The 273,303-nt window shown below is 38.8% G+C and overlaps 14 protein-coding genes and 1 long non-coding RNA gene across 19 annotated transcripts; 9 read left to right on the top strand and 6 right to left on the bottom strand.

Moving 5' to 3' along the window:
- Window positions 1-323: 323 nt before the first annotated feature.
- LOC103722631 (L-type lectin-domain containing receptor kinase IX.2-like) lies at window positions 324-3,188 on the top strand. Its single transcript, XM_039117407.1, has 2 exons — window positions 324-1,846; window positions 2,509-3,188. Exons 1-2 carry the CDS (start codon window positions 391-393, stop codon window positions 2,904-2,906), a joined length of 1,854 nt encoding a protein of 617 aa, XP_038973335.1. The 5' UTR covers window positions 324-390; the 3' UTR covers window positions 2,907-3,188.
- A 10,531-nt stretch (window positions 3,189-13,719) lies between these two features.
- Window positions 13,720-18,352, top strand: LOC103722632 (L-type lectin-domain containing receptor kinase IX.1-like). The gene is made up of 2 exons (XM_008813253.3): window positions 13,720-15,375; window positions 17,734-18,352. The coding sequence occupies exons 1-2, from the start codon at window positions 13,797-13,799 to the stop codon at window positions 18,159-18,161; spliced, it is 2,007 nt and encodes a 668-aa protein (XP_008811475.3). The 5' UTR covers window positions 13,720-13,796; the 3' UTR covers window positions 18,162-18,352.
- A 9,886-nt stretch (window positions 18,353-28,238) lies between these two features.
- Window positions 28,239-29,307, bottom strand: LOC120105158. Its single transcript, XR_005507534.1, has 3 exons — window positions 29,078-29,307; window positions 28,824-28,999; window positions 28,239-28,706 (listed from the first exon to the last, which is right to left on the bottom strand). It is a non-coding gene; the product is annotated as an uncharacterized LOC120105158 (long non-coding RNA).
- Window positions 29,308-44,108: 14,801 nt separating this feature from the next.
- LOC103722624 (L-type lectin-domain containing receptor kinase IX.1-like) lies at window positions 44,109-47,938 on the top strand. Its single transcript, XM_039133161.1, has 2 exons — window positions 44,109-45,761; window positions 47,336-47,938. The coding sequence occupies exons 1-2, from the start codon at window positions 44,150-44,152 to the stop codon at window positions 47,752-47,754; spliced, it is 2,031 nt and encodes a 676-aa protein (XP_038989089.1). The 5' UTR covers window positions 44,109-44,149; the 3' UTR covers window positions 47,755-47,938.
- Window positions 47,939-63,310: 15,372 nt separating this feature from the next.
- LOC103722627 (vacuolar cation/proton exchanger 1a-like) lies at window positions 63,311-68,096 on the bottom strand. Its single transcript, XM_008813247.3, has 12 exons — window positions 67,661-68,096; window positions 67,459-67,526; window positions 66,695-66,723; window positions 66,377-66,573; window positions 66,024-66,242; window positions 65,702-65,833; window positions 64,756-64,872; window positions 64,620-64,673; window positions 64,409-64,525; window positions 64,029-64,119; window positions 63,825-63,892; window positions 63,311-63,657 (listed from the first exon to the last, which is right to left on the bottom strand). Exons 1-11 carry the CDS (start codon window positions 67,952-67,954, stop codon window positions 63,831-63,833), a joined length of 1,380 nt encoding a protein of 459 aa, XP_008811469.2. The 5' UTR covers window positions 67,955-68,096; the 3' UTR covers window positions 63,311-63,657; window positions 63,825-63,830.
- A 23,955-nt stretch (window positions 68,097-92,051) lies between these two features.
- LOC103715903 (calmodulin-binding receptor-like cytoplasmic kinase 3) lies at window positions 92,052-102,052 on the top strand. 2 transcript variants are annotated; one of them, XM_008803694.4, is made up of 7 exons: window positions 92,057-92,625; window positions 94,688-94,942; window positions 97,236-97,495; window positions 98,753-98,918; window positions 99,000-99,089; window positions 101,034-101,332; window positions 101,552-102,039. In XM_008803694.4, exons 1-7 carry the CDS (start codon window positions 92,310-92,312, stop codon window positions 101,759-101,761), a joined length of 1,596 nt encoding a protein of 531 aa, XP_008801916.1. In that variant the 5' UTR covers window positions 92,057-92,309; the 3' UTR covers window positions 101,762-102,039. The 2 variants fall into 2 exon arrangements, with proteins under 2 accessions (XP_008801917.1, XP_008801916.1); XM_008803695.4 differs by lacking the exon at window positions 94,688-94,942 and having other exon boundaries at window positions 92,052-92,625; window positions 101,552-102,052.
- Window positions 102,053-103,087: 1,035 nt separating this feature from the next.
- On the bottom strand, window positions 103,088-107,910 carry LOC103715901 (putative chloride channel-like protein CLC-g). Of its 3 annotated transcripts, XM_008803692.4 has the most exons (7): window positions 107,215-107,901; window positions 106,909-107,086; window positions 106,068-106,330; window positions 105,342-105,611; window positions 103,928-105,056; window positions 103,523-103,712; window positions 103,088-103,355 (listed from the first exon to the last, which is right to left on the bottom strand). In XM_008803692.4, exons 1-6 carry the CDS (start codon window positions 107,562-107,564, stop codon window positions 103,566-103,568), a joined length of 2,337 nt encoding a protein of 778 aa, XP_008801914.2. In that variant the 5' UTR covers window positions 107,565-107,901; the 3' UTR covers window positions 103,088-103,355; window positions 103,523-103,565. The 3 variants fall into 3 exon arrangements, with proteins under 3 accessions (XP_008801914.2, XP_008801915.2, XP_008801913.2); XM_008803693.4 differs by having other exon boundaries at window positions 103,088-103,712; window positions 103,823-105,056; window positions 107,215-107,910; XM_008803691.4 differs by having other exon boundaries at window positions 103,088-103,712.
- Window positions 107,911-112,412: 4,502 nt separating this feature from the next.
- LOC103715911 (synaptotagmin-5-like) lies at window positions 112,413-130,576 on the top strand. Its single transcript, XM_039117358.1, has 13 exons — window positions 112,413-112,591; window positions 114,401-114,511; window positions 114,604-114,648; window positions 114,822-114,942; window positions 123,649-123,770; window positions 128,050-128,151; window positions 128,238-128,312; window positions 128,395-128,474; window positions 128,564-128,714; window positions 128,794-129,024; window positions 129,451-129,747; window positions 129,821-129,934; window positions 130,207-130,576. Exons 1-13 carry the CDS (start codon window positions 112,487-112,489, stop codon window positions 130,351-130,353), a joined length of 1,701 nt encoding a protein of 566 aa, XP_038973286.1. The 5' UTR covers window positions 112,413-112,486; the 3' UTR covers window positions 130,354-130,576.
- A 2,141-nt stretch (window positions 130,577-132,717) lies between these two features.
- Window positions 132,718-151,938, top strand: LOC103715900 (synaptotagmin-5-like). Its single transcript, XM_026808020.2, has 13 exons — window positions 132,718-133,084; window positions 134,623-134,727; window positions 134,819-134,869; window positions 135,069-135,189; window positions 138,348-138,469; window positions 140,446-140,547; window positions 140,623-140,697; window positions 140,792-140,871; window positions 140,961-141,111; window positions 141,193-141,423; window positions 150,045-150,338; window positions 150,413-150,526; window positions 151,364-151,938. Exons 1-13 carry the CDS (start codon window positions 132,980-132,982, stop codon window positions 151,508-151,510), a joined length of 1,698 nt encoding a protein of 565 aa, XP_026663821.2. The 5' UTR covers window positions 132,718-132,979; the 3' UTR covers window positions 151,511-151,938.
- A 14,479-nt stretch (window positions 151,939-166,417) lies between these two features.
- LOC103715898 (protein TSS) lies at window positions 166,418-191,869 on the top strand. 2 transcript variants are annotated; one of them, XM_039133136.1, is made up of 23 exons: window positions 166,418-166,739; window positions 167,527-167,588; window positions 167,739-167,831; window positions 168,005-168,077; window positions 172,226-172,591; window positions 172,684-172,748; window positions 173,834-173,965; window positions 174,238-174,279; window positions 174,388-174,921; window positions 175,021-175,175; window positions 175,611-176,103; window positions 176,641-176,703; window positions 176,805-176,906; window positions 177,013-177,330; window positions 177,407-177,499; window positions 177,595-177,696; window positions 177,822-177,926; window positions 178,235-178,368; window positions 187,493-187,676; window positions 188,181-188,312; window positions 188,398-188,510; window positions 188,607-188,688; window positions 189,758-191,869. In XM_039133136.1, the coding sequence occupies exons 1-23, from the start codon at window positions 166,670-166,672 to the stop codon at window positions 191,465-191,467; spliced, it is 5,223 nt and encodes a 1,740-aa protein (XP_038989064.1). In that variant the 5' UTR covers window positions 166,418-166,669; the 3' UTR covers window positions 191,468-191,869. The 2 variants fall into 2 exon arrangements, with proteins under 2 accessions (XP_038989064.1, XP_038989066.1); XM_039133138.1 differs by having other exon boundaries at window positions 166,419-166,739; window positions 189,770-191,467.
- Window positions 191,870-197,514: 5,645 nt separating this feature from the next.
- LOC103715897 (VQ motif-containing protein 11-like) lies at window positions 197,515-198,141 on the bottom strand. Its single transcript, XM_008803688.4, has one exon. The coding sequence runs from the start codon at window positions 198,139-198,141 to the stop codon at window positions 197,515-197,517; it is 627 nt and encodes a 208-aa protein (XP_008801910.2).
- Window positions 198,142-207,835: 9,694 nt separating this feature from the next.
- On the top strand, window positions 207,836-217,630 carry LOC103715896 (uncharacterized vacuolar membrane protein YML018C). The gene is made up of 8 exons (XM_008803687.4): window positions 207,836-208,358; window positions 213,071-213,481; window positions 213,902-214,119; window positions 214,395-214,465; window positions 214,556-214,657; window positions 215,879-215,996; window positions 216,073-216,208; window positions 217,217-217,630. The coding sequence occupies exons 1-8, from the start codon at window positions 208,278-208,280 to the stop codon at window positions 217,277-217,279; spliced, it is 1,200 nt and encodes a 399-aa protein (XP_008801909.2). The 5' UTR covers window positions 207,836-208,277; the 3' UTR covers window positions 217,280-217,630.
- Window positions 217,631-225,923: 8,293 nt separating this feature from the next.
- On the bottom strand, window positions 225,924-231,155 carry LOC103715895 (ubiquitin C-terminal hydrolase 22-like). Its single transcript, XM_008803683.4, has 3 exons — window positions 229,985-231,155; window positions 228,190-228,314; window positions 225,924-227,177 (listed from the first exon to the last, which is right to left on the bottom strand). Exons 1-3 carry the CDS (start codon window positions 230,914-230,916, stop codon window positions 226,411-226,413), a joined length of 1,824 nt encoding a protein of 607 aa, XP_008801905.2. The 5' UTR covers window positions 230,917-231,155; the 3' UTR covers window positions 225,924-226,410.
- A 13,763-nt stretch (window positions 231,156-244,918) lies between these two features.
- LOC103715894 (probable monogalactosyldiacylglycerol synthase 3, chloroplastic) lies at window positions 244,919-249,419 on the bottom strand. Its single transcript, XM_008803682.4, has 8 exons — window positions 248,877-249,419; window positions 247,885-248,057; window positions 246,970-247,131; window positions 246,727-246,868; window positions 246,425-246,649; window positions 246,258-246,320; window positions 246,096-246,170; window positions 244,919-245,560 (listed from the first exon to the last, which is right to left on the bottom strand). Exons 1-8 carry the CDS (start codon window positions 249,198-249,200, stop codon window positions 245,300-245,302), a joined length of 1,425 nt encoding a protein of 474 aa, XP_008801904.2. The 5' UTR covers window positions 249,201-249,419; the 3' UTR covers window positions 244,919-245,299.
- Window positions 249,420-256,973: 7,554 nt separating this feature from the next.
- LOC103715892 (hydroxyproline O-galactosyltransferase HPGT3) lies at window positions 256,974-270,601 on the top strand. The gene is made up of 12 exons (XM_008803681.4): window positions 256,974-257,282; window positions 257,546-257,609; window positions 257,698-257,747; window positions 257,835-258,013; window positions 259,223-259,283; window positions 259,474-259,546; window positions 261,006-261,129; window positions 261,256-261,343; window positions 266,310-266,360; window positions 266,732-266,803; window positions 269,732-269,844; window positions 269,977-270,601. Exons 1-12 carry the CDS (start codon window positions 257,131-257,133, stop codon window positions 269,997-269,999), a joined length of 1,050 nt encoding a protein of 349 aa, XP_008801903.1. The 5' UTR covers window positions 256,974-257,130; the 3' UTR covers window positions 270,000-270,601.
- The last annotated feature ends 2,702 nt before the right edge of the window (window positions 270,602-273,303 follow it).

Here is a 273,303-nt window from a genome sequence, read left to right as displayed (position 1 = left end):
TACGTTTCCCTCAAAAAATAGAGAGACCATCTCATACAATTCAAACCGGACCAAAGGTTTTACCATTTATTAAAATCAAAATTTAATACACCAGAGAAAAATCAATTTACGTAGTTAGACACCGTTCTAAGCTTCAACCATAAAAGAAGAATCTAGATGAGAACTCGATTCACGTTGTGTGGTCTGACAAGCACCTTCTTTAGCTGCCCAAGCCACCAAATGGCCTTGGAATGTCTCCTTTCCAACATACCAAGCATGGCTCTCTCCAACTCCAGAACCCCTCCATCCCTCCAAATTTTGCTGCCTCTCTTCCACTTGCTGTCCATCCTAATCCCCCTTGCAAGCCCACTCTCCTTCAACTACTCTGGTGATGATTTGAACATTCCAAACATGATTTACCAGCGGGACGCCTTCTTCGACGACAGCATCGTCCAACTCACCAAGAACCAGGCCGACATCAACCTTAAGAGGAGCTCCGGAAGAATGGTATATCCTGAACCAGTGACTATCTATGACGAAGCTTCCGTCATCAACTTCACTTCATGTTTCTCCTTCTTTATCTATGGCTTCAAAAGAGAAGTCAGTGCTGACGGACTCGCCTTCTTCCTCTCGTCATACCCTTCGGCAATCCCCGATTTATCCTGCGGCGGAACTCTCGGTCTGTTTACCAGTCCTGATGGCAACAAAACGCTCCCGAGTACTGTCGTTGCTGTCGAGTTTGATACCTTCTTCAATCCTCAGTACAAGGATATAAGCGCCAACCATATCGGAATCGACGTCCACACGATATACTCAGTTGTTCAGCTGGACTTGAAAGCTAACATGAGAGAGAACACGACGTTCAACGCGTGTGTTAATTACAGAGCTACCACCAAAAATTTGAGTGTCTTCCTTAGTAATGCTTCAGATCCTACAAGGAATTGGAGCCTGTCTCATGTTGTTGACTTGAGGAAGGTTCTGCCTGCTAAGGTAGCCGTTGGCTTCACAGCTGCCACAGGTAACAAGACCGAACAACATAGCCTTGTATCTTGGAATTTCAGTTCCTCCGATTTGAGTTCTCAGGGTTATGGTTCTAGTCCAAGCCCTACTCCAAGAGCTAGACATCATTATATATTTTTGGAGTGGTTGGGTATTGGCGCCGTGGTCTTACTATGTGGGTTGGGCTTGATGTGGTTTATGAGGCAACATTCATGCAAGAAAGGTGATAGAGGGAAGAAAGAAGTAGATGTTAGTATTGATTCATTGATTAATGTTGCATTTGAGAGAGGGAGTAGGCCTAGGAGGTTTCCTTACAGGGTACTCGAGAGTGCTGCCAAAAATTTCATGGAGGAGGAGAAACTTGGTGGAGGAGGATTTGGGGAGGTATACAAAGGGGTACTGCATGATTCACAGCTTGAGGTGGCCATTAAAAGGATCTCCAGAGGTTCCAGACAAGGGAAGAAAGAGTACATATCGGAAGTAACGATCATAAGCCGGCTAAGGCACCGCAACCTTGTGCAACTCATAGGCTATTGTCATGAGAAAGGCGACTTGCTGCTTGTTTATGAGTACATGCCAAACAAAAGCCTCAATTACCATTTATACAAAAATACAAGACTGCTCGCATGGCCCGAGAGGTACAAGATAGCTCTGGGTTTAGCATCAGCGTTGCTATATCTTCATGAGGGGTGGGAGCAGTGCGTGATCCACAGAGATGTAAAGCCAAGCAATGTGATGCTAGACTCGGGATTCAATGCTAAACTTGGTGATTTTGGATTGGCAAAGCTCATGAACCATGACTCCAACCGAGAAACAACAGTTCTGGCCGGGACCATGGGATATATTGCACCAGAGTATGCTATTACAGGTAACAAAATCTATGCCACTATACTAGATTTTGCAAGGAATTCTAATTTACCCTTTGTCGAAAAGACATATATGCCACTCCAATTTATACACTCGCTACGTCAAAAGATTTATTTCCAAAATCACCTAAGAGTTCCATAAAAATAGGACCAGGATACAGTAATTTTACTGAATAAACAACGGAATTCTGTAAGATATTTAAATCATGGTTACTCTACACATACTTTTCTTTTTTGAGAAAAAACTCTTTGCCGCAACAATATATATATATGCATAGAGTTATGATGTTAAACTTAACCTGTCAGACCTATGATTTTTCTGATTGACTTGACCAAATCTAAAACAAGCTAAGTACTGATCCAAATTCTTAAGCCTCAATCAATCATTGTTTGTTCTTGGAGTCTGGTAGTCTGGGTTATTCCTGCAGAACCATGTCACACCTTAAATTGAAATCATCGAACTCTAGATTAACCAAAAAGAGAAATAACTAAGTTGAATGAGTAATACTATGTTACTTGTAAAACTTTGCTTGCATATGTCTATAAAATTTTAATATCATTGAAAAAGCTAGATCATTTTATTTTTAACAAAAATAAATTCGAGCAACTATAAGCATTGGTTTATTTTGACAACCTAAATTAATTATGTCGTAACATTCCACAGGAAAAGCTAGTAAAGAGGCTGATGTTTACAGCTTTGGAGTAGTTATATTAGAAATTGCATGCGGTAGAAAGCCATCTGAAGTGGAGAAGGATGATCAAGAGAATTTGGCGGAGTGGGTTTGGGAACTTTATGGGAATGGAAGATGTTTGGCTGCAGCAGACCGAAGGTTAGATATGAAATTCGATGAACAACAAATGGTGTACTTGATGGTAGTGGGACTATGGTGTGCTCACCCTGACAGAAATCAAAGGCCGACCATGAGGCAAGCAATCAATGTACTTAAATTTGATACTCCATTGCCAGCTTTGCCACCCAATATGCCCATTCCAATGTTTCATTCTCCTCCAAGAAATGTGCCTGCTCCTCCTCCAAATTCTGAAAGCTGCTCTATAGTTTGAAACACAACTCTGTTGGGCCCTTGAAGGAAGGTGAGTCATGTTAGAAAGGTTTAACAATGGTACCATGTTACCCATCATACCAGTGATTTATAATTCAACTATATAATTAGGTACTTTTTGTTTTTGATAGGTGTTTCATTATATGATCGGGTGTTGTATGTCTTTGCCATATAAGCTTGAAATATAATATATTTAAAATCTCCTGCATGGGCAACTGTAATGATAATTCTAGTCGAGAACATGTTGTACGTTATTTTGATATGCTTATCTTCAGGGTCATGTAATAAAATATTCAGTTTTCTTTGGTACCTTAATGTTTTATGAGCCATTTGTATATTTAGATTGGATGACTAAAATTAAACCACTAGCTGGTTGATACCTGATATAATACCTGAGATACTTGTCATAACCACCATTCTAGTACAATAAGTGAGAAAACTATTGATCTTTTGTTTGTAATGGGAGTTTCTCCCAAATTGGGGAATCTCCACAAGAATTCTTAGACCCTCCTCGACATCGAGCTGATCTTAGTGGGTCTATGCATCCATGTGATGAGCATGGGCAGCCTCAATGGAGATGAAGGGAAGGAACAGGCACAATGCCAATGAGGGACACAGATGAGCTAGGGGTAAAAGTCCTTCCTCATTCAACCTAATAAGCTTGTATAATCTAGTTTTAGGAATCAAACCAAGTAATTCCTATGGATTCCCAACAATTTACCAGTTCGTCCTCATTCACTCCTCTCCTGGACCACCCCCGGCCCTCATCTTGGACCATGGGAACTTTTCCCTCATCTTCCATCCAAATGGCCTCTTCCCCTTTCACATCGGCAACAAACTCTGTTGGACGTATGGTTCCGTAAATTGCAAATTATATTCAAAAAATAATAATTGCAAAATATAAAGTAATAATAATAACAATAATATATTATGAAAATCAAAAGAAAGAAAGTTTGTTTGGATCGAGGCCTGTGAAATTACTAATCTAAGAATGAAATATGCCTCTTTGTGCAAGTCTATGGCAAGATCATGCCTAAGGTACAACAGACAAGAGATGAAAATAGATCGGATATGGATCGGATATTGATATATCCATATTTGTATCAACGGATATAGATATTAAACAGATATAAAAATTAATAATCACATTTCTTCTAAATAAATACGGATACAAATCGGATATTAAACATATCCACATTTGTTATAAACGAATACGAATATGAATCAGATATTAAACATAACCATATTTTTTTATCCGAATATGAATATAAATCAGATACTTTTCGGATGTTAATCAAATTTGAACAAAATTCAGTGATGAATACTAGAAATGAAGACATGATCATAATAGAAAGGTTTAATTAAAAAAAATATAATTTTGATAAGCATTTATTAGTAATAAAAATAAACAATTTTATAAAGGATCTACCACTCAAAGTTGCTCATTACCGAAGTAGACAGAATCTATGCTGCCACTAAGGCATCTAACAACTGTCTCTGGTTTGCAATCGCCCGATAGGAACTAGAAAGTGGACGAAATCTTCGAAACTCTAGTTGTTTGAAGACGACGAATAGAAAATAGAGACAAAATAGATGAACAAGATGTTTAAGCCTTTGAGGCATGCAGGATAATTCGAAGGATTTTATCCGAATCGGATATCCGTATTTGGGTTACTATCTTAAATGGCGGTCATCTAATTGCTGAATTTCTTTTAGTTAAGAATTGGTTAATCATTTAATTGGTTATCTAATTCAACTTAACTTAAACTTTTTCTTTTTACTTACCCTTATTGTACGGATATCTGAATCTGGATCTAAATCTAAAAAAATTAGGTGTATCTGTATCTATATCTGTATCCGGAAGATTTTTGAGCTAATTATCCGAATCCGTATCCAAATTTGATTGGACCAAAGAAATAGTATTCGAAACCAACCCGAATCAATTATGGAAATTGATACAGCTGGATATAGTCCAACCTAGTTTTAGCCGTACAACAAGCCCAGCTCAGCCTAATTTTTCTATCACGAGCACGATCATGACATCTCAATTCCCCCAAAGAAGAGACTAAGAAAGGCTTAAAAACGACTTACAAAATAATGAAAGAAGAGTAGGAATTAAATAGAGGGCTATCTCTTGGGTTGTAGGCTATTGTGGTGTACTAAAGACCTAGGACTTGGAGTTATTTTATAGGCTCAATCCAATTCAAATTCAACAGAATGTGTGGCAAAACGTGCTAGCCACGCGTGTGTACATGTTGTTCATGGCACCGCCAACATAGCCGAGCGCATGCATACGTGGTTCCAGCCCATGGTTTTGAGCTTCTTATTTTGCCTAAAGTTCTCTCCAACAAACTATGCCTAAATTTCTCTCGGTTTTGAGCTTCTTATTTTGCCCCCAATTTTAGTTGATCATTGTTTCATTGCTAATTAATCCCTTACCATTTGTTAAATTTTTTGTTAAATTTTGGATTTTGAATACAATTTAACAAGTCTGTCTTTATAATTGTTTCTATTACCATGCCTTACCTTCCACAGTCTGGCTTCCACTGTCCCTTTTCTTCTAAAAGCCTGATATAAGCACCTCTAAATACCTCTTTTCTCATCTCTAATCTTGTCTTCAGCGACCCACTCTTAAATAGAACAAGAGATATAATGAAAATATAGAAATATAAAGAGGAATGGTTGGGGAATCTAACCTGTACTCGACTCTCTCTCTATTGCTTTGTTTCAACTATTAAAGCTCTCTTCTAGATTTTCTTATTTGCTTCTAGTTCCAATATAGTTCTTTATCTTGGTTGCTTGCAAAGAAGGCCAAGCTAGGATCCTCTTCAGTCTTTGAGATCGAAGTACTTGACAGGCTCTCAGTAAACCGACAGACATACTCGGTGCTCGAAGTATAGCAACTGGGAAGGGCATGGAAATTTACGACTCAAAAAAGAATCCAATGTCAGGCATCATCTTGCCTTAGAGGGAATTATCGGCAGGAAAGTCGCATGTTGAATTAGAGTGCAACACGGAAAAGTGAATTATCATCAAAGTTAAATTTGAGATAGTTGGTAGCGAAGGGGTGGAGCTGGATTTGTGATTAGAGGCTCAAACTCATGTTTTGTAGTTACAAAAGGTTGCTGTTTGGATGATATGTTGCTATGTTGGAGGGTAATCAAATATGCCACTATCATCCTACAAGCCAACCATATTATTTTGGAAGGAGATCCAAGAAATGTGCTTGGTCAAGTGAGGAAATAATTTGACTCGACTATGGCCCGCCCACTGAAGTTGGATATTTGGAAAATCATCAAGAATCTTAATTGTCTTTTGAAATAACTCATGTTTGTTGAGAGACAAATATTGTCCGTGGCGTCCTATGTAGCCAACTATTTATGGGATGCTGTTTTAGAATACTTTTCTTCGGATCCTATTTAGCTTGAGGATATTTTCTTCTATAATTTTTTTGGATGGTTGATTCATCCACTTCAATAAAAGAAACAACAAGTGAATTATCTAAGCAAGAAATCAAATACTCTAAGCATGATTTAATCTAAATATAGCATACAATATTAGAAAAATCAATCTTGAAAACTAAAAGGCTAAAGAAAAACTAGATCTATTCTAATATAAAGAGTAACTAGTAGCTACCCGAAATGCTTCATCATCACCAAGACTCCATGAAGAGACGTTGCCGTTATGTGCCATGATGAAGGGCTCGGCCGCTCACCTCGTTGCTATCCCCAGCAACATCCAGGACTTGTGCCTAATCCATCATGCATAAAGAGAGAGCAACATAGCAAAGCGAACAGCGAACTCAAGAGACAGTTAATTTCATCGATTGATGAAAGATTAGGGTATATATAGAATTTATAGGCCCTGAAATCTCTACAAGTGCTAAAATCAAAGGAGTCTCCTTATAGGCCAAAGAAAACTCAAAAGCAAAGACCTTAAACAACTAAAGTAAGCTATCTCATTATATTCTCACTTCCAGAAGGATTTTTTTTTTCCGATGGCGACCTACCTACTGGAAGAGATCGGATTATAGTTATGCTATCATCGGATACTATCTGATGGTTACTAGTCCACCGTCGGATATTCTAGTCTTTGTCTTCAAGTTAACACTGATTTGATGGAGTTCATCTTGGACTTGGTTGCTTCGTGGCGAACTCTTCTAGGAGGTAATTCACCATTAGATGTTTCCCATTGGATGGCTTCTGTGCATAGTTGACCATCAGTTCGATCTGACCCATTTCGACTGGCCCTTTTAGCATTTGGACTGGGCCTGGCTTGTGTCGAGTTTGAGTTGGATGATAGGAGAGGATGAATGAAGAAAAAGAAAGGAACATCACAGGAAAGTGGGATTTTGAGGGACAACGGGAACCAAACTTGGGAGAAACAAACTGGCAGTTTTTTTTAGTTTTTTTATTTTTGCTTCAAGACAAAATAACCAAGAAGCTAGAGTCTTGCATTCTAAGACTTCTTTTTTATGGAAGATAACTAATTCGAGGGTAGTTATCTTTACCTTTAGATAATCCTCCCTTATTTATTTATTCTTGGGATAGTTAAATCCCTTGCTTGTCTGAAGAATGTTGATATGGTGCTTAACAATTTTTTGACCCCACTTGTGCCCAAGTAGACCCAAACGATTGCCACCACTATTTCTTGGAACTTTTGAAAGATTACCTTGAATTGGATATTGATGATCGTAGATATGGAGCAGACTGGCAACCATCTATGAAATTTCTTGTGCTACTTCGATGCATTTTTAGTTATTACAAAAGGCTAAAAGGAACCAAAATACAAAAAAAAAAAAAAAAAAAAAAAAACATGAAGGCACTCAAATAAAAAGATAAGGAGTAACGCATGCCTAGAAGGCATGGCGCCATATGTTTGGGTGACAGGAACCTTGTAAGCTAGAGAATTTGTATAATAATCTTGACTTCTCAAATATATTCATGTGCGCTCATTTTAGTTTGGCATTGCCCAAGCTTTAAATAAAGCAGCTATCAAGAAAATTGAGAGGAGCGAGGCCAATGAAGGGTACACCTCCATGAGGATTTGCCCTCTTTCTCTAATTTCTTCTAGTCTGGTCCGAATTTGTCTAGTCGTCGAAGCTTTCCGTCCAAAGCGACGGAAGTCTGATCTCTAGTGGGATTACTGCCTCCGTACCAAAGGCAGCGTTGAAGGGTGTCTCCTCGTTAGGGGCTCGAGATGTTGTCCGGTATGCCAATGAGACATTATAGAGCTCTTCGGCCCATAGCCCCTTTGCCCGATCCAATCTCGCTTTCTGCACCTATAGAATTATTCAGTTGGTCACTTCGGCCTCTCCATTGGACTGGAGGCGCATCGTCGAAGTGAACCACTGATTGATTCCAAGCTCGGTGTAGAACTTTTTGAATTGGGCATTATCGAACTGACGCCCATTATTGGTGATTATTATCCAAGGAAGTCCAAACCTGCAGATTATGTTCTGTCAGATGAAGTCCCGAGCTTTGGCTTTGGTAATTCGAGCTATTGTTTGTCTTCCGCCCATTTGGTGAAGTAATCTACCCTACAAAGAGGAACTTGCGCTGCCCTATTGCCAGCGAAAAGAGTTCGAGAATGTCAATCCTCCATTGCATGAACAGGCAAGGGGCACTGATCAGTGCCAATGGCACCACCGGTCACCGTTGGATGTTTTCATAGCGTTGACACCGATCGCACTTTTTGACAAAGTCGGGAGCATCCTTTTGCATGGTCCGCTAGATGATTCCCACAGATGTCCTTGTGCTCCTCCTTAAGTGCATAATCTACTTTGGTTGGACAAAGGCACCTGAGAAGCGGCAATGAAAACGGCCTCCAATGTAACTTGTCATTGAGGAGGACGTAGTGGGAGGCTTGTCGCTTTATCTATCGGGCTCCCCCCCCCCCCCCGCCCCGATCCATAGGCACTTTATCATCCATTAAGAAGTCGATGAGGGGGTCTATCCAGCTAAGCTCGACGTCGGTCTTCAGCACTGCCTTGGGCTCGTTGATGCTCAGTGCCTCTAGGACCTCGAGGTAGGTGGCTTTGGTCAGCTCGACTGTCTTCGATGTGGACAACTTTGACAGCAGCTTGGCTCTAGCAATCTCTATTTGAGGGATCTGTTATATGTCAAAACTATAAAAGGCTGAGGTAATATCCTTTATATTTGTTGATATTTGATGATTGATGGCCCTCAAGCCTCGAATTCTCCTCGCATTTGGCCGACCACTAATTGGGAGTCCCTGAAGACCTTCAATTGCCGAACTTTGGGCTCCTTGGAGAGATTGAGCCCGATGATGAGTGCTTCATATTTGGCTTTGTTTGAGGCTGAGAACTTGAACCACTGATTATACTCCATGATTACTCATACTCACCAACACCATTGCCCCTTAGGCCCGACAAACTATCTATGTACAGGATCCATGGCCGCTTAGTGGCTTTTTTCTTGGGGAGCTCAGCGGGATCTTTATCATAGCTCCTGCACCTTGATTGATGGTTGAGGTCGATACTGTATGTCAAATTCATCGAGCTCCACTGTCTGCCCCTTAGGCCCGACGAACTATCTATGTGCAGGATCCACGGCCACTCAGTGGCTTTCTTCTTGGGGAGCTCAGCGGGATCTTTATCATAGCTCCTGTGCCTTGATTGATGGTCGAGGTCGATACTGTATGTCGAATTCATCGAGCTCCACTGCCTATTTTGCCAGTCGACTTGCATTTTTAGACTTTACAAGATTTGCCTCATCAGCTGGTCGGTTAGGACATAAATCATTTTCTCCAACTTGGAGTATCTAGTCTCAGCATCTCACACGATCTGTAAATTGGCTATTGGCACCTTTCTTCTTCCCACACTAGGACCAAACTTACCACAGATAGGGAAATGGCTAAGTATAGGTAAAGCATTTCTCCAATCTGTGGTTTTATGAGAAGAGGCGACGAGGCAAGGTATTCTTATAGTTAGTCGAAGGCCTTTTGACATTCCTCGATCCATTTGAATTTTTTTGGATGCTCTAGGGTCATGAAGAATAGGTGGCAGTGCTTTGCTGATTTGGAGATAAATCTTGCCAGCGCTGCTACCTGACTAGTCAGGAGCCTTCTTTTTATTCAGGTGAAGTGGCAGAAATGTAAACCTTGTAGTTCTAACTCTTTTTACCAATAAAGGATACTGAGAGAAAGAAGGTGGATAGGAATGTTCCAACTGAAAGAGATGAATAAGAAGAGGCACTGAACACTTTGACGGCCTTTGGGGGCTTCATGTCCTACATTGCTCAGATTTTCTCCGGATTCACTTCAATGTCGCACTGCAGCACCACGAACCCCAGAAATTTTTTTGAGATGACTCTGAAGGCATAGTTCATCGGATTGAGCTTCATTTGGTACCTTCTGAGGGTTGCAAAAGTGTTCTTCAGGTCAGCGATGTGCTACTATGTTGTTTGGCTTTTCATAAGCATATTGTCCACATACACCTCCATATTTTGGCTGATCTGCTCTTTAAAAATTTTATTGACAAAGTACTGGTAAGTGATCTCTACATTCTTTAACCTAAAAGGTATTACTTTGTAGCAGTAGAGGCCTCTATTAGTAAAAAAGGTCATTTTCTCCTTATCCTCGAGCATCATTGGGATCTGGTTGTACCCAGTGAATGCATCCATGAAAGTTAAAAGCTAATGTTCCAAGGTCGTATTTATGAGCTAATCAATCCTCAGCAGTAGGAAGATATCTTTTAGGCAGGCTTTATTTAGGTCTGTATAGTCGATGCAGACTCGCCACTTCCCATTAGATTTTCTGACAAGTAAAATTGTGGCTAGCCAGATAGAGTCACTTATCTCGTGTACAAAGTCGACCTCCAAAAGCTTATCGACCTCCCAATTTATGATTTGTTTTCTTTTTGTGGTGAAGTTCCTTTTCTTCTGTTGCATAGGTCGATGAGTCGGGTCCACGTTGAGCTCATGAACCCTTACCTCGAGGCTTATACCTGACATGTCAGCAGCCAACCAAACGAAGACATCTGTGTTAGCTCAAAGAAAGTTGATCACTTTGGCTCAGTTTTCTTCACTTAGGCTAGAACCGATCTGAACAGTTTAGTCGGACTCATCTTCCTGTAAGGGGGCCTGCACCAACTCTTCAACCAATTCTCTTCGTTGCTCCTTCAGCTCGTCCCTTGTGTCCAGCCTCTTGATCGGTAGGGATTCTACCGGCTTCTTTCCTTTAAAGGTGGCCATGTAGTACTATTGAGCTATCATCTGGTCACCTCGAATCTCTTCCTCTTTGCACCTCATGAGGAATCACATGAGCAAGTGATAAGTAGATTCCACGGCTCGAAAAGCATTCAAACTAGGTCGATCCAAAATTGCATTGTAAGCTGAGGGAACTTGAACCACAAGAAAGTCCAGCCGCAAAGTGTTACTTTGGGATCAGATAAAGTGTTATATATATACATATGTGAGCCCCTGCACGTGTGTGCATGTATATGTGCATGCGTGCGCGTGTGTGCATTTGGGATCAGATGGGAAAGTTTGATATTTCCCCCCTTAATTATTTATTTATAAAAATATAAATGCCTACATTTCAAATAGTTGCGGGTTTTCAAAGGAGCATTTACTGGTTCCGTGTTGACTTCCTAGCCAGAGTGGTCTTTTTTTTTTTTTTTTTTTTTTTTTGGTAGAAAGCCAGAGTGGTCTTCGGTCTCATCCATCGGCTGGACGATATGCATGGTCCCGTCCCGTCAGTGGTGCTTGCTTCGTCTCCATCTTAGTTTTCCTCGAGTCAAGGTCAACTTTATAAAATGCTAAGCAAAAAATAAAAGCAAATAAATAATCTAGAAAATCAAGATTTCTTTTTTCATGTTTTTTAAGGAGAGAGTTTTCAGAAATATTTACATGGCCTGATGCTAGTTTAGCGGTACTCGAGATTCAGATAAAGCAGCCGCCAGGAAAATTCACATGGATTTCGTCCACCCGAAAAAAGGACAAGGATAAGAACAATGAAAATACATGGCATGCACATAGAACTAATAGTGGGAGCCACTGCAGAAAACTTTGCTTCCCAGATACGTCACAGGCTATTCTCGGAAAGTTGCATAGATTGACTTGGACGTCTTGACCGCATGAACACAAGACTTGATAATTAATTAATACATTCCGGCGCTCTAAAACGGGCATCTCGTAACTTTCCAACAAAAGAAAAAATTGCCCTGAGGCACCTAGGAAAGTTATAACCCATGACTTTAACAAATTCTCCTCACTGATTTGCAAATTAGACCATAGCCTAGCAAGTTTGATAGAACATATATTACAAGCTGATATGACTGGTCCTTTGTTAAAAGCGGGCCTCTTACAAAAACTAATAAAAATATTTATAAAATAAGTACGAAAATGAGTTTCCCAGAAGATTCAAAAATAGATGCGCCATTTTAAATAAAAAAATTAAGCCACCTCGGATTGTATCATACGACCTCAAATTTTAGCTGAAATACATGGTTCAAGCTGACATGGCATGTCATTCCAATTAAGCCACTACGGAAATTTTTCATATGGTCTCTTTAGATAGTATAATAGATGTACAAACTACAATTAGACCATCTCATATTTGTGGTTGTTTCAACGCAAGATGTTGCTGTCATTTATACCAGTCGTTTGCTTTATATCATTGAATATTGTTGTTTACTCAATAATTCCTAGAAAGACAGATTTTCTTTGCTGGAAAAGAGCAAGAAAGATTGCTAACTTGTGGTTCGTCATTATATTCTTTGACTGCAAATTCCTGTTTGTTCTCCTTTCATGGTATATAGTTTCCCTCAGCCAGCTGTTTACGAAGCTGCGCGTCATTGAATATTCTTGAGTAGCCTTTTATAGCCGTCGTTTGCTTTATGTCATTGAATACTATTCTTTACTCAATAGTTCCAAGTGGTTGGGTCCGGCAAGATAGATTTGCTTTGCCAGAAAGAGCACAAGAAAGATTTGCTTTGCGTTTCTCCTTATATTATTTTATTTCAGATTCCTTTTTGTTCTCCTTTCATGGCAGTTTCCATCAACCTACCGTTTGAGAAGCTGCACGTTCCTTGACTTTCTACGGCCAAGTATGGACCAGATCTTCCGCCACAGTAATTGTACCAAAATATTTTCAGTTTATACAGGTTCAAGCTTGATGGGTTACAGAAGAATCTAGTCAGATACCGTGCACAAGAACCTCAATTATAAAAAGGTTTTTTTTGCATATATGGACCATCAAAAATATTTGAAATTATATCAATATCCTCACAAATTTACTATTTTCATATAGACCCTCATAAATATATTTTTTTGCATGTATACCATTATAAATATCTAAAGCCATATATATTAATATATACCCTTGCAAATTTTTTACTTGGATGTCTACCCTTGCAGATTACTGGTTTTTGCATGTATATACTTATAAATTATTTATTTTTGTATGTATACATGTATAAATTATTTATTTTTGTATGTATACCATTAACTCAATAATGATAGGTGTGCGAGAAGAAATAATTTATAAGAATAAATAAGGAAATAGTAAATTTGTAAGGTCTTTTGGGCAGCTGTTCACCGTTAGATCTCGCTAATACAACCTCCTATGGTTTTCGTTACCAAGATATCTTTCTTTTTTCCTAGGATTTTTTTGGAAATCAGCTCCCATGCTGCAAACAGTCAAATATGAACAAGATAAGGATATGAATGTAAATTGCAAATTTGTGAGGATATTGACAAGAAGATTCCTGCAAGTTCCCACTCACTTGCCACGTCACAGGATGGACCTCTCAGATGCACAGAACCGGCTTTCTAATTTGATAACCTTTGATTCATGGTTCAAAGACACTGTTGCTCATTGCATAAAGCTAAGCAAAACGCCTTGGCATGCGTCTTTTCCCCTTGCAACCATGACTCCTTGCTGCAACCGCCCCAGAACTCCTGTTCCATCCCTCCGACTCTTATTGCTGTCCCTCTTCCAGTTGTTGTGCTTCATGATTCCCCATGCAAGTCCACTCTCCTTCAATTACTCTATCTTCAATCAGGATGCAACGGGAGACCTAACAAGCTACGAGGACGCCACGCTTCAGAGCAACGCCATCCAACTCACCAGGAACCAAATGAACACGTACTTGGAAAGGAGCATGGGCAGTGTTGTGCATAATGAACCAGTGCATCTCTGGGACAAACGTTCAGGTAAACTCGCCGACTTCACTTCGAATTTCTCTTTCACTATCGATGGCCTCAACAAATCAAGAAGCGCCGACGGGATAGCCTTCTTCCTCTCGTCTTACCCATACTATAATGAGACCTTCAATCATTCATGGGGTGGGGCTCTTGGGCTATTCGACCGCAATGGTACTAACATGACGAGAAACAAGATCGTCGCCGTCGAGTTTGATAGCTACATAAACCCCGAGTATAATGATTCTAGTGCCAATCATGTGGGAATCGACATCCACAGGATTGTTTCCGTTGCGCATGTGGAGTTGAATACAAGTATAAGGCAAAAAGCCATACTTTTTGCATCTGTTTGTTACAATGCTAGTACTAGAAATTTGAGTGTCTTCCTTAGCAATTCCTCAGATCCTAGGAGGAATTGGAGTCTGTCTTATGGTGTCGACTTGAGGGATTACCTGCCAGAAAAGGTTGTCGTTGGCTTCTCAGCCTCCACAGGTGACCTGTATGAGGTACATACCATCTTCTCCTGGAGTTTCAGTTCCAAAGATCTTGGACTGAGGCATAAAAGGTCTAAAGCCTTGGAGTTTGCTATTCCTTCAGGAATTTTAGTAGGTTTGTTCTGTGCGATGTTTTTTATCAGAAAATATATGCGTAAGAAGGTTAGTAGAAACATGGCAGAAGACGAAGACACGGCTATGGATGTTTTAGTCGGTGATGCAATTGAGAGGGCCAGTGGGCCTAGGAGATTTCCTTATAGCTTACTTCTGAGTGCAACGCATAATTTTGCAAGGGAGAGGAAGCTAGGGGAAGGAGGATTCGGGGAGGTTTACATGGGAGTATTGCATGATCCAAAGCTTGAAGTGGCAATTAAAAGGTTCTCTAAAGATTCCAAGCAAGGTAAGAGAGAGTACATATCTGAAATCACGACCATCAGCCAGTTAAGGCATCGCCATCTTGTGCAGCTTATTGGCTATTGTCATGAAAGGGGCGACTTGTTGCTTGTCTATGAGTACATGTTGAACAGAAGCCTTGATTACCATCTATATGGCAAGGATAGATTTCTTACATGGCCCGTTCGGTACAAGATTGCTTTGGGGTTGGCCTCGGCGTTGCTCTACCTTCATGAAGAGTGGCAGCAATGCATCATCCACCGAGACGTGAAGCCAAGCAATGTGATGTTGGATTCAGAGTTCAATGCTAAACTTGGTGATTTCGGATTGGCAAGGCTCATGGATCATGATTGCAACCCACTAACAACGGTTTTGATGGGGACCAGAGGATATATTGCGCCAGAATATGCTGTTACAGGTATGAGAAATATATATCATTATAATGCATTTAGCAAGGCTTTTTTAACTACACTTAAAACTGAAAAGGATGGCATTTTAATTGCTTCGCATGTCTGCTTTCTTTTAGCATATGCCCAACTCATATCATTCCATCGTTGCTACATTTCTTTATTTTTTGCTTGATATATTCATTGCTACATTTCTTTTTGAAGAGATTGCATTATAGATAGCTGTGGGATGTGAGGCTAACAAATGCATGGATGCTAGGGATGAAATTGGACCAGATAATATCCATTCAGATCTATTTTCATATCCGAATCTATTCAAATTTGGATAAAAATTTGAGTATTCGACTAATATCCTTATTCATATCCATATCCGTCAAAGAAAAATAGATATTGATATGAATAGATAACTATCGGATTCATATCCAAAGATCCAATTCCCTTGTAACTTTATTTAATTTTATATAGCACTTATGAACTTTAAAAAAATAAATAAATAACCATATTAATATATTATGAATTTGATTTATCATCCATTTAGTAATATTTTTAATTTTGTAATCGTAAAATTTAATTATTTGACTTATATCCATATTTTTGATACTCGATTTATATTCACTTCTTTTTAAAATAAATATGAATAAGAATTTTTGCATTCGACTAACATCTGTACCTATATTCATCAAACAAAACAAATATAAATATGCTCGATCTAATCCAATTTCAACCCTAACATATGCATGTTATACATGTAGATGTGTCTGGCATATGTTAAGAGAAAAAAGTATGACCAAGAGTTTTTTTTTCCTTTAATTTTCTTTTTCTTCCCTCTTTCTTGCTTATCCAACATGCATTTCACCAACTCAACTCATAAGTCTAGCCCGGTCCTAGACGCATATTTGCTACAGACGCAAACATGCTTCAAGTCCATGCAGGATGGAAACTTGAGGCCTAGAAGTTTTATCTGCAATAAAGATCATCAGAGATTTTTCTGACAATTTCGTTCTCAGATTTTTAACTAAAAATTTGGATTTTTTTCTCAAAATACCTTTTGAAACATGGAAGTTAAAAAAAAAATACATGAAAATATCTTTCCCTACATTTGAGTTTCTATTTCGTTACGTCAATCAGTCCCATCAATTGCTGTCCATCAACTTGTGTCATTACTTTCAGAAAGAATGACAAAGGGGCCTACCCACGGAGGAAAAATCCACATTTCTAATTCACATTGTAGGCTATCATTAAAAAAAACAAAAAAAGTTCACATGGCAGGAGAGGACCGACGCCAGGTGAAAGACAGAAATCCACGCGTTTAACGCACCACTAGACCGAGATTTCCTAGCCTGAAGATTATTCAACTCAAAGCCAATTTCTTCCTCATATATCACTATAGCTTATTGTTCAAGGGCCTCCTCTTTCTTCTTTGTCCACCAATGAGCTGGTGGACCTATTTCAACCAAATATTTCTCCATTCTACGTATAACAATTCAGAATTTCATCCAAAAAAATCTGACGCGAGATCTCCAGGATAAATTACCGTCGTGGAACTAAACAAATGCCTACATGAGTTCTTAGATACTCGAATCCACTCTACTACTATTTGTAGCAACTTAGAACCACATCCAAAAAAACTTGCCAGAAGATATTATGTAAATTCTTTGATTCTTTATAAGTATCCAAGATCTTCCTAACAAATAATTAATGTAGGACTAAACACATGCCCTCATAGATCTTCGAGCTACGAGGACTCAAGCTTAAGAGATTAGTTTACAATGCAGACATTCTCTTTATCTATTGAGCTTATCCGGCCTTAGGAAGACGCCGAACTGCAGTTCCATGAAATGCTGGAAGCTCACACCATTGACATAACCAGAACATGGTTCTTTTGTGAATCCAGTCATCCCACAATGATTCTTTCCACTGATACAACATGAGCTATGTTCTCAAGCAAATTGTCTTGATTTCTTACCTACGCCCTCAAACTCAGCATGGCAGAACGAGCTCGCGGGCCTAATTGTGAATATCATCATTTCACTTGCAAACGTGTCCACGTGCATGAATACTAATGCACCCACACATGCTTATACGCACGAGTGAAAGGAACTCTTAATGCATGCTTACTCTAGATTCCTTATGGCATGATTAAAGATAGAAACTACGTTAACCCGATGAAAGGTGGAAATCTCTTGTGGAAAATTCATTTTCAAAAACTATTCAAGACGGGATCAGAGATTGCTCATACTTCTACTTACATATCAAATCATCAGAAAAGTAAAGTTATCGTCTCTTAATCAAATTAACAATGAGTAATTGTGTGTATAAAACTATTTTTCATGAACTAATTAAACGCAATACACCATGCATTCCGACAGGAAAACCTAGCAAAGAATCTGATGTCTATAGCTTTGGAGTGGTTATATTAGAAATAGCATGCGGCAGAAAGCCCATTATTGAAGATAAGGAAATGAAGGGTAAAGTAAATTTGGTACAGTGGGTTTGGGAGCTTTATGGAAGAAAGATGTGTTTGACTGCAGCAGATGAAAGACTGAAGATGGAGTTTGATGAGCAACAAATGGAACGCTTGATGGTTGTAGGGTTATGGTGTGCCCACCCGGCATCAGATCTAAGGCCATCCATAAGGCAAGTGATTCATGTTCTTGAGTTTGATGCTCCAGTACCAAATTTGCCACCTAAAATGCCTGTTCCAGTATACTGTCCTCCATCTGGAGATTTGTTTAATCCTGGATCAACTTCATCGGATACATACTCTGCTTCATCATGGTCGATATCTGGTCGCTGAAGGATGGGAAGTCATGTGAAAAGGTCTAATCTTGAACCTATACCAATTAGATAAGCAAGTTTTGTTTCAGCAATACAAGGAAGTTCCTAATTACATAGCATGGGCATTTTTATTGTTAACTATCTTTGGTTGTATATGACCAGGAAAGTGTATACAGAAACATGCAACATCTATTTGAATTTCTGGAAGTATAATATATTGTTTGTGTGTATTGTGAATTTGTAAAATAAATTGAATAATAAATATATGAATAAATAAATCTGACCTCAAATGAAGATTCAACTATGTTATATCAAGGCTAGTATTTGACACTATGTCCTTAAGACAGATTTCGCCCTCCACACAGGTGCTTTGAATCTCGTGAGCGTCTGCCTCCCAGGATACAATCATCTTCACAAACAAAAGGAGCACACCAATTTGTTTGTACGGTGAACCAAAAACTGAGTTTTTGTACTCTCTTTGAATGAACTCACTTATGCTCTCTAAGAACTCTAGAATGAGAGAACTAGATGAATTGGAAAAATTCGGTATTTAGAATGGTTGGAGGAAGGCTCTATTTATAGAGTTCATGGTAACTTTTCAGAATAGACACCAAGTGAAGAGACATGTCTTTTCTATTCAAATGAATAGACACATCCCTATGAATAGTTATGTCTTTCATGCTAATAGTCATGTCTTTTAAATGAAAAGATGCATCATACAAAGATGCAATGAAAAGATGCAACTCTTTTGAAGAGACATACCTCTTCTAAGAAGCACCCTTTCAAGTGGGTCATTTTGCAGCCTATTTTCTCATTCACCTATTATAGTCTAACAATCCCCCACATGAATAGAAAATTGGCTGAATGCATGTAAATGTTAATGCAGACACTTAAGAGAGTATATTGCGAAAAGATTCTGCATCGAGATAGGTAGCTTCTGGCCTTGAACCTTCTCTAGTGAAAGACTATCGGATTTACTGGCTAAATAGTGAACAAGATGTCTTGAACTATTCAGCTGATTAAGTAAATCGAATCAAATAGACTTCACACAGTCTCTTTTCTAACACAGTTAGTTCTCATGATTGTGTTCATTTTGGCCCTGAACAACTCCTGGTATTCATGAGTGCTCTAGAGAATTCAGCCTTAAAAAAATTCTCATAGAAGCGGCCCCTTCACACTCATATAGGTGACTCTTATTAGGAATATCCTGCTGTATCCCACTTAGATTTTCAAGATATAAGAGTTCATTAAAAGCGAAGCTTACCCTTAATTATAAACGCTGCAGGCAGCACTAGTTAATCTTAGGAATAGGTTGGAGATTTTGTCTCCCTAGTGCTTATGTTAAGCCACACATAATTCGGTTGTCCCTTTGAACCTAGATCTTGGGATCTCCAGTCAACTAGGTTGGGTTGCCATTATGATGACTCTTTAATTATAGGCTTTAATCCCATTTCCCTCGATGTGCAATTTACTTGCTCTCTAGTTAAACCTTTAGTAAGCGGATCCGCAAGATTCTTTTTAGACTTTATATAGTCTATCGATATAATTCCATTTGAGAGCAATTGCCTTATGGTATTATGTCTTCGACGGATATGTCGAGATTTACCATTATACATATTACTCTGTGCCCTTCCTATTGCTGATTGGCTATCACAATGTATACGTATTGCTGGCACAGGTTTTGGCCATATTGGAATATCCTCTAGAAAATGTCGAAGCCACTCTGCTTCTTCTCCTACTTTATCTAAAGCAATAAATTCAGATTCCATTGTGGATCTTGCAATACATGTTTGCTTAGAGGATTTCCAAGACACGGCACCACCACCAAGTGTAAATACATAACCACTTGTGGATTTTGTATCTTTGGTATCAGATATCCAGTTTGCATCACTGTATCCCTCAAGTACAGCTGGATATCTTGTATAGTGCAAACCAAAGTTTAGAGTGTATCTCAAATATCTAAGCACTCTAATAATTGCCTTCCAATGATCAACTCCAGGATTACTCGTATATCTACTCAATTTGCTAACTGAGTATGCTATATCGGGTCTAGTGCAATTCATGACATACATTAGACTACCAATTATACGAGAGTATTCCACTTGAGAAATGCACTCTCCAGTATTTTTGGCTAAATGAAGGTTTATGTCAACAGGTGTTCTAGCTACATTGTTATCTTCTTTGTTGAACTTTTCAAGTATTTTCTCAATGTAGTGAGATTGAGATAATATAAGTCCATCAGATGTTTTAGAAATCTTAATTCCTAATATAACATCTGCAACACCTAAATCCTTCATGTCAAACTTACTGGATAGCATTCTCTTGGTAGTTTTAATGATTTCATTATTACTACCCAGAATGATCATATCATCCACATAGAGGAAAACAATGACATAGGCTTGGCTATCATTTTTGACATAAACACATTTATCACATTCATTGATTTTAAATCCATTTGTGATCATGTGTTTGTCAAATTTCTCATGCCATTGCTTAGGTGCTTGTTTTAATCCATACAGGGATTTAACAAGTTTGCACACTTTCTTTTCTTGTCCTGGAACAATGGTACCTTCAGGTTGTTCCATATAAATCTCCTCATTTAAATTACCATTTAGGAAAGCTTTTTTAACATCCATTTGATGTATTTCAAGGTTATACAATGCTGCAATAGCAATTAGCATACGAATGGATGTTATTCTCGTAACAGGCGAGTAGGTATCGAAATAATCAATACCTTCCTTTTGCTTGTAACCCTTTGCCACAAGTCTAGCCTTATATTTATCAATTGATCCATCAGCTTTCATTTTTCCCTTGAAAATCCATTTACTACCCAAAGGTTTACTTCCAGGTGGAAGATCTACCAATTCCCAGGTGTGATTTTGCATAATGGATTCAATTTCACTATTAACAGCTTCTTTCCAAAAAGGTGCTTCAGGAGTGGACATTGCTTCTTTGAAGCTTTGAGGCTCATTTTCTAATAAATATGTTAGAAAATCGGGACCAAATGACTTTGCAGTCTTTGCCCTCTTACTGCGTCTAATTTCATTGCCTCTTTCTTTTTCAATGGACTCATGATCCATATCACTAGTTGCAACATCATAAGTTCTTTTATGAGAACTTGTATCACTTGTATTTTTGCATGAAAAAATATTCTCAAAAAATGATGCATTTCTAGATTCAATAATTGTATTGACATGTATTTCAGAAATATTAGATTTATGCACAAGAAATCTATAAGCACTACTATTATTTGCATATCCAATAAATATGTAATCAATGGTTTTAGGTCCTATTTTGCTCTTTTTGGGAGTAGGAACCAATACCTTAGCCAAACACCCCCACACTTTTAAATATTTGTAGGAAGGTCTTCTACCTTTCTATGCTTCATAAGGGATTTTGTTTGTTTTCTTATGGGGTAACTTATTGAGTATGTAAATTGCAGAAAGCAAAGCTTCCCCCCACAAATTCTAAGGTAATCCTGAACTTATCAACATAGCATTCATCATCTCTTTTGGAGTTTCTATTCTTTCTTTCAGCAACACCGTTTTGCTGAGGTAAATAAGGCGCAGTAGTTTGGTGAATAATGCCATGTTCTTGACAGAACTTATTAAGCGGTGCATCATATTCACCACCTCTATCACTTCTAATTGCCTTAATTCTTTTGCTAAGTTGATTTTCAACTTCATCCTTGTATTGGACAAACATATCTAATGCCTCATCTTTGCTTCTAAGTAAATACACATAGCAGTACCTTGTGCAATCATCAATAAAAGTAATAAAATACTTTTTTCCTCCTCTAGTTTGAATATTTTTCAAATCACATATGTCAGTATGTATCAATTCTAAAGGTTCAGTACTTCTTTCAATTGAATGAAAAGAGGATCTTGTTAGTTTTGATTCTATACAAGTCTCACATTTATTACTAGTATCAATATCAAATTTAGGCAATAAATCTAAACTTACCAATCTACGCATAGTATCAAAGTTAACATGTCCTAATCTACCATGCCACACATTTGAGGACTCAATAATATAAGCAGAAGATAAATTCTTATTATTAATAGATGGTACAATAGTCATTACATTCATCTTAAAGAGCCCTTCGCTCACGTACCCTTTGCCTAAATAAATTCCACCTTTAGTGAGTATAAATTTGTCAGACTCAAAAACCAACTTAAAGCCATTTTTGCTCAACAATGACCCAGACACGAGGTTCTTTCTAATATCAGGCACGTGCAGCACTTCGTTTAGAGTAAGTTCTTTTTCCGAAGTCATCTTCAATATAACCTTGCCCTTGCCTTCAACTTTTGAAGTGGCAGAATTACCCATGAATAGTTTTTCACCACTAACTGTTTCATAGGAGGTGAACATATTCTTATCAGAACATATGTGTCGAGTAGCCCCAGTGTCTACCCACCATGTCTTGATATTGAAAACCAAATTTGCTTCAGATATGACAGCAGAAAAATTTAATTCTGCAACATTCGAAGCTAGCTTATCCACCTCGGTTATATTAGCTTGTGGAGACTTTTTCTTGAAATTCTCGTGTGCCTTTCGGTAGTGACAATCCTTAGCACGATGGCCGGGTTTGTTGCACACATAGCAATTTTTCTTGAATCTCTTTCCGTTGCCACTCTTGGTATCTTGTTGATCATTATTCTTTCTTTTTCTTTTGTTGGTCTTTTGTCCCTCTTCCACCACATGAGCCTTGGACTCCATGAAATGGTTTCCAACCTTTTTCTCAGAATTTCGATTGTCTTCTTCAATTCTCAATCTAACAATCAAGTCTTCAAGTTTCATCTCCTTGCGCTTATGCTTGAGATAATTTTTGAAATCCTTCCAAAGTGGTGGTAATTTTTCAATAATTGCAGCCACTTGAAAAGACTCACTTAGTATCATCCCTTCAGTATGAATGTCATGGATGATCACTTGGAGATCTTGAACTTGACTTATGACATCCTTGGAGTCGACCATTTTGTAGTCTAAGAATTTGCCCACAACGAACTTCTTTGTTCCAGCATCTTCCGTTTGGTACTTCTTATCCAAGGATTCCCATAGTTCCTTTGCTGACTTGAGAGGACTATACACATTATATAATGTGTTGTCCAATCCATTAAGAATGTAGTTTTTGCATAGAAAGTCAGAATGCTTCCATGCTTCTACAGCAGCCATAGTTTGAGCATTCTCTTCACCCTCGGCAAGAATAGGAGCCTCTTCATGAAGAACCTTCACAAGATTCAACGTAGTGAGATAGAACAACATTTTTTGTTGCCATCTCTTGAAATCGTTCCCATTGAACTTTTCGGGCTTCTCTCCATGGCTCACATGTGAGGCAATGGGAATGGCGGTAGGCACCACATTGCTTGAATTTAAAGCCATCTCTAATTACTAAATAAATGAATAATCTCAAATTAGAATGAGTAATATCAAAATTTAGTTTGTCAAGTTAATGCAAACCAACAATGAACAAATTTTGCAAACAGAATTATAAAGTGTATATATAAAACTATTTGTAAATAATTAAATAAATACAAAATCACAATATACACAATATAAAAAGTGAAAATCTGTCTTAAGATTGTCGTTTGTGTGTATTGTGAATTTGTAAAATAAATTGAATAATAAATATATGAATAAATAAATTTGACCTCAAATGAAGATTCAACTATGTTAGATCAAGGCTAGTGTTTGACACTATGACCTTAAGACAGATTTCGCCCTCCACACAGGTGCTTTGGATCTCGTGAGCGTCTGCCTCCCAAGATACAATGATCTTCACAAACAAAAGGAGTACACCAATTTGTTTGTACAGCGAACCAAAAACTGAGTTTTTGTACTCTCTTTGAATGAACTCACTTATGCTCTCTAAGAACTCTAGAATGAGAGAACTAGATGAATTGAAAAAATTCGGTGTTTAGAATGGTTGGAGGAAGGCTCTATTTATAGAGTTCATGGTGACTTTTCAGAATAGACACCAAGTGAAGAGACATGTCTTTTCTATTCAAATGAATAGACACATCCCTATGAATAGTTATGTCTTTCATGCTAATAGTCATGTCTTTTAAATGAAAAAATGCATCATACAAAGATGCAATGAAAAGATGCAACTCTTTTGAAGAGACATACCTCTTCTAAGAAGCACCCTTTCAAGTGGGTCATTTTGCAGCCTATTTTCTCATTCACCTATTATAGTCTAACATAATATGTTGCTATTTTTGTGTATATCCCCTATCAGGGGCCGGCTTTGTTTAATTTTGTGTCAACTGCATTCAATACATGCCTTGCTACGTCAAGCTCAATATTTGGTCATTAAAGGATGGTAACTCATGGTAAAAGGTTTATTATTGACACCTACACCAATTAAATTAGCAAGTTTTGTTTCAGCAATACCATTAAGTTTCTTGCTACACAGCATGGGCGCTACTATTGTTTACCATTTTTGGATGCATACGACCAGTAAAGTGTTCGCAAACTCTTGATGCATTAGGTTCCTTAGCTGGTTTGATCTTAGTTTGGATTCAATCTGAAGTAACAGGTCGTCCTATTCATCATGGCAAATTCTCAATAAGTACTTACTTCTCCGTTAACAGCAGCAGCCACACTTCACTGTTACAAAGGTCTATGGCTGCATGACAGAACAAGCCGCCTTCTCTTCTTCTTTGAGCAACTAAAGCTCTTGAAGACCCTCGTCCAGGGACCATGGGTAATCATCGGTGACTTCAATGTGATGTGCTATTCCTCTGAAAGAATAGGAACCAGTAGCAATGATTTTATTACCTCCCTTGCGTTAATAGAGATAAGCATTGTTAGCAGAAGATTCACATGGTCTACTTTTAGAGAGTATGCCAGTTTGGCGAAACTTGATAGGTCTTAGCGAAATATAATACAAAGCATGGAATAGGATACATCTTTTTCGATAAATCACTATGATCACATAGAGTGCATACATATAATAGGAGAGAAATATACCTGCTAAGAGATATGGAGGCTGCGAAAGCATATGATTTTTTGCAAATTACTATTCCAACTACTTTAATCCATGTGCTATTTAGAACATTTCTTAACTCTCGGTCTCCATTCCTACAAGCGAAGGAGATGAACTGCAAGAAGCGGTTATCACACAAGTTTTCTCTCTCTCTCTCATTCTCTTCTTTCTTGGAGAAGAAAAGAACCTTGCTTTTTAGCACCCTCTCTTATAATGTATACCCTTCTTTCATGAAATTCAACAGAATAAAGAAACTTAGTTAAAAGGGAAGTAAAAAACCTACTTCTTGAAAAGAGAAGCAAGTAGCTTTATCATAGGATAAACTAGCCTATAATCCACATGATGGCAGGATATGGTTTTCTTAATCCTATGGACTAGATCATTAGATCAAGTATGCCAGAAAAGATAGGCTCACCCCATGTGAATCTACCATCCTATTCCTAATTCTTATCTAGTCTGGATAAAAAAATTGGCCAAGCTCGCTAACCGATGTTTATGTTCTTGGATTGCTCTCTTGCAACCCAATCCCTATACAATGCATTGGGTGCTTTGCTAGAGAATTAAAATGCTCGGATCCCTATCTTCACTCGACCATCCATTCTCATCTCTCATTAAAAATTTTATGTTATAATTTAATTCGGTGAAACTTAAATGCCTTGGATCACTCTCTTTACTCGACTATGTAATTCCGGCTTTCATTAAATTTCTATGATAATATGTACAATCCACCATTAGATCATTTTCTATGTAACCTCGACAAAATTCGATGTGCATAAAAGTTACTGTCAATGCTAAAGACCAAAAGATAAATGTTAGCAATTATGCATTTTAAGATCTATAATTGGAGGATATACCATAATAAAATTCCAAGCCAATCAGAACAATCATAACTGGTCATTACATAAGTAGAGCCTCTATTTTAGATATATTTAATAGATTGAACAAACACAAGAAAAAAGCCTGTGGTTTATCAAAACCCTTCTTTCTATTTTTAGGTGCTTATGCTGTCATAATGTTGTTGTGGAGACAAATTTTTATTGCAGTATACATTAGATAGTCAATTAGAACTTGGACGTATCTTGTATTTTTTTGATCACTGAGCTATAACACTGATTTCATTATTTTTACAGTTTGTATTAATTTAAAATGAAATGTGATGCAAATACTCGAATATTTTCCATATGAGATTGCACTATATGTGTCTCCTCCTGATTGTGATACACTAATTTGGCTCATTTTGAAGGAAAGAATGGATTAGAACAAAAGAGGAATGAAGAAGAATAGAGACTCAAATAGAGAAGAGAAAAGGATTTTGGAAGGTATTATAGCATAAGGGGAAGCAAGGGAAGAAGGGCAGGTTTGGGTTTGAAAATAAAAAAAGAAAAAAAAAATTGAAGGGTATCATTGCAAATGAAAAGGTCATCTGCCGACTGCCGGATTTATCCATGTGATCATTTAAGACATTTCCTAGGGGTATTATTGTAAAAAACAAGTCAACAAAGGTTGTCGACCCTTTTAGAGCATTTTGTAAGGGCATTTATGCAAGAAGGTAGTTATTTAATTCTTAAGCAGAGGATTCCTGACGGCGTTAGGTAGAAAAGTCATGGCAGGGTTAAATCTACAAAACATACTGGCACTAGAGTAAAAATGCAAATTATAACTTTCAAGCGTAGATATGTAACCAGGAATTTTAGCAAGGATATATATGTCAAAACCTCGTCACATAACTGTTTCATTAGGGACCATTGCTGATGTGATGGTAAAGGGCTTGGGCTGATTGGCACAAGACATTGCTGTTTATAATAAAAGAGTAGAATAATTCAAGGAAGTCTCAGAAAGAGGGGGTCCTCTTTTTCTTTTTTAGGGACAGGAAAATCTCATCTATTGGTTCATTGTACATATCTATTTTAGTCTAAATACTCCTGGATGACCGATAACGTAGTAGTACCGTGAGGAAAAGGTGAAAAGAACCCCCATCGGGGAGTGAAATAGAACATGATAATCATATATGGTTGGACAGAAATTCTGGCGTGTTTGAAGGTAGAAGATTACCGCCGAGGATGGTGGTGGATAGAGCGATTCGTCATGCGAGGGAGATCATCACAGCTACCGCGAGGTTCTCTTCTGGGATGGCCGGGGACATCTGGGGTACTTCTTCCGCTGTCACAGCGCCCAGGTTCGTCCTTGTTTCTTGGGTACCCCCATCCCCTGGTTATCTCAAAGTGAACTTCGATGGTAGTATGTCGGTGGACGGAGTGGCCGGAGGCGTCGGTTTGTGATCAGGGATCATCTTGGGAGGATGATAGCAGCTGGTGGTCGTCGCACGCCCAGACTTACTGCTGTTGGGACGGAGTTGCGGGCAGCTTGGGAAGGGATATCCTTTGCCAGGCAGGTACTGGGTGCTGAGCGGCTCTGCCTTGAGGGGGACTCCTCTGTGGTGATTGACTGGGCTCGTGGATTGGATAGATATGGTGACGGCCATCCCCTTATCCGTCATATCCGTAGGTTGGCTCAGGAGTTGAGCGATTTTCAGGCTCTACACGTTTTCCGAGAGACAAACCGTGCAGCTGATTGGGTGGCCTCTTATGTAGCCCGACATTCTGGGGAGATCATTTGGACATCGGTAGGAGGGATACCCCCTACCTTGTACTCTTTTTTTGCTTCCGATATGGCTGGATGTACTCAAGTTAGAGCTATATGAAATGCCGTTTTTAACCAAAAAAAAAAAAAAAACATGATAATCCACTTGGTTGGGGGACATAATAGATACACATACAAATATATATGAATATACGACCTAGAGTCGTAGGAGAATACCCCCGAAGCCACGGGCAAAACACCTGGCATAGAGACCCAATCTTGAGTAAAAAAGATACCGCGACTTCGGTCTTTTTCAATAAAATCATCACGTAATAAATCATCCATATTTGTAGCAATGAATCCATATTTGTAGCAATGAAATAATATTGTTCCTTCCCTATCGTTGATCAGAGATTTTTATATGAAAAATACGAATCGGAGTTTGAAGAAGGGGAAGGAGCCGTCGACCCGCAACAACAGGTTTTTGTTTTTCTAATGAAGGGGGTTTTCTTCTTCTAGACACATTTTTTTTCTATCTATCTTTTGGATAATAGACCGAAGACTTAATTAAGAGCAGAACATATGGTTGCTTGTAAAAGATTAAATTTCAAAGGAGCGAGGCCGTAAGAGAGAAAATTTGGAGTAGAACTTAGGAGTGTGCACGGTTTGGATCAAATCGGTTTCAGAGAATTTTTAAAACCAAACCTAAAACCGAAAACAACACCTAACCAACACAATACGAAAATCGATTCAAACCAGATCCGCAAAATTTGGTTCGGTTCGGTTTGTTTTATCGGATTAAGACAGAAAGAGAGGAGAGGAGAGAGAACTTCACATGTTGTAGAGGAATCAGCAATCGACAACCTCTCCCATTACTCAATCATGCTCTCCCCCCTTCCTTCAGTGCCTTAATCCCGGATCCTGCTTGTTCCACCTCCACTGCTCCTGTGGTTCTGAACAAGATTCTTGCTATCCCAGTGACCATAAAAGAGCACAATCCTTTAAAATTCTACTGGAAAAGATTAAGTCCATATCAAACTCCTAAATCCTCAGAGAAGCCTGGAAGATGAATCTAAGTCCCATTCGCCGGTGGGGAAGAAAGTCGAGGCAAGTTACATAGCGCATTTGCCAGCAGAGGCGGCCATGAGTAGGAGTTCTATCTGCTAGACGGTGCAGGGCTCGAACATGAAGCACAGGTCTAGGATCTGGAGGTCCAGCAGCAGCGGCACAACCACCTCCTCCATCTTTGTCGCCACCGACAGCAGCTGCATTGGACACCTGCTACTCTGCACCTGCGTTGCCTCTCATATTTACCCCAACATCAAACATAGAAAAAATAAATCACGCCAATCTAAAGTTGGCCTCGTTACCTCGTAGCTAGACCGGCTTCCTTGGCTTCTGTCTCTCCTTACCTGGGCCTTCTTCTAGTTTTTTTCTCTACAAATATATAGGAATGCTCTGATCTGCTCTGCAATGCTTGTCAGAGAAGAAATGGATCTTTCTAAAGTTCTAAAAGACGGACACGCCTACACTTTTTGGTGTAAAGACCACTAGGAGTTTCTCATAATTCTAAGCTTTCTTGGCCGTCTGATCTATCGCATTGGATTTGGGTTTTGCTGGTTTGAGGAAAGAAATTGAGGATAAAAAAAGAGGGGATTAGGACGCATTAAATGAGTTGCTACCAGCCGGCTGCCGACCAGCTTGTGTGCATGTGTGCTTGCGAACAAAAATCATGCAGAGGGCGGGGACCGGAGAAAGAAATACGACACAGACTTCTAACGGTACATACTATATAATTAAATAATACACACTAAATAAATTAATTATATAGTAAATTAATAAATATTTCTAAGTAAATCAGTTCATAGTTTCTAAAATATAATATTCATGAGTACACAATACACAATCAGATGATACATATCTAGCAAATTAGTTATCTAGTAATCTAATATGTAAACATTATATTCACCAGTACCCTATATGGCCGAATGATACACACTCATAGATTTTTTGATACATACTACAAGCCTCTTTAATCTAATCTAGTAATGATCCAATATATACCTATAAGTAAATTGATACATAATTTCCAGAATATATTTTTTTATCAGTACGTACTTCATAGTCAGGTGATATATCAAGCAAATTAGTCATTAGCAAGCCGATACACACATTTAAGTAAATTGATACATAGTTTCCAGATTATGGTATTCATTAGTACCAGTATACAGTTTTCTAGCTTTATCTAATTGGTTACATGTGTATCATCTGGACATATATTGGCTCGGAACTCTTCCAAGGGTAAGCACGAATTCACAAGACAACTTTGGACTCATCATTGGTCCACTAAAACATATATAGAGAGAAAAAGTAATGTTGCCACTGAGAATCAGTCTGCCCTAGGCACCGAACAAATGGAGCGTGGGTGCTGGAGGGCTCGACGATCGAATGTTTGGATTTTGCTGAGTTGAGACATGAGGCGGACGGTAGTTGTCGGGATGCTGTTCTGCAACCGCGCTCTAACCTGAAAAAGTACAAACGTAGAAGTCCTCTTGCCGGGATGTGTCCAGCGGGAGACTTTCCGATGCCTAAGTTAGTATAATACTCAAAGAATAGGAGGAGGTTTTTAGTAATCTTTCAGGGCACCCGAACAGTTACCTGAAAGGTCCCCTAGAGAGTTGGTTGTTTATGCGAAGGTGTGAGCCTATCGCCATAAAATTCAGGCACGTGGATTGGATAGGATTGGCTGGCCTTCACATATTCCGAATATCGAGAGCAAGCATTTCACACGCAGATCGCACCCTGCCTGATAGGTCGGTGTAATTTCAGAGATCGCTTGAGAATCGGCATGCCCTAGGTGTCAAGCGAGTGGAGCATGGATGCTGGAGGGCTCGACGATCGGCTGCTTGGATCTTGCTGAGTTGAGACTTGAGGCATGCGGTAGTTGCCGAGATGCTAGTCCAGACTGTACTTTCAACTAAAACATCATAGACGAAGAAGTTCTCTTGCCGGGGTATGTTCGGCGGAAGACCCTCCGATGCTTAAGTTAGGACAATACTAAGGAAATAGGAGGAGGTTTTTAGTAATCTATTAGGACAACCAAGTACTTACCTGGAAGGTCCCATAGAGAGTTGGTTGTATATGCGAAGGTAAGAGCCTGTCGCGATAGAATTTGGGCACATAGATCAGCTAGGATTGGATAGCCTTCGCACATTCCGAATATTGGGTGAGGGCGTTTTGCATGCAGATCGTGCTCTATCTATTAGGTTGGTATGATTATGGGGATCGCTTGAGATCTCGGCTCTCGTGTCACTAGCTGCAAGGGGTTTTGAAATTCAAATATCTCCCAGTGCTTTCGGGCATGCCAGATAGCTGGCCCTGACTGGTGGTGCTTTGGCCTTATTGTGAGCTTTGGTTGGACGGCTCCTTCGGCGAAGTGTGATCGGTCTCGATGCATATCAAGTAACGGAGGAAAGCGAGGGGGGGGGGGAGAGAGAGAGAGAAGATTACAGAGAAAACAAGAGGGAAAGAGAGAAAGGGCCATGGTCAGCCACCCCCATTGCAACGATCCCGGCGTCAGCAATTGTGGAGACGTACCCCGAGCGGCGTCGGCTCCGGCGACATCCCACGTCGGTGGTGATCGACCGGACAGGAAGAAGAAGAAAAAAAAGAAAGAGAAAAATACGTTGGCCGGCCAAGAATATACAAGACAAGAAAGACGACCAAAAGAGAACAAAAAGAGCTTAAGTCCCTTACCCAAGTCCAGCAAGGTCCTGCGGCCGAAATGTTGGAGAAACTCCAAGAAAACTTCCCGGACAAGGCTTGAAATCAATGGTGAAAATCGATGGAGCTCGAAGCTGGGATGCTAGAGATTGTTGAGGATCAATTTTTGTAGCTAAAATATGGTGTTTATCATTGGGAAAATGGAGTCCTAACTCCTTCAGCTGCCGGAAACGGGGAAGACGATGGACTCCTTTCAGGAGTCTCCATCTCACGCGCGAGCTACGTGGGACACGGAATTTAATTTTTTTTTCCTTTTTCTTCTTTACTTTAAGATTGAAGCAGAATATTTGGGCCTGCATAATCTTTTGGGCTGGTCGATGGACCGGGCCTCACACCAGCCGCATGAGTTCTTAATACATATTGCAAGTGACGAGAAGTTGTCAAGCCATGGGCCATCACCTATCCTATTTGACCGCTGCAGTTTTTTAATTACCAATTTTTTCCATCAAATGGTTAAACAAATATGGTTCTCATTCACCAATGCGGCCGTTTGAAGATGAGTATGGGACCACAAACTCTCTTGATTTTTAACTCTCTGATAGCAGAAGGAACTTTCCATTTTATTAGTTATTAAACGTTCCATGATTTAAACAATTGACTTAAGTGCTATCAGAGAAGCCGATAAACAACTGACGTCATTGAATATGGTACAGGCAAGCCAGCTCAGACGCACCTAAACAAAGATCAAGCTTTCCTCAGTGACGGGGCTGATTCTGATTTTCCTTTTAAAGAGAGCTAAGAAGCCGATATGGGACTAATAAATTGATACAAGTTTGTGGGCAGCAAGCCCAGAACAAAAACCATATAAGGCAGGCACTAGAGAAAGAAATATAGAGTAGACTTCGTATTTTGCTATAATTTTTTTTTATATCCATCTTAAAGAAGAAATCTGAAAGTTCAAGACTCTTCTTAGTAACGAAGTTGTTAGTCTTGTAATTAAAAAGAAATACATTATTCTTTTTCTTCCTTATTTTTATAATATGCCTTTTACCAATACATACTATATAACCAGATGATATATATCAAGCAAATATAATTATCTAGCAAGTCAATATACACATCTAGATACATCTATACATAGTTTCCAAAATATGGCGTTCACTAGTACACAACATTGCACGACCAAAGGCTCCAAGCTGGTATTATAGACCAAGAGGTCCTGGATCGGCATTTTGATGTCCTAGGAAAGTTTCAGGTCGGCGTTATGCTGCCTTAAGAGAGTTCCGGTCGGCGTTATGTGGCCCTATAAGGAGGTTTGAGTTGACCTTCCTATGATTATCTACCATAAACCATGGACGGTTATCATTTTTCTAGTTACGAGTTCTGGCTCTATAGGTGAGCAATTGTTTGGGCAAGAAAATATTAAGAAGAAATTGTTGAGGAGAATATTTTTCCTCCGAGTTCATAAATCGAGCAGTAGAACAATGTTCATTGTACTTGAGTCTTTAACTAGTAGAGATAAAAATCCCTCAACACAATCATCTACATGTTTATAGAAAATTTGTAAATAGATGAATTATATATTCATGATTAAATAAAGAATTTATGTTATTGTCTATATGATTGCGAGTATTTTACATACGTTGGTATTTGTATTATGTGCTAATGGTTTGATGATATGTCCCTTAGTCTAGCTTTTTATAAAATTTATTAATTGATGATTAATCATGTAGACTATTAGTAAATTAAGAAAAATTAAAAATTCGATATAATTATATGATAGGGTATGGGCGGCATGTAGATTGGTTGGTCACACAAGAAATATGGTATATGTGCTAGGTCAATCTTGGGCTAAGATGCAGTATTATATTTAGCATACCATGGGCTAGAGCGTGACTATAGCTAGTCCAACGTCAGAAAAATCAATTCTAAATAATGAATTGTGTTTAATCATAGTTGTGACATAATTAAATTGAATTTGACAAAATTGTAAGTATGGGAAAAAGGGGGGCATTGGATTAGCCGACCATGTATGAAAAGTGGTATATCAACCATAGGCTGAGTTGTGATATTGTGGTTGCCGGCCATGCGTGGAAGCATCGCCTGTGTTTGGCTACCACAGGCTGGAGTATGGTTGTGATTAGTTCAATATTGGTATTAAATCAAGTTGTTAAAATGTGTTTAACTATAAGTAAATTGAATTTTTCATAACTATAAGATTGGGAACAAAAGGAGCAACTGGACTAGCCAAAATGTCTGGAATGTGATACATGTTATGTCAGCTATGGTTGAGATGCGATATTGTCGACAGCTATGGGAGGAAACGTGGTTTGTGTTTAGGCTAGCCACCGGCTGGAGCATAGGTGGGAGTAGTCCAAAGTTGGAATGATAATGCTATCAGGATCTAAATTGTGCTAACCAGTTAATGAAAGTAACCTCACTAAAATATTGTTGAATAGAACTTTTGATTGGATGATATATGATGTGTCTACATAAAACCGTGATGATATATGACATGTATCTCAAAACTCCCATTACTGCTGTTATATATGTAACTAAATTGCTATATGCTTAAAATTTGATGTATATGCTAGCATGGCTTATATGGGTCTTTATAATTATATATACTACATATGTTGAGCATTACTATTTTCCTATCAGCTTTATATTGGCTAAAAGATGTTTACATATTCATGTTGGTATGCATGTGTGGAGGATTTATATTGGGCTTATAGCTCATATTTCTTATTGAATTTTTTTTTCTAGAGTCACAGGATGCATAGTTTTGAATGGGACGTGCACGGGTTCGAACATCAGAGTTATTAGCTAGCTACATTATTTATTTCTCATACCAATAAACAACTAAAAATTTTATAATCGAACAAGTTGGTCATTCAACTATAGTGGATTTATTTAGTTAAATTATTTGGCTATTAATTGTTGAGTTATTAAATATTTGTTCATATTAGATCTTGCATAATTTTTAGAGCATCACTCTAACGGGTCATCTTCTGCTGGGTCACAGACAGCGCCAGTTGACAAATAGCATATTAGTCTTGATAAAAATCATACTTTGTTGGACAGAAGCAAGGGTTTATTTCTCTTTCCTGTTTTTATCCTCTTTTTATTTTAATTAAAGTTGGGGTAGGTTCTCCCTCCATTTTCATCAAAAAAAAAAAGAGGATTTTCAAATCATAACACCAAAATGATAATCAAACATTGACACTTGTGACTTACTGCAAATCAAATGATGATGCATTATTATTTTCAATGGAACTAGGTTGACAGTTGGAAGGTGCCTATTTATGATGCATGTTTCATAAATAACAACTAAATACAGTAAAATAATAAACAAATTCAACATATAAAACAAAATAGAATTAGAAAATATACATAAAAGCGATAAAAATAAATTTGAAAATGTAACAATCAAAACCTAAGATTGGTATAGTAAATCAGCTGACAAATATAATAGAAAGTACAAAACACAAAAAAAAAAAAAAATATTTGAAAATGATAGAATCTAAAAAATAAAAATAGAGCATCTTATTTAGATATAATCAAAGTGAAACTAATAGGTAATAACTAAAACTAAAAATATGCAATAAATATAATAAAATAAAATAAAGAAAAGTTGTAACTAGAACGTTGCTTTCCAGTAATCAAATAGAGACTCCTAACAAGTATCAAGGTCTCATACGGTGATACAGGCACATTACAAAGAAGAAGGGGCATATTGGCACGAAACAGAGGAGCATGCATGGTGTCAAAATTAGGGGTGGCAAAATATGATCCGATCCGCCAACCCGACGCCTGTTCTACCCGCCATAAACAGGTTTGGGTTTGGCCTAAACAAGTTCGGGTCGTAAACAGGTCGACCCGTTTAACCTGTTTATTAATTGGGTTGGATACGGATTTTAGATGTCTAACCCGTTTAAACCGTTTAACCCGTTTAACTGTTGGGCAGATTAAACAGGTCTAAACGGGTTAAACAGGTTAAACGGGTCTAAATAGGTCTAAACAGGTCGGGTTGGGCAGGTTAAACAGGTTGGGTTGGGCAGGTTAAACAGGTCTAAACATATTAAACGAGTTTTCAGCACACAGCTCTACCTTGCCCTCCACCACATCCCGACCCCGTGCTCCACCGCATTCCACTCAAGAATGCCTTATCCGGTCTCTAAGCCACCGGTGCCCTTCCGCTCAATTTCCTCAACGATTTTCAGCATCAAACCCACCGCATCACCCCACCCATCCTCCCTGCCCAAACCCCTCTTCCCCTTAAACACCCACGGGCCGACTCCACGGGGGGCTTCATCAGGCCCCACGCCCACACGCCCGCCCACCCCTTCCTTAGTCTTCAGGCCCAACAAGTATCAGGCCTGCGCCACCACTGCAGCCCATCTTTTCCTTCTCCACGTTTATGGGCCCAACAGGCCAGACCCTCTTCCTTTAGCTTGCCCTCACAACGTCTTCAGCCCATTTAGCCCAAAACCCAATCAGGCCCGACGAGTTGCTGCGATCCGGTCTGAGTTAGAGCCATTTGACGAGCTGACTTACTGCACAAGCCATTTGACTTACTTTGGTGGGCCGCTTTCGTCGAGGTCGATTTCTTTCCAACCGAAAAGAGTTGGTACAGATACCAGTGCCAGGTCAACCATCACTCGAGTCTACGGTCGCCACAGGGTCCAACCAGTTCAAGTCTTATGATGTTATTTTGGATTGATTTTATGTAATTTTGTTTTATTTTATGGACTTATTTGCATATTGTTATTTTAGGGTTTTTATGAGATTGTTTTCTATATAGGAGTCCTTTTGTTATTTTGTGACCCTATATAAATGAATCGTTGCACTTATTTAGGGTTGATGAATGATTAAATGAAATAACCTCATTTCTTTCTGAAGCTCTGGTATGAAGCCATGGCCAGAGCCAGATAAGAAATCTGGTTCTTCTTCCTCCCCCTCCTCTTCTCCTCTTCTTCTTCTTCCCCCTCCTCTTCTTCCCTCTTCTCTCTCCTTCCTGCAGTTGTCCTGTATCATTAATTCCCGCCAAAGGTCATGTACATCCATAAAGATGATTCCAGTGGACAAAAAAATCTAAGCACCATTCTGAAATACTCAAAGATATATATAATGTTCTAGGGATTAGAGGATCTAGGTCTATATATGTACTAACCACCATGTCACCAATTTCTGGACATTACCTCAAAAAGTTTTCATAACAAGTTGAATATAAGAAGGTTGGACTTTATGTTTCTGAACAATTTCTTAGCATGCATGCACCCTCAAACTTCTTATCATTTTTTCAGAAACATTCCTAGTTCACCTCCAACTTCTATGCTACCTTTTTAGCATCAATCCTTTCTGATAAAAGGATCCATCAATTGTTTTTTATAGTCAATCCATCACTGCCATTAGAAACTCATAGGCAAGATTAACCATTAATGTCTCTAAGAAGACAAAACCAGACAGTAAGTTTCGGCGGCATATGCCTTATTTGTGTATCTATCTTAAAAATATGTGATGCATATACATTTGGAATCAGAGGAACATGAGGATGTTCAAAGAAGAACATTCAGAAAAGACAACGAGGTTGTGATTACAGAGCAGAGAAAATTTGGAGAAGCTTCAGAGTTTAAGCTAAATGGGCAGAGTTCTTGATTGCAAAGGAGTGACCACAGTTGGGCATGGCAGAAGCATGCAATATTACCTTTTGGACTCATTGTTCTCTTCATTTTCTTTATGTTTTCCATTGCATTTGTAAAATACTAGATGTATATTGTTGGGGTTATACTGTTTAGCCACTTTAGTTAATGATAATATTTATTTATTATTGTTCAAAACACAAAATAGTCAAAACATCCTGTGGCAATACACCTTGACTTGGAGGCTTTATGAAGATTGGCACATATCACAGTTAGAACAATGTGTTTGTGCTTTATCCCTCAGCAAATTAATCATTTAGTAACTTAATACATATTTTCAAATAAATTAATTTTTTCCTGAAATATAATATTTTATATTATAACTTTTTTTGCATGAACATCCTTATCAAAATTCAAATTTGCATGAATATCCTCTTAAAATTTATATTAATTTCTGTATCCTCATAAAACATTGTTTTTGCACAAATGCTCCAAATATAACGGTTCAATAAAAATCATATTTATTTTAATTAAAAATAAAATAAAATTTTGAAATTATTTTTTTGTTCTCTATTGCGATCGCTTTGTAAATATTTTTTTTTGCACATTTACCCATTAAGGATATTTTAGTCATTTTAATTTAAAAATCATTAATTTTTTAACGGCATTAAATGGAATAGGTACATATGCAAAAATAAAGATAAAAAAGTATAGAATAGCAAAATAAGTGTTTTACGAAGATATACATGTAAATATTAATTTTGGAAAAGTATCATGCAAAATTTGATATTTAGAATAATATTCATAAAAAAAAACTCTATATTATAGGACGACCGGTAAATGACCGGTAAACCTCGGCCTTTTCACTTCATTCTTGGGGGATGTTAGGACTAGCTCATCCCATTGGACTCACCTGGCCCTGCACCCCTTGAGTACAGAATTTCCATCGCCAGAAGGGCCCCTCGATGATTCCATGCTCCGTTCCCCCTTTGCTTGATGCACGGAAAGTGTTCGGTAGAAAGCGTCAGTCACAGCACGAAAATCAGCGCAATCGCTCACCAGGGAGCGCAACCTAACTTGCTCTGATCTTTCTAAAGTTTTAAAGGATGGATACGCCTACAGTTTATGGTGTAACTGTAAGCCGACCAGGGAGTTCCTTTATAATTCTATGCTCTCTCGGCCGTCTGATCTATTGCATTCGATTTGGGTTTTTTTTGTTGTTTCAGGAAAGAAATCGAGGATGGGTAGTAAAAACAGGTGGCAGAGGTTGTACCAAAAATAAAATGGAGGTGGGGTTCAGGACGCATTACATGAGTTGGCACCAGCTAGCCGCCCGCTAGCTTGTCTTCAAAACGTGTGGATTCTCGTGCGTATGGCTTGCGAACAAGGATCTCGTGGGGCGGTCAGGTGTGGGCCTCCAATCTTACACAGTGAAAAAAAAGACTTCTTACCTACACGATCATCTATTTTACATAATATTTTTTATTTTAAAATATTTTTTTAAATATATATTATATAACCAAATGATACATACCAAATAAATTAATTATTTAAAAAATTAATATATACCTTTAGATAAATCGATATATAGTTTTCAAAATATGATGTTCAGCAATAGACAATATACGATTACATGATGCACATTTAGCAAATTAGTCATATAGTAATACAGTATACATTTTTCAACAAATTAATATATAATTTTTGAAATATTATATTCATCAGTATACACTATATGGCTGGATGATACATACTCATCGATTTTCTGATACATACTACAAGCTTTTTTGATACAATCCAATAATGATTCAATGCATATCTCTAAATAAATCGACATATAGCTTACAGAACGTACTTTCTATGAATATGTACTACATAGCAAGATCATACATCAAGCAATTAGTCATCTAGCAACCCAATATATACCTTTATGTAAATTGATATACAGTTTTCATAACATGGTATTCATCAGTTCTAGTACATAGTTTTCTAGCTTTGTCTAATTTATGTATCATATAGATATATACTATTTACTGGTGAATATTATATTTTTGAAAACTAAATATTGATTTATCTAGATGTGTGTATTAAGTTGATAGATGACAAATTTGCTTGCTGTGTATCATTTGGTCATATAATGTACATTAAAATTTATATCCTAAAAATGAGGAAAAAAGAGAATACCGCAATTTTTTAGTCACGAGATTGACGACTCCGATAGTTAGAGGAGTCTTTAACCTTTAGATTTCTTCCCTAAAATGAATATAAAAAAAAAGGTAAAATAAAAAATCAGCCCTATATTTTTTTCTCTACAAACCTCATATGATTTTTGTTCTATGCTTGCCGCCCACCAGCTTGTATTAATTTATTAGTCCCATATCGGCTTTCTAGCTATCTTTAACAGGAAAATCGGGACCAGCACTGTTGCTGAGGAAAGCTTAAGCTTCGTTTGGGTGCATTTGAGCTGGCTTGTCTGTACCATGTTCAAGGACATGCAACTGGGTCAGTTTGGATTAAATTGATTTTTAAATTTAAAATAAAATCGAACGAAATAATGGATTTGGATCGGCTATATGGTTTCATCGGCTTTCCCAGCGGAACTCGTTGCTGTTCACCGAATAAAAAACCTGCGGAAAGTTTCAACGGAGACTCGTTTTTTTTATATTTTTTATGGATAAGAGAGAAGGTTTAATTAAGCGTCGGAGCGAGTCAAAGTTTCTACGGGCGAGGTTTCGAGACAGAAAATATCATATTATTTTGGGTAAGAGAGAGAGAGAGAGAGAGAGCTAATTAAGAGGGAAAAGCAACGTCCACCAGCAGATGCAACTTCCTAAAAAAAAATTTTATAATGTCAGCATAATTTTAAAAATTACGCAACAATCTATATCAGCCCCTAATATATTTTTTTATTAGCATAATCATATATTATTAGTATTATTTTTTCGTTAATATGATCTTGTTAGAATGATTCTAGAGATCATATAACAGTTTGTATCGGCGGATAATATTTTCTTTGTTAGTATAATCCTATATCAACTTATATTATTTTTTTTGTCTGGAGTCTGTAAACGAGTATATATATATAACAACTTAGAATTTCACCCAAAATGGCTAGCTAGAAGATATCATTTGAGTTTCTTGATCCTATATAAGTATCCAAGATCTATCCATCGATACACGTCCTCACATATCTTCACATACTCTCTCAATTAAACCATGACGTCTTCGTCACGTTAAAGGTTCAAATCCATTCAAATCTAATTACAAATATCAGGATCAGCCCGTGGTTAACTCCAATAGAACGTGCTGCAGTGTCTCTTAGTCCTTATAGGTTATATAGGCTGGGTCTGCTCTGATATCATTTGTAACAACCCAAAATCTCATCCAAAATGGTTAGCCGAAAGGTATTATTTAGGTTCCTTGATCCTATATAAGTATCCAAGATCTATCCAGCAAATAACTGTGTGGGACTAAACACACGCCCGCTCGGATCCATACATACTCCCTCTGTTTAAGCTCTGACGTCCTCGTTAGGCTAAGGGTTTAAATCCATTCAAATCTAATCACAAATACCACGATCGGCCCGTGGTCAGCCCCAATGGATCCGTACTGTAGTATTTTCTAGTCCACATAGGTAGTGGGCCAAGTTCGCTCTAATATCATGTGTAATAACTTCAAGACCTCATCCAAAATGGCTAGCTGGAAAGTATTATTTGGGTTCCTTGATCCTATATAAGTACCCAAGATCTATCTAGCAAATAACTGATATGGGACTAAACATACGCTCACACAGGTTCTCACATACTTTTTCTATTTAAGCCTTGACGTGTTCGTCAAGCTAAGGATTCAAATCCATTCAAATCTAATCCCAAACACCATGATCGGCCCGTAGTCAACCTCAATGGATCTGTGCTGCAGTGTCTCGTAGTCCACATAGGTTATGGGCCAGGTTCGCTCTGTTAATATTTTGTAACAATCCAAAACCTCACTCAAAATAGCTAGTCGAAAAGTATTATTTCGGTTACTTGATCTTGTATAAGTACCCAAGATCTATCCAGCGAATAACCAATGTGGGACTAAACCGTGACGAAGACGTCATGGTTTAAATGAGAGAGTATGTGAAGACCTGTGAGGATGTGTATCGATGGGTAGATCTTGGATATTTATATAGGATCAAGAAACTCAAATGATATCTTCTAGCTAGCCATTTTGGGTGAGCTCTGATACCATTTGTAACAACTCAGGACTTCAACCAAAATGGCTAGCTGGAAAGTATTATTTATTTTCCTTGATTCTGTATAAGTACTAAAGATCTATCTAGCGAATAACCGATTTGGGACTAAACACACGCCCGCATAGGTTTTCACATACTCCTCTCGTTTAAGCCCTGATGTCCTTGTCATGCTAAGGGTTCACATCCATTCAAATCTAATTACAAACACCACGATTGATCCATGGTCAGCTTTAATAGAACCGTGTTGCAGTGTTCCGTAGTCCACATAAGGTATAAGCTGGGTTTGCTCTGATCCTATTTGTAACAACCCAGAACCTCATCCAAAATAGTTAGCCGGAACATATTATTTGATCCTGTATAAGTACCCAAAATCTACCCAGCAAATAACCAATGTGGGACTAAACACACGCCCGCACGGGTCCTCACAATAACTCCTGAAATGTACTGAATGTGATATAATAGAGAAATAAAAGCTCTTTTTCTCTTGTTTGTCTCTTCTTCTACAAATATTTTAACATGGTGTCAGAGCCGCCGATCATCTAATTTACTGCCACCATCTCTTCTGCTTTTGATGTGGTCATCATTGCAATGTCTGGAGGCTTTGAAGACCTCCATTGCTGATCTATCGATTTCTATTCTCAAGTGAATCAACATCCGAATATCCTCTATTTTTCAGTGGATCTGCTGATCTTCTATTTTCCCACATATTCTCTATTTTTTAGCGAATCAACATTCGAAGATTTTATAATCCATAGTAAATCTGCATGTCCTCTATTTTCGGTAGATTAATACTCGAATATCCTTTGTTTTATAATGGATCCGTAGCTCCTCTTCATTATTTTTCTCCTCAGCTTCAGATCTTCAATCGTCTTTCCTCACCATCACTTGGCCCCTTTCTCTCCATCTCCAGTTTTATTTGCTACATCCACCTCTTTCACCATCTATTTCAAGGTCTTTTGCTACTCTCCCATAGTGTCTCCGTATACGAGGATTGTCAACCTTTAGTTGCCTTCTTTTTGAGCTTTGTTCTCGCTACAATTATCATCTTCTATGTATCTTCTCGCTGCCATATCATCAAACAAGTCAATCAGCCACATCGGCAGACACATTAATCTATTATTTCAGTCAGAGACATCGACAGACATGCCAGTTTGCTATATTAGTCAGTCTTGCCAGTGAATGCATTAGTCTACCACGTCAGCATTACGAAATATTTCAATTTGCTGCATTAGCTTACTGATCTGCTGTATCTGTTTCTAAGCTCCTATGTCAGTTTTTGTTCAGCCATATCAAATTATATATTGTCATATTAGCTTGATACATCAGTATGCTAGATTACCTTCTAAGTTATTATGTCAACTTCTAATCTACTACAACAACTTTTGAATTATTATAACAGTTCATGTTCTGCCACATCAGGCTCTGTGTTGCGACATCAGCTCTTGATCTATTACCACTTCAACCTCTGAGCTACTATGTCACCTTATAGTCTATCACGTTAGCTTCTTGGCTGCTATTTCAGCTCTTGATCTAATATGTCAATTTTTAGGTATATTCGTAATCTAGTTTTCAAACTCAAGTTGGCATCTATAGTATCACCTTGAGTTTGAGGGAAGATGTTAGCGTAATTTTGAAGATCACGTAACAACTTGTATCAGCCAATAATATTTTTTTTATTAGCGTAATTTTGTATTGGTCAATATTATTTATTAGTATGACTTTGTTAAATTGATTTTATGGATCACATAATTACTTATATCAGTGAGTAATATTTTTTTTTTAATTAACATGATCCAGGCCATATCGGCCTATATTATTTTTTTTGTATGGAGTCTGTACATAAGTCGTATATATAACCCCTAAAATGTACCAAATATAATTGAACATAATAATAAATTTTTTTCTTATTTTTTTTTTTGTTTTTCTCTCCTTCTATAAATATTTTAACATATAATTTTCTGTGCCAGTCACATGCAACTTCTTAATAAAATTATTGAGAGAACCTGCACACGCAACTTCTTATTAAAATTATTGAGAGACCCGCATCATTCCAATTCATTGACTTGAAATTCAGTGGGTTGTGCAGCTTTTTATCGCACCAAGTCTTATGCACCGTAAAATGGCACTAAGTCATTTTTTTCAACCATGGAACGTTTAATAACTAATAAGATGGAAAGTTCCATCTGCTATCAGAGAGGTAAAAATCAATTGAGTTTGTGGTCCTGTACTCATCTTCAAACGGCCGCAATGGTAAATGAGAGCCCAAAGTCCGGTTTCTCCCAAAGGGAGGTACGCATGCAAGTGATGCTGTGGGAGAGGCGAGAAAGGTATCAGAAGTTGCTGGTTATTTAGTCCACGGAATTAATCCATATTTGTTTAACATGTGATGAGAAAATTTGATAATTTAAAAGCTGCAATGCTCATAGGATAGCTTGACAACTTCTCCTCACATGCAATATATATTAAGAGCTCATGTGGTTGGCTTGACTAGTTGCTTGTAATTATATCATTTTCAACTTAGCTTGTATGACTTTCTTTTTGCAATTTATACGGGTCAACTTTTGCTAGGTCACAGATGGCGCTAGTTGATAAATAGCATACTAGTCTCGATAAACATCATACTTTGTTGGATGGAAGTAAGGTTATTTCTCTTTCCTCTTTTTGTCCTCTTTTTATTTTAATTAAAGTTAGGGTAAGTTCTCCCTCCCTTCTCACAACAAAAAGCCAAAAAAAAGAAAAAGAAAAAGACAATGAAAGGAGCATCTTGATGAGAATATGATGGCCTTTGGGAGTGGGTTTTGGAGTCACCCTCGGCAGGTTCATGAACCACCGAATGATAGGTAATGCTGCTGCTCTTCCCAAGCATGATCCTCAGCAGGTCCAGAACTCCTCTTCCATCTATCCAACTCTTGGTCCTCCTCTTACAGTTGGTGTGCATCAAGATTAGTCATGCGCTCTCCTTTAGCTACTCTAGCTTCGATACCACCGCAGGAGGCATAACAATGGACGGGGACGCCTATTTTCTTGACGGAGCAATCCAAGTCACCAAGAACCAAGCCGACTCTTCCATTTTAAATAGCACCGGCAGCGTTGTATATAATGAACCAGTACTTCTCTGGGACCAGGCTTCAGGTAAAGTGGCTGACTTCAGTGCAAATTTCTCGTTCATTATCCAAGCCCTCCAGGGAAATGTAAGCGCCGATGGGATTGCCTTCTTCCTCTCATCATACCCTTACCAGAACGCGAGCGTGAGTGATTCAAATGGTGGGGCTCTTGGACTATTTCTCCGTTCTGGTGCTAACTGGACGAGGCCGAAGCAGATCGTTGCTGTCGAGTTCGATACCTTCAAAAATCCTGAGTATAATGATTCGAGTGCTAATCACATAGGAATCGACTTCAACAGGATCATCTCTGTCGCGCATAGGGACTTGGATACTAGCATCAGAGAAGGCCACAGATTGGATGCATCAATTAGTTACAGTGCTAGCACTGGAAATTTGACTGTATTCCTCAGCAATTTCTCTGATCCTAGGATAAATTGGAGTCTGTCTTATGGTGTCAACTTGACGGATTACCTGCCAGAAAAGGTTGCCGTTGGCTTCTCAGCTGCAACAGGTAATCAAACTGAGACACACAAGATCCTCTCTTGGAGTTTCAACTCCACTGATCTTGGACCAAGACCACCGAGACACAAAAAGTTTGCCTTGGGCTTGGGTCTTGCTATTGCTGCTGTAGTTCTATTATCATGTGTGTTATGTTCTGTGCGGTTTATAAGAAAATATATATGCAAGAAAGCTAGTACAGAGATGGAAGAAGATGAGGAGGAAGAAGAAGATATGACTATTGATATTTTAGTCAGTGATGCGGTGCAGAGAGCCAGTGGACCTAGGAGATTTCCATATAGCGTACTTGCAGATGCAACCAATAATTTTGCTGCCGAGGGGAAACTTGGACAAGGAGGATTTGGGGGGGTTTACGTGGGAGTATTGCATGACCCACAACTTGAAGTGGCCATTAAAAGGATCTCGAGAGATTCTAAGCAAGGGAGGAAGGAGTATATATCTGAAATCACGATTATCGGTCAATTAAGGCATCGTAATCTTGTCCAGCTTATTGGTTATTGTCATAGAAGGGACGACTTGTTGCTTGTTTATGAGTATATGCCGAATAAAAGCCTTGATTACCATCTATACAACAAAGATAGATTGCTTGCATGGCCGGAGAGGTACAAGATTGCTTTGGGGCTGGCCTCGGCATTGCTTTACCTCCATGAAGAGTGGGAGCAATGTGTCATCCACAGAGATGTGAAGCCGAGCAATGTCATGTTGGATTCAGAGTTCAATGCTAAACTTGGTGACTTTGGATTGGCAAGGCTCGTCGATCATGACTGCGACTCGCTGACGACTGTTTTGATGGGAACGAGGGGATACATGGCACCTGAATATTCTAACACAGGTATGAGAAATATGAAGTGTTATTTTTCAACAGGCTTATTAGCTATCTTTAAGCATGCAATAGGGCAAATCATTCTAATTGTATTGAAGTTTTCTTTTCAAAAACGCTTTAGTAACTCGGAAATGTAACTCAAAAAGTCACTCAGCGCTGGTGTGTTGTATTCTTCTTGCTTCCTTAGCGAGCCTAGCTTGTGAACTGCGCCATGTTTTGGAGCAAAGTGGAAAGTGGAAGAAAGCTGAGTGACTTTCTTGTGTAATATTTCTGAGTAACCACGCCATTGCTCTACTTCTAGTATGAACAAACTTGGCGATAAATCTTGCATCAGTATATGTTGAATGTGTGGTTCATACTTGTATTAGTTTATTTCTGTTACTTTAGTTATAGGAACAAACAAACACCGCAATGCTTTAAAGACGAGCTCTGGTCCGGTTTCGAAAGAACTAACTTCAAGCCTTTGCAAGACCCATGTTGGATGACTAGATCATAATAGCAAACTTTGTATCAAAGTTTTATATCCATAATAAAAATCTTCATTTTTTTTGTGATAGATAATTTTAAAAATTATTTTATTAAAACACATCATATTTTTTTAAAAAAATTATTTTGGGTTTTGGTGATTGATATCTTGGACAACCAAAAATGGTAAATAAAAGAACATAAGAAATATATTTTTTGTTTGAACTTTTGGTTTATTAGTTGTGATGCACGCGCAAACACACCAACAAGTAATTAATGATTTTCTTACAGCCTATTATATAGTAAAGTCAATAGACGGGACAAAAGTCAATAGTTGGCTTTTCTTATCTTATCTTCATTCCAAGCAGTACAGATCTGAGTTGTATCATCAGTTGCATCATCAACTGCATAGGATGGTAACGTTTATATACTAATTGTAAAATTATCATCAACTTGCATCATCAATTGCTATTCCCAAAATGAACCATGAACAACCACCTCCGGGAAAATGAACCATGAACTTTCATCAGATATTTCTCACAACCAGAGAAAAAATGAAGGAGAAACGTTGAGAGCAGAGTGAGATAGAGTACTGAAGGCTTTGGATTTTTCGGAGAATGGAAGTCAATAAAACTACTGAATACTAGCCGCTGTGATATTATTTTTTTACCTTTGGGGTAAGTGGGCAGGGGCTCTGCAACTTTGATCCTTGATTAAGAAAATTTGAACGTTTGCCGGGTACATAGCTGGTGGAAATTAACTGCTCCTCACACACACACACACACATGCGTATGCGTGCACAATTGAAAAGTCTTTGAATTTAGATTCATTCTGAAATCCGTTATCTTACAGCATGGTTATTCTTCAACTAAGTGAGTGATGTGGAGCGCTTGTGAATTTTTCTTTTCTTTTCTTTTCTTTTTTTAAGAAAACCATTCAACAGGCGATGGGTGGTTTCTCTAGAATCTCTTGTAAGATTTTGCTGATGCATCTACTTAGATAGCAAATTATTGAAAAGAAAAGGTTGGTATTCTCCTTGCAATTCAGCAAAACAAGAGTAATCATAAATTTAAAATTATTTTTATCAATTAAATAAAATTCTCCATAAAATTTTATAGGAAAAGCTAGCAAAGAATCTGACGTCTACAGCTTTGGAGTGGTTATATTGGAAATGGCATGCGGTAGAAAGCCAGTTGAAGCAAGAAAAAAGAAGAGCGAAGTTAGTTTGGTAGAATGGGTGTGGGAGCTCTATGGAAAAGGAATGTGCTTGGTTGCAGCAGATGGAAGGTTAAACTTAAAGTTTGATGAGCAACAAGTGCAACGCTTGATGACCGTGGGACTATGGTGTGCCCATCCAGCTTACAATCATAGACCCTCGATAAGACAAGCAATTCATGTCCTCCAATGTGATGCTCCATTACCAAATTTGCCACGCAAGATGCCTGTTCCAATATACTGTCCTGCAATTGAAGACTTGTACAATCTTGCCTCAACTTCATCGAACATGTACTCTCTCACTTCAATATCCGGCCGCTGAAGGATGGTAAGTTATGCCTTTTGTATTTTTTATTTATTGTGTGAGAAATAAAGGATAATAAGTCATGTTAAAAGGTTGAATTCCGACATTCAGAATGGCATGTTTCTTTTTTTTTTTGGGTGCACAATGGCATGTTTCTCAAACACAATTAGTTCATGCAATATGATGGCATTGTCATTATTAATTGTTTTTGTCTGGACATGACCATAGAAAATGCATGTAGAATAAATGGAGATCCACAAGTATTTCTGAAAATATAGAACATCGGAAAAATCTTTCCTTCTGAGTATAATGATCTTTTCATATCATAACACTAAAATAATAATAAAATGTTGACATGTGACATAGTGCAAATCATACGTTGATGCAGTATTATTTTCAATGAAACTAGCTAGACGGTTGGTAGGTGTCTATTTATAATGCACCCTGGGTTGACATGTGGCTCGATCTGCTTGGAAAATCGAGCTGGTGCTTCGATTAGAGCTGCTGTGCCCCAATATAAGGATTTTCCCATCCTTTGAACTCCACTTCTTAGGGAGCTGTTGGCAGTAGAGCTGTTGGAAGTAGAGCTGTTGGAAGTAGAGCTGTCTGAAGTAGAGCTGTTATAAAAAGCTATTTGTTGTTTGGTAACTATATTCGTAAAGTGCTGTGATACTTTGTTTTGTGTTTGGTAAACAAACTGAAAAAGTACTTTTGTATGACAAAATTACCATAAAAAACATTGCATAGTATTATACAACAGAACATAATAAAACATAACATAAATTAATACATAAATATACGATATATTATAATATTATTGTAATATAAAATAATATTATGTTAATATCGCATAATAGTAATATAATTATTAGAGTAAAATAATATTTGGTAATATAACATAATATTAAATTATTTAACATAACATATTAATGTATTATGATATAATGTAATATATATTATATTTATAGTATAATACAATAATAAAAGTATAAAATATTATAATTATTAGTATAAATTAATTTCTCATAATATAACATAATATTAAATTATTTAAAATAACATATTAATGTATTATAATGTAATATAATATAATACAATATTTATAGTATAATACAATAATAAAGGTATAAAATATTATATTTATTATTATAAATAATTTTTCATAATATAACATAATATTAAATTATTTAAAATAACATATTAATGTATTATAATGTAATGTAATATAATATAATATTTATAGTATAATACAATAATAAAGGTATAAAATATTATAATTATTAGTATAAATTAATTTTTCATAATATAACATAATATTAAATTATTTAACATAACATATTAATGTATTATGATATAATATAATATGATATTATATTTACAGTATAATACAAAAATAAAGGTATAAAATATTATAATTATTAGTATAAATTAATTTTTCATAATATAACATAATATTAAATTATTTAACATAACATATTAATATATTATGATATAATATAATATGATATTATATTTATAGTATAATACAAAAAAAAGGTATAAAATATTATAATTATTAGTATAAAATAATTTTCCATAATAATTTCCCATAAAATAATTTTCCGCGGTCCAGGGGCTCTTCTTTGTGGTCCACGCTCGAGGAGAATCTCAGCCTGGGCCGCGAGGTTGATGATAAAAAAAAAAACAATAGATTGATTTTGGAAGGTATGGAAAAGGATTAAAATTTTTTTCTTCTAAAATGTGGTTCAAGAGATGCATACAAAAATTGAAAAGAAAAATACTTTTTCTTACGGAAGGGAGTCTGACGGCTAGGGTTCTTGGCTCTAGCAGATTTTTAGGTTTATAAAGGGACAAACTATGTAATTATGTTATTTTAATATGGGTATTTTTGTCAAAAATACAGCTTTCCGAAAAAGCTGAAACAGCTTCCTCCCAAAAGCTCCAAATTGGAGCTTCCTCCCGAAAGCTGTTTTCAGCTTCCCGCAAAAGCTGAAACAGCTTTTCGAAAAATTTACCAAACACAGTTTTTCATCTAAAAGTACTTTTGGAGGGCCAGAAAGTGCTTTCTGGCCCCCCAACAGCTCCCCCAAACAGGGCCTTACTCCATTTTCCTTCTCCATTCGGGTGCTCGAGTTGTTCAAGCGCACGGGCAGTGCTTTGATGAAATCTTTTGTTTCTTGCTCCAGCATCCTCTATCTCTGGTTCCGGCATCCTCTGTCTCCGGCTCTAGCATCATCTGTGTCTCTTTATTTCCAGTAGGCTTTCGCTCCTTGGTTACTCAGTTCTTTCATCGTCATCTCTCTCGCTACTTTGTCTCCTTTTCCTTCATCTTCATCTTGCTCATTATGAGAGACTATGAAGTTAGTACCCCTGAGGGGAGTTAGTCATCAGATCATCCTTCCCTAGCTCGGTAGCCATTACCTTTGGTTGAGTTTGAAGCCCAACCGGGCCCGGACCACGAGGCGTCTATCCTCACACAAAAGGAGATGGACCTCGTGCGGGCCTAACATTTTATCCCTCCAAAATTCGTCTTCGAGCTCACCGGTCCTAGTGCCTGGGTCACCCAACCTCTTCTTTCTCTGATCGATCTGTATGAGAAAACTCTGAGGGTCAGACAAGACGAGTCTTTCTCGGCTTTGTGTCTCTTTATCTTCTCTAGGGCATCCAGGCCTCGACTTTCCTCTTTCGGGGGTGCTTCACTTTGCAAAAGCATTTCCGAGACAGCAGCTGATGGTACTTTTCTCTAAGAAAAGATTGCCAGCCGATCCAAAATGCTCCTATTCCTTTCACGGGTGGAAAGGGAGATTTTTCTTGGTCCGCTCCGAGCAGCCATCGAGGTCGAGACCACATAGAGGGCACCCTGGACTGATCTGAGTCGTTCTCCGAGTTTGTCTGGCGATAATTGAAGGGCCTTAGACAAGCCTATGAAATTTCTACCAAAAGTTGATCTAAAAACTTTCCTTTTTTGTTTCCCTATTTTTCGACCCTAATTTTGTCACTCTCAGTTTCTAGCAACCATTACCGCTGCCACATATTATCGGAACCCCAGGTTGGTGCTTCGTAATTGAATGGCGAAGGCTCATCCGTTGGAAAGCGAGGTAAGCTATGATGAAGTTGAACCCTTTGCTTTTTAGACCAACCCTCCATATCGGATTTTTTTCATCCGCCAGCCATCCTTGTCAATGGTCGTTCGTTGCCTCCCATCAATTCCATAGGCTGCCACCCTCCGAGAGTGAACTGAGAGTAAAATCCCTTCCTCTATTTTGAGGGTGAAGCATTTGTGGTTCTCTCTTTCTCTCTCTTCTCTTTCCTTTACTTTCTCTCTCTATATGGTTCTATGCACCTCAATGGAGAGTCCTAATCTCCATCTCTATGGATCCCAGATTGACCCGAATAGACGCCCCTTGATCGGCACTGATGCAACTGCCTATCATGTTGGCCTTCTCCCTAACCTCCAACTGGCATCTCTGAACCCAATAATTGACAACCCCTTTATACTATCCTTGCACTGATTGGATACTTGCTTTGTGATCCACTATTTGTGTCATCCAGTTTTGACCCACCCAAGCTATTGGATAAAATTACCAGGCTAGTTAGGTCCCTTTTCCTCTCTCTCGAATTTTTCCACCATTAATCATAATTACTATAATTTCTGTAATGGTGCAACTGTCCAGACAAGAAAAGGCTAAGGCCCTGTTTGGGGGAGCTTTTGGAGGGCCAGAAAGCACCAAAAGTACTTTTAGATGAAAAACAGTGTTTGGTAAATTTTTCAAAAAGCTGTTTCAGCTTTTGCGGGAAGCTGAAAACAGCTTTTGGGAGGAAGCTCCAATTTGGAGCTTTTGGGAGGAAGCTGTTTCAGCTTTTTCGGAAAGCTGTATTTTTGACAAAAATGCCCATATTAAAATAACATAATTACATAGTTTATCCCTGTATAAACCTAAAAATCCGCTGGAGCCAAGAACCCAAGCCGTCAGACTCCCTTCCGTAAGAAAAGGTATTTTTTTTTTCAATTTTTGTATGCATCTCTTGAACCACATTTTAGAAGAAAAAAATTTTAATCCTTGTCCATACCTTCCAAAATCAATCTAATGTTTTTTTTTATCATCAACCTCGCGGCCCATGTTGAGGTCCTCCTCGAGCGTGGACCATGAAGAAGAACCCCTGGACCGCGGAAAATTATTTTATAAAAAATTATGGAAAATTATTATGGAAAATTATTTTATACCAATAATTATAATATTTTATACCTTTATTTTTGTATTATACTATAAACATAATATCATATTATATTATATCATAATACATTAATATGTTATGTTAAATAATTTAATATTATATTATATTATGGAAAATTAATTTATACTAATAATTATAATATTTTATACCTTTATTTTTGTATTATACTATAAATATAATATCATATTATATTATATCATAATACATTAATATGTTATGTTAAATAATTTAATATTATGTTATATTATGGAAAATTAATTTATACTAATAATTATAATATTTTATACCTTTATTATTGTATTATACTATAAATATTGTATTATAATACATTACATTATAATACATTAATATGTTATTTTAAATAATTTAATATTATGTTATATTATGGAAAATTAATTTATCATATTAATTATAATATTTTATACTTTTATTATTGTATTATACTATAAATATTGTATTATATTACATTACATTATAATACATTAATATGTTATTTTAAATATTTTAATATTATGTTATATTATGAGAAATTAATTTATACTAATAATTATAATATTTTATACTTTTATTATTGTATTATATTATAAATATAATATATATTACATTATATCATAATACATTAATATGTTATGTTAAATAATTTAATATTATGTTTTATTACCAAATATTAATTTACTCTAATAATTATATTACTATTATGCTATATTAACATAATATTATTTTATATTACAATAATATTATACTATATCGTATATTTATGTATTAATTTATGTTATGTTTTATTATGTTGTGTTGTATAATACTATGCAATGTCCTTTATGGTAATTTTGTCATATAAAAGTACTTTCTCAGTTTGTTTACCAAACACAAAACAAAGTACCACAGCATTTTACGAATGTAGTTACCAAACAGCAAACAGCTTTTTATAACAGCTCTACTTCAGACAGCTCTACTTCCAACAGCTCTACTTCCAACAGCTCTACTGCCAACAGCTCCCCCAAACAGGGCCTAAGCAAGAAGGTTTTACGCTCTAATCCTTAAATTAAGGTAAAGCCCTAATTTCTTTATGTATTTATTTAGTCTTGTATTTGGTAGGATAGAAAAATTTGGGCTAAAGATATTTTGGACATGAAGATTTTGATATTAGAAAATTAAGATTTAATTAATTAATATTGTTGGTACTTGATTAATGGCAAATTGGTCTCATATTGATGATCAATAATTAATTGGACATGTTATGCATGCACTCAAACTGCTAAATATTACATCTGAATGTTGCTGATGATAGAGGTAAGGATCTTGTGTGAGATAACGGACTGAAGCCGGTAGCCCCAGCCGACTTCGGTCCTATGCTCCTTTTGGAAGGGGCCAGAGCAGGGGATTGCAGTCGCGATCCCCTTCGGGTTCTTCGAGCGCAGAGGCGTCGCGGACATTCCGCAACTGCACCGCAGTTGTTCCACATCCAATTCGTGGCCGCACGAGCGGCTGCTAATTTCGCCTCACTGCCTCGATTCCCGCAGTGGAGAGCCATTGAAATTGGGCGATAAAACCCCAATTCCTCCTCCTAAGACCACCTCTGAGGCCTCTCTCCCTCTCCTCCCTCTGCTCTTGCTTCCCATGTGACCGGCGTGACGCCTCGGCCAACCACCATCACCACCCGAGCGTTCCTTTGTTTTGAGATCTACTTCCCCTTCGGAAAGCGCCGCCGCTGCCGCCGCTTGTCTGCTACATCGAGCAGCCGCGGCCGAGATCTCCCTCCCACCGCCTCTGCCACTGCCGGCAAGCTCCCTCCGCTCTTCGATTTCAAGCTTAATCATGCTATATTCCTCCCTTTGTTTTGGCCCCAAACCGAGACCATTCTCGATTGTTTCTCGACGTCGGCCACCGCAGCGGCCGCCGGCCATCGACCGGGGGATGGCCTCCAGCCACCCTTGTCTCTCTTCCCATTTCTTTGTTCCCTTCTTCCCTTGTCTGTGGGAGTTTGGGGAAGAAGAATGCCCATCGTGGGCCGAACTAGGCCAAGCTTGTTCACTGTGGGCCCAACATGGGCCCAGTTCAGTTGTGTTGGGCTTAGATGGGCCGTACCCATTGTAGGCCCAACTTGCGCCCACTTCAGCCGTGTTGGGCCGTACCCATTGTGGGCCCAACTTGCGTCCACTTCAGCCGTGCTGGGCCCTATTGGGCCATGCTTATTATGGGCTGACTCTAGGCCCTATTGAGTCGTGCCCAATATTATATTTGATTTTGCTTAGCTCTAAAATTAACAAAAAAATAATTATATTTAATGACATTTAAACAGGTGAACCTGATTCGCCTACCTAAAGTAGGATTTAAGCATGAAGAAGTAACTTAATACTTCAAAATATATTTTCTAAAGTATTTGGCAAAGTAATTATTAGATGATTTAATTTTGAAATATATTTTGTACTTAGTAAAATGGGTCAAGCATGTTAAATATTATTTAAAAATGTTGTTACATGTTATGAAATCTGTAAACTATAATTGGATAACTTATGATATCTATTTTTATACGTATATATCTTCAGCATGACTATGATCTGCTCTGGCCCCGCCAATGGGATTTATTTGGTAGCCCTATCGACTTGTATCTGTGAGGAATCGATTTCGACACCGCACCACCGGTGATTAGAATAGTAGATTTGGACACCGTTGCCACCGGTAATGTGAGGACCCGTGCGGGCGTGTGTTTAGTCCCACATCGGTTATTCGCTGGGTAGATCTTGGGTACTTATACAGGATCAAGAAACCCAAATAATACCTTCCGGCTAGCCATTTTGGATGAGGTCCTGGGTTGTTACAAATGGTATCAGAGCGGACCCGGCCCATAACTTATGTGGACAAAGAGACACTGCAGCACGGATCCATTGAGGTTGACCACGGATCGAACGTGGTGTTTGTGATTAGATTTGAATGGATTTGAACCCTTAGCTTGACGAGGACGTCAGGGCTTGAACGGAGGGAGTATGTGAGGACCCGTGCGGGCGTGTGTTTAGTCCCACATCGGTTATTCGCTGGGTAGATCTTGGGTACTTATACAGGATCAAGAAACCCAAATAATACCTTTCGGCTAGCCATTTTGGGTGAGGTCCTGGGTTGTTACAGGTAATTAATAATAGTGGATTTGGGCATCGTTGCCACCGGTGACTAATAATAGTAGATTTGGACACCGATGCCACCAGTGACTAATCATAGTGGATTTGGCACTTTGTGCAACCTATGCCACTGAGTTCTATGGCCGTAGCCTACATTCGTGGCATGACAGATTTGGTGGTATTAGAGCTTAGGTTAAGATCACTAGGGATCGTCATTGAAATATTTATATTTGAGCCTAAGTTTTAGAATTCTAGGATTCGTCGGAAAGGTTAAGAGATGGGTAAGAACTAGACAAGGGGATAATTTTTATTTGTTTTTGCTAATTATTCCATATTATTCTGTTTGGATGATCTTATGACATTTGTCTATTTTAATGAATTGGAATGTCGCCTCGCCATGTCCATAGTCTAAATCAGATGCTTGGGGGCTCTCGGGGTAGTGTCCCTACTAACTAAGCGACCGAGGCATCACAAAGCCCGAGGCCCCAGAATGAGGCCTTTAGAATTCACCAAGAAGGAGGGGCTGGTCAATCAGTCATCAACCAGCCAACCCTAGGTCAATCAACAATGACTCCAAAAATTATCATCGAGAATCAAACCCGGATGCTCGAACTAATTGAGGAAGTCATCGGGTTAGTACGCCAACAGCGACAACAACCTCAACAATCAGTCCAGCAGGATATTGTTCCTCTTGATCAAAGAAGGAGTGTAGCAGAATTCAAGAAAATGGCTCCTTCAGCTTTTAAAGGCACCACTAGTCCTCAAGAGGCCGAAGCTTGGATAGGTAAAATAGAGAAAGCCTTCAGGGCAATGGAGTGCATTGATGAAGAGAAGGTCAGATTTGCCATCTATATGCTTCAGGATCAAGCTCATCATTGGTGGAAGTCTGTGGAGCGCATATTGGCACATGTGCATGAGTCAGTTACATGGCAGAAGTTTCGCACAGCCTTCTACTCCAAGTATTTTCCTTCTAGTCGCTTGAGGGAGCCAGAGAGGAAATTTCTCAATCTGTCTCAAGGAACTATGACTGTAGATGAGTATGAGGTAGAGTTTGATAGGCTGTCTCGATTCGCTCCCACCCTCGTTATGGATGCAAAGTTCAGGATGAAGAGATTCGAAGAAGGGTTGAAGTATAGCAGCTGCCATATACTAGACTCAATCATGCCTCTTAGTATCTCAGCCTCTACAGACTACTCAAACAATTGTATGCCCTCATCATAATCAAATTGAGTTGGCTGACTCTTGAAAGTGAATCATAGGTTCTTCGGTGTTAAGCATACTGAATTATTTTTTTTTTTAAAAAACCATGGCTGAACCTGATCGGGTTGCCTACGTACCCCTTCATAAGGAGGATCAAGCCATACGTAGTTTTTTTTTAAATTTTAAAACGCAGCGAAAAAATCGAATCAAATAATTTAATTCATGCATGTTTACAAGATCAAATCTAGGAATCAACACCTTAAGAACACATAGGATTATGCCGGAATCGTTTAAACAATTATGCTAAAACTTTCATGCATGATTAACTATCAGATCTGAAAGGTAAACACTCTATTCCGATTAATCTCCAAATATCCATTGAATGGATTCTGGAGATAACTCCGTGAGGAGCCCCAAAGGAGGGTAAAACCTCGGAGAATCAGACCTAGACCCTGACTCCAAAATAAAAGATTAATATAGAAATAATACCTTTTATGATGGAAGAAACTTATGAATCTGATCCTTGACTTCGCAGCCACGCACACGAATGGCCTCTACGAGAAGTACATGCGAAGCCCTAGGTAGATCGTCTCCGCGGGAGTACTAGCTCGCGCAGGAACGCTGCAATGGCTGAAGCTTTCTCCTTCTAAACACTAAACCTTTGATTGTTCTACAAGAAGATGGAGGATGGATGTGAGGAAGAAGGAGAAGAAGGGATGGAGGCTCTCAGAATTTTTTTTTAAAATTTTTTGGAACTTCTAAATATTGTATATTTTGAACCCAAGGCATGGGGGTCTTTTATAGCCAAAAGACCACCTCACGCCTCACACCTAATTTAGCCAACTAATTTAGTTGATAAAATTTCCAAAAAATCCTGGGGGTTTGCAGCTAAGAAGAGATAAACATATCCAAATTTCGTGCATTTTGAATATCTAAAAGATAGGAATTCATACGTCCAAAGTTCAGCCGTAGACTACCCTATTTCATGCACCATGCAATCCCTACAAATTAGGAAATTCATCTAAATCTTTCTAGAAAGATTTAAGGTGCCATTTTTATAGAAAATATATCCCCATGCCTCCTCTCTTCTCATACCAATTTTTGGCCAAAAATAAGGAGGATAGGCGTGGAAAATATTGGGGATAAATCAAGGTGTCATTCTTCTCCAAGAAGATAAGGATGGGTTCCTAAAATTTAGGGATTCTTTTTCTTATCCAATTCTGATAATTTGGACTCATAATCCTCATCAAATAAGGTCTTCTAATTGATTTGGATCAAGCCCAATCTAATTGGGTCAAGTCCCATTAATTGGGTCAAGCTCAATCTACTTGGGTTGAACCCAATGCAATTAGGTCAAACCCTGATGCAGCCCAAATTGAATCCTATTCAATTTGGCTCAACCTAAGCCTAATTACTTAATCAAATTGAGTTCATTAGCAATCTAATTGCTAATTAATCCTTCAATAATTCAATATTTATTTTAATGCAACTTTTGCTTAGGATAATTTGTCAATCAAATTGACCAAATTATCCCTGAATGATTCTTAATCATCAATCAGCCATTTGATCAATCTAGAAACTTTTATGCGTGTGACCTCATAGGTTCAAACCTAAGCCGGTAGTATAGGAATATCTTTCTATACTAATCGATGTGACCATCTAGTAATGGTACCTGACGTCCGGATAGGCCGAATATATACGAAGCAAATATTCTTGGAATCTTGGACTATGGTTACTGTATAATTCAATCCCTTTGACTCCTAATGCCAGGATGATTTAGAGCTCACTGTTAACCCTATAATTAGTACATCCATTATGTGATTAACTTTAGATATCCCGTGACTCCTCACTGGGATTACCCTGGCCAAGGTTTTGCTAAATTAATCACAAGACATTATCTTCTGTTTCCAGGAGGGGTCAATTCTATCTCGACTCACAACTAACTACGCAAGTACTTGACTGCACCCAGTGACCTTTCGTCACTGAATTAGAAATTCAGGTAGTCCGGTACCAAAGTACAGTGAGTTATTTACTAGTCACAGGTTGCGATCTCAGGTCAGAGGGCCAAACTTATACCATATCCACTCGGAACATCTCTTGACAGTAGAGCATTTCGGAATTGGTCACGTTCAGTAAAATGTACTCCTACACTTCACCTGTGTGGCATACCAGTGTCTCCACACTCCTTGGTTAAGAGGACAACCAACGTATATGTCACACAACGACCTAATCTCGATAATGCTGTCGTCCTGGTAACAGCATATCATTTGATCACGAACAGTTTTAAAGACTTAAAGATAAATCCTCCTTTATCATAAAATAAGTCCTAAGAACTTCATCATATAAGAGTTCATTTGAACATGTAATGATGAATAATGCCAAATAACACTTTATTAATTTGTCAATTCATTTACAAAATTCAATCATCAATATGCTGACAATTGACATTTAGGATACAAATCCCAACAACTCTATCTTCTCACCTCTCTCTCTAAGTCTGTCATTCTCTCACAAAGCCTAGTGACCGATCTTCGAAGATATGCAAGCTCAGAACTCTGCTCAGTCGGCATCTAAGTGATAGTAGAAATATGAGGCATTAGTGTCATGTCCGAGGAAGAAGCCATATATGTAGCCTCAGAACTCTTTTGTTGCATCGAAGCCCTAGCTACTACAAGAATAACGGCCACCTGTTTAGATATGGTCTTGAGCTAATCATCATCTGGCCAAAAAGATGTGGGTCGAGAACTGCTCTCAGGCTGACGAGTCTGTGACTCAAACTGGAAAGCCTCCACAAAGTGTCTCCCAAAAGAATCAAAAGTATACTGCTCAAGAAGAAGGTGGTATGATAGATTTAATATTCAATGTTATAATTGCACGAAGTTTGAGCACTACTCTTCAAATTGTTGGAGTACTACTAATCAAGTTGATTAGAAGGTTAATTATGGTGAAAAGAGCAATGAAGAAGAAGAGCCATTTCAATTATTAGCATATAAAGGCAATAAGACACTCATACATTTATTTTCTAATGTATACTATGTGACAAATATGAAGAATAATATTTTTAGCTTGGGGCAACTTTTGGAGAAAGAATATAATTTTCAAATGCAAAATCATACTCTTGCTATAAGAAATTCAAGAAATAGATTGATTGCAAATATTGAAATGACAAATAATGGAATGTTTATTCCAAACATTCAAAGTGAAGTTGCTATGTGTTTGAAGGTTTGTTTTGAAGATTCATCATGGCTTTGGCATTTGAGATATAGTCATCTTAACTTTGGTGTTTAAAGTTTTTATGTAAGCATGATTTGGTAAAGGGATTGTCATTCATAGAAGATTCAGAGCAGCTTTGTGAAGGTTGTCTTCTCGGTAAATATCATAGAAGGAGCTTTTCAAATGAAGCAACATATCGAGCACGGAAGCCACTAGAACTTATACACACAGACATTTGTGGGCCAATTGTTCCTACCTCTTTCGGTGAGCACAGATATTTTCTCACTTTTATTGATGATTTTAGTAGAAAGATATGGATTTATTTCTTGAAAAATAAATCGAAAGCTTTTAGTGCTTTCAAAAGATTAAAGATATATGTTTTGAGAAAAAAAAAGTGGTTATACTATTAAATCCTTGAGATCTAATAGAGGTGGAGAATTTACTTCTAAAGAATTTGAAGCTTATTGTGAAGAGAATGAAATTCGTAGACCTTTAACAGTTCCATACTCTCCACAAAAAAATGAAGTTGCGGAAAAAAGAAATAGAACTATCACTACACCAAAAAAGAAAATTTCTGACTCTTATTTGCCGACGCCTATTCCAAGCGTCGGCAAAAATTTTTCCCCGTCAACATTTACCGACGCTTTTTAAAAGCGTCGGCTAATGACGACGCTTAAAAGCGTCGTCAAAGTTAATATGTAATTGACGACGCCTTTAACGACGCTTTTTAGCGTTGTTAAATAACGACGCTTTTAAGCGTCGTTAAAAGCATCGTCGGAAGCCAAAAAACCACCTTATTTTAGTCCCACATCGGTGGATCTGAAAAAGAAAGAACTGTTTATATATCCAAACCCAACCACTCTACATGGATGGAATGAAGGTACCGATCAGGGAGGTTGTTTATATTTCTCTTTGTGTTCCATCAGCACCATGGAATGGAGGAGAAGATGCAGACCGCCAATGGTAATTTTTTGGCAAATGGTAATTAGCGACGCTTTAAAGCGTCGGTAAAGGGTGACGCTTTAAAGCGTCGGGAAAGAGCGACGCTTAAAAGCGTCCCTAAATTGTAATTAGCGACGCTTTTAAAAGCGTCGGAAAATATTTTTTCCACTGTAGCATAGGCGACGCTTTACCAACGCTTTGTAAAGCATCGGGATGGTTTCTACCGACGCTTAAAAGCGTCGCTAATAGCCAAAAAAAGCGTTGCTAATGTCCAAGTTTTTTGTAGTGTATTCTTGATATAGTAAGATTCATGTTGAAAAGCAAAGGTATGTCAAAGCAATTTTGGGCCGAAGCAGTAAATTGTATCGTCTACATCTTGACTAGATACCCTACAAAAGGCTTGTGGAATGTCACACCACAAGATGTATGGTCTAGTAAGAAGCCTATTGTTTCTCATTTAAGAGTTTTTGAAAGTATTGTTTATGCTCATTTATCGGAAGAAAAGAGAACTAAACCTAATGATAGAAGTACTAAATATGTTTTCATTGGTTATGATGCTTGCTTAAATGGGTATAAATTATATTAATCCATGTAATGAAAAGTTGTTGTTAGTAAAGATGTTGAATTTAATGAAGAAGGCATATGGGATTGAAGTTCTCAAGAAGAGAAAAGGCAATCCGGCACATTTATTCAAGAAGAGCAACCAAGGAATGAAGAGTTATAAGCACCTACACCATCTTCATCTTCATCTTCATTCTCAGCAGAACCAAGTTCAAGGCCAAGAAAAATAAGAAGACTAAGTGAAATATATGAGGTAACAGAAAATCAAAATAATTTGACTCTTGTTTGTCTTCTTGCCAATTGTGAGCCTGTAGATTTTGAAGAAGCCATTAAGGATCACAAATGGAAGAAAGCTATGGATGAAGAAATTAAAGCTATTGAAAAAAATGACGCATGGAAGTTAGCTATTTTAATGGACGGGCACAAAGCAATTGGAGTAAAATGGGTATACAAGTTGAAGAAGAATGCACAAGATGATGTAGAGAAGTACAAAGCAAGGTTGGTGGCCAAATGATATAGTTAAAGGTATGGTATTGATTATGAAGAGGTATTTGCTCCTATTGCTCATATGGAAACAATTAGATTGATAGTTTCTTTGGTGGCTCAGTTTAAATGGCAAATATTTCAAATGGATGTGAAATCGGCATTTTAAAATGGTTTTCTTGATGAAGAAATATATATTGAACAACCACAAGGTTATTTCAAAAAAGGAGAAGAGAAGAAAGTTCTCAAGCTAAATAAGGCTTTTTATGGCTTAAAGCAAGCTCCAAAGGCGTGGAACCAAAGAATTGATTCTTGCTTTCGTGAAAATAATTTTATGAAGAGTCCTTATGAGCATGCACTCTATAGTAAGGTGAACAAAAATGGAGATATATTTCTTGTTTGCTTTAAGTCGATGACTTGATCCTCACAGGAAGCAATCCAAACATGTTCATGTAATTCAAGAAATTTATGATTCGGAAGTTTGAAATGACAGACATTAGCTTTATGTCCTATTTTTTGGGCATAGAAATGAAGCAAACTGAAAAGGGCATTTTTATTTTACAAGAAGAATACGCATAGGCAGTATTAAAAAAGTTCAAGATGGAAGATTGTAATCCGGCAAACACTACAATAGAATGTGGCACAAAATTAACAAAGTATGGTGATACTGAAAAAATTGATCCTACTATGTTCAAGAGCCTAGTTAGAAGTCTTCGTTACTTGACATGCACAAGGCTGGATATATTATATGGAGTTGGACTTGTGAGTCATTATATGGAGGAGCCAAAATCATATCACTTGAAGGCCGCTAAAAGAATTCTTAGCCACATCAAAGGTACTATTGAACAAGGCTTATTTTATTCTTCTTCCAAAAATTTTCGTCTTGTAGGTTACTCGAATAGCGATTCGGGAGAAGACTTGGATGATAGAAAAAGTATTTTCGGCTATGTATTTTACTTAAGAGACACTACATTCAGATGGTGTTCGAAGAAGTAATCAATTGTTACTTTTTCTACATGTGAAGCTAAATATGTAACTGCCTCCTCCGGTGTTTATCATACAATTTGGCTAAGAAAACTACTAAAGAAGATACAATTTTTACAAAAACAACCTACAAGATTGTTCCTTGACAATAAATCTATCATATCACTAGCCAAGAACCCTATATATCATGAAAGAAGCAAGCACATTGATACTCAATATCATTTTATAAGAGAGTACGTGAAGGACAAGGAGATCAAGCTTGTACATGTCAAATCTCAAGATCAAGTGGCAAATATATTCACCAAGCCTCTCAAAGTTGACACCTTCCAAAAATTAAAATTCAAGCTTGGAATAATTGATGGAGGAGAAGAATCAAGTTTAAAGGGGGGGTGTTGGATAATAAACTTGATTCCTATAGTGATGTGGCATCCAACTAGCATCCTAGTTGGACAGTCAAAGTCAAGTCAAGGTTAAGAAAATGAAAGGCCAAGGGTCACAAGAGTCATCATGAGTTATAAAAGGTTAAAAGTCATAAGTTGTAGAATGTGAAGAGTCATGAGTTATTAGAGATTTAAAAGTTATAGATCATAGTTTTATCAAGAGTCATGAGTTAGAAATATTAAGGATAAAGAGTAATGAGTTAGAAATATTAATGAAGTTTTAGAGTCACATGAAGTCTATGTGAAGGGTTGTAAGCATCTATTTGTATGGTGTGAGTTGAATAAAAATTATCCTTCTTCTAAACTTTGTTTTTGAGAGTTGCTACTACCTTCTTCTTAAGTATTCTTCCTCGTCTTTTTCTAAGAGGAATATGGAGGGTGACCCTCTTTTTTCCAAATATCTTAAAAAAGTAATCCAACCATTTTCATTTATTAAATTAGTTGAAAGGAAAAACAAGCAGTAGAGACTAACGAATGCGATCTCTACATCACCCAAAATGCAAATTGAAACCACTTTACAGAACATAGATGAAAAAAAAAATCATAATTGTCTCTTTAAAATTTCCTGTTCTTTGAAAAGCATTCATGGCTGGTCTTGACCTTTGGAAATTTCCCAAGCTCTGATTCACTGTAAAAGTTTCCTTCAAGTGAAATGACAGGGCAGCAAGGTGATTTGGGTTGAAAAATGGTTCTGAAAGTTGATAATGCTTGTCCAGGTCCATGTTTCTCGGTCGAATTAACAACATGGTCTGCAAGTTCACAGTGGGCATAACGAACTATATCAGAATGCTTCAAAAACTTGTACGTCATATATATTAGCAATAATTTTTTGTTAGAAGATGCATACGTATGCAGATGTCGCCACATATGCATGCTATGAATACATGTATGACCTGAATGCCGAAGTGAAACTTGCCTGATACTACGCAACCACGGCACCTGATTTTGTTGAGAGTAAACCCGAGTTGATGCCATTTGTTTGATCTGATAATTCAAAATAAGCAAACGAAATGTCTTAGAACTAGATGGAATTGGATAAAGCAACACATGGAAGCGCAAATATTCTTTGATCAACTCTTGTTTTTTTTTTTTGATGAAATATTCTTTGATCGACACATACTTGGTGGGGTTTTGAGGACGAAGAAACATGCGCCAATGACAAAATAACAGAGTAGGAGAACAACTCCTTTCAAGTAATGTGAAGTCCCATCCTGCAAAACACATATATATCACCCATGTTGTGAATGCAAAAATACACATATCAGGGCAATAAGAATCAGACGAAGTAGAGCCAATAAAAGGTGGTCAGTGGATAAATATTTATGCGGACAGTTTATCAATCACCATCTATTTTAGCAGGAAAATCTAGTCCAAATTTAAGTTAGCTACAATCAGATATCTTCTGATATACATTTTCTATAGGAACTTGATACATATAAGTCAGCAATTTAAAGAGAAACAATCTTATTTAACTTGAAATTTGATGAACGATCAAATTACCTGAAGGGTGAAGGTTGTCACCAATATTGACAAGATTAATGAGCCTGTCTCTAATAGTTTGAAATCAAGATCCATATCGACTCCCATAATCCATGCCACAAGCACACTTAGTGGAACCTAAATCATGTCAAGAAAAATTATTATAGAGTCTTCCTTAATCAACAGAGGGAAGCTAGCTAGGTTGTGCTTTGCAAGCTCCTTAAATTCTCACCACAAACATGGCGACCTGAGTTGCTGATCCTAAGGAAACTCCTAGTGTGATATCCTGCAACATATCCGCATGTATGAGCATTTAGTTTTGCCTCTATAAAATCATGTAGGAATATGAGCACTTGGTATTCACTGACCAACTTGTTCTTAAAAGCAAATATGACGGCACCCGCGTGCTCAGCAGCATTTCCGACAATGGGTAGCAAGATAATGCTTATGAAGCTTACAGATATGCCCCAAGATTCTGAAGCATCCTAGATGAGGAAATGAAAAATGCCATGGTTATTGGAGTTATCAATAAAATAAGCAAAACAGAAATAAATCTTACTAGTCTTTTGAAGAAGAATGCAATAATCCATCAAGCATGAGAGAGCCGACTGTATTGATATGCTATATTTCATCATAAAAAATCTTATATCCAGATCAGGATGAGTTAAAGCTACACTACAGTAGAGGAAGAAATTGGGAGAGATGACAAGTGGGAAATTAGAACTAAAAGAAAAAAGAAAGAAGACTCCATATGCATACCCACAGCAACCTAGCCATTTATTTCTTCAATAGCAACAAAAAGTTCTGTACATGTATGGAAAGACCATCTACGTACTACAGAGAATGTTTTGCATTGAAAATTCTTGGCATCCCTAAAAGATAAATCCATCTTCTATGCAACTTCATAGGAAAATCAATTTCAAGAGAATGCGTAATCGCTCAAGAGTCCATGTAACTTTACATTTGTGTTGCCCGTACTTGAATTGCTAAATTGCATCCTTATATTACTCACTATCACACCATGGAATCTTGAAGCTTCAAGATTAGATAATTTAGAATGGTGTCTACCTCTCTTCTGAGAGACTACACTTTATATTTCACTGATCATTGTGCATGAATAATTTTACACAACTCTTGAGCATTCTGCTAGAAATAGTCAAATCGTTCCCTCTCTCATTTTTTAATTTCATTAGTAAATATGTAACCAGATAGCATCTGCAAACACAAACCCACACCCATCCCCACACACAAACTCACGCATGCACGCACATGAGAGAGAGAGGATGTGTGGGAACATTGAGTGGCGAATTTTACCTCAATTGTGCCAACAATATATTCAGATAGTATTGCTATCACAATCGTCATTCCCACCAGCCAAGCCAGTGCACTTGGGAATCCAATGCCCGGCTCTTCTTCAGAGGTCACATCATCATTGTCAACATCTTCCTGCCGACAACATGAAAGGAATTAGAAGTAGGAAGGAGAACATAACATAAATCAATGGGATAATTTGCTGATATTAATTAGCTGTAACAACGTGGTACGGTTCTGTTGGTGTTGTTTAGGGCCTTTAAGCATGGGAGCCTTGCATGGCAATCAACCATGACAAGCAAAGGGGTTGGTTCAAGTAACTCACCTCTTGCGATTCGAAGAGTTGGCGATGAGTCTTCAACTGAAAGAACAGGAACGCAATATAGGCAAACAGCATGACAAAGCTGCATGCTCTCGACAAGTCCAGTATTGGAACCTTGGTCACTGCGCGCTCACCAGAGCTTATGGCATACCTCAACCCCAACGGCAGCAAGTGGCACAAGGCAGCCAACATCAAAAGGCCCGAGTTCGCATCAGCTTGCTTCTGCAGAACACAACACAACCAATTAAAGGTGGAGGCAAGGTAGCAGGGGATTGGCAGCAGAATCAGAAAAAATCAAGTAGGCTATATAGATCAGAATTAGGTGCAACAAAACCTCATTTTATTCCACAACTTACTCGATCATACAACTGCTCCTTGCGAAGGTTGGCGATGCCACCGCAGAGGAGCGAGGTGCCAAGGACAAGCAGCAGGTTGGAGAGGACAGAACCCACCAGGGATAACTTAACCACCTCGATCTTCCCCTCATACAATGCAAATATAGCTATGATCAATTCTGTGGCATTCCCACATGTGGCATTCAAGAGACCACCCACTGCAGTTGCATTACACAGTTTTTAGTACATAGAGATCGATTCGCATGCTTCAAATCATATTACAAGCAATCCAGACAAAAACATGGACATGATGTTAAGGAATGGAGAGAGTGTACATACCAGTGGGGCCAGTATAGTGCGCAATTTGCCTGCAGAATCGTATTCAGGTAGGGGGAGAAACTAGGTCAGTCGATGAGATGACATGTTATAGCTGAAAGACACGGTGAAATAAGAAAGAAAAGGATGTGCATCTAGTGTCCAAATATCATCGCTTTCTAGAAATCAGCTAGCTTAACAAAAAGTCATGAACTCTTCCTTGGTGCAACAAATAACTCTCTTAACTCGGCCGTAGTGTTTATAGAGCCAATCTATGTAGCAGTGCTAACGAAGTGCGCAAATCGCAGTGTAAATAAGTTGCCAGCTATTTTACCAGTATGAATATCAATGTAATTTGATTGCAATACACCCCCACTCAAAATCTATATTTGAGTGCCTGGGGACAAGACTGACTATTAGACAAGCTATTATTTATTATTATAATGAAAATAATGATCTATATTAGTAAAGAAATAATTTCTTGTCAAATAAAAGATATTTCTTTCGGCTATAAAAGAAATAGTTTTTAGAATATCATATTTTATTCAGTAAGCAGTGTAAACGTCAAAAAATAACTGTGATAGCAGAATAATAGTGTCCAATACAGCCACTATTACAATTCCTATTTTATCACAGTTACTATATTTTTAACGTTTGACGGGGTCAGAAATGAGCGCAGATGGAGATTTGTCCTCGGGTTGTTTTCAGGTGTGCGCTTGTTGTCTGCGGACTGGCCGACGATTCCCGGAACAAACACGAATGGCCGAGAACGAGAGAGACAAACTTACTCGGTGAGGAAGCTCACGCGCTCAGCCAGAGGAGTCAGTCCCAATAAACTCAGCGCGAACACCCATGCCTGTTCCATAATCGGATCAGCGGAATAACTATTTTAGAAGGCCAGAGAGATCCATGTGCCCATGGCGGCTCAGACGAGGAGGAGGAGGGAAAAGAAAAGAGAGAGAGAGAGAGAGAGAGCGAGCAAAGGCATACGCGACCGAAGTGGAAGTATTGGGCGGCGATGGCGAGGGGGACGGCGGGGAAGAGGACGAAGAGCTTCGTCCCGAGGAAGATCTCCTGCAGGTTGGCGAGGAGGCTCCGCAAGAAGCCCAAGGGCACCTTGGACACCAGCGTCATATCCGACTTCTTCCGCAGCGACGACGACGACATGTTGTGCGCGGTCCGCCCGTGCCCGTGCCCGTGACTGTGGCCGTGGCGCAGCAGCCCGCTCTTGAAGTCGCCTCCCTCGAGGCTCCTCCCCGCCTCATACGCCGTTGACGAAGCCATGGTCGCCGCTTGGCTGCCCCTCCTTTAGAGAGAGGATGAATACGAGATACCGGGCAGTTTCACCCACCCACTCTCTGCAACTTCTTCCCACTTCCCTCACCTGCCCGTACTCCGTACCCGTACTCGTACTCCTCCCACTGCACCTCCCCCCTCCCCAGGTTTATATCGCTCGCCCTCAGGACGTTTATGGGAGGACAGGAATCTTAGAGACACTCAGAAATCCCACGAAAGAAACGCTACTAACCTGGGGGATTCCGTTTTGGTGTCCCGGAAGGCACAGATATTTTGCCACGTCGCTCGAGCAGTGAGGGAAAGGTTGGCGTCACGCAAGGTGGCCTCGGCAGTTATGGAAAGTACAACAGGGTTGGATAACGAACGTTCCACGAAGCTTCACTCGGTGTCCGATATGGCAAGCCCGGTCACAGTGGGCGAACGGCACGCCATGCATGCTTGATTCATGCAATCATTGCCACCCAATTAATCTTTTCCTGTAACGCCCCGCACAATTAATAAAGTAAAATAAAAAGGCTACGAGTGGCCCCTCGTCCACCACAATAGTTCACGTGGCTTACCATCGGGATATTGGCACGGTGGAGATGGAGCTCTAATTTGTGGCTTAGATTCAAAATGCGCCGACTAAACATGGAGACCGAATACTACCTACCCGTTTACTTGATGAAATCGCTATCTGATTCGTCGTTATTTAGATGGTGTTAGTGTGACGTATTCATACGTGAGGCAATCCATCAATGAAGAGGATATGAGTAAAACGAGCAAGAGGCCCAGTGTGGAGTTGCTACGCGGATGAGATTTTTCTCACCTCTCTCTTTTCTTTTTGCCTAAGCAAAAAAATAAAATAAATAAAAAAATAGTTCCTGCGGCTTAGAAAGCTCTGGTCTGACACAGGTTTGACGAGCCTTGGTATGTTGTATTAGTTTTTTCGGAAGATTTTGTGTGATCAGAAGCATATCTTCTACCATCTCTTCATGAAAACTTCGATTTTGGACTCGGGTAGTTTTGGTAGGATACAAACCAGGGATTTATTAATTAATTTCCACTTTTGTAAAAGTTTTTGTGTGATGGGAGGGATTCTTCTACATCTCTTAATTGCTAATATTTATTCAAATGAGAAATAGATTTGGTAGGATATAAACCAGGATTTGCTAATTAATTTTCACTGGTGCTCGGAACATGCAACGGACTTGGCACATGCAATGCATTTGCTATAAAACTTTTAATTTGCAGTTATCTGATATGATAGGATACTGGCGCATTCAATGTCCATAGAAAATAAATATGAATTAAGAATGTTGCTGGGACCAAGTAATTTACATCAAAATAGGCCAAAACGAAAATACAATTATTACCTCCATTGTCTCTTGCTCATCACATTGGAAAGCGTGCTATTAGTTGCACCCTAGTGCGTCCTTTGATGAAAGCAAACCAGATTTTGTTGCCCCATACATGGCAGACGAGTGGTTAAGGAAAAATTGTATTGATACAGTAAATTATTAGGTAACTTTAATCCTCATTGATTGGAATTTTAACATCCTTGCCAAGTTTCAAAATTTATTTAATACCCGTTACCTAGCGGTTATACATGCGGGGAGAATATAGTTGCATGCAAAAACTAGAATAAATATATGCAACATAAGAGTAAGTGTGTGAATTTTATACTAAAAATTAAATAATACTAGTCAAGGGATTTCTCGTTAAATTCCGGTAAAAAAAAGAAGTATTAAGTTTCTATTTTTAAAACAAAATCCTCACCGCGGCATGCATCATGGACTCATGGTAGACTGAGGCCCTATTTGGGGGAGCTGTTGGCAGTAGAGCTGTTGGAAGTAGAGCTGTCTGAAGTAGAGCTGTTATAAAAAGCTGTTTATTGTTTAGTAACTACATTCGTAAAGTGCTGTGGTACTTTGTTTTGTGTTTGGTAAACAAACTGAGAAAGTACTTTTGTATGACAAAATTACCATAAAGGATATTGCATGGTATCATACAACAGAACATAATAAAACATAACATAAATTAATACATAAATATACGATATAGTATAATATTATTGTAATATAAAATAATATTATGTTAATATAGCATAATAGTAATATAATTATTAGAGTAAATTAATATTTGGTAATATAACATAATATTAAATTATTTAACATAACATATTAATGTATTATGATATAATGCAAAATATATTATATTTATAGTATAATACAATAATAAAAGTATAAAATATTATAATTATTAGTATAAATTAATTTCTCATAATATAACATAATATTAAATTATTTAAAATAACATATTAATGTATTATAATGTAATGTAATATAATACAATATTTATAGTATAATACAATAATAAAGGTATAAAATATTATAATTATTATTATAAATTAATTTTTCATAATATAACATAATATTAAATTATTTAAAATAACATATTAATGTATTATAATGTAATGTAATATAATATAATATTTATAGTATAATATAATAATAAAGGTATAAAATATTATAATTATTAGTATAAATTAATTTTTCATAATATAACATAATATTAAATTATTTAACATAACATAGTAATGTATTATGATATAATATAATATGATATTACATTTATAGTATAATACAAAAATAAAAGTATAAAATATTATAATTATTAGTATAAAATAATTTTCTATAATAATTTCTCATAAAATAATTTTCCGCGGTCCAGGGGCTCTTCTTCGTGGTCCACGCTCGAGGAGGACCTCGGCGTGGGCCGCGAGGTTGATAATAAAAAAAAAAATAATAGATTGATTTTGGAAGGTATGGAAAAGGATTAAAATTTTTTTCTTCTAAAATGTGGTTCAAGAGATGCATACAAAAATTGAAAAGAAAAATACATTTTTCTTACGGAAGGGAGTCTGACGGCTAGGGTTCTTGGCTCCAGCAGATTTTTAGGTTTATAAAGGGACAAACTATGTAATTATGTTATTTTGATATAGGCATTTTTGTCAAAAATACAGCTTTCCGAAAAAGCTGAAACAGCTTCCTCCCAAAAGCTGTTTTCAGCTTCCCGCAAAAGCTAAAATAGCTTTTTGAAAAATTTACCAAACACAGTTTTTCATCTAAAAGTACTTTTGGAGGGCCAGAAAGTGCTTTCTGGCCCTCCAAAAGCTCCCCCAAACAGGGCCTGAGCATCATTCCCTTTAAACTCATGAGGGGGAGGTGGAAGAGGGATTTGGCACACACTTAGAGGTATGCTCTCCCCACCTTAGGTGAAATATAGGAGGAGAAATTTCCTAGAATCTTCCTATAAGAATTAGACAAGAACAGCAGCAACCAAGTTGTATACGTTGTCCCTCCTTCCCTGACCTGGCCGTTATTAAGCACAAGACGTATATACGACACTGACTGCTTCGGCATCTTCATAGGGATGGAAGAAGGTCTGCGGAAGCTTCCCTCCTTCCAACTCCGCCCCAGTTTCCCATAAATTTGGCATCAGCTGGCTTGCCTTCGAGCAAATGCATGGCAGCCAAAATAGAACGTCACTGAGTTAGTGCAGATATACCTGCATGATTTGATGTTGCCGATCTTTTTTTTTTTTTTGTTACGAAACTTAGTTTTTAATATTAGTAACTTATAATTTTATTTTCTATAATTGCATATTAGTATGATGAAGAGTTACATATCTTTTGAATTTTTAGTCATATAGGAGTTATATGTCTTTTGGATTTTTAGTCATTTGGAAGTTATATGGAGTTATAAAGATTTTATTTAAAGGGAGTTATTTGAGATTAATTTGGAGTTATGAATGGTGTAATGGCCAATTCAATTAGAAAGGTTAAAAGACTATCTAATGGTGCCTATAAATATCCATATATTCTAGTTGTTTTTTTGAAATTAGTGGAATACAAGTTATTCATGTGTGCCTAAAATTCTCTCCATTTTTCTTCCATACAGTAATTTGTGAGTGTGAACCTCCAACACTTTTCTACACATTCGTGTCCGTCACAGGACAATCTCTCTAATCTCATGGTTAAGCAGGATTTGGTATTGCTGTTGGTCCCAAACTTGTTGGCTCAGATCCAGGGGCGGCTCAATACATTCGGGGCCTAAGGCGAATCTAATGAACGGAGCCTCTTTTTTTTAATAATAATTTTTTAATAAATATAAAATACTTAAAAAAATATAAAAAAATAGATAGCTATCAAGTACATTATTTCAACAAAGATACATGAATCTAACAAAGATAAACAAGAAGCTTTTTCAATTTAATATAATTCTTGAATGGAAGCACATAAAAATAATTACTCTAAATGAAGGGCGATGAAATTGATTAAATAACTGAGATAATGCTTGGCAATACTGTTTACCATGAAAAGGTCATCCCATGGCACTTCATGATCAAGGTAAAGAAAAGAATTTGTCCATAAAGGAACCTCTCTATAAAAGAAAGTAGGGTCATTATGGAAAATTCACCCCATCCCACCATCTCCCATTCAAGTGAGTACCCAAGCGGCAACTGCAACATCAGGAGAAAACTAAAAGAATCTCCACCCTCCAAGAAGTCCATCTCCAATCCCCCTATCTTTCTTCCGTCTTCCGGATGGCCCAGCTGGATCAGGAGTAATGTGAGGAAAAGAAAACCAAGACCAAAACCAAAAAAGAGAAGGGATGAAAGATAAGAGTGACTTCAGGCGTCTATCAAGCCAACCAAATCCCTCCTCTCTCTCTCTCTCTCTCTCTCTCTCTCTCTCTCTCTCTCCCCCCACCCAAAACAAAACTACTGTCCCCAACTTCCCAAATTGCCCCCTGCAGGCCAGGAAACTCTCCACCCCCCTTCCATCAAGGGGGAAGACTCGTAGCCAGCTCCAGATCCCGTTTTATATGGGGCCTTTGCTTCCTTTTGGTCAGCCTCCCGGGGCCTTCCATTGGCCCGGGGCCTTAGGCGACCGCCTCGGTCGCCAAGGGCTTGGGTCAGCCCTGTTCAGATCCTGCCTTCCAAACTGCGTTTATGTACCTTCTTCGATTGACATGCAATAAAGATTAGCACACAAATTTTTTGAAGTATCTCATCCTAGACATGCATTGGGTCTCATCTTTCCAGAGCAATTCATTGCAGATTCATGGTTTTATGTAGCATTTGGGGCTAACATATTCTCTTTCTTTGGATCCACTCAAGCAACTAGCTAAGCTAATTATATTAAATTATGGTCCATGGGCCAACCTCCCACAAGTGCACAACCAATCGATGGGCTCCAGCGGTTCCATGTAACAACAGAACGCCAGTAACATTTTTCTCAGCATCTACAGCTTCGATATTCTACAATAAGTGGCGCGCAGGAAGAAACAGATAGCAATTAGTATGAAACTGCCAAATTCATGAATTTGCATAACCATTTACCAAATTTCTCGGATATGAAAATCATTGCAAAGATATATGGATTATTACATAAGCAAAGTGTTGCCATCAAAGCCCGACCTGACTTGTGAGCAAAAAAAAAAAAAAAAAATCAGATGTTGCCGGAGAAAATGCAGCAGATGACCCTTCAATACAGAATTTTGGCAAGATAGAAGGGTAAAGGAAAGAATATTTGAAGAGCAGAGTGGCAATATTGTCATGCCCCAAATCCAACATCTGGGTCGGCTATGTGACATGGCAGCATACTTCCTAGGGCAAAGTGCTAGAGAATATGTAAGGCCTGAAAGTTTTTTACAACCTCAATATTACTAAACAATAATAATCATAATTCATAGCAAATAACAAACTTGTCCAATTTCAAAATTTAGTCATCCGACCGATATCAGTGATAGTCGATCTATTCATCCTTTCACCCATGATCCTAACCATAGCCAAGTACCAAATATTTTGCAACTCTAATAAAAGAGAGAAAAGGTGGTGTGAGCTTTACAGCCTAATATAAAAATCTCCACATATCCATACCAACACTATAATACAAGTTTGAAAATAGTAGGTGTTGCTGGTGGTCCAAACCGAGAACGATTGGCACAGCGGTGTGAACGGGGTTCCGTTTGGGTTGCCTTGGTTGGTGTTGATTGCACTCCACTTTCCACCGGGAAACCTGCAAGCAAGCCTCGCACCACCACTGGGGTAGTGGGGGCCCTCCGACGATCAAGTCAGAGGAGATTGGAGAAGAAGGAAAGATAATAGTAGCAAGTAGGAGAATGCTCTGGAAGTTCTTGCTTACCCTCCCCCTTCTCCCTCCAGCCGCATATATACCAGGCTGGGGGGCCCTTTTGGGGGGTTGGTCATCGTGTAGCACGATGGAGCTGCCACTGACATGGCCGTTACAGGGCGTCGTGGGGCAGCGCTGGGTACGGCCATGACAGGGCGTAGTGGAGCTCCGCTTTGTACGGCTGTTACAGGGGATCGTGGAGCAGCGCCGGATACGACCGTTGCAGGGAGTAGTGGAGCAGAGGGCCGCGGCGTGCCTCTGGAAAATAGCCTGTCGTTGTCGAGAGATGTCCGACTCGGGGTCGGGCTGCGGAGACGAAGATGTCCGACTCGGGGTCGGATTGCTGGATCAAGGGGCAGCCGACTCGGGGTCGGGCTGCGGAGCCGAAGATGTCCGACTCGGGGTCGGATTGCTGGATCAAGAGGCAGCCGACTCGGGGTCGGGCTGCGGAGCTGAAGATGTCCGACTCGGGGTCGGATTGCTGGATCAAGGGGCTGCCGTAGTCTTCCTGGGCGCGCGTGCCGGTCACGTGGGGCATGGTGGCTAAGTTCCCCCGTAACAGTAGCCCCCCACTTCCGAGCCTGAAACCAGAAGGGGAACGGGTGAAGGGAGTGATGCTTCGAGATTGCCGCCATCCCTCGGAGAGGCGCGCGCGCTTCGAGCTCCCCGCCTTCTTTATGGCGTACGGCGGTTGTTGCTGACCTGGCAGTCTGAGGATTTCGGCGGACATCCCTCCTTAATGGCGTCGATTCGCCTTTGGGGCGCGAGCGACCCTTCGGCAGCCAGGCGTCCTCTGGCGTCACCGAGGCGTCACCCACCTTTCCGCCTATTTAACCGGGGGCCCTCCTCCGTCCGCCTTTCTCTTTACAGACATCTTCGAGTTTCTCCTTTGCGCTGCCGCCATTGCCGTCGGACTGTTCGCTTGCTCCTCCTTTGACGCTCTCGGAGCCGTTCTTCCTTTTCTTCCAGTGAGTTGCCCCATTCTTCAATTTAAGGCTCTCCATACTTTCTCCTTTTGTATTAGGGTACTCCAGTCGTTCCGGTCCTTTCCCCCTTCTTGACCCCGTCCTGACCGTAGATTCACTGGCCATTAGGGATGGGCGAAGTGAGAGCAGACCGCATTAAGACGGAGCTGGTCGCTGAAGACCTAGATAGGTTCGTGGCTCGATACCACCTTCCCGAGGCCTGCAATGTTACGCTCCCGGGGCCTGAGGAGAGGATGTCCCATCCTCCTCCAGGGAAGGTCGCCATCAATGAGGGCATTCTTCAGGCTGGGTTTCGCTTTCCCCCCTCGGACTTAGTTGTGCAGGTGCTTCGGGGTTTAAGAGTGGCGCCGACGCAACTGGTGCCGAACTCATGGCGCGCCCTGACGGCCTTCCAGGTTCTCTGCCGCATGCACGAGGTTCCCGCCACCCTGAATGTCTTTTGGGAATGCTACGGCCTGAGCGGCCACCCCCAGGACAAAGGGTGGTGGTGCTTTGCGGCGCGGCGAGGGTGCGGCCTCGTCAAGGAGGCTCCTTCCTCCATTCACGGCTGGAAGGAGCGTTTCTTTTTCATTGACGTAGATCCCTCTTGGGGAATCAGGGCAACCTGGGAGACGCCGATGAAGTCCCCGATTGGCCTATCGAGGTTGTCGAGGGAGAAATCCGATGGCGTCGCCGTCTTGAAGGGGTTGGTTGCCGAGGGCCGGCTCCCCTCGGTGGCTTGCCTTATTTCCGAGGATACCTTGGTGAACGTTGGTCTGAGCTCGGTCCCCACTGACCGTGAGCCCGCCACCATTTCTTTTTTAGCTCTTTTCTTCTCTTTCGTCTCGTTCTTTCCTTCAGTTTCTCAACCTCCGACCACCCCGTCCTTTTTGCAGAGATCGACGACGTCATGCGGTCGGACAAGGCAACGGCTGTTGGTAGGACGTCCCTACTGGAAGCAGTCCGGAGAAAGAAACGAGCTCCTCCGAGCGGGGCCCCACCGGCGAAGAAGTCCCGCCGGCAGGCGACTCCGACGCCGACAGACGGGTCCAGACCCACCGATCAGGAGGACGCCGCGGGCGCGGACCGGGAGTTGACGCTGTATCAGCCCTTCGATGCCGAGACTACCGTTTCTCCGGAGGCATCACCCGGGCGCGGCCGAGATGGACGGGTCGGACGTGATCGGTCCCCAGCCCAGCCTTTGACTCGGTCGGCTCCGGATGATACGAGGAGGGACGCGCCGAGGCCCCGGCCGAGCGGGACCCTGTCAATTCCAGGGGCGGTCCCCGCCCCGAGCATGGTCAGCATGACTCTTCCCCAAGCGATGGGTAAGGGTAAGGCTGCGGAACCACCGTCCGACTCCGGGGAGAAGTCGGGATCGGCCTTCACTTTCGCCGGCGCCCGAAGCCTCATCGAGACGGTACTGCTGGAGAAGGACCGCAGGCAGGTCCGGGAGATGAGGGTCCCTGACGTTGGGGCTGCCAGCTGCGTCTGTCTCATGTCGGTGAGTGTTCTTTTGGTCGCTTTCATCATTTATAGGCTCTGTTGATCCCCGCCTGACGCCCTCGTTTTTTCTATCTCTTAGCTCGCCCAGTACATGATCCGCCTGGAGGAGTGCTACGAGGAACAGGCGAGGCTTCTGGCGAGGGCCGAGAGCCAACTGAAGGCAGTAGAGGAGGGAGGTCAGGCTGCGGCGGGGAGGACGACCAGGGACCTCGAGATGAGGCTCCAGGTGGCCGAAGAGCGGGCACTCGGCTTCGTCACCCTCAAGAAGCAACTGTTGGAGGCTCAGGAGCAACTCAAGGTTGCCTCGGGTCTCGAGGGCGAGATCAAGAAGGCGGAGGAGCGGGCCGAGAAGCAGTCCCGGAAGGCTGCCGACTACCGGGAGAGGTGGGAGAAGGCCCAGCGGTCAGCCGACAACGCCCGCAACCGAACTCGGTCTCTTGAAGCCAAGCTGGGCGAATTGGAGTCGGCCTTGGAGAAGTCCCGCGCGAGCGACCAGGAGCTTCAGTCGCGCCTGGAGGAGGCTGAGGCTGCTCGCATTGCTGCCGAGGCGAAGCACAAGGAGGCTCAGGCTGATCTGCTGAGGATCTCCTCCGAGGCGGACGACCGGATTGTGGCGAAGGTCTTGGAGGCGAAGGCTCAGATTATGGAGCGGGCAGAGGCGGCGCTGGCCGAGAAGAGTGCGGAGATCGGGCGTCAGGCGGTACAGGCTTATCGTCAGTCCGCCGAGTTCACCCGTGATATGTCGGAGGCGGTACAGGCCTATCGTCAGTCTGACGAGTTCGTCCGTGACATGTCGGACGCGGGGTCCGACTCCTTTGTCTTAGGCTTCGAGGAAGGCCTGGCAAGGGTGTCGGCTAACTACCCCGAAATTGACCTGAGTGGGATCTCCCTTCTCGACTCCCCTCCGGCGCCATTGCCTGCTGCTTCTCCAACCGTCTCCCTACCCCCTGCGGACGTGGCCGGCGTTCCCGACTCGGGGGTTCCTCCAAGCTGACCTTCTGTATTTTCGTTCTTTTCTTTGTGTGTTGGCGTTTTGCCAAGTTGTATGGGTCTCGGCCCTGAAACAATGAAAGTTAATACAAATAGAGTTTCTTCATTTCACTTTCGTCCTTCTTCTTTTTAACTCTTGGTAGCGTCTCGCTGACTCCCAACTCTTGAAATTCTTCCGGCGCTAACTTCCGCTCGTTGATCGGCCAAGGCTGGCGCAAGCCGAGGCGACCGGTCGGGGCTTCAGGCTAGTCTGCTCCCGGGACGATCATCGGGTTAGCCTGGCATTCGAGGGCCGTGCCTCGGGAGATTCCGCTCGTTGGTCGGCCAAGGCTGGCGCAAGCCGAGGCGACCGGTCGGGGCTTCAGGCTAGTCTGCTCCCGGGATGACCATCGGGTTAGCCTGGCATCCGAGGGCCGAGCCTCGGGAGATTCCGCTCGTTGGTCGGCCAAGGCTGGCGCAAGCCGAGGCGACCGGTCGGGGCTTCAGGCTAGTCTGCTCCCGGGATGACCATCGGGTTAGCCTGGCATCCGAGGGCCGAGCCTCGGAAAATTCCGCTCGTTGGTCGGCCAAGGCTGGCGCAAGCCGAGGCGACCAGTCGGGGCTTCAGGCTAGTCTGCTCCCGGGATGATCATCGGGTTAGCCTGGCATCCGAGGGCCGAGCCTCGAAAAATTCCGCTCGTTGGTCGGCCAAGGCTGGCGCAAGCCGAAGCGACCGGTCGGGGCTTCAGGCTAGTCTGCTCCCGGGATGATCATCGGGTTAGCCTGGCATCCGAGGGCCGAGCCTCGGGAAATTCCGCTAGTTGGTCGGCCAAGGCTGGCGCAAGCCGAGGCGACCGGTCGGGGCTTCAGGCTAGTCTGCTCCCGGGACGATCATCGGGTTAGCCTGGCATCCGAGGGCCGTGCCTCCGGAGATTCCGCTCGTTGGTCGGCCAAGGCTGGCGCAAGCCGAGGCGACCGGTCGGGGCTTCAGGCTAGTCTGCTCCCGGGATGACCATCGGGTTAGCCTGGCATCCGAGGGCCGAGCCTCGGGAGATTCCGCTCGTTGGTCGGCCAAGGCTGGCGCAAGCCGAGGCGACCGGTCGGGACTTCAGGCTAGTCTGCTCCCGGGACGATCATCGGGTTAGCCTGGCATCCGAGGGCCGTACCTCGGGAGATTCCGCTCGTTGGTCGGCCAAGGCTGGCGCAAGCCGAGGCGACCGGTCGGGGCTTCAGGCTAGTCTGCTCCCGGGATGACCATCGGGTTAGCCTGGCATCCGAGGGCCGAGCCTCGGGAGATTCCGCTCGTTGGTCGGCCAAGGCTGGCGCAAGCCGAGGCGACCGGTCGGGGCTTCAGGCTAGTCTGCTCCCGGGATGACCATCGGGTTAGCCTGGCATCCGAGGGCCGAGCCTCGGAAAATTCCGCTCGTTGGTCGGCCAAGGCTGGCGCAAGCCGAGGCGACCGGTCGGGGCTTCAGGCTAGTCTGCTCCCGGGATGATCATCGGGTTAGCCTGGCATCCGAGGGCCGAGCCTCGGGAAATTCCGCTTGTTGGTCGGCCAAGGCTGGCGCAAGCCGAGGCGACCGGTCGGGGCTTCAGGCTAGTCTGCTCCCAGGATGATCATCGGGTTAGCCTGGCATCCGAGGGCCGAGCCTCGAGAAATTCCGTTCGCTGGTCGTGCGCCTGGCGCTTGCCGCCCGACGGAATTTCTCCGTGGCCAGCTGCGATCGTGTTTCTCCTCCTCTCCAAGCGTCGCCTGGGGAACACCAGATGGGCATTAAATGCTAATTGAGGGGTTACCTGAGAAATCGGATCGCCAGTTGCTGCTTGCGAGGAGTGTCAGTTAAGCGGCCGCGATACGCGCGTTCTTCGAGGCGGATGCGGCCTGGGCGCGAGCGGAGATATGTGGACCTAGGGGTACAGGCCACCCGGAGTGTCCTGCACAAAGAATGCGATTAAGGAGAATAACGCTTAGAAAATCGCGGGAAGATACGCCTCGAGAGCCGGATCGGCTCCGGATTCAATGCGCCCGCATTTATTGGAGCCACCCGCAGCGGAACGACCGGGGGGCCGCAGTTTGGCTATAAATATAGGTGCAGGTGCGATGGAGCCTGCCAAGCCGGAGCTGTTCAGGTTGCCATGGATCGTGGGCCTCCTCTCCGGCGCATGGTTGAGAGACCCCTACCGAAGGAACGGGAGACGCGCCCTTCGCGACTTCCGCCAACTAGCCGTTTCATCTGGGATCAACAAGGAGGTTCTCCCCGGCGGAACTCCGCTCTAGGCGTTTCATCCGGGATCACGTCTCCCCTCCTTGAAGTTCGGCCTCCCGATTGAGCTCCGCACCAGGCGCTTGATCCGGGACCGCGCCTCCATATGCTCTTCTCCCATGTATTCCTTCTCTCCCCTAACACTGGGGAGGACCGGAATATTCCTTGGAGGTGGCGTTCCCCTGGAGGCAGCGGGAGCTTCGTCTGCGGCGGCTCCTCGTCTTTTTCGTGAGGCGTGGATGGCGCCTCTGGGTAGGAGCAGTGTGGACTTCTCCTTCGTCCAGTTCTTCTTCATCCGCGCCGGCTCTTCGTCTTCTTTCGTGAGACGCCGATGGCGCCTCCGGTTGGAAGCACCCACTTCCGGCGGGATTGCAGCCGCTTCGGATGGAGGTTTCGGGATCCCAGATCTTCAGCTCCTCGGAGTCTCCACCTCTTCTTTACTTTCTTTACGCCCTAATTCCCCTCTGGGAATTCCTTGTAATCACACGAGCACGCCATTGTAACCAGAAATTATTGAAATGAAAAGTGTTATACATTTTTGAACTGTCTTTCTGGCATTGTCGTTCTACTGGTAATACATCCGCAGGTTAGCGGAATTCCAGCTCCTTGGAATTTCTCGACCATCTAGGGCCTCCAACTGGTAGGAGCCAGGTCGGTTTACCCAGCGAACCCTATACGGGCCTTCCCAATTTGGCGCTAGCTTCCCACCTTCCGCAGGTTGAGATGCTTTAGCTCGCCTTAGCACCAGATCTCCGATTCTGAAAAGCTTCGGTCGGACCTTGGAGTTGTAATATCGGGCCACCCTCCGCTGATACATCGCCATCCGAACCTGCGCCATTTCCCTTGCTTCTTCCAAGAGATCCAGGTTCCCTCGGAGTTGCTCCGAATTGGCCTCGGGTCGGTGCGCGGCCACCCGAGGTGAGGGGAGTCCGAGCTCCACGGGGACAACGGCTTCCGTGCCATAGGTTAGGTTGAAAGGCGTCTCCCCGGTAGGGGTCCGATGTGTGGTCCGATACGCCCAAAGGACGTTCTCAAGTTCTTCGACCCAAGCTTGCCCCGTCCGACCGATTCGCGCTTTGATTCCTTGGAGGATTGTCCGATTTGTGACCTCGGCCTCGCCGTTGGTTTGGGGATGCGACACAGATGTGAACCGATGCTCGATCCCAAACTCCTCGCAGAAGTCACGGAACTGCTTGTTGTCGAACTGTCGACCATTATCCGAGATGAGGACCCGAGGTACCCCAAATCGGACAATGATGTTCTTCTTCACGAACTTCCGGACTTGCGCCTCCGTGATAGTGGCCAGCGGCTCTGCCTCCACCCACTTGGTGAAGTAGTCGATTGCAACAATCAAAAATTTCCGCTGAGCTGAAGTGACGGGGAATGGTCCGAGGATATCCATTCCCCACTGGGCGAAGGGCCAGGGTGCAGTGATTGGCGCCAAGGGGACAGAAGGGACTCTCTGGACGTTGGCGTGGCGCTGGCAGGCGTCGCATTTCCGTACATGATCCTTTGAGTCCTCCAACAAGGTAGGCCAATAATAGCCTTGCCTCATGATCTTGTGCGCCAAGGACCTAGCCCCCAAGTGTGGTCCGCAAATGCCTTCGTGGACTTCGCCGAGGACGTAGGTCGCTTCCGAGGGGCGGAGGCACTTTAAGAGGGGGGCGGTGAACGAGGTCCGATACAGCCTCCCTTCATAGAGTACGTAGTGGGCGGACTTCATAACAAGTCGCCGAGCTTGATCTTCGTCTTCAGGGAGGATCCCTTCGGCGAGGTAGGCGACAAGCGGGTCCATCCAAGACGGCTCCGGATCAATCGCCATCACCGCTCCAGCCTCGCCGATGCTCGGGGCATCCAGGGTCTCCAGGTAGATCGCCCTCGACAAGTTGTGCGCGTCTGCGCTCACTAAGCGGGACAACCTGTCGGCCCTGGCATTTTCACTTCTTGGGACCTGCTGGATGTCGACACTGCCGAGGTCGGGAATGAGTGCTTGCACCTTCCGGACATAATTCTGCATGGTCGGGTTCCGGGCTTCGAACTCCCCACGGACCTGCCCGACCACCAGCTGGGAGTCGGTGAAGACCTTCAGGCGCCGGATGCCGAGCTCCTTGGTGAGTTTGAGTCCCGTGACTAGGGCCTCGTACTCCGCCTCGTTGTTGGTCACTGGAAATTCGAACCTCAAGGCATACTCGGCTATCACTCCATCTGGACTGGTAAGGACCAGCCCGGCCCCTCCACCTTCGGGGTTCGACGACCCATCGATGTGAAGCGTCCAAATCGGGAGGTCGAGGCTGGGTGTTTCCGGCGACCTAGGTTCCGCCTCCTGCACCCTGCACTCGGCGAGGAAATCCGCGAGCGCCTGGGCCTTGATGGCGGGTCGGGGCTGGTAGCGGATGTCGAACTCACCAAGTTTTACTGCCCACTTCACCAGCCGTCCCGCATTCTCTGGATTGCTGAGGATCTGCCGCAGCGGTTGATCGGTCAAGAGGGTGACAGAATGGGCATGGAAATAGGGGCGAAGCCTCCTGGTCGCGGTCAGCAGCGCGAAGGCGATCTTTTCAGCCTTCGTGTACCGCGTCTCGGCATCCCGTAGGACCCGGCTGATGTAGTACACAGGCTTCTGGAGCTTTGCCTCTTCCCGAACCAGTACCGCACTGACTGCGGTTGGGGAGACCGCCAGATAGAGGTAGAGCATCTCCCCTTCTTGCGGCTTGGACGGCAGAGGAGGAGACGCCAAGTATTCCTTGAGCTGGTCGAATGCTGCTTGACATTCGGCCGTCCAGAGGAAGTCTTTCGGGCGTTTCAACACCTTGAAGAAAGGTTGGCAGCGTTCGGCCGATTTTGCCACAAATCGTCCGAGCGCGGCGACCCTCCCAGCGAGCTCCTGAACCTCCTTCACTTTGGTCGGAGGGGACATATCTTGGATGGCCTTGATTTTGTCCGGGTTGGCTTCGATCCCCCGCTGGTTGACAATGAAACCGAGGAACCTCCCGGCCGAAGCGCCAAAGGCGCACTTCGCTGGGTTCAGCTTCATGTGAAACTTCCGCAAGGTGGCGAAAGTCTCCTCCAGATCCGCGATGTGCTGGTCTGCATGGCGGCTCTTCACCAGCATATCGTCCACGTACACCTCCATGTTCCGGCCGATTTGCTCTTTGAAGATTTTGTTGACGAGGCGCTGGTAAGTGGCGCCAGCATTCTTCAGACCGAAAGGCATTACCTTATAACAGTACAGCCCCCGGTCTGTTATAAAGGCAGTTTTCTCCTCGTCCTGTGGAGCCATCATTATCTGGTTGTAGCCGGAGAAGGCGTCCATGAAAGACAGCAGCTGATATCCGGAAGTCGCGTCGACCAGTTGGTCTATCCGCGGAAGCGGAAAGCTATCCTTGGGGCATGCCTTGTTCAGGTCGGTGTAGTCGACGCACATCCTCCACTTTCCGCTCGCCTTCCGGACAAGTACGACATTTGCCAGCCATTCGGGGTAGCTGACCTCCCTTATGAATCCTGCCTCCAAGAGTTTGTCTACCTCCTGGTCGACCACTCGGATCCGATCCGGGGCACAGTGTCTCTTCTTCTGTTTTACCGGTCGGTGGGTCGGGTCGACGTTGAGGGCGTGAGAAATGACCTCCGGGTCGATCCCAGGTACATCGGCCGCCGACCAGGCAAACACATCGACATTGGCTCGGAGGAATTCCACCAACCGGGCCCGAGCTCCCAGGTCGAGATTGGCGCCGACCCGGATCGTCCTGTCCGGGCGACCTTCCTCGAGGGGAACTTCGATCACACCCTCGGCCGGCTCTCCGTGCCGCAAGGCCACCTCGTCTCTGGCGTCGAGGGACTCGACGCTTAAGGCTTCTACGGGCTTCTTCCCTTTGAGAGTTGCTAGGAAACATTGCCTTGCGGTCGGTTGGTCACCTCGGACCTCTCCAATCCCGGCCGCCGTGGGGAACCGCATGAGCAAGTGGTACGTAGAGACCATCGCGCGAAGGGCGTTCAGTCCGGGTCGTCCGAGGATAGCGTTGTAGGCCGAGGGAACACGGACGACCAAGAACCCGAGCCGCACCGTGGCTTCTGCGGGTGCAACGCCCGCAGTCACAGGCAGCTCAACGACACCTTCGGCCGAGATAGCGTCACCAGTGAATCCTATGAGGGGGGTGGATGTTTTGTGCAACAATTGTCTGGACAAGCTCATCTTTTGGAAGGCCTCGTAAAACAAAATATCAGCTGAGCTTCCACTATCCACAAGAACACGCCTTACATCATAGTTTGCCATAGTGAGGGAGATCACCATGGCGTCATCGTGGGGGGTCTGAACCCCCTTTACATCTTCATCACAAAAAGTGATTACATTACCGACCCTCTGCCTCTTTGCGACGGCTGCCCCTGACGCTTCAGTCGAGCCCCCTGCGTTCCTCTCGGGCCGGGGGCAGCCCCCAGTGATAGTGTGGATCACGCCCGCGACGGGTCGATTCTGCTCCCGAGGCTCCTGAGGGGTCGGATTGGCCGGACGCGGGTCTGCGGGGGGACGTCGGTCGTTCACATATCGACCGAGACGCCCTCGGCGGATGAGAGCCTCGATCTCGTCCCGAAGCTGGAAGCAGTCTTCGGTGTCGTGGCCGTGGTCCCGGTGGTACTCACAGTACGCTCGAGAGGGCCTCCTCCCAGAAATCTTCTTCATCTGTCTCGGGACCGGGAGGTCCTCCCGCCCCTTGATTTCCATGAGGATCTGGGCCCGGGGAGTCAGGAGAGGAGTGTACCGGTTGAAACGTCGGGGCGGAGAATGAGGGCGTAGGGCGCCGTGGTTCCTCGCCGGCGACAGGCTTCTGCGCCGACGTTGAGGCGTCGGGCTCCTCCTCTGGCGTGCCTCTTTTCGCCTTTTCTTCCCGAGCTTTAGAGGGATCTCGGCGGCCTCCTTGCTCCGGTGGGCGGCCGCCTCCTCGGCGTCTGCATACTGGTTCGCCCGGGACAACAGCTCCGGGAAGCTCCGCGGCAGGCGTTTGTCCAGGGAGAAGGTGAGTCTGCCCTTTCGGAAGCCACGCTTCAGGGCTGAAAGAGCCACTTCCTGGCTCAGGTTCCGGACTTCCAGCGTAGCCTTGTTGAAGCGGGTAAGATAATCCCGCAAGCTTTCTCCCTCATTTTGCCGGACATCAAAGAGGGAGTCGGAGACCAGTCGCCGCCGGCTACTGACGGCGAAATGGGTGATGAAGAGGCGAGTAAACTGGTCGAAGGACTGGATTGAGTTAGCCTCCAAGCCGGTGAACCACGCCCTTGCCGGGCCACGGAGGGTCGCCGGGAAGGCCTTGCAGAGGAGAGGATCTGATGCTCCGTGGAGGAGCATAAGGGTCCTGAAACTCTCGACGTGATCCCGCGGGTCCGCCGCCCCGTCATAGGGCTCGATCGCCGGCATTTTAAACCCCGGCGGATTCGGGGTCCGCAGGATCCTCGAGGCAAGCGCCGGCTGGGAGGAGATCTCCAAGTCGGCGAAGGGATCTTTGGAGTGGCCCTTCAGGACCTGGAGTTGTCGGTGGAGATCGTCCACCCACCGGTCCAGGGAGTGCGACCGATGGGTGGGAGACAAGGAGCACCGAGAGGGGGACCGACTGGAGCGCGGGTTCCTTGAGGACTGGGGGGTCTGGGAACGCGCCCGGGCCCGCCTCTCGTACCCCGCGCAGCTCCGATGGGAAGGTCCCGGCAGAATGGACCGTGCTCGAGAATCTTCCTCGCGCCGGCGCTCCTCCCCATGGGAGAGGAAGGAGCGCGGGTTGAGGAGGACAGGCGAGCGCTCAGGGAGCAGCGGCTCCTGGGCCCGCTGCGGCGCTCGAGACATCACACCCTGCAGGTTCTGCACTGCCTCCGCGAGGGTGCGAACCTGCTGGGCTAACTGGTCGAACTGAGCGGCTTCGACCATCTGAATGGGGGGTGGAACGGTGGAGTGTTGCTGAGAATGCGTTGGAGATGCAGCGGCCTCCCGGCCGGAGGCGCGAGAGGCCCCGCGACCGGAGGCATTGGAAGCTCCACGACCACCTCGCCGTGCCATTACGATCGCTCTGAGATTCGGGCCCTTCCTTCTAGCGCCAACTGTTGCTGGAGGTCCAAACCGAGAACGATTGGCACAGCGGTGTGAACGGGGTTCCGTTTGGGTTGCCTTGGTTGGTGTTGATTGCACTCCACTTTCCACCGGAAAACCTGCAAGCAAGCCTCGCACCACCACTGGGGTAGTGGGGGCCCTCCGACGATCAAGTCAGAGGAGATTGGAGAAGAAGGAAAGATAATAGTAGCAAGTAAGAGAATGCTCTGGAAGTTCTTGCTTACCCTCCCCCTTCTCCCCCCAGCCGCATATATACCAGGCTGGGGGGCCCTTTTGGGGGGTTGGTCATCGTGTAGCACGATGGAGCTGCCACTGACATGGCCGTTACAGGGCGTCGTGGGGCAGCGCTGGGTACGGCCATGACAGGGCGTAGTGGAGCTCCGCTTTGTACGGCTGTTACAGGGGATCGTGGAGCAGCGCCGGATACGACCGTTGCAGGGAGTAGTGGAGCAGAGGGCCGCGGCGTGCCTCTGGGAAATAGCCTGTCGTTGTCGAAAGATGTCCGACTCGGGGTCGGGCTGCGGAGACGAAGATGTCCGACTCGGGGTCGGATTGCTGGATCAAGGGGCAGCCGACTCGGGGTCGGGCTGCGGAGCCGAAGATGTCCGACTCGGGGTCGGATTGCTGGATCAAGGGGCAGCCGACTCGGGGTCGGGCTGCGGAGCCGAAGATGTCCGACTCGGGGTCGGATTGCTGGATCAAGGGGCTGCCGTAGTCTTCCTGGGCGCGCGTGCCGGTCACGTGGGGCATGGTGGCTAAGTTCCCCCGTAACAGTAGGTAATTGTTACACAAATATTATAAAATCACAAACTGATTATCAAGAATGCTCAAATAAATAGTATGCATATGTACATCAAATATCAATAAAAATCCAGCCACTAAAAGGTGATATAATATATGATATCTTATAAATTTTTAATAGTATTTTCAAGCAATTTATCATTCAAATATCAATAAAAATCCAACCACTAAAAAGTGATATATCATATGATATCTCATAAATCTTTAATAGTATTTTCAAGCAACTTATCATTCTATTCCTTTTTAATCCAATCTGGATTCAAGATTAATTATCTTTGCAACTTTGGGCCAAATTTCGATCATGTTTTCTGCCTATGATAGGGCAATCATTAGATGTCATATTTTTCGTCAGTGACAAGGAGTCGATAGTGTCATATTTTGAGCCTGTAACTGGGCAATCGATGATAACAAGATCAGTCCATATATAGTCCTTGTCCATTCAATCAAGTTCACATCCACATATCAATTTATTTATTTTCGACTTTAAACTAACCACGATCATGTTTTCCACATGGGGTAAACAATATATATCATATTTACTGCCCGTAATGGAGCAATCTATATAATATGGTTAGTCCAAAGCACCACATTCATTATTCCGATTATGTAAATATAAGTTATACTCATATATGCATTCATCATACTATCAATCACAAACATATATGATCAAAACAAAATTTAGTACAGAAACCATCATAAAAGAATCCTTGCATCTTACTTATCTCAATCATTAGTATATCCCACAAAATATCTATAAACATGCAGATGGGTGTACAAGAATTTTTATCTCTACATCGACAACCCAGACAAACTAGCCACCTATCTACACCGCAACCTATAAACTAGGGTGCAGAATCTTGCTCAACATCCTCTTATCTAGAAGATAGTTCTTCTATAAAACCAAATCTCATTATTAGAATAACCATAATCATCCATGGAATATGGTAGATGATCATAACAAGATTAGTCTAAAAACTTGGGACCCCTCCTACGGTCCTATAATGCTAACCCGGGACCCTTTCTATAGCTGCATAATGCCGACCCAAAATCCTTCCTATGGTTGCATAGCATGGACCCGAGACTAATGCCGACTCAGAGCCCCTAGTTGCATAATGCTTGCCCAGGACCAGTATCGGCTTAGGACTCTTGGTCGTGCAATGCTAGCTTGGGACCCCTCCAATGGTCAGCCCGAATCCACATGACAACTCTAGACCCACCACCAGTCCACTAAAAAAACATGCTGAGAGAACATAAATAGAGAGAGAAAGAGTGATGAAGAGAGAGAGCAAGAGAGACAAACAAAGAGAAGGCAAGAGAGAAAATAAGAGGGAAAGAGGGAGAGACATGGCCAGCCTCCCCCATGGCGGCGACCTCCAGCAACAATAGTACCAGTAGCAATGACTCCGGTCCTTAGCAACTTGAGTAGGGCTACATACGGCGATGGTCATGGTGACCAGCCAGATGGGAAGGAAGATGACTCCTATTGGGATTCTTCCTCCCCCATCCCACATGCCATGCACGCAGTCAGCCCAATGGCTGGCCCAGCTCAATCCAAGCCAGTCTATGCCAAAACAAAAATCAATTCTCACATAAGCAAAGTGTTGGCACCAAAACCCTACTTAACAAAGATGGAGATCTGACAGTTGATGGCGGGTTTGCTCGAAAAGGGAGTCTAACCTATGAGCAAAAAAAATGATCAGAGGTTGCGAGAGCTAATTCATCAGAGAACCCTTTGATTCCTAAGTCAAGCAAAGTTTTGGCAGAATAAAAGAGTAGCAAAAAAAAGATCTCAAGAGCAGAGTGACAATATGAGCTAAGCTATGTGTTCAGTGCATACCTAAATCCTCGGTCCCTATATATAGAGAGTTGAGGGTATACATCTATTATGATGGGGCTCCAAGATCAAAGGACGAGCTGTAACCATCCTTCCTTATCTGGATCCCCTTAATTGCATGGAGCAATAATTAATCCTCTTGTCTTGCCTAGAATTCAAATCTAGCATACCACATATCAAATTATCATTGGACACCGAATTCGAGCAATAACCATCGCTAGGTGTCAAATTGGGCTACATCACTTGGCCCCACTTTCGAGTTTGATGGCTTGGTCCATCTCGCGCACCTCCTCTTTCTACTTGACAGTCATCAGATGTCCTAAGGTCTTTCACTTCTTTCTACTGCTAATGAAGTGACCAATGAACATATGGCTAAGCCAGTATAAGAAGCTAATCGAGCCAAGTCGAAGGCTTGAATACCATAGTCGAATAGCTTTTCTGAGTGTAGAAGAGAAAAGCTCGATGCATAATAGCATTGGTTGCTCCTTGCAGAATCATGAGAGACTTGGAGATCTCTAGATAATCCACCAAATCTGGGTGTCATCATAGTGCTTGAATTGAGACATCATAAATCTCCTTGATAGGGGCTCCTCCAAAATTTATCTAGTGAAGGGGGGCTCATTGGCAACCTCCAGGTTGTTACCAACTTCTATGTTCCTTCCCCTTAGCACTTCAATCTTATTGTTCATTCGTTCAAATTTGCAGTTGAGGTTGTCCTCCCTCCCAGAAAACCTCTTGGGTCAGCATGCAAAGGAGTGATCAGGGCTAGAACACATTTTGAAATGGGTTCCAGAGTGGCTGCATCATTGGCCTCGCTCAGGATTCTTAAGGTGAGGATAACAGCTGCTCTAAGTTGGGTTGTCTAGAAGGTTTAGCTTGCTGACTAGAGGATCGGTTGCTTGCTGCTGTAGGCTCTACACCATGGTCGTGAGGGCTTGCACTTACCAGATGACCAGGTTGAACTACTTAGCATTAACAGCCCTTGGAGCTGACTGAGGGTCCTTAGGAGGTTTTAGAAGGTTGAGGCCGCCATTAGCTACAACGAGAGCTAGGGGACTAGCTAGATGCCCATCTAAGCTTGGTGGATGGCCTCTTGGTTGTTGCTTCTCTTGGACTTCATGGATTCAAACTTTCTTTTGCTTCATTCCCACAGATGGTGCCAAGCTATTGCCACCAAAAGCTAGTCAATGGAGGGTCTACTATGAGAGGGAGTCCAACCTATGAGCACAGAAAATATCAGAGGTTGCCAAAGTTGATCCATTGGGAGACCCTTCAATGCCTAACTCGGGTAGGGCTTTAGTAGAATAGAAGAGTAGAGGAAAGAAAATCTGAAGAGCAGAGTGATAGTATGAGCTAAGCTATATGATCGATACATATCTAGGTCCTTTGGTCCTATTCATACAGAGGTGAGGGTGTAGATCTGAGAACAAGTTGTAACCATCCATCCTTATCTAGGTCCCCTCAATCATACAAAGTAGTAACTAATCCTCTTGATTTGCCTAGAATTCAAATCTAGCATGCCACCTATCGGATTGTCATTAGATGCTAAATCCAGGCTGTAACTATCGTTGGGCATTGAATCCAACCTACATCACAAAGTAAATACAATAGATATAGCAAACAATTGGTATGTTCCCATGAGCATATGCCAAAGTATTGGCAAAAGCTAGGAAATTTTCAAATTGTAGTGACATGAGTCTAGAAAATAGGTAAGAGTGCCGATTTTACTTGGGAAACAAGAAAATGTGTAAAAAGTGTCCATTTCTTCTTTATTTTTCTTTTAATTTGGTAAAAAAGATTCTCCAGACTTCAACTAAGCAGACGTGTAACAAGACATAAGGAAGCAAACTACTTCTTACCACTTCTATATTCTACTATCTATTTGTTCTCATGCACTATCTTACCACATGCATGCTCATCAACCTTGATCTTAGACTTAATCCTAAGGGAACCTAGCAAGCACTTAACACCTTATCTCCATCTCTAATTTCAATCAAATGATTCCCAACCCTATAATTTCTTGTTTTATATGGTTAGTCTAGTTATCCCTACATCCTCTCACTGTCTCTCCAACTTCACCACTTAGGTAAGATAAGGAAACTCTCATCATCTCATAAATATATTTCTTCCTAAAAGACAAAATCCTAGGGTGCCTCAGATCAAAACCTAAATGTGCCTGGGGTTGATCATAGAAGGCAGGGCAATAACGATGAAGGAATGTTATGCCTAGACCCTCTCTATCTAGCTAACTCTTCATGTAAGTAGCAACATCAACCCATGATTTTTTCTATATAAAAGCTTCGATTTATAAAGAGAAAACTAAGCAAGAATGCCCTCAGGTTGTAAGTGTTAGCTCACTTCCTTCTTTGGTTAGGAACCGTTAAGATTCATAGATAAATCATTTCATCCATTAGTTTAGGTTTCTTATTATCTCCTTAAGAAACATGGGTGGCAACTCTGTCCCTCTCTTCCCCTTCATCACCCTCATTTGACATAGGTGCTTTTTGGATAGGCACAAAAATATACTATTATCCAAAAAGCAAAAGCTGGGCTATTGGATTCTTACTGTAGTTCAAATATATTTTTATAATCCAATCCCGATTATTTGCATCCCGATTACAATGATATTTTGGCATGCTTGTATAATTTTTTATATTTTTAGTTCAAATATATTTCATTCAATTTATCATTAGCCTTTAAATTGATAGCAACCAATTATAAATCTTTCAAGCAGCTTGTGCAATGGACCCCAAATTCCAAGTTTTCATGTTTACTTTATAAAATTCCACAATGATTCTGGCATGACATACCCCCTTTTGAAATTCTCATTCTCCATTATAATGGAGATGAAAGTTATTATTGATTATTGCAGTAAAATTTTAAATATAATAATAGTAAAATAATAACGTTATTCAATAATATAGCTAACTGCTTGCAGAATAAATTATTAATTTTCGCAAAAATGATTATCTGAATTTAATTGATGCAATATTAATCATATGAATAGAAAATAGAAAATAAGTTTCCCTGCCAACAATTATTAGCTGAGGATGTTGGTACATCTCCTTTAAGAACTTTCCATCAAAGGATGTTCAGAGTTTCATTCTGAATATTGATAAAAAAGAAAAGTATTGTTCCTGCAACAAGATAACATCTTAATAACATCTGTCGTTTTTAATGACTCTATCGCAATATAAGATCATTCTATCACACCTCAATTGACCTGAGCAAAACATCACTCTGCTGCTCCTAGCAGATCAGCATGCACCAGTACTACCAGTAAAAATCCGACACCTGTATGATGTAGCCCGAATCCGTTGACCTGAAACGTGTCAAACAACTGTTTGTGGATCGCTGAAGATACCGACTTGTAGGATTGGGAGGTGACCGCAACGCGGTCTGGTCGCGGTTTTCAGTTCCCGCAACGGTCAAATCCGGTCCCATAGGGAAAACCGCCGCCACTGTACAGAACTCCGTCCATTGACTGCAGTCCAGTCTTTTTTATTCTCTTACCAAATCCGTCGATCTATTCTCTTACAAGAAGAAAACGTTCCCGTCCAAATCACCACCACCCACCAAACCCTAGGGCGCCTCTGGACTGGGCTGTTGAAGTCTCTTCGCTTCCTTTCTCCAATTTCATCAACTTTTCTTGCAGGAAGATTGGATTTTGGGGATTCCGGACTGATTAATCTGGCTTCCAGATGAAGTTTTTTGGTGTTTTTGGTGGGTAATCTGTCAATAATGGCTCCGTATCTTCTGGTTTTGGTGATTTTGGTACAATTACAATGGAATTTGTTAGCTGGGTCGTCTGCGACCTATTTGATGGATTGTGGGACTGATCGTGTCGGCTATTTGAAGTCGACGGATCAGTTTGAAGTCTATATCGGTCAGAAGAAGGCGGAAGATGTCGGTTTGATCTGTGAAGAGTTAGAGTTGTGTTTTAGAAATGGATGTTCTATCTGTGACTCGAATGAAGAGGCGTGGGCGAGAATTGGCAGGGAGTACTGCAATCGGGACTTTTCGGTCTCTGCCCGTCTGGAGAGCGATATAGTTTCTGGTAATTCTGGTCTTCAGAACTTTTTTTTGGGGGGCATATTGGTTTCTTTACCTTTCGTTAATCAAGGGATTATGTCGTGGAACAATTCTTCGTGTCGATTTTAATTGTTTTAGATCCTATGGAAGTCTTTGAATTGAGATTTTAGGAGCATAATTTTTAATAAGACTTTGGAAGAGAGGCACCATGCAAGGAAGAAGCTGCAAAATTTCTATACTTACAATCACTTACGGCGGACAGGGAATCGTGTAACGTTTAGCATAGCATCTCCAACTTCCAGCCTCTTACGATTCTTTCCTTCCCGTCTGGTTTGTGGAATAATTGCCTTGGACATGCTTTCTTGCCCACCTCAAGACTACACTAGGAGATGTCTCATGTTAGTCAAATTATATGTGCTGCAAAATAAAATAGCACTTGGTTCTCCCTTTTTCATTTAGCGAAGCTAAGCTTTTGGCTTCTTTTGATCATCTGCACTACAATATTTAGGGCCATGAATCTTAATTTTTGTAGGTGATTATAGTTATCAGGTTGCTTTCCTATTGAACTTTCCTACTTCAAGTAGGTCTACTTTACATGTCGTTATGTATCGCATCCTTGCATCTAGTTTTGCAAATCCATTAATGGATTTTAGTATCATGGTGCAAAATAATACTAATGAAGGAAGCTTGGTCATGTTCTCAAGATTACTAATGCATTTTTCCTTCTAATTATATGTCCCATTTACCTCATCTATCTTGTCAATGACACCGCATGATTCATTTTTAGGTGCAAACCTTGTTATGGTCTTTGTACTTCTCAACTTTCTTATGTATCTTAACAATTCAAGTGTACATGCATTGCCCTTTACCTTTTCCCTATGGCAAACATCTTAAGCCTCCGTTTGGTTGCTAAGGCTGTCTTACCGTGTTACAACCAATTCTTGCACCTCAAGTTGCAAGTTTTGGAGTAAATCACAATCTTATGGCATTGACTCTGATAAATGCACAGTTGCTGAGATGAACGTTCTATCACATATATGAATCACATGCACAGGCTCCTATTCTGAATAATTGAATGAAGAAGATATCATGGATAGATACCATTCTATCCACTTCTTAAAGACTTTAACCTGAGGTGGACTTCTGCTAAGAGTTTTCCATGAAAGTGACTTGACCATGTAAAGAAGTAGTAATTTCTTTGAGCGGAAATAATGGATGCTAAGAATATAGCTTAGTAGTAGTATGAGTTGTGGGAGATGAATTAGCAATAATGTCTATAAGATGTGATGAGAAGCTCAAGCGGACATGATGATGGTGGGGAGATCACAAGCAAGGGGCACCAATATGGCTGACAAAATGAAGCGACAACAGTGCATTGGGAAGATGATGTAACCAATGGAGATCAGCATGGAGCAATGCTGTGACACTTTAACTAGGATGACAAAAAATCTCTGGGTGCCGCTTATAGGAGATAATCTACTAACGGACACAAAACACAGCAAAGCAGGTCTTGAATCCTTAGGAACATAGTGTGAAGGAAATGAGTAACCAATGGATGGCTTCCATGGTCAAGAAAGTAGCTGGTCCTTGATACAATGATCTCAAGGCAACGAGTGTTATTTGTTTTTTGGTGTATATTGTGGAAATGAACTATATATCATTTGGCTTTGCCTATAGACTGGAAAAAGTCTACAAGATATAATGGTGCATTAAATGAGTTAGAAAAATAATAAGATCAATCATCAGTTGACCAGCTAAATGTTCCAAATATTTTTGGCACTTTTTAACTTCATGGGAACAAAGTTGAATGGTGTATTGATGATGTCTTTGGTATGTATATAAAACACTCTTGATTGTATATGGTCCAATGAACAAACACTATTTAATCCATTTAAGTTTTTAAAAAAAATTCAATTTTTCTGGTTGATGTTAAGCTTGTCATCTGGATAAGCTTAACATTGGTGATGGAGACAGGCTTAGTTTAACGAATGAGACCTTTTACTTTACCTTTTGCTGCCTTTTATCTATGCAAATGAAATGATTTTTTTTACAGTGTATGACTGCTTTTTTTTTGGTGCCCTTTGTAGTGAACCTACTTAGATTGAAAGGGAGAAAGTTTTTGCTTCAACCGTTAGTAAATGGTACCATCACTGATAAGCTAAGCAAAATGAGTCAGACACAGGAGAAACAGCAGCATCGTGATTTTGATTTGGCGCCAGATCATCTTATGCTAGCTGTACCAGGAATGTTCCTTCTATGTTGGGCTATACTTTGTCCTTGCTTTCATTCAAAAAGAAAAGATGTGAGTGAGCATCCTGTTTTAGCCAGAGAGATGCATTCAAGTAAGTTAATTAAGCACAATTTTGAAGTCTGAATTTTAGTAGCATAAAGATTGTTATACATTAGCATTATATTGAGTAGCTTTAAGCCTGTTAGTGAAAGTTTTAACTGATATTTATTGGCTTATTTTGTTGCCTCAAAAATGAAGATTATTCCTTTAATGGAACATTCTTTTTCCTCTTCATGTTGACTCCTTATAAGCCTAGAGTAACTTTGGAGATTTGCTCCTTGGTTGCACGTGCTTAATCTACAGCCATCAAGGTAGGTTTTCTACCAGCCAACATACTTTCTAGGTTTAATGGCAGGTCTCTTTCTTGCCTTAAGTTGTCTAGTCGAAGAATCTGGAACCAATACCTTACTTTAAGTTCGTAAGTAGTAGTAAAATCCCTTTGTGCTGTTTTCTTGACTTGTGCACCAAATCCGCCCATTTGATAGAAAAGGCTTCGATCATATTGGTGATTAATATATTGTTCTATCTGCTGCTATTTATGTTCTCTATGCAATTATTGCTTTTATCTAACTAAACATATTCCATAGAAAAAAGAAAAAAAATATTTGGTATTTCTCTTCGCACAGTGCCATTGCACAGCATGGCTGACTTCAGTTTTTGTTGACATCAATAAAAAGCATCAGGTTCTCTTAATGACCTTGGCAGACATGTCTTTAAATCGTTCTCTGAATAGGCAAGCCAGGCAGTAGAAGGCAATAATGCAGCAGATAGAATGAATTAATTCTTTCTAAACCCTGTGAGCTTGATTGCTGATTTCCTGCAGACCTGTGCTATGATCTCATGGTTTATATGAAATAAATGAAAGATTTTGTTTCTTAAAATGAGAGAACTCGTTACTTTCTGTTATCCAATGCATCATAATAAAGAAAATCTTTAAGCTACACAGGAAAACTGAAATTTCACAAATATTGATTCTAGAGTTTCTGGCTTGCCTACTAAATGTTCAGCCCTTCTTTTTTAAGATTAATAATCGGTTTATGTATTGGCTCTCTGAATTGGCCATGGAGGATCTTGTGTTGCTGCAGTATTTTGAGATAATGCCTCGGTTTCTCCCTTACAAAGCCCTATTCTGTCACTGGAGGTATAGAATGACTGAAACCTTGACTCAGAACCTTATGGGATGACTGCTAAAAGCTCCAATCCTTCAGCCTGGTTTCTTCTTGACGAGGAGAATCCTGCTTCTCTAAGGATATTACCAGAAAATGAATCAAAAATTTTTAAGGCAAATGAAGATCATTAATTTCTTATATATTAAGTAAGGTTGTGTATATTTCATTAGGCAGAAGGAAAGAGAAATGAGCACTTTACAGTTAGAAGAAACTCTCGGATCGAAACTATGATATTAATTACTTGAATGTTTTTATACTCTTGTGGAAAACTCATATGTTGTTATGCATAAATCAATATATACTCACACTTTTTTATGGTTAAATTATATCTGTGGAGCAGAAAAATTGGCAATGTGAGATAATAAGATAGAAAATCATCTTTTACCCTCTATTTGGTATGAAGGATGGATTAGATGAAAGATGGATAGGAGAGGAAGGATGGATAAGAGAGAGGATGGATGGGTCTTCTATCGTTCATTCAGTGTGTTTGGTGAAACATAGAAGAATAGATGAAAATGATTCTCTCCTCTGTTTGGTATAGAAGGAATGAAAAAAAGGATGAATGATATTTGGATGACAAATTTAGTAAACTATCCTTTAATAAAAAGTATCATTATTATCAAGTTATAACACTTATTTATACTAAAGAAGTAGGGTAATATATAAACTTATTATCTTTATAATTTGTAATTATATAAAAATTAAATAAATATTTAATTTTTATTTAATTTTAATAAATAATTTTATAAATATATATTTTTTAATTATATAAATAACTAATTAATTGACGATAATTTTGTCAACGTAAAAACCCACCACTCATATACTCCATCCATCCTTCCTTGCATTCTTCTAATTTGGGAGGATGCAAATTGATGGGCTAGGATGGATGGGCAATCCCTCATTTTTATCCATCCTTCTTAAGATTTTTTGAACCAAATGGTGGATGGGGTCCATATCCTTCCAACCCCATCCTTCCACCCTCTTATGATCCCAACCAAACACAGGGTTAAATTTCTCAGATAAGTTGGAGTCAATAGCATTACCTGAAGGTTGCAGTACTTCTGTAACTAAGCTAGGACCTTTGGGCCTATATATTATTTATTGATGGATTCTATTTACTTATCATCAATGTCAGTGGAAAATTTTACTAACAAATAGCTTTTGATGTTTCAGTGGATTCAGTTTCCTCTTTTGAAAGCTCAACCCCTGAAAGAACACCAAGAAATTCACTAAGAACACCTCCTAGTCCATCTCGATTTTCGCTATCTTCTCAACCAAGTATCATTGGACCATTACATCTCAGCATCGATCAGATTGCCAGACTTACTCAGAACTTTTCATCTTCACTAAAAATAGGTGAAGGTGGTTTTGGAACTGTCTACAAGGCTGAGCTGCCAGATGGTCAGGTTGTTGCTATTAAGCGAGCAAAGAAGGTGATATGTTCTTTTACTTTTCTTAAGACGAAACTCCTTTTCTGTGTCTTTAAAAATTTCATATGCTCAGGATTGCTCTTATGTTATATTATTGATGGTATGCAAATTATGCATTCAACATGTGCTGATTATCCATACGGGAAGCTTATCCAAATGCCCCTAGTTAAGGTTATATTCTGAGCATATCTTCCTACTAACACAGTTTTAGAATTTTTTTTGTGGGGCTCATCCATTTTAATAATTTGCAAGCTTTGCCATGGTTGAGACACATATATTGTGATAATGGTATGATACAGAACATTAGTTTTACCAATTACAAATTTTCAACTCATTCATGTTTAAAGAGAAGTGTTTACGAGATTTACTATGCTTCTCTTTTGCATAACATTGAGTTCTTTATTATGTAAAAAGTTGATCAATTTCCTTGTTCTTTATTATATTAAAAGTTGATCAGTTTCAGTGAGGAGTTGAACTTTTTCTTTTACTCTTGAATTAGTTAATGCTTGCATATAATAGTGCTTTTCTGTTATTTCCTGATTCTCTGCTGATTAATGAATGAGAAGAGAAGATGACACTGACCAACAAAGCCATTGTATATTTTTATGATTTGTAAGGAATTTAAATTTTGGAAAAGATATTATCAAACTAATAACATGTACTAAAGTTGCTAGTCTATGAAATGACAATTTATAATTTTGCAATGCACATCATCAATTCAACTATGGAAACGCAATCTGTTGGAAGTTATCACCTCATTTTGATTGTTTTGAGTAAGGTTTGCCATGCCGATCAGTACCGGTACATACCGACCGTACCGTACTGGTACCAAATCAGTATAGAGTACGGGGGATATACCGATACTCGATTCATTGAACTAGCTGCCATACCAAACATACTGAGACTGTAATACGATGGTATTGGTACGAGGTCCAGTACCAAGATAGCGAACCTTAGTTTTGAGCGAGAAATAACAATAGTGATGAAGCTCTCACAATTTGGTAAACTTCAAACTGTATTTATCTATTTAAATCCAAAACTGATCTGACTTAAAATCCTTGTTATATGGTAAATTGATAAATTATCAATAAACCCCCCACTTTTAGCATTTAACTCTTTCTCTCTTTGTATATGTGTCTGTGACATTACATATTATGAATCCTTTGTTCATTTTATAAGGAAGTAATCATTATCAATGATGAATATTTTTCTCTTAAAATATTATGTAGTTGTTCGCTGTTATAATTTAATTTTTGACAGGAACGTTTTGCTGACCTACGAGCTGAATTTAGAAGTGAAGTTGCACTTCTCACCAAAATTGAACATAGGAATTTGGTCAAGTTACTTGGCTACACTGATAATGGAAATGAACGTATTATCATTACTGAGTATGTTTCAAATGGTACTCTCCGGGAACATCTTGATGGTATGTTGTGAATGTTCAAATTCTTAAATATCACATCAATTATGTAACTTGAATTGTTAAATAAGTTGGTTTATTTGGCAGGTAAGGGTGGGAGGATTTTGGACTTCAGTCAACGGCTAGAAATAGCCATTGATGTTGCTCATGGTTTGACATACCTCCATCTATATGCAGGTGAGCTGCTATTGATTCATCATGGAGGATAGATTCTTACTTTACCCCATGTTTGAGAAAAGAAGTTTTCAGCTATAATCATTACACATATAATGGACACTAGTAGCATGGGGTGCACTTTGTCTTGATTCCGTGTAGGCCTTTTTTCTTTCACTTGGTGACTTGATGTTAGATGACTATGATGTTTACTTGTAATGTGATTTTTGTCAGTGGACTTTTGATTGTTTTCGGTCCCTTTGTGAAGCCAAAAATGCCCCTCATCTCTTATTTGTCCCTTTTAATTTGTCTTTCTATTTCTCCTTAATGTGGGGTGTACCTTTCTCCAACTTAGCATTCCTTTTATCTGACACATTTTATTGATCTTCTTGCCATTACATCTCAGACAGGGAGTCACAAAGTCATTCTCGTGGTTGAACAATTTGCTCTCAAGGCTGCAAAAAGCACTGTTTATGTTTTCAATATCATCTATTTAGACACTGCTGGTGCTGGTCACCTTACCTATTAAATGACAAATTATTGCCAAATGTACTTTGATGCATATTACGTTAATGCCTTCCTATCAGTTTTAGGACTTTTCTTGCGAACTACAGTGTCAAGACTACAAAGTATAAATGGTTATATCATCTTATTTGGGTCTTTTTCCTGATTACCGTTTAAATTGTGGCACATTCTTTTATAACAAGTTATAGGCATCTTAGTTTGCAACACATGGAGAGTTGTTTGAACACCAAGGATTCTGATACAAAACCCCAAGGGTTCAGATACTGCTAGTGGGCTCGATCCTAGTCGTGCCTAGTATATTGTATCACTGTGGTACCAGAAGTTCTATGCCAGCTGGTACATTGTTGACCGGATTTTAATTTACTCGTTGGACAAGAAATATTTTAAAAAATAAGAATGAAAAAGCAATTTTGAAAATTTGAGACTTATTGTGGTCTTTCTTTTTCTCAAAATATATATTAGAGCATAGGTTTTAGATGCCATCATCATATCATACACAAAGTTCGATATATCTAGGGGTACATTATTAATTCTAAATACTGTACCTGACCTGGAAATGTTAAAGAAGGTGTTATGAATATAAAGCTATTAAATCCATGAATCAGTCATACACCAGATAACAAGTCAAACTCATACTGGTATGGCATGCGAACCAATTTGTACAAGACCATTTTGAGGTTGTAAAAAATTTTGTTCAATACAACTTTGTCTATTTGCTCCTTGACCTCTCAATAGAAGCTATTTGGTTCCTAACATGTCCTTGTTGATTCAACCAATCTTCTTTTGGCCTTAATGTTGAATTTCAACCAAATTGTGCCTATCTTGAAAAGTCTCTGCATACATGAATAAGCGACTGGTGTTGGTTTCACAATCGAATGGTTTAGCTATATGGAATTTTACCTGGATCTGTTAAATTAGGCTCTGGTATTGGTCTTGGCATGTTGAATGAGGTCCATGCCTGTTATTATATCCTGAGTATTAGAAAATACTGATTAAGGTGGGTATTGATAGTAATAAGTCACAACTATGATCTATATGAGATCAGCTCTGGTTTTCTTCATGTAAAACTGTGTATAGAGCCAAAAGAAATCTGTGGATTACCATGATCATAGCAGCATTCAATATATAATGTGAGAGAAAACTTTTGGACTTGTTTGACTTCAATATTTATTATCATAAAGTACATGGCTTTTTTCTATTTTAATTTAGTTTTAGGAATACTAGTGATCCTGAATCATTTATATATCAGGATGGATGCATGTGTATGAGATTAGGGTCCGATATGGAGTGGATGTATTGGAAAATTTACCTTTTTGAGTTATGATTATACTTCAATACATTGTGACTTTTTTCTAAGTGACTCCTCCCTCAGCCATTTTCTACTGGTGGTTCTCGAGCATTTCATATCTAACCAATTTTCTTTTTGGTATCATGTCCTATTAGAGAAACCTATAATTCACCGAGATGTCAAGTCATCAAACATTCTGCTGACAGAAAGCTACAGAGCAAAGGTGGCTGACTTCGGATTTGCAAGAACTGGTCCAATGGAAGCAGATCAGACTCATATTGAGACCAAAGTGAAGGGCACAGCTGGATATGTGGACCCAGAATACCTTAGGACATATCGCCTCACACCCAAGAGTGATGTTTACTCCTTTGGCATACTGCTTTTGGAAATCCTATCCGTACGTCGTCCGGTAGAAGTGAAGAGAAAGGCTGATGAAAGGATAACTGTTAGATGGGTAAGCATAGCAGATCTTCGCTACGAAATCATTTTGATAAATACTATGATGGTTACTAACTTACTATTAGAAAATTTAATAAAGTCACAAGCTATTCTGATGTTATCCTTAATTTTTATCGGGAAGGAAAACTAAACATGATATTTGTATGGTTTGAAGATCAAATTTTAGCACATGTTTTTCCACCTTCATCTAAACCTGTGCAACTTGGTGATTCAGGCCTTCAACAAATATAACGAAGGCAATGTGCGAGGCATATTGGATCCTCTGTTAAAGGAAGTGGTAGATGAGGAGGTACTAAAGAGGATTTTCGGTTTGGCCTTTCAGTGTGCTGCTCCTACCCGAACTGATCGGCCTGCAATGAAGGAAGTTGTAGAACAGCTGTGGGAGATAAGGAAAGATTATGCTAGGAGTCGTAGGAGAGCATGAAAAGCAGCTATGCTTCTCTGTAAGTTTAAAGGCAAAATTATTGATCTGACCGATAGGGGATCAGCTATTTGTATCAGATTGTTGTCGTTTCTAGTATACGATGTTTTGGGCATTCAGATGCCTTGTCAAGTTCTTACATTTTCATAGAGAGCATAACCTTATTTGGAGAGTGGACAGGTTTGTCAGCTGTTGATAGAAGGACTTTATTTTTGTACTGGAAAGTTTGATGATATAGTTTTAAACCTGGAAGCTTTGATAATTCTTACTTCCAACTAAAAGTTTTTGGGGTTATGCTGTATTTAACTTGCTCAGAATTTATATTGAGAGATGCATCCACGATCGTTGCATATGTTCATCATCATATCCAGATTGATGTATATATTATGATACCCTAAAGATGAACTGTGAAATTTTGGTTATTTGAAACTCGTGTAATCCAATGCCATCATGAAACTCAGAGCAGCAAACCATAAACCATCAAGCCTGCTCCTCAATATGGAGGTCAGCTAGCAAGGCATGCCACAATGTCATAGCTGGAGTCTGACACATAAACCTCAATCATATGCAAAAAGAACGGTCCGAATGATTTATGTTACAGGTCCACAAGAACAACCACTGAGACAGGCTACAAAGTTGAAGTAGCTATACGCAAAGATGGAAGTCATACCTTATCATATTAACGTCGACATCTATTTACCGTCTCAGAAAGCTTTTATAAGCCCTTGGTTCATGCCGTCTTCCACCATGGATTGCTAATGGTATTTAATGTCTTCGCTCTTAATCAACAAAAGCATAGGATAATTTGAAATCACATCTTATAATTTGCAACCAGTTTCCTTTATTATATACTACAAGGAGACCTTTGTACATGGAATGTGGAGGTCGTTCGCTACCCCCATGGCCAGCTCACTTTTTCATGGTGTTTGGAATCTTTGGATTTCCAATTCGCTGCATAACAGTGCCTTCACAGCATATAGATCAGATACTGGAGGAATATCTTGCCACCGTATTTCATGTTAAACGCAATCAATTGATGTTTAGATCATCCGTATACGTTTATATTACAATCAAAATAAAAGACTTGTATGCGGTTGTGGCAACTATCACAAACAAATCAACAGATTCAGAATCTTTTGCCAGTTATTTTCCCAAGGGAAACTCAATACTTCAACATGCAATTTTATATTAGGATTAAAATGCAGTCTACTTTGTAGAGTTAGTAGTGCACATGCATGTCGCTGATATATGACAAAAACTATCATCTAAAAGTTGAATTCTTGGACATCAAACTCCAGTATGAGACTCAAGAAAGCATACAAGTGGCTATTGCTCTGAAATCTGGAGATAATCAGATTATTTTGTGGTACTACTTGCTATCAGAAGCATACAAGGCTAAAAACCAATCCATGTTAACTAACTGATTGAATAATGATGTCCTCTGTAAAAAATATTAACTTGCAACAGATATCTAAACTAAGAGTGGCGTTGAATCCTGTATAATACAATTGAGTATACATCTCCAAAGGCACTTTGGAAGGAGAAATAGAATCTGTCTCCTCTTGTGTCTGCTTCCTCAAATAGTTTGATATTGACTCTGCACATATAGAAAAACTTTGGAGAGATTTCTTGTAAGCTGTACCTGTTTCCCAAAAAATGCTTAATTTCTAGATATGACTCGCTTCCTTTAATGTCCACCATTTGAAAGGTAAATGCAAAAAGTTAGATGTTCACCAATTGGAGGAAGAAAATCTGAGGCCTTACCATTATTCTGGAATGGTTACAATCAAACTTCTATGTGGAAGCGCTAACAGAGGCTGCTAAAAAATTTAGTAATAGTGGACTTTCCGAATCGCAGTCTCTTCCACCTGCTCTTCAACAGGAAAGGATGCAGTCCCAGAATATGCTCAGGCATGAAATCATGCCTTGTCAATATGCCCACTACAGGTGCCCTCTGCAGTAACTCAGCGAGCAACGTCATCAGAGATGGAAACAAAGCCAGATACGAATGCTAAAACTTCTTAATATCTATCAAAAATTTGAAAAAAACTATAAAAAAGATGCCAGAATTTATCTTGGCAGTAGCCAGTGACTTAGGTTTTAGATGTACTAGATGTACTCGATAAAGGTGGTGTAGACATAGTTTATATTAGAGACGAGGTCACTTACTGAAGAGGACTTTGGAACAACCAAGAGGTGCCCTAGACCAACTTCACGGAAAAGTATGAGAGCTTTTGCCAGTGACATAGTCTCGACAACAGTGTAGGGTGAAGTGTTTGTAAATGGATGCAAATCAATGTACATTTCCATCTCTTCTGTAGTCAGCTCTATATTGTCGATGCTGTCACGCTTGCCAGAGCCGCGCTTGGCAAAATCATCAGCAGAGAACTGTTTTGAAGCATCAACCCCTGAGAGTGCACAAGTATGAAGAAACTCTCTTTTCTTTAATAAGACAAGTAGGTGTGCACGAAGAACTAGGCCAAATAGCACAGGTGAGTCAGAAAATGGAGGCTCGTCGATAACAGGGAATCCATGATGGCCAGTTGTTTTCAGAACATGGACTATATTACCAACCTTCTCTACACCATGAAATATCTGCAAAGGACCAGTGACCACATCACTGACCGTGAGCTGCCTCATGTAGGGTTCTGCATGGGCTTCAAGATAAGGCAGACCCTTCAATTTGACAATCATATCATAGATGTTTGCATTAAAAGTGTCGGCCACAGTTTTGGATATGAGCAAAACAAGCATGACCAGGGGAAGCAACAGGAGATTGTTGGTCAATTCTAGGATGATTACACATACAGAAACAGTCATCCTCATTGATCCACCTAGAAGGGAAGCAGATCCAAGGATTGCAAAAAGCCCATGGTCCAGAGTTGAATGTCTACCCATAAGCATCCCAACGAGGCGTCCATAGGTCGCACCTGTCAGAATGAGAGGAACGAAGAGGCCAGAAGGAGCAACAAGACCATAGCTCACAATCCCTAGGAAATAAGAGGTAACAAAAAACAACAAGATCGAAGATTTTTGGAACACAGAATCTGTGCCAGCACTATAGAGGTTTCTAATTGTGTCATCATTGGTGTTGAAAAATAAGCTAGCCAGATCATTGTATTGGTTAGGCGGGCACTGGAACTTCTTGAAATTACCAGACCTGCCTATTGATGGGCAATCTTCTGATTGGTCAGCTGGGCAAGGTCTACAAGATGCAAGCCATGGTAGCCCGAAAAGGCAACAGGATGTGAATATGGAAATTGTGGCAGCAAGAAGCAATTTGTAGCCAGTGCCTTTCCTGAAAATAAATGGACAAATATTTCCAAGATGAACAATATATCACTTTGCAAAATTTGCAGAACTTAGAAAAACATATTTGAAGAATAGTGCCTTTAAAAGATAAAAACATTAATAAACTATTTTACATATGAAATGATTTTTTTTTTGGCTGTTGAAGGACGTTTGGTTATGCAATCAATGATAAGCTCCACGATTCGTCACTTGTTAAAATTCTTAGCGTGTCTCAAGAAACATTGAGCTAATCAAAAGAAAGAAAGGAAACGAGGGAGAAAGTGATACATACTCATTGATAAGATTGTAGATTCGAAGAACCTTGTCCAGGATAAAATTGTAGAAACTCCCCAATATTCCTCCAATGATTCCTAAAAGGATCGCTGGCGGTAAGTCCACCAAGTGATAAGCAGCAGTATCTGAAGTCACATCAAACATTATAAGCCCACCCTTTCCAAACAAACCACACTTGCCACTTCTACATATGTCTATCAGTGCCCTAAGCACAACAGCAACTACAGCTGCTGTGAAGAATGCTCTCCAAAGTAGGGCACTTCTCCACCTGTAAAGCCAAGGACCAGTATCAGAATCATGAAGACAGTGTGAAAAACGCTGCTTATGTAAAGCACGAAACTAAGTCAGGGTTAAAGTGCCTGATCTGACAAGAAATGAAGCAATTCCTAAGTAATCACTGATGCATATTTCAAGGTGGACAAACTGTCAAAACTTTTAGTTTTTTTCCTTTCTTTTAATCACTGCTATTAGAAAATGAAACAAAAGTTTCAGTCTGTATTTTGAGGAAATATTAGATGACTAACACATATAGAAATACTACTTACCTATGACAACTTTGGTTCTTGAGATTACATTCGCTCATATCTAATTTTGAGAAAAATATTCACTGGCTTTCATCATAGAAAACCTACTCACTGATTCTTCAGAGCATAAGAACAACCTCAAGGACATATATATAGAACAGCAAAAGAACGCATATAGCTGGAAGTGAACTATGTAATACCATGATGATACTGATTCAAGGGCAAACAGAACACCACCGACTGGCGCTCGGAAAGCAGCAGCAACCCCAGCACCAGCCCCACAAGTTACCAGATCCCGCCGATCTCTGTCATTCTTGAAATACCTCAGCCATTTACATGTCAAGTGGTATTTACGGGACCCGCCCTGCCCGAGTATAGATGCTATGCATGCTCCTGTATGCACCATTGGGCCTGCCTTGCCCACATGGAGAGATGACGACACCGCAGCAATGCAACCAACTACCTGTCGATCCCAACTAACATTCAAATCAAACATTTTGCTCAATTAAAGTGTAAAGATTTCTCCAATTCACTGTTTGTAACAAGCATGCAACATATATCATGTTTAATGAATCATTATTCAAGTCTCAGAAAACACCTCCATATAGACTGTGCTTCAATTGTTGATGGAAACGAACTGTACAAGTACAGTAATTCCGACCTCTTGCTTTCATCAAACCTTTTCTTTCCTTTTTTTTGGATAGTTAGGTGAATAAAACAATATAATGATAAAGAACCAAAGGAATTTGATTCAGCAAAGCATAAACTAAACAGGGTAATGAAAAATGACCAAGCACATCAATGAGAACTTGCAGACCAGGAAGTGAATGCTTTAATTACAGGGTTCGAAAAAGGCCAAGAAAGTTTTTGCTACTGACTCAAATCAGAGTTTATAAATCTCAACTGATAACTGGATCACAGAGAGTAGAGCTCAAAGAGAACTCAATCACGGATATGAAAAATTTGTTCGTTTGTGCAACCTGATTACAAGAAAAACGCCATTTAACAGGAGGAAACAATTCGGCGATCCCAAAATCTCACCTTTACAACCAGAGTCCTCAGCGAGAATATATCCGGCGCGTCCACGCCATTCAAATAGGCCTTCACTTCCGGTATGCCCGATCCGGCCGCCGCCGGCGCCATGTAAGCCGTGATGACCGATGCGAACATCGTGAGCACGAAATTCGACCCGGCAAAGACCGCAAAAGCCCATCCATACCTAAGAATCCCAGATCAACAACCAAAAAAAATCCAATTTTTACAATCAGAACGAAGAAAAATCCGATTTTTACAATCAAAAACAAAGAAAGACGCGATTTTGATCGGATCTACGCGATGGTTTCTTACTTCCTGGCGAGCATCATGTTGGAGGTGACGACGAACTTGACGCCGGCTATGTTCTCGACGGCGAGGTTGTTGAAGAAGCCGACGGCGCCGGCTAGGGCGCCGATGAGGAAGCAAAGGGACCACTTGAGGGTGACGTAGCGGAAGATGTGGGAACGGCCGCGGCTCCGCCAGTCCTGCTTGAAGAAGTCGTTCTCGATGAGCTCGTAGTCGAGACTCTCGATCGGACACACGTGGGCGCCGACGATGGCCACCTGGGATGTCGTGTTCGACGCCGACCGCCGGAGGTCGACGCGGTGCTGCTCGTCGACCAGCATCTCCTCCTCCTCCGCCACCACCGCCGCCGTCGCCATGACAGTGGATCCGAGTCGTCCTTCTCTTCTCTTCTCTCTCTTCCACTAATAACTTCTTTTGTAGGACGCTTCGTCTGTGCAGCTACTGGGAGTACGGGGAGAGAGAGGAGAAGTTGCGCGGAAGAACCGAGTGCAATCGTGGGGTCGTACGGGAGGGAGAGAGAAAAGGGGGTTGGAGAAGTGAACGGGTCGGAGATACGGGGAGGACAAGCTTCTACTGTTACAGTTGAGTCGGGACTTGAAATGCACCGCATGAGATTTGCTAACATCCTGTACCAAACAGTATAGTGTTGTATATAAAGAGCTCAGAAAAAACGAAAAAAAACTCTATCAGAGCAATGGAACATAGCGGCGAGGAACGGGAGACCGCGTGGGAAGTGTTGTTGCTGCTAAGAATTATGTCCCATACGGCGTCCACCGTCAGGCCATGCACGCCGAAAATCACTGCCGCTTATTTTTTATATAATAATATATCAAGATAAATGTATAGTGAATGAAATTTATAGAAACGAGCAGATGCGGCATCAGCACGCAAGCCATATGTTGCAGACAATGTAAGGTATAATTTTTTCTGCCATGGAAATTGTAATACATTACTTGTGGAGTTATATATGTGTTTTACTTGCTTGTGAGTAGCAGTAATATGGATGGATACACTTGTATATGTTAAAAGTATTAGAAATTCTATTATTATTTGATTCTTTTACACATACATAGTTCAAAAATTTGAGATTATTTTTTGTTGTTCTTCTATTGAGGTGGCCTTTATTATTGTGTTAAATGAATCTACATGAGGTTTATAGAAACGAGCGGCGGAGTTGGCAGAATGCAAGTCATGCGGTGCAGACAATAAAAAGTATAATTTCTTCTACCATAGGGATTGTAATACATTTGTGGGGTCATATATAGGTTTTATTTAGTTGTGGGTAGCGGTAAGATGTATGGACATGTCTGAATATATCAAATTCTATTTCTATTGAGGTGGTCCTTATTATTGTGTTAAATGAACCCAGCTTGACATTGGTGTTTTATTTGCCACGCAAGCACATATTAATGGAAAGGAATTTAAATGATGTTAGTCTCCCACCTTGATAAGGGAAAGTAGAGATGGACATTCAGTGAAGATTTTAAATCCCAAAAGTCAGCCTATTAGGTAAACGATTATCCTATCTTAGCTTTTCCTCGAGCTCCATTCTCTTCTCATGATTGATGCCCTCCTAAACCTTGCATTTTATCCACAAATATTTATTGCTAGGCTTGCTTGGGCACTACCTTCAACCCTACTATTTTCATGCAATCTTGTAAATTTATGTGCATATATTTGGACCTTAATTATGGGGTAAACGATCATGTATTAGTTGATTATTTAGATCCATATCACTTTATGCCATGCAGTCCTACACAAGCTCGTAAAGTATGGGTCATAACATTTGTGAATTATAACATATTGCAGATAGAAATAGACTACTTTGAGTTTTAAGTGTGTCCTCTTTAGCAAAATTAGAGCATGTGAGAAGTTAAACAAGTAGGCCAACATGAGTTTATCGGCATGGCAATAATCGCTAGAAGTATATTAAAACGCCAAAAATCTATGTCGGGCACACAAGATGTCAAGGGTCCAAATATTGATTCGAGATTATCAGCTTTACTAAAAAAATCCAATCATTTATCTCATTTGATTTCACATGTTCTGCAATCATACAATAAATTTACAAGATATATTAGTTTCTTCTTAAGTAATGAGATGATATGTAGATAAAATTTCTACTAGAATTTTTAAACTTGATCCTTTTCATTTTTTCCCATAATTCATGACTTAGCTATGGATTTAGTGATGGTTTAAGAAGTCAAAACATCATCTCATAAATAATAATTATGTAGTTACAAGTGATGAAATATATTTTTAACAATCTTAAAAAAGTCTGACACCGGACCTCTACAGCTTTAATAAACTGATCTTGCGTATTATAGCTTAAGGATGTTACTATGAACAAAGCACTTGACATGTTGGTGAGATCCTTGAATGGTTGGTTCCCATGAGGTCCCCAGCTTCTTTATAATTCCCTGCTGGTTTAAGCCAAGTTTTATATAGATTCATCCCTTGTTCTCTACGTCGTGTGGGGACCCATCCCCCAATAATTAGCCGTCTTCATGCGTCGATAAAACAAGCAGTAGTTTTCCCTTCACAAATACCCGTATGAACCTGGTGGAGGTATCCATCCATCAATCTCAAAGTGGCGTGGATGGCGATGACTTAATCAGCCAGCAAGCCGGCCTTGGAGTTGGAAAGGGTTGAATTGGGGGTTGGTATTTTAGTTTCAACATGCAATCTGGCTTAATTAAGCCAGTCCTTGCCCCACCAACTTCTCCATCCCCTACCCCAATCATAAACTAGGAATACGTTTAAGAGGTTAAATAAATGGAAAGAAATGTTTAATCAGATGGAGAATCATATAATTTCATCCTACTACATATTTCCTCTCACATTTATTTCGCATGTCTAAATATACTAAAGTAAAAATAGATGAGAGGAGAACTTATACAAAGATATTTAGAGTACATGAGATAGAGATTTATATGATTCAAGTTTTTGGATCAGGCTAAATTGGGTTCAGGTTAGGACGTCGAGCCCATTTCCGAAAAAGACAAGACTCAATCCCCATGCAAAATTGAAGTCAGGTCCAATTTTTGAACCTGACCTAACCTGCGGGTCTTCAAAGAAGGATCAGGTGGAGTCATGCATTAACTTGACCTACTTGCACCCTGTTCGAGACCAATAGCATATCCAAAGATTTTTTGTTGCGAGAGATCTTATAGGCCAACCTCGAACAAGTCTATTTGACCACTTACTATGAAGCATAATCTAGATTGGGGCTCCTTCCGGCCCTTAGAATTACCATCAACAATGGAGATGAATTGAAGTGGTTCATAAACACTTCTATCAAAAAAGTCCATTATCTCAACTCCTAATACATTATCGACTTATGTTCTCCAGCCCACGTAGTTTGTAGGAGAAAGTTTTATTGTCACAATATTATCTAAAAGATTGATGGCTAAGTGTTATGGAAATTTGGTAGAATTAGAAAATGTCATGAAAGAGGATGTAGCCATTAGTAAACTCACACTAAGAGAATCTCAGGAAAATTCTAATTTTATTCATAATATTCATTATGATGCAATACATCACATATATATAATATTTAGTGCATAATTATACAATAGAAGAAAATTTGTAAGGTAATCAATATCATGGCTTTTATAGAAATTTAAACCATGATGATTTTAGTACGAGGATCAATAATGCAACTTTTATGGATAATCAATATGAAAAATTTTATGGAAACTTAACCATTATAATTTTTGTAAGAGAATCAATACCAATAGCTATTATGGAGAATCAATATCACAACTTTCATGGAAACTCGATTAACCATGATAATTTGGTAAGAAGATTAATACTACATCTTTTATCAAAACTCAAATCATGATAAGTTTGGTAAGAGAATCAATACCACAGCTATTATGGAAAAGTAAAACGTTTATGGAAACAGAACCATGATAATTTGGTAAGAGAATCAATATTTCAGCTTTTATGGAAACACAAGCCATGATGGCGGCCTAGAAAATCTATGTTCAATCACTTAGGAGAATCAGAATTTTTGAATTCTCAAATCATGATCTAGCCCAGTTTTCTTATCAATCATTCGAGAGAAGCAGAATTCTCATATCTTGATCTAGCTTGGTTTCTTCATCAATCACTTGAGAGAATCAAGGTTCAAATTTTAAACTTTTGAATTAATGAATTTGACTTTTGAATTCTCAAATTATAATTTGTATCCATTTCCTTCTCCTCATCTCGAAGGGTGATACATGAAAAAGTAATGATTTACTGCTTTGTAGAATGGGGTGTACCTGAAGTTGATCATTCGAATGTTATGTTTAGCTATCATATTATTCCTTTCTTCCTCCTCCATCTTCATCTCCCCTAGCTCTCTGCACCTAGCTCCTTCCATTCTAATTTAATAAACATAATGGAATATAAGGTAGGGCAGAACGTCTCGTGCTTATCTCAAGGCAGGGCGGAATGGGATGGATAGAGTCAGACAAAATAGATTGGATAGATCGAGTTGGATAAAGATGTAAAAATTATTTTTTTATGCAAAACAAATAAATAAAAAAAGAATATAAAAATAAATCTTAGTATTTGACATAATATTAAACAAAATAAACATTGATGACATTCCTAAAAAAACATTGATGCATTTACAGAGGAGTTGGTGCCAACAAAAAATGCCAATTAGGTTGAGATCGATATTCGTTCTTTCTCTTTTTTGTGAGAAATTTGGATTTTGCTGCTGCCATGTGAGATAGGAAAGAGAAGAAAGAAGGATGAGATACAGAATTGAGCATTAACGGAGATGTGAAGAGATGGGTGGATCGCTTTCCTTTGTCGCCCATTCCTTGGATTACTCCTTTGAACCCCCTTGTTCGGTAGGGAATGCAAGCAACATGTAATCTTTTGATAGCGATGTGGCAGTCATCCGATGTAAATGAAATCTAGACCTCGAAACAACATCCAATCTCTATAAATAGACATTATCCGAACTCGCCACTGTTTTATCCAATCTCTACACGTGCTAAAGGCGTACGTTTTAAATCCTCCAACGGAACGCCGCCGTCTGTCCCCGGCCCCGCGTATCCTATATAGCGTACGGACAGCGAAGGTACGTCGTTTTCATACGTACGACACGTATCAGCCCCTCCGGGTCTCTCTTGTTGCCGTAAAATCTCAGTGAAATATAAAGGAGAAACGGGAGCGAAACAGGCCGCTAAAAGTTTCTCTTTTCCTCCTTCCCGGCTTCTCCTTGTCGACTTCTTGGCTTCTTTCCTTGTTGAGAGGTGTAGGAGGGTTTGGAGAAGCAATGGCGTTCTTTCTCGGGCTGGTTCTGGGGATCATCGCTGGGCTCGCGGTGTTCATCGCTTTCCGCCGCTCAGAGAAATCGCGTTCCAGGTGCCGCCGCGAACTGGTGAGCATTTCGCTCTTCTTTTGGTCCTTGTTCTTGGCGTTCTACTGCTACGGGGTTCTTTCTTAGGTTCTTGATCGATTCATTTCTCTCATGAAGATTGATGTTGGGTGAAATCATCGAGTCTTGATAAAGTGATCCCTGCTCTTAGTTGCCAATTTTTTAAGCCCGCTCGTGGTTTTGTAATCCATGCAATGATGAAAAAGAACAAATCGCTGCTTTGGTGGTTTTGATTTTAGTGCGCGTCTTTTTTTTCCCCATCTTGATGTATTTTTGGGACTAGAAGCGATCCATGTGCCGCCAAGGACTGGTAAGAATCCTACTCTTCTTTGGCTCTACCTTTTCTTCAAGAATTCTCCTTGTTTCCATGGTTCTAGTGCTGCTTCATTCTTGGTGCCTGATTTCTTATTCTTGAACAATGCTTTGCAGGCAATTGTAGCTTAGAAGTTTTCTCTGGATCGTTGTTTCCTTCTGTTTCTTGGTCAAGATTGATGTGCATCTAAATCGGCGAATATTGATAGATCAGTCCTCATTCATTCAATACTTTATTACGTGTAGTCACCAGATTTAAGTGATGTACTGATTTTTAATCCATGTAATTGATGAAAAGAGCAAATCTGTTCTCTGTTTTATTTACACTCTGATAGATTTCTCATTCCTGATGATTATGACATTTAGGATATGATGTTTGATATCCTTAAGATGTGGAGTTTGGCGGGGCAGGATTATTGGAGCGTGTCATGGCTCTAGATTTCATGTGTAGATGGGTCAAGAATCTCTGTTTAAAGGAGCTTTTTCTTTTTCTTCTTCTTTTTTTAACAATAAGGAAGAAAAGAACATTTTGGAGGAGGTCAAATGTCGCCATATAGATGATTAGGAGGTTCCTGTGTCCTCAATCATCAGATTGCTTCTTCTTCTTCTTTTTTTTTTTTTTTTTTTTTTTAAAGAGAAAATATGGGACCCCTATCAGAGTATCAGAATTTTTGATGAGCCCCAACAGCTGGAGGCCTGTACGATGTAAGCACAATATCTGGCACAATTCATTAAAAAAAAAAAAAAAGGTTTGGGTGGGCGTAGGCAGAATGCGAATGCAGGGAAGCAATGCAATTATAATCTCTTATTACACCATATATTTAGGTTTCTTGTTGTAAGCTGTTAGGACACTCTTAATTGTCACTGCCAGTTAATATGCTATAGATCATTCAAAAGAAAAGAAAAGGAGCTTGAAATTCTTTTATTTCATAATTCATCTGTTCATATGTCAGGTCATATATGTTCTTATTTATCCGTTACTTATTTATTCATTTTCCTTTGTCCTAAGGCATTTTAGAGTGTCATACATATCAGATTATCACTGACAATTTATTGTCTTATAGATATTGTTTAATATTATTATTTATAACATGCATTATTTTCTCATTTACAAATTTTGTCCCCTATTTTCTATTTTTTTAGATGCTCCTGTGTTTAAATTATTTCAAAATAATTGTGGATAATTTCAGACTGAAACCACTAAAACCAAAACCGTCGAAATGGCTGAAAGATTTTATTTTGCCTGTGAAAGGAAATTGAAATGTGAACTGAGACTGAAATCATGTAGCACATGGAGTGGAGATTAGTTGTCCATACAAGATCATTTTCTAGAAACTTATTGAAAGGCATGATCGATATCGCGCGCTTGTTCTTGTCAGATATTCTACCCAACAGAAGTTAGAATGTTGCTTGTCTGATTTGGTTCCAATGACAGAAGAGTATAGCTGTGTTATTGCAGCTTCTAGAACTGAGAGGAAGTATGTTTATTTCTTGATGCAGGCTGATATCGTCGCAGCCTCTGCAAGGATGACACTTGAAGATTCGAGGAAGATTCTTCCTGGAGAATTTTTCCCGTCATGGGTAGTTTTCTCACACCGCCAGAAGTTAAGTTGATTCTGTTTTTTTTCACAATTGTGATTTTTTATCTGCCACCACTATTTCAGTGTATATTGATATTGATTTTGTTCTTCTTGCAGTTGAAATGGCTAAACCAGGAGCTGATAAAAATCTGGCCTTATGTTAATGAGGTACTCCCCTGTCTTCTCTTGCAGCTTCAGATTTCTATAACCTTTTAATAGTAATTTCTCTCAGACATCATTATGTCTTGCTACTTGTAGCTGGGATAATTAATGTATTCTTGACAAGGGAACTTGTCTGCATGTATGACAATATACTTGTGTTTGTTTTATCGTTGTTACAGGCGACATCTGAGCTGATAAGAATTTCAGTTGAGCCAATTCTTGAACAATATAGACCTGCCATCATAAATTCCCTCAAGTTTTCAAAGCTAACTCTTGGTACTGTTGCTCCTCAGTTGACAGGTGGGGTTTTTAACCCATAGTTAGCTCATTCAATTTCGTACCCTCTGATGCAAATTCTTTGACAAATTTTACATAGAGTAAGCCTTATGCACAGGTACGAATTATTAAATGTGAATCTTGGTCTAGTATAGTGTATAGCAACAAATGCATATCCATGTTTGAAACTTAACAGCATTGTGTAATGAAATTTCTCGAGAAAAAGAATTGCATTGTAACTTTGATCCTTGCATTTGATGTATTGTAGTTTTGGATATGGCGGGATTTACAACTTTTTCATCTAACCAGTTTGAATCAGTCTTAGAGGCAGATGTATGCAAATTTTCTACCTGACTGAAGTTTTCAAGGGTATAATTGTTTAAGTTGCATATCCTCTGTGCCTAACTGAATTCTTTAAATGCATCCTGACATCATAAATTACACTGGCAAGATCATGCTATTGATACGGTTGAATCATGAGTTAAATGTTTTCATGAACTGTGATGCTGATGAAATCATGGAACTATATGCCAAGGCATGTTTGTGTTGCACAAATATTGACAGTTGGCAAGAACCTTTGCAATAGAAACCTATATATGGGCACTAGTAGAAAATATATGTTTGGCTGAACCCTTAGGCAGACTAGATGTCAATGTAAATGTTTTGAACTGATGGCTGATGAGTCATGATCAAGATAATGCAGGAAACTCTTTTTCTTGTTATTTTTAACCTGGCCTATTTTGTTGATTAAGATCACAGCCATGATGTGGATGGACCAGAATATGATACTTCTTAGAAGTGTTTACATCATGGATAAATTTATATGGAACACTGAGGACTATCAGAACATATATTTTCCTTTTTTCTCGAGAAGTCAGGAGGAGGAACAAGACACTCCCACCAAAAAAAATATTAATAAATAGCACATATTGTTCCATTTTAGTATGCTCATTTATAACTATTGTTGATACATAAGTTATGTATTGAAGAATATATTGAAATACCAAATCGAATCGATAGGGAATCTGGACAGTTCCCCATATCAGTTTGGAACTGGGGCTGAACCACTTGGTTTGCACCGGTTCAGCCTCAATTCGCAAATCCCCCACTCCCCCCATTTCGATAGTAGAAGAGGGAGGTTTAGAAGGTATGATTGCATGATATGTTGTAGATATATGGATTTTCTACATAATGTCACCATAATGATAATTTTCATTAACTCAATAATTTTTAAAATTAAAAACATACTTTTGGGCTAAAAATTTAAAAAATAAAATAATTATCAAAAAAATTATAAAATTAGTAGAATGATTAGAGTGTGCATGCTTCTTCTATAAAAATTTGGTGTCAATTTATTTCAGTTTGAATATGACCATGTGCATCGTGACATAGGCCCAAATTTAAATTTCAAAAATAAGTAATGTTTTGTGTATAATCATCACTTGAGAAAAATTTATATAGCATCTTTGGTAGGATGCTACACAATCCGAAGTTAAATTAATTTTTTAATATTTGATATTAAAATATTATTCTTAAATACAAAATTAATTAAAATATTTAAATAATAATAAAAAAATAGTATTATGTATGGATAATTTAGAACTATTTTTGAGGTAGAAAAATGATTTTCTGCATTATAGTGAAAATTCACTATTTTTTAAAAAATAATTAAATAACAATGCTTTGAGATAAAAATATATGTAGCATCCTTGTTAGGATTCTACATTACTCTGAATTTAAGTAATATATATTTATAATTAAATATTAATTTATTATATAAAAATTAGTTAAAATTATTTAATTAAGCATAAAGTTATAAAAAATTGTATTATATGGAGATAATGTATAGTTATTTTTTGGGCTAATTTGGTGAAATTTTAACTACAATATAACTTCACTATTTTTAAATAATTAATTTCCTAAATATCAATTGACAAAAAAAAATTGACATGTGCTTGATAAACTTGTAGGAATGGATCCACTTAGAAAGAAAAGACCCAAAGCATGGTTGGAGCATGGGCAGATGCTTCGGACTAGCACCATTGGAGGTGTAGGTGGTGTGATATTACCAAGATGTGGTAGTAGCCCACGCCGACAGCACCGACACATTGCCAGATGATGGATCTTCAAACCCTAGCCACTGCCTCCTTTCCTTAATCAAGTGTTGGTCACCAAAATTGGGTAATCCGTGGTACAAGAAGTGCTAGGCACCAAACCAGGTGAGTTGATGTAAACCCAAGTTCAGTTCGTTTTAATGGATGGGCTCAAATTTCATGCCTGGCCTAGCCGAAACCAGCCTACCAGGCTTAAAATATAGGCCCATGCACGTCCAAAATGCTTCAAGCTCGGACTGGCCAAGTAGGTCATCTAGCATTTGAGCAGGTCTACATCAAGACGAGCCTGGATAACCAATAGTAGATGGAGAAGATTGCCAGGCATAGAGCTCAGTTTGGGCCCTCATATTATGAGTCAGGCTTTAGTTCGAGAGCCACTAAGGCAGATCCGGAGTTCAGAAGATAGAAGAACTTTTTCACGCAGAAGTGGTTGAATGACCTCATGTACATCCACTACAATCTGCCTCTATGGTTAAAGTGCATTGAACAGGAAGTGGAGCTGAAGTACAATGATCCATTTCACAATGACTTCGTGCATGATGAAGAGGATCCAATAATTGGTTGGCTTGAGGGCCACAGCAGAAGCTAGATGAGCTAGGATGGCCTTCTCGACCAGCCAGTTTCATAGACAAAGAGGCTAGGAAGTATTAGGAGCAATGGGTAGAACGACATATTCTACGCTCACTTCCAGCCAATCAACTATAAGGGTTGGGAGGGGTGAGCTGATCATCGCACAGCTTTATGTCAGAGCCACCCTTCTAGCAATTTGATTAGAATATGTTTAGGAGAGGTTATCATTGTACCTAATCTACACAGGGTGGAGGGTACAGTTAATCCTCCTAGTAAAGTCAGAGAAAGAAGATAGTTGTTTAGGTCAGCAAGAAAGGCAAAGAAAAGGCAATTGCATTTTCTTTGGAGAGACTCGAGAGAAATTAATTCACTCTGATTCAAAGACCAACGACTCATCTGATGATCAGTTTTCCAGATCATCACGCAATACCAGTGGTGATAGTTTGAGGATGATGCATATGGTGTCTAGAGAGGTAGCGAGGCATAAGGCACTACAACTTATGACTCACAAATCCTGGGTAGTCTTCGATTCATTGATGAGTCCCAATTTACTTATAACACAGGATAAGGACTGCTGTGCATGATTTGGTAGAGCCCGCAAGGATATCATTGCATGTAGGAGACGAGCACCTCATGGTTGTTGGGGTCCTGATGCTGCTGTGGTAGATGGCATCGCATGTGGAGTAGAGTCCTTGGACATATCTGGTTCTGAGTTACACATCAGCAACCTATGACCCACATGCACATGGATCGTCTGAGGTATCGTATTTAGGTGGTTACTATCCTTCGTTACCTCATCCATCTTTTGGGTCGGATTTTACTGTCGGCATCTTCAAACTGCCAGCCCAATCTCAGGCAGATGACTCCTAAGGTAACTATCTAGTGGAGACTAGGGAGGACTATCGTAATATTGACCTCTTGAAAAGTTGGTGTGAAGCTCCTTTAGAATACTTTTATGATCCTGATGTCTATAAGGCAACACCCATCAGATTCGAGACGTCGTTATGTATTTTATATTTTAAATATGTCAAAATTGATTCAAATTGTTGTATTATATGTATTATACTTATAAGTATATTGGTTGGTCTATTTCAATTATATTTCATAATAACAAGGTTAAAATTGCAAATTAGACAACAATCTCAATCAAATTTCTAAGTATGAATAAAAAAATGAGAAAATAAAAAATTTAGAAAACAAAAAAAAATAGCATACCAGTCAAATGACCGGTACGCCAACCCATGCTGCATGTAGTACGATACGAACCTATCATAGTATCGTATCGAAGCTGATCGATACCATTCCTCACCAGTTGCTGACTGGTATGGGTCTCGGTACCAGTTTGGTGAATCTTTATTGTAACTATATTGTACTGCAGTGACTGCATATTTAAATTTATGATGAATCTTAAGACATCAGGTGCAAAAGGTGTTGCACCTACTCCCACAATGTTGTATGAGTCAAGATGTTGGGCAGTTAAAAAGCTATAGGCATGTAAGTGTCATCCAAGATGAGTCTTAATTCTTCAAAGATGTTACCCACCTATTGATTGTCACTTAAATATCGTGTTTGGTCTCCATTATATGTTGGTCATACTCTTATCTTTATAATATTTTCCATCTTATTAAAAAAAAGGACGAGTCTTATAGAAAAAGCATTAACTCAAAAAAATGGGGGCTTTTGACTTTGTCATCTGATCTTCGTTATTGATCTTATGTACATTGCTAGAGTAATAGGGTATATCTAGTTGGGAAGTGGTAAAGAGGAGTTTATAGATAATAATGAACAAAGAATGACTTTTCTCATCATTATGAGGCAATTATATGGAATTTCTTAGATAACATATATCATTTTCTGGTGGAGACTAAAATTGAAGGAAAAGAATATAGAATAGCCTTCGTGGGAGCTACTTATTATCTAGTACAATGTGGATTTTATCTGTTTACACCCTATCTTGACAACTTAGATGGAGGTCATGAATAAGCACCACATAGATTAAGTTTGATAGAATCAGTGCAAATGAGAGCCACATGTCTCTTGCTGAACTGGATAAGACTTCGGTCGTGATAAATTTCACCAAGTGAGGAGGCATAGGACGAAGGATGAGGGTTTGGTCATGGTCTTGATAAGCAGGCTAAAGGCTTAGGACTTGGCAGTGATCAGTCATAATATGTAGAAATAGACCAAAATAATTGAAACGGTTCGAAACCATTCCCAAATACAAGAATTGTTTTATAGGCCAAAATAAAATAGGCGCTAATGTAAGTTATGACTGATAAGATATGATTATCAGTTTGATAGTTGGTGCAAAGCAATCATGCTAATGAACATGCATAGAGGAGGATAACTAGTATCAGTTATCAAAACTATTAGAAGTGGAGGCCAGACATAATGACAATCGTTATAGTATGCAATTATTATCTGTTAGTATAAATAAGTAGAAATTATACTTTGTAATGGACCCTTTGACATCTAATCCAATGCATTTTATCTTATCTTAGTTTTATCTACCAGTAGTTTCTACTCTAGGAGTAGTTGTAACCCTTCTACCGTAGCCCAATGCTACACCCACTACCTAATCCATCTCCTTCGAATGGTGATGTGACGGTGGCGAAAGTTTCTGAAGGTCAAAGCACCTAGACGTCATACTACTCTTTATCCTCCCTTCAATCATCATCATCATTTTTTCGGTTGATCCAATGTTGGTGGCATGCTCGTGCTCCTTTACCCTAATCTTTTGGCTTGTCACCACTCTCTTCTGGCACATTCGGATGGAATGGAAAGATTATCAATAAGGTTTGTACCACATCCGGTGGGATCTTAGGTAGTCATCATCATATTGGTTTTGATACGATACTGTGAAGTTGCCATTATGCTGTTGCAAAAGGTAATCAAGGAAGCAACTGCAGAAAAAGTAGTTGCTGTGTTAAAGCCACTTTTGGAGCGGTATGCGACATCTTTGGCTTTGATAGTAGAATGGTTTGAAAAACTTATTTCTGTGGTTGAAAGTCGATACATTAAGCCCCAGTGCATTCTAGCATGTCTTGTAGAAACCCATTCCATTTTCTTGAAGGATGAGTAGGTTTTACATGGAAGTATTGTGGTTTATGATGAACTTAAATTTGAGGCTTCAACTCATCAAGAAGTAACCGCCAAAAACTATTCGATAGAGCTCTCAGAATTCTTTAGTCTAGACAACAAAGTTGTGTATCAGGTCGAGAGAATGCATGCTTCGGTCAAGGATAACAGTTGTCCCTTTATGGATGGGCAGTAGCATTGTAGCCTTGTGGTCATAAGAGCTGGGGGCAACCCCATCAATAGGAAAAGCTATGCCTCCCATAGATATCGTGCGTATGGAGGTTTTATGCAAGGGGGCATTATCACCTTATTTTTGTGTGGAGGTGCTACAAGGTATGGAGATCGATCATTTGAATGATCAAAGCTTCTTATGTAGATTATGGACCAAGGTACGCGGTACTGACTGTACTGATGTACCGGTGGGCATCGATACCGGTATGGTACCGAACCAAACCGAGCCGAACCGGTACTGTACTGATGGGGCTAAAAGCCAAAAAAATTTTGGAGCCGGTACGGACTGGTCGGTTCGGATTGGTACCGGTTCAGTACGGGCCGGTACCGGGCCGGTACGGATCAATACCAGTTCGGTACGGGCCAGTACGGGTCGGTACCGGCCGGTACGGTTCGGTACGGGCCGATACGGGCCGATACCGGTTGGTACGATTCGATACCGAAATATGTAGCTATACCGTACCGATAGGGTTCGGTACCGGTATGTACCGGCCGGTACCGACCCGTACCGACCAGTACGGCAGACCATGTTATGGACAATATGAAACTATGAATTTTGGTGCTATACAAAAAGCCACTAGAAGATCGGAGTAGTGATAAATTCGGTGTGAAAGAGGAATAAATAAATAATATTATATTATCTAGTAAGAAAAAATTCTATAAAAGTTTCGGCTAGCAGATAATAATGCCCCACTATGCTGGGTTCCATTCTATAGGTCTTTCATAACTTTAGTTTCTTCCACTCTTCTTGGAGGACTTTGGGTTCCAATTCATAGACTTTCTAGGAATTGTCCTTCAAAGCGGATGTCGGTCAACTCTGTTTTGAAGAACTCGATCCAGCTCTTCTAATCAATGTTGAAGATCATTGGCCTAATCTGCCAGGGGATAGGCCAAACACCAAAAAAATATTGATGCTCAAGTCATTAATGGGTAGCTTACATTGAAAGAGGCATACAAGAAATACAAAGTTAGAAGGTCATGCTATTTTATTACAATCTGTTGATATAATTATACGAGTATAAGTACAAGGCTGATTGAATTGATACTTTCAAGATGCTCACTTCTCTCCTGGCCTCAGTAAGTCCTTTGTCGTCTCATCAAAGCTTTAGAATAATCTAGTAGCCTACACATCATCATCAATTGCAATGGAGGTAGACTGAGTACAATATGTAGGAATAGACCGAAGCAACTGAAACGGTCTTAGAAATATTTCTAAGTACAAGAATTGCATTATAGGCCAAAATAAAAAACCGGCTAATATAAGTCATGACCGATGAGACATTATTATCAGTTTGATAGTTTCTACCCTAAGAGTAGCTATAACTTTGTTTTCACTACCATAGTCTACTACACCCCTTTACCGTAGCCTAGTACTACACTTTTTACCCAATCTATTTTCTTCGAACGGTGGTGTGACAATAGTAAAAGTGCTTGAAGGTCAAAGCATCTAGATCTACGGTACTCTCTATCCTTCCTTCGATCACCATCATCATCTTTCCGGCTGATCCAATGCCAATAGCATGACCATGCTCATCTTCCCTTGCTATTTGGCTTGTCACCACTTTCTTCTAGCACACCTGGATGGAATCTTGCCAACAGGCCCCGTGGCATGTCCATACGAGATGGAAAGTGCACCAACACTATGTTTACTCGAACAGAAGGATATTTAACCTAAATTGTTTGGATCACAAGGGCATATAAGAAAAACACTAATTGATTCATTGAAGTCAGTAGAACATGTCAGCCTTATATTAATGCATTCTTGGATAACTAGTCTGTCATTGCCATTGTGATTACATTCAATCAGGTATGGAGATGGATGGCTGTTTTTTCATTCATGTGTCTGAAAAACGAGATTGCAATCATGTATATCTATTCATTTAATATGCTGGCCAATTCTTCAATATGCTTTTTGGCAAAAGAGAAGTGTTTAAGAGACGCAAACTCGGAATGGTGTCTATGTTAGGATGTGAGACGGCATTCTGAAGCCAAGTGGAAGAATTTTGAGTTTGTGGCTTTATAAGCTATTATGGTGGATTTTGGTTATGGATGGAAGCTCAAACTTCCAATTCTATCCCAGCTAGGTAGCAGCTTAGGATATATTGTGGAATTAGTAACTGATGAACAGGTTTCATGGCCCTCACCAGATCTGGAAGCCCCGTTGATCAGAGGATAATCATCCTTTAGCTTTTTTGGAATTATAGTCATTGTTGCAGGCTAACAGCTGTCCTGCTGCTGCCTCTGTCATGTTGTATTGTTCCAGCATTCGGATTCATACAAGGTTGCTATTTTTTCCTTGGTGCTGGATGCCTTTCTCCAAAGAGCTGATAGAGGCATGTGGCAAGCTTAATTTTGGTCTGGACTATATTCATTATTTAACTGCTTGTTCTTTTAACATAAAAACATCTTTCCAGGGATCAAAACCAATTATCTTCCCATACCATATTGCTTATATACTGCCAGTGCATAGTTTATAATTTTTTGGTTTTTTATATTGTGTTTCATGTTGGTGTAATTACCAGCCATGATAGAAGTATCTTCTATTCAACCCCCCTCTCCTACCAAAAAGAAAGAAGGCATAAAAAGATTTAGTTCTTTAGACTAAGTTGTCTATGCCATCTAATGCATATAATAGAAAAGTAATATATTTCAGAGAAACTAGACTTTCTAGAGTTTTCTTATGGATTTAAGGAGATCTGTCAGATCATGAATGTGATTTTCAGCATACTGTCTTTAGGAGTTTCAATGATTGAAGATGATCAATCTGCGATCGCCATGGAGTTCGAGTTGCAGTGGGATGGGAATCCAAATATTGTACTCGACATTCATACAAAATTAGGTGTTGCACTGCCAATACAGGTAAGCTTTCTTTACATTCAGCAAAGTGGATGAAAATCCGATATGGAAAAGATTACATCAATGTTTACATTTTATATAGAATATAACTAACAAATTACATGTTCATAGCTGTCCGAAACCATGATCCTGACCACCAAGTTTGTCAGCTTTATGAATCCTTGTACTCAGTCAAAATAAGTCCTTAGATATCTCAAAGCCTTGAAAATCTTGTTTGTCACATTGAGTGTTTCTCTGATTCTTGTTAATCTTTTGAAGTTTTGAACTACCTTTCTGTTATTACAACTTAGTCTTCTCTCCAACATCTAACCCAATAGTGACATAGTGATGGAGAACAGCTCAAAATAGTTTAGTCAGGTTCATTTATTACTAATGAGGTGTGTTGGAATGATGTAAAACTACAATGAAATCACTAACGAGGAAGTAACTAATTAATATACTTAGAATTGGTTATTGCTTCCCTGGGGCAATATTCTCATATGACATAATTACACAAGCATGAGCATATGTCTAAACAAATACTATGCATAATGTCAATACTTACAGGTTATTTATAAGGCATATTCCTAACAATTAATGATTACATATCAAGTAGAAAGACCTGATAGATAAAGAAAGCACATGGTACAATGGGTCATCTTAGAGAGATGAAGCTGCAGCATGTTGGTCATAGTCTGAGGCATTGCATGGTATTTGTGATTGACGTTAAATTTAGTGATAATGTTCTGATTCAAGCTCGTTAATGAGATGAGGGTTCCTTAGGGAAAACCCCAGAGCCATTTGTAGAAAACTTATCAATCAGATTACTGCCTAAGAATTATTTGGCATAAGTATGAGACACTAATTAGCGGGACTAGAAGAGGATCAAAAGATTTAACATGCTTATGAAAAGCTGTGGCCAAAGATTTCTCCCTAAAACTCAGGGACTAACAATTTTGAACTTTTAAAAATCACAGGTAGAAGAATGCAATTACTGTAGGCCTTTAAAAAGTTTGGGTTAAAGAATATTTAATGTCTAGAAGTTTCAAAATTGGCTCAGAATTCGAAATTTTTCAAAACATGCAAACACTCAGGTATGTAAGTATAAGGGGTGTGGATTTTTCAGTTAAATTTACCATGCAACAAGGAAAGGTGGCTTCTAGGATTTTCACCTTCATTAATGTAGACCAGGTTCCATATGAAGGGAATTAAGGATCTATGATAAATCAAAGTTGTTGTACTAGGCTTGCTTAGTTCAAACATCAGCTAGACACACAGACAAGTGGTAAGAGGTTTGCTGTTGGTTTTTCACGTAGCTGGCACATTAAAGGCAATCTGCTGGTATACCCATTCATTAGTGATTTAGTGTTCAAAACAAATATCCATAGGCAATGGCCTACACTACCACACTCATATATGTAACTCCTCAAAAGTTATTGCAGAAATTTTGCCGCCATCACATCCAAAGCAAAGGTCTTCCTAGAATTTTGTTGTTGTTCAAGCTTGAAGCAACTAGGGAGCTATTTGGAGAATAGCTCCAGCACCATGCTCCTGCTCTCTTGTCTTCATGGAACATTTTGTCATCGTATTTTCTGGTCAGAAAGTTGGGAGTCCATTAACAATTACCTATTTGTGGGCTTGAAATCCATCCACACAACTAATCCAAGTATCAGCTTCTTTTATATGGTTGTTTAGTTAAATGGCCAACAAAATATACAAAGTCATATATTGTATTGTAATACCGTCTATATAAACATATAGGCACATTTCTATGTCATGGGAATCAAAAAATTAAGTAACATATTTTTATCATAATTGTCATGATATTGACTTGGGGTTTGTTTTATGCGTGTATGCATATATATTATGTATATATATCTAAACTGAGCACCCACATTATCAAATTTTGTTCATTAAGTCATCATATCATGCAAATGTCTGCCATTATAAGATAGCATTAGTTACAATAATTGTCATGCTCCCGACCTAAGATCGCGAGTCGAGGGTCGCAGCAACTACCGTATACTCATAGGGAACCCTCCCCACAAACATGCAAGATATCTCAACACGATATCATAAATAAGCAGTGAAATAAATTTAAATAATCAATATTCAAATTTTAATTTAAATAACTAAAATCAAATTTTAATATCTCACAGAACTAACAATATTTATAAGTTCTTATATCAAACTCTAGTCAAATCTTGATCTAAATTAAAGATGTCAAATTCCGTCTCTAGTTACTCTCTCGATCATAACCCTGTGCCATCTTATTCTTCAAAATTTGAAAGACATAACTAATTCTGTTTCAAAACAAATTACCACGAATAATTACTTACAATAATAAAATACAAATTACCACGAATTAGTGTAAAGACATAACTAATTTTGTTTCAAAACACAAATCCATTAAAATCCATATCTTTTAAATATTCATAAATATATTCATAAATTTGATTTGAAACAAATCACATTCAACTCAATAGTCTTTATCGCCACGCTTATACCCTGTGGCTAGGCCAGAAATAGTACCGTACTTATACCCTACGAAGTGGGCCAGAATACTATACTTATATCCTATGAAGTGGGCCAGAATACCACATTTATACCCTGTCGTGGGGCCAAAAGTAGAACCAATGAGCTCAATAATAATCAAAGTGCTAATGCATAACCGCCAATTGGCAGGATCCAATACATAGTCAGGCTAAGAGTTCAAATCTCATATATGTTAACATTCTTTTATATATCATAATCCAATCAAAATATGCATATACAATGTAACATCAGTAAATAATATAACAATAGTCCGAAAAATATTACTCTGAATTACATATTTATTTTTCATTCAAAACACCATCTCATACAATTTATAAATCATATGTAAATTGATTAACAATTTCTTCGATGTAAAAATAATATTATATAAGTGAAGAATCTAGAAAAGGCAGATCATTACTTAACTTGGGAGCGAAATCGAACTATAGGTCTAAATAATTTCGACAATCCCTCTTAGAACCTACGACTTTGGCGAGCACTCCATTGAAATCTCCAGTGAGCATCGTGAGCTAAGACCATTGGAAATCAAGAGGAGAAGGAAAAGAAAACAACAATGGTCCAACGGTGGTGATCGAAAAATTTATCGGCGATGAGGTGGAAAGAGGTGTGGGGATCTTTAAATAGCCGTTGGAGGCTAGGTTTCCTAGCTCTCATAGAAAATCGAGATGGAGGAGGAGTCTGTCTCCTACTGTAAATCGAACAAGACTTTATCTCCTTTTTTTCGGTCTCCTACTCCAAATCAAACAAGCCTCTATTTCTTTTTTTCGGTCTTCTACTCCAAGTCGAACAGGGCTCTATCCTTTTTCTTTCATCTTCTGCTCCAACTCTTACATCTGGGACGGTCATGTGGACTAGGCTTAGTTCCTTATTAGTTAGGTTGGGTGTTACAATAACACTATAAAGTATAAACTACTAGTTTCTTATGTATATTTGTTCTATAAATTAACAACACTCAGTAAGGTAATATTGAATCTGTTGAGAATCTTAAGGAATCCATCATAGGATGGTATTAGTTATCATCAGCCAATCATTATTTCATTAATGAATACAACTGAGCTACAATTCATGATTATCGTACTATTCATAATTTAATATCATACATCATGTTTCATCATAATACATAGGATGAGCATACAAAGGAGGCAAATTCATGCACCATGCTGGGTAGTTGTCAGTATGGCAACTCTAGGATTATCAATGTCAACTAAGCTCAAATGTAGGGCATGAACATGTCAAATATCATATAGATGTTAAGAGCTGTAAGTGATACCAATACCTAGAACTCAATTGGAATTGAGAGAAAGATTTGGTGACACTCCATGGGAAAGATATTGATCCTCTTGCACTATGTTAAAAAGCCAAATATGTAAATCATGCAAAAATCAGAGAATTGACTGATGCTATACATGGAGAAAAGAAAAAATCATATTGTTTCTGCAAGTTAGCCATTATAAAATGTTTGCTCAAGTTCTTTAAGTATTAATAATAGATGATCTCATAACATTAAATCTTACGCCATAAGTCATTGAGCCTGGTTTTTAATAGTTCTAGTTCAATCTGCTTCAACTAAAGTATTTTATTGCCCTATACATCTAAGAAATTATAACAAACAGAATTATTGGTGTTATTTTCTTGTTATTATATGAAAATAAGCATGCCTCCTTGTTTGGTCCTTTGCCACAAAAATATTGTGGTACTAAGAACTAACAAATGCTCATTCTGAATCTTGATGGTCCATGTTCCATAGGTAAAAGACATCAGATTCACTGGGGTTCTCCATTTAATCTTTAAACCGCTGGTTGAAGTTTTTCCCTGCTTTGGAGCTATATCTTATTCTTTGAGAGAGAAGGTACTAGTTATTTTCCCTGCTTACTTGGCTTTGGTATTGGATATATTCTTACACGAATCTAACAATGAATTTTGTTTTATTTGCAGAAGAAGCTGGATTTCACGTTAAAGGTTATTGGTGGTGAATTGTCATCTATTCCTGGAATTTCTGGTGCTATTGAGGTTTGAGCATCCATCACCATATCCGAATCCGTACTTTAGAATATGGATTTATTTTAAATGTGCTTCATTGGCATGCATCCAGGAAACAATACGGAATGCTATTGAAGACTCTATAACATGGCCAGCACGTAAAGTTGTTCCTGTATTGCCAGGAGATTATAGGTATCATGGCATTACTGGTTTTATATCTCCCATGAAGAATAGAATATCAATCACATCTCTGAATGCTCTCTTTCACCCCTTGGGTTTAGTGACCTTGAACTGAAACCTGATGGCATATTGGAAGTAAAGCTTGTGCGAGCAAGAAATTTAACAGACAAAGACATCATAGGAAAAACAGATCCATATGCCGTGCTGTACACACGACCATTACGTGACAGAATGAAGACTAGTAAAACAATTGTAGGTCTCCATGCAGTTTTTCTCTTCCATCTTCCTAATCTTGTTTCTTCTAACTGGAAGTAACTTGTGATTCTTTCAGAGCAATAACTTGAACCCCGTCTGGAATGAGCACTTTGAATTTGTAGTTGAAGATGCAGCTACTCAGCATTTGGTAGTGAAGATTTATGATGATGATGGGTTCCAGGCATCTGAATTGATTGGTTGCGCTCAAGTGATGTTGAAGGACCTGCAGCCTGGTAAAGTGAAGGATGTTTGGTTAAAGCTTGTCAAGTATTTGGAAGTTCAAAAGGATAAGAAAGATCGGGGTCAGGTCAATTTTCATTTATAGTGTCAAATATATTCATCTATCTGTAAACATTTCTATCTATAGTGTCAAATATATTCATTTTTCGGTCAGTTTTCTCTATCTATAAACATCTCTGATAAAAGACACTTTAGTTAAATATATACTGTCAGGCTCCAAGCTTCATATATCATATGTTTAAGATGCTTTACAAAAGCAAAATAAGATACTGATATGGAATTAAACTTAATTAGACATTTAAAGCATACAATAGTTTCAAATAGAGTGAAACCAAAAATGCAGTTCAGAAAAATTTATATTGATAGCAATGTGGTATATACAGAACATGGTAAATATGCATTGTGTCTTTCTTTCATTTTGTGTGTGAATTTATATGTATTTCTCTTTGGGAAGTCTGAAAGCTTCTTTGAATAATAACCCTAGTTGCATCAGGTGCACCTGGAGCTTGTCTACTTTCCTTTTGGCATGGAGAACGAACTTTCTAATCCTTTTTCAAGCCAGTTCCATTTGACTTCTTTAGAGAGGACTCTCAAAAGTGGGATAAATGGAACAGAGGTCACTGATTTTGACAGGACGTCAATGCACCGGAAGAGGGAAGTTATTATGAGAGGAGTGCTTTCTGTGACAGTTTTATCTGCAGTGGACTTGCCTGCTATGGATATAATGGGAAAGTCTGACACTTACGTTGTGCTCAAGATGATGAAAACAAGAACAAGGAACAAAACAAGGGTACTTTGCGATCTACATGTGCCTTATTACTTGTTTTCCTTTCAAATTTGGAAATAACATGGCCTGTTCTCAGGTTGTGAACCAGAGCTTGAATCCAATCTGGAATCAGACCTTTGACTTTGTTGTTGAAGATGCACTACGTGATATGCTTATTTTGGAAGCTTGGGATCATGATATATTCATGAAGGTACCTTTTCTTCATCCTTTTAATTTATTGTACAGTTAGATGCATCATCATTTGTAAAAGACTTGGATGGAATCTACTTCTGCATTACAGCAATTAAAAGTGTTTTTAGTATGTGCTAAGAAATTTCTTGGTCAACATCTTGCTTTTTTGTGTGTGCATCCACCTAGCTGTTTACAATCATGTTTAAGAGTTGAGTCTGTTTGCTCAATTCTGAAACTAAAGTTATGCCGTTAGTTAAGCAATCATGTTAACATTTTTGTTGATCATTTTAGGACTTCATTGGGAGATGCATCATGACGCTGACGAGGGTTATGATGGAAGGGGAATATGCAGATAGTTTTCATCTTGAGGGGTCGAAAGCTGGAAAATTAAATTTGAAACTCAAATGGATGGCACAACCAATTTATCGGTATTCATAATGGATGTAAGCCATATTGATTTCCTCTTCGATGCACAGGATAGTTAACTCTTTTTATGTCTTAGGGTTTCTATATAAGGCCTCAGGCAAATTGCTATCAGAGAGGAGTAGTAAAATTGATTGCAATTGCTGTTTGTTATATCATTTATTTCATTTGGCCCTTGTTTTTCTATGGAAGCCAATTCTTTTTGTAACCATTGTATACTGTGAATGTAGAATGCAACAGCAGGAATGTTTGGTAAGTCATGATGTATAAGCACTGTAAACCTCCTGTTTTGACTTTGGAGTATCATTAGGGGATGGAGAATTGTTTCATTCTTGATATAGAAGATAAATATGTAGCTGAGAAGTGGGTGAAAAAAAAGAGAAATAGTTCTTTTAGTATTATTTGTTGCAAGGTCTTCCGTATCAGCCGGTATGGGGCAGTACGGGCCAGTACGTACCGGTACCGTCCTGAACCGGGCCAGTACATGACCGGTACGGGCCGGTATGGGACCAGTATGTGGAACCTCAAAACTCGGTCATTCAACGGAACCGGTACGGGACCAGTACAGGCCGGTACGGGACCGGCATGGGGCCGGTACCATACTGGTACCGCCCGCCACCAGTACGCCAACCGGTACCGGTACGGCAGACCTTGATTTGTTGTTTGCTTCATCTAATACTCTGGTTTCTCTTCTAACATATTTGTTTATGCTAAGAGGGGCCCTCTATTGACTCTATTTATTACTCTCGTATGGTTGCATTTTATCTATATTCAATTATTCATCAATAGATTGTTGTCCTAACTTCTTTTGTGCCTCGCTACTCGAAAGCCTGCTGCTTGGAGAGCCTTACGGTTTGGACAACTTGCTTTATCTCAATGGAACATGAGTTATATGTATAGTTTTAACCTAATCTTGGATGTTATATGGTTTACATGGATGAATCAGGTCAATAGTGCTTATTATGCTACCTTTGAGATCAAAGCGAACTTCTCTAGTGCCCCCCCAACAAATGATCCCCATGTCTCATTGGCCCTCGATGAATGATGTGCTTAAAATCTCTTAGTTTGAGGTGATATATTAGCCACATGAGTCCCTCTTTCTACAAGTTTTATAAACATCTATAGAAATGTAGACAAAAGGATCATCTAAGCTTTTTTTTACTATATAACAACCTCCCCTCCCCCTTCCCCTTGTTTTCATTGACATAGAGCTTCTAGTAATGGGATAAATTGGATACATTCCAAGCAAACCCATTTTTATTTATATTTTATTTTTAAATTTATTCCGGCCTTTATTCCAATTTGTCTTGCTAAATGTCAAAAAGGAATTCCAACAAATCTTTTTACACTTTCCATCAAATTTGAATAAAGTTATTTCGAAAAATGGCATCATAAGTTTATTCCTTTCTGTTCCTCTGATTTCATCCCCAATATGCCCCTTCTTTTCACTTTTCTCTAGTAACATTGTTCCTAAGCCAGAAAGAGTCTTGCAAGTAATAAGCGGAATACATGTTTAGATAGAAGATCTGTGGCATGATTCCATTCTTTACATGTATCGAGTGACTTCGTAGATTTTCTAAAAGACTAAAACATGTTCGTAATGTGATAAAAAAAATGAGAGGAATTCTAAAATGAATTCTAACCCTTAGTAAACCAATGTAAGGATGAAATCGGATCGGATCGGATATTAATATATTTATATGTATATTAGTTTTGTTTAACGAAAACAAATACATATGCAGATATTTATTGGATGTAAAAATTTATATGTATATTTGTTTTATATGGATACAACGAATACCAAAAGTATAGATATGAATATAGATATAAATCGGATAATTAAATTTTATAATAATAGAATAGCAGATATTATTAAGTAGATGGTAACTTAAGTTAATATCATGTCAATATCGTTATATATTTTACTTAAAAATTTATTAATGCTATGTAAACTTCAATAAAATTACAAATAGAATTACATATTTCGGAGTGAATAATTATTTATCCGTATTTATATTCATTTTTTTTATGGATATAGATATTGATGCTTAAATTTTTATCAATATCTAAATAAATTTGGATATAAAAATAAATTCGGACAGATATTCTTCGATCCACTTGCACCTCTAAACCCATCACAAAATCATAAAATTTTTAAAAAAAATCTTAAAAGTTATCTCACGTATGAATTTCGCTCTCCTTTCCCACCCCATTTGTCTTAAAGGAACGTTTTCTGACAGCTGTACCCAAGCAGGTGCCTGCACGTGCGAATCGTCTGGTACATTCAAAAATCGAACGACAACTTCCTGACGCGCCCCTCCCTCCCATCAATAATATATAAACGTTTAAAACTAAGGCAGGCTATCCACTTCAGTCCAACACACGGAAGAAGTATCGTCATCTCACCAACTTTAGGGTTTTCCGCTTTTCTTAGCTGATTTTTTTTTTAATTGCATGTTAGGAACGACTTCGTACCTCGTACTCAGAAAATAATAGAATGCAGTCGATAAGATGAGCTCCTCCTCTTCTCCTCCTCCTCCCTCTTGCTCTGCTGTATTCTTTTTGGCACTGGCCTGGGCCAGATCTCATCGACTTTTGATCCCTTCTTTCAATCTCTGACTTGGAGGAGGGAGCAATAGCAATGGCCTTCGTTGCCGGCCTGGTGCTTGGGATCATCGCTGGGCTCGGGCTGGTCATCGCTTTCCTCCGCTCCGAGCATTCCCGATCCAAAAGCCGCCTCGAGCTGGTGAGCTATTCTGATCAGAAAACGATGCCCGTCCAATTTGGCGAATCTTTATAGTTCGGTCCCTATATAAATTTATGCTATCACGTTCAGATTAGGAAGATAACGTTCTTTAGTTGACACAATAAATGGAAAGAATTAATCTGTCACTAATATGTTATGGTTCTATTACTGCATTCTGATTCTTGATTCTCGATCAACGTGTTATACTGGAGTCCTCTTTTTCCCCTTTCTGGGGGGAAGCTATAGATACAAGTTTTTTGCTGAATTGTTACCTGCTTATGTTTCTTTGATTGAGATTGATGTCAGTCCAAGTTGGCAATTCTCGGTAGTTCCAATCACTATCTGTTTAATTCTTTGTTAGGTGGCTGATAGTCATCGATTTTTAGATAGCTAAGGAGTTCTAATCGACATGGCTGATGATCATAAGAAATCTGTTATTTTGTGGTATTATCTTTGATACCATTAAGGTGTAAAATTGGTGTCGTTGGATTGTGTAGCATGCTGTACTGACATGGCTCTAGATTCCATGTCTAAATAAATAACTATATGATCTGCCTTTTAGAATTAGGAAGAGAAGAATTTCTTGAGGGAGGATAAGCACCCTCACTATGATGACTAGGGGGTCCTAATCCCTCCAAGTGATGGATCATCCAATCATCTCTTTTTTTCTCTTTATTTTTTCTTTTTATTTTTTTATCAAAGATATGACGGATTGTATCAGAGGAGCAGACAGTTCGATGAGCCAAAACAGGTGTACCTGCATGACATAAGCACATTATTTGGCACGGATATTTGCAAAACTTTTCAGTGGGTATAGGAAGTTTGAGAATAAGGAATAGGTCAATTACTTCAAGTACAATCATTTAGCATGCCATGTATTTAGTAGTTTCATTTTTTTTTTACATCTTTGGCTAAAAACTGCTAGGACCCTCTCAATTGTCACCCTCAATTAATATGTCAGAAATATGTTTGTTCAAATGTTTATATGCTGAGCCAGCTTGTTCTTATATATCCTTTATTTATTTATTTACAAAGACATCTTCATGTTGTTAATATTTGTTCATATTAGAGCATCGCCAACAATATATCATCTTATGCATATTGTTTAGTATTTTTGGGAACTTGCAGTATTTTCTTGTTTTCTGATTTTCCTCAGTTTCTATTTATATATATATATTTATTTATATATATATATATATCTGTGTTTTAATTATTTAAAAAATGATAACTTAGGGATCTAAAAACTAAACCATTTAAATGGCTGAAAGTTTCAGTTTGTCCTTCAAAAAAAGAACTGAGGTTGAAACCATATAGCACAGACTGGAGATTTACATGTCCAAGCTAAGCTATTTGCTAGAATACATTTCTGAAAAACTAATTGTTTAAATCTAGGTCATACAGTGGGTTTGTTATTGTCGGATCTTCTATTTAATAGGATTTAGAATCTTGCTTTACCAATTTGGTTTTGATTAGAGATGATTGTAGCTCGTGTTATTTGTGCTTCTAGAACTAAGAAGTGTGCTTATAACTTGGTGCAGGCTGCCATCTTGGCGGCTTTTGCAAAGATGACAGTTGAAGATTCGAGGAAGATTCTTCCAGGTGAATTTTACCCATCATGGGTAGTTTTCTCACGCCGCCAGAAGTTGAGTTGATTGTTTTTTGTTTGTTATTGTGACTTTTTATCTGCCACTTGTATTTCAGCATTTATTGATACTGGTTTTGTTATTCTTGCAGTTGAAATGGCTTAACCAAGAGCTGATAAAAATATGGCCCTACATTAACGAGGTGCTTCTCATTCATTTCTTGCAGCTTAGGATTTGAGCATTGGAACTCTGGAATCTTTAAGTTTTTATATTAATTTCCCTCAGATGTCATTATAAGTAGCTTCTTTTAGTTGAAAAGGTTGGCGTATTGTTGAGATGGGACTTGTCTGCTTGTATGGTGATGTACTAGTGTTATCGTGTCTGCTTTTTGTTTGCTACAGGCAGCATCTGAGCTTATAAGAAGTTCTGTTGAGCCAGTTCTTGAACAATATAGACCAGTGATGCTAGCTTCCCTCAAATTTTCAAAGCTAACTCTTGGTACTGTTGCTCCCCAATTTACAGGTGGGCTTTTCAAAATATTGCTAGCATATTTGACTGTCTGTCTGCTGTGATGCAAATTTCCTGATAAGTTTTTCATTGAGTAAGCCTTATATACTATGCTTAATTCTAATTGTTGTAATGGAAATAGGTGAAAGTGGAGCGGATAATATCCATCCAGATTCATTTTCGAACCCGAATCTATTCGGACATGGATAGAAATTTGAGCATCTGACTAATATCCATATCTACATGCATATCTGTCAAATAAAAATGGATATGGATATGGATAGACAACTATCGGATTCGTATCCGAATATCCGATTCTATTTGTAATTCTATTTAATTTTATATAGCATTCATAAATTTGTAAAAGAAATAAATGACCACATTAATATGCTATTAACTTGATTTACCTTCCACTTAGTAATTTTTTTGATTTTATGGTCATAAAGTTTAATTATCCGACTAATATTCATATTTATATCCATATTCCAACTAAGATTTGTATTTATATCCATACTTCTAGTATCCAATTTATATTTGTATCCCTTCAAAACAAATATCGATATAAATTTTTGCATCCAACTATCATCCCTATCTATATTTACATTTGTCAATAAAACAAATATGGATGTGGATATACTAATATTCGTTCCGTATCTGATCCGGTTTTAGCCCTAAATGGAAAGCTTCTTTGAAGAAGAACATGTTTATGGATGAGAAGTTTCTCAGCATCATTGGTTTTCACTTATGTGTAAGAAAATTCTAGACGTCATTGCCATTGTATACAGAAAATGGAAAAACAACTAATATGACATTTTTACACATAACAAAGTTCCATTTAGCAACCAACTCCATCCACATGTAAGTTCCATTTTTACACAATCCATGTGTCACTCACGTGATGCGCATTAGCATTCTTTCTCTCACCCTACATGTAAGTTCATGATTGCATGAGGTTATAGACCCAGCATGAATCATATGTTTCTATGAACCATGACAATACTGAGGTTATGAAGCTATAAGTATTGGCATGTCTTCATTGCATATAAATGTTGACAAGAACCTGGCAATGACAATTAGACATGTATATTAGTGGAATAAATATATGTCTAAAGAGCAGGCAATCTAGATATGAACATAAACATTTTAAACAGATTGTTGATGAGTCATCATAAATATAGTGCTGGCACCTTTTCATGCTGCTTATGATTGTAGCCTTGATGTGGATTGACCAGAATATGATACTTCTTTAGAAGTGCTTGCACCTTGATAAATTTATGAGTAACTACTAAGGACAATATAACAAATTGTGTGATATTGTCTGATTATTTGCAAAACTTTACTCATATAACTAACATACTGAAGAATATATTGACAAACCCTATTAGTACAATGATTTTGTCTATGAATCTTACACATCATCTGCAAAAGGTGTTGCACCTGGACCTACTATTGTGCTGCATGGATTAAGATGTTGGGCAACTAAAAAAGTACTGGCATGTAAGTTGACCATCTCGCAGTTGAGAATGCCAAGGCTGTGCTGTAGAACTTGGCAATACAGGGTCAGAAATCAGTATATTGAAAAGGTATAAAAAATTTACGCCAGTTGAGTATGAAGCTGTAGATAACTAATTGCCTGAATGTGATGACATTTGCATGTACAACTAATACTCAATACTCTGTTAGAGGAGTGTAGCTCAGGTTTTTAAAGGGTCAGGAAAGTAGAAGGGGCGAGCTAGAAAAACCTAAATCGAAGTTCTAGAGAAGGATTTAAAAGACTTGCATTAATAAAGAATACACCCTCAAGGGGGATGAGTGGAGAGAGGCTTTCAAAAATTACAACCAATAGTTGGTTAGGACAAGAATGCTTTGTTAATGTTCTGGCTATTGTAACTGGATGCTGAGTTCACCCTGAATGTCACAGTTCAGTAGTGTACTGCTTGTTGCATAAGCATGATGTTGTTAAATAGAAACTTGAAAATGGAACTAAAATCGTATTTGTCATATTAGGATCTCTTGAACATATAATGTTGTTTGTAAAAAAAAAAGGAAAGGGATTGCTAATGATATAATAAGGCCTTCCTTAGCATGTCAAGCCAAGATCGTGAGATAGGTCATTAAAGTTAAATTTTGAAATTTGTATTCAAATCTATCTTCTATTAATCTATAGTTTGATATATGAATACAGCTTCACTAGCTTGATGTAGTTTGATCTACGAATAATTCTCGGATTGGGCTGCATGAACCCTGGTTTGATCAAAACCCAACCCATTGTGAAATCTGGATGGACCTAAGTCTATTGCCCAGGCAGTCACCCAGGCTCTTCGTATATCACCGACATGACTGGTTGAGCAATAAAGACACACAATGAATTTTGATTCAACTACTCCAATATATTATTAGAGTTTCATATTATTTCAATCAAATAGCATTTTAACATACCTTAAGGCATAGACAGTGAATGTAAATAATTAGAAACACTTTTAAGATAGATTATGGTTTCTGCAGTTCATACTGAACTCATAAATAAACATGTAAGTAATAAAGATATATTATCATTCTCTTAGATCCAAGTCGAGCTTCCTGGGCTGTCCATCTTCCTGGTCAGTAAAACTTTAGAATTTTGAATGAAAAACCTCTGGTGTCCACTTGTTTAAAACTTGCATGAGTCATTGTGGCAAGCTATTAGAGATGATCCACCTCCATCATGTTGTCCCACCATGAGATTCAAGGTTTCTAGTTTTCTTAAGATGTTATGTTTCTGTATCCTTAAAGATGATCGAGGCACCTCACAAGCTTAAACATTGATTACGTCTTCATTGAATATTTAGTGACTTGGTTCTTTAGACAAAAGTATCTTCCAGGTACTTAAAGCTACCATTAATTCTGCCATGCTTTGTTAAATTTTTAAATATTTAATCTCATTTATGTTGTAATTTGCTGAGGAGAGGCACTGGTAGTTGTCTTTTCAAAATTATTGTCTTAAGATTGTATTACTTATTTCTGGCCTATTCATGAAGGAAATATCTTCCCTTCAATGGGGAAATAAAGCAAGCGTATTAAATTCTTTATGTTAAGTCTTCTATGCCATCTAATGCAAATGATAGCTAAGCAAATTGTTAGAATAAATGGTCTTTTTTGAGCTTACACATATGATTTCAACTTATTCTCTTTAGGAGTTTCAATCATCGAAGATGATAAATCTGCGATTACCATGGAGCTGGAGATGCAGTGGGATGGGAATCCCAATATTGTACTTGATATTCAGACAAAATTTGGTGTGGCATTTCCAATACAGGTAATTATATATTACTCAATGGGCTAAGACTCTAAGTCTCACTCAATAGGCTAAGTGGTACATTGTCTAATATATGAAGACCTCTACTTTTAAGAACTTTATTGTATTTGTTAAAGTCAGTTATTATATTTTATAATGCTCCATTGTTGAACTTCTTTACTAATTACCTTTCATTTAAGGTGTTATTTGTTTCAGTTGCAGTTTTAAAGGAAAACAATGATATTTACGTTTTATGTAAGTATAATGATAAAACAAAATAAACATCCTCTTAAAGATCAATGACTAGGATCATAACCACAAGTTGATCATATATCAGCTTTATGAATCCCGTCTCCCAATTAAAACATGTTCATGGAGATCCAAAAGCCTTGAAAATCTCATCTGCCTTATTGATAGATTATTCATTTCCTATCTAACAGGCCTTGTACTATCACTAATCAGAACTTGAGAGTTAATTGTTTATTCTGAATTTTCCATAGTTTTGAATTATCTCCTGCTATTACAGGTAGCTCATCTCTCCAACATCTAACCCACTAGGGTCATAACAATGGATAACAGCTCAACTTAATTTGCTTAAGTTCAACTATGACTAATGGAGAAAGTGATAGAATGACATAAATACAGTGTATTCCCTAATTAGGAACATCCTAAATTCCTAATAGACAGTTTCAGTTAGGCATTACCGCCTAGAGAAATATTCTACAAATAATTCTACAAATCATATGGATAAATATGAAACTAATCATGAGTTATGTATGACAAAAATATTTATAGGTCATCTACAAGACACTCATTCAAATAATTCAAATTCATGCTGAATCATCTAGTGGGGTCCTAATAGATAGTGAAATCGCATAAACAAATAAGTCATTTTAAAGTTCACGAGTCCATTGTATAATAAAGAGAAGAGTGTTTGAGGCATCTCATAATAATTGACATTGATGTTAAATTGATTAATGATGTCATGAGTTTAGCTTGTTTGTAGGAGATGAGGGTTTCGAACTTACAAATTTTAAAAAGAAAATTACAAAAAAACATGGAGTGGCATAATATTCAAGTATTAGACCTTAAAGCTTAAAAGCAAAAAAGCTAGTTACTACTAACCTAATTTGTTACAGTTTAATTTTTGAAGTTAATAATTAATATTTTGCATGATGTTAGATAATCCGCCATTATAGGTAACCAGATGAAAGCTCTTTAATTCTTTGGGACTTGACTAATTTTATGACACAGTCAATCATGCACTGTTTGTGGAAACTCTCTTCGAGGGCTTCAAAAGCCTCAAAGTCGCATCACAGTTTGATGAAGTGGTTTTTCAAGTTTGCATAAAGATGTCAATCCTAGAATCAACAGTGTTACCTAAGCTAAAATATGGGGCACAAAGTGTCAAATAACAGATAAATGATGAGCCATAAACAAGTTAGAACTTATTTGATGGGAACTGCAAAAAAAGTCAGTGGCACTTCATGGAAAAGGCTCGATGCTTTGATACCATGTTAAAAAGACCAGTATAAATGAAAATAGAATTTTCATCTAACAACGCAACTGACTGATGATATATATGCATAACTTTTAGTGCTAAATTATTGAGGACAATAGAAAGCAGTATTATAGTTTTTGGATCTAAGCTTTTGACCAGAGGTAACAGATGACTCCACGTGGAACACTAATCTTATACCATAGGTAAAGCTTTTGAATCTTAGCTTTTAATAATTACAGTTCGATCTTCATTCTGAGAGTGATTCACAACCTTAATGTCAACATAGTTCGCAACTAAGAAAAAATTATTCTCTTCTACAAATTAGACATAACTTTCTATTATCTTTTTGTAACTTGATAAAAATTAGCTCATTTCCTTATTTGTTCATGGAAATTCTACAATCAGGTTTTGCATCATTTACCACTAAATTCTGCTTGTTGTGCTGATAAACAAATTGCTTATGATGACAATCTTGGTCATCCATTTTCAAATATAGGTAAAAGACATTGGCTTCACGGGGGTTTTTCGTTTAATCTTTAAACCACTGGTTGAAGAACTTCCATGCTTTGGAGCCATATCATATTCTTTGAGAGAGAAGGTGAAATTTTTCTCCACTAATTACTTGGTATTTCCTTGCATGAATATGATGTTAAGACATACACTTTGATTGTAGAAATATCTGGATTACACACTAAAGGTTATCGCTGGTGACATGTCATCTATTACTGGAATTTCTGGTGCTATTAAGGTTCAAGCATCCACCACTATAACCCACCCCATATATTGGGTACGCAAGGATTTATTATTTAATGTACTTGGCTAAGATGTGTATCCTTATCCAGGAAACAATACATAATGCTATTGAAGACTCTATAACATGGCCAGCACGGAAAGTTGTTCCCATATTACCAGGGGACTACAGGTATTATGATGTTGCAGGTATAATTTTCCAGTGAAGAATGCAATTTCAAATGCAACTGAGAATGTCAATCATTTCCTTTTTTGGTATAGTTTCCTTGAGCTGAAACCTGTTGGCATATTGGAAGTCAAGCTTGTGCAAGCAAGAAATTTAACAGACAATGACATCATAGGGAAGTCAGATCCATTTGCTCTGCTGCATGTACGCCCATTACCTGACAGAATAAAGAAAAGTAAAACAATTGTAAGTCTTCATGCAGTTCTTTTTCCCATCCATTTTCAATCTTGTTTCTTCTATTTGTTTTTAACTTCTCATTCTCGTCAGAACAATAATTTGAACCCTATCTGGAATGAGCACTTCGAATTTATAGTTGAAGATGCAGCTACTCAGCATTTGGTAGTGAAGGTCTATGATGAAGATGGGGTCCAAGCATCTGAATTAATTGGTTGTGCTCAAGTAATGTTGAACGACCTTCATCCTGGTAAGGTGAAGGGTGTTTGGTTAAAACTTGTCAAAGATTTGGAAGTTCAGAGGGATAGGAAAGATCGGGGTCAGGTCAGTTTTCAATATCTGGGATTACTGCAGATTCACAATTTTCCCTTTTATTTATTTTTTCCTTAACACTATGCATGTTAATTTACATTACCTGGTTCGAAGATTCACATTTCGTTATATGTAATATAGATGCCTTATAGGAGCGACATAGAAATATAGATATGCTAAATAATAGAAATTAAGATATTTGATGTATACCAGAAATCAACTTAAGCAAGACTAGATAATGCGGTGTATAATATCAATGTGTATAATATAGAAATACATGTTCATTGTGCCATTAATTTGTATCGTTTCATTTTATAATGAGTCTGCAAAAATATTGCATTTTATGGAGTTTCCATATAGTATCTAAACATGCAGCCTCTTGTGTTATGATCTCTTGCTCTGGTGAGATTATTACATAGAGATAACTAATGCCAAGGCCTGCTCATAGAGTTTTATGGTATCAAAGCATAAAATTGTTGTTTCAGGACTTATGCAGCCGGAATGCCCTTCCATGTTAGATCCACATAAAAAGTTAATCTTCATCATTGAAGATGCATCCCCTTTGTCCAGGTTTGTATTTGCTTCCATTTCTCCCTTATTGAATAAATTCCTTTTCCTTTTTCCTGAGATTAGAAAGCAAGTGACCTATTTGACCCTAATTTAAATTCGTCGTAAAGTCCACCAATGCATATATTTGCACCTTCTATGGTCCTGCATCAAGGGACTAGAGAGAGGAGCAATGATGTCGATCCTTCAAATTGAGTAGGGAACTTTCATTATCAATCACCAATGAAATCATGGTGAAAAACTTGCAGCTGAACTGCTTTATCAAAAGAGTCAAAATGACCTCATTGTCATAGTATGACGTAACTTGGTGTGAGAGGTTACTATTTTGAAAATCTAAGGATTTCAGACCAAAAGCTTGAGCTAATAGGAGGAAGCACCTTAGAGTTTTTAAGGACGATCAATGTCCTTTGAACAGCTGATGTGGACTTGTCACGCTTCGAACCTGTAACCCGGGTCGGCCACGTGATACGGTTGCATGCACCCTAGGGCAAGGCCCCAAAGAATATGTAAAGCTTGAAAATTTATTACAATCTCAATATCACTAAACAATAATGATCTCAATTCATACCAAATAACAAAACTTGCACAATTACAAATTTTATTCATCCAATCGGTAACAATGATGCTTTATCTATTCATGCCCTTCACTTGTGATCTCAACCATAGCTAAGTACTGAGCAAGTTGCAACTCCAAAAAGAAAAGAAAAAGGGGGTTGTGAGTTTTACAGCCCAATAAGAATTTCTGCACATTCACACAAATATAATAATATAGTTTGAAAATAGCAATAAGCAATATTAAAATGAAAACTTATATTATGAACCCTGTTTTCAAACATCTAATATAACTCAATTAAATCGACAGATCTTTGCATATGCAATAATCAAATATCTGGCTTATCAAAAGAGATATATATCACAAATACCAAGAAGTAAACTTTCATTCGGCATTGGTTTCATGTGTCTTATCATCCATTTCTCATTATCTTAATTTCAAGTTTCATAAAAATTATCTTTCCGGCTTTGCACTAATCAAGATCATAACCCAATTCAAGATTGCTAATCCTATGCATAAGCCTGTGGAGGCTATCCCACACATAAGCTCATGGAGGATGTCTCATGCGTAAGCCCATGGAGGTTGTCCCATGCGTAAGCTCGTGGAGGTTGTCCCACCTCTTATCCATCTGATTTATATGTTATCCTTGTCAAATCAAATTCCAATTACATAGTGTATTTCTCACAAATTCAAAGTATTTATGATCATTGTTTATATAGTCATGTTTCCAATATATGGTGCATATAATAATCATATAAGTATGTGCACACCGAAAACTATATAAAGCATATCTTCTCATGCGAACCAAATCCATAAACACAAACCTCATGATGCAAAACCAGTGATATAAGTCAATAAACATATATATATATATATTGGTGATCAGATGCAGAGATTCTTACCTCTACCATAACCAACTCAGCTACAACTCTACCAGTCCGCACCTAACATGGCTAGTTAATTTAATGTCAATATAAAACCAACATATCCTCAATCAACCACCAACAATATTAATAAATTAATTTCTCACTAATTTCATAATTTTAGAGTTCCAATATTTGAATTACCTATATTTTCTCTATCCTTCTTTGATTAAAAAATAAAATAAATAAAGGATTAGGGCCTTACCTCGATTTAGAAACTAGGGTATAAAATCTCATTGGGCTTCTTTATGTCCGGATGACTACACCCCCATACAAAACCAGAGCTGACTATGAAAATAGATTCGTATAGGATGAAGTAACAGGCCGGCTAGATGACAACACCCAATTATTCGAATCAGTCAGCATAGCGTAACCCAATTCATCTGATCAAGAAATATATATCCAATCAAAAAGATAATACATCAGGAGTCATCAATTATGGGTTCAATGGTAGCCAACAAAAATTAGGGTGAAGGAAGGATAGGAGTTGACTAGGTAGCAGCGTCTGACGATCCGGATCAGTCCAACTAGTCAACTCATGAAACAAGAATCAGACTATAGTATACATAACATAATAGAGATTCATGATGCTAGAATCCAATGGTGCTCGGCAATGGTCGGGGTAAGGCTGATGCGCTGCATGGCCACAAGCGGGGTTCAAGACTCTCTTTTCTAAGGGTCAACTAAAGGTCCATTGAGGAGGCCATGATCCTCCTCTAGGGTCCATAGATCCATGCAAAGAGAGAGAAAGAGAGGAAGAAAAAACAAAGAAAGAGAGAGGAAAGAGAGAGAGAAAGAGAAAAGAGGCGAGAGAAAGAAGAGAGAGGGCTCTCTTCTTTTCCAAAGTAGGGGAGAGCCCATCTCTCCCTTTCTTCTCGGATTAGGGGTAGTGCGACCAAGGTGGCCATGCTCCGGTTGCGGTGGCCAAGGGCAGACCCTCCGCCAAAGCATCACCAGCAATGGTGGTTGGTCGGCATAGAAAAAATGAGAGGAAGATCAAGAAGGAACCAACAACTCGGCCTATATCATGGCTATCTTTCTGACCAACGACTACCCAACCTTGGAGATCCCAGAAAAAGGCGAAGTTTGGCCCAATCTGGCGGCCGGCGGCAGTGAACAAGTAAGAAGATGACCGAAATAGGGCACCCCTATTTCGGATGGAATCCCGACGATTCGCTGGCTCAGATCAAGATGGCAATGGCTAGAAACCAAAACAAGGAGAAAGAGGATTACCTCAGTCCAGTGAGGTAGTCTGGCGACTTCTCTAGCAGAGATCCAAGAAAAAGATTTGGAGAAAAAAACTCGAGATCGGCGGCTATTCCTTGAATTATCGGTGATGGAGTTCAAAGGAGGAGGAGGAGGACTTTAAATAGATAAAATCCCTAGGGTTTTGATAAGGTTTGCTCGCCCTAGGACTCTTAGAGTTCGGCAAGATTGGAGAAGAAGAAGACCCCTAACCGGAGCCTTCCTCTCTTCGCTCACACGTGCAACACATGTGCTCCCTCCACTCCACGAGCCCTAGCCTCTCAGGTCGGTCCATTAGCCCAAAGGACTAGCTATTAAAGGACTGTTCTTCAGCACCTTGTCTAATGTAGAGAACCTACAAGATGAAACCTTCTCAAGGGCAACACGTGGAATGGAAAGGGGGAGCATGGAGCTGTATTGGAAACAACAAGGGAGTAGACCAAGCTCTAGTACAATCTTAGGAATCCTACTTGAAAGCCCAAGCTAAGAGGAGAGAACCTACAAGATGAAACCTTCTCAAGGGCAACATGTGGAATAGAAAAGGGTGAGCATGGAGTTGTATTGGCAACAACAAGGAAGCAAACCAAGCTCTAGTACAATCTTAGGAATCCTACTTGTAAGCCCAAGCTAATGGGAGAAAAGGCCCAAGAGTATTTAAGGACTGTCGACACCCCTTGCACAATCGATGTAGGACTATTTTTTAATACGCCCTTTCATGTGGAGAACCTGCAGGATAGTCTTACATCAGTTATACAAGGGATGTTGATGATCCTTAAATACTCTTGAGCCCTTCCACTTATTAGCTTCTTAAAATTCAAGCCAAAAATTGGAGCTAATAAGGGTCAAAGAGTGTTAAAGGATCATTAGCATCCCTTGCAGAGTTGATGTGTGACTATCTTTCAATACTCCTCTCACGTGGAGAACCCGTAGGATGGAAACTTCACAAGGGCGACATAGAATGGAAAAGGGGAAGGGCAGAGCCATACTGGCCAATAATGAGGGAACAAATTGGACTTTGATGTTGTCGTAGGACTACATCCAAAAACTCAATTTAATAGGAAGAAGGGCCCAAGAGTATTTAAGGACCGTTAATAACCCTTGCACAACAATAAGGAAGGATCCAAGAGTATTTAAGGACTATCGGCATTCCTTGCACAACCAATGTGGGACTATCCTTCAATACCCCTTCTCATGTGAACAACCCACAAGAAACCTTCATAAAGACAACATGCGGGATGGAAAAGGGGGATCGTGGAGCCATATCGGTAATGACAAGGGAATGGATCAAACTCTAATACTGTTTTAGGATACCGACTCAAAAGCTCGGGCTAATAGGAAGAGGCCCAAGAGTATTTAAGGACCATCAATCTCCCTTCCACAACTTATATGGGACTATCCTTCAACAAGAACCATTCTTTTTACTTGCACTGCATTCAGCTTTAAAGAGCAAAGGTATTTCCAATCAACGTTTTAAATTTCTGCTGAAGATCCATTTAGTTGACACTAAGCCAAACTCATCCTTGGTTACAAGTTTTGGCCAATTTTGTCAACTTTAGTGATTTTGGCCAACTTTGGAAAAAACTAACCAAAACCAATTATAGGTGATACTTTATAAGATATTATCTTTTAACATCATGTTTAGATCTCTTCTTAATTTCTCTAAGTATGCTTGTGTGGTTAATATCATATGGGTCTTCAGATACACTCTTCTGCGAAGGATTAACATATAGATGGAATGAATGGACGCATGGTGGATCAAGATGTAGTTGCACTCATAAGCGATCAATGTCCTCCCTAGGACATTTATATAGGTCAAAAAATGAGTTCCTTTCAGCTATCTTAGGAGCAAGCAGATGTTGTAACCTTAGTTGACCTAGATTCCTTGATAATTGATCAAGACATTTACTGTATATATGCATGTGTGTGTGTGCATAATGCTTACTTAAAGAAAACATAAAGTTACTTGAAGATGAACCTAAAGCTCCTGAGGATCTATCACCATTGCAGAGAAGCAACATAAAGAAGAAACTAGTTGATAAGTATGAACATTGGGATTATTCTTCTATTGTTGTTGATTAGCTAAAGCTCACTTCATATGATGAGGCCAAGGGCATTGGTGTTTGGGAGGATGCCATGAAAAAAGAAATTGCGGCTCTTAAGATGAATGAGACATAGGATTTAGTTTCTTTGCATAGTGGTATCTCTCCTATTTCTTGTAAATAGGTTTATAAGGTGAAAAGGAAGAGTGATGGCTCTATTGAACGCTATAAAGCTAGGCTTGTAGCAAGAAAATTTTCATGAAAGTATGGAGTTGATTTTGATAAGGCCTACAATCTAATTGCAAAATCAACTACAGTCGAAGTGCTTATTTCTTTAGCAGCTAGCAAGGGTTGGTCTTTGTAGCAGATGGATGTCAAGAATGCCTTCTTATATGGTGATCTTGATAAGGATATTTATATGATGCAACCTCCCGATTTTGTTGACTGATGCAACCTCCTGATTTTGTTGACTCCTCTCTTCCTATGTTTGTTTGCAAACTTAGGAAAGCTTTGTATGATATCAAGTAGGTGTCTAGAGCATATGGAAAAAAATACATAATATTTATTATTTTGTAGCTATTCTCTATCTTCTGTAGATTTTAATATATTTGGGAAGCACACTAAGGGTATAGTAATTGTTTACCTCTATGTTGATGATTTGATTGTTATCGCTAATGATGTTGATGAGGTCCATAGTGTTTGTGGACAGCTATCTATATGGTTTGAGATGAAATAACTTGGTGAATTGAGATAGTTCCTTGGCATTGAAGTTGCTAAGCTTAAGGATGGCTATTTTGTTTGTTAGAGAAAATAATCTCTTGATTTATTGAATGCATATGGATTGGCTAATTGCAAGCATATACGGACACCAATTGAATCAAATTTAATGTTGAGCAAAGAGCAAGGCAAACTTCTTGATGATCGTGCATGTTATGGGCAATTTAATTTATTGGACTCTCGCAAAGCCAGATATTTCTTGTGTAGTTGGACTGATATATGCAGTATCCTCGGCGGATACATCTTGATGCAGTTTTACGAATCCTAAGGTATATTGCTAAGGATGTTGATTATGGTATTTATATATTGATAATTCTTCAATCAAGTTTGTAGGCTTTACGGATGCAGACTAAGGTGGTAATGTGGATACATGTAAATCTACCACTGGTTATTCTTTCAGCTTGGGATATGGAGTTGTTCCTTGGTGTAGTAAGAGATAGCCTATCTTGTACAACGATAGAGTATCATATTGTTGCGATAGCAATTCAGGAGTCGACTTAACTCATGAGGTTGCTTGGTGATTTAAATTGGGACGCTAACTATATTGTTCCTCTTTATTGTGATAATGAAAATGCTATTCACTTAGCGAAGAATCTAATGTTTTATGCAAGGATAAAGTACATCGACGTTCATCATCGCTTCATTAGAGAAAAAATTGATGATGAAGGACTTGATTTGCTTCCAATTTTTACAAAAGACCAGCTGACAGATATCTTTATGAAGGATTGGTGGTTGAGCGGTTTGAAGATTTGCACAGTAAGCTCGGCATTGTTAGCATGGAGTTCGCAATGAGGGGGTGTGTTGGAGTCATCACGAACTCCAATGCTTAATTAGTTTTTCTTTATTTTAGTGCTGGTCTAGGAATTGAGACTTAGGATCAACATACAAAATTTTATCTTTTAGTGGGCATTGGTTTCCTATTGTTTTTTGAGTTTGGGGGGGAATTGAACTTATGTGAGGGCTCTTTCTTAAGGGGAAGCATGTGGCGTCCTAAAAAGGGAGAGCTTGAGGCGCCTTTTCATAGGGAACATGAGGCATCTTTTGGTATGTGGTGTAAGAAAGAAAGAGAGAGAGAGAGCTTGTGGCTTTCTTGCTTGTGAGAGAGTCGAGTTTGAATCTCGGCTTACAATTTTTTTAACAAAATATTTTTTCTCCTCTTAAATTTCTCTTCCAGCATCTCTTCCTTGTTATTATTTTTGGTGTTTGTTCTGGATCCTAGCGCGTTTGATCTACTCCAGGTAGCATTGCCGTTCTGCAGGCATTCACTGAAGTGCTAGCCTTTAGGGAAGTGGTGCGACCAATTGAATTAACAATTCTTGGCAAAAGTAAGGTCATTTTGGTTTGTAATGTGATTTTTGGAATCTATTCAGCATATTCCTTTTTAGTTGATATTTAATATAGTGTACATGTGGGTTAAAGCATCCAAAATAGTTGATTTTGGTTTGTATATATTGTAAGATGTCTAAATAAATATTGATGGCCCAGCTTCTGAATCTATGTGCCCTACAACATGTTTTAGCACATTAACTTGATGGATGGTGCATCCACATTTAGACAGCCCTATCTCTAAACATATGATTTTTTGTTTGGAGGATGTTTATTGTTGTAGATTATCGCATCATGTTTTCATTTGGATACTTCCTTACTGGAATTGCCATCAAATTCAGTTGAGTGTGGTCATCTCTCTATCATTTCTATCTAGATATACATACCCACTTGCATGCGCACGTGTATGTGCAAGGTTGTGGTATAGACAGGGTGAAAGAAAGAGGTCTGCGCACATGCCCATGTATACACACATACGCACATGCCTATGTGCATGCACACACAGATGTAACTACAAGCATGCAGGCATGCACATAAAAATAAAGCCAGGTGCATGTACGAACATGCAGGAATATGTGCACCGCGCATGCCCCCACATGTGCACGTGGCAAAGGTTATCACATGAGAGCAAATTAGAGAGATTTAGACACTGCTGAAACTATCTTAGTAGCTTTCTTACTAGGCATGCACTTGAGAGTAAAGAAGACAATCTTCGTAATTTAGTTGGGAATTAAATGTGTCATACTTAGCCTGTGTGATTGAATCTTTGGGCTCCATTTATTGCCTCAGTGAAATTCGCAAAAATGTTCTTGCCTTTGATGCAAGGGGAATAAAACAAAATCTAGGTAGCAAGGGTGGTGTGTATAGAAACCTTTCTTTTCTGCCAATTTCTATAATAATGCTGTCTTACATATATGTATATGTATAAATACTATATACATACATGCATGCATGTGTGTATGTGTATTGAGAATGCCCATGAGTATCTGTAGTAGATTATGCATTTATCAGGACCAGCTATTTGGTTACATCAGTAGAATCATTTATCTTTTTGTTATAAAACCCTTCTAAACAGTCCAGATTAAAGAAAATCTTGGTAAATTTTTCTTTTATTTTTCTTTGTACAAGTTTTATGTGAGCTTACTTGTATTTCTCCTTGAGAAGTCTGAAAGTGTCTTCCGATAATTGAACTTGTCACATCAGGTGTACCTTGAGCTTCTCTACTGTCCTTTTGGCACGGAGAGAGAGTTTCCTAATCCTTTCGCAAAGCAGCTATCATTAACTTCTTTGGAGAAGGTCCTTGCTAATGGGGCAAATGGAACAAAGGTTGCAGATTTTGAAAGAGCAAGACAAAGGAAAAGAGTTGGCATGGCGAGAGGAGTGCTTTCTGTGTCAGTTATATCTGCAGTAAACTTGCCCGCTATGGATATTACAGGAAAGTCTGACCCATATGTTGTGCTTAAGATGATGAAAACCGAAATGAGGAACAGAACAAGGGTAAACCTGTGATCTACGTGACTTCCTGCTACTTGTTATCCTTTTGAATTTCAAAATAATATGGGCTAGTGCAGGTTGTGAACGAGAGCTTGAATCCGATCTGGCACGAGACTTTTCACTTTGTTGTGGAAGATGGGCTACATGATTTGCTTATTTTGGAAGTTTGGGATCATGACATGCTGAAAAAGGTATCTCTTTTTCATCCTATTGATGCATTAGTAGTTGCAGCGACTTGGTTAGGATCTACTATGTTACAACAATTAATATTATTGTTAGTATAACCCAAGGTTCCCTATGTTGGTACCAAGGCTCAGACCGGTTACCCAGCAGCACAGTTTAGTATGCGTCCGCATTGTTCCATACTAGGTTGTTGCTGACACAGCAGAGAGGGCAGGGGAGAGGGAGAACGGGAGAGTAAAAGAGAGAGAGGTGGGGGAGGGAGGGAGAGGGAGAGGGAGGGAGAGAGGAACAAGGCCGGTGGAGAGCAGCTCGATATGGTAGAGAGGGAGAATGAGGGAGAGGGAGAGGGAGAGGAGGAAGAGCAAGGGAGGGTGGCAGACGTTCGGCTCAGGGCCACTAGTGACCGGGGATGAAACAGGGTCCGGGGGGGTCCTCTTTTTAATTTGAAAAATTCTAAGTGAAGTCGTCAAATTCCTTGCCGACTTCATTTAAAATTTTGTAAATTAAAAAGAAGTCCCCTCTAGGATCCCTGTTTGCGGATTCTTCGCCCCTCCGCATGGCTCCCCGGCCATCCCGGTCTCTCGATTTCATCGCCAAAACCATCCTAATTTGCTGCCGGTATGGCTCAGTATGCTCCAAACTAGGTGGTTCGAGATGGTTCCACCTTTCTTGGTCATCTAACATGAACTAAAGAGTTATCTTGCTCAACATCTTGGTTTGGATATTTGTCCGTTTGGTTGTTTCTAAGCACATTTAGAGTTGAATCTTGTTACCCAATTCACATTATGTAGGTATAACATTCTGTTCCGGAGAAATCATGTTAACCATCTTTTCTATCATTTTAGGACTTCATTGGGAGATGCATTATTACGCTGACGAGAGTTATAATTGAAGAAGAGTTTGCAGATAGTTTTTGTATTGAGGGGTCAGAAATTGGAAAGCTAAATTTGAGTCTCAAGTGGACACCGCAGCCAATTTACCAGGATATATGATCAATAAAAGCCAGTTTTACCACCATTTCATTGTGCAGGATTGGCAATTCCTTTGATTTCTTTCTCTTAAACCCAGGTTTGGAGAACATCTTGATATATAATTCAGTTCTGAAGGTCAGACAAATTGCAGCCACAGCCGTGAAACTGTGTTGTAATAGCCGCTTGTTGTATCATTCACCTTGGTTATTCTCAGAAATTTTTTTAATTCATCTTGATCTCTGTTTTTTCGGATGAAAATCGTAGCATACAACAATTGGACAGAGAGAATATTTTGGAAAATCGTGATGCGTAAGAATTGCAACTGACATTGGATATTTGATATCGGAGATATTTAAGGTATATAGAGCACGGCGTGTTCTTTTTCATATCAAAGATATACTATGTAGCTGCAGATTGAGAAAATGAAATAAGAAATCGTTCTTGTAATATTTATCAGTTGTTTGTTTTCATCTATGCCCTGTTGTGCCCTCATCTATTTGATATTCTCATTTCAATTTCATTTCATCCAAATTGTTCAATTATGCATCAGCAGACTGTTGGCCTTCTCTATTTTAAACCAGCATTCCTGAAGACTGCTAATTTTGTTTCTAAGAGGACCTAATGCTTGTTACTTGGAGACTTGATGATGTGAAGCTGAATAACTTGCTCGACATTAGAGATCACACATGGCCATGCAAAACACCAGTCGTTAGCTCCTTCAAAACACTTATATCATCAATAAAGTGAGTCACAGACCTTATCACTTCTTGAGGAAACTAGAAGAGAGGCTAACTGAAAAAATAGGCTTTTCTCCACGAGAAATTAAACGGGAAAATATTTAGATATTTCATTTACTCCGGCTGTTCCATGATTTCTAGGCTTTGGATTGTTTAAAGGGCTTTGCATTGGATTTTCACCTAACAGTGAGCCAGGCTTCCCATAACTAAACTGAGGGAATGAGTGTTTAACAAAAAGAAAAATAGGCTCGATATCTCGTCGTCCTACATCTTTATCTTAGAAATTTAAGTGCGTACGTGGCAAGTTATATATAGGCGGACACGAGATTATAGCCATGAATTCTTATCTATTGCATTTATTGTATATATGTAATAAAATGGAGGCCTTGCTTGTGCTGAATTGTTCACTTTTCATATGGATGCTAATATTATTGACGGAATCTAGATCCCTCTCACATTCCATATTATTATTAATAAGTTGAAAGTCATGTATTAATTAAATCAATATATTAATTAAAATCATATGGTAATTAAATGAAGGCTATACAATAATGGTTTTTAGTTATTATCATGTAGTCATTAATATCAATACAGAGATTTAAATTCTTCTCATATTCCATATTATCATTAATAAGGTGAAAACCATGTACTAATTAAATCAATACATTAATTAAAGTCATATAGTAATTAAATGAAGGCTATACAATAATGGTTTTTAGTTATTATCATGTACTCATTAATATCAATAAAGAGATTTAAATTCTTCTCATATTCCATATTATCATTAATAAGGTGAAAACCATGTACTAATCAAATCAATGGAACAAGGGAGCTAAAACTGAAAATGTTAACAAACAGTTGTAGGCTATAGAATAAAGGTTTTTAATTTGTTAAGCAAACATTATAGCAATTACAAAAGAATTTATATAACAATTGAAATAAATAAATCTAACATTCATATTTTGTTTAATAAAATATAATAAAGATATATACCAAGAGAAGACATATAAAATAAATATACTTTTAATTTGTTCCAAAAGTATGTTTTATATCATATATAACAAACTATATTTATAATTTAGTTTTAACTCAAACTCAAGCTAATCAATAAATCTATGGTCTTGAAATTTAGTATAACCTGTATTCTAGCTCGTACAAATATAATTTACTCTATTACTTCAAGCAATAGCTGTTACAGTACCATAATAGTGTCGCGATGGTTTTGACAAATCTACATAACATTGTAAAGATAATATACTACACTGTTATATTATATTTGAAAGATAATTTTAAAATAGATTAAAACATTATATTACTACATCTTTGGATTATCTTCCTCCATGGCATGTACACTAAACTCTACTTCCATGAAACCATGTTCTTCTTGTGTGCATGACATGCTATATTCTAGGAAAGGGCTTTATACTATATAATTAGGGATAGGAGTATATAAAAAACTAAATTTTCTGCCTAAGGGTATATAACTTGGGACATATTCCAAATTCTCATTAACAGATCCGAATATCCGCCCGAATCCGTTTACCCCCTCACGTCAACCTACTCGCGCCCAAAAACCGAACCCCACACGGCACTGTCCCCGTAATTTGTTCAACTTCCCCCCGGTACCCGCTCCACCTACTACATCCCGTCCGATCTCAATCAGACGGATGTCCTCGCACCTCGGATCCCGCGTTCACCTTTTCCTGTCGCTCCCCTCCGCCTACGTCCAACCTGCAGTCAGCTCTTGTCATGAGTCTGCCTGCCATTCGCTCTTCTTGCCGGGCCCCACCCATCACTTCCCCTCCATCCGTCCCGTCCGATTTCCATCCTACGGTCCGGAACAAAACCCAATAAATTATAGTTTTGCATTTTTTTAACCACCAAGAGTTTTTATATTTTGTCCTTCTTCCTTGTGGTGTAGTCCTCAATTTTTTTTAACCCAATTTATTGATTCCGAGTCCATGACGCCAACGTACTGAAGCTGACCTAAGCGCAGTACGCGTGGACTTTAATAGTCCTGTGGACGCATGTAGCACTGAGCACGAATGACAAAGTAAGCGTTGTATTGCAATCGCTGCTCAGTTTGTACAAAAGCTTAGAATTCGCTAAGGAGCTAATCCGACCACGTGCCGCACGTTTGGGCCGTGTGGCCTGGTCCTTGGTTCGCCGCCCGCCACTTCTAAAGACTAGTGGTTATAGAATTGGGAGACCGAGCGATGGATCGGAATCGAGGAAGAGCGGTAGTTCTAGTACCCTCTTTCTCTTCTTAGCTCTCTCCCCTCTCCCCTTCTATAGCGTTTGGCTTCGTTCGTTAATGGAAGAGAGGCAGAAGAAGGAGGTCTTGAAGGCCCTCGAAGCGCTCAGGAAGGCTTCCAAAGAGATCGAAGCCAACCCCGACGGCGGCGGCGGACACGCCGCCTCCCCTTCCATGAAGGCCCTCCTCGAGCTCCAGACTGGCTCCGACGACCTCCTCTCCGGAGACCCCCACCTCTCCACCCTCTCCCGCCTCCTCTCTCACCTCAAGGATCTTGCCCTTGCCCTAAAATCCAAGCACCAAAAGTCCCGCTCCTTCTTCCCCCACTTCCGCCGGAGGTCCGGCAAACACGAAATCTCCCGCGTCGCCGGGTCGATCGGGACCGAGATCCAGTCCTGGATCGACCGGGAGAGCGTGGATCGGCTGATTTCCGCCACCGACGACGAGGAGCGGGTGGCGCTGCTGGCCGCGCTGGAGGTGAGGCTCGCCGGGGAATTCGATCGGGGGCTCCAGGAGGTGCTCCTCCGGTCTGGGGCGTTCGCCGCCGTGGAGTCCGCCCTCGCCGACCCCGCGGCCTCGAAGCGAGTCCGGGAGCGGTCCGCGGCGGCGGTACTGGCCATGGTCCGGTTCAACAAGGACGTCTTCGTCGGCCCCATCCTGATGGGCCCCACCGTCGGCGCCCTGGTGGCCATGTCCTCCGCCGCCGCGCTCGCCGCCCTCAACGGCCTGATCGCGGCCATCCGAAGCCCGCTCGTGGACGAGCTCCACGCCCGTGGGGAGATCCCGCGGCTCGTCGGGCTGCTCGCCGCCGGCGAGGTCGAGGTCCGCGTCCTCGCCCTCGACTGCGCCCTCGAGATCGGCTACTACGGCCGGAAGGATGCCGTGGACGCGATGCTCGCCGAGGGCCTGCTCAAGCGGCTGGTCTCGCTCCAGATGTCCGATCTCGGGGGCGCCCTGATCGAGATGGACGGCGAGGATCGAGGGGCGGAGAGGGGAGGTGACGGGATCCAGGCGGGGGGAGTTGGGAAGGCGAGGCGAGGGAGAGCAGGGAGTCGCAGTACCTGTCTACGCGGCCGTTCGCGAGCTGCGTCGCGCGATTCGCAGTGAGCGTAGAGGTGGGGGAGGGCTGAGGCAGAGGGAGAAGCGGGCGTTCAAAGCGGAGGTGCTGGCGAGGGTGAGGGAGGCGGTGATCGACGAGGCGGAGGCCGCGACCGTGCTGGCCGAGGTCCTGTGGGGGTCCACGCCGTGGTGAAAACCCCTTTTAGCACTAGAGACCAAAGGACACAGCATGGCCCGGATGCCCGGACGGGCACGAGACAAGGAGGAGGAGATGATTGGCTTCTTCTTCTCGGGCTTCAACGTGGTTGAAAAAAGGCCCGTAGGATGTCGATGGGGTGGGTCTGCTCTTGTACAGGTGTTCATTGGTGGTGTTCTTTTGGTGCCTATTTGGTTGCCATTTCATGTTTGTTGTTAGTTGGTGTAAGAGATGAGAAAAAAAAAAGGAGAGGGAATGAGAAGAGGACAAGAAGATGCGAATTATTTGAGAGAGGAATGGGACCATGGATGAAATCTAGGTGAACATAGTTGTTTCTAGAAATTATATACATTTTTTTGTTAATGTTGTCCTGATTTTTTTTTGGTTTTCTTTTTTGTATTATCTTTGATTCGGTGGATAATTGAGGGTGGAATTTAAGATTGCAAGCATATGATGGATGCATTTTGGAGCTACTTTCAAGCATCAACGCCACAATTATTGTAAGGCACCGATAAAGAGAGTGGCTTGGGTTGATGCGAAGGATTTAGAGAGATGATTTAGGTTGATGAGGATACACTGCATTGGTTTGACGTTGTTGCTTCGTTTGGGACCCTTTGGAAGAAGTTAAGCGAGCTGGCTTGATCATTCTTATTTAAAACAAGGATGAATTATGAAGGCCATAGTCGCGGACAAGACAACTAAAAGTGTCAATTCACTCGCATGGAACAAACTTGAGGCCAATCAAGCTAAGGGTGATGTGTTCGTGCCTATGTGGCGGCTGCCCGTAAGGGAAATTTTGTGCTCCTCAAGTAACGTCTCTTATGGTTGTTTAACTGGTTTTCTTATATTCAGAATTGCTCAAATAAATGAAAGCATGAATCGTTCGTCATTAATTATTTTTCTCCTTTTGTCCTTTGCACTGATTGCAGCCATTCCGTGATACTGCATGTTGGAACCAACTTGAAGGGCCTGACCCGGTCACGCCCTGATTCAGAGCATAACAAACGCCACACACATATTTGTATAGCAGACCATACAAATATGCATGACTACAGATTATATCAAGCAACAATAATTTCTAAAAATTTATTTATTTAAGAATTTATTCAAATGTTCCTTATAATAGTTCCAAAATGCCATAGATCAACATTTGTTAATTATTAATATAAATTAATTAAAATATTTTAACTAGTACGACTAAAATTCAAATAACTAAAAGTATCTTCAAAAAAGCTAGTATACTCCCCAAGTTCGGAGCAATCATATATTAGATATGAAAATACAATCATGTATTTAGATATGAAAAATAGAGAAAACATAATAATGAACTATACTAGCCCAATAAACAATATAACCTTCCAAAGTAGGGTCAAAGCATACCAAAAAATTAGTTAAAAGTACAAAATATTGATTGAGAAATAAATCATTTCTCAAATAATTTATATTTTTTTTGAAGTGTACTATTATTTTCATAAAGAATTACCAGAAACCAGATATCAGACTATGGCAACTAACCTAGTGGCATGGCTCAGAATGCACTAAGTGCCCAAGACCATTATTATTGACCACCGGTTATACGGTGTCCCAAATACCACTATTCTAGTCACCGATGGTACGGTATCGAAATCAGTTTCTCATAGATTACAAGTCGACAGGGCTAATGAATAATCTCCATTGGCAGGGCCAGATCATAGCCTTGGTGAGAATTCATATATATATATAACAACTTTTGCTCAATCACATTTTTCAGATTTCAAAATATAACATATAACATATTTTTAAATAATTACTATCATAACATCAACATGCTTGACTCGTTTAACATATATCATAATTATATTTAATAAACTAAATTATTATTTTACCAAAAAATCAAAAAATATATTTTGAAGCATTAGGTTATTTACCTCTTCTTACCTCACAAATCTCACTTCAGCGGATCAAGTGCCCCTATTTTAATATTATTAAAATATTATTAATTTCATCATCATTTCAAAAGTCAAGCGAAGTCAGAATTAAACATTATTGAAAAACGACATTATGCCTCCAAATCAGGTCGATCAGGTGATAGTTTTCGACTGCCCAGGTCGACCTAGGCAAGGTGCTTTCATCGAGTCATGCTTGGACTAGGGCACAGATGGTTCTATAGAGATCAGAGGTGATCAAATTTAACAGGACCAAGCTGGGGGCTAGCACGCTGCCTAATGACCCTTCACTAAGGTCAATTTAGAAATCACTAATAGTCGTATTTACGGGTTCTAGTCAACTCTCTCAAGAGAAGTTCAGATAGAGAGAAACTTTGTAGAGAGAAACAAGAAGGAGAATAAGAGAGATAAAGTAAGGAAGAGAAAGAGAGAGGAGAGAGAAAGAAGAGAGAGACTCTTTTCTTCTTCCCCAGAATAGGGGAGTCTCTCCCCTTCCGACAGATCTAGGGGGCAGTCGATGGTGGCTCAGCCCCAAGCGAAGGCGGCCATAGCGGCTCTCAATCACAGTCATATTCGGCAACGGTGGCGGCAACGGCAAAACTCAGAAGAAAAGGAGCCAAAATAGGGCTCCCTATTTCGGATGGTTTCCTGGTGATTCGCCAACCCAAATCAGGATGGTTCATGGCTGAAAGACTAGGAGGGAAAGAGAAGAAGAAGAAGAAGCCTATCTCGGTCAAGCGAGGTGGTCCCACAACTCCTACCAGCAACAAGTCGAAGAAGAAGATCGAAGAAGAAGCTCGGAATTGGTGGCTCAAAATCGGATGAACTCGAAGGAGAAGCGAGGGGAACTTAAATAGCGGATCTCGTCCTTATCTAGCCGGTCTCTGAATCAGGATGAACTCTTGATCTTCATCATAATTGGGAGGGAGTCTTCGTCGCGATTGAGAGGAAGAAGACTCCTAGGCGAAGTCCCCCTCCCGATCCTCATGTGCGTCGCATGAGAGGCTTCGGCTCAAAAATGGCTGGGCCAGTCAAGTAGACCAGGCCCAGTCCAAGAGCTTCACAAGCCCCGCCGATGTGAGGTCCTGATCTTTTGGGTTCATCCCAAAAGTTTTCCCTTTACCCTGCTAGCCAAAAGAATTAGCACATGCCGGCTGAAGTATGTCCAAATTTGTATGTTTGTATGTTTGTAAAAGATGGTGCATCTTACTTTGAATTATTCTAAAAAAGATATCTGGAACCTTTATATGTAGTATTACTTACAAAGTTTATGGGCATTTCTTTTTATTTTTTAATCTGAGCAATATATAGGATTTTGACCCTAGATCTTCTCCAAGAGCAAGTGTTTAGGATAGAAGTGCCAACCAAGCTAACAATTGTCGGCATGAGGATTTGGGGCTTGCATTAAACGTCTAGGTCAAAACTTTAGGGCATGCTGGACCTACTTGAGTTTGGAATTAACCATTAATTGACTGAGAAAATCTTCAAGTTAGATCATCAAGTTTTTAACCAGAGGGATCTAATATTCTTGATGGTTTCTCAACAAAGAGACCTTAAGGCCCTATTTTTGATGGGATGTGTCTCATGTGCATGGCCCCACATGCTTCATTTTCTGCACCATTACGCTCCCTATCCCATGGATAGTAGACATGAATCTTATAGAACTCTATAGCTGCTTTCTTAAATCCATTTCTTAAAATATTTTTAGGATTGTTGAACAAGAAGCAATGGAACAACAAAACCAAGAGGTTATAATTAAAGGTAGCAAAAATTGACTTAACCTAAAAATTCAACATTTTGGGTCAGATTTGGGTCAAGGGTTTTTAGTTTGGCCATGTATGGATCGTTTTCTAATCTGAACTTTAAACAAGTCGAATATAATATGAAAACTTTAGTTTGACTCGAGTTATGAGAAATTGAATTCTATTGAGACAAAAAAAAAATACTTTAGTTCGTTTGAGTCAATATCTTGGATAAGAATTTTTGAGTGATGATCTTTTAATATTAGTTGTTTTAATCAATTTTGGAAAATAGTAGGTAAGAATTATAAGCATTAGAGATAGTTAGTTTAGGTATATTAGAAATTAAGTCTTAGAAAATAGATTAGGTAAGGATCAAATATATGATTAGAAATAACCTGTGTGTACATATTGATCCAACAATCTTGACCCAATATTGGGTTGATTAAGGTAGAAGTCAAGATTTTGTGTGTTGTAGTCCTATCGAAAAGGGTTTGCTTAATTGAATAATTAGGACCAGATAAAAAGTCATATCGAAAAACTTGGGACATAATATCCACAAGAAGATGGTAGGTTAGCTTGCTAATAAAATCTCTTTGTGTTTGTCACAAAAATGTTCTATAAAATCATTATCAATCCCATCTGGCGTGTTTAATAGACAAGTAAGAAATCGATATCCAAACATGACATATTATTTAAATTGGTAATATTACTTGATCTATGTAACTCCTTTTATACAAAAATCAAGTTAAGTTGATCTGAGTCTGTGAGGACACATTTAACCTACTAAACATGATCAAGAAGCAAAACCTATTAATTCCGCATAGATAACCTGATTTGATGTAAGTCTTCGAGATAAATTAGCTATGAGTTATAAATGGATCTAAGTTCTCATCTGTGTCTAGTCACGGTACTTATTAAATAAGTCAAGCTAAGCAAATTAAGATTCTAAACTTGAACACAATTTGGCTAATAAATGGATTAGTGAAATCGGAGTTGTTTTCAATGGAGAATCTTTTTGTGGCAAACCCAAACCTGCAATTTTAAATCGAATTCACAGATAGGCTTAAATATTGCCACCTCTGTTTAGGAGAAAGTTAAGCTACACCATTGTTTTTTTGGTGTAAAATACCACAATACATTTCATCAAAAATCAAATGGATACAAAAAGATGAAACAAATAATAATAATAAGAAGAAGAAGAAGAAGAAGAAACGGATAGGAGAGCCTACCTGGGCTAACGAGTCCAAGCAACAGTTACAAGTTCAATCTCTCGCATGCAGTCCTAGGCCAAACGAAAATTTTGACCCAGATATATGGGCCATCCGCTTAGGCCCAACAACAGTAAATCTAAATTTCGAAATTCAAAATTGAAACTAAAATTGAATCAAGTTGGACTCCATCCAAGCATCTCCTCACCCTAAAAGCCTATCTAAAAACTTGGACACTGGAATAAGCACCACAAAGATTCTTAACCTATGCGATATAGAACTATTATTCCTCAACAATTGATATGCATTGTCCTCGTATACTTCACCATTCCCCGACTGGGACAAGGGACTGTGCACTAAGCAAAGAAAGGAGTGGTGCCAGAAGGTAGCACTTTTGTGGAGTTCATATTTTGGATGCATCAGGAATCATAGCATCATGTTGTCTCGGACTAGTACTCCTAATTCTTATGTGACCAAGTATCATAATATAGATCCATGTGGTTAAGCCCTCTGCATCTCAAAGCTTCACATACTTTCTAGGAATGGCGGACTTTCTTTAGGTAGCGTTTGGTGGCCCAAATGGAATCACTAAAATGATCTTAGATTACTGGTAATTGTTATCCGGAGGTACTTTGATCCTGAATGATTTATGATCATCATATTTGGTATACTATGTTCCAGTACCAATATCTATGAATATATATTGGGTATTCTATAAAAATCCAAAATTACTGACCGTATAATACCAAAATCATCCTTGATATATTGCATAAAAATATATTTATTAATTACACAAAATATTATAATAAAATATTGACATATCTATTAATATATTAATTATTAATATATTCTATAAAAATATATTTATTGGTCCTATAAATTATTAATCTTATAAAGATATATTAATTGTTATGATAGAATTAATATTTTTATTTATACTTATAATATATTAAGTATTTTTTTCTTCAAATTTCAGCTCAAGATTTCTGCCTTAGGGTGATCTTGGATTTCCAACCTCAAGAACGGGTATTCCATCATTAAGTTGGGTGGTAATTGGAAGAGTGAGGGTGATTTGGGATCACTACTATATAGGATCACCATAATGCAATCAAACATGATGATTTCATCATTTCCACCCACATCAACTTTGCTTTTAGGATGATCACCCCATACCAAACGCTCCTTTTCCTAGCTCTCGGCATCAGTGTTCTTCGTTTGTAATAGGATTTGGCACTGTTACTTCTTCTGACATGCATTTGTAACGATGCATTCTCATAGGAAATATGAAGAAATCATAGTGACTGGTTTTTTTTTTTTTCTTCCACGTGCATCACACACATCAAAAATTAGTCAAGCATGTAATAGAGACATAAGATTTTCTATTAACTAGGTCCAACTTGAATGGGTCCAACTCGATGTCGTTGTTTGTTCTAGCCCACAAAATCCAACAAAATCTACCCAAATTGAAAGTTTCATCTGACTTAATTACCTCCTTTCAATCAAACAAAGATTTGATTGTGTCTCAAACTCATTAAATAAAAGTGATACATAAACTTTTATAAAACTAAGATTGTATTTAGTTCAGGCTTAGGGGTAGGTCTCATGCCTGCCAACAGGATTTGCAAAATAGGCACAACCAAGGAAAATTATACCAGTCAAACTTGCTTAGATAGATATAACCAGTCCAAGGAAGAGCTGCTGTAAGTTATTCTTTGACATAAATATTTGTATACAACTATTCGCATGGACAACTTTTATTATTTTCATTTTTCTTATTCCCGAACCAAATGAAGCCTGAGATTTGCGCAATTTTAATATTATTTTGGAAAAAAGAAAAACAAATGCTATGTAAAAGAAGTATAATTTGAAATACTCTCATCTCTTTTCTATTACACTTCCATTATGGACATCGGGAAGGCGGCGGCACCGTGGCCATATCGAACTCCTTGCCTAATGAGTCTCTTTCCATGATCTCGTGTCGCCAAACTCTCGTCAACCAAAATTATTATCTCTCGACATTTTCCACAAGGCATTAGGTTATTGCCAAAACCATTTTTTTCAAAGAGGATATGGCTATTGAAATCTGCATGCTGCCATAAACAAGTGGAGTGCAAATGCCTGACTAATTGGAACAAGTAGCATTACTCCAAAAAACTTCAAAAGATCAATTTAATTAGTGATGGTTGATTAGGGATAGTCAATTAAAGAAATACTTTCAAGAAAAAGTCAATTGTTGGAATTACGTGATCATTTTGTTCAAAAGACCAAAAACTAAAAATTATTGAGGAGATAAGGTGCATTAATTCAAAAACAAACTTTTATTTCAAGGATTGGTCCTTCAGTCATCAAGGGAGATGGCTTTCCTGTTGTTGATATGAACAATTGGACATTCATTCACTGAATAAGAGAATCCATTCTTCTTGCTTCAGATGCCGTTATTCCTCCGGTTCCTACTTCTTTCTACTGCCAAGAGGCCATTACATCATTCCTAGGCAAATCAATCACTCATCTCTTGCAAAACTTCCGTTTAGAGAGAGCGTGTTTATTGGTTTAAAATCCCTACAACTTTATTATAATCATCAATTTGCTTATTAATTTAGTTGTGACGCTAGATAATGATGTACTTTGGCAATTCTAGCACTTAATAAAGAGGTGGATTGATAACTTTGGTAATGCTCTCCCTTTTTTTCTTTTGAAGCATCCCTTACTCTGTTTGACCAACCGACAAGTGATGGATTGAAGAAACCTGGGTGGACTGCATGAAAAGATCTTCCGACTATTTATACATGTCATGTTCTAAATTTTAATGGTTCAACTCCCAACAGAATTGACAAGAAGAAAAAAAAATCAGTACTCTGAGAATGTGAAATAAGAATCATCTCAGAATTTGATACTCATATGGTGATATCTTTGAAAGAAGATCGTTAGTGACAAAATTTTGATAAAAAAAATCAGCAATAAAAGTATAATCTTGAATTAGCTTTCATCACGCAACTAGATTAGCATATTTTCATGATGGAAATTATTTTTGTCGAAATATTATGTCACCAAAAGTCTAGCTTCAATTACCGCATAGTTGAAGCATCAATTGAGTAGAGGTTTCAACTAAGACAATGGTGATAATATATAGTGAAGATACTTCTTTTATCTATACATATATAGTGAAGAAATTTTTTTTTAAAAAAATTGAGGTGTATGAAGACTCATTCTAAGGAGATTCCGTCTTCAAATTTTGAGAGGTGTCTTGAATTGTTAGCCATAAATCATTTTTGATGATGCAACCATTATTTAGTACCAAGAGGAGGAAAATGGAAAAGGCTTATGCATGCATCATTAGCATCTCGATAGCACCATTTATTTGTTAAAACAGGCCTTATTGTCATCGGTGTTGACCATTTTAACTAAAATAAAAATGATTATATATGTTCATTTGTTGTGAGAAGCTCATACGAGTATGAGAGAAGACCATACGGGCATTTGACAAGTGACTCTTGGAGAAGTACAAAGGATGAGTTACTCAAACTTGGACACTGGTTAGTAATTAATAGAATTTCAACCAACTTGTCCTTAATTTGACCACCGCTGTAACAAATGATATGGACCCGCTTACATATGATATGTCGAGGTCCACCAATTAAACCAATGGTCAGGTCACAGTGATTATTGATTGGATCAGAGGTCGGAGGTGTGCAAGCGAAGGCAGGCTACTGCTACTTGGCATTCGCAAACTACTGCAGAGCGTGGTGCCTATTAGGCCACACACGTCTACAGAGAAGCAAACTGTGCGACTGACTGAGTTGTTCCTATGCGGCTCACTATTCTGAAGGTTTTGTTTGCAGAGAGCGTGACATAGTACCGGATTCTTTATCTGATTTGTTGTTTTTGGATTTTATTGGCAGCATCCACACCTGTAGAATGTAAGCCGCCGTTGTATCAAAAAAAAAAAAACCAATGATCCAATATCGTAAAGTCCTACCAATATATGCAAGTCCTTCCTCTCTACTTTCTAGACCAAGTATAAATCTCCAACAAGGTTGCTATGATGTTGGTGTCCCTAAGTAACACAGTCACAAAAAGTTTAAATGCTTGATAATTTTCAAGTCACTTTAAGTCTGAGATCTCCTATTCCGAACATAAGTCTATCAAGGGGTTTTACTAAACTTAAGCTTCGTACCATATCCATCCAACTAATAGGTTAAGTCCAACCTAGCTCAATAAGATTCATTAGACTTGTCGTTCTTTTTTGAAAACTCATATGTCTAGTTCAACTGTGGATCAGATTTACATGACAATCCAGTAATATAAAATACTCTTAAAAGTTATAAAAAGTGGGATTGTACTAATTATTAATTGGAGGGTTGAGAGGATCAGTTAACGTGGATTTGTAAAAAAACATAACATATCCTTAAGAGTTATAAAAAGTAAGCATATTTTTTATCCAATGAAAAATGGGTAGATTGATAACCTACCATAACAGAGAGTAGGTTATCAATCCCCATATATATATATATATATATATATATATATATATATATATAACTTAATTAGAGATAGCTCTATTTATCCCTAATTAAAAAGAAGTTAACCATTATTCATTTATTGCAAGTTATCCAACTAAACAATATTTGATTTTGTTTATTCAAGTTAAAAAATTTGACATGTTTAACTTATTTAATAATTTCATATACAAAAACTTGCTTAATAATTAAGTTAAATTATGTTGGCCCATTGATGACCCATTTTACAAGTCATTACTGGCGTCAAATTGCTTTGAGAGGTCGATGCAAAATAGACTTGGTATGACAGGTTTCTTAAATAAATTACATGGACTAGAGGAGGTGTACGTTACATAGACCCATTTTACAAGTCATTACTCGTGAGGTCGCTCAAAATAGACTTGGTCTGACTTGTTTCTTAAATAGATTACATGGACCAGGGAAGGTGTTATCTATCTGTCAAATAAGTTTAATTCAGTTTTTAATTTTTGATTACATGTTGTTATCTATTTTTGAGACGGATCACATTGCTTTTCCAAGGAGAAAAGTACCGGCGGAGAAGGAAGAGAATTGGCAAGAAATTATCGAACAAGAGGATGAGTAAGACTTTATCAAGGAGCAGACTTATGCACACTTAAAAGCTTTCTAAAGATCAATAAGTACTATTTCTTAGATCAATCAGTACTCGCCTTGTAGTAGTGTTGTCATACAAGATAAGCAAGTCGTTTGCCTACTGGCGGGACGAATTGAAATTAGAAAGGTAAATATATGATATTTGGATTGGCACTTCTTTTAATTTTGCTAGTATTTGAATCTATCGCCTGCATGCCCCATTCAATGCAATAGCTAGAAAGCAATCAATTAGTTTACCAAAAATTATACATATATAAAAAGCAATCATTTAAGTGTTTTAACTGGTACAGTGAGAAACTGGAAAGCATCATTCATCGAATCTCCATCATATTTTTCAGGAAAGGGAGAACTTTGGCAACAAAAAAAGATGATAACACCGTGGCCGTTGGTGAATTTACCGTTGATGATGAACCCAAGTGCTCAACGCTGCATGTGGCTGCCACTTGGCTCTAACTTAACGGCTCTCTCTCTCTTCCCCTCTGTTTTTGTCCGGAGCAATTATTTCATGCACTGCATCCACCACGTCATGCAACCAATCACAACCTGTCGTTTCTATGGGCCCTACTCATCAAGCACCAATCTCGATGCATCCTTGCATAAACAAACGGCTGTGGAATAATTTCTCTATCACATGGCCCTCCCTATAAAAGGCCCCCACCCCACCCCCCTTATAGCTGCAGAAAGAGAGAGGTGGGTGAATGAACCGAGATCGAGAGGCCAGGATTGAAGAGAAATCCGCGAGAAGGGTCTCTTATCCTATCCTCCGACGGACCTCGTCTCTCTCTCTCTCTCTCTCCCCTCCCATCCTCCTCATAAGCTCTCCTTCTCTTTCATTTGTTCTCTTTATTTAGCTGCAAGAGTTCATCTTGAACAAAGGGAGGTTGGTGCTGAAAAGTATCCACAAAAATATTGTCGTTCTGAGTCTCTCCCATGGCCCCCAAAGCTGGCCGGGGCAGGGGAAATAAAGGCAAAGGTGAAAAGAAGAAGAAGGAAGAGAAAGGTTTGTTCTGCCAATCTACACTCTTTCTCTCTCCACGCACATATGCAAGTATGGAGTAATAGTTGTTGTTTTCTTCCTTTTTGTTCTCTGTTTAATTTTATTTTCAATATGATTCATCTATTCTGGGCTTGAGGATGGTGGCAAGGAGCAACTACACCATTTTTTGATTCTCTGTTTACATATTGCCAACCTTTTATATTTCCTATTTGATTTAATACACATAATAATCCTTTTGAAAATAAATAAGCCGGCCCGTTTCCCCTTATTGTTTTATGTTCTCTGTGGAGTTATAGTTGTTGTTACGGTCAATGCTTCGTCATTTCCTATTGATTCTTTTGTTTGGGTTCAGGAGTACTGTTAAGAAAATCTTATTTTCCTTTGCTCTAGATATAAAAGAGATGGCTTTTCCTTTTTCCTTTTTGTCATTTTATAGCTGCACTAATGATAGCATTCTTTTTACTTTCTTTTTCTTTTTGATACAAATTTATCAATTTAGGAGTGCTAATAAAAACTATGGCTAATAAAAACTTACTCTCCTAACAGTTGTGCCTAGTATTGTTCATATCACCGTGGACACACCAATGATAGCATTCATTTTCTACTTTCCTTTTCTTTTTTATACAAATTTATCAATTTAGAACTGCTAATAAAAACTCACTCTCTTCACCTAGTGTTGTTGATGTCCCTGTGGACACACCATTGATAGCATTCTTTTTCTACTTTCCTTTTCTTTTTCATACAAATTTATCAATTTATGAGTGCTAATACAAACTCATTCTCTTTACAGTTGTGCCTAGTGTTGTTCATATCACTGTGGACACACCCTATGAATCCCAAGTGACACTCAAGGTACTTCTCTGTTTTCTGCTTTAGAAAAAAAAAAAAAAAAACAGATACAATCATTTAAATAATTTCCTAAAACGCACTCTCTTAAGTAATTTCCTAAAACTTGTAGTCTTAATTCTCTCTATTATTTTTTTTTCTTGTTGCTATTTTTAGGGAATATCCACAGACAGGGTACTGGATGTGAGGAAACTCTTGGGCTCTCATGTGGAAACGTGCCACCTCACCAATTATTCACTGATCCACGTGGTAAATAATGGCGAGAGAAACAGAGAGAGAGAGAGAGAGAGGAAAAAGAAGGCTTCTTATTCTATCTATATTTTTTATTCATATTTCTTTTAATTTTGGAATACGAAACAGAGGCAGTTCCGGTTGCTTGGAATTTTACTTTGGTTTCTTCGGCTAATCAATGACCATGGCAGGCTCGTGGGCAGCGGTTGAACGATGGCGTGGAAATCGTGTCACTGAAACCATGCGTACTAAGGATCTTGGAAGGTGAGTGGGGATGCTGCCAAAGTTGCAACTTAAGATAATAAATATTTTAATTTCTTGGTAGAGATGATAAATAGCTTCATTAATGTCTCTCATGTTGGTGGTAGCTTCATTCCTTGACTTTTCAACTCTTTTTGAACTATGACTTGAAACTCTTGGCAGTGCTTTTAAAGAGAGATGGACGAGTGTAAAATAGAATTGCTAGTTGAATATTTCTCAAAAATTTTAAGATTTTTAACAAAAGTTGGGTGCATTTTTTTCCCCAAAAACTTAAGGCCTTTTTTAATATTATTCTAGCTGGAATATCTAAAAGCAGTTAATTTTTTTTTTTTCTTCGGTGCATTACTATAGGCATGCAATTGTCAACAAAGTTTGCCGCATTTGGATATTAATTATGCACATATTTGAACATTTTATGGGCCTCACTTGTTAGTGAGATAGGACCACAAATTAACAAAGAAAACTAATGCGTCGAATTCATGGTCAACTAATCTTTTTTACTCAAGATTCATTTTGTTTATCAATCATTGAATAAGAAAGATCGATAACATTCCATGAAAATAGCTGCCGCTAGAAGAGGCAGCTTAAACGGCTGTAAAATTCCCCCACTTTAATTTCTTGTCCTTTGCCTTGTCGCCGTCCGTTCTGAATCCAATGGTTTCGGCTCTGCAGTATCTTTCCAACTGATTCCATTCAAACTTAGTCATAATAATGTTTTGTCACACATATTCTATACAAGTAAATTATTGTCTCGTATGAGACAAACCAGAACGCTAAGAGGATCGAGTTAGGAAGGTATTGTATTGGCCGCCAGGGCTTTCGTCCTCTCTTAACATCCTCATAAGATACTTAGGCATTTGATTAGCTCTCCTGTTTGGTTGCGAGCAGTATATTTGCTGCTCGGCCCAATCATTCTTATGTTGAATCTAGGGCTAGGTGCTGAGTATAAGGATCTAAAGAAGCAAGTTAGATCTGATGCTTATTGGACTATCTGATGCAAAATGACTAAAATGTAAGAAATTTGAAGAAGATGCCAACCATGTGGGGCGAACCATAAATTCGATGCACAATGTATGGTCAACTCGTTTAATGATCGATAGGTCTAATTATTTGTTGGTCGGATCAAACCCCTCCCAATGCATGCGCATGTGCTCTACATTTATTTTTTTCAGTACAGTAAGAAATGGCTCAATAATTAGTACAGATGAGATGTGTTGCTTCGTGGGCTCAAACAATATATAACCTAAAATCGACACATGCTTTTCTATTTTGAACTAATATAACTCATTGATGACTTAGGATCACTATTATCCTAAGTCTCAATTGAATAAGGTTGTACCCCATTTGACCAGAGCTAAATCTTAGACGGTTGTATCCCATTTGAAATCTTGATCGATACAATAAATTCGAGATTAAAAATTATTTTATTTTTTAACTTTAAAAATTACTAATTATAAATTTATTAAAAATATAAAAAATGTATAAAAATATCAATCAATATAAATATTTTGAATTTTATTGATTTATATCTATTGAGAAAAGAGGGCCCAGATGTTTATGTATCATTTTTTTTTTTAATTTTCCCTTCTACTTTGCTTATTATATGTGGTCCTATACTTTAGCTTAAAGATACCTTGAGGGGACACACGAGATATTGTGATTTGTCCCATGATCGTCGGCAATTTTGTGAGGAACGATGCAAATTGCAAGCCTTTGTCTGCATCTGTCCTCGTGTCATTGCTCTCTATTTCATCACTGTCCTTCAACCTGGGGCGTGGAACATATCGAATTGAAAATAAGCAGCAAATGGAAACATTGCTATGTCCTTCGAGTCAACTTATTCAGCTCTCCTTTTTGAATTCTGTTGGATATCTTGATAAATAAAAGCAAAATAGTTTTTTTTTTTTAATTTTGGGTAAGGTAAAAACACAATAGTTTCAATGTGTCCCTTGGGAGATGAAAACTTTTTCTTTAAAAAAATAAATAGTGGTGACCTTTAATTTTAGTAAGTGTTGGTTTTTTGGGCTTAGTTGGGCAGTTTCTTCCTCTCTTCCTCTTTTATCTGCACACTATTCACGGCAAGACTTTTCTCCAAAAAAACAAAAAAGGTTTCAATATTTTAGAGAGACAAACATGAAGTAACAACTTTCTTTCATCTTTTTTTCTTGCCTCACAAGCATTTGAATGGTGATTTTTGTATTCTTTTCATTATGATTGAAAACTCAGTCTTCTAATGTTGAAAATTTTATTTTGGCACTTTTTAAAATAATTCACGAAACTTGAAGTTTTATTTAATATATATTTTTTTGCATGTTATTGGTGAGAGTTTCAGTATTTGTCCATGCAGGGAAAAAGAAAGCCTCTTGGTGTGTCTTATTATAGTTAAGATAGTCTTGCATGCCATCCGTCCAATCAAAAAAACAAAGAAAGTCTTGCGTGTGAGTCACACTCAGTTACATTATTCTCAAGTTATGATAGATAATTTGGGGTCACGCCCATCAGAGGATGTGGCTGCTTTTTGACTAAATAGAATGAGTCAATGGATATCGCATTTTCTTCTTCCTTTCTCTACTTATTTTTAGTTTTCACAACGCACGAGCTCGGAGCACTTTAGAAAAGTCATCACCCCCTTGCCACTCCATTTGAAAGGAAGCACTTAAGAATTAGAAAGTCCATCACGTTACTTTTACGAGGCATGTGTTGTTGATAGATCTTATGGATAAAATCAATTGATACACTTGCCTTCAAACTTCTTGAATTCAAACTTGTTGTGGGGAGGGGAGGGGGCCTTGAATTTAGTCCCACATCGGTTAGTAACGGAAAGGTTCCATGCCTTAAATGGAGGATGGAAATCCTTTCCTCTCGAGGCGCCTTTTGAAGGGCAAACCCGTGAGGGCACCAGTCTCCCCCGTCAGCGCTGGACGCGCGGGCCGGAACGTCCAAAGCGGACAATACCTCGGGAGGAACGTGGTTCTCTTTCTCTGCTAGCTTAATGTGGGCTACGCTGTTGCGCGAGGCTCCGGCCAAAGCGCCGTCCCCGCAACAGATGGACGCCTCCTCCCTCCATTGACTACCCTTCAGGACTGTGGGGGCCCCCGGCGTTAAAAACCGGCAAGGAACCTTCCCGCTGGGGAGGCTATGTTGTGGAGAGGGGAGGGGGCCTTGAATTTAGTCCCACATCGGTTAGTAACGGAAAGGTTCCATGCCTTAAATGGAGGGTAGAAATCCTTTCCTCTCGAGGTGCCTTTTGAAGGGCAAACCCGTGAGGGCACCAGTCTCCCCCCGTCAACGCTGGACGCGCGGGCCAGAACGCCCAAAGCGGACAATACCTCGAGAGGAACGTGGTCCTCTTTCTCTGCTAGCTTAATGTGGGCTATGCTGTTGCGCGAGGCTCCGGCCAAAGCGCCGTCCCCGCAACAAAACTCTTGCAATGACCATCTTGAATCAATCCACTTTCATTTTTTTTTTTTCAGTAGTAGAATTGTTTTAGTGCCCATTAGATGATCCAATTATTTAATCAAAGCGATGCATGGAGTGTGACTTTAGTCAAAACCATACTAACATAGCGTTGTGGAAAAACTCAATCTCATGGATGCATTTTCTTTAAGAAAAACAAGATTCATGCTAGCAATTATTACATTAAAAATTTCAATCATGTGTCGACATCAGAGTTTTTGGTTTTTATGATATTATGCACTTTTTAAAAAGATTTAATTGATGAACAATACCATACATGTGAAACACATGATTATTGGCTTTGCATCAATGAAAATAGCTAAGTCCAATATTAGTAATGTTACATGAGATTCAAAATGAAACTCCAAGCAGTAACTCTGGCCGACATTAATTGACCAGATATGCTTCATGTAATATGATGGTAAAAAATAACAATAAGTTATTTTAATATTTACATAAAAATATCACTATTTAGATTGGCCAGTTTATAATAAACATCTTAATTTGACAACAGTTACAAGGTAGATTGCTGATTGTTAGTGCAAGAGCTATTATAATAAAATAATGGCCTATTAAACTGATTGTATACTTATAATTATATTAAAGATTGTTATGTACAACTTTAATGAAACAAAAAGATGTTATGATATTTCAATGATTACATGTTCAATTTTTGTAATCCTCCACACGTGCAGAGGACTACACGACGGAGGAGCAGGCGGTTGCGCACGTGCGAAGGCTGTTGGACATCATCGCCTGCACCACCGTGTTCGGCAAGCACAAGGACGGCGGCGGCAAGCCCAAGAAGCAGCAGACCTCCGCCGCCTCTCCCTCAGCCGCCGCCGGAGCGAATGGCAGACCCTCGTCCGGGCCCTCCTCGTCGCCCACCGCCGGCGCCTCCACGGCGGCCGCCGACGCGAAGCTCCCGTCGGCGCCGTCCCCGGGCGCCTCGATTCCTGCGATCTCGGATAAGTTCGACATGGCGGCGATCCAACCGCCTCCGAAGCTCGGCGATTTCTATGATTTCTTCTCCTTCTCCCACCTTTCCTCTCCCATTCTTTGTGCGTACATCTCTATCGTCATTCTTCTGAAGATGGTATCTTTTCGGTTCTTTTGGTCGGCGCGAGTCTAAAGATCGTTCTTTTATTTGTAGCTGTGAAGAAACGTGAACCGGGGATCGCTGGAGATCGGGGGGAAGGCGATTACTTTGAATTAGAGGTGATTCCTTTTTATATCGGCTTCTTCATGTCATACTAGTTGATGATTTTATCCATGTTAAATTGCTACCTGAATTGAGGCGATGCCGTTTCTTGTTTTTAACATGCATGATCATTGCTTGTTGAAATTCTTGAGAGAACGAATGGAGAAAGGAAAAGAATGGAGGCCATTTTGATGGCCTTTTCCATGTAATAAATGTTACATGCTCTTTTTTTTCTTTGTCCAACTTTAATGTTGATCTCATCATAAAATAAGTTTTTCTTATCAGCTGTCATTACCAAGAATTGATCAAAATATTGCATGATCTTTTTTCTTGCTGAGATTCTCTGAAAAAAGAGAGCAAAGAAAGGAAAAGAATGGAGCCCAGGTCCATAGTCTTGCCATGTAATAAATTCTCTGTTTTCTAATTTTCTTGTTATATTGTGATGGTGATCACTTTACAAAACAAGTTTATCTTAATGGTCATAGCTACTGATAAATGATCAAAAAATTATGTTGAAGTGTCTTAGTACTGGTCATAATGATTTCAGACGTTTATATATCAAGCTGTCAATGCAATTGTAAATCGCTCATCATGCATCACTTAAAGAGGCGTCCTAGCGTTGAGGCTCCTACAACTATGGGGTCTAAGGAGGGTCAAAAATAAGCAGCCTTACCCTCATGTATGTAGAGGTTGTTTCTGTGTTTCAAACTTATGACACTCAAGTAGAACTGATCATGGGCTGGGCCTCGGGCCTAAACCCTATTTATTTTTAATCGGGCTTCGGGTCGGGCCTGTGTAAAATTTGACATTTTCTATGCCCAAGCGCGACTCCTGATCAGCTTTATATATAGGTCATAATAGAGCAATCTTACCATTGCGCCAATGTCTGTCTTCTTCATCATGCATCAGTTATGCTTATAAGTTTGGATTCTTAGTTATAGTGTGATGTTTCACCAGTATGTGGTGCCTTGCTTAATATCTTTGATCAGTGACACAGTTTGATGGGACCCATTGATGATTGTACTATTTCTATTTCTTTCCTTTTAACGTAACCCAAGACCTCATATTATAGTGTACTAAGGAATTGCAGGGATGTGTGCAGGTTAAAGTTTGTAATGGGAAGTTTCTAAATGTGGTTTCTTCGGTCAAGGGGTTTTATGCAACTGGGAAACACAATATTCTGTGCCACTCTCTAGTGGATCTATTGCAGCAGCTTAGCAGAGCATTTGCAAATGTAGGTGACTTCAATTTTCTTTCGTGTTTTGCTTGAAGCCCATATTCCTTTTGAAGATCTTGTTGCTTCCCATTTGCTGTATTAGTTTCCCATCTTAATTGTAGTTCTTGTCATAAATGATGCATAGCAAACTTTCTTGCTCACTTTTCATGCTGTTCCCAAACTTGCTTCATGTTATGGAAAATATGCACACTTTCAGCAATTCAAATCTAATTAATTAGCGTGATGTTACATGCCTTGACCAACAAATATGATTTCATGATTATGTGCAGGCGTATGAGTCCCTGATGAAAGCCTTTATAGACCATAACAAGGTGTTAACTGCAAAATTAACTCTATTTAATTTTTATGTTGGAAATTGTTAACGATACTTGCAGTTATAGAACTATCCACTAAAGTCTATACTTCTCCAAAAATTTCAGTTTGGTAATCTGCCGTATGGATTCCGTGCAAATACATGGCTTGTCCCTCCTGTTTGTGTTGAGTCACATTCAAAATGCCTCTTGCTGCCAACAGAAGATGAGAACTGGGGAGGGAATGGAGGTGGGCATGGACGAGATGGTAAATATGTTGATAGGCGATGGGCAACGGATTTCTCAGTTTTGGCAAAGATTCCATGCAAAACTGAAGATGAGAGGCAGATACGAGATCGGAAGGCCTTTTTACTTCACAGTCTATTTGTTGACACAGCAATTCTTAAAGCTGTTTCAGCAATTCGTCATCTCATGGACTCCAACATAAACTTGACTGCTTCAAACAGGGTTCTGCAGGGTTCAGTCATGCATGAAGAGCATATAGGAGACCTGAGTATAATTGTAAAAAGGGATATGCCAGATGCTAGCGTGAAGCTTGAGGAGAAAGTTGATGGGAGCCAATTACTTCAGATGTGCACCAAGGAGGTTTCCTCAAGGAATCTTCTTAAAGGCTTAACTGCTGATGAGAGTGTGGTTGTTAAAGTAAGAAAGTGATACTCATTATCTGTTTTATTAAATAACTCCACTTTAGGAGTACAATTTAGGAGTATCAAGTCATGAGAGAACTTGATTACTTTGCAGGATACCGCCACTCTAGGAGTTGTCATTGTTAAACAATGTGGCTATACTGCTACTGTTAAAGTCTCGGGGCATGTGAAGGACAAAAATTGTGCAATGGAGAGTATTTATGTAGATGACCAGCCAGATGGAGGTTCTAATGCCTTAAACATTAACAGGTTTGCAAATTCCATGTCTTAGCTGACATACTGTTTTAGAACCATCTATTTTTTCTCAATAAATCTTCTCATCCTCAACTACTGAACCAAGTTTTCAGAACCATGCGTACCATACAATGTTAGACAGTAGACGTCCTTATCGAAACTGCTGAACCAATGCTTTATACTTCCAGAATTCTTGAAACATATATCTGGCCTCCTGCGATAAATATGTATAGGAATTACCAAATCTCAAACAAGTCAATATTTTTGTAAATACACACCCAATGTCTAGAATGTTGAAAGAAGTACCTTTGCTAAACTTCATGCAACACAGTCTATCTTCTATTTGCATGCAGTACTGTTCCAATCACAAAATAACATTTTAGTTTTTCATTCATAATAAGAAATCCTACACGTGCACAAGCACTCAGTCTTCAGAAATTCTTTCTGCAGCTTAAGAATATTGGTTCCCAAGTTAAGCAACATGGATCCATCTGTGGGGCATCAATATTCTTCTAGTTCTGATGATGCGGACGCAAGGATTTTAGCAAGGAGGGTACTAAGAAATAGCCTGATCAAGTTAGAGAAAATGTCTGCTGCTACTGAGGGACCCATCAGATGGGAACTTGGTGCTTGCTGGTTAGAACATTTGCAGAAAAAGGAGACTTCAACAGTTGAGGAGCCAAAGGGCAATAAGGAAGACAGTTTGGCTGAACCAATTGTTAAAGGACTTGGAAGGCAGTTTGAACAGTTAAAGAAACTTAAAAAGAAAGCAGATCCAGTTGGCAAGTCTGAGAAGGAAGATTTTATTACCGGCAGCACGATTGTAACAGATTTGGAGAAATTAGCACAGAGTGAACTGAATGAGGAGGTTGAGATCAGGAAACTGCTTTCTGAAGAAGCCTTCATGCGTTTGAAAGATTCAGGAACTGGTCTTCATCAGAAGGTCTGTAAGCAACTTATTCTGGCTTACTTGCATCCATATCTTTTGAGATGATATTCTGTTTAAATGTAGCTCTTCTGAAATCACATGGGGAAAAGTAGCTTTGATATTAACACTTTAAATAATCAGAAATAACTGAAAGGTAGATTAACTATCATATGATAAACCAACATATGTTAATGAGAAAAAGACTGCCATTTGCATGTAAGTTTGGAGAAACTAAAAATATGTAGAAACGGTGAAAAACACCCACTATGGAGGGCAATAGCCATTAACTATAAAACCGATACATTATAGACCAGAAATGGTGCAGATACATGCAGTGCTGAACCATTTACCTCAATTCTCTGCAAACCAATTTGCAGGATATCTGCTAGAGGTCTTTGCTTTTCTTGTATACATCTGCTACACTGATTTTCTTTTTTGTCAGGTTTTGCCCCAATATATTTACTGCTTACATGGGCATTTTGTGATTAGTTTCACATTGTCATTTAAAGTCTAACATCATGTCCTATTGACTCAATTTGCTGCTTGAAATAGTCAATGGATGAGCTCACCAAGATGGCACAAAAATACTATGATGATGTTGCGCTTCCGAAGCTGGTAATCTTTTATCTGATCAATGTACTTCATAAATTATGTATTTAATTGTAATTGCATTCACACTCGAAGCTTTTGGATTTGGTCTAAAACAACTATCACAGGTGGCAGATTTTGCGTCACTTGAGCTTTCTCCAGTTGATGGGCGAACTCTTACTGACTTCATGCATACAAGGGGACTTAAAATACGTTCCTTAGGACATGTGGTGCGTACAGAAAAAATTGACTTGATGAATTTCTGTCAACATTTTGTATTGCCCTTGCATCCAAAACAAATGCAGTTATTTTTCTTTATCTCTTCAAACAAATCAGGTTGAACTTGCTGAGAAGCTACCACATATACAGTCAATTTGTATTCATGAGATGGTTACTCGTTCCTTCAAGTACATTCTACGAGCTGTTATTGCTGCAGTGGACAATATGTCTGATTTATCTTCTGCAATTGCTGCAACTTTGAACATCTTGCTAGGGCCCTCAAAATTAGAAAATGGTGATCAGGATCTGATTAGTGAGCATAATCTCAAAATGAAGTGGGTGGAGACATTTATTCTAAAAAGATTCGATTGGAGGCTAAAAGATGAATTTCAACATTTAAGAAAGTTTGTGATTCTCAGAGGACTTTGCCATAAGGTACTTTTGTTAAATTTGAGATTATGAATTTCTGGAGTTCTCTGGTTAAAACTTTTGTGTTCACGCCCTGATGCAGGTTGGGTTGGAGTTGGTAGCTAGAGACTATGACATGGATAGTCCAAACCCATTTGAGAAATCTGATATTATCAGCGTAGTTCCTGTGTACAAAGTACGGTGCAACATATTTTAGTACTGAAAACTTTTTTTTGTGTTAAAAGCATTTACTGATTGAGTTAACTCGCATGCTGGAATTCTGTTCTGCAGCATGTGACCTGCTCATCTGCAGATGGTCGGAACTTATTGGAATCATCAAAGACAGCATTGGATAAAGGAAAGTTAGAAGATGCTGTTAGTTATGGCATAAAGGTGGTCAAGTTAATTTTCTGTTTGATATACATGCATATATATGTGTTTTGATGCTCAAGCTTATCTTGATCACCTTACCGCTGCCGAATCAATTGATAGCTTCTCTGCATTTTTTTCATGTGAAGGCATTATCAAAAATGATAGCAGTTTGTGGTCCATACCATCGGATGACTGCTACTGCATATAGTCTACTTGCAGTAGTTCTTTATCACACTGGAGATTTTAATCAGGTTAGAACATCTGGGGTACATATATTCTAATACTTTGAGATGCCTGCATGAAGGCCATGTATTTTTCTAAGTTCTGGAACCTGGCCACAATGTTATATATGGTGATACATAACATTGTGGTGATACATATATGGTGATATCTTTTAATGTTATGACACTCTTGAATCTTGATTTTGCTTTGGTAATTTTTGCACACTTTTCCCTATGAAGCATTAGAGAGCATGTTCATATCTAAGGAAATTATGCATCATTCAGTCTTTTATGATTAACACAATAGATTATATTAAACATTTTCTTGGGTTTTATAGGCAGCCATATATCAGCAGAAGGCTCTAGATATTAACGAGAGGGAGCTTGGTCTTGACCATGCTGAGACGATGAAAAGTTATGGGGATCTTTCTGTTTTCTACTACCGACTCCAACACATTGAATTGGCCTTGAAGTAAGTCCCACAATGTTTGATATTTTTTTCATTCTCAAGCTTATATTTTTCAGGGATCTTGTTCTTTTTCTTGTCTAACTAGAAGCTAACTTCTATATTGGTTTGTAATGTATAAACAAAGGCATTTGTTTTGGTAGATTATACCTGGACATGTCAGATATTTATTATTGCTTCTGTCAGTATCATTTTTTCGTAACTTTTTCTTTATAACTTAGAATGCTGAAACAAGTATTCAAGACTTTTTAACATGCTGATGTGGTGCTTTGCTTGGCATATTTATAATGGCTTGGAGGGGCTTTCTTCCTTTTCTTTTTTAGAAACTTAAATTATACAACTATACATCCATTCTTAACCAGGGGGAAACTTCAGCTCATTCTTCTAAAGATAAAACAAATTCTACAAACACTATGTTGCTGATGTAACCATATGAATGATGTGAGATGTTACAAACAGGATATGCAGTTTGTATACATTATTTGCTTTGTCTTATAATCCTTTCTTTTAATACTGAATGTCATGTTTGCATTTGTAAGAACAACTCATGTGTCTTTTTATTTCTTTTTATTTTTATTTTTTGTTAAGGGCAAGCTAAGAAGTATTGAACTATAATTAATGGGGTGGAGGTCAGATCACAGTGAAAGCAATTGCATGGAAACTAAGTGACCCTCAGACTTCCCAGTATATCCTATAGTGGCAATATTTTGGGTGAATAGGTGATTGTTCACTAGAATTTAGTTATTTCAAGAGGTAATCTCTCTTCATCTTCAGCAATAAGATGTGGCTTTGGGGAAAGACCAAGCCAAAGGAAGGGAATAGTGTCGATAAGGGAGGCAGCTGCAAAATGTTGCAAATTATGTGAGCTAGTTTTGGGTCAAAAAGGTTTAGCTCATAGAAGGAAGTGCCATCCTAAACTGCTCAGTTTGGGGCATACCAAATCATACTGGGGGCGGACCATAATGGTTTCGCCCCTCAGTTCAAGAAATCCGGCAAGGGTGGGGGAGAGAGAAGGAAAGAGAGAAAAAGAGAGGGAGGGAGGAAGAGAGAGAGGGAGGGAGAGAAAGAGAGAGAGATAGGGAGGGAAAGGGCTTTCGAGCCCCCACCTTCTCTGACCATATGAAAATAGGGGCGGGGCCCCTATTTCGAAACAGAGGCACCACCCCTTTTTTTTGATTTTTTTTTTCCAAGTGAATTAGGAGGAGATGGGGACCCGAAAGCCCTCTCTCTCTCTCTCTCGGCTGCTCTCTCCCCCCTTGCCTCTCCGTCACTCTCCCTCTCCCTCCCACCCTCTCTCCAAACAAAAATTTCAGAAATAAAAGGGCCAGAACCCTTGTTTTGTTTTGAAACAGGGACTCCGCCCTTGTTTTCGTGTGGCTAAAGGAGATGAGGGCTCGAAAGCCCTCTCTCGGTCTCTTTCTCTCCCCCTCCATCTCCCTCTTTCTCCCTTCCTCCCTCTTCTTCTCCTCCCTCCCTCTCTCTCTTTTCCTCTCTTTCCTTCTTCCTCTCCCCCTCCCTCACTAGCTCTGGCTATGTTGGTACTGGCCCAGAATAGTGCAGCATGGTACCATACCATACCGTACTGCCAAACAACTGGTATAGATCCCAATATTGTCATAGCATACCTTGGTTTAGCTATAATTTTGGCTTTGATATTCGAGATGAAAGTGGGCAGTTATAATTACTATAGAACTGCTGCTAAAATTGCAGCTTTTAAAAACCTTGAACATCATTATGTCTCATTTTCCTAATTCCTACTCGTCAAGTATATTGTAGTGACTCATTTCCCTAGCTGTGTGAAATCGTTCGAAAATGATACCATGTGGGCCGCAACTTTATAATGTAATTACTTATTTCTTGCCGGAAGTTTTAGTTAAGGTGCAATGTAATGAATGAGGAATCAAGAGCATAAATAGGAAAAAAATGCAACAATAAATTTTCTAGACAAAATATAAAGGATATATTTTTAATTCAAAAAAGGATATAAAGGAAATAATTATGGTTTTTACAGAACGAAGTGGTAACTCAGTTTCTTAATATGATAACATGAGGTTTAAAATGTGGCGTAAAGAGTTTTCAATATTGCATGCTTTTGATGATCAATAAATTTTCTAGACAAAGTATAAAGGATATTTTTTTTATAGTTCAAAAAAGGATATGGTTTGTGGGGATCTCTAAAGGAAATAATTATGGTTTTTAAGGAACAAAGATGTAACTCAGTTTCTTAATATGATAGCATGAGGTATAAAATGTGGTGTAAAGAGTTTGCAATATTGCATGCTTTTGCGTTATAATCATTGCCTTCATATGTGGTTATCTTAAAGTATATGTGTGTTGGTTTAAGTGTCATAAGCAAAGTCAAATTTAGCAAAAGTCAAATACTAAAAGTTGGCCTTGTATGGGATATTTCAGTAAGTCGCTACCATCTTCGGCAGGTTAATAAGAAACTATACATTTGGTGTTCTAAAATGATCAAGAGTGCATTCAAAGAATGGAGTTTCCTTCTTTGAAATATTGTAAGTTGTAATATCAAAGTCTTAATTAATGATCATTATTCCTATTGCTCTTGCTACCATAGTTGCTACCATAGTATTTAAAGACATTGTTGCTTGGACGCGAGTCCATCCCAAAATGTCATGCTACATATCAGACACATTATACAGAAGATGCGGGACTTACCAGCTTTTTAGGGTTAGTGAAGAGTCAGACTCTTCAAGAGGTGAGTCCAGCATAGCTCTTTGCCATATCCAAGCACAAAGAAAGGATCACAGGCTTAGAAAAAGAGAAGAGGGAGGCAAAAGAGAGAGCACAAGATGCAGGAACCTAAAAATGCTACGAATAAATCCCTTTGCTTCCGCCTGGACTGCTTGTTGCCTTCTTCTCCATTGTTTGTTGCATTGCCCTTACCCTATGGAAAGGGAAGCATGTAGCATCAGGGAGGTAAAAAGCATAGCTAGACTTTCCCTTTTGCAAATTCGATTTAGATCCTCTATTTCATGGAGGATTGTAATTCTTCAGGGCCGAAATACCTGCTTTGCCCTCAGCTGTAGCAGTTTACATCTCATTTAGGAATAACTTTTTGAGAATTCTCTATTATAATAAGCTATTGTTACCCTTTCCATCAAAAAAAAAAAGCTGTTGTTACCCATTCACTTGGTCTCCAGTGCTAAACTGGGAGTGGCCATACAAGAATAAAAAAAGAAAAGTACACAGCTGGTGCTAGCTACCAAAGAAGCAATAAAAGCATGAGAAATCTGCAGTTTTTTTTTTTGTGATTCTTTGTTTAATTAATAAAACAAAAAATCTCATACGAACAAATTTTGTAGCAAAATTCTGAAACAAAGGTTACAACTTACAAGAATTATTCTGTCACTCTCATTGCTTCCAATCAAATAATATTTGCTATCTATTTTTATCTTTTAATAAATATGTTGATTAATATTTTTTATTCTATAATGCTATGAATTTAATTTATTTTATAAAAGTAATTTCTCTGTATCCCCTTATCTTAGTATCTCCCATTTGAAGAATCAAACGCCCGGATATGTGTCTATATGTGATTCTTGTATTGCTGTTCATGTGATGCTGTGTATAGAATGTACGAGACTGGTGATATTCATGCTGTCCATTTTGGCATCCTACACAGCTAGCATGGCGCTTTAATAACCCATATTCTTATGTTCTAGATCCTAAAAATGTGATAGAAAGCCATAGCATTCGGACAGACTGTAATTATCAAATCTCCCAGCCCCATCATTTGATGAACTCCTAGAAATTGAAGCATTATTTAATATGCACTTATTCATCTTTTTTTTCCTGGAAGGGGGAGAGGGCAACCTTGTTTGAAGAAATTTGAAAACTTTATATACAAAACCATTTTGCATGTTGTATGATCTGATTTCTAATAAAGACAACCATTCAAAGAACCATTTGGTTCTATTCTTGTAACTTATGTTCTCATCATGATTAAAGTTTTCATACATAAGAAGAAAATGCACAAATTAAAGGTGATGATAATGGTATGTTATGATATAAATGTTTAGTAATGTGTAAATTGATCATCACCCGTAAAGATGACATCCTTGGTAAAGTGACATTTGACTATCATACCTCTTCCAGAGATTTTCTTTAAAGAAGAAGGACAAATCTTCTCGAACATATTGGCTTTGACTAGGACCATCAACTAACATACATAATACATGTACATATGTATATGTATATATAGCTATTAATGATATTTTTGTCCAGAAAAATCACAACTCTTAGTTTAATCCGAACATCATATTCATTCATCCTAAATCTTAAATAGGATAGCTAGTCGTACAAAGGTTTGAAGCAAGGTTTGCCGTGCCGGTCAGTACCGTACTATACCAGATGTACAGTATCGTACTAGTATAGAACTGGTATGCAATCTTGTACTGTACTAACATTTGGTACACCTCGCCATCTCATACCATACCGCATACCGATACTATAATAGAATAGTACCAGTATAGGGTCCAATACCGAAACAACGAACTTTGGTTTAAAGTTTAGCTTCTAGAATTTTCATCCGACTCTAAGTCTTGTGCTGATCCTTGTTCACTGCATAATAGGGTGCTCCCCCACCTCCTTGACATATGACTACTAAATTCCAAGAGTATTGTCCATGGCCAATTTGCTTTGCGATCAAGTGTATGGACATTCACCAAGGGTTTTTGACTTCGCTCTTCATGATGGCCTTTTCTGTCGTGGAATTTGAAGTAGAGAAATGTAAAGAAGATATATTTGAAAGCCATTCAGCAAGGAATATTTTAAGGGATATCTGAAAAAAGAGTATGGAATCTGGATCCTCTTTGTGGTCAAAACCCTATGTCCATGAAGTAATTGGCTCACATAAGGGGGGCCATAGAGCATCCAGGGTAGAGGAAGTCAAATTGTGGTATGGAGTAGGCTGTACGTATGGCAATGTCGTTCCCAATCTCCTACGGTCCCACCTTTCTCAGGGCATTTGGAAAATTGTACCGTCCATTTTGTTTGGTTAGAATTTTTTGAAAGGAAGATTAGAAATTTTTACAAGGAAAAAGTTAGGCAATTTTTCAAGAGATGGTGCAATGAGATTTCTAATTTTCTACCTCGTTCAATTGCCAATCCACCATTTTTGGTATATACATGGGATCACAACTATCCTTTAGTTGTTTTAGATATATGAGTTAATAAATCAGAAAATACCCTATTAAAGAGTTATCTTTGACTCATGAATCATACTGGAGGTTAAGTGGGGATCAAGAAATTGGATTTTTATTTTTATTTAATTAAAAGAAAAAAATATTATCAAAATACTTAATAATTTAGACGATTTGATATGTTTGATCTTGCTTTGAATGTCATGTTTATAAAGGGTGTTACAATGATTGACTTGAATTTAGTCCTAGTTAAGATTAGATGCAAAACATAGACAATAGAATCTGGATCCTATTCTTAATTTTGAATATCTATAGCTGGTTGAAATAATTAATATTTTATTGATGAAAAAAGACTTGAGCAAATAGTGGTGCTATTTTGTATTATTATTCATTATTTTTTATTATAACTGCTAATAACAACATATATATTAGCTGTCTTAAACAATTCCCTACAAGGCTAAACTGCTCCAAAGAAAATAAAAGTTATGTCCGTTTATAACAATAAATAATAGTATCAGAAAAGTGCTTTATCCTTGCCTTGAGTCTCAAGTCATCATTGCGAAAGAAAAAGTGCAGATACATCATAACACCAACTTGCCAGGAAATTTGAAATTCTATTTTTTAAATTTTCACCATGACAAAATTTCCAAAAAATAATATATAATTTTGAAGGCACCTCATGGTGTTGAGTAGGAATTTTCTAAATATATTGGGGTTTGGTCATTTAAAATCACGGCTTGGTAGCCTCAAGACTTTTCCTAGTTGGATGGGCTAGAGGGCTCCATTGACTTGAGAGACATTTGTTCAATTTGGCTAACAAGAGAGTCATGCGAATTATGGAACATACTAATGTATAGGAGACATACTATATCACATCGTGAGCTTGTTGAGTGGACATTGAAAAGTCTACATAGATTGATCTCGTCCTGTAAATAGGCTAATCGAGCATAGAAATGTGCAAGGACTAGGTGATGCCACATGGCCACCTTGGACTACCTTGGATGCGGCCAAAATAACAAATATGCTGGGAGGCACATATGTATCAGTATTAACAACATGCATGGTCCTCAAAGAACAAGTTTGCCTAAGCAACGACAGTTAACAGAACGATGACAGACGGACAATAGCGAGGCATGTATGGCTTTTAAAGTGATGAGCTCGCTGGAGCAATGGTAATTAACAGAACTGGAGACATCGGAAACAGTTAGCCCGAGGAGCCATGTCCTTTTTACAATCACTAGCAAGGGCATGTTCTATTTAAGAGGCCGAGAAGAAGAGTCAGGTCATCTTCATCAGCAACTCCAGCAGCAACACAACTCGATTACCATGGAGTTTCAGTTCTTATCTCTATAGCCTTAGGAACTAGTGTAATCCTATAGCATCATCAACACGCTAGCAATCAGAAGTGATGAAGGTACTTGCTTTAGTTGCATCATTATCTCTTTCTTGTTATTTAGGACTAGTGTTTAACTTAATTACCTGGTACCTTAGGAATCTAAAGTCCTCTTCATTAGGCAATCCAATGATATCCACAACCGCCTACCTATAAATCCATTTTTGTTCACCAGCCTAAGCCATCAAACGGCCTCTTTGTTCTAGGAAAACGGATAGTGACCTTGTTGAGCGGTTGATTGCTGACAATGATCAGAGGGCCAACACATCCATAAGAATTTGAGATTAATTGAGCATTCTAGTTTAGGAAGAGAAAGTCAAGTATAGATGAGAATAATGGGATAAATTTGAAGAAAAATATTCAAGAGAATAAGACTTGAAAGTATTTTCGTGTTTTTTAGAATAAAAGTGCAAAAGTTGTAAAACATTCCCATTTTTGTACAGTTGTTAAGATTGCAAAGATTATATCACCATTTTCACTTTTTTTGAGAAATCTATTTATATTGAGATGAGAAAAATAATGCAATCGAACTTCATTTGTCTTCTTAGGATACTAGTGTTTATAATTGTTATGTTATAGATAGATTTTTAAATTCATTTGGAATAGGAAATGATAATAGTTTTTAGTTTCCATTCTTGGGTTATTGAAATGATCCCAATTTTGATCAAAGTTTTGTTACTTGAATAACTTTCAAGAATGAATTAATCTGAAAAAAAGATTTTATTTTCATTCCATTAATTGTCGGGCATAATAGACTAATATACAACCCATGATGTAGACCATTTTCAAGATAGCACAAAAAATGTCTAAAATTCCTATGGTCATTAAAATTGAAATTAATTGATATAAGTATTTAATTTAACATGCACAAAATTTCTGTCCAGAAATGATCATGATGTCTAACTCTAAATAAAGAAATCCTCCATCTAAACAACTCTCTAAATAGTCCTCATATGACTAAAATTCCAAAAAAGGAAGAAAGTCATCGTAAAATAACGTCAGCTTCAATTCACTTTTTGATCCAAAAAGATATTAAAATTTCACCAAGGGCTGTGAGATATCCATTGCAGATCTCAAGAGCCCTTTCAATGAGTCTAGGATCATAGGAATTTAATACTTCTAAAAGCCTTTTCTGAAATTGGAAGAAACTCATAACTGAATTACAGCCATAGCTTGGCCACTATTTTAGCCAAAAACCATTGAAATTTTGTCGAGAGCTGCGAGATAGCCTAACTTTGCAAGAAACTAATTCTCAAACTTCTACCAAGAGTTGAGTTCTTGTTATTGTAGATATGATCAAACTTTGAATCATAGGACATCTTATTGCAATACCCTGCACTATATTATTCATGATAGACTTGCCAGAGGTGAGTTTAAATATAAGAATCAAAGAAGCCCAACGACTGTGATCAAAACCTAGCCACTACTGAACCCCAGTGATTAGTCCTTTCCATTGAGTCTGAGATCATCAAAGTTGCTATTTCTGCAAGAAGTTTGTGCTTCCAAAATTTGGAAGAAAATTGTTAATTGTAATTTGTAACTATAGCTTTTCGCCATGTTTTGATCCAGAAATCATTTGAATTTTTCTGAGGGCCACGATATATTAATTGTACATCTTAAAGAGACCTTTTCAAGAAGTTCATGGTCATTGAAATTTGATATTTCTGCAAACTGTTATAGCTTCTGAAAAATTATTGGTTCCATATATCATGGCAAAGACAAATGTTTAATCTAACATATCGTCAAACTACAATTCTAACATTTGCATAATTCTAATGTAATTATATAATTATATTAGATGACAATTATGAAATAGTTGTAACATAATAATGGTGTAGCTCGATAGTATTCAAATTTCAAACATTTTTATCTTCAAAACTACAATTTTAATATGAATGTATCTCATAATATTCTAATATAAATTTGTGAATTTTCATAATTAAGTTGTGATTGATTTTGACTTTTGATTATTTTTCCTTCTGCACTTGCATTTACACATATGTTTTACAAGTGCGCGCGCGCGTAAGCATTTGTGAGATCACTTATTTGGTAAGCCTATGAGATAATTTTTTGCTATGATTTTCATCCATGTATTGGTGTAAGATCATAAAACATTCAACTGGGTATTTACTGCAGTAATGCTATTTCTACTACAATATCTTAAATTTTCATTTGCTACTTGATCTTGCCCCTTATATTGTGACCTTTCACTCCTTGTGAGGTCAATGTGGGGGAAAATGACAGAATCTAAAGGTCAGAATCTCAATTGACTTTACTGCTTTAGCTAAAGCTGAACCCCTAATTAAAAAGTTGCGCACTCCTGGTCACCACCACTATGCACAATTTAGCCAATGACTCTTTACTGTGGTTATAATGATATAGAAGTGTCAAGTGTTATTGTAGTATCTAAAGGTGGAATTCCAAAAGTATATGCATATAATCTCGGTACCAGACCCGTAAAGGTACCATTATATGGGGTGGTACACACCAGTACTGCAAATCTTCTTCATATGTATGTATTTGCTTATTCTGAATTAAATGCTATTGTTTTAACAATTGTTCCTTCTCTCAGGTATGTCAATCGTGCACTCTATCTTCTGCACTTCTCATGTGGACTCTCTCATCCAAATTCTGCTGCAACATATATCAATGTGGCAATGATGGAAGAGGGCATGGGAAATGTTCATGTTGCACTTCGCTACCTGCATGAGGCCCTTAACTGCAATAAAAGATTGTTAGGAGCTGACCACATTCAGGTCTCATCTCTCTCTCTCTCTCTCTCTCTCTCTCTCTCTCTCTCTCTCTCTCTCTCTCCCTCCCTCCCTCCCCTCGCCACCTCGTCCCGTGTGTGTGTTTATCTTTGTGTTTCTGTGTTGCAGGTCATTGTTGAGGTTTGTATATGTTTAATGCGAGTGTAGCTCTAAACCTCATGCTGTTGTCATTGGTGCACATGCATATGGTTGTTATGGTATTTGTGTCTATTCATTGTTTTGCACGGATACACACACTTGCGGGCATATGAACACGTACAGAGTAAAGTTTCAGGCCTTACAGAGAACTGGAAGTCCAGTTGAATCCATATATCAATCTGCCAAAAATCACATAAAAATCAATATTTACATATGACAAATTTTAGTAGTACAATTGCTTAATAGATTTTTATAGTAGGCAGTATGAAGATCAAATTCATCATCTACAAAGTTTCTAGCTGTATCCAATACCTAGCTGCATAATTGAACTTCCATACATCTGTTTGACAGACTGCTGCTAGCTACCATGCCATTGCCATAGCTCTTTCCATGATGGAAGCCTATTCTCTTAGTGTGCAACATGAACAAACCACATTGCAGATACTTCAGGCCAAACTTGGTTTAGAAGATCTTCGTACAAAGGTTGCCTCTACATTCATATCTGTCATTTTCCATTAGATGGGCATAGGAAGTAACATAAAATTGAGTATTATAAATTTTTGTGCAGGATGCTGCTGCATGGCTTGAATATTTTGAATCAAAAGCTTTAGAACAGCAAGAGGCTTCTCGTAGAGGCATCCCAATGCCTGATGCATCTATTGCAAGTAAAGGTCACCTTAGGTGTGGAAATATTACTCCTTATTTAGATGGTCTAAATGTTAATATATATATATATATATATATATTCTTGAAATCTGAGACCTTTTACTTTTTCAGTGTATCAGATCTCCTTGACTACATAAACCCAGAACAAGATACAAAAGAAAGAGATGCACTGCGAAAACAGCGGCGCTTAAAGGTAAATTTGTTTCTTTGTTATCTATCTTTAGCCTTTCAAAGCCAAACAAATTTAAAGAAATTTTTTCACTATAGCAAAATGCCCGGTGCCAAATTGAAACAATTGCAGATTTTGCTCCTTCAATGTTGTTGTTGATCTTGAATTGATTGATTTCCCAGATATTCTGTTTTGGATGATTAAAATTCGAAATTGTAGGAGTAATTGTTGAAGTGAAGTATGTTCATAGCTCAAGCAACTAGATGTATATAGTTACAGACCTGAACCAAGTAAAGCATGTAAAGCATGTCACAACAGTAATAATGCACAATGTTAACATACTACTCTATATCCAACATATCTCTAGCAAACACGAATTGTATACTAGGTCTGCCATGGGAACGAGTGATCAACCATACAATGGATATTAGATCTGCTGAAGGGAAAGGACGAATGTCAGAATGGTAGCACAACAAACAAAGTATGACCTTATATAAGTAAACACTCTGGCTTAGCTGCCAGCTTCATAACATGAAGAGGATAATCATTGACCCAACTGCAAAGGGGGGTCATGAGCATGATGATGCATTTATGTAGTTGACAAATAATAGGAAGATGCAATGTTGGTGATTTGATACTGCGAGTAGCGACATGATGTCATATTGGTAACCACCACAGTGCGGACAAACTACCATGCTGAACCTTGCTGTGACATTGATGATAAAGAAATCAAATATAACTTTACTGCTAAAGAGTCATCACGTTGCCTAAAAAATATTGTTGTCCTTTGGGGAAAAAATATTTGATTTTAAAATAAGGTGCAAAGTTGGTAGCATGACCCATCAAATATTGGATCTAAGACTTGCATCCAATGCATGAACTCTTTTTCCACTAAAAAGTTCTGTCTCTCATTCTCTCTCTCTCTCTCTCTCTCTCTCTCTCTCTCTCTCTCTCTCTCTCTCGCGCGCGCGCGCGCGCGCTCATGCGCGCTCTCTGTGTGAGTGTCTGTCTGTGTCTGCATGTCTCCTTCTGTGGGTTTTCATTTGTTGTATATATTTAACATGTTTTTTAATTGGCTATTCATATCTTCTAGTATTTAATGCAGAACAACAATAAATCTAGTCAAGAGCAGTCCATCTCAGTCACAGATGATTCTCAGTCTGATGCACAATCCCTAACCAGTCAGGACACAATGGAACTCGAGGAGGGGAAGAAATCTGAAGAACATCACTTGGAAAATTTCAAAGAGAATAACAGTGTAACTCAACATGAGCTGACACAAGCGAGTGTGATATCACCTGAAGAATCTTCTGATGAAGGGTGGCAAGAAGCCAGAGGAAGGTTCGGACATTCGCACAGAAAATTTGGCCGCAAGAGACAAGCTCTAACTAAATTAATCATAAACAGCTCAGAGCCTGCAAGTTCTGCAAATGACAGTTACGAAAGAAAAACTGTCTCTTCAGCACTAAAACCCAATGTGGCACCATCAAGGGCCCCTCCAATTGATATTTCTTCTGGTGGAAAAGTTCTAAAGCCTACAAATGTGACTGTTGGAGGAGATTCCAACAAACTACAGGTAAGGACTCCCTATACAGATACCAATACAGAACAAAATACGAAAGCTTCTGTTACCGGTAGGCTCACTAATGTGGCTTCAAAGTTTGTATCTTACAAAGAAGTAGCAATATCACCTCCTGGTACGGTCTTAAAGCCAGCATTGGATCCAACAGAAGAAACAATAGAAGTGATGGATGGTACTCTAGAAAATGCCAATCCGGTTGGTGCATCTAAGGAAGAAGAGAAGTGTTTGGAAGAACCATTGGATGAGGAAATACCAACTGATGATAGCCAAAAGGAGGCTAACCTGAGTGAATTAGATCAATTGAATGGAGAGGAGAAAAATCACAACACCGATGTGAATGAGGACTTGTGCACTTCCAAGAAAGCCACAACAAATGGAAGCAAGCTTTCAGCTTCAGCTCCTCCGTTCAAGCCAGGCTCGCTGTTGTCTGTGTCCCATCCATATAACTCAATTGAAATTTATGATGTAAGAGCTGCTCATCAGACAATTTCACCTCGGTCTATGGAAATCCCCTCACCTCAATCTATTCATACTAGGGTACCTTGCGGCCCAAGATCAACCCTGTACCACCGAACTGGGCATTCTTTCTTCAGGAAACAAGGTTGCTCAAAGAACCAGAACACTGTTGTAAGATGCAACTTCACTCGGAGCAATATGAACCCTCATGCACCAGAGTTTGAACCTCAGAAAGCTTCGCAACAAGCAAATCATGTTAATGAGTACTCAGAAGCTCAAAATCTTGTAACTGAATCAAGCCAGCAATTAGATCCTCCAATCATCACGAAGGAGGAAACTTCTACTGCAGTTTCAGAAGAGAGAACAGAAGTTGACAAAGTCATTGATGCCGGGAAGAGTGGGAATTGTAAGGGGAAAGACAGCACCCAAAACTTACAGAAGACTGAGATGGCAAGACAAATTCTATTAAGCTTCATTGTTAAGTCAGCTCGGGACAGTTTGGACCCTCCAAAGGAAGCTCAGTCTATTAACAAACCAAATGAAAATGAGAGCAAAGTGAATATTAAACATTGTGATGTAGCAGCTAAAATGGAGTCTACTTCTGAAGCCTATGCTCATGGCCCGTTGAAGGCAGTAAATATGTACAATAATAAGGATGCAGAAGGATTTACAGAAGTATCAAAGAGGAGGAGAAGCAAACAGCATTTCAGCAATGCAGTAAATGGTTTGTACTCTCAGCAGTCAATTTGCACCTCAGTTAGCTGAAGTGTGGAGATGAAACAAAGGCATCAATAAAATTTCTGGGAGAACAAAATGAGATCTCTTGTTACCTATAATGTGGCAGATATACACACTTTTTGCTATGAGGGTCTCTAATTTCACCTGATAGTTGCTTTACAAAAAGCAGTTTGTCAATAGAAGCCCTCACATCATACAGTGATCTCTTCATCTGGTCGCCTAATAATCCATGGTCCTTTTGGAGATTCATGGTTGTTACTGCAAAGCCTTCATGATATTTCGTTTTTAAGTTTTGGATGTTGTTCATCTGGAATTTTGGAACCTGAAAGTATTGTAGAAATTGAGAGAGGGGTTTAAGAACTAACATTTGATGTCGTTTAACAATTCTTCTCTTTGTGCTGAGCATGGTATCATGGTTCTCTCTTTCTATCTCATGGCCATACATCTTCATGTTGCTTATTTCCCTAACAACTCCTTTATTTTTAGGTGATCCAACCTTCCTTTTGGTCTCATTTGTTTTGATATATGTGAAGTGGCTAGTTACATTCACAGGCTTTTGGTTGCCTGTGATTGGAATTGCAATGTGAGTAAATTCTATGGCATCATGGAATGGAGCATATGCAGCCACTGCTGTTCTGTTTGGTTCATTCATTGCATGTGGTTGCAATTGCAGAAATTATTATTATTTTTTTGTTTGAATGCTTACAGCTGAATGATTCATTAAATCTTTATGTAATAGTGTACATACTGAAGGCTTCACACGTATGGCAGCTTTTCACGTTATAATCAGGATTTCTTTTGCTGTGCCCTTCAGCTTACATGAAGCGAGCTTTGACCACAGGAGAAGAAACAGGATGGATAGTTTGTGATCTCAAGCTATAACATCTCGTCCTCATATCCCCTGGAAGTCTAGAAACGCTGTCTTCCTTGATCTTAACTTTCCAGCAACAAAGAAACCAAAGGAAGAGAAAAGCTAAGGCTCTGTTTGATATTTAATTTTTTCTTATTTTTTTTAACAAAAATATCGTATTCAATGCAGAAAAAAAAATGATTTTTCTGTTTTTTTTATTCTTTTAAATAACTTTTCTTATTTTTGAAAGAAATAGAAGTGAAAATTTTCTTTGATCTATCCTTCTATAAATCCATTGAGAAGTCTAATGAGATGCATATGGTAATAGAGCAGGAAAATAAGAACAGATTTTAGAATTATTAGCCTACCACCGTAGGACAACATCCGGGTCTTCTAAGAGTAGTCTCTTGTCGGTTTTCTCTAGCAAGGGTACCAGTCTCTTCTTGCAAGCTTTCGATCACTCAGTAGACTGAGGTAGGAGAATGGAAAATTATCAAGATTACGGCTGAGCAAGCTGGCAAGCAAGGTTCGTTTTCTTGGTATCGGATCTTATACCGGTGCTACACTAGCATAGTATCAATATGATATAGTACGAAATTTTTTTGGTGTACCGAGTGTTGGTATACTATCCGTACACTTGGTATACCATCCATACCAGATATCAATACCGAACCAGTATGGTATGGTACGCCTAGTACCGTTCGGTTCGAGCCGGTATGGTGTACCGTGCTGGCAAGGTTAACAACTTTATCTTGTTCTACGTTGATATTGATCGGTGAGCTTTTTCAAAAGTTGATCTTGAGGCCTGTGGAGCATTCGGATCCTAAAAGAATAACTTTGATCACCATAATATTCATGGGGCTTGCCTTCCCAATATATGGTGGAATCGCAAGCCAACTGTAGACTCCTTATGCTATCAATGTCTCTGTTACTGCCCGGAGATATAATTTGACCAGCCATTTCCAATGACATTGATAACATATCCAACCTGATATACATCTCTCTTACGAGACATGCACTTGCCTGGTGAGCAATTTAACTAGTAGTCCAACAATGAGGATGAATGAAGAAATCTGGACCAACTGGTTGAAATAGAAGGAAGGCGATGAGCCTCCTGCAAAGAGAAGACAAAAGATAATTCATGATTATTTTTATTTATAATATAATTAAAAATAATAACAATATTTGATGCAAAAATATTAATATTTTTATATTATATTTTTATTTTGAATAATTTTTAATTTTACTATTTTAATCTAAATTTGGTTGAATCAATGATATGGGTCCTTGACCAGGTTGGTCACTGTGCATATCATCTACGATTTGCATAATAAATTATGTTCTGTATCAAGATATAACTTAAATCTATATCTGTTCGGAATAAATATGGCTATGCATAATATTTGATTGGTAACCGTATTCATTTGGAACAAATATCCATATTTCTATTCGTTGAAAAATATGGATAGGTATATGGATATGAAAGTTTTTGATATGGATTTCATTCATTTTCGGTCCTATATAAAACAAGTAGAACCTCTTGCAGATATCCTCTCGGGTGCATATTCAATGCCTTCATCCATTGGATTGACTATATAATTGCATCTCTTCGACCTTATGAAATAATTTGTATTTCTATCCCCTTACGTAGGTAACTGCATCCATGACCTTTGCCTCCAATATAGCTCTTCCTTCCTTAGAGTATATGTCTTTCAAGGATCTTATAGAAGTCTGGCTTGTTGTTCTTCTGCGGAGGGATCGATCTTTTCTTCCAACTTATCTAATCTATCCAACTGTGAAATGATTTTGATTTTATTCTCATCCATGATTTCCTTTCATCAAGCACCCACCGTTTGAGACCACTATTGCATTGTCTCAACTTTTTCAGCCAAGCTCCTGCCATGCAGGCGTTCCCATTCACTGAGAACCAGTTCTACTAGATGTTCTCACCAAGATCCTGCTCTTTTGTCTACCACTGCTCGAATCTAAATAGATTTTTTCTTTGGGCCGTGGGGATAAGGATCTTCATAAGGCACATGATTTGAAAAAGAGTGACATATGGATTGCTAAAAGGTAAGTGGAAATGATATTTCCCATTCTATTAATGAGGAACCTATCCAGACTCACCAATATAGGCTGCCCTCGTTGGTTGCTCCAAGTACCTCGTCAGATCATGGTTTTCTGAACCATCAGGAGCAAAGTTGGCATTTTGGCCTATGATAAACCACCTATTTGCTGTATTTGGTACTAAAAAACCCGGTTTGCACCAGCTCTATAGTAGGGTTGGCAATTGGATCGGATTGGATCAGATATAGATCGGATCAAAAATTAATCAAACCAAATCAAATTTTAAAACTGAATCCGATTAGTCTATTAAATAGGTAACCCGATCTGACTCATATAATCTATTTATTAAATAGATCAAGTTAGGTTTTAAATGAGACAAATAGATTTAACAGATTTAGCGGGTTTAGCATATTTCAAACAGATTAACAGGTCAAGTTATGACCCGATCCAATTATTAAATTAATCAAAATAGCTAAACAGGTTAAAGGGTTAAACCTAAACCCAATCTATTTAATAAACAAATCTAGACGAATCGACCTATTTATGAGCCAAACCCATTTATATCAAACTCAAACCTACTTAAAGTGAGTCGTTCATGTATCGGATTGATAGATCGGATCATAAATTGCCACTCCTATTTTATAGAGATTATCAGGTAAATGTAGCAGCATCCCGTTGACTTACATGTAGCTTCTGACGGTTGAGATTTAGTTTAGATAGTTGCCAACCCTCTCCTTTTGAGCAAGGACTTGGGTTTAGACCTATATGGATTGGATGAGCAATTTGTTCATAGAAGTGTTGTTGGATTGTTTTTGGTGCATGTAGATCCTGAGCTAGACCTAGACTTTTTAGGCGAAGGGAGTCCAGTCAGCATTTTAGTGAGCTCTACTCATCCAAAACTTAGGAGGTCGGATAGGATTGGATAGAGATGGAGTCCAAAATGAATCAAATATGAATTATGTTTGTATTGGGTGGGATTGAGAATAGGTTTGAGTCTTAAACAAGTACCATTATTTTGAAAAATTTAATTTCCTGCACCCACTTAAAATTATCCAGTAATGGCAACCTCAAATATAAATTATTTAAAATAATACACATATATACACACACACATACGCACACTATACATTCTAGGTAAACTAACGGACTAGTTATGATCCAGTTAGTCTCATAAAAGCTAAATCCATGTCTTAAATAATATATGATCACATTAGATCGGCACGAGTTGCTAAATCTTTTTTTACCTGGTATCTAGCTATGAAAAATACACTGGTCTGTATTCATACGCATGCCTGATGCATGAGTTACATGTTTGAACTTGAACCGAGCTGGATTTAGCCTCCCAGGAGGACCAACCTTATTAAATATCAGGAACAAAAGCACCCATAACCTGCCACAAAGCGAGATGGGATTGGTCCTTTCTACCATGCACGCAACTCCTCCGCACCTAGAACAAAAATCCTATGGTGCCCACACGAGAGGAGATCATGTGAAGCTGTCTTCCTTTTAGCTATGTATCTACTACATTCATTTTAAAGTAGAAACTGAAGAATCAAAGCGAGACAAAACTTCTCCTACCAAGAAAGCCTATATGTCTCTTGTCTTTAAAAAATATATGCATATGTGAAGTGTTGCATGCGACATATCTCTTTCTTCTTTTTATTCAAGTCATTATTCTCTCTCCATCCATTCTTCCTCCTTGAGTCTTTTTCTCCTTCAAAATACGGAGTCCCTTCCCTCCCATGGTCATGAACTGTATTCACTGGCCAGGTGATATGCATTTAAAAAATTAATCATCCAACAACATGTACACATCTTCAAGCAAATTGATATATAATTTTCAGAACATTATATTTGCTGCTACATAGTACATAACCTGATGATACATATTTGATGGATTTCTAATACATACTATAAACTTCTTTGATGCATACCCAACAGTGACCTAAAACAAACCGTAAGGTAAAATATTGATATACATCCAGACAAATAGATATACAATTTTTAACACATCGTATTCACCAATATAAAGTATATATCCAAGTGATACACACTCGATGAATTTCTAATATATACTTTAAACCTCTTTTATATATACCAAGTAGTGACCCAGTCCAAATAAATCGATATATATCTTTAAAAAATGATGTATAATTTTCAAAATATCATGTTGACTATTACATAACAAATATCCACGTGATATATACTCGATAGATCCCTAATACATACTTTAAGTTTTTTTAATATATTTTCAGCAGCAATTTTGCACATAACTCCATGCAAATTTTTTACGATTTCTAAAATATAATATTTATCCATATTTGGGGATAGATGGCTTCACAATGAAAAGATTCGGAGGGGAAAACCTCAAAATAGAGAGAAAAACGACTGGGAAAGGAACAAAAGAAGAATACGGACAGATGGCCTCACGGATTCATATATTTTATTTTTTAATTTTTGTAAGTCACGAAATAAATGGATCCTAATAGGAGAATGGATGTGATAGGATATATATATTTAAAAAAATTTCGCTCCGTAAGGCCTCTTGGTACCCACGCCAAAGGGGCCCTCGCCAGCTACACTAACCAAAGTCAACCCAGGAAGAAACGGGGAGCAAGATGTGACCACTATGCTGATCTGCAGGAATACCATACCTAACCTTTTGTTCTCGGTCGAAAAAATATGTTTCCGGCCAGTACCCGGGACCCGTTCGATGTAATGTGCAGCCATCAATGGATCTTTCTTTATTGAATCATTATTACCTCTCATTACTTTTGTTTCGCTTTACCTTAACTCCGAATCCTGTACGGCCCATACTCATATAAATAATTCTGAAAGTCCACTTCAACAACTAAAATTATACCAAAACATTAAGGATGGCAGAGCAAAATGCCTCTACTTTTCCTTAATACAACAGAAAGGAAGAACAAGAGAATGCCTAAACACATGGTAGCCTCTACACGCTCAGGCAGTAGCATTAATAATAGCTAATCTTAGAGGAGAACATGACCGCATAAAGAGAACATAGCGCCCGCATAGTTCCTCATAGAAAGAGGTAATAATAAAAGTAATCTTATAATTACATTTTCCTACTTCTCTAAGAAAAAGATCGCAGGGCGTAACACACACACCCACTTAGAGAGAGAGAGAGAGAGATCTAAGGAGGAGAGTCTCGGTGGCAATGGAGGGGGAACAAAGCCAAAAGCTTGGGCGGTTCTCCGCCACTCCTCGGCGAAGGATGGAGGTAGAAGAAGCCCTTCTCCACTGTCGCTCTCTCCTCCTCCTCCTCCTCTTTCTCCTTCTTCAACGAAGAAGGGGACGGCGTCGTAGGACTCGGAGAAAAGACGTTAAAGAAGAAGGGATCCATAGGAGAAACCGGAGAAGAGAAGCCGGCCGCCACCTCGGGTTTACTACTCCAAAGGTGGCGATGATGAGGTTTACTACAGCGAGCCGAGGAAGGGCCCAGCTCGATCTCCAGCTTGGCTGGGGCCCGTCGCCTTTCCTGGAGCTTCTGCCGCTTCAGCAAGCTCGCCGGCGGGGGTGGAGGAGCTGGGGCCCGGCTACTGCGAGGGGTCCCACTGACGGGGAGCTTGTGAGGGGAGTCCTCGGGGACGCCGGTGAGCTTCTGGACCACCGCCCGGAACGCCCACGGCTCCGCCTGCACGTACGTTGTCTTATTTGTAGCAATCCACGTCGCCTGCGGCGGCGGCGGCGTTGGAGGAGAAGAAGAGGAGGAGGGGTTGGACTCCAGGTCTTTGGTGTTGGTGGGTGTGGAAGAAGCCATCAATAGGTGGCTTAGAATAAGGAAGTGGAGAAGGAAAGAAGAGAGGGGAACCAAAGCATGAGATGATAGTGGGGTTGCTTTATACTACTGTTACCATGCTCTCTCTCTCTCTCTCACTCACTCACACATTCTTTCTCTTCTTTCTTTACTTCTCTCTCTGTCTCTCTTCTTTCTGTGCTCCTTTCTCTATCTTCTCTCTTTCCTTCCTCGCTTCTGCCCCTGATGTACGGTCATTAAGGCGTATGGTAAATGGTAATGAGGGAGAGAGAGGTGGAGGGGTGGTTTATTAATAGAGAGGGATGGGGGTGGCAGAGGGGCTCAAGGCCTTCTCTTCCCTAATGGGACGTGAAACGAGGAGACATAGGAGTCTCTGGCTCGCTGCTCTCTTCTCTCTTCTCTCTCTTCTGTCCGTCTCTCTCTCTCTCTCTCTCTCTCTCTCTCTCTTCTTTGGTGTGGTGGCTGGTTTGCGTGAGGGAAAGAAGAGGGGCAAGAGTTTTGTTGTTTTATCAGGATCTGCTGCATTTAGGACAACTCCGAACACCTTTATGAGGCATTTGGGTGACATCCTACGTAGAAACTGTTCGGCTGGATGTTACATTTCGGACGTTTCTAGCAAGTTGGTGTTCTGCATCGCATGCATTGCATCTTACTGGCTTCATGCTTTTTTTTTTCTTTTTTCTTTTTTTTGGGGGGGGGTACCAGTTTCACGCTGTTTTTGTCATTGCCTCATGTGGTATCATTTCGCCGGCAGCTAAGATGCTGTTTGATGACGTGTCTCCTTCTTATTGGTTCATTGGGTTAGTCTAGCGTGTGTCCCAGCAGCAACTTGGTTGGACGCCAAACGCGTCTTCCAGTCTTGTACGTAGAGCAGCTGTTCAGTCCCAAACGGCAAACAAAAATTCTAAGAGGCGCCACATACTTCAAATCTTCCTTCTAGTGCTTACGTAGGACTCCATGACTGGCTTGATGCATGAACCAGACAAATCCTCACTTGCCACGTTGGACAGGTAATCTCCTGGTGTTCTGTAGCATCAGAAGGGATATGAATGCTGTTAAAAAGCTCATTTGCGAGAGTCTCAAACATTTTTGTACCAAAAAATAGAGTCTCAAACATTTAGCTCTCCAATTAAAGCATCTGTTCTTCTATAGGTACAGGACTTCCCCCTCCATGGCTATCTCAGAGAGGAAGAGAGAGAGAGAGAGAGAGAGGGAAAAAAGAAAAAGGCTTGCACCTGTGCCTTTCTCGGGTTTTGGGGCAAACAACTATACCTTTGCGATGATCATTTTCGTACGACGTTAGGCAAATTAAAATGTTAAGTCAAATCAAGTATGGTCGTCTTTCAATACTTTCTCCAAGTCTTTGGTGCAAAATGGTAGCAAGCGTGCCAGGTTTCATATTCAAATTTATTAATAAATGTTTAGAACTTGGCCTTGGCAGCAAAAAAAAAAAAAAAAAAAAGAGATCATTTCAGTAACACATGTACTTTGACCGTATTGTATCTAGTGACATTGCTTTTTAGCAAATGCATTAAGATGCAAACTCGAATTCATTATAGAGCTTGTCTGCCGAGTTTTGTTTTTTTCTTTTGTTGTTGTTCAGTTTAATATATATTGTTGATCTTTTTTCTACCAGCTTAATTTTTTTGAAATAAATTGATTATTTACTACATTAATCAGAGCTCACGTAAAGGAGATAAAGGATGGAGATGGGTTGTCTCGTAGTGCCTCACCCCCCCCCCCCCCCCCCCCCCCCCCCCGCCCCCCCCCCCCCACCCCCCCCACACACACACACACCAAAAAAAAGCCAAAAGTTACACACAATATAGCACCCAAGTGATCTATTGAAAAGAGGTGGTAGCCTTTACCCACTCATCCATTTCTCGTCAAATGGTAAATCATGGGGATGCCCCCTCCAATATGGTCCATGGTGACTCCTTGGAAGGTTTGGAGTCAGGGCGACGACAAGACCAATCACACAGGGTCGCAAGCAATTTGTGGAGGACCCATCATGTCAAGTAGGTTCCAAAAAATCTGTGGCTGGGATCACGACATACAAAAATTAAAATTAAAATTAAACTTGAATCGGATACTAATATATTTATATTTATATTTATGTTATTTGATAATACAAAAATAAATATTAGTCAAATGTAAAAATTTGTATTCATATTTATTACAAATCGAATACCAAAAATACAAATAGAAATATAGATATAAATCAGATAATTAAATTTTATGACCACAAAATTAAAAATATTACTAAATGGATGAAAACTAGATTAATAGTATGTTAATATGATTATTTATTTTTTCTTAAAAGTTTATGAGTACTATATAAAATTGAATAGGGTTATAAATGGAATCTGATATTCGGATACAGATCGAATAGTTGTCTATCCATATTCATATCTCTTTTTTTTTTACATGAATACAAATACAGATATAATTGGATGCTCAAATTTCTTTCAATATCCAAATATATTTGATTATAAAAAGGGATTTGGATAGATATTATCCAATCCACTTTCACCCCTAGTAAAAACATGTGCCTTATTTTTTTAAAAAAATGATATCATACACTACAACAAAATTAATTATTAACAATATTTTTAAAAAAAGAGCAAATATCGCTACTATTATTTTTAGGGTATTTTCTTATGTACCGTCTTAAGATAGTATCCAAAATTAATTGTTGGTATTTTCAAAAAATTGTCGATAAAAATTTCTAATTAAGTGGCACAAATAAATACCCTTAACATTTCAGTCCATGTATTTTATAAATGCCAATAATAAATTTCTCAAAAATAAACAATATAATCTGAAACTCAAACCAATGTCCCATGTTTGAATAGCAAGCTCTAATCCACCTAGACTTGGGCATCGGGCCGTGCCGGGCCGGCCCGGCCCAGGCCCACCGGGCCCGAGGTCTAAACGGGCCGTGCCTGGCCCGGCCCGCTTCATAAGCGGGCCGTGCCGGGCACGGCCCGTTCAGCATAGAACGGAAGCCCGGCCCGGCCCCAGGCCCGTCTAGTGGCGGGCCGGGCCGGGCACGGCACGAGACGGGCCGTGCCGTGCTTGGCCGTGCCAGGCACGAGACGGGCCTCTGGGCCACCGCATCCTCCCCGGACGCGGACCGCACCACCCAGCTCGAGAACCCCCGGCAACCGTACTCGGCGAACACCGAGAACCCATCCCCCGGCTTCCACACACTGCCATCGGAGAGCGGGTAGCAGCAGCCGAAGTAGCTCCGCTTGCCGTCGCAACCCCCGACGACGCCGATCCTGTCGCAACCGATCTTGCAGACGGAGGAGTCCTCGCAGGCGTAGAGGCAGAGGACGTTATCGGCGGTGACGGCGAAGAAGGGGCTGCGGTCGAAGACGAAGGAGGAGCGGTTGACGTTGGAGTACCAGGGGTCACATGAGGAGGTTGAGTTTGGGGAGTAGTCGAGTAGGAGGGACCCGGAGGGAAGGAAGTCGATGACGCGGAGGTCGGTGGAGCCCAGAGTGAGGAAGAGGGCTGACGGGGTGGAGTCATCGGAGCAGGAGAGGCGGAAGGAGTCGATGGCGGGGCCGCAGGAGGAGTTGAGGTGAAACGGGAAGGGGATGGGGAGGTGACCGCACCTCTCGCCGCATTTGTTGGGGAAAAGGGCTTGGGGAAAGGCGAAAGGGAGTAAGGAAAAGAGGAGGAGGAGGAGGAGGAGGAAGGAACCAGGCATGGCGAGAGTGGTAAAGAAAGGCCATGGAGAGCAGGGAGGGAGGAACTTTTAGTAGAGAGGGGAGACCGGGATCCGTACAGGGAGGGGTCTTGGGAGGTGGTGACGGGAACGGGTTTCGGAGACGGGGACGGGGAACGAGGCATGGGAGAGCGCGAGCGAGGCGGGGGCATGTCGGGGGAGACGGGCCGTGCCGTGCTTGGCCCGCGGGCCAAGAGCGGGCCGTGCCGGCCCAGGCCCGAAGCGGGTCGTGCTGGGCTCGGCCCGCGGGCCAGAAACCCGTGACCCAGCACGGCCCCCTTAAATGGGCCGTGCCAGGCACGGCCCGGTACTGTAGCTAGCGGGCCGTGCCAGGCACGGCCCGCTTCGTGCCGGGCCGTGCCGGGCCGTGGGCGGCCCGGCCCAGTGCCCAACTCTAAATCCACCAAGCTACAATTTATATTATTTATTTAACTTATAAATATATATTAATATCATTAAATAATTATTCAATATACATTTTAATATTTCATATTTTAATCATTATTTTTTAATTTCTTTAGACAAAGACTCCGTTTTTTCCTCTTTCCGAATGGTAAATATTTCTCAGAACATGGAGTGTGAATCAAACCCATGTTTGAATTGAAACTGAGATACGACTTTGGGCTATGGTTAGCTCAGCTCCAATCAAGAATCCCCAGGGAATTCCAAGAATTCTTTGTATACGTTCGTTCCAACCTTCAACTCTCCTTTCTAGGTTCATCGATATTGAATCAATCGAACGCACTTCTAAGATTTGTTCCACTTTTGAAACAAAAACAAAAACAAACCTACTTTATTTTATTCTTTATGTTATTTTCAAAGTTTTGTTGTTAAAAATATTTAAAAAATAATTTTGTGTGTCACTATATTCATATATATTACAAACTCTTTAAGAATATCTAATTTATGATTATTTTTATTTATGCTATGATAAAATAATAATAATAATTTTTGATGAAAAATATTAATATTCTTATATTATACTTTTATCTTTAATAATTTTTAATATTTTAATACAAGCTTGATCGAACTAGTGATCTATATAGAGTAATGCTAAGAAAATATATTAACTAGTTGTAAAAATTTTCACCACAAAAGATTCCAACCATGAGAAATTCGATTACCACCATAATATATATGATAATATATTTGATGGCCTCATTATGACCAAATCCAAGCTTTGTATAAAAATAAACAATTTAAGATTTAGCGACAATCTTCCAAAATACCACAAATAATATTATTACTAGCATATTAATTAAATGCCATAATAGCAGTTTCAATTTTCGGTGCTTCAAATTATATCGCTAGAATACAAATTTATAGCAATATTTACAATAAAATACCAATAATAAAAAACTACGCTTGAAAGTTAACAACATTTATACTATAATGCAACAAAAAAGATTTTTAATGATATAAGAAAGGAGTTCACAAAATTATTTTAGTATGATTAACCACATATGTCGCCATTCAATCAGCAGCACTATTAGCTTTTCTATAAATATTTATCCCCTCATAAAAAAGTAGAGTAGAAGCTATTTTTCTAACAATCTAGTACCAATGAATGGAATGTTAGTTTTAGTAATTTGCGGATTTGACAACCACCAAATTAGGATCAACGAGTCACCTTCAAAAATAATGTGGTTGCCTTTAGATGCTTCATCGCATGCAACTTAGCCATTGAAATATTGTCTCAAAAAGTCTTATAGCACTTGCTACCACCAGCGCATCACTTGTACTTCTGATAACAAAGTTAGTCCCACCAAAACCATCTTTATTTAAAATACTGCTATCAAAGTTAATCTTAAAGAAACATGAGGATGGAATAAATTATTCGAGGGAACGCAGAATTTGCATTATAGGAACCATAGAATTTGCCTTATTATTTCCTTCATAGATTGAGATAAACACTAGACAAATGTCTCATAATGTGTCAGCTTGTAAATCAGAGAATGACTTGATGTTTGTGGGGCTGTATTTCGATTGACCACCAATGGTGTGTGTGTGAGTATGTCTATATTAATCCTTCTAATTATAAAACAAAAACATTTTCTATTATCGCATTCATCACTCTTTGGTTAGAGCTTGTCTGATCTTCTTACTCTCTCCAGCAGTCCAACCCCCTCCCCCACCCCCCAAAAAAAAAAAAACAAAGGTTTCAGTGGGCAAAAATTTTAACCATATCTCCATTTGCAAACCAAAATCCACAATTGATATTGTTGATGTTGCAGCCCTGCAAAATTACTTGATGTGCAGATCAATGGCTTCATTATCCAAGATTATCCACCTTTCACTTGCCTCTAGAAGAATATGAACTGCTCGAACAGGTAACGAGAAAAGAGTCGCTTTTCCAAGGAAAAGAGAAAAGAGGAGTTGGAAAGCCATTATCGACACAAAACTCTGCATCCTGCAATACCTCCCAATGATGCCTGCAAAGTGTAAAGCCTATCGGAAGCATCCCACAACTTTTGAAGTGCAATATTTTGTGTTGGGTTTTATCCACAAATTAAATGAAAAATGTTTCTTTAGCCCATTTACCGATTAGAAGATTTAGCTTATATGAATCACTATTGGTTTAATACAAATAATGGCAATCATTTTAGTATGCCTAGGTCAGAATCAGAATCAGATTGGAATATTTCTGGAGCTGCTGGGTCTCTGAACCGTTACCTATCGGTGTCATAACTCATCCTAGATTCTGTGTAATGGTAATTTAATGTCATGATTCTTTTTCCTCGTACAAATGGGTGGACTTGGTATTACAAAGTGGCGGCATGGTAATTTATGAGAATAGAATAGGAATAGTAAGCCCTTTGCTTCTTCATTAGCCTATCTTCAGCAGGGTGCAAGGATTTTTGGAATAGCATAACACAATAAGAGTTTTATGTTATATAATGGTGTAAAGAAGCTAATGGTATCATATTAGAAACACAAGCAGATATCCTGAAGCTATTAAAATTAACCATGAATGGAACAAGATGGGATGCCTACAGTAATAAGAATGCCCTTTAAGGACTTGAGACAAGAATTCAGTAAGTAATCTTGTTATCACTTTTTAATTAATCAGATCTTGATAAGGACAGCAAGCAGTGTCAGGGCATGGGCCTTTTACTCAAGGACTAATGCCATGGGGCTCTTCTTATGTGCCTAGAGATAGTTCTCTTGCCATGTGGTAGAAGGGAATTGGTGCAACTCATGAATTTTGTTTCAGTACTAGAGGGTTAGTTGATTATTAAATTACCAAATCAGCATCTTGTGGGTCTAATTAACTTTTTTTGTGCATAAAAGAGGCAGCCCAAAACATTTCCACACCCAAGTATATACAATTTTATGCTTAGGCTTTTAGGCCAATTTGTACTACAAGTCATAGGTGAATTTTTTTAGTACCATCTTACTGTCTTAGTTGGAAACTTCTTTTATTAGCTCATTTATGCACTTAATTAATGTTGTTTCATCCCTAAAATATAGAGAATGGAGTTTCATCCATAAAATATAGAACCCAAAGTAAATATAACCCTTTTCAGGTAACCTAAATCTAATGAAATTAACATGTTTTTTCAATTGCCTATGACACCAATTGGCAGAGGTGCTGTGCTTCTACTTTTAGATCCATCATACAGGAGATTGGGTCCATAATTATGCAAGACAGAGTGGGCTCTGGTCAATCATATGAGCTAGCTCATATCCAACAGTTTTTAACCTATACGTGAACACTTGCTTGGTGTGTTGGGTCCAATTGGATCCTTTCAAAGAACATGGGCTTTGTTCCATGAAGTGCTAAAAGCTATTCAAGCTCAAAGTTATTGGTTGTATCATCCTAGTAATGGACAAAGAATTCTGAAGGGTTATTTTTTTTTTCTTAATGAAAACGTAGGTATTCCCTCGTTATTATTTATTAGATCGGATTTAATATGCAGGAGCTTTGAGCTCTTTATTTATGAGAACTATGGGGACCTACCTCAACAAGGTGGGGTAGTGCATGACTACATCTTGAAGCAATTTACTATAGAGGAGAAACCTCTGTTCTCCAATTGAACTTTCTATTCACTGCATTTTGCTTTGATGAGCTCCACCTTTCGGTCACTTTGGTCTGTTTTGAAGGATACTATCCAAGCACGTGTTTAGAGAAACTAACGGAGCTGCAGATTGAATGACCTTTTATATAACTAATCACTCCGGAACTTGTTGTTTTCCGATTTTATTAGATGTATTCATACTAGAATTATATGAATCATCCGTTTTAGCAAAAAAAAAAAAAAAAACTGTTTCATGATTTTCTGATAGGAGTATGCCTGGAACCAGAACACCGTTGCCGTTCTAACCAAACTCACCAGGTGGTGATAGCGAGTATAAAATCCATTGTCTGATTCATAATATTCTTTGGTAGGGATGCTCTCCATTCTCTCTTGTGTCTTTTTCCAAACTGATTGAGAATGTTGTTACTATCTGCTTGGTAGTAACAATCCCGAAGAATTATTGGATGGTATGTTTGCCGGTTACTTTCCCATATGCGTGAGTAATGGGGCTCTTTCCTGCCCTTTTATATCCATCATCATCACAATCTTAACATCACCCTCCGCATGTCATAATAATTAGCTGGCAAAGATAGAGGCTGGGGACCTTCCCCTGTAGTTGGAGGAGACCAAACATCGCCATCCAAAAGCTTTATTTGACCATAAAGAAACAATATTATGATAACAGAGAGAGGTCCTATCCCCTTATTGAAAGAATCAATTGGGCAGTACCAGACAAGCAGGCAAATTTTCAAAGATGGTTTCGGTTAACCTACCAAAAAATGACAAACTAATATCGGTCTGGTTAAACCTATTTCTATTCTACAGTAAAAAAGACAAATTTTGATTCTTTTGTTTGGATACAAATTTTTATGATGAAATTGATAAATCGCATATTAAAATGATATACATCAAGCATCTCAACGAACAAGTAGGTAAAGTCAAAGAGCCTTCTGCTTGGCCATTCTCAAACTAGCTATTAACATCTTAGATAATATCATCCTCGGAAGCAGGCAATTTTTTATATTTCTCCTTGAAATATCTTTGATTCAATTTATTTTAACAAAAATTTACAAAAAAGGCAATTGCCAAATTTCTTGTTGAACTTGTTCTTTCATTTTCTCAGATTGTCTCCTCTCTTTAAGTTTTAGTATGATCGTACTAAAAAGACTAAGATAGAATTTTAAGGGGAAAAGAAAAGAAAGAAATAAATTAAAATATTGTTTTATGTTTTTCTCAAATGTTTATGTATGTTTCCATTTGCCAGACTAAGCTTGAGAAAAATAGAAATAGTTTTTTGTTTGCATGCTCTTGTGTCACGAATTTCTCTTATAATGAATAATTCCGACTCTCTATTCTGATTTTTCATATTATTTGTTTGAGTTGACGCTAAGTTAGCACCACGTTATCTCCTAAGTGTCTTCAAAGTATGGCAAATGCTTCAGGGTTCCCATCATGCACATATAAAAAAATAATTTAGATCCATCTTGGCAATGTTATGTTTAACAATCCAATGTATCAACCCTAATTTTGTGATTCATAACAATCTCATTTCAACTCGTGATAGGAGACAACTTTTTGTGCATACAAATTGAACCCAGAATTGTTCTTGAAGCATAAGCATGCAGTCCAAGCAACAAGTTTGAGTGTCCCTTAAAATAGTAGGACGTTACATGTGATAGAATTCATCAGGATCATCGGATTGGCTCCATTAACTCTTTCTATTTGCAATTTATGTATTTATTTATTTTTGTCACATGAAAGGTAAGCTACGGTTAAAAATGTCTTTAAATTGGTAAAGAAGAATGAAGGAAAGGTGCCAACTCTTTGACCGGGCCGGTCTAATAATGAATGTACGCATTCTCCTTTCGTTTTATGACGCCCAACCCCACCACCTAAAAATTCCAAGTAGAAGAAGAGACTAATAAGAGGGGGCGAAGCGAAGAAAGATTTTGTCCCAGATCTGACATTAACGAAACAACCGCTATTTTTTCAGATGCCGCCATAAAATCCGAACCGGTATTCTAGCTTCGCCTTGCTTTCGGATCCGGTTCCCGACTCCGCCTCCTCTCTTCGGTCTTCTCCTGCCGACAAAGAAAAGGAGAAGAAAAGAGGGGCTCCAAACGAGAGGAAGAAGGGAACCGACGCAATTCCATCTCTGCCTCTCGATAGCTGAGCTTTCGCCGTTCGCAATGGGGCCTGGCGGGGCCGGATCGCGGGATTCTCGTAGGCGAGGAGGCTTGGTGTGGATTGGCGTTGACTGGCCGGCGCCTAGATCTTCGTGACCTTTGAGCTTCTTCGTTCCTCGAGAGGAGCTCGGGTTTGGATTGTTTCTTCTTCTTCTTCTTCTTCTTGTGTGTTGCTGGATCGGAGGAGGAGAAAGAGGTATGGGTTGGAGGTACAACGCTGGGTTGCTTCTCATCGGGGCGGTTGTTATTATATGGGTCACCTCCGCGGAAGTGACGCAGGTCGGGATCCCTTTCCAAAAATTTCATTTTTTTTTGGTGTGTTTTATCGTTTTATTTCAATTTGTTTGCTATCTATTGTTGCATGTCTTTCGTGCTTTGAATTGTGGGTTTTTATGGAAACCCTTTTCAAAAAATTTAGTTTTTTTGCTCCTTTTGTGAGTACCTAATTTTGTTGGTCTGAATTGGTGGAGATGTCATCCAAAGGTGTTTTTTTTTTGTAAGGGACAGAGTGTGGTTTAGCTAAAGTTAAAAATTTGGACTTTCTATATTTTCGGTTAAGAACTCTGTGAAATTTCATAACTTGGAATTCTATGCCTCTTCTATGGCAGAATAAAAGTAAAAAAAAAAACTGGAGAACTCCATGAAGTTGCTAAGGACAGGAATGAAATTATAAAGATGATGTCACGCCTTGAACCCGGGGCGTAATAGATGCGGCATGCCTGTACGACGGACCATACGAATATGCAAGGCTACAAATCATATGAAAGTAATAATAATTTCTGAAAATTTATTTAATCAATAACTTAATCAAATAGTTCTTACAATAGTTTCAAAATGCCATAAGCCAATATATACTAACTATTAACATAAATCAAATTAAATACTCTAACTAATCTGACTAAAATGCCATCAATTGAACATATCTTCAGAAGATCTAACGCACTTTCCAGTCCCGTGCGATTATGCATCTGGATTTGAAAAATAGAAAAAATATGATAATGAGCTTCACTAGCCTAGTAAGTAACACAATACCTCAAGTGGGGTCAAAGCATGCTAAATATTTAATTAAAGCACACCAAATATTTAATTAAAGCACAAAATATTGACTATGAAATAAATCATCAATAATACATATTTCTCTTTTGAAATTTATTATTATTTTTATAAACTGATATAAAAAATCCAACATCAGGCTATGGCTACGTAATTCAATAGCATAGGTTGCATAAAGTTCCAAAAATCACTATTATTAACTATCAGTGGCACAATGTTTACCACTATTTTAATCACCAATGATATAGTGTTGAAATCAGTTTCTCACATATTACCAGTTGATAAGGCCAACAAATAATCTCTATTGGCAGGCCAGATTATAGCCATGCTGAGAATGCATACATACAAAACAGATTTTTCATAATTTATCCAGTCGTATTTTCTAGATTTCATAACATATAACATAATTTTAAAATGATTATTATCATAACATTAACATGCCTGACCCGTTTAACTAGTATAAAACAGATATCATAATTTAATCAGCTAATAATTATTTTACCAAGTAATTTGAAAAACACACTTTGAAGCATTAGGTCACTTATCTCTTCTCGCTTTAAATCCCACTTTAAATAAATGAATCAGGTGCACCTGTTTAATATCATTAAAATATTATTAATTTTAACATCATTTCAGAAGTCAAATTAAACACTACTGGAGAATGGCCTCATGTCCCTAGATCAGTTTGGTCAGATGATTATGCCCAACTGCCCAGGTCGGTCTGAGCAAAGAGGATTCAATGGTGAAGATAAAAAATAGTCAAATCTAGCTGAGGTTGAAGTAATGGCCGGTCTACCGCCCGGGTATCGAGGTGGTGCAGAGCGTCCACTCAGGGGTCAACTTGGATCCGAGCAACAAGAAAGGTAGGGCTTTGAACTAATAATTCTAGGTCTTGTTTAGCAAAAGAGAGGCTTAGAGAGAGACTCGATCCAAGTCTTGGTCTAATCCTGATCACGGGCTCGGTCCAAGTGGTTCGGATCAATTATTAGGAAAAAGATTTAGATCCACTCGATTAAGGAGAGTCGGGTACTATTTTCTTTTCTCTTGGCCCAAATGGGGATGAACGCGGTCCAAAATGGACATGACCAACAATGGATGAACAGAGCCCAAAATGAATAAACACGGCCCAATAGGGTTCTTCATCCCGTTGACTAACAAAACAAGGAGGAAGGGGGAAAGAGGGAGGAGAGGCTGGAAGGGGTGGTCGATGGCCTTGCAGTGGCCTGGCCAGCGGTTCTTGGTGGTGCGATGGCGCAGCCGGAGGTGAGTACCACGGTGGTTCGGCCGGTCAAGAGAATAGAGAGGGGAAAAATGAAAGGGGCAAAGCTCCTAGCTACCTTAGGTGGCAGCTCCTTCGGCCAAGGAGGAAGCAAGAGAACTTATCAGGGTGTGGCGGAGCCGAAGGGTCTCCCGACGACGACAGCTCCCAATGGGAAGATGGATCTCGGAATAGGGAAAACAGGGGCAACCAAAGAAAAATCCAGAGAAAGGAAGGAGATCTGAGGTGGCGAAGCTTGGTTGCGGCGGTATGTCAGATGCTAGAGGGACGAAAGAAGAAGAACTCGTCAGGGGTGGATTGATTAGAAGGTCGAGGGGGTTTTATAGGAGGGTTTTCGAAGGGGTCGTGGCTCGTTCACCGTCGTGATTCGCACGATGGTTGAGCGTGATCGGCAGCCGTGGAGCTACTACGGGGCTGCCGCGGATCTGGCCCCTATCACACCAAGAAAGATGGAGCAAAGGATCGCGTTCGCAATCCTCTGTTCTGGCTTCTCCTCAAACCACGGGCTGAAGTCGGTTGGGCCTGCCGACTTCAGTCCAATACGGCCCATTCAAGGCTTGTTCTTACAGATGAAAAATCATTATCCAACATGGAGTCAATTATTGAGCAATTGGAATTTAGAAGGGTTGATGGAATGAGTCATCATGGTTTTTATGAGTTATTGCCAGTAAACAGTTATTTAAACGATGTTATGATGAGAATAATGCTTAAGGATAAAAATGAGATTGCAACATGTCCATTGGCAAATGTTGGATGGAAGCTTAGCTACCCGAGGCACAGAAGAGGACTTCGGTGCAGTTGTGTAGGTGTGGAGAAGCAACTCTCTCTCTCTCTCTCTCTGAGTGGGAGAGAGAAACTGCTTAGGAAGCAAGTACTGGAGTGATTTTCTTGAGAGATTCAAAAACAGGTTCAACACCCTGAATAGAATCTTCTTACTGCTAAGACTGCAGTGGGATCTTGGGCTAGAATCTAAGCGGAACTGAGTACTGGCTATGGGAGAAGAAAAAGGTAAGGAGGAGAAGTAGATGTATAAGCTATGAATTACAGGGAACAAGTGATTTTTTTGGGTTAAGTAGATAGCTTGTTGGTCTAAAATTTGGAGGTCCAATAGAGGTGGATTGGAATCCAGTTCTTATATTTAAAATAAGGGTCAAAGACATTTGCCCAGGAATTTCTGGAATGCAGACCTTTGACCAGGAATTGCTGGAATGTAGACCTCTGACTTCACTGGTGGTTGGGAGTCCACCCTTCTATGAGAAGGAAGTGTTGTCTAGCTTTATGAAAGCTTAAATCAGGAAATGAATTCCAAGATCCTTGGTTTTCTACACAAGGAATCAAGATTTTAATATCAACAGTTGGCATGCTAAGGAGCTTAAGGATGCTAGGCTCAACCTTAGTTCCCAGAATTGAGAGTGGGTGGGGGAGTGACTGCAAGTGCTAATGAAAGGTTTTGAAGTGACCATGGAGCATCTTTATGGATAATATGAAATATAATATATTAATATCAAGTAAAATCAAGGTTCACTGTACCAGTGCATATCCCCCCAAAGTGGACATACTTTATCATATCGATACCAAACCGAGACTCAGCATGGGGATTCAGTATGCCGAACTAGATTCAGTATCAGGCGTATTGACACAATACCAACATGGTACCTGTATGGGATTTATAATCGAGATTGCGACTTCAGTAGAATACTTTTTGTTGGTTTCCTTTTTACTAAGTGGATGCAAAATTTGTGTTTAAGAAAACAAAATCAAAGGTATAGTAAGTAGCAATATGGAAATCATGCGATGTTGGTATTATTAGTTAGCAGTAGCAATATTAGAAGTTTGGTTAGAAAGGTTGTTCAAAAGTTCAAAAAGCGAAAGCCATACTCTATAGTAGGTACTTAGTGCTCCATAGTGGGAGATAGTTCTTCATCATTTTTATGCTGTAACTTCTTAAACCTTCCCCATTTCTTTGGTCTATTTTTGAATTGGATATTGGTGAACATGTATGTGGCCTAAGTTTGTTCCTCTCTATATGGTTGAGAATTACATTTTTATTGCATCTTGTTATTCACTTTATATGAAGCATGAATCACTCAATTGTCAAATGATGTCAAACATCATAAATGGTTGTTAGTAGCATGGCATCAATGAGGAACTAATTCCATGAAAAGTGTAAGCTGTCAAGGTGATCCAGTCAATTAGATACTTGTTGGAAGAAGCATATCCTAGGATCAACTTAGTTACATTTCTTCAATTAATTTAGTCATAATGGCTTAAGGCCTTAAACAACAAGCTTTTTTTATTTATATAAAAGGAATAATTTCTACGTTTTGTTCACGATGTATCTTGGTGGCCTGTTAACAATTATTTTTAAATGATTAATGAGACTTTGGTACATTTGTAGCTAGTTGGAAAGCTAAATGATTCAAGGGGGGTTATTGAAAGATAACCTAGTATGTTGTGTTGGTTTTTTTATGAAATCATGTGGAATTAAACCCCTTCCTGAAAATTCAACCTGATAAGAACGCAGAAACTAACTTCTTTTGGGCTATATTTGGCTTGTAAGGCTGGTCTACTCTTTGAGCTGATTCGTTGACTTTTGGATATCTGTAGCATAATTGCTTTTAATTTGTAAATTCTGAATATCCTTACCACTGTCCTGCAGGGCATATTCACAGACTACAAACAGCCATTCGCAGTTACTTATTTGGGGGCCTCTCTCATGGTTGTTTATCTACCAATAGCATTTATCAAAGATTGGTTATGTAATTTTTTGAAAAGGCATTCTTCTAAAAGAGGTAGAATTTCAGAAATCATCATCAAGTCTCCATCTGGACTGGATTCTTCTCTTAAAATTGGTGGGATGCAGAAAATCTTGGAAATGGAATCACAAGCCCCTTTAACTAAGAAAGACAGTGAACTAGAACATTCCGTACAAGAAGAGGAAAATCCATTAATTGTCAAACTTGATGAAGTTGAAGTTGAAGTTGAGGTGCTGAAAGAGAATAGAACGTTAACCACTAGGGAAATTGCAATCTATGCATGCTATCTTGCCCCTCTTTGGTTTGTCACAGAGGTAAGATTTTACAATCATTGCAGTATTTATTTTGTTACCATATGTTGTTTTTATTTATGTTTTGGGCTGGTGTAAGGAATTGTTGATTATAATAACCCTATCCTGTCTCTTTTTTTCCCTGCTAGATTTGTAAAACTTAGTTTTGATGTAAGTGAAAAGATGAATGTTTGTTAGTTTATTTTTATTTTGTTTTATTTATTTTTATCTTTTGATATATTTGAAAAATGTTTGCCGCTTCCTTTATTGAAATAACAAAATACTTTATCAAATTTCTGCTTGAAAGATTCTTATCTATTTTTCTCATTTATCTTCTTATTTCAACAATTTATTCTTTTTGATGAATGAATGAGTTTTACTCGTAAATCTACTTATTAAACTAGCAACAGATACTAAAAAATTTCTCATGTTGGATGAATACAGTATTTGTCAAATGCAGCGCTTGCACGAACTAGTGTTGCAAGTACTACTGTACTATCTTCAACTTCAGGACTCTTTACTCTTTTCATCGGTGTAATTCTGGGCCAAGATTCCCTAAACATAGCAAAAGTAGTTGCTGTTTTTGTTAGTATGGCCGGTGTTGCTATGACAACTCTGGGTAAGACGTGGGCAGCGGATGAGTCACAGTTGATCTCCTCTGGGTAAGCTCTTCTATATGCGTGTTATATGTGGTTGGTTTACTTTGGGATGAAAAGTTTTCTGCCATGCTTTTTTAAAGGATTCATTTGTTTATTTTTTCTTTTGCTGAGAGTGCTTTCTTGAATTTATATTAAATGAACTTAAGCTAAGCTACTTGTGAATATGCTTTCTACAACTTCTATAATATTTTAGTTTAGTCATTTTCATGTCCAAAGAATTTCTTAGCTTTATGTTTGTAATGGGCAAACTTTGAGCTTCAGCATTCTATGATGCGCAGGAATGGGCAAAGGTCTCTTGTAGGGGATCTTTTTGGGCTTCTTTCAGCTTTGACATATGGTCTATTTACTGGTTGGATATTATCCTTTGCATTCTTCTAATCACTAATCGGTTAAATGGACTATTGGGCTACCACTAATCTCAGGAACATTATTTTTGCAGTTCTGCTCAAAAAGTTTGCAGGAGAGGAAGGGCAAGGAATCGATGTTCAAAAGCTGTTTGGATATGTTGGACTCTTTACACTTGTAGCTCTATGGTGGCTTGGTAAGGCTCAACTATCATGTTAGTCATAAACAACCAATCCTGCAAGCACCACCTGCAAATCCACCCCCAACCACCCCAAAAAAAAAAAAAGAGGAAAAAAATCCACACCCACACCAAAAGAAAAAAAGCGGAAAAAGAGAAGATGCACCCCAGTATTCACAGGGATGATAGATAGAAACATGTCATTTGGTGGTGGTTAACAACAACATGTGCTATAGTAAGATCACAAAAGCACCCTGCAAATTAATTGATCTATGAGTTGTCGAAATGTTGCATTCATTACAGTTACTACATTTGCTCAACAATACCTAGTACTTGTAGACGGGAAAAGAACCATGGGGCATCCTTTGGGAGGATTAAACAAGTGGAAAAAGATAATAGAGCGCATTACTTACTTCAAACTCCTTTGAGTTGCCTGAATATCAAAAACTAATATATGTACATGATACAATCTATAGAATTGCTAGTAATATTGGCATCGTAAAGTACCAAGATCATCATCTTATGGCAGTTCTGCTAATGCATTAGTCCTCTCCCGTTCTTATGAAAATATACTGGCCTTTGAACCTGTTTGATCGCAAGTAACTGGTGGCATGGTTGCACTAGGTAAAATGAGTTTTCCTGTGCTTGACTAACTAAAATTTGGCGGGGACCATGTAAATTACCAACAACTCCTCATTTACAGTAACCTGCCCTCTGTTTAGAATGGTCATAAATTAGTTGTAGTTACTAAGGCTGCAGTACTCACACTTAACTTACATGAAATATGTATTTTATATGAGCAGATACAATCACCCAAATGTCATATTTTGAAATACATTAACTAGTCACATATGCAAACGAACATCAGAATATGACTAAAGTTGCTGTTACTATAGCAGCATGCAACCCCAGCTAGATGAAAACTCCTATTACTGGCAACCAGGCAGGCCCTTTATTTTTGAAACGCAACAGGCCTAGGATCTAATGCAAAATGATCATGAATATATCTTAAATTAGGCCGCCATCTGGATGCTTCTCATGACAAAATTGTTGTTTAATGATAAATGAAGAGGATTCAAGCTCTCCAATATCATCAATCTATTGTCCTATTTTTTTTCTCTCTGATTGGAGTGATATATCACTATCCTTTCTGAACATAGTGCAACCACTGAACCATCTGTCGTTAGCTTTGTTGCATACTCTTGTAAATGTATTATTTTTCTTTTGTTTTCTTTATAGTGTGGCCATTGACTGCATTGGGGATTGAACCCAAGTTCACGATACCTCATTCAGCTAAAATGGAAGAAGTTGTTCTTGCTAATGGCTTTGTTGGAAGTGTACTCTCGGACTATTTCTGGTATGTGCGAGACATCCCTGAACTTTATGTTTATTACATAGATTTGTTCATTTGATGAAGGATGATCTTTATGTAGGGCATTATGTGTTGTTTGGACCACGCCCCTGGTGGCCACCTTAGGCATGTCCCTCACTATACCACTTGCCATGGTTGCTGATATGGTCATTCATGGTCGGCACTATTCAGCAGTCTATATTCTCGGGTCAGCTCAGGTAATTCAATATGGTGGTTTTTAGCGTGACTATATGTATGCTTTAATTTAGACTTTATTATTTTATCTAGATGTCCAAGCAGCTTGCCTTGTGTTACTGCTTAAGCAATGGAGGTACATATATTGTTTATTATAAAATGAATATGATTGACATTTATTGGGAATTACTTAACTGTAGATACTATTTTTCTTCGCTTAGGGGTGAGGGTCATAAGAATCATAGGCAAAAAATGCATGATTGTTAATGAAATGATATGTTCAATTTCTTGTTTGAAACTTTATTGTCGACTCTAAATTTTCAACTTGGATGAAAATTTAATTTGTGTAGCCCACGGAATCTGCTTTAAATTTTGATGAGTGCATTCTGAAAAATATATATTCTTTCTGCCACATTCAAATTGTTTTATTTGAAATTATATTCTAGTCAAGGTTTTAAATCTCGTGGGATGAGGGTGCCCCGGTTTCTCCAAAGAACCATGCTATCTCGCCCCATCCTAGAGGCCATTCTGGTTGAGGATTCCGATAGGTATCCTCTGTCTCTTTGCCATTCTTCTTTGCTCTATTTCTTCTCTTTGTTTATTTTTTCTTCTTTCTTTTCTTTCCTTCATTGTTTCTTTCTTTCTTCTTTTTCTTCCTCCTCCCTTTCTTTTCCTTCTTCCTTCTTCCTTTCTTTCCTTTCTTCTTCTCCCTTCTTTTCTTTCTTTCCTTTTTTTTCTGCCTTTCCTTTTGTTTTCTTTTTTTCTCCCCTCCTTTCCTTTCATTCTTTTTTTTTGCTTTTTCTTTCCTTCTTTTCTTTTTTTTCCATTTTTCCTTTACTTCTTTCTTCTTAATATTTACAGCCAAAGAGAATCTTGCTTTACATTTTGCACCATGAGCTGCAAGTGTGCGCACAAAAGTATATATGCTGTATATGAATAGATCATTTTCACAGCTTAGCTCGTTCAAGTTTCAGATTTGCAGCATGTTTATTTGTTAATCCATTCTTTTTGTCCTATATTTGTATCTGCAGGTATTTGCTGGGTTTGTAATAGCTAATATTTCAGATCGCTTGTCCCAATTTCTGGGATTATAGCACATTGAGCATGTTATGAACAAATACTGATAGTGTTATGCTTTACACAATCATTCTTTACTCTGCATCTCAAGCGGAACCTGTCATCTACGCACTTCATCGGTTTGTTATGGGTCTTGGATGAATGTAGTTTTTCAACTCATTCAATTTTGTAGGCAACTGGGGGCATTGTTACGTTCCCATTGGTGCTGGACGTAGCTCCAAAAGCAATGAATGATTCTTTTGAGCATTTTTTTTACGTGTGTTGTAAAATGTTTGTCAATTGTAATATAATTTTCTTTCATGTTTGGTGATCTATCAATGTCTATACTCAGTTTTAGTGGAATGTTTAGAAGACCAATGTTTTTCTTTCGTCCATTTTTCTTGGTTTATTTTTCCTCTTCATATGTGTGAGTATATGTGTGCCATGAAAGATAGCTCATGGTTTGATTTCAATCAGTTTTCTTATATTATTCACATCCTGTCAATGTTTGCCGAATTGCCCGGTTTGGGTAGTGCTGAGCTGATTCGGTGCGAAATCAGGTCGGTTTGCCTATTATTTTCGGTTCCGGCTAGTTCGATACGGTCGGAACTGGTCCCAAACCGACCGAAATCAACTGGAAAGGATTCGAACCGGCCGAAACCATCCGGTTCAGATCAAACTGGGTGCGAACTAGTTGGTTTGCACCGAGTCAACCTGGTTCTGAACCGGGCCCCTCACTGTGCACTTGTCTGATGCTTGATTCAAGTTGGGAAGGCTCGAGAAGGTCTTTCCAACAGCAAATGAAAGTGGCAGAGAGATTTTCGCTGCTTTCCCTTCTCAAACACTCAAAAAATTCGCCGATTCAGCAACTTAGAAGGATGATCCAAGCTTAAATAAGGTATGTTTTTTCTCCTCTATCTTCTTTTTTTGGAGCTTGAAAAGTTAGCTCAAAATTGTAAAATAAAGGAAGATCATGCTAAATTTTCAATTTTGGCTATTATGTATTGTAGATCTATGGACGATTTACATGATGACATAAAAAAATTTAATTTTTGGATTATATATAATTTTTAAAAAATTAAAAATATATTTTTTATTAAAGAATAGATTTTTTAGATAAATAAAAATTAAAAAACTGTAAAATTAGAAACGTATTTAGGGGTATGCAATCTACTCTCCATAAAAATTTGGTATCGATTTATTCAAGTTTTGATATGATTATGCGCGCAGTAGCCTAGGCCTAAATATAAAAAAATTGAGAAATAAGTAAACTTTGATACATGGCAAGGGCCTAAAAAAAATATATAGCATCTGTTATTGGGTTCTATATGAATCTGAGCTGAAATTAATTTTTTTAAATATTAATATTTAAATATTATTTTTAAATTTAAAAAATAAATAAAAATATATAAATAATACAAAAAATTATGAAAAATTAGTAGTACGTGTTATATAATTTAAAAGTAATTTCTGAGTTAGAAATTATATTTTTATGAATTTATGATATTTAAACATATTATTAAATTTAAAAATTATTAAAAATATATAAAGAAAAAAATATGAAAAATTAGTATTATGTATTAGATAAACTAGATGTATTTTTTGAGGTAAAAAATTATTTTCGTCATAACAAAATTTACTATTTTTAAATAATTGATAAACTGACGTACCTGATAAACCTGCAGAAATGAAGCCAGAGCGTAAAATTGGCCGTGATCATGGGCAAATGCTTTCGGATTGGCAACATTGAAAGTGCAACTGATGCAACAAAGAGTTCAAAAGAGGAAAGGTAACTAGGTTGAAGCAGTACTTAGTTGGTGGTTATCCCGACGTATCTATGTGCCAAAAATGCCCATATGAGGTTCGACAGGTGATGAAGAAGCACTTCGCTATCACTCTAGAGAGTTAGAGGAGGTGTCCGCTCCAAATGACGAGAAAGCACAGATCCAAGCTGCCATGCAGGCGAGCCTGGATGATTAGTGGCAGTAGGATGAGGTGGCCAAACATAAAGCTTGATTTGGGCCCTCGTACTATGAGTCAGATTCCAGTTCTGTAAGCAACAGGGCAGATTCAAAGTTCAGGAGAACTTCCTCAGTCTAGAAAGCCGTTAACAAAGGCAGTGGTTGAATTGCATCCATACTGGAGGCTTTTGGTAGTAAAAAGAAGTCATCTAGAGAAATTTCATCAAGAGCAACAATCCATAATTTCGATCCACATGCCTTCCCCAGTAGAGATTCGAAGTAGCAGAGGGTTGACTCAATGCTGAAGACAGATAAGAAGGATATGTGACAAGTTATTGGATCCTAGTTCCACTTCAGCCACATTCCAGTGAATGTAACAAATAATATGCATTATAGGTCTGCCAATTTTGCCATACAGGCTGCCAATTCCAATATAAATCCTCCAAGCTCGAAGGACATCTACAGTGAGCTTTTTAACAATAATAAGGAGCTAGAGAAATTGATTGCCACCTACAAGAGCAATTGGCCCACATATAGAATAACGATGATGTGTGATGATTGGACTAGTCCTACCAAACAAAGCACTTTCTGATATATTGTGATACGAAGATTTTCTTCCACAAATTGGTTGACCCTTCTAATTAGGTGCACGACGTCGCGTACATCCTCAAACTAATGGAGGAAGTGATTGATTAGGTAGGAAAGGAGAATGTCATGCAGGTCATCACTAATAAAGGGATACAATATAAGACCGCCTGGAAGATCTTGATGGAGCGACGACCACATATTTTCTGGACCTCATGTGTTGCACATTGCATCGACCTCATGTTGATAGTCATTACAAAGATTCGTAGCATGCAGCAGACAGTGGAGACAACCCAAACCATTACCAGGTTATTTATAACCATACATGGGTCCTTTTACTAATAAAGAGGTATGCAGGAAGAGAAATTTTAAGATCAGAAGTTACACGGTTTGCTACTAACTATATTGCACTTGATAGCCTTCTTGAAAAGAAAGCATACTTATGTCATATATTTGTCAATCCTGAGTGGCAGGAAAGTATATATATGAGGACTGACACTGAAGGGAGTAGTGTCGAGGACTTGGTAACGAGCCAGACATTCTCGTAACGGGCCACTGCAATAGTGAAGGCTATCAGACCATTGTATAAAGTGCTTCAGGCCGTGGACAATGAGAGGTATCCTCAGATGGACTTCTATATCACATGATGGAGAGGGCAAAGACTCAGATCATCGAGGCAGATCCGACGCTTGCTTAGGAGTACAATACTACTTGGTTAGAGAGGCAGTTGATGTGCCTTCTGATTATACTGATGATTTTGATATCTACGAGAACCATCGCCACTCGATCCAATTTTAGACATCGGTATGTATGCTGTACTTTAACTATATGCAATTGATTGTATTATTTTATAATTTTCATGTCATTATTTAATTTGAGAATATTTTATATTATTTTTTGTAACATTCAACATCTTACTAATCATTTTATGATTTGTATCATTTTAAAACAATAAGATGCATCATTTAAGTTAAACCGGAATCATAGAAACATTAAAAAAATATTAAGAAAACATCAAAAAAATATCAAATTAGACTTAAAATCATTGAAAAATTCAGAAAGAGTAATTACCAATTAAATATTCTTGAAAACTTTTAAAAAAATACCGGTTACGGTATGGTACCGGTTACCGAACTGTACCGGCCGCCGATCAGTATGGGTTCCGGTACCGGTTCGGCGGATCTTGCATCCAGCAATACAATAATGTAGTATATGGAGCACACGTTCAAGAACAAATTGGCCATAATTTAGACATATAAATCACTAGATGGTGCATAAATGGCCTTAGTTTGCAATATTAGCATGACTTCGTATTGCAAGTTGGCTCAAGATTGGGCCCCTTTCCAGGTTGAGTGTGGATTGCTTTGGTGGATTGTACTTGAAGAGCTGTCCACAATCTGTTTCTGGAGAGTAGTTACAATCTTGTCGGGTTTGCTGAGTTTGTTCTTTTTAACTTTATTCATTAAAAACAATTCCTTTTTTCTTTTTAATAAGGTCAGTTCCTTGGCAATCTAAAACATCTTTTGCTATGGTATGTATCAGAACAAATGAATGTTTGATCATGACATTCAAGTTTAATTATCACTGTTTGGTCGACAGTGAGTTTTGTTAAAACAGATATCCATAAAACATCACTTTCTATAGCAAGTTTTATGAAAAAAGAGAGCAAGAGAGGAAGGCTTGTGTTTAATAAATTCTATTTTTCAAGCTTCATGACATCGTTAATTTCCGCACCATGATTTTTTTCAGTACTTGTTTTGGTAAAATTTGACAACCGAACAGCCCCAGTTAAATCTAAAAGTTTCAGTAAATGGGAATCCCAGTTCCCTCTCAATTTTGTGACAGCGTGGGAGAGTGTAATGCACGTAACTTTCATGTAGAATTACTTTTAACTAAAAGGATGATGGTCTGACCGAATAAAACCTAATCAGGCATGCTGTCAATGTTTTTGGTTGGGAGGGCGTCCGCACAGAACTTTTATCGTCAGCATACAATTCAGTCTTTCCAAATTTTTAAGGATAAAAGTAAACCGGATAATATTCGTCCGCATCTATTTTATTTAAATTTATTTGAATATGAATAAAAGTTTGAGCATCCAAATAATATTCATATCCATTAAAAAAAATTGATATGAATATGGATAAATAACTATCTATTCCACATTCGAATATCTGATTCTATTTATAACCCTATTTACTTTTATATAGTACTTATAAATTTTTAATAAAAATAAATGACCACACTAACATACTATTAGTATTAACTTGATTTACTTTTCAATTAGTAATTTTTGATAATTTGATCATAAAGTTTATTTATTTAACTTATATCCAAATTTAAATTTATACTTGTTGTATCTGATTCGTATTTGTATCCATTTAAAATAAATATAGATACGAATTTTTGTATCCAAGTAATATCTGTATTCCTATCTATATTCATCAAATAAAATAAATAAAGGTATGGATATATTAATATCCAATTCATATTTGTTCCGATTTCTGATGGCATATTGTCTCCTCGATACTCAACTCTAGGTGTTGGCCATTGTGCATGCAAGCAACCATGGGCCTCTAGATGAAGTTGGCAAGGGTCACTGATCTGAACATTCCTATTGCTGTTGCCAGGATTTCAGTTCATCAGTTGCATCCTATCATGCGAAGAGAAAACAGGAGGATTGCCCTTCCAAGACAACGGGAAAATAGTGATTTCAGGAACTTCATGCAAGCTTCCGCCTTGATAGGTCTGGGCTTTTCTGGACCAAAGTTTACATGGCACAATAATAGAGATGGAAAGGCTAGGATCTGCGAACAATTGGACAGGGCGTTGGTGAATGAACAGAAACAGATGAGGGATGGTTAGTTCCAAGATATCAAAGTAGTATAAACTACTCAAGTTGCAAGAGGCATTCTGATACCAGAAGTCAAGACCACAGTGGCTAAGTGGGGCTCATAAGAATACTCTTTAACCAGACTACAGTGATACGAAGGAGGCATAACCATATTGCCAGCATTATGGACAGCAGCACAGACACCCTAGAATCTGACTTCAAAGTCAAACAAGAACTGAGGAACTTCTACCTCAACAAATGGGCGAAACAATCATTGCACTCCTCTAGATATGCCTCCTGCTAGAGGAATGTTGATTGAGGGGGACAGAGCTCATTTAATTATACCGGCCACTAAGGCAAATATTTGGTAGCATTGCAATTAATGGCCTGTAATAAAGCTCCCGGACAAATGGTTTAGCTCCAAAACTCTACAAATGGTATTGGAATATTACAGGCAACAACATTTGTAGGGTGACCAAACATTTTTTTCATGCATGGAAGGCGACCTTTATCCCTCTGATTTTAAAATGCAGCAACCCTAGTCTTCTTTCCCACCACAGGCCTATAAGTTTGTGCAACAAAATCTACAAGATTGCTGCTAAAATCCTTTTGGAAAGTGATGCATATAGTATTAGAGGGGCAAGCTGACTACAACTGACCACAACAAGATCTACAAGACGAGTTAATTTATGTATGAGCCTCCCGATTTTCCATCAACCCGAGTACACAAGTAACTACATCTTTAAAAAACAATGTTGTTTCTTTGAAGTTCAAAAAGTCATCAGCCAACAAGCTTGGATTCACTAGAGAAACATTAGGACAATTTGGATCAAATTACCGAGACCTATTCTCCTCGAAGTACTGTCAATTCTTGATTTCCTCACAAACTAACTCTGATTTCTAAGGTCTAGCAAGCTTAACACAAGAGATAACATAATCAAATCATCAAGCAAAACAATTACCCATTCAGTGTAATTCTAATGCCATGGAACATGCGCCAACCATTGTAGGTATTTATCCAGTGCGGTTCTGATGCCATGTAGCATGCACCAGGTTAGTTATTCATTCAGTGCAGTTCTGATGCCATGTAGCATTCACCAGGTTCGCCTCTACCTACATAAAACATTATTAGAGCAGCAGAGCAGTATCTCTTCCTCCAATACCATATTATCATGTCTAGAAGTGACTTGGGTCAAAGATAAGTCAAGACTGAAATTAAATGCCTAACAAAACCAATATTTCTCGCACAATTATATATTTCATTTTATCAATGGAAACAAAAGTGGCATCATATTGGAAATAGCTCATCCTTGCTTCTGAACACAAAAGGGGACATGCCATAAGATCAAGAATTCGCCCACTGTAGAGTCCTATTCTCCTCTAGATGCTAAACAATGGCCAAGACACTAGAAAACATGACTGCATAAATGCAGCTAAAGATTACATTTCCAATACCACCAATTCTTTAATGTCAATGTTACAGATGATGCATGCTCTGAAAAGGTCCTTACAATTCAACATGCCCCTCTCCAACACTAAACTGCGTACACTTGAATATCCAGGCGTTCCTTTCATTCCAAAAGCACAAGTGACATAGCACGTAATATCCGGATATCTTAACATCCTTCTTGTATAGAAGAGTCAGCAAAATATTACAAGTTTGTATCAATTAGCAAAATGTGCAGGCAAAGGAGGAGCTGTGTATCTTGAACTTAAGGTGGAAATCATAAGTTACCTCTATATGAACGAATTATTTAAAAACAACACATATGATATGATATTAAACAAACAAGATCAATATGAGTGTTGCGCCTGCACTTGGTTATGTAAAGAAGTTTGATAATAATACTCCATTTTGAGAACTCTTGGAGGAGAAAGCAGCTTAACTATCAACGAAAAGCTTGTGTAATATACAAATAGATGACAGATTGCTTACCATATGTAAGTTCAGCAATCAAATCTACATGCACCATCATGCAAAAAAATAAATACAAGATAATCCCTCCAATAACAAAATAATCAAAGACTAATAATCAATGGTGTAAAATTAGGCAAGATGAATCATCTCATGTGAGACTTACTGTGTAATACGCAGGCTTCACTTCACATAGCCTTTGAGGCAAATTGGATAGCTCTGCATCGTCTTGTGAGGCAAGGCAAGCATCAACAATTTTATTTTTTTATAGAGTCAAAAAAAAATCTTATGTTCAGATTAATATTCATCATAAATTAAAGGCTTCATAAGTGTGGAAATTGCTGTCACACTCTTTTCATTTATCACTGATCATCTGCTACCATGCCATGCCTTCACTTTCTTGCACCATCAGCAGCTTCCATGCAAAATATTTTATTTCCCTACTCTACTTCTCCCTAGATCCTTCTTAGGTGCCAAATCCTCCCAGTTTTCTTAATATTGCTAGCTTCTGTGGCCTTTGTTTTCATAAAATTGCTAGCTTGCATGGCCTCAGAGAGAGAGAGAAAGAGAGAGAGAGAGAATGCACTCCATTGCAAGGCACTTTATTACTGTCACTGTAATATTTGATCAAGACATGAAGAGTCCATGCTGTTACCACAACTAGATACAAGGGGTGCAAATCCCTGCATTTTGAGCAGCAAGCTCCCAACAAACACGTAATAACGATAACCAAAAGAAATGCAAAATTTGGTGTTTTAACTTAAGTTCTAGAATTGCTATCAACTATAGGCCAATCAACTGCTGTTTTAAATATAGAGATCACACATTGTAACTATATGTTGATGAATTTGCTCTGTTTTAAATAAAGGATATGATCTTAGCTAGAAACTGTAGCTTGGTGCGTTTGGTATGCCCCTACAAGCAAGTCCGTACATCTGCAAAATATTTCATGTTAGTTTTATCGTCTCCGAACAATATCTTCTACTTCCATTGACCAGAGTATGCACTTGTGAGATCATTATATTATAGATATAAACTACATGGGGCATGTTGTTAGACCATCAATTAGAAAGTATCCAAGAAGAAGCAAGCCACCAAGATACCAGACCTGAAAACAGACTACATGAAGAGGGAAGACAAGAAATACATGACACTAAGAAGCTTTTTATCTTGGTGGCAAAACTCACAGAACTTCAAGTAAAAGAGAAATATAGAAATATTTTCATCTGTAAGTGCCAGTTTCATGGAACCAAGTATGATATGCTGAACCAAAATGATAAATATGATTCAGGCTTTCTTTTCTCATGATAGGTAAAACTAAAGATTTCTAAGACAATTTACAGGAAGATAAATACCAGCTTCTATTTTTCCCTAATAGGAATTCTAACAAGTAAATAAAAATGAAATACCTCGTTGGAGTGTCACAAATGGACATGCAGTAGAGAAATTAACAGACCAACACACAAGCCAAATATTGTACTCATGATGATTTACAGAAGGCAATATGAGAATATCATGTACACTTGTGATCATGCCCACGGAGAGAGAGTATTCAATAGTGCAAACTAAGGTCAAGATTAATTGCTATATAAAACTATATCTTCAGAGAGAAGCTTTTCAATTGTTGAAAGGAAAACGGCAAAATTTAGGTTCCCTTTATCCACAATCTCTTTTGCTTTATCAAAGAAGAGTAACTCATTGGTCAGAAAGAATCCATCAGATCGAACCAATATAATATATATTGGTTTCCCTGGTACAAAAATTGCTCAAAATTGTCTTCCAATCAGAACAACAGGCGAACCAGGATGCAGAAGTCTGAGCACTTTGATCCACTCTTGTTTCAGTTAGAGCTTCTTATTGACCACCATTCTAAACAAGTCACAAGGCACTCACATCTTCACTTGCCTTATAGTAAAGAGTTTTTTGTACATAGAACAGCATATATGCTTGTGAATCCCTCACAATATTTTCGCTGACATGAGCGATCCATGCATCATCACATTTATACCATTGATTACTTAGCCGCAGATAGGTTATGTAATGGCCAGCCTCTATTCTACCACTGTGTGCAATCACTGCAAATAATTCAAACTCTGAAGCTAGCTCAGTAGCTGCATCCGAATCATCACCATCAAAAGCAAATATACGGTTGCCAAATCTACTCCTCAGGATAGAGGATGACAGATAAGGTGCCATATCAAGAGAAAATGGAAACTGCAAATAGCGGTCAATCTTTCTTGACATTCTCTTGATTGATGAATGCTCAAACCTTTTAATATGAAAGCAAGTAACTAGTGGAAGCTTCCTTATAGACATCTGTTTCAGGGATTCTTGCCTCACTTTGCAGTGTTGACAAAAGAATTTTTGATCAGAATCTAATCTTTCAGGCCTTGTGAAGCGCTCCAAACATCCCATGAGTGTAGATACTCCACAGATTTGGCTGGATAATATTAAATCTTTCTCCCCATTGCATGCATGTGATTTCATAGTAGGCACATTCATAAAATTGTGGTTTGAGTCCAAGTCTAAAGAGATGTCTAAACATGGGTCATATGTGGTAGATGTAAAACCACAAATTGTACAAGTCACATCAGATCTCAAGACACCAGAGAACACCCTGTGAGCAATGCAACAGTCTCCATTGCCTGTTTATGCATATAATAAGCTTATCAGAAAATTTTGACCAGAGAATCAGGGAACTTCATCTGAGATAAATTGACAACAATTCGAAAACATACACTAGATCTTGAAAAGCAGTTCAACAGTTTACTGTTAAACAAAAATAACATGAAGAGAAAACATCATCTACAATTTTAACAGCATACTTCACCAAACAATTTATACTCAAACTGTACCATCTCTAGCAGATCAACCTTGTATCTCAACTACCCACTTTAAAAGCAGTTGCATAGCACCTGTAATCGAGGAAATATTCATCTGCCAGATTAGTGAAAAAAAGTTTGCTAGATGTTGTAACAAATTCAACCAAAATTGATCATTCTACAACTGAGTTTAACTGACCATGTAATCTACTTAAATTAGAAATTTTATGCTCATTTTAAACTAAAAAATGCTGACAAATTAGCATACAGAGATGTTGCTTAGATTATTTATGACAGCACATAAATATCAATCAACCCCAAAAATGATGCAGAGCCTTCTAATTATGACCAGATGAAATGAAGCTTAGGGTATTCAAGTAATGCAGTCTGATATTGGAGTACATATGGTGCAAAGAACTAAAACTGAAAGTACTAGCTTATCAAGCTGGTAAATTTGTGACCTGGGATAGTATCCCGTCTTTTCACCAGGGTTTGGGTTATTAAGGATATTTAGGGGAGGCCTACATTAAGTAGTTCATGGCCTATGGATCCTTCTATCGCACAGAGAGAGAGAGAGAGCTGAAACTACAATTAAGAAGTCATAAGCTGCAAACTTGCTATGAAAGCAAGCAAACACAAAGAAAAAGTGAACTTCAAGGGTTTGATATAGATGGATAACTGAACATCACAATATGATGGATTAACCAGGATAAGCACGCGAACATCAAACTTGCCAAATTCCAGTAACTGAGTTGGCATTTCCAAATTTTAAACAGTGCAAAGGTGTCAAAAAATGCTAAAAGGAAATGGAACCAATACATCAGAAACAAATTACCTTGGCTTTGAGGCTTGTGTCGGTCTTGCTCTACATTTTCATGGATACCATCAAGCACAGAAATGAAAAATTCATGAGCATCCTGTTGTTCGTAGCTTGCTAGGTTTGATGCATATTGCCACCACCTGCAAAGCACAAATTCAATAATCAGCACATCTACCAAAACTTTGAAAGGAATTATATCTAAGTAAACAATTTATTATGCCAAAAAAATTGTGGCATGTTTTTTTCTCAATTAAGAAGATAGAAGCAAGGGAATCATTATAAATGCAACTTTTTTTTATCACTGTATGAGAAACTTTAGGAGGAAAAAAAAAACTAAGGCGGTAGCCATATTGTGCCTTGAGACAAACATGATTGCATTAGCTGACAGCTTACAATAATTATTGCCAACAGGTAGGTTCGGACCCATAACAACAACAAGCAACCATAAAACACATAACTTTTTACTGGACTGAATATAGATAAGACAATGCTTCCTGCGATTCAACAGAATCAACCAATACAATACCGTGAATGAAGACCAGGATAGGGTGACGTTGGTCATATAGCTGAGCTTTGGGATCTAAAGCACAAGTATCAAACGATTCAAGACATACTTAAATTATGTCCAGGCTACAAATATGAAAATAAAATAATATGAGATATAACATATTTTGCACAGAAACACCTTGACCCAACAAACAATGAATAAATTCAGCCTATGTCAATAAAAACAAGCAAATTGGTCTCTGGGCCATTGCAGTTTACCTTTTAATGAATCTAACAAAGAACTTGATGGAAGAAGTATGTCACAATTAAATTATTCTCAGTAGATGCTTATACCATTGGAAACGGAGATGCAAACAAGCAAACAATGCAGAGGCACAAAACAAAAATTGCAGTTGCAGTAGTACATAGACCTTACCATTCTCAAGAAGTGGACCCACCACAGATTGTATGTTTGTACAAAAGGTTTAAATCCATGTACTTGCATCAACTATTTATGCAAAAAAAAAAAATCTTTAAGTAGCTCAGCAGTCTAAGACAGTCACCATACTTGGAATATTAAATTGCAGTTGCAGTAGTACATAGACCTTACCATTCTCAAGAAGTGGACCCACCACAGATTGTATGTTTGTACAAAAGGTTTAAGATCCATGTACTTGCATCAACTATTTATGCAAAAAAAAAAAATCTTTAAGTAGCTCAGCAGTCTAAGACAGTCACCATACTTGGAATATTAAATTCTTATTTGCTCTTTAAGCATAAAGACCCAACAGTGGTGTTTCAATATTTAAAAACATCAAAATCGCTTCCTAGAAGACAGCATTTTTTCATCAATGTAATGCCAATTTATGCAAAGGAAAAATACAAGTGATGAAAATGTATACATACATGCATACACATATATAGAAACTACCAAGATCATCAATTCATTTATCCGATCAAGGTCTCTCGTAAACACCCTAGCGTCTAAATGACCTCTTTACAAATTCTAAAATCATATCTCTTTGACTTGAAGCAGAGCCCTCCCACTCTAAAGGAAACTGTTTCACAAGAGGAAACCTGGACATGGTATCACAGCTATTTGGAAAAAGGCAAAAAACTATTTTTTAACACTCATTTCGCCTTCTCGAGCACTAAACAAATGATAGCTTTTCCTAAACGCAAATATTTAAAAGAAAAAAATAAAATCCTAACTTTTAAACAATAACGTACCAAGAAGATTAATCTAATAAACAAAAAACATATAAAAAAATAAATACAAGAATAATACAACAGAGACGTAGAGAGAGAGGGCAGCGGCAAAAACCTGTAGAGAAACCTGGCGGGGCTGTACGGAGACCGATCACCGGAGAAGACGGCGGAGTAGATTGCATCAAGATCGCAAGCCAAGCACACCGGCGACCCACCCGACGGGTTCCGGCGATCTCCTCCCGTGCTTCCGCCACTGCTGCCCTTCTTCCTCCGGCCCTTTTGCTGGCATACGAACCGATTGTGCCGATCGCTCAAGAAGTAATTCCGAAGCGGCGGCGTGTGGAGCAGCGCTTGGAGAACCGAGTTCATGAAGCACGTGTTCCCGAGATTGTTCAATCCCCTCAGCCCCCACGGCGGAGAAGAAGGAGACGAGGTGGAGGTGTTGGCGGTGCCGGCGGAGGAGGGATCGGAGGCGTCCGGGAGGAGGAGAGGGCTTGATCCCCGCCGCATCGCTGCCCACTCCTGCGGATCCGGCGCCCATGGCCGGTAGTCCACCCTCCTCCGCTTCCCCAGGCTCTCCGGGAGCGGGCAGGAGGTGGAGGCGTTGGCTGCCGCGGCGGCTATCTGGGCGAGGACCACGGCCTTATCGAACTCGCGATCGTAGACCTGGTCGCCGCACGCACAGCAGAAGAGCTCCGCTCGGTCGACGTCCACGGCGATCTCGTGCCCCGGCCGGCACTCATCGGCGTGGGACGGCGCGTGGGCGGGGCAGCACACGGCAGCGCAGGCGAGGCAAGCGAACAGCCTCGGGCCCATTCCGCCGCCAGCGGAGTCGGCGGCGGAGCAGGGGCCGCAGCGGGAGATCTCGTGGGGGTCACGGCGGATCTCGGGCCGGCTGAGGGGGCGGACGCGGAGGCAGGGCTGGAGGGAGCGGAAGGGCTTGGCGAGGCCGTGGGCGTTGGATCGGTAGTCGGCGAGGTGGTGGCACGGCGGAGGGAGGTAGAGATTGCGGCGGCCGCCAGCCGTGGCAGCAGAGGAGGAAGACATGGGCGGCGGCGCGTCGATCGTTTGTAGCGGTCGGTTGCGGCGGCGACAAGCCTCATCGATCGGATCGGGCCCGGCCTCAGTGTCGCGTGTCTCGTCTCGGTCTCGGTCTCGGTGGATCGAAGGAGACCCCTATTATAGCTCCATTTATTTTATCTTTATTGTTCTTCTCATAGCTCATCTGCACTGCTATTAAATATTTTCTATTATATATTTTATAATAAAAAATTTTATTTTTACGAGCTCTCTCTCTCTCTCTCTCTCTAACTTAGACTTAAAAAAACCGGGGGGGGGGGGGATGAGAAGGAGAGCACTCTGCAACCGGTCTTCTATCTATTGATTCAGCTGGTAGTGGTTGTGCTCTGAGCTGATGTATTTAATAAAAAACTTATTTTTTTATTTTTATTGAATTTGTGTAAATATAATACTTACATAAAAATATTAAAAAAAATTATAATTAACTTCTATGGATGGAGAATGAGTCATTGGATCGGAAAGGCGAGGAGAGAGGTGGGCAGTGGGTTTAGGCCCTGTTTGGAGAGCTTTTGGAGGGCCAAAAAGCACTTTCTAGCCCTCCAAAAATACTTTTAGATAAAAAATGATGTTTGGTAAAATTTTTGGAAAGCTGTTTCAGCTTTTGCGGGAAGCTGAAAACAGCTTTTGGGAAGAAGCTCCAATTTTGCGCTTTCCGAAAATGCTGTTTTCAGCTTTGTCGGGAAGCTGTTTTTTGGACCAAAATACTCTAATTTAAATCACACTTTTTTCCCCTAAAACCTTATCCCGCCTCTTCCTTTCTCCCTTTCCCTCTCTATATTCTTCTTCCTTTCTCTCTATTTGTTAGAGAGATAAATGGTCATTAGAAGGAAGAAAAATTAATTTACACTAATAATTATAATATTTTATATATTTATTATTGTATTATACTATAAATATAATATTATATTACATTATATCATAATACATTGATATGTTATATTAAATAATTTAATATTATATTAAATTATTATTCTATAATACATAATGTTATAGTACTATATTATAATAATATTATATTACATTACATTAATATTATACTATATCATATATTTATGTATTAATACATATTATATTTTATTATGCTCTATTACATGATACTGGTAATGTTCTTTAAGGTTATTTTGTCGCACAAAATTACTTTCTTAGTTTGTTTACCAAACACATGTTAAAGTGCCACAGCATTTTAGAAATGTAGTTACCAAACAGCAAACAGCTTTTTATAAATGCTCTGCTTCAGACAGCTCTACTTCCAACAGCTCTACTTTCAAAAGCTCTACTACTAATAGCTCCTCCAAATAAGGCCTTAGTCCTGGAAGGGCGAGGGCGAAGGCTTTGCCGGATGCTCTACTGAGCACCGAGAGAGAAGCGGGAGGAGGCTTCGGATTAGATGTATGGATCAGAACAGGACACGATAGTGTGGGGTGGGTGCCAGAATTCCACGTAAGGGATTTTGTTTTGGGGTCTGGGAATAGGAGTATGTGTCACGTGGAGGGAGATTTGGGTCGCGTTGGGTCGAGGAAAGTGGGGAATTTGTTGGAAATTACGAAGAAACCGGGAAGGGGAACAGTGGAACCGTCTTCCCGGGCTGACGTGTTTCTTGTTGCCTCGCATGGCATGTGTTTAAGTGGCGCATACACTACCTTACAAACTAGTTATGGTTTAGTTAAGCATGGTTTTCATCTCGGCTTAATGATATGATGCACATATTTCAACCTTTATTATCCAAACTTATATAAATAATGATATTTTGACATATCAAATAATATTGATATATTGATCAATATTTGAATTGATGTGATTTAGATATATTTTTAGTTAATAAATTTCAAAATTAATGTCGATTTCCAATCATAGCCATACTATTGTGGTTGAGATTTCAAAATTTCGGTCTCCATAAATTTGTCGAGGTCTTGGTAAGATCTCAACTCATCTTAGGAAGTTTCTCCATTTCTCATCTTAGTGAAAATGAGCTGGGATTTCAATTCTTCTAAATATTGGTCACCCAATAAGTTTATCAGTATCTAAAATTCGATTTTTAAACTAAAATTTATTGTTTATATTAGTATACTACACAAATAAAAGAAGTTTGTAGCATCAATTTAAGATAGACAGCATATTGTGATAGCCAATAGTCCGAATCCAAGTCATTGATAAAAGAGGTTTATCAAGTCAAATCAATTCTAATACCATGTAAAAAAGCTGAAATTTTTGTAAAGTGTTCCTATCTTATGTTGTGGGATTTGTTCGTTAAACTACTTATAACGAGTGACTCACAAATCTCACTCCTAAGTCACTAAGGTTTCTTTTCACCTATCACTCACTTCCCTTCATTATGTAGCATAATTCACAATGTGAATTCAAAGGGAGCAACGACTTTGAAGTAAATTAGCTGAGTGACATTTTGAGTGACAATTTTGAGTTATTAAAGCATTTTCCAGTTATAACATCATATCGTACGTTAGATGTGTATCAATAGTAATGCATATTTTACATTTGCAAGCTTTTATAAGAAAGAAGACATTCATCAGCCATTGCTTGCATTTATAAAGGGAGTAATGTTATGGGGAGCAGGTTATCATGCACCTTGAAAGCTCATTCAGCTGCATGGTGTCACAAACAGGAATTAATTCTCCACACACCAGGTTAGTTGTTGTTTAAGTTACCCATTTTTGGATCCGAACTAGAATGATATTTTTAAACTAGAACTTATCATCTATATTTGTACATTACACAGCATAAAGGAAGTTTGTAACATCAATTTAACATTGACCAGACAACATGCAAGATAGCCGATAGTCCGAAACATAGCTCGGTTCTCAGCCACTTCCAAGTCATTCATAAAAGAGATTTATTAGGTCAAAACAATGATGATACCATGTAAAAAGCTGAATTTTTTTATGAAGTGTTCCTATCTTTTGTTGAGAGAATTGTGTGTTTACCTCTTTATAATATCATATGATACGTTAAATGTTTATAGTATAATATGCAGCTTTATAAGAAGAGATACATAGGTTTTTGCAAGTTGTTAAGAGAAAGAAGACATCTATTGGGCGCTCGTCATTTTTCTGAAGAATTATTCGTCTTTGTAACCGTGATAGATTAACCCTGACTCTTGCCCATGGAAGAGCAAGATATGGCAGTCAAACACCCCATTTGGATAATTGTTGAACCTGTGACCATTACAAAATCACTCTTAATTCATAAATATTAGGTGCACATATGATCGATCATGTAAAATAGCTACTCTTAAAAGCTAAATGGATTGTGGTCTCTTGTAGTAAGTATCACTATTTTAAGGGGCTAGTCTATATTATCTAAGGTCCATTTGTTGTAATCAAGGTTGCAAATAGGAGTGGGTGGACCTAATTCCAATTATAAATACTTGACCACCTATATTGGATCCAATCCATACTCATTATCAAGACCTATGATCTCAAGGTTTGGACATAGGTTCCAAATTAAGAGCTACCTTCACTTCACTCACCCTACTAGGACCCAAAAGGATTCAGTTGGATATAACAAAAATGCATGTGAAACTCAATTCTACCAGTCCAAGATAAGGCAAATACTATCCAATAACCGTGATTTAAAAATTCATTTTCAAACTTCGGCAATGGCATCTCTTTATATATATTACAAAAGAATTAAAAGAAAGATCTTAGGCCTAATATATACCGGTCTAAGTGGATAGGATCTTGGCCAAGACAGAATCTCACCCAACTGACAAGCAACCACAACAAGAGTAGAAGGTCTACAAATGTTTGGAGCCCTCAGTGGCCTATTACAGTGGCTTAAAAACACCAGAGAATATCTGAGCTAGTTTAGAACTTCTAGATTTGGCCTAACTTTATAATAGCCAACTAGATGGTTCATGTTGTTGTGTGCTGGTCAAGACAAAGTCATCATGCCAACTACCATCAACCTGCAGTCTCAAAATTCAACATATGAGAACAACTTGGTTAGAGGTAAATATTCAGTATTCGGCAAAAGCCTGACCAATTTATCAAAAGTTCGAACAAAAAATAAACAATTAATTGTATTAGCAAATTGAAAGACAACTAATGTAAAACTACTAAAATATTAGGATACATGTTCATGTGAAAATAAACTTGTTAAGACATAAGAATGAAAGATAAGAGTGGAAGAAAACCTATTGTCAAAGGTTGTCATGAATAATTTTGTGAATCATTCTTGAAGAAATCGTAAAATTTGTGAATAAATTGTAAATATTTTGTAAGTAGTTCTAGATCAGTTATCTTTGTGGGGAACAACATAAGGACTTATTCATCTACGAGTACAATTGTGAATAATTCAATAATCTTTCTTGTGATTATGCTTTGCAATTAATCTGGTGCATATATGCTAGCTTATCAAATTGACAGAATGTTGTGGTAAATAGCGACTTGCAAGTAACGTGACCATCTCAGCTCAAGCCTGCACAATATATGGATTGGTCCAAGCTCGGTCCTCTTCAACAACACCCAACTCAAGACTAGCCTATTATAACATGAGTTGAGCCTGGACTAGTAATAGTTCAGGTAAGTTCAAATGCAATTTTATGAACAATCCAAGAACTAACTGATTGCTTGGATGAGGTTTTTTTTTTTTTTTCTCGGTTGTTTATAAGAGGCATGTCGAGGCATCACACAGGTATTTTCATCGTCAATGCTCATCTACTTTGCTTGTAATTGGCTTTTGGTACACAATATCAAGTTTAATTCTTCATTACAAGATCGTGTTGAGAAATGTTTGGCTGCAAATATAGAGATATCTAAAGTTGTGAAAGATACCGAGGTATTGGGGTCCAGTATCAGAGGGGCTGGATGTCCGAGTTTGTTGTTGGTGTCAATACTCAAAGTTGGGAAGCACGTTGTAGAGGTGACGTGCTAAGAGCTGAATGACTAAAGCATTGCTATTGTTGACATAACAATATAGGAGCCTATGAAGGTGAAGGTCTACCAGTTTGTGGCCGAGAAAAGAAATTTAAGGTGAAGAATGCTCATGAATGCCTAGTTACTTGGGCTGCATGCAAAATTGTAAGGTAAAGCATCTTGAGAGACTAGAATCTCCAAAGATTCAAAGCTAGATCAAAGGACTGAGGTAGTAGCATGGATTTGTAGTTGTTAACACCACATCCAGAATGATGATTGTGATCTTAGATTGATAAATAACAAGCCTCGGAAGGTCATCCACTATAAATCAAGTAGTGGTAGGCATTCAAAAGGGATATCTTAAGCAGGCTGAAGCACTTGTATAGTAGGTCGAAGTAGTTAGTAGGCTAAAGTTTTAATTGATCAGTAGGCCAAAGTTGATCCAATCATGGAGAAGGAAGAATTCCCTCAAACCGCTTAACTTGAATCTCTCAAAAATTATAGAAAAGTGAAAAAGATTGCCGAAAGTAAGATTTATGTCCCATTTTCTTTTACTAATGATTAATAAACTAAGATACATAGCCTCTATTTTGTAATAGTGAGATCCATTGTTGTATAATTCGAATCGAATTTCTCCCCTAGTTCGAATAGAACTAGCTTGTCCAAAATAGATATAAATAGTGGAAATAAACATAAAAAATTTAAAATTATATAGAAGGTAGATCTCAATTCTTGCATCGACTTTGCCTTTAGTTCATCTATCTAATTTTTCACGAATTAAAATTTATGCTCGGTCAAAAAATTTTCTGAAAAAGAATTTTTCGATTTGACATGCTCATTACGGGGTTTAAATAATAAAATTTGGGCTTGATCGATAGCTAAACTCCAAAAATTTGGCTCGCGATTCAGCTTTTCAATATGGCGGATCTTGCTTTTGGTCCATATTCAGCCTTGCTCACAGCAGCCAATAGTCTACATTGAGTCTTGTAATTCTCCTGGTTCAGATGTACTCAAATAATAAGCCGAAATACATGACGAGCAGGCTAAGTACTACCAGAAGAATGCTAACCTCAGACCAAGTATCAAAGAGGCAAGTAAAAACACCCAAAGTGCAGGCCGAAACACCGAAGGGTGTAGGTTGAAACACTCAAAATGCAAACTGAAATAGTAAGGGTGCAAGACGATGCGATAAGGATGCACGCTGATACACCAAGATATGTAGGCTAAAATACCAAGAGGTGCAAACCGACTTACTAAGGAGTGTAGGCCGATACACATACTAATCGTGCAAGCCGAAATCAAGAGTGCAATTTAAAATACCAAAGGTGTAGTTCGAGCATCAGGATGCAAACCGAGTAACTAGTTGTAGACCAAGGGAGGAGAGAGCTAGAGGGCTAGTATGAGGCCTCTCATAAAGTGGAACCCAAGAGAGTGGCTAGTCAATGGTTAATTACCACTATCGAGAATATAGAGAAATGGCAGCACTATCCAAAATATAGGGGTAATGAATAAGAGATAAGTATCATGCACTACAATAGCAGTTCACATGGTGAAAACTAGTAAGGATAAGTGTCAAAGTTAAATAGTAACATCTATCCCAGCAGTTGATCGGAGCCACTTATAAGTATCAAATTATAATTCCAAGAGGAGGCCCTGTCAGCCACTAGTCGAATCAATTACCTATTTCTTTTATCAATTTATCTTCCAATTATGTTTAGTATTTTTAAGTTATAGTCCGTAGTTTATAGCTTGTAGCTCCTAGTTACCACTTTCTTCCTTAAGAAGGTCATATTCCAATAGCAAAAGTCAGGCAGTAGGATTTGCTACCATCTATTTCTTTCCAATTCTGATATTGGTGGCATATCCATGTATCTGTTCAAGCTTCAGTCATCGACTTGTTCTCCTTCCCATCCTCATCCCTAGAAGAAGGGAGAGCCAACAATAGTGTAGAGGAAAGATGTAGTATCAGAATATTGAAGTTCAAGTTGAGGTGAAAGCTTGGATAGACCCAGTCGACCAAATGTTATATGGGGAAATATTGAAGAGGTGGATGGAGGAGAAGAATATTGTAGTAATTTTCACTAAAGAATGAAGAGGACTTTTCTCTATATTAGATTTCTTCAATTCTCTTCATTACAAAATGACTCAAATAACAACCCTTTATAAAGAGGACTTTACAACCCTTCAAGTAACCCTATACAAAATACGAAGAGTCATATTTATGAATGACACTTCGGTTTCATTCATGAAGAGGAATTCTAAGTAACTTTCATAGATAAGATAAAAGGTTTTTTTTGGAAACACAAATGTCTTAAATAATATCTCTTGAATCAATGCACAATTAAGTTTATCTATTTCCAACACCCCCCTTTAAACTTAATTGTCTTCCATCCTTCATACCAAGCAAATCTTTGAATTTGTTGAAGAGATCAACTCCAAGTGGTTTAGTAAAAATGTCCGCAACTTGATCATGAGTCTTCACATAAATAAGCTCCACATCTTTGTTCTTCACATACTCCCGGATTGAGTGAAAACGAACATCTATATGTTTGCTCCTTTGATGATAAACTGGATTCTTCCCTAAAGCAATTGCCGACTTGCTATCAATGTAAATTTGTGTAGCTTCATTTTGATCAATATTAATCTCCTTTAGCAAGCTCCTTAGCCATATTGCATGACTAACACATGAAGATGCCGCAACATATTCTGCTTCACAAGTTGAGAGAGTAACAATTGCTTGCTTCTTAGACATCCATGAGAATGCCGTATTACCCATAAAAAATACAAATCCGGAAGTACTTTTTCGGTCATCCAAGTCTCCACCCCAATCACTATCAGAATAGCCTTCAAGTTGAAAATTATTAGAATAAAAATAGAATAAGCCAAGGCTTAGAGTACCTTGAACATAACGTAGGATTCTCTTTGCCGCCTTCCAATGAGATGATTTTGGTTCCTCCATGAACCGACTCACCAAACCAACGCCATATAGTATGTCCGGTCTTGTACATGTCAAGTATCTCAAACACCCTACCAAGCTTTTGTAGAGTGTAGGATCAATCACCTTGCCTTCATCATTCTTGGACAATTTTACACCACAATCCACTGGTGTGTTAATAGGATTGCAATCTTCCATCTTGAACCTTTTAATCACTTCCTTTGCATAGTGCTCTTGGGAAAGAAAAATTCCATCTTCTAATTGATTCACTTCCAAACCAAGAAAATAGGACATAAGTCCCATGTCGGTCATTTCGAACTCCTTTGCCATTGCTTGTTTGAATTCTTTGATCAATTGTATAGAATTGCCGGTGAAGATAAGATCATCAACATATAATGAGACAAGTAATTTGTTCTTATCCTTCTCTTTGATATAGAGAGCTTGTTCATAGGGGCATTGAACAAACCCATTTGCCTTGAAATAAGCATCAATTCTTGAATTCCAAGCTCTAGGTGCTTGCTTCAAACCGTAGAGCGCCCTTTTTAATTTCAACACTTTGTCTTCTTGTCCACTTCTGACATAACCTTTGGGTTGCTCAATGTACACTTCTTCATTCAAATAGCCATTAAGAAAGGCTGATTTGACATCAAGTTGAAAAATCTTCCATTTGTTTTGAGCCGCCAAAGAAATCACCAAGCGAATGGTCTCCATTCGAGCAACGGGAGCAAAAACCTCCTCATAGTCAATTCCGGCCTTTTGCTTGTAGCCTTTAGCCACAAGTCGTGCTTTGTATTTCTCCACTTCACCTTGTGGATTTCTTTTGACTTTGTAAACCCACTTTACTCCAATTGGTTCAAGCCCACTTGGTAGAGAAGTAAGCTCCCATGTCTCATTTTTTTCTATGGCTTCTATCTCTTCATTCATGGCTTTCCTCCACTTCTTATCTTTGATAGCATCTTCAAAAGAAATTATTTCTTCATTAGCAAAAAGACAAATAAGATTTAAGGGAGTTGTCACCTCATATAAATCTTGAATGCTTCTTGTCTTTAATGGTGTTGAAACATCTTCAACCGATGAAGTAGGAGATGAAGGTGGTGTTGGCACTCTAATTTGCTCCTTGATCTGCTCTTCATCTTGTATCATCACCATGTTAGTGTTCCAATTCCAAACACCGTCTTCTTGAAACTCCACATCTCGGCTTACAATGACTTTCTTCTCCTTTGGTTCATAAAGTTTATAAGCTTTGGATCTTGCATTGTACCCGATGAAGATGCATGGTAAGCTTTTATCATCTAACTTGCTTCTCTTTTGATTCGGAATGTGTGCATAAGCTATGCACCCAAACACCTTCAAATGAGAGATATCAGGCTTGTATCCACTCCATGCTTCTTGTGGCGTTACTTTTTCCAAGTTCTTTGTGGGGCATCTATTAAGCAAATAGACCGCACAATTGACAGCCTCGCCCCAAAACTCCTTCGACAACTCCTTTGTTTTAAGCGTGCTTCGGACCATGTCAAGTATAGTCTGATTTTTTCTTTCCGCGACGCCATTTTGTTGAGGTGAGTATGGAGCGGTCAAGGGCCTCCAAATGCCATGAGTTTTGCAAAAAGCTTCAAACTCCTTGGATGTGAATTCTCCTCCACGATCTGACCGCAACGCCTTGATAGTATAGCCACTTTGATTCTCCACCAAAGTTTTAAACTCCTTGAAAGCTTGAAATGCTTCTGACTTCTCCTTCAAGAGATATACCCATGTTTTCCTGCTGAAATCATCAATAAAAGTTAGAAAATAGCGACGACCTCTAAATGAGCTTGGAGTGATTGGCCCGCAAATGTCGGTGTGGATAAGTTGAAGTGGTGTTTTTGCTTTGTTGTGAGACTTCTTTGGAAAGCTCCTCCTTGAGTGTTTGCCAAGAACACACCCCTCACATATATTATTAGGGACATCAATATAAGGCAGCCCCTTCACCATTCTTTTACTTGAGAGAAGCTTTAGAGCACCGAAGTTTACATGTCCGAACCGCAAATGCCAAAGCCAAGATACATCCTTCATACATGCACTTAGACATTTGGCAACAATATGATTTATGTTTAATACAAACATGCGGTTATTTGACATAGGAACATGAGCAATCAATTTATTTTGTTTCCTTAGATAGAAGCTTCCTTCCTTTAGTTGCATATCAAATCCTCTCTCCAAGAGTTGCCCAATACTAAGAATATTGGTTTTCATATCAGGCACATAATAGACATTGGAAATAAATTGTTGGCTTCCATCTTTGAGTTGAATAAGTATCTTACCAATGCCCTTCACCTTTACCTTGGAAGCATCTCCAAATGAGACATGGCCATTCACCGATTCATCAAGCTCCATGAAAATTTCTTTGTGCCCCGACATGTGGTTACTTGCACCGGAGTCCAAGTACCACATATTTTGATTGATAGCATCTCCTCCTTTTCGTGCTAGTAGAAGCACGTCATCTCCATCATCTTCCTTTTTGACATAATTGGCTTTCTCATGAACTTGACTAGATTGATTAGAGTAGCACTCAAAAGAATAATGCCCAAATTTGTTGCAATTGTAACATTGAACTTGACCCTTGTCATACCTTCGGCCTCTACCTCTTTGTCCTCTTCCTCCACGATTTTGGTTGCCTTCCTCAATATTGTTGTGGTCACCACGGCCTCTACCATGACCATAAGATCCACCTCGACCATAAGATCCACCTCGACCTCTACCATGAACACGTCCTCGGCCACGACCACGGCCTCTTTGGCTACTTTCGCCTCTTGACTCCTCCTTTTTGTTATTGATGGAGAGCTTGCTTTGTAGAACTTGCTCCAATGGCTCTTGTCTTCTCTTTAGTATTCTTTGCTCATGGGCTTGAAGTGAACCCATAAGCTCATCTACCGTCATAGTGTCCAAGTCTTTGGACTCTTCAATGGCCACCACAACATAATCAAATTTGTGGTCCAAGGATCGTAGGATTTTTTCCACAACCCGATTATCATCAAGTGTCTCACCGTTCCTCCTCAATTGGTTCACAACGGTCAACACCCTTGTGAAATAGTCCGACACAACTTCGGACTCCTTCATTTGCAAAGCTTCAAACTCGCCTCTCAAGCTTTGGAGGCGAACCTTCTTCACCTTTTCTACACCTTTGTAAGAATTTTGTAAAATCTCCCATGCTTGCTTGGAATTGGTAGCACTAGCAACCTTCTCAAAAGCGGCCTCATCTAGGCCTTAGTAGATGAAGTAGAGAGCCTTCTTGTCTTTCTTCAAAGTCTCTCGTTGTTGCGCCGTAAGAATATCTCTATCTTCGGCTTCTACATAGCCTCTTTCGACTATGTCCCAAATATCTTGAGATCCAAGCAACGCCTTCATTTGGATACTCCAATTCTCATAGTTGGTATTGGTAAGACGAGGAATGGGAAGCACTCCGGTAGCCATGATCTAGCTCTGATACCACTTTGAAGAGGTGGATGGAGGAGAAGAATATTGTAGTAATTTTCACTAAAGAATGAAGAGGACTTTTCTCTATATTAGATTTCTTCAATTCTCTTCATTACAAAATGACTCAAATAACAACCCTTTATAAAGAGGATTTTACAACCCTTCAAGTAACCCTATACAAAATACGAAGAGTCATATTTATGAATGACACTTCGGTTTCATTCATGAAGAGGAATTCTAAGTAACTTTCATAGATAAGATAAAAGGTTTTTTTTGGAAACACAAATGTCTTAAATAATATCTCTTAAATCAATGCACAATTAAGTTTATCTATTTCCAACAAATATTGCAAAGAGCCATCTATTGTGTGGGCAACCATAGCGCTAGGACACTAGAGTGGCAAAAATCAAAATTGAACTTCATAGAACTGCCCTCAAGGTGAAGGCACAAGAAAGAGGAGAGGTAGATATTTGGCTGAGATTACTTGTTAGTTGCACAAGTATATGATATCAGGTTGCAGGAGTTAAAGCATGAGGGCTACATAGTTTGGTGTTGGCTAAGGTGGCTATTGGGAATGGCCATGATGTGAAATAGATCTACTAGATGAGGCATTTGGTTCGGACATGCAATAAGGCATTACATGGCTTAGACGTTAGTTGTAAAGCATGTCGAGGTATTGGACTCAAAGAAATGAGGCAGGTCATTGGGGTAGCCTTACATTAGCACTATAGACATGGGATGAAGATATGAGGGCAGTTGGGAATGGGCTGAAAATAATAGGAGAGCATGGATAGAGTTAGTTCTCCAGAGGTAGATGGTTTAAGTCGGAGTGAAGATGGTTATATCAAGGGACTCAAGCAAGTTTGGAAGTGACCTTGATCAGATATCAGGATCTTGCTTAGTAGCACCTAGAGATCTATGTTGGTATAAGATCGTGCGGAGAAATGAGAACGACTTATGCATTCTTGATCTCTATGATGGAGCATAGAGGCAATAGTGGAATAGTCTAGCAAGGGTTTCGCCTACCCTGATAGGCAAGTCTGAAAAGCATTGCAAGGTGTGATGTCTCGTAGGGATCTATGGGAGCTGGCCGTTCTTAGAGCAAGTGTGGCTAAAGAAATATCGATTGGATATTGTGCCTTGGAGCTGGGCAAGGATCAAGGATAGCTAAAAGGGACGTGTCAAAGAGAGGACAATGTGACACAAAGATTTACATATCAAATATATTTACTTTATGAACAAACTTGGATACCAATGTTGTAGTAATGTGCAATGATATGTGAGCAGGCCATGAGCAGGCCATGAACAAAAAATGTTAGGATTGTATGGCCATGGACCTTGAGGGCCATGGTAGTGCGGAGCAACATGTGAATAGACCGTAAACGATATCGAGTGGTATGGCCATGGATATGTAGGCATGCCAAGGATGCCAGACCAAGATCGTGGCACAAGAGCTTGTGGGAGAGATTAGATGGTAAAACCAAAAAAGGGCTTAGATATGCACAATCAACCATAGTTTCGAGGGACTGCATGACATGTCATCTTGGTAGTTTAGCTTCGCAACACTAAAGGTGATTTGCCTATAGCCTCATACATAATTGTGCATTGCATGGTCGTGTCATGTGAGTTTGGTCTGTGTATTCCTAAAGGACAACATGGTGGCTTCCTATAGTGGATATGTCGTGATACAAAAGCATTTTGTTGGGCATCAAGATATCAAGGTAAGTAGTCCTTGGCTTTTAGGGCAAAGCTAAGTAATTAGCACAATGGTACCCGGACAAGTTGAGGAGCACTCTTGGGAAGAGTCTAGGATATGGCACAAAGATGCATATGAGCATTGTCATTGACCTAAAGTTGTAGGCACTCAAGAATGTCACATATATTCAGTTTGATAAAATTGCTGAGTAGGGGCTAGGAGTGCATGCTTACTAGATTACCAAAGACTCATGAGGGCTAACCTTGTGGTATGTGGCATGGTCAAGACAATTAACACTAAAGAATGGATGCAACTTTTTTGCAACATTAATGTGGCGAACTTGGGAAATTGCACTCCTTTCTTTCTTTCTTTTCCGATTAACTGAAATTAAGAAAATGGAGACCCAGCCCGGATGGACTGTCTACGTCTCGCTACCTGGAGACGCAGTACCGAGAACTTCAAAGTCAGAAACTCCTCCAAAGTGGGAGGTACCAGGCCACGCCCAGGTCACATCTACTCTGTTTCGTTAACAAAGCATGAGCAATATGGATGTTACTTCTACGCTATTATTTATACGAACAGCAGGATAATAGACACCATGAGGCTTTCCTTCCGGTTATCTTCCCCATCTTGTCAGAAAAATTGATGCCTTGGAAGTGTTGGCAAGCGTAACTTGGAGGTTTTAATTTACTTATTGCATCATGTAATCCTATTTGTAGAAGGTTTGGTCATAAATCATGTCACAGATTGCAAGTGAAAAATACGTCTCAAATCCCTTTCCAATCATGCATATCCCTTGCTTGCAACACTAGCCTATTTTTCTCTCCTCATGCTTTTATGTTTTTCTTTCACATTGCACCTCTCTTTTAATTTTCAGCTTTGGAAACTACTTGCATTTCATACGTGCTATCCTCCACCAACTTCAAGCTAATTTAGATCTGTATGAATCCAGAATGTAGTCACAACCAACAACAAACCTTCTAGAGCTCTTGGACAAATATGATAACAGTGATCTCGGGACAAAAATTTGATAGTTTTGTCAACAAATTAAACTTAAATAATCAACCACTAGTTTACACTCAATGAGAACATTGTCTTTGAGCATTTGACAGGCTCAAAAACCACAACAACAGGGTGATCAAGCAGAGACCAGTTAGAACAGGGAAAGAATACTGTCCTAAAAGAACAAACAATGCACAAACCAACAGTCCGAGTCCCAAGTCCTTTCTTGAACCAAGACGCCAGCTCACTCACCTGCCTGGTTTTTTCACAGGATTTTTATTGGGCAAATGAGGCCATTGTCCAGGCCAAAGAATGTCAGTGCTAGCTGTACATGTCACGCATGTTGAACTCCCAAAACAGAGGTTAGGTAACGAGCTGTTGACGGATCAGCTATTACATTGGTTGGTAGAATGATGAAGTCAGGGAATAGGAGATGCGAGAGAGAAGCCCACGCTGTTGAACCAGTTCATGGATGTCCTTGACAATGTCGAAAACAGCATCGGGCTGTGCCAGTTTCAATGCATTCTGCGACATCCTCTTTAACTCCTCTGTATCAGGGCCAAACCATCGAGCAACTAGGCTGGCTGTTTGTTTCGAGCTTTTGGAGAATACTCCAGCACCATTGTCGACAACATAAGGTACATTGCCAACTTCCTGCAGCAAACAAACAAGGCCAAGGTCATCCATGCCATAGAAAAGCTAGGAAACAAAGGCTGCTTGTGGGTGGTTTCATTGTGGCAATACAGCATGTAATGAAGCCAAATAACCAAGATGAAGAGTCCTAGACTCGCTCCTATGCATGGCATGCACCTAACACATACTATCATCTACCAGCCCAAACTTTGAGATGACCCCCTTGTAGCTCTCAGAAAGTGTTAGGTGGATATCACATGTAAACTATTTCATGATGCATATTACATGTCGCAAAACTAGACAAATGCTGCAACTTGGATCACAGCTGACCTTTTAGGAAACATCTCACTGCATTAACATGGCTTCCTATTTAGTGCAAGTGGTTAATTAGGGATTCAGTCGGTTAAAATTTAGAGTGTTTAAGACTATATTAGTTTATCTCGACTAGAAAACTTAGGCATTGATGATACATGATAGCAATGTGGTTCCATTGCTAAGACCATACTGTACAAATTGCTTAAAATGAGCTAGAGTTCACGTGTATTTCAGCACAAACCTGTCCAGGGATGAAATCATTCAGGATAATAGGAAGTCCCCTAATCAGAGCTTCAGCAATAGTACCTGGTCCCGCCTAACAAAGCAAAAGAGATGCTCAAAAGAATCAGTCAGTGCAAGAATAGCAGGATAGTTGATTCAGATCATTAAGAGAAAACCATACCTTTGTTATAATGCAATCACAAGCTCCCATCCATTTCTCCATCTGGGTCTCAAATCCTCTTATCTGCAGCCACGAAACAACAACTCGGAGTGGTTAGGCTTCTAACAAAAGCTTGAAATGTTATGCACGATTGATTTCTGCTATAAAGTCAGTAAGCATTTCAATACCTTAACAGGGATCTTCCATGGATGGGCCTGCAGTGTGGAGCTCAAAGCTTGGTTTCGGCCACAGATGACAACTAGCTGGCCAATTGGTTTGTCATGCTCCTTGTCGAATAGTGATTCTCCAAGAGCCTTTGCAGTCTTCTTGACTGGACCCATTCCCTCACCGCCTCCCATCAGCAACACTGCAGGCAGTTCAGGATCCATCTCAAGCTCCTTTCTCAAGTCTTCCTGTTTAACAGAGAACTCAGATCACAGATAAACCGGAGAGTAGCAAAACTAGACCTGTTTGATTGTGGGGGGCAAACCTTGACCAGAACTGCACGACAGAAGGATGGTCGGATTGGCAAACCAAACACTCGAATTTGTGAAGGATCTAGGCCATCCAGCAATGCCCTCTTCGACACTTCCTCTGAAGGGCAGTAGCATCTGTTGACACCGGCGTGGAACCTGAAGAAAATTGGGTTGTTCTATTAAGCATTTGCTTTAAGCACTGCATGACCAATGCATACCGAAATGGCACTTGGAATTCCACAAGCAGTTGATCATACCATGTGGGGTGGCAAGTGTTGAGGTCCGTGATGACGGTAACAAAAACCACTCGGTTCTGAAGGCCCTGCCACTTAAGAACCCACAAAGGAATGTGCTGCATGAGGGGATGGACACTGATGATGATGTCTGGCTTGTACTTCTTCAGACCAGCCTCCACCTTCCTTCAGCCACAAATATTAAGCAAATCAGAACCACAACAATATTTCCTCTCCTGCACTTGTGGTGATCAATTTCCTCCAAAAAATGAAGTATGGTGAATAAATGAAAACACAAAATAGCAAGCCCTTTCTTAGTCAGGATTGCTGCTGTGGGCCCAAAGCTTTTATTTTTTTTCAAGATTCCATGTTGCTCTCAATATCCTCTACCACTGTTTTCTTCTTACTTCTTTTTCTCAAGGTGGTTGGTTCGACCACTCATTTTCATATCATTTCATCCATTACTTGAACACATGCGATGAAAGAAAAGGAAAGAAAGGAAGCGAAAACCCCTTTCTGCAATCACATCAAACCAAATTCAAGAATCTTATTTGTCGTTACTCCATGGCTAGCAATTCAATGACCTCAAATAATTTGAAGAAAACCCAAATTTTTTGGCAAAAATTGGAGAATAAGACATGATTAGCAAAAAAAAAAAAAAAGTGTCAGGTTGTCAACACTTGCCATTTGCAATTAATGAATGATGACAGCACAATAGCATGAAGAAGAAACCTAAATAATATATTAGATTAAAGAATGAGTCCATGGTTTCAAAAGATAAAATAATTTTATATTCCAATTAAGTATTACCCACTTATAGACTAGAACTAAGTTAGTTCTAAAACATTCAGAATCATCCGGAGAGACTATTGTTGACTCTATTATGCATAAGATTTACGAGGAAAGAAAAACAAGATAACAGAAGGGAAAGGAACATACTTGGCGTAGAAGGCAGCAAGAGAGGCAAGATATAAGCAATGGACCCAACGAGGAGAAGTGCTGTGGAAGGCCACCTTCCAGAGCTGGACATGCTTCACCATGAACTTGTAAGACCTCTCCATGTCGGTCAGTGGCCAACCAGCATGTTCTTTGAACAAATCCTTCACAAATACCTGCAATTTCTCAGAGAAAAAGTAAAATCTAAGTAAAAAGGAACAAATAAACGGAAACTAACCCAAATAATCATTTGAATCACAAACTATAATCGGTTGGTCAAATAGTAGGGAAGCCAAAACAATTTGCTGGGAGCTAAGAATTAATTTTTATTTTTAAAAAAATCAAAGTATCAAAGAAAACTAGCTGTATGAAGGATTATGATCCTGAAATCAAATTTGTAACAAGAAAACAAGAATCCATTAAAAAGACACGAGACAGAATAGAAACTCCAATGGAAAAAGAAAAAAATGAACAATATAATCACAGAAGTGCCCAGATGAAATTTCAAGCAAGCAAGCAAACAAAGATTCTGAAAAGGGGAAAAATATGAAAGCGAAAAATCGAACCATTAACCCCCCAAGAAAATCACAGATGAGAAATAACAGATCAAACAAATTAAAAAAAAAGAGGGGGGGGGAGGATAAATTCCAGCAGTCCAGGGACTCCGGCCAATAGATTTTTCCAGCAAATTAGAGAACGAAAACCTTTAAATTCATCAACCAAATCAAACAAAAACAGAACTTTTGCATGTAGATTCAAGAACTAAGAAGAAAAAGGACAACACTTTAACGTTCCAAAGACTTCAAACGTCAAGATCTCATCTTTGGATGGAGAATCGAAACAAAGATTTCCATATAAAAATAATGAAAAAACAGAACCTCGCAATCCATTGACCAAATCGAAGAAAGGCGACACTTTTGCACGCAGAAAGACCTAGAAACTGGGGAAAAATTACAAGAAAGGAGACATCTTTCTACGTGCAAAGAAGTCCCTACCCTGTACTCATCCCCAAACTCGATGCGGAAGGCGTCGCGGATGGCCTCGGCGGAGGCTCGGTGCCCACCCCCAGTATCGCTCATAAGAATCAGCACGTTCTTGGTCCGCTCCGCCCCCAACTGGACGAGCTCCATGGTCCCCTCCTCCTCCTCCCAGAACCCTGGCTCGTCGTCATTGTTGATCCCGCCGGCATTGGCCGGCCCGCCCCATGTCAAGCTTCTTTTGTGCTTCCGCTCCTCCTCCTGCTGATGGTGGTAGGCCAACACGCTCTGGAACACGGCCTCCCTTATCGACCTCCGCGGCGACGCCACGGACATCACCATGGCTCCGCCGCCCTCCGCCGCCGCTGCCGCCCGAGGAAGAGGATTCGAGTGGGTGGCGCCGCTGTGCGCTCCGTGCGGTCTCTCAGGAACTCGTCGGAAGAGAAAGCGAGAGAGAGGCGAAGGCGAGAAGAGGACAACAGTTATATCTTTCCTGGCAACGGTTGGGAGAGAGGTGGAAACCAAGCTGGCGAAGCCTGAGGCCGAGACATTAGCGAGGGCTAATGAGGTGTTTAATTTAATCAAATAGCGACACTCCGTTGTTAGATTCGGGAATAATTCCTAGGATTTGCTCCGGTCTTTCGAATTTATTGCTACCGGCCTTTGATTCGCATCTCCAGATGGAATCTACTCGCCGAGAGATTCGCCTGCGATGGTGGGCTTGAGTTTGTCGGTTGGGGTGTTCCTCAAGATTGGTTTTGTTAAATTGCCACGTATTAAATGATGATCTGATGATGTTGAATGTTTAGTGTTGAAAATGGCATAGATGATGATCCAGGAGAATTTGTTCGTTGCTAAAGGAAGAGAAGATAAGTTTCGTATACGTTTCAGCAGCAGATGTTGGTGATAACTGATAAGGTAACTTAGTTAACACGTATCATTTAATTAATCGGCCAGTTAAATTGTACCATGCATGCATTATTATGTGGGGAAAACACCTTTCTCTTTGATATTTATGTTAGAGAATGTCCGGCACTAACTTCTCAGCAAAGCAAAGAGATTGTTTATGTTATGTGAATACCGAGCCTGCAAATGGACCATATAGCGGTCTAATTTGGATCAACAAAAATTGATTCGAGCAGGCCCGAAACCAATCCTACCCGTTCCAAAAAACCTAAGCTAAATAAATGTCCTCCTCCTTCTCCTTCACTCCAAATACTTCTCCTAGTTTATTGATGAATTTTCATTTAAACTAAATCAGCTCGACAATTATATCTCCTCGCTACTATTTTCACTTAATTAATTATATTTAAAAATTCAAATGTTCTTGCTCATTTTGGTGGATTTGTATATATATATATATATATATATATATATATATATATATATATATATATATATATATATAGTTTGAAAATTTAAGAATGATTAATTACTTGGATAAAATTAAAAGCTTTGAATGAAGATTTCAAGTTTAACTTGACTACCTTTAGTTTTACTTAAAAGTTTTAGTGATTTTCTATTTAACCATCAATTATTATATTTTAGTTGGAAAATAGTAGTTTGATGCTTGACTCAAATTGCAATCCCCATCTGACATGAACCAAATATTTTAGGATAGGTCCAAGATCATACTTGACACCGATCCCACTCAAATGGCCTACTAGGGCTAAAGTCCTTCTCGTGGACTTAACCCAACCCGACCCGATCAACTAATAGGTTTGATTTGGATCCGAAATCATGATCTATATATAAAATGGGGTTGGGTTATGGGTCAAGCACTAACCAATTTGTATTAACCGGGTTGCAACGCTATTGAAGATTGAAAGAGACTCTTCAAATTGGACAACCCATTGTAGAAAAAAGAGAGAGGCAATTATCTAGTTATTGACCTAGAAAAAAAGACAAACTAACCTAGGATATTTATTTCACAAAATGGTTACCTCATGACTCGAACCTGTGGCATTGCACTTTCTAGCCCAAACATTTTACTATTGCATCGAGTAATGGATCCTAACAACTTGGATGCAACATTACAATCTATTTCTCCATTTCTAAAAAGTATATTCTTTCGAACTTCATTATTGACTTTTCCACCATGGGGCTTTAGTAGCAACATAATCTCATACCTTCCACAAAAAAGACTATATCCCTTTATACCATTAGTCATGCATTTGCACACGAACATGTAAATTTTTGTACATAATTATACTACAAATTGATGATATATTGAACATTAAGGGTCTCTAGAAAGTCGGCACGTGCTATGTATGTGCATGAATTTTGAAGGAGGTTAAAATGGTCAGATTGCGGGGGCAGAGATATGATTTTTTTCCCTTTGCACTTGTTGCCCTCTTTAAATGTAGGAAATATCGAGAGTTTAACATTTGTTGAACTCCTAACAACACTAAGAAAGAGCATAATTCTAGCATCCATGCTGGAATTAGGGTTTTCTCCATTATATAAGTAGAGATTTGGATGGCCTTACAACCTATCCATAGAATGGTAGGGGTCAAAAAGAATTAACCGAAAAGAGGTTGAAAGAGAGAGAATTCTTCAGAGTACCAAAAAAATAGGATATTAAAAATCATATTTTAAAAGAATTGAATATTTCTATATGAATCTTGCCAAAAAAAGATCTACATTGTATATGTTTCCAGGATGGAGACCAGTTGTAAGACTTAAGATCAATCGAGCATGATTATTGGGTCTAACAAATGACATAGGATCTAGCCATTGTAACAAACATTAATAATAGAGACAGTTGTCATCATTTACCAAAACTATCTAAAGTGAAGGCCAGATATGAGCTACTATCACTAAAGTGGGCACTTACCTTATCGATTGTTATCCAGTATAATAAATAATGAATTGTAATATGAACTAAGAATTCTTTCGCTGATCAATAAAATTGATTTATTTTTATCTTTAAGTTATCCTTACTTTTATCTTTAAATTTTTTATTTTTAGTTTCTTAGTATGACTCTAATTTTCTAATAGAATTAGTAGTAGAAAACTTTGTAGCCCTAGCTACACCCTATCTTTTCTTTTTCCAAATGGGTCGTGCAACAGTATCGAAAGTTCTTGAAATTTAAGGTATCTAAACCTACACTACTTTCATCATCATCCTTTCATTATTTCTTTTCCAGCTGATCGGATGCCGATGGCAAGCCCGTGTACAACCTAGCCATGAGATTTGTCATCCCTCTTCTGACCGTCCCAACGAGAGAAAAATGTGTGCTAACAGGCTCTCTCTCCCCCCCCTAAACAAAAAGTCTAGGAAACATATACTATGTGTATAAGTTTGCTAAAATATGTATATCAGTGTAGATATTATGTGTATAACAGTTCATGTATTACAAACAAATAAAGATTGAAATAGAGTCCTCCGAAGACTCGCCACAACTTCTATATCTTCTTCTTCCCCTATATAGCCCACAACCACATGTGCCCTCTTGTCAATATTTTTTCCCTTTTTGGTGTCCATGGCATTTGCACCATATTTAACAGCATCTTAGCCCCGCTCTTGCTCGCTACCTCCATCTACCTACTCATTTCCTTCCCCTCCGGCTTTTTCGTAGGGTTGCAAGCCTCCCTCTTCTCTATTGCTATTTAAGATGCCTCTTCACGCTTGTGAGCCCCACCACGTCTTCCTCGATTATAATGTTATTCCTTTTATCGCCCTCAATAGCCTCCTACATCATGTCGAGCGACCCAATTTTTGGCATCATACGTGTTTTTGAACATTGTATATAGAGAACAAGCTAATTAGTTTATACGCTTGCGCAGAACTACCCAAGAGACAACAAACAAACACATCCAAACCTCCAATAGCGAATAAATGATTTTTTTTTACAAAATTAATTATAGAGTGAATTTGTTCTACAAATTCCACTAACGTTATTTTTTCATGATTTTATAGCCCTCATCCTCACACTGTTGTCAAAGCCAGATCTAAATATAATCATCAGAAGCAAATATTGAGAATAAAATTTTCAGTCAATAAAATGCTCAAAATACAGTTCGAATGGACAGTCTAGCCCAAATTATTGTTCCTCTTCAGCATGTTAGGAGACGAAGCATCAGAGTTTTGTTTGGAAAGCCTAGTTCTGCTTTTCAAGTTAAGCATGTATTTGGAGAGGCTAATAGGACCGCGAACTGAATGGTTGCTTATGTAGCCTGCCATTTCGAATGCATCCTATAGGTCGGAAAGAAGTTGCTTGGGACATTTTGTGACTTGTTGTTTTTTAATTTTATTAGATGTATCTTAATGGATGAAATGCCTGTTTTAGTGAAAAAGAAAAATTGCTCAAGATTCCAAAAAAAGAGAGCTAATATTAATAACGACAATTCCACTATACCATATGGGGCTCGTTTGGTTCGCGGGAAGCATTTTTCTTCCTAGGAATATGATTCCTGGGAAACAAATTCCTAGGAAGAGGATGCCTAGGAAAGTACTTTTGGCATGTTTGGTTGACCATGGAAAAGTGACAAATTTCCAAGGTGCTTATGTTTGGTTGGCCATCCACTTTCCTAGGAAAGTTATATATAATTCCTATTATGCCCTTAATAAAAATTAGGTTTTTAATGCCTCTTTAATGCTTCTTTAATGCTGAAGGGACTTTTTGGTAAAAAGTAAAAATGGAGTGATTCCCGCCTCATGGGAAAGTAACTTTCCCATGTTTCTCATGGGAAAGACTTTCCCATAAAATGTGGGAATCACATTCCCATGGGAATACAACTTTCCCTTCTCTCTTCTTTGAAAACTCCAACCAAACAAGAGGCATCTCATTACTTTTCCGTTGACCACACTTTCCCCCCTTCTTTTTCCGCGAACCAAACGAGCCCATGGAGAAAGGTGGGTCCAAGAGAGGGAGTGAGGTGGGGACTAGGAGCCGTGACAAATGTCTTTTGATGACAGGGACAGAACAATGAAGCCGGGAAAAAAAAAAACAGATAACTGTGGCCCACGCACGTGCCTTGGCCTGCTCCTCTGTCTCCGTTACGTAGGCCCAACTTTCGAAGATATAAATGCACTTACTTGTTGCTCACCCATGCCTACACCCAACCGATACATTATCTAGGTTGACGGCTGCTATGTTATTAGTGTGGCTGTTACACGTGCAATGGATTTGTAAATAACACCAACTATTTCACTATAATAACCGTTATAATAACTATTTTTAAATAATATCATTGTTTTTTCATAATTATGCTTATATTTATCCCAAAGATGTGCAATAGACATATTAATGTAATAATTTCATTATTTTTTCAAAATATATTTGACTATTATAAAAAATAAATTTAGATTTTGTAAATAGCTTCTTAGGGACAGTATTCAAATCTTAGATCGGTTGCTTGAGAGAGTGAGGCAATACTTGAGAATTAAGGACTCGTTTGATTTAGAAGAAGGGAAGAAAAAATATGGTTAATGGAAAAATAGTAAAAAGTTCATGTTTGGTTTAAGTTTTTAAAGAAAAGAAATAGAAAAATAATATTCTCATAAAAATAAAAAACTCATATTTTATTAAAAAAATATATGAAATATAAAAAAGTCTAATTTTTATCGGCTGTGAATTAAAGTAATTTGCAAATATATTCTTAAGCCATTTTACAAATACTTTACAATTTTTTTTTAAAAAAAAATATCCAGCTAAATATAAACCATTTTGGAAGGCATCATTTTTTTCATAATCAATTAAATATATAAAAATTATTTTTTAAATATGGTATATTAAGATATTAATTTTTCAGAAAAAATATATGATTAAATAGGAGAAGGACCCTGGTTGGTTCTGGTTTTGTACTATAAGCATGGTTTTCTTTGCTGTACGAGGGCTAGTGATTACAGGTGCCGTTGCTTTGGGATGGGATGTTGTCGTCACTCGTCATGTTACTTAAGACGACGGTGGGTGAGATATTTTCATGGCAGGTGAGTCTGGCCAGCGGGTTCACGTGGCTTTCGGGATTGGTCGACACGTGACGCAGGAACGACAAGTGGAACCCAGACCGGAGTGAGAAACTTAAATGACAAGTTATTGACAACTAATAAAAATTGTGACCACATGGTCTTTCCTTCCAAATCAGACATGCTGGTCCGGCGACACGTGGTAATTCCTGAATCCTGACCCGTTAACCGTACCGCAAAACACGACCAAGCTTCCTGTAAGCAGGTTCAAAGTTTAAATGAGTTGACGGACTTATTTATTTGTTTTTAGAAGTGACTTTTATCTATGTATTAAACGGATCGATTTCAAGTTTAAAGCACTAACCCGTTTTAATCCATCAAGGCCCGAGGCATTTTTAAGACTCACTTAACCCATTTAAAATCTATCTAAAACTTATTTTAGATCTAACCTATTTATTTCATGATGTATGTGGCTTGGGTTTTAATAAAAATATTGGGTTGATATTTGAATTTTTGACCTATTTTGGCCGGGTTTGGATGCTGAGATTCAATGTCAAATTCTAATTTTATTAGAATTTCTGTTTAGTTAGCTATTAGTTCTAATAACTATAGGATTCGGGTTCATGTTAAGTTAGATTGCATCTTAGGCTGAGTTTCTGTTTTGGTGGAAGAGGGACAGTGATGTTTTCATTTTTTAGTAAGAAATAGTGATGTTTTTGTGTTGTAGTGGGAGAGAGAATATGATTTTATTAAGTATGGGAAACTATTACGTAAAGAGTGATAGTGAGAGTTTTTGTAAGACATCTTTACGAGTAGTAGCTTTCAGCCTTTATTTCTTTTAAATAAATTTATTTCTCTCTAAAAATTTTTTTCCACTATTTTTATTTGATTTAATATGTGTTTGTTTTGGAACATGGACCAGTATATTTAGTCCACATCAAGTAGCACATGGTTATACATGATATCAAAGTCAGATTTTGATATTGGAAGTTCGTGTATTTATAATTCTACATGGTACCAGAGCTATAGGTTTTGGAATTAGTAGTTCATGTGTTTGTGGTTCTCCATGATATCAATGCAAAGTTGGAGTGTGGTCAAGTAATGTGTAGCTTCGATTAGAATTTATTTGAAACATAGATTGAAATGGTGCTTTGACTGTTAGATGGTTTTTAAAATAATTACTCGGCATGGTTCTAGAGATTCTAGTAATTTATTATGCATGTAGGCAAATATGTGGACTCTACTGTGATTCAATACTCGGATCGTGATGGTTGACTTCATCAATTTCAATATGACTGCTTCTCCTGCCACCAGTTGTTGATATAAGTTGAACAATACTTATTATTCAATTTGAAAGTCTTTGGTCAAATTTTATTTGATGGGAGAAGATTTATAGGATATCTTAGAAAAATCAAAGGTGATGCCCACAGATACTCAATGAGATTGGAAAAAGAAAGTAAAATTTAAAATTTAAGAAGGTAGTGTGAATTATCCATGCTATAATTTATAGATGAAATCATCTTTGTATTTAGGTTGTAAAGAAGCCCAAAAAAGTATGAAATATTTTGTATCTATCTACTCAAGATCTAGCAACGTGAGACATCAAAGTATTTTCAGACATAAGTTGTTTGACGAGTGGGTTTAGGTTTTAGACTTCTCTGAAAATCTAAAAGAAGAGCAATATTAGTTTAAAGATGTTTTGAAACTAAAGGATCTTGATCAATTAGATATTAGATTAAATTTAGAAGACTGAGAATATAATAAAGTTGATCTATTATATTATTAAAAGTACAACTATTTCTAGCTCTCTATATATATGGTAAACTAGTAGCACATGAGAGTATTATAATTAAGAGGAGCAGCTTATGTAGGAGGCTCTCCATGAAAGTATCCAATAGAAGGCTAAAAGATAATGTCTATGTAGTTTCTACCACTTTTAAGCAAAGATTATAATAATGATATCTCGCTGTACCATTTATATCTTGAAAGTAGGAGAAATTATATCCTATACCATATGCACTATATAGTGGAGCACCATGCCAATCATAGGCGGTTGTTCCTGTGGGCTTGTGTAACTTATGATATAACTTTTTTTTTTTTTTTTTAATTTTTGAGAGGGGAGAGCTAAGATTTAATACCAACCAATCCATTGACTGCCACGTGGAATATAAAGAACAGCAGCAAAATGGAAACCGGTTTGAAACACATGCCATCCGTCTTCCGAGCACCGTAGCTCAACCAAACATCTTTCCCTTCTTGCCCGTCTGGGATCTGTCGTCCTCCGTGTGCATCCGATTGTCGCAGGAGAAACCGAATCTCTCTCTCTTAGGAGAAGATCGCAAAGATTTCGTCTTTGGGCGGATGGAAAGCGGCCACCTCCCGATCCGGGAGAGCCTGGCGAGCGCCATGAGGCACGAGCGCCGATGGCGATCTCACTCTTCCTCTCAATCGAGCAAGGCCCCCTTGATCATGGGATTCTTGTCTTGCCTCGCCTGGCTCTACGTTGCTGGACGGTTAGACCCCCTTCTCTCTCTCCACATCCAAAACGCATCGCATTCGATCTCTCTCATTGATTTCTTTGCTTGCTTGCTTTAAAGATTGAATCTTGCTTCGTTATTTTTGCTTGCTTGCCCTAAAGTTCGGATCTTTCTTTGATTTTCATGCTTTCTTAGGGTAAAAGATTGAAACTTTTATGAGAATCCTTACCGTGTCTCCCTATTTATGATCTCTTTTTCTTGATTATCCTAAAAGATCAAATTTTTGTTTGGATCTATAGGTTGTGGCAGGATGCCGAGAATAGAATACTACTATCCGGTCTGCTTCAGAAGAATTCTGGCCATGTCTCCATCTCCATCCCTATCTTTTTCTAATGTTGGCGATTTTTGGAGTTGTATTTCTTGAATTGACGTGGATTCTTATTATTTTTAGGCGCCAAAGATTCTTTCGGTGGAGGATAAGCTGATGAATCTCGGATGCAAGTAAACTTTTCTATGATTTGGAGTAGCGATTTTTGAAAAGATCTCGACTTATTTGGAGTGAAAATCTTTGGTTTTGGTTATATGCAGAGAAGTTGGACGGAAGATGGTTGAGGCTGAGATGGACCTGACGTTGGCTAAGAGTAAGGGATTCTTGACGCAGAGTGGGTCTTCTTCTAGGAAGAAGTTTCTTGCCGTTATTGGAGTCTATACTGGATTTGGGAGTCGCCTCAAAAGGAACATATTTAGGGGTTCTTGGATGCCAAGAGGTTGGTTGGATTTCTCCCAAGCTTCTCAACTTCACAATGTCTAATGAACATTGGCTGAGTTGGTCATAATTGTTCGTGGTTTCATGAATACTGGAAAAGTGAACCCTTGATTATTTGGCTTGCGACAAATCTTTCTTACCCTAAATGCGTGGTTGGAGCCGTGTTGATTGCACACATAATATCGCCTGTCAAGATGGGCTTTATTAAATTGAAGCAGGAAAAAAAAAACAGAAAATGAACCCTCAACCTTGTAGATGCTACCTAAGCTTATGATTAATTTCGCTCGGTACTTTGGTAGACTTTCTTCAAGCATTTATGCAACAGTGGCTCATAATGTACCAAAAAGATATTTAGAGAGTAACATTTCTCCACAATGCATGGATTGCGAGTGAGGTTTTGGGTTGGAGATGCTACAAGACTGTTTTCTCGGTATGCACGTGTATGCATGATACCCCTGCCCCAAGAATATCATCCTTTTTAGGCATGCGTTTTCCTTTGTTTACAATGCGTGGTCTATAAAAGGAGTCCAAGTTTGGGTAGTAGTATCTTATGTAATTTTGGTGGAACCATGGTTAGAGAACTAAAATATTTGTTTCAAAAATTAAAAACTGCTAAGTCATTAACGGCAAACGATGGGTGCAAAAAATTGGAGTGACAAACTCTTTTTTGAGTGTTCACTTGTGTAATATAGTGTGACTGATTGATACTGCAGGGGGTTTTCTAGTGAAAGTCCAATACTCATAATGCTAGTCAAAAGACTTGTTGGATTTAGCAGAGTTACCCTTGTAGAGCTTGGTTTTCACTAGTGCCAAGCAACTATAAAGAAGAATTGGATTCACAACTAGCCCAGCAATGAACTAATTCGCTAACTAGATCATTAATGTGCATATTACACACACATTTATTAATTTTTGGATATTTGTGTTTCATGGAAGTACCGCTGGGTGTTTTGGAAGCCAAAGTGCCAAGCACTTTGGGACAGCCAGACATTTGGCACATTTGCAAAGTATCTAGGTAGCACAATTTGCATGCTTGGTTCCAAGGATGTGTATCACTGAAATGCTTGGCAGAAAATGTCATTATACCATACAATATCAAATAATGATTTTTACTACACATCCTGTCAGTTTTTTGATATCAGCTTCGTACTATCCTATCAATTTCTCAATAAATTAATCTTGTGGTATTACATTCATTGCATTCTTGTAGGTGATGCCTTAAAGAAACTTGAGGAAAGGGGTGTGGTCATTCGCTTTGTAATTGGTCGGAGGTTTTTTCCTCAAATCTTGATATATGCCCTCTTTTAAATTAGTTATGATAGTTAATGCTATAGCTATAATTTCCTTTTTTCTTGTGAAGAATGTGTTGTGTGTGCATTCTTGTCCACTTGCCTGTGTATGCACGCCATGTTCCAAATTTTGCTAATCAAACTCCCACTATATAAATTCTGAAATTTGCAGTGCTAATCGAGGTGACAGCTTAGATCGTAACATCGATGATGAAAATCGTCAGACGAAAGATTTTTTGATTCTTGTAAGTTAATTATGATTTTTTAAGGTTGCAAGTTCGAGCATTCAGCTGAGAACTTATATTGTTTATAATTTTAGTGATGGGAATGCAAATATTGTATCTATAAATTTTTCACTGTAGGGTAGGTCTAACTTTGATGTGACACTATGATGTTCTTAGTAGTGGTTACTTCACATAAGTGATAAAATGACAAACTAACACACTAGCTCATACTTTGTGAAATGGCAACCTTGCAAATATTGATAAATACCGATCATATTGACATACATGGAAGTGCTAGAGTATGTAGATATACATTAAAGCTTATAAATGATTGTCTGGTCGTATGCTAAATTGTAAGTTGCTCTTAAACCATGTGAAGTATATCTTTCTTTTCTTTTTCTTTTTCTTTTTTCTTTTTTTCTTTTTGGTAAAAGTGAAACTAGGGGGCCTTTTGGTTTTTGTAATTCACTAGCATGGGTTGGTCGTATGCTAAATTGTAAGTTGCTCTTAAACCATGTGAAGTATATCTTTCTTTTCTTTTTCTTTTTCTTTTTTCTTTTTTTCTTTTTGGTAAAAGTGAAACTAGGGGGCCTTTTGGTTTTTGTAATTCACTAGCATGGGTTTACACAAAACCTAAGGTAAATAAATTTAAGAAAAACACTCACTTGGTGATTTTCATAAAATTTGCTTTGTAAAATGCTAAAACTGATATGTTATATGAACTGAGGATTACCTCATGGTCGTATCCCTCTTATTAGAATTGGTGGTTCTGGGGTTTGTCTTTATTAGTTCATCCTTAAGATTTCGGACCTAGGTAATTATAATACGAGTGGAACTCCCTTCCGTTTACAAAAAAATATAAATGATAGATCATAAAAACCTACATAATGAGTTTTATGGAGAAAAGGTCCCCTCTTGTTTTTCATAGACTGCATTTTATTGAAAATCAGGTTTTATGATTATCTGTCTAGCATAAGGTATGTTGTACCGTACCATACTAGATGGTATGGGGAATACCGTACTATGTCGGTTTGGTACCTGTACGCGGTAGGGAAGCGTACCGATATTTGGTATGCCGAACCGATCCTCATACCGGGCGTACCGACATAGTAATTGAATGGCACCGGTACGGGTTCAGGTATTGAGACGACGTACCTTGGTTTACAAAAGCTCACACAACCAAACAACCCCTAAAAAGAAAATTCCTTGGAAGCCCTTGTACGATCTGGAAATTTTCTCTTGTTTTCATAAGCAGGTTTTAAATGGTTATCTGTTTTGCAAAAGGTCACAAACACAGAGTAGCCCCAAAAAGTAGTTTCCCTAGAAGTCCATGTAAAATCTAGAGACTTCTTGTTTACATGTGCAATGTTCCTGCCTAATGATATGTAACAGTTAGTTCCGCTCTGGAATCTAATGTTCCATAAGATTTTGTTTTTTGCAATTATTGCATTCTTACATATGTATATCATCTGTTATTTAGGAAAGCCATGAGGAAGATGGAGAAGAGCTGCCCAAAAAAGCTAAATTCTTCTTCAGTGCAGCAGTAGAAACATGGGATGCAGAATTTTATGTTAAAGTTGATGACAGTATCAACCTTGACCTGGGTAAAGTATTTTACTCAGTTCCTGATTTAAGATGCATAAGAAAGTTTCTCATTTCTTATGCTTGTGCTGATATTTAGTCATTGTATAGGAAGTTTATAACATCCACTTTTTTTTATGGCCTACCAGATGGGTTAATTGAGATTCTTGAAAGCCATCGTGCTCGCAAGAATGTGTATATGGGCTGCATGAAGTCTGGAGCTGTCATAAGTGAAGAGTACATCCTTTGTCCTTTTGATGTTATAATTAATTTCTTTGTGTACTTATACTCTACAAATCATAGCCAAGGAATAAATTTGCCTTTTCTGTCATGACCAATATTAGTTTGAATAGAAAGTTTGTCTTGGTTAGATAGGTTCAAGTTATGTACATTGCCTTTCTTAAGATAACTAGTAATCTTAATATCGGGAAAAATTTCTAGGTTAATTAATTTAAATGTAACAATATAATCCTAGATTTAACTTTCTTCTTGCTTGATCCAATTTACATGCATACAAAGAATATTTGACAAATAATAAAAATTGAAGTTTTGATTTTGGTGCCAGGATGATGGTTAACAATACTATGTCTTATCATATCAAGCATGACATGTGTTAGTAATAGAGTGCTGGCAGCATGGATGTGTGTTAGTAGTGGCACAGATCTCGTGCCAAGCAATGCTCCATGTCAACATCATGTCAACTTGGCATGACACAGATTGACATGGTCCAAAATCCTAAGTATTTAAAGAGAAACAAACAATTTATTTCAGCTGGTGCTTTCCAAAGTGAACTATGCAACTCTCAAAGTATTTTGTGCAATAACTATCATAAATATTAATTTTAGAGATATGCAATTAAAATATTCTATTTAGCTTGAGGTTATTTCTCAAGCAAGCTAAGTCTAACCAATACTCTCTGCGCAAACCAAATCTTCTCCAATACCTAACAATTACAAATAATTTAGACATCAAAGTATCAAACTATGACCCCTCGAGCCCTTTAATAGGTTTAAATACCCTATCAAAATCCATTTTATTTCTTTAGTCAAATTAACCTTCAAAATTCTTTGTAACACAAATATTCATAATTAACAAAATAGATCTCCAAAAACTATGAAACTTATGGAAAGTATTTTAATTAATTAAGAGAGCCAATCTTGTGTTTATATTTGGCAAAATCGAGTGATTTTGATGGACCCCTCAATTTTAGGCCTAGGTTTTCCCTACAACAATAATAGCCCTCAGCTATCAAAAGACATCTTCATAGATTATGATAGTGATCTTCAAATATAGGTCCATGTTGCCAGAAATTTGCCGGAGATAACCAGTGACATAGACCTAGACCTATATTTTTCCCCAAATACATCCGAAAACCACATTAGTCAATTAAATAATATGGCAGTAGGGCTAGAAGTTATGTCAATCATGCCTTTGGCTAGAAGCCGGGGCCTCAAATCCTACTTTCCCTTGCTCAATGTGATAATCTCTACTCCATACAAATAAAAACCCATGATGGGGTTAGATTAGAGAGGGGAATTCAGAGTAGAGAGGAAGAGAGAGTCAGATGAGGAATTCTTACCAATTATGTGCACATAATGGTGGGAGATGGAAGAAATAAAGGATAAGGTGGGCGGATTGGGAAAGAGATGAGGTTTTAGGGTGGGTGAGCAAGTGAGAGGAGAGAAGAGAGTGTGCGTGTGAGAGAGAGATGTCGCTGGTGGGATGGGAGGCATTGGCTGTGGTGGGGCTGAGCAATGCTGGTGGCTTCCGGTGAGAAGAGAAGAAGAAAACAAAGAATACAAAGAGAAGAGAGAGAGTGAGAGAGAGAAAAGGAGCGGGGGCCGGTGAGGTGGTCGCCTGGCAGTGGGATGACGATGAGTAGACTAGGAAGAGGAGAAGAGGAAGGAGGAGGGGGGATGATGGGAGCTTGGGGCTAAGGCGGTGCATGAAGGAAGGTGGTGCAGGTGGGGTATGCATGCAGGAAGAGAGGGTGAAGCAGGGAGCAGGATCGCTTGGGTTTGGGGCCCAGGTTGGTTGGCCTAGGTCGTGGACCTAAGATGGTTCAGGTTCTTTCAATAGTCTAAAAGCAAATTGATGAGCAAAATGATGATTGTGTTGTTGCAACAAATAAAGACACAATGATGACTGCTTATTTACAGCAAGCAGCTTTTTCTTTTGAAAGTTTGCTTTGCCAATTTATGACTCTTACAGCTGAGAATAATAAAAATGAAGAGGAGAAGCGTAATATTGAATGCTTTAGGTGCATGCTTAACTGCATGACAGATAAATGGACATCAATTCATTATTTTCTGGGTTTTCTACTTGGGGTGGTGTAGCTGTCCAGGTACTTTTATTTCCCAGTTCCTCACCTGCTTGCTGATGTTTCCTATTTTCTTCTATCAGCCATTCCTTGCTGCTTCTACATCTGATCAAGACCAATCATAATTCACGGAAGTTCTAAAGGATTCTAGTTAAAATTCATGCATAATTTGTCCTTATAGTTACATAATCTCCTGCTTACATTTTGAGAGCAAAGCTTCCCTGTACTGGCACCCAAAATATACTCTTTCCCTTAATCTGAATCTAGGCTTGTTCATTTGTTTATGCCAGATGGCACATTTAACTCCAATTTGACAAATTCACTGCCCTTGGTTCTACCTGTGAATGTGGCATAGCCAATGTCAACTTCCAATGCTACTTGCAATTGACAAACACTGGTTATTGTCGAAACTTTATCTTTATTTTTTTTCTTAGATGTTAATTTTAAAATTGTGAAAGAGAGGCTGCTTTGCCTGTAAATTAATAAAGCAGAAAATCAATCAGCAACTGGGATTCTCTTGAAATTCATGATACTGTAACTTACAGAACTGATGCAGCCTCTAACAAGATGTCTTTTCCCAAAAAAAATGGGATACACATTAATAAATAAACATTCTATGAAGTTTTTCCAGCAGTGATGCATATCTGAGTGGTTACAACGTCTTCCTGTCTTAGATCTAGATATGTTAAAACTTTAAGAAAACTAATCCTCTTAATTTTAAACTCATTAATCAACTCAAACCCAATATTTATTTATAGATAATGAAATCCATAGGCTTCAAACAGAATACTCAGAGATCCTACTTGATAGTTTGTACTTGCCATTCCAATATACCTGAACACAAGTATTTTATTATGGAACCTGAATGTTGCATTTATGAGTAAAGGCTTGTAACTGTTTTGATTCAGTTTTATTGTTCATTCATAGTATTTGTATATTCTTTCAGTACTGCATTTGGACCTCCTTGTCTCAGTTGGCTTTCCAATTTACAACACTGTGGTATATAATTCTTAGTAAGGGCCTGTCAGGTTGGATTTCCTGCTGGATTCATGGATTGGGCAGCTTATTGGGGTAAAGCCCATAGCAACCCAACACTCCTGCAGCCTGAATCCTGTGGGAGGGAAAAAATGACCTCCATGGGTCTTTTTTTTGTTCTTGCAGACCAATAGGCCGATAGGCTGGTATTTAGCTAGGATTTGGATTGGCCTTCAAAATATTGTGGGATGGGTGGGTCAACAAGCCTGATTCCTGCAGATATTCCAGCAGGAATGCCCAATAAGGACCTAAAAGGTCTTTATGTGTGAGAAATTTCACTCTTGGAAGAAATTTATTGAAGTTTATTCCCCACATTTTCTACAGTATATAGAAGCATTGCATTTGTCCTCTCACGTTGCTCCTTAATGTCGTATAGTTTTCATGCACAATCACTATAATCTTTATCTAAAGTTTTATGCAGGATTCTTAGATGATTAACTCAATTTATCATCACAAGTTTACATATCTTTAGAGACTGTGCCCATAATAGATAATTTTCTTTGTTTTACGAAGTTGTCTGTACTCTTAGAACCTGCATGCCAAACTTGAAGGGGTTTGATCTTGTCATTGTTGGCTATAATGGCAACTAAGCAAGAAATAAAACTAGCTTAACCTGAAAGCCTAGAATAACAGTAGAAAGATGTTAGCATAATCTCTCGTGGATTTCAAACAAGCTGAAGCAGATGATCAACATAAAAGAAAATATAAAAGGTCTGATCATGGCAATAACAGCTATGGTGACAATTATATAATTCACTACAAAAAGGTTGAGATGTTATGCATAGATAAAGATGAGCAAGCAAACTCATACATGGGCAAGATTGTCTCACTTGGCCAACAAACATCATTTGGCAAACCCCTCTTTGTATGTCTTACCACTAAGAGAGGCACAATCAATTTGCATAACATGCATCACATATTTGCCGACCATTATGTTGCTGCATGCCACGTTTATAAGAAATTGCTCTTGAAATTTATAGTTGACATGCAGAGTTATTGTTTCTTGTGCTAGCCTCCTCAAGCAAATAAAGTCAAGAGGGGACGAGGCCCTTTACGATGTTTGCTTTTATACGATGTTTAGATCTAGATTTGTAGAACATGAGATGACATAGATCCAAGTTTCAGAATCTTCTGCCTATAGGAGTTCTGAAGGTTAATAGACCATCTCTTGGACTTATCAGATAGAGCAATCTTTGCGAGATAAAATGAATATGAAGCAGCGAGGAGAAAAGGAGGAAATAAAAAGATATATGAAGAAAAGAGGGGAGAAAAAAGAAACATTTTGGTCCATTTAAACAAAAAATTACTTTATTTTGATTGACACGTCAGGAGATCTACCTATGTGTTGGCAATTGTTGTAAGACACTAATAGTCTAGCTGGCCGCTCAATTATAGTTCCAAAAGACTTGTAATTCGATCCAATAGTGAAACTTTCACATGCACTTGATATAAACCATCAAAGGCCTAGTAATTTAATTTAAACGAACATATCTAACAGGCATGAAGAATTTGAAATTCATTTACATGAGAAGGTGTCACGTTTATTACCTAATCCGGATCTCACAACTTTTGTTTTAGTTTTTCTGTGCACTTGTTATTATGAAATTCTTAATGATCCATATGTAATAATAAACAGTCTCGAATAATACTTTTAATTATGTCAACTATGTAATTGCATGCTTGAGGGTTTCTTTTTCTATTTTTTTCTTTTGTTTGCTTTTTCTACAGGAGAGTTGTTTGACATTTTACCTAGGTAGAATGGCTTTTATTAGTATAGAAGTGTTCTTGCCTCCAGTGGAGATTGAGTCTCTGTATTTCTCTAGTTGATCCATTTCCAAACATTTTCAGGGGAAAGCAGTGGTATGAACCTGAGTGGTGGAAATTTGGAGATGCAAAGTTGTGAGTATATGTTTACATTTGCTTTCAATGTAATAATGCTTATGTTTTATTCTATGCATATGAAACAATTCTCAATTTCTTTGAAGTCTGGGCCTCTTATACCTACAATATAGATGCCAGCACACAGAAAATCATTGAGCTGGATGTCGGAAAAAGTCCACAGAAGCTTAAACATTTATGATTGTTCAGTATATGAAATTTCCTTCCTGCTTTTACAATTTCTAGATTTATTAATTCTTCTGCAATAACATAGGGATTGAAGTGCACTTGACATTTACCTTTTTCAGCAGCGATTCTCTATTTTATTATGGATTTTGGCCTACATTTCACACTGCTGGTAACGCTTACATGATGCTTTCAACTGCCTGCAGGTACTTTCGTCATGCTGCTGGTTCACTAATTATACTGTCAAAAAATTTGGCTCGGTACATCAACATAAACAGGTAAATGTCCTGGAGTAATGATGCATCCTTGCCTTTTGCTTTAGATCTTAACTGTCAAGTCAATTACTTTTAGAAGTAAACATACATGCGCACTATGAAGACCACCTTCCATCAGACAAAAATACTTATGATTGGGCAAAAAGAAAAAATCACTAATTCTATATTTTTTCTTGGCTATTTCAGCCAATTTGGTCAGTAACAAAGGTTGGCTTGCCTAATCATTTCGAGAATTCCAACTATGTCTATCTTTGGTCATGTCGAAATAATGAGAGTAATCTAGTTCTAGGATTATAGGACATATTTAAGTCGCAACAACTAATGTAAGTTAATGTCATAATTGCATCCCACTTTCAAGTAGTGACTCTAGCTAAATAATTATGAATTCATCTCTTAAAAGGCAAAAGTAATTAAAATAAATTTTTTTTTCTTAAAATGTCTTTTTTCATACTCCTTGATAAAGCATACTTATTTAGTTGTTGCCTTCTCTCTTTTAATATGTTTCTGAAAGTGGGCTCTGTTTGGAAGTGGAATTAGGTCAAATAAAAGTCTCTAAACCCACTTGTTCCACTTCTTCTCAGCCAATCAATCTTGTGAGCACATGGAATGAATGACGTTTCCAGAAGAGCAGAATGGGTATTTCAGAAAAATGGCACCAACATAAATGCTTTTTTCTCCTCCTAACCTATTTACTCCACCTAACCTAGGAATAAGTTACTACAATAAAATGGTTAGCTCTCCATTTTCTCCTCCAACTTACTCCATTTAACCAGATATTCTGAGTCGATTATGCACTCGAGGGACGTCTATTAATGATGGGAAGGCATCTGAGCCTAGGGTCACACTTATGTGACAGAGTGCAGCTCTTACATTTGAGACACCCATTCACTTAAGCCCTCTTAATTATCTCTTAGAGCATGGATCATTTATTCCCATCTATCTAGAGGGAGAACAAGAGCACAATTTAATTGCTAGAATTGAGAGTGGTGTGAGAGTAGATGCAGGCGTAGGTGCAGGGAAGTGAATATTATCGAAAAACCTTTTAGCAACGATGCACTTGGGAAGTTGCAGCTTCATGATTCCCAGAAGATTTTGGAGCAAGCACATTATCTTAGGTAGAAGATTCCGGTTTCTAAGAACCAAAGTACCATGTTGGTGGAACATGTTGCCGACTTTAAACATTTGTTGGGTTGTCCAGTTGGATGCATTTATAGATCAAGATATACATGAAGAAGTTGACTGGGAAGTCGGTGTGGTTCAACATTCGAAGAAGATTGAGAACCGGGTACGTTACCGTAGGTAGAAGGTTCTAGCTAATAAGAAGATTGAGAACTAGGTACGTTACCCAAGGTAGAAGGTTCTAGCTAATAAGAAGCAAAGCACCATCTTGGTGGAACTAGTTGTCTGGCTTAATTTGAGGCGAGCATTTGTTGTGGTGTCCAATTGGATGCATTTATAGATCAAGATATCCATGAATTATGTTCTTCTTAGGATTTCTACTGGAGCTTTTTCTCATTTTACTGTATTTAAGCAAAGGATCATAGGGTTTGTTGTGGATCCTATTGAGTTGTTGTTGGAAGACTAGAGGTTCCTTATATTTTGGGAGGAGAGTATTTGTCTATATAAGCCTCGGTGCCGGTAAAATTCTACCATGAAGAAAGCATCTTCGCTTGTGTGACTTGGACTAGGTCATATTTCTCTAAGCTTAGTTTCTTTATTCGTTGCACTTATTGTTGGCTGTTTAGATTATTGTAGGCCTTTTTGGTTTCTGAATAAGTTCAACTCAAATGTTTGAACTACTTTATTCAGAAAGGTACTTGTGTCTCATTATTTGCATAAAGTCATTTGGCCCTTACCTCCAGAATAATTTTAACCTGTTAAAACTAAACAAAAATCAAAAAGGTGCTTTATGTACCTCTCATTCCCAGGGCTTTATTCAAGTGCACGAAAAAATTGTGTGGCTGAATAACCAGAATAAGTCTAAAAACGGTGACTACGTTCAGAAATATTCAGGAACCAAATGGAGCCTTAGAGCACTGTTTTCATCCACCAGTTTTGTGTACTTCTGGTATAGATGGCTGGGGAAAGCCATTATTGTGGCAAAGGCTCTAGAATACAAAATTACTTGAACTCAACCATGAGAATGTTCCGGAAGGAGATGAAACAGACTGGAAGTTGAAATATTAGATGGTTGGTTGGGTTAAGTTTCCAAAAATTAGAAGGAACAACCTGAACAAAGATGGCAGTAATGGAGCTTGCTCATCCATGCACTTGTAAGAAGATAGTTAAACTGGTATTAGCAGTGATGGTATTTTTATTGCTTGGTTCTTCAAATTTCTGATGGATGGATGTGGTAGTTTCTAGGGAATAATGCAAAGGAAGTACATTGTAAAACTGAACTATGAGCCCTTCATGTGGATTCTAAGCTGAGTTCAGGTTCTTACTGCAGTTATACTGGCATGAACTTATATATCGATTTCCAATTTGCTAGCTATTTCTACAATAGATTGTTTGGTGTATTGCACACCTCTCTCGAAAGTGCACGAATTCTCACATACAAAAGCACCAGAAAGGAAAAGAAGAAAGGATGAAAAATGGCATCTCCATGTGCTATTTTCTGTTCTACATATTCTGGCCCAAGGTTCGCTGTACCGGTATCGAATCCCGTACCGATGCTGTACTAGTATAGACATACCGAGTGTTGGTACGGTACGATATGCGGTACGCCAGGCATACCGACATTGGCGTACCGATACCAGTACCCATCAGTATGGGTACGGTATGTCCGGTACCGACCGGTACAGCATACCATGAATCTGGCCTCTACCATAGTTAGACGTTGGCATTATTTTCTTTTCTTTTCTTTTCTTGTTTTTTCTTTTTAGAGATAAGACAATGACGTTGGTTCCAATGCACTTCTCCTGCATGCAGTGCATCTCTGCAGACCTATGCTCATGACGATACATCAGTTGGCTCATGGATGATGGGTGTTGATGCAACCTATGTTGATGATGACCGCCTTTGTTGCAGCAGTTCTAGACAAGGTAGTCACTCTTCAAAATGATGATATAAATTTCTTTTGCTTCTCTTCACATAATCACTTAGCTAATTTAACTTTTAGAATTTTTAAATATTTTGCTCGAATGCTTGCTTATTCTGATTTCGATGGTTGCCAGAAAAAGTCTGTTCTGTAGCTTGAGGAGTTCTCTGTTGTATGGCTTGAGGAGCAAAGAACATGCTGATGTTGCTGACAAGTGTTCTTCTCTTTCACAAACTGTTGGTTGTTGGTAGATCACGATGCACAGAGATTCATGACCTACTACAAATCAAAATTAATGAAATGGACATTGAAAACACTTCTTCCAATTAGAAGAACATGAGAATACAGAACCCATGGTGACAACCATACTGACCTTTCATATGGTTGATACGACTTCTTCAGAATGTCATATTATTGTTCCTGAAATATTTGAAAATATCTAAGCCAAAAAGAGCAAGGACTGGAGTTGCGCTTCCATGACAGCTAGTTTACATAATGTGTTCCAACTTTTATATCTGCCCTACTATAAAAAACCGCTGCTCGTTTGTAGATTGCCAAAATTATGATTAGTAGTTGGTTTTTTCTACCAGTAGATACAGGTTTGAACAGGAGTGAACAATGCCTTACAATGTGTACATGTTCATGCTGTGGTTGCCACTCTATCCTGAACACAGTAGTGTTCACCATAAGGAGCCATTTGAATTGCTGTTACACCTTAACAGTGTGATCATTTTATCTTATAATTATCTACAGATAGGTATCATCCAGAGAGCGAGTGATTGGCCTCTCTTGCTTCTGCTGAAAGTTAAATCTTCAAGTGTCTCTGTTCGAATTCGATAGTAATTACGAGAACCTGCAGCTCCCAACCGGCCAACAAAATGTCTCCATGACAAGAAATTGTAAAGTTCATTTGTACTTTGGAAGGTTTGCCTGATTTAAATTTGTCCAATTGAATTATGGTGAGAAAGCTTTAAACTATTTGTTATTTTTTTTTCATTTTGTAGATTATGATTAGCAATTTAAACAAGAGTTATGTCTTCCTATGCTTGCACCACGTTCATGGTTAGGCTACCACTACCCCTTAAAAGTGTGATCATTGTATCTTGGCGGATTGGTATACTCTAAATTCTTAAGTGCGGGTGTTTTGGCCATGCTCTCTGCTATTGATGCTTGAACCTTCAAGGTGTGGGTCCCTACAACCAAAAACTGATCTTCCCTCTTTCCCTTATTTTCAAACTCATGGTTGTGCTGCTGCTGCCGGCACCACCAGGGTGGCAGCCACCGGCTGGTGGCCAATCTGGGTGACCGCTGTACCTTACCAATATCAGAAAATAGAACAATCAAAAACTTTGCGTAACTGGTCAAGCTGTTAAAGTAGCTGAAGTAGTGATAAATCTTGTCAGTAAAATGGGGGTCTATAAAGAGCCGGTTTAATTATATTAATTTTTATAATTAATTTTTTATGTGTAATACTAATTAATAGGACCTCATCGATAAGTACTACAAGCTTTCGTGTATTGGAACTAATGGATATGAACTTGAATACATGAGTATGGAATATTTTTTTTTTTAAGTGAAATCTCCTTATATATGAAAGAATGAAAAAGTATTTGTAGAATAAAAAGTCTTTGTATAACAAAATAGCTATCGAAACATTATTATACACACACAAACGTGTGCCTGTATGCATATATATTTTGCTGCCTGGTCTTGCAATGATTGCTCAAAACTAGTGGCTACTATTTAACAATTTTTTACCTATTTAGATTATTGATTATTTTATTTTTGGTGCTATGATGCAATCAGAAGACGTTGTGATGCAACGTCTCTAACAGAGAAATAATTTATCTTGGGTGTCTCTCCATTAGTGAGATTCTTCCTCCAAATTTTTTCAAGTATTTCCTCCATGGGGATGACCAGACCTCTATTTGCACGTTTGGAGGCTATATGTCCAATCCTTTGGTAGTTGTAGCATAGAATCAGAGTTGGAACAGCCATAATGGCTATAAGGAGTTGCATCATCATTCTTGGAAGAAGATTTTAGGAAGAAACTTTAGAAGATCAAGAATCACTCTCCGAGTTGGAAGTGTTCCCATGGCCTAAGGATCGAGTTCCTTCTATACTCGTTCGCTGCCGTCCTCCTCATCTTTGATTTGTCTCTCCACTTTGATTGCAAGCTTGTAAACATCATCAGAAGCCCAACAAAAATGGACATGAACAACTTCCTGTATCTCCCATCGAAGTCCACCAAAGCAGCAAGCAACGGTTAATTTGCTCCTCGACTTCATAATTGCCACACCGCCTTATGAGATTTTGGAACTGTTCCATATACTCCTCTATGAAGTAATGTTCTTGCATTAACAATGAAGCTTGTACATAATTCTCCGGCAAAACTGTTTTTTGAGTTCTTCTTTCATCTTCTCCCAAAAATTCAATCTTGAGCTTGCATTCTCATGATCACTGAATTTTGGGTTGCTCCTACAATTTTAGCTCTGTGGTGGTGTAGCACATCGCATATTCAAAGACTTCTAAATGGTGAGAAGCCAATCTATGAATTCATCCACTTGGATATATCCTTCCTTCAAATTTTGGAATGTAAACTTTTACGTCAAATTCTCGTAGGAATCCATGATCCTTTCGAGTATGGCAAGAGCGAGAAGCCTCTTCACTTGGAGCTCGACGATAAGCATGACAAGAGGGGGTGGCCTCCCCTTTATCATTATTTGAGATATGATGCTCGGAGATTCATCACATTTTAGACCATTGTTACGAGCAAGTTGCTCTTCTAACAATTGTACTTGGCTCCGCAAGTCATCAATCACGACATCCGTGGATCACGTATGTAAATCAGAGTGTGATTCCATTTGGTCCGCTATTAAATTATTCAACCATCAAGAACCAATAGCTGGGATGCCAAATTGACACTAGGATGGAAGGAACGAGACAGAGGAGATAACACAGCCATAATTTCGTTCAAACACTCATTTCTTATAGAATCTACCATGAAAGGAAACAATATAAGAAATAAGAAGAACCTCTCAAGGTAAAATCAAACGCAACTCAAAATAGGCTACCTTCCATTGCGTAGATTGGTTATGTATATAGCCTTCAAATATTAATGATGACAAGTCCCAAAGCATTTATGATGACAATTACCAAAGTGCCTTCCCAAATTTCTAAGATATTCATTAGTTACCCAAAAGTCCTACCATTGACACTTTCACAAATACTCCCAAACTCGCAGATTGCGACGAGTGACAACAATATGGTGTCACAATCTGCTGCGTAGTCTTCCAGGGTAATTATCCGATTATTGCGGTAATTAATGACCGGTCCATTTCTCTAATGTTTAATTTCCGTTGACAGGTTGTTTCCAGCTATATTTGAATATGCCATTATGAGACAAAAATGCCCCCACTCACTGAAGAAGAGGAAGAAAAAGGCCAACAGCCAGCCGCGGCCG

This window comes from Phoenix dactylifera, chromosome 1, assembly GCF_009389715.1.
Source record: "Phoenix dactylifera cultivar Barhee BC4 chromosome 1, palm_55x_up_171113_PBpolish2nd_filt_p, whole genome shotgun sequence".
NCBI classification, from domain to species: domain Eukaryota; kingdom Viridiplantae; phylum Streptophyta; class Magnoliopsida; order Arecales; family Arecaceae; genus Phoenix; species Phoenix dactylifera.
Note: the sequence above shows the minus strand (reverse complement) of the source record. Positions and strands in the feature narration are given on the sequence as shown.

Coding starts and splice junctions, on each gene's coding strand:
- LOC103722631 (XM_039117407.1), top strand. CDS start 391: ATGATTTACCAGCGGGACGCCTTCTTCGACGACAGCATCGTCCAACTC. Junction 1,847..2,508: donor ACCAGAGTATGCTATTACAG/GTAACAAAATCT, acceptor AACATTCCACAG/GAAAAGCTAGTAAAGAGGCT.
- LOC103722632 (XM_008813253.3), top strand. CDS start 13,797: ATGACTCCTTGCTGCAACCGCCCCAGAACTCCTGTTCCATCCCTCCGA. Junction 15,376..17,733: donor GCCAGAATATGCTGTTACAG/GTATGAGAAATA, acceptor GCATTCCGACAG/GAAAACCTAGCAAAGAATCT.
- LOC103722624 (XM_039133161.1), top strand. CDS start 44,150: ATGCTGCTGCTCTTCCCAAGCATGATCCTCAGCAGGTCCAGAACTCCT. Junction 45,762..47,335: donor ACCTGAATATTCTAACACAG/GTATGAGAAATA, acceptor AAAATTTTATAG/GAAAAGCTAGCAAAGAATCT.
- LOC103722627 (XM_008813247.3), bottom strand. CDS start 67,954: ATGGCTTCGTCAACGGCGTATGAGGCGGGGAGGAGCCTCGAGGGAGGC. Junction 64,873..65,701: donor ATATTGTTGGCACAATTGAG/GTAAAATTCGCC, acceptor TTCCTCATCTAG/GATGCTTCAGAATCTTGGGG. Junction 64,526..64,619: donor CTCAGGTCGCCATGTTTGTG/GTGAGAATTTAA, acceptor GACATGATTTAG/GTTCCACTAAGTGTGCTTGT.
- LOC103715903 (XM_008803694.4), top strand. CDS start 92,310: ATGGCTCCGTATCTTCTGGTTTTGGTGATTTTGGTACAATTACAATGG. Junction 94,943..97,235: donor AGCCAGAGAGATGCATTCAA/GTAAGTTAATTA, acceptor TTGATGTTTCAG/TGGATTCAGTTTCCTCTTTT. Junction 97,496..98,752: donor CTATTAAGCGAGCAAAGAAG/GTGATATGTTCT, acceptor AATTTTTGACAG/GAACGTTTTGCTGACCTACG.
- LOC103715901 (XM_008803691.4), bottom strand. CDS start 107,564: ATGGCGACGGCGGCGGTGGTGGCGGAGGAGGAGGAGATGCTGGTCGAC. Junction 106,331..106,908: donor TGAGGACTCTGGTTGTAAAG/GTGAGATTTTGG, acceptor TGGGATCGACAG/GTAGTTGGTTGCATTGCTGC. Junction 105,057..105,341: donor ATCTACAATCTTATCAATGA/GTATGTATCACT, acceptor ATTTATTTTCAG/GAAAGGCACTGGCTACAAAT.
- LOC103715911 (XM_039117358.1), top strand. CDS start 112,487: ATGGCGTTCTTTCTCGGGCTGGTTCTGGGGATCATCGCTGGGCTCGCG. Junction 123,771..128,049: donor GTGTTGCACTGCCAATACAG/GTAAGCTTTCTT, acceptor CATGTTCCATAG/GTAAAAGACATCAGATTCAC. Junction 128,313..128,394: donor GAATTTCTGGTGCTATTGAG/GTTTGAGCATCC, acceptor GCATGCATCCAG/GAAACAATACGGAATGCTAT.
- LOC103715900 (XM_026808020.2), top strand. CDS start 132,980: ATGGCCTTCGTTGCCGGCCTGGTGCTTGGGATCATCGCTGGGCTCGGG. Junction 138,470..140,445: donor GTGTGGCATTTCCAATACAG/GTAATTATATAT, acceptor TTTCAAATATAG/GTAAAAGACATTGGCTTCAC. Junction 150,339..150,412: donor AAATGAGGAACAGAACAAGG/GTAAACCTGTGA, acceptor GGGCTAGTGCAG/GTTGTGAACGAGAGCTTGAA.
- LOC103715898 (XM_039133136.1), top strand. CDS start 166,670: ATGGCCCCCAAAGCTGGCCGGGGCAGGGGAAATAAAGGCAAAGGTGAA. Junction 176,907..177,012: donor TACGTTCCTTAGGACATGTG/GTGCGTACAGAA, acceptor CAAACAAATCAG/GTTGAACTTGCTGAGAAGCT. Junction 187,677..188,180: donor TAGGAGCTGACCACATTCAG/GTCTCATCTCTC, acceptor TCTGTTTGACAG/ACTGCTGCTAGCTACCATGC.
- LOC103715897 (XM_008803688.4), bottom strand. CDS start 198,141: ATGGCTTCTTCCACACCCACCAACACCAAAGACCTGGAGTCCAACCCC.
- LOC103715896 (XM_008803687.4), top strand. CDS start 208,278: ATGGGTTGGAGGTACAACGCTGGGTTGCTTCTCATCGGGGCGGTTGTT. Junction 214,120..214,394: donor TCACAGTTGATCTCCTCTGG/GTAAGCTCTTCT, acceptor TATGATGCGCAG/GAATGGGCAAAGGTCTCTTG. Junction 216,209..217,216: donor ATATTCTCGGGTCAGCTCAG/GTAATTCAATAT, acceptor TTGTATCTGCAG/GTATTTGCTGGGTTTGTAAT.
- LOC103715895 (XM_008803683.4), bottom strand. CDS start 230,916: ATGTCTTCCTCCTCTGCTGCCACGGCTGGCGGCCGCCGCAATCTCTAC. Junction 228,315..229,984: donor CCCGCCAGGTTTCTCTACAG/GTTTTTGCCGCT, acceptor TGTGCTTTGCAG/GTGGTGGCAATATGCATCAA. Junction 227,178..228,189: donor ACACAAGCCTCAAAGCCAAG/GTAATTTGTTTC, acceptor ATGCATAAACAG/GCAATGGAGACTGTTGCATT.
- LOC103715894 (XM_008803682.4), bottom strand. CDS start 249,200: ATGGTGATGTCCGTGGCGTCGCCGCGGAGGTCGATAAGGGAGGCCGTG. Junction 247,132..247,884: donor CTTGCTGCCTTCTACGCCAA/GTATGTTCCTTT, acceptor TTGTGGCTGAAG/GAAGGTGGAGGCTGGTCTGA. Junction 245,561..246,095: donor ATGATTTCATCCCTGGACAG/GTTTGTGCTGAA, acceptor TGTTTGCTGCAG/GAAGTTGGCAATGTACCTTA.
- LOC103715892 (XM_008803681.4), top strand. CDS start 257,131: ATGGAAAGCGGCCACCTCCCGATCCGGGAGAGCCTGGCGAGCGCCATG. Junction 261,344..266,309: donor GGAGCTGTCATAAGTGAAGA/GTACATCCTTTG, acceptor AAACATTTTCAG/GGGAAAGCAGTGGTATGAAC. Junction 269,845..269,976: donor TTGCAGCAGTTCTAGACAAG/GTAGTCACTCTT, acceptor GATGGTTGCCAG/AAAAAGTCTGTTCTGTAGCT.